General features: G+C 40.5%; 1 protein-coding gene across 9 annotated transcripts; it reads left to right on the top strand.

Moving 5' to 3' along the window:
• Positions 1-99,488: 99,488 nt before the first annotated feature.
• Positions 99,489-247,964, top strand: LOC134474916 (zinc finger protein 20-like). 9 transcript variants are annotated; one of them, XM_063244002.1, is made up of 10 exons: positions 99,489-99,627; positions 117,471-117,570; positions 192,194-192,452; positions 200,215-200,341; positions 200,540-200,600; positions 202,145-202,221; positions 218,414-218,516; positions 219,634-219,684; positions 240,088-240,182; positions 241,066-247,964. In XM_063244002.1, the coding sequence occupies exons 3-9, from the start codon at positions 192,369-192,371 to the stop codon at positions 240,170-240,172; spliced, it is 588 nt and encodes a 195-aa protein (XP_063100072.1). In that variant the 5' UTR covers positions 99,489-99,627; positions 117,471-117,570; positions 192,194-192,368; the 3' UTR covers positions 240,173-240,182; positions 241,066-247,964. The 9 variants fall into 9 exon arrangements, with proteins under 9 accessions (XP_063100072.1, XP_063100067.1, XP_063100069.1 ...); XM_063243997.1 differs by lacking the exons at positions 218,414-218,516; positions 219,634-219,684; positions 240,088-240,182; positions 241,066-247,964 and adding exons at positions 122,204-122,536; positions 123,177-123,266 and having other exon boundaries at positions 192,194-192,294; positions 202,145-206,064; XM_063243999.1 differs by lacking the exons at positions 218,414-218,516; positions 219,634-219,684; positions 240,088-240,182; positions 241,066-247,964 and adding an exon at positions 195,472-195,530 and having other exon boundaries at positions 192,194-192,294; positions 202,145-206,065.
• Positions 247,965-280,358: the final 32,394 nt, after the last annotated feature.

Here is a 280,358-nt window from a genome sequence, read left to right as displayed (position 1 = left end):
GATTCCATTCTTTTATTTCTTTGCTCATTTTCTGTCTGGTTGATCTGTCCATTGGTGTCAGTGGTGTGTTAAGATCTGTTAGAATTGTGTTACTGCTAATTTGATCTTTCATTTTTGTTAGTACTTGTTTTATATAATTAGGTGCTCTGGAGTTTGGTGCATATAAGTTTAAGATAGTTTTCTCTTCCTCTTAGAGTTTTCCCCTAACCAGGATTTAGTGACCTTCTTTATCCCTTCTGATCATTATTGGCTTGAAGTTCACATAGTCTGCAAACAGAATAGCTACCTCCGTTTTTTTTTTGTTTGTTTGTTTGTTTGTTTGTTTGGTTTTTTTTTTTTTTTTTTTTTTTTTTGGTTCCTGTTGCATTAACTATTGCTTTCCATCCTTTGACTTTCAGTCTGCGAGTATCCTTTTGGGTTTAGATGGGTTTCTTGTAGACAGCATATGGTTGGATTTTGTTTCTTTATCCATTCTGCCAGTTGGTTTCTTTTATTGGTCCATTGAGACCATTTACATTAATGGTTAGAACTGTTACATATTGGTTTATTGTTGACATGTTATCTTTCTGCTGTTGCATCTTTATCTTTCTGCTGTTTTTAACTGTCTGTTTTGTTTATTTTTATTTATTTATTTATTTATTATTATTTTTTTTTTGGTCTTTTTTGTTTTTATCGGTACCAGGGATTGAATTCATGACTGCCTGCTTGCAAGGCAGGCACTTATGCCGCTGAGCTAAATCCCCAGGACCCTATCTGTTTTGTTTAGAGGTTTTTTCCTAAATGTATCTAGGCTGTCTTTCAGTATTCTTTGCAGGGTTGGCTTGGTGATCATGAAGTTTTTCAGATTTTCTTTGTCATAGAAGTATCTTATTTCTCCATTGATTTTGAAGTACAGTTTTGCAGGGTACATCAGTCTAGGATGGAAATCATTTTCCTTTAGGATCTGAAATACTTAACTGCCTGCTCTTCTTGACTTTATTGTTTGTGCTGAGAAGTCTGCTGTGATTCTGATATGTTTTCCTTTATAGGTGATCTGTCTCTTCTCTCTGACAGCTTTTAATATTCTATTCTTTTGCTCAATTTCTGGGATGGTCATTATTATATGTCTGGGTGTAGATTTATTTTGGTTATGGCTATTTGGATTTCTATATGCTTCATTGATCTTGATATCAGTTTCCAATCTTGTGTTCAGGAAATTTTCAGCTATTAATTCTCTAAATATCCTCTTGATATCCTTTATAATATCCCCTTCTTTTTCATTTATCCCTATCAACCTTATATTGTTCTGCTTTGCGTCATCTTGCAGGTGTTGAATAGTTATTTCCTGATTTCTTGTTATTTTTAAAAGATCTTTCCTTTCCTGTTCACTGGCTGCAATCTTGTCTTCAAGGTCTGAGATTCTATCTTCACATTCATTAAGGCAGTTTTTACAATTTTCAATGGAGTTTTTGATTTCCTGGATATCACTTTGCATCTGCTTTATGTATTCTGTTTGTTTCTTATAAAGTTCATCCAGGGATTCTATCTTTTTGTTTAGTTCCTCCAATTTTTTAACTGTGTCTTCTTTAGATATGTTCAGAATCTCCTTCATTTCTTTTAACATTCTTTTTTTTATCTATGAAATTATTTATAATTTGAATTTCTTTAATGCTTCCCAAAGTTGCTTCTTTATTTCAGTTACTATTATTTCAGGGATTTCAGTGGAATGTGTTTTCTTCTATGCACATGGCTCCTAGGCTTCTTGGGGATGAGATGAATGTTTGAGATTGCATTTTGGTCTTTCATTTTGTCATTTTGCTGTATTTTCAATCTTCAAGTGTTGTTCCAAGTGAGGGAGTAAGTTCACTAGATTGGGACAGGATTCCATGCCTCGGCCGAACTTGGTGGCAATGTAGGGAGTTCCCCCAGACTGGAATTGGAATCTGTTCCTCAGCTCCACTCGCTGGTCCCAGCAGGAATCCGTGGGCTGGTCCCCAGATGAGGGAGAGAGTTACCCCAAACTGGGAAAGGATTCTGTGCCTTGGCCCGAATCCATGGTTCTGAATCGCTGGTCCCAAATCACTGGTCCTGTGGGCAACCACGGGCTGGTCCCCAGTTGAGGAAGGGAGTTCCTCCAGACTGGGATGATATTCCATGCCTTGGCCTGACTTGCTGGTCCTGGCAGGAAACCATGGGTTCTACATCAGGTTTGATTATTAACTGCTTTCGTATCCTACAAGGTGTTCAAAGTTGTGTTTTTATAAAAATAGCTATATAATGTTATGCTTAATTGTATAGTCCCTGATGAAGTGGACAATTCTATTGAAAATAACAAGAGAAAGCATTGTAAGTACTGTATATCAAGTAATATTGTGATCTTATATGTCTCTTTCATATCATGATTTTCTAGGAATTTGTTTTGTTGTCTTATTTTGATCTGTTTTCCCCCATAACACAGAAACAATAGATATACACATATAGATTCACACATAGGATGAATTTCTAACCTATTTTTTGAACAAATAATATAATCCATAATGTAATGAACAAATACTCTGAAGAAGTGACACTAAGAAACCCAGTGCTAATTCTGTAGCATTATGATATGAAATTTAGCAATACTATTATTCACTGTTCAGAGTGATATTAGTCTAGTCTCTTAGTTTTTTGGGAATTGTAATTTTAATATGGCATTGTTTTAATCTTTTTATGCACATGCTTCATTTTCTCTTTCATAAATGATGTTTCTGAAATTGAGGCAATATTTGGCATTAAGATATACATTTGTAGAGGCTTGGAGTATGTGTTTTTGACAAAGTTGTGTTCTTTTCACATAACTTGTACATTAATGAATGTTATATTTTCCATGTTGTGACAAGACATCTGCTGATTTCCTAACATCACTGGATATCATACCATCTAAATTATGTTGCCTGATTTTGTTTCTCAGTGGAGCCAATATTTGTCATTTAAGTAAACCTTTGTTTTTCTAACCATCAGAATTTTACTTGTTATGTTTATATTACATCTTTATTTGCTAGTAAGGTTTCCCCACATGTACCAAATGTAAACCATACTACTGTGAATTTCTGATTGTGCCATACTGACAGAATCATAACTTGTCTCCAATAGCACATCACAATATATATATATCAATATCTCCAGAAATTATAAAATTTGGCATGATTTATGAGGAACCATACTTTGAAATCAATTTTGCTTAAATGTGGAGTTGTTTTGGGGGAAAATGTTGTTATTGGATGTATCATGCAAATGCCTTTATTTTAGTCCTTGATGCTGTGAATGCATTATATATTTTGTAACTATTACTGTTTTTTCCTAAAATACTGAAGTAATGGCATGAAGGGAAACCTAAATTTTGAGCAGTCAATACAGTAAAAAGTAAATTTGCTAAATTAAGATTCAGATTGTGTTCTGTTTTACTGAATTGTGAATTTATACAATGGCATATCACTTTATTTATAAGGACCAGTGCATGATGTTTGTGGTGTGTACTGATTATCTTTAAACACATACACTGGGCCATGAGTCCCAGCTGGTTTCCTGTGGCCTATGGTTTTCACACTCATTTTAACATTCATGTAATTTGCAATGTGTTTAATGCCGTGTTGTTGAATACAAAATCTGCTTAGGAATTATGTTGTTAAAAACTGTGGTGTTATGAAAACACAAGTGAACATTGCATTAAATACCCCTAATCCAATGAAGATTGCTTGGCCAAGTCTCGATTATGCTTGAGAAAATAAATTACTCACTCACCTCTTATGTAATCACCACTAAAACTATATTTATTTTGTACCTGAAGAACCTGATATACTTCACAAAGTAAAAGACACTATGAAGTACATTGTCAGCCTCTATGCACTACAGCATGTGGCCAGATCTCCTGCACCATATTTCTGCTTACCATCAATGGGAATATTTGGAGATTGTATTACAGCTAATAATAGAATACTGAATCTATAAGACATATATCCTGAGTACATGCACTTTCTCATTTTACCATGAAAGTAAATCTTGCTGGTCCTGTTGATGCATGCTTTAATTCTAGCACCTCAGTGGGCTTAAATTAGTAGAAGAGGAAGTTGAGTCTAACCTACAAAATTAGAGTGACCTTGTCTCAAAATATATCTTCAAGTTCTGCAGATGTTGCTTAATGCTTTAGATCTCCGCCCTTTCTTCCCAAGCATCAACATTTTTTTTTGGTCTTTTTCATTTTTATCAGTACCAGGGATTGAACTCACAAATGCCTGCTTGAAAGGCAGGCGCTTATGCCGCTGAGTTAAAACCCCAGCCCCACATCAACATTTTTTAATACTCACAATTGCACATCAGTAGTTGTCCTTTTATCAGTTTGCCAACTAGCAGTTATCCCAGAGAATCACTTGGGAAACACATTTGTTTATGCAGTGACCATCCTGAGCATCATTTTGGCAGCTGTCAATTTAACCCATTCATTCTTGTATTGAATACAGTAGAACTGTCACTTTTATATTCCTTGTTATTTAAAAAAACTAACAAAAAGTATGCAATTTTTGATAATTTTGTATTTAAATAATTGCATTGGTAAGGAGTTACCTATAAAGGTTAGACTAAAGATGATTTATTTAGTTCAATCATCAAGAGAGAATGAGATGGGATGATAATGACTTTGCAGCTGACTTTGGGAGGCAATTGCTAGATGGTTTGGCAGAGTGTGAAACAGTTGTTTTTATGCCTGCATTTGAAGTTTAAGGAAATAAGTACGTTGAGGTCAAGAATATAAATGTACAATAGGATAAAAGAATCACTACTGCAAATTGTGATTTTTCTTTACTCAGGAAGTGTACTTTTTTTGGTAATTTGTGCACTTTTTTTGGTAATTTGTGCAGCAGTGTCATATATGCCTCTATTGGAATAAAACATAGTGAAACACGAAAGAGCCAGACATTCCATGTTCTGAATGTAGAGGTATTAAAAAACATTTTTTTAATACTATTGCTGCTGTTTTGTGTAGAAAATAAGATAGGGTGACAAAACAAGCAAAAAGGACTTTGTAAGGTTTTAATCCTCCTGCATAAACAAAGAAGCCACAAAAAAGTCAAACCAAAAGGATGAAGAAATAAACTACAGAAGGAGAGAAATTTTGCCTATTACTCCCTGACAGCTAACATGTAAAACCAATAGGAACATGAAAGGAATGCACATTTTTCAGAATATGTACAAATTGCCAAGAAATACTTGAAGAACTATTGAGCATTTTTGCACAATAGAGAAATGCAAATAGGGACATCATCTCATTGCAGAGAAAACAAATCACCATAAGATGTAAATAAAGAACTTTCAGGAGACTACAGGAAAAAAGGAACTATTTAATCTTGTTGGTGGAAATGTAGGTAAGTAGCTCAACTACTACTGAAGTCAGTTTTTAAAGTATTCAAAAGACTAAAATCAGTAATTCTCTTTAGTTCAGTGCTTCCTTTAGTAGGTCTCTTCCCCAAAGAGTTAAGGACATATTGCAGTGATGCATGCGGATTCGTGGTACTGCAGCAATAGTCATTTTTCTGTGGAGAGCAGCAGCAAGCACTGCTCCATCCCCACCAAATACCAATGACGGAACAACAAATACTCACTAGTGTACTCCATTTGATAAATGATGTTGTATTTTATTGTGAAGTCAGCTGTGACTTAGGGTTTCCAGTAGACTACAGGTCAGTGTAAATATGATAGTGATGCTAATATCACAAGGCCATCACTAGTACACTATTATGTTCATTAGATTTGATGTACTTATCTTTTTGAGGAAGCATGTTGCTATGAAGTTCAGACTGGTTTTGAGGTCACATTATAACCCAGAGTGGTATCAAATAATTCTCCTTCCCTTAGTGTCTCAAGTACTGGGCTCCACACAAGAGCCACCAGGCCTAGTTTATATTTGGTATATTAAGTGCAAATTCAGGATATTTTATTTCAACTGTTTTTGTTGTTAAATTATTTCCATATTTTACATCCAACATTTATAGAAACTTTGGCCTTATTGAGGTGGTGACACGACATTGTCTGCTGGGTTCAGAGCTGTCAGTGTACTGCAGTGAAACATAGCTGTACATAACTGTTTCTACTTTCCTTCGAACAGATTTTTAAAATTTCCATGGATAATGAGAGGGTCAGTAACCCTGGCTAGAGTTTCATGCAAATGCTGACAGTTAAGTACAGTGTAGCACTGACCTCAAGATACTCTCTGTCATCTGAGAGTCTCTACAGTTCTTTCTGTACACACACTTTGTGCCTGAGCCAGCACCTCTAGTGGGTCCCAGAGTCCGCTGCAAGGCCATGGAACACATAGATTTGTGATCGCCTCTAGACCGGTGTCCTATATGCCACTCTGTTGAGGCGGAGCACAGCTTCTGGCAGGAAGCCAGAGGCTCTGAGGCTCTGAGACAACACAGGTTTCACTTTGTGAACACAGATAATCTTATATTTCTGTAAGACAGACAGCTCTGTCCCATATTTCTACTCAGGAAGACAGAAGATGAATCTGGAGACTGTGGATTAAACAGGGGTGCTGCCTTTCTGGTTCTGCCAGCCCGGTCTTGGGTGGGAACCTGACAGTGGCCCAGGCTTGCATCCTCCCAGCTCCTGCACCTGCCCATGAGGATCTGCCTTCAGGGCATGTCAGACCCACCCACACTTGACTTAGGGCAGGAATTGTGTAGGGGGATTCACAGTGATGGTCAGGACTTAATGTTACTCTGCTGGACTCAGTGAGTTTGAGTGGCTTGTGGCTGAGTCTAGTAACACCTGTCCTGGTCTCTCTCCTGCCTCTGGGTGCCAGAAGGCTGGGGACAGTGAGCCCTGTCCTTTAATGCCCTTATCATTTGGCATTTGCCCACAATCGTCCTGAAGGCTCTGGGATGAGGGAACTATTTTTTCAGCCATTCCCATGTGGTCTACCTAGGCGGGATCCTGAGGCTGGTGTCTCATATCCTGGGAAAGCAGAATAACCTGCTCCCTGCTCACTGTCTTGAGCCAACTGTCTGTAAAGAACAACTGTCACCAGACCAAGGTGCCTGGTGACCTGAGCCTTCAGAGTTCTGTTTGGACCTATCGCCAAGGAAGTGAGGTCATGCACTGGGGTCCACAGTTTGGCCTTCCTCTGGGATATCACCTTTCTTTTTGTTGGGGAACAAATCTATGTCCTCCTTAGAAACAACAAGTTAAATTGCTAGAAAACTGAGTATACTTTTAAACTTTGTTGCACTTTGAAGATTTTAATGCAGCAAACATGTAAATGCTTCAGATGTGTCAGGCTGGGTGCCAAACACCAATGTCCATCCAAAGGGTCCATTGTCTCGGAGGATGAAAGACACATTGTCTTCTGTTAAAGATTTGTCAAATATTAGGATGACTTCCTTTCTTGGGCTTATCTTATTTTCATTTCAGTTCCATTAGGAAGCAGAATACTCATAATAATTTTACCAAACAATGTGAAGGTCTCATGTTATAAACCCCATATATCCAGGTGAGGAGGATTCATAGCCAGTTTTACTCTCACGTGCTTAGGAATGATTATTTATTTATCCTTAGATGTTCAACTCAGTTATACACTGTAGTGCTCCAAACTCTGACCTCCAGGGAGGGGGGACAGCAGGTAGTAAGTACAAAGGGAGGTTACATCACCCATACTGATGAAGGACACATGTGCATCACTCCTGGGGAACTTGTCTCATCTGCTATATCAATTCCTTTCCTCCCATCCTAATCAGACCATGGGCTTTGTGTCCCTGATGGGTAGTTTGGCTTTCCTAGAGGTGATGGCACTGAGCCTTTTCAGTTGTAATACTCTTTGATTGGTCTACTTGAAGCAGTGTTTCCATGCTGGGCTCTCCCTGTGCTGCCAGCACCCACTATTATGGGGCTGAACCAAGCAAATGTGACTTTTCATGCACCTGTCACCCATCTTATGATGGCCATTTGTTATGTTTCCAGATTGGACCTCGAAAGCAAGCTGACACACCCATTCATGCACAAGCATTTGAGTGGATACTGACATTTATTTCAAAGAAAATGCATCATATTGCTGGTATATGGATAACTTAGAAATTCTTACCATATCTTTGGAAGCATATGTTTAAAGCCGAGTTATGTGGTTCCTTTTTTATTTTGTTTTGTGTTATTATGCTATACTATGCTATGCTCTGTTATGTTATATTATGCTATATGTTGGTGAGGATTTGAAAGTCCTTCAGGGTGTTTTCAGTACTTTCTGATTTGATTTGGTATAAACAACCTGATGAACTTTGAGAATATCACATAACTCTGAGAAGGTTTGTTTTGGAGAAAATTTAAAAAATGAAAACACAATCAGGGATGTTGGTGCACACCTGTCATTCCAGGACTCCGAAGGCTGAGGCAGGACGATTGCGGTGAATTTGAGGTCATCCTGGGGTACAAGGGAAGATCAAATCCAGACTGAACTGCATAGAAAAACCCTGTCTGAAGAAAAAAGGAAAGAAGAAAGAGCAAAAATTATGGTACAAATGAAAAGTCAAAAATCGACTTTCTAGTGAGAAATCAAATCTCTGTGAGGTTCTGTTGCATGTGTACTTTAGTCAGCACACCTAGCATAAGGTTTACCATCATGGAGACATTGATGTGCTTCCTGGTATTTGTACTCTTTCAATTTTTAAATGCTTTTTTACTTAGATGACTGCAGATATGCTGCTGAATATATCCTCTTAGGATTGGGTAGTTCAGTATGAAGAGATTTTGATCATTCTGTTTTGTTTTTCTGTCCTAAATTTATATTTAGAACCAGAATTTGAGCAAGGGATTACTATTTTTATTTTGAAATAATAATAAGAATCATATAAAGATACACTTTTACGTCTCTAAAATGATAAAATAAGTATAAATTAATACTGGTTAATGTTCCTCACTCAGTGACTTCTGAGATTTCTTAATGATCAACATTTTCATACATTTGTAAATGCTTTGGTGTTGTACAGATTTTAAGACATGATCTCACTAATTTTCTAAGTGTCCCAGGATAGGCTGAAATGTGCCCTCATCCTTCCTTACCCTCCCAGAGTGCAGGTGTATATTATCCTGAGTTGGCAATTGGTAGCAATGTTGTGTATTCATGGAATAAAATGTTCGGCTTTGGTCTTCAGACACTTTGTAGAAAGAGTCACTATAGTTAAGCTGTCAGCTATCTTCCTAGCCTGCAGCTTCTTTCACAGTGAATAGGACTGAAAATCCTATTAGCACTGTTAGTAGATTCTCTGCTTTTCTAACCGTGGTCAGCATGTGCTCCACAAGATCACTCCAAATGTCTTGTGCACTGGGACTGAGGCTTGGTGTATTTGAAGCACATTCCCTTTTTCTTTGATCCCTCATGGAATTTGATGATTGTTTGAAGTCCAATCGCAAGAAAGATGGGAAGGTTAAAGTTACTTGGGGCATGCTCCCCTCCAGAAGGCTAGGCCAGTGTAAAAAATTATTTACCCTCCTGGTGTCAGTTGCAAGGTTTTTTTTGTTTGTTTGTTTGTTTGTTTGGTTGGTTGGTTTTTTTGTTCAATTTCTAGGATTTGAATATAGAGTGTTGCATTGGCTTTTTTGTCTTTACCTTTTAACACTTTTCTTGTTTTGAGGCAGGTCCTTAAAAATGGCTAAATTGCTGAGACTCACCTTGAATTTGTGATGCTCCTGACTCAGCCTTCCAGACTGCTAGGATTAAAAGCCACACCACCAGACCCGGTCTCATCATAGTGTTGTTAAAAACTTATTGTCTGAGCAAGGAATGGTGAAAATGCCTGCAATGCCTGCACCCAAGCAGCTGAGGCAGCAGGGTTCCTGGAGTTCCAGACAAGCCTGCAACACACTCTGAGTTCAGCTCAGGCTACAATGACATAGTGAGACCCTGAACAGAAAAAGAAAGAGAAAAGAATATGGAAGAAAAGGAAAGGAAAGGAAAGGAAAGGAAAGGAAAGGAAAGGAAAGGAAAGGAAAGGAAAGGAAAGGAAAGGAAAAAAGAGAGGAAAGCAAAGGAAAGAAATGGAAAGAAAAGGAAAAGAAATTAAAGAAGAAATAAAATAAAATTCCCAGTGATTATGTGCCTTGGTTTGCATCTGGGCTAGCTGTTTTAGTCTGTGGTCCTTTTTTTCCAGTGTAAAATCCTTTTGACTGCTGTTACTTTTTAATACCTAGAAACTAGTATTTTGATCCCTCTACTTTCAATGTTCTTTCTATGGCTATAGGAAGACTTGAGAATTTTCATATTTTTTTTATGTTTCTAGGAAAATGGCACTGATACTTTGACAGGAATGGCACTGAAACACCTGGTTGTTCTGGGTAGCATGTACATTATTTTTTTTTATTTAAGGAGAAAAGAAAAAAAAGTGAAAGGGTACAAGTTATACAGATTTACAGAAGAAAAAAATGAACAGTAGGAAATCACTAGTTAATGGATTTCATATTGCCATCTTAAAAATAATTGTTCAAGTCACAAAATTAAAGCTTGTAGAGTGGACATTCCAACAATGATACTGCAAAGAGTTCTGTTCAATGATCCAATAAAACTCTGTGATATCATTTTCTATCTTATACACTTAAATGTACATGCAGTTATATAGTTTAGAGCACTTTCTTTTCCTCTCTTTTGTACAATGACTATTATACATTTTGGGTTTCATTGCTCCCACAGTTCTTATTGCTTTTTTGGAAGAGAGTAAAACCAAATGAGACATAACAGGACACAATCGGTCAAGTCAAAAGGGTAGACATAATAGATAATATAAAAACATAATACAAGGTGATCATCAATGGTTACCATAATGCCTCCCGCTATCTCTAATAGAATTGCCTATATCATTACTTATAATACAATTGAACAAAATAGTAAAGAACAAAACCGACAGAACCAAAACATTGGAGACATTGTAGGTCTTCAAAAGTAGATAAAAGTCAACGAGAATGGGCGTTATAATGAATCTCATTATCTTCTCAGCTGATGCCTAAACTTTCGAACCTGATACTATCCATCAAAACAGAATAGGGGAACATCAGTCAAAACCAAGATGGTGCGAGTAATACAGGGCTTCAAATCGAGATAATAGAAAGTCAAAGTGGGTTACTATATTATATCCTGCTATTTTTCCCTTTAATTAAATGGATAAAAATAAAAAAGTAAATAATGGAGTGGAGATTGAGAAAAAAGAGGGCATAACAGTGAGACAGCGCAGATCAAAACATAACCATTTAAGCAGAATAGTGTTTCACCACCAGATAATTCCAACCCAAAAGCAGTTACCATATTGACTCTTTCCTTGAAGTCCTTGAGTACAACTTCATATACTGTAGCATTAAGTATATCAAAACAATGTAAAACCATTTAAGAGAATGACAGCATTACAGAGTATTTAGAATCGACTAACAGAAAATGAACAATGGTTTCTGTATAATCTCCTTGTCTTTAAAAGGTTTTTGCTTATACTATCGTACATAATAAAATCCAATAAGATATAACCTGTTTAGACCAATGGAGAAAGAACAACAAAAGCTAGATGAGACTTCAAAACAAGATGATAATAAATCAGTATTACCTATTAAGATGTCATTTTCTCCAAAATAGCTGTTCCCATCATCCAATCTTCTCTGTCTCATTTCTGTTGAGCTCTTTTTCTGTCAGTAGCTGTCAGTTTGTCTTCTTCATTTTGTTCTCTGCTCCATTCATTGTGGCCTCCCCACCACCATTTCTGGGTTCTTTGTATTTTTCTTTTTTTAGAATATCCTGCAATACTTTCTGTAGGGTTGAATTGGTGGTTGCAAATTCCCCCAGTTCCTCTTTATCCTGAAAGCACCTTATTTTTCCATCAATTTCCAGGGACAGTTGTGCAGGATATCTCAATCTTGGCTGGAGATTATTATCTTTCAAAGCTTGAATTATTTCCCCCCCATGCTCTTCATGATTTGATGGTTTGTGCAGAGAAATCTGCTGTAATTCTGATGGGTGTTCCCTTGTAAGTGGTCTGTTTCTTGTCTCTTACAGCTTTTAATATTCTGTTCTTGTATTGAATTTCTGGAATTTTTATTATTATATGCCTGGGTGTTTCTCTGTTAGGGTTGTAGGTAGCTGCCTCGTACATCTGAGTATCTTTACCTTTTGCTAAATTAGGAAAATTCTCCTGGATTATTTCTGTGAGTAGCTTTTGTAGTTCACTTGTTTGTGTCCCTACTTCTTCTTTTATGTTCTTAATCCATAAGTTATGGCTCCTCTTATCATCTTCTTGTCTTTGTATTATTGCTGTTTGTTTCTTTGTTATTTTTAATAAGCTTTTCATTTCATTCTCCCATATTACAAGTCTGTCCTCCAGCTCAGATAGTCTGTCCTTAGTTTCTTTCAAGCTGTTATGCCAGTCTTGGATAGACTTCTTAATTTCTTGATAGTCCCTTTGAACCTGCTTCACATACTCTATGCTTTCTCTGTTTTCTCCATCAAACAATTCTCCCCTCTTTTTCTGTTCTTCCATTCCACCATCTGTTTTTTCCTGGGTGGTGCTTAGCATTTCTCTAACTATTCTGCATACTTCTAGCTTCAAGTCATTAATAACTTCATTCCTGAATTGGTCTATGAGGCTCTCTATATGGCACTTAATGTCTATTGGTGCGGTGTCTGCTATTGCCTGTTTCTCAGAATTGGGGGCCGAGGAGCCTTTCTTGTTGCTTCCCTTCCCCATTTTCTCCGTTCCTTATAAAATGCAAGCTTACATAGGAGGCCCAGCTTCCCTGCCTGTCAGCCACAGCCTGATCAAATTGCGCTGGCTAGGTGTTCCCGCCCACCGCTGTGCACCAGGGAGTTACTGACTAGGCAGCCTACGCAGGAGTCACCCCTCTGGGCCACCGTCAGGCTCTGGGATCTGGGTTAGGCCAGCCTACCAAGTCTGCCCACAGTGTCACGCAGGCCAGGCACTTTTCACCAATCCCGTCCAAGAGGGGAATGTGTGGCTGGAGTCGCCACCGCACCCTGCTCTTACAGGACTGCCCGAGCCCAGAAAGTCCTCCGCTGGAGTCAAACTGTGGTCGAGTGTCAGTTTCTCTCACTCACCTCGCAACCAGTCAGTGTACGCCTCCTTGTCCATCCTGTTTTCGACTCTGTTTGCAGACTCCCGTTCCCAGAGCTTCTGCATGTCTCTCCTTGCCAAGCCACTGTGGAGGCAGTCAGCCACCAAGCAGCAGGAAATCCAAACCGCGGTTTCCAATGGCGCGGAGTCCAGCCTCCACATGAGACTTTTCTGTTCCTATTTTAGCCCCAGGACTGCATTCCAAGTTGGTTTCTCTCAGCCCAGTTCGTTCCTGAGTCAGCAGAGCATATCTCTACCGGCTCATGTCTCCTTAGTCCGCATCATTCTTGATTTCTGAGCCAAGCCTTTCAGAGAGCCTCTGGTAGTTGCTGTTAACTATCCGCCATGTTCTCCCGGAAGTCCAGCATGTACATTATAACATGAATTCTTCCCATCCCTCATCACAGTATGGCTTTTCTTCTGTTAGTGCTCTTCTACTTATTGCATTCCAAGAAGATGTGAGTTTGCTTCAATTTCCCTAATCATTAGTGATTTTTGATGATTTGTGAAATGAATTGTGTTCATTTGTGAAATGAATTTGTGAAATGAATGTACTACATTTGTTTGTAGTACATAGTAATGAATTGATTAGGGCATGTTGCTCAGATGTCCTGAAATTTAAGTGCTTTGTGAATTTGTTCTATAAGGTTGTCAATGGAGTTTAAATTTCTTACATACCATGCTGCACCCTCAGGAAAACTTAATTCTTCCTTTCTGATTTGGAAAGCTTTGCTTTCTTATTCTTGATTAAATTCTATGGCCAGGACTTCAAGTACTGTATGCTGAAAGAGTTGCAAGCCTTGTCTCCTTCCTGATCCTGTTGCCCATTTCTCTTTGCCTCTGTAGAACTCCTCCTGCATGGTCTGTACCCACATCTAGAGAGGGCTCTGCACCCAGAAAAACTGCCTTGAGGTGAACAATGTCTGTTCTGCTGCCAATGCTGATTTTGTGGCCTCCAAAGTACATCAAAACTCAAAAGGGCAGTGGCTGCACCTGTTCTGCTTACAGGACCATGGACAATACCTGGAAAAGTGTCTTCACACAGGGTGTCTTCATCTGTATTTGTGACTTGATGACACCTACCCACTTTCCAATGATACCTGTGGGCCATGAACACTTTTCCATCCCCAAGAATTCCTGTCCTGAGCACACCCCAAACCCCCTAGAGTGACTCTCCAATCTCCTTTCCAATGAACAGAACAGCTTTCCCCAAGTGTGGATCAGTGAGGGGTGTGGATGGTCATCCCTGAGAATCAGTATAGCCTCTGCAGTGGGGCTAAGGCCACAGCTATCCACTTGTCATGGAGCCCCCATTTCCTCCTCAGTGATCCTGCACTCTGGATCCACTCAGCACCCCACCATTCAGTGTTGTAAACCGAGGCTGATTTGTTTGCACAAGGCCACAACTTGAATGCACAAGTGGCCAAGTTCCACAGGGCTGCTCAGGTAAGAACTTACCTTCCCCATATCTGAACTTGTCCTGGATTCAGTGACTCTGAGTGGCTGGTGGTTGAGCCTAGGGATACCTGTCCTGGGCTCCCTCTTGTCTCTGGGAGCCTCTGGCCAGGGGCTGGTGAGTCCTGGCCTGAGCTGCCCATGATGGGTGGGTGTTTCCAGGTGAGCTTCCTGAGATATCTGGGGAAAATGAACCATCCTTTCATACTTTCCCACGTGGTTCAATGACATGGGGTCCTGATGCTAGGGCTGCGAGGCCTGGGAAAGCAGCACAGCATGTTCCCCATTCCCTCTCTCAAGCCTACGGTATGTGAAGGCGAACTGTCACCAGATTAAGGTACCTGGAGACCAGAACCTTCAGACTTCTGTTTTGACTTGTTGCCAAGGAAATGAGGTCATGTGCTGCAGTACACAGTTGATATTCCCTGTCTGATGCCTCCTTTGTTTTTATTGTGAGCTCATCTTTGTCCTCCTTGGAATGTGCAAGTTAAAAAACTAGAAAAATATGTGTGTTTTTAGATTTTTCTGCACTTTGAAGATTTTAATGCAACAAACATGTAGATACTTCAAAAGTGGCATGCAGGGTGCCAAACAGACTTTTCCGCCAAAAAGATCCTTTCCCTTGAAGATGAGGTGCACAGTGTCATCACTGAGAGATTTCACCAATTTTATTTTGATTGTCTTTTCTGGGCTTATGTTAGTTTCATTTCAATTTCATTAAGGAGCATGGAGATGTTCCCAGAATGCCTGTTATAATTTTCCTTGAAGGATATGAATTGTTTCATGGTATAGCACTCATGTGTCCAGGGGAGGAGGTTTCATAGCAAGTTTTACTCTCACATGCCTATGAATGATCACTTATTATTTATCCTTAGATGTTTACCTCAGCCACACACTACAATGCTCTGTATTCTGAAATTGTGTGAGGTAGGACAGCAGGTGGTGAGAGCAAGGGGAGCCTTTGCCAGGCTGTGGACATCATTACCCTTGCTGATGAAGGATGCATGGGCATCACCACTGGGGAACTCATCTCCTAGCCACTGCTTTCACTTCCTGTCCTCCCATCCCAAACAGACCATGGGCTTTGTGTCCCTGCTGGGTAGTTTGCCTTTCCTAGAGGTGAAGGCTCTGAGCCTGTTTAGTTTAGATGCTCTTGGTTGGTCTCCTTCAAGCAGCATCTCTGTGCTGGGCTTCCCCTGTGCTGCTCCTTATTGGTGTTGGTGCCACCACACACTCTCATGTGGCTGAACCACACAGTGTTACTTGTTCATGCATCTTTCACCCATCTGCTGATCCCATTTGTTCTGTTTCCAGGTTGACCCTTGAATGACAGCTGCCACAGCTATTCTTATACATAGTCTTGAGTGGACTTTTATTTCAAAGAAAAATACTGAGATGTGAAATTGCCAGATTATTTGGCTTGTGTATGGTTAACTTACAAACTGTTAAGGTACCCGTGGAAGCATTTTTAATAATCAGAGTTAGGTGGTTGTTTGCTTTTTTGTATTGGAGATTGAACTTATGACCTCATGTTTGCCGAGTGTGAACTTATACTGCAAAATTAAACCTCCATCCCTGTTTCCTTATTTTGTTTTGCTTTGTTTTGTTGTGTTTTTTATACTATATTATATTATATTATGTTATGTTATGTATATTATGTTTTATGTTCATGAGGACTTTGACTGTCCTTCAGTGTATTTTAATTTCATTTTTTGTAACTCACATGATAAACTATGAGAATATCACATAATCCTGGGTAATTGTATTTTGGAGAAAAATTTAAAAGGAAACAAGAGCCAGGTTTGGTAGTAAAAGTCTGTAATGCCAGAAGTTAAAAGTCTGAGGCAGCAAGATTGCTGTGAGTTGAGGTCAGCCTGGGCTACAACGTGAGTTCAAGGCAGTTTGTACTTCATAGCAAAACACTGTCTCAAAAATAAATAAATTAATCAAAATAAAAATACATTTAAAAGGGTTTAAAAAGAGACAAAAATAATCCACAAATCAACAAATCTAACCTTTGTGAATTTTTCTTACATATGTACTTTAGTCAGCACACCGAGTATTTGGTTTACCATCAATAGACATTGATCTACTGCCAAGAAGTTGAACTGTTTCAATTTTTTGACATTTTATATGAGATGAATATAGATATGCTACTGAGTATACCTTCTCAGGATTTGGAGGGCTTAGTATGAAGAGAATTTGATGGTTCTTTTTATTTTTGTACTAAATTTATATATGGAAGTAAGATTTGAGAAAAGGGTTACATTTCTGTTTTTTAAAGACTTTCTTGTCTTGTTTTAATGTAACTCAAGTACATATTACTAAGGATGACATTAAACATGCTATTTTTAAGTCTATAATAGGATAAAAAATTATACAGAATAAGAACAAAAGAATAATATTAGCTAATGTAATGTTGACAATGATTTCTTGGATTTCTTAATGATCAATATTTTCATAAATTAGTAACATTTGTTAATCTTTTTACAAATTTAAAGCATGATCTCACTAAGATCATGAGTTTCCCAGGTCAAGCTTAACACTTTTCTTATTCAATATCCCTGCCCCTCCCAGAGTGCTAGGATTGCAAATGTTCATTATCTTCAATTGGTAATCATCAGTAATTTTGTGCATTCATAGAATAAAATAATTGGCATTGATCTTTAGACACTTTGCAGAAATGGTGGATCTAGTTAAGCTATCTACTGCCTTCCTCACTGGCAGTGTCTTTCACAGTGGGTAGGACTGATAATCCCATTAACACTTTTGGTAGATTCTCTGCTTTGTAACTGTAGTCATCATGCACTTCAGAATATCACTGGAAATGCCTTCTGCACTGGGACTGAGGCTTGGTGTCCTTGAATCACATTGAGCAACTATTTCTAAGATGATAATATGTAATCTATTAACTGGACATTCTGGGTTTTTTTAATCCCTCATGGATTTTGATGGTTGGTTCAAGTCAAAACCCAAGCAAGGTGTGAAAGCTACAGCTACGTGGGGCACACTGGCCTCCAGAAGGCCAGGACAGAGTAAAATATTATTTTCTCTACCATCAGACTTCCTAAGTTTTTTGTTTTACATTCAGTTTCTCTGGATTGAATACTGAGGTCTGCACTTAGCTCCATGACTTTCCACATTTAAAATTCTTTTTATTTTCTTCCAGGTTCTTGATAAGTGTTTGCATTGCTGAGGCTGTCCTTAAATTTGTGATGTTGCTGCCTCAGCCTTCCAGACCACTGGCATTACAAGCCACACCACTAGACCTGGTTTCATCATAGTGTTGTTAAAAACTCATTGGCTGAGCATGGAATGTTGAAAATGCCTCCAATGCCTGCACTCATGAGGCTGAGGCAGCACGATTCCTGGGAGTTCCAGACAAGCCTGCAACACACTCTGGGTTCAGCTTAGGCCAGAGCTACACAGGAAGACCTTGACCAGAGATGAAAAAGAAAAAGAAAAAACTAAGCAAAAGGGAAGTGATGTAAAGCAGAGGGAAGGGAGGAAAGGAAGGGAGAAGAAGAAAGGAGAGGAGAGGGGAGGAGAGGACCCAAGAAGCAAAGCTTACAGCTTGTCAGCCTCTGAGCAGGATGTCAGGGATGGGCTTGTCATTTATGTTCTTTGCTGTGCTGAGATTCATTCCTCCTACACATGGTGTGGGAATGGTTCCTATCATGAAAGGATGGTGAGCTTTTAAATTTCTCAAAATGATTTTTCCAAATCTCTTGAGGGGTCAGCTGTGCCTCATGCTGTGAATATGGCAAGTGACATTGAATGATTTGTGCAAGTGGAACCATTCTAGCACCACTGAGAGTGAACCCAGTGTTTATTGTGGGGTTTAATGTTTGCATGTGCTGGTTAATTTAGCTGATGAGCATTTACTTGAATATTTTTGTTTATGTTCATTAAGAATATTGGCCATTAGAGTATTACCATTTTTTAATGCATTATGGTCGAGATTTGTTATCAGGGTGAACTTCATCATCTAAAAGGAGTTGAGGGTGGTTCCCTTCCCTTGAAAGATGTAAAAGATGATTAGTATTTATTCTTTGTAAGAATTTTATTTTGAAGGTAGTAAAATACAACAGAGCAAGACAGAACAAAGCAAATCAAGGCAATGCAGTGAAATTGGTACAGAACTTCAAAGCAGGGTACCATGATAACAAGTAAGATGTACCACACTATATCTCATTATCTTCACAAAAATTTTCCATTCAATAAATTATAGCATAGTCAAACCAAAAAAAGAACACTTTAAAACCAGTCAAAAGAGAATATTGAATAGAGCAAAACTATTAATCATAACAAAGCAGAAGCTTAAAGATAACATTTGTTTTCAAATAGAAGATACAAGGGAATCCCCCAAATTTTCTATACTGCACACAGTCATATTCCCAAGAGATGCTCAGAACTCTGCCTCCTGTTGCTCACCAGGGGGTGAGCAAGTGGGATGTATGGTTCTCAGTCCATGCACCAGTAGGCTCACTGGAGATGGTGTCTGGTTCTCCTCCTGGATCCCTCCAGGGGTGCTTGCCAGGAAGGCCTGAGAATTGTTTTCTTGTTCTGCTGCCTAAGTCCCAACATGGCCAGATCCAGTATTTATTCTTTATTATACACTCCATACAACTCAGCAGGGCATTTCTTGTATTCTGGCATTTGTTGTTGTTATTAAGCAATTATTATTGATCCACTGCCTGTGTTTGTTATTGTTCTGTCAAATGGTGTGTTTTCTCCTGAGGGTGTGGGTGCAGAAGACCAAAGGAGATCATGTAACCATTAAGGGTCATGTCTCATTTTACTTAGGGACATAGCCATTTACTTTTGTATCTTCAAATTTGCCCTACAGTATATATTTTTGTGAGTAATCTGTTAAGTTATTTAGTCTTTTAATGCACATTGTTGCAAGGTGCAATTACTCCTTGAGGACACTGGGGCAGGCTAGGACCAGGTCTCTTATTTGAGGCTTTTTACCCTTACCTGCCTCAGGAGTGTCCCCACCTCATCACTTGCTCTGTGTAAACACCTGTCCTGCTCCACAGCTGTTGTGACGCCACATGCGGCAGTTGAGATCTCACCTGGGTGGAAGACATTCAGTCAATGTGGGCTCTGTAAGAGGCCGACCTTCTCATACAGAGCTCTCCTGAGAGGGAGGAGCTCTGGCAGCAGGGACATTGCAGCCCTTTCTTATCTTGTGTGTAGTGTGTGCTGCTTTGCTGAGAAGCTGACTGATGGATCAGGAGGCCTGGACCTGGGCCTTTCTTGCCCATGATTCCCTACTAGATATCCTGGTGTCCTGCAACTCTGCCTCATCCATCATCCCCAAACTTCAGATCTCCACAAAGACCTGAGCATCCTCGTGCTTCCCTTTCCAGGCTCCAAATCTGTGCTTAGTTCTAGTGTGAATTATAAAACTAGGAAATTCTATTTATATACATTTAACCTAGAAATTCCACTTTTAATGCCTCATTAAAATAAAATGAGATCGACAGACACCTGTAATCTCTTCTTCCTCAGTTGAGTGTGGAATGTTAGAAACCATGAATGTGTCACCACAGAGCTGTTGAGTCAATTACAAAATTACAGTCACAGAAAATGCTGAAAGATAGCCTTGTCCTAGACCACTGAAAATGTGGAAAGAATTGGCCATGTCCCGAGATGGTAGAAGAGCTCATGTTCTGGCCTCTCTCCACCCAGCAGTGAAGAGACAGAGACCCAAATCACAGGCAAGGACAGGAGAGAGAACCTCCTGCAGGGCAGCCCTCTGATCCTGGGAAGGATGCCTTTGTGGCGTTTTTTCAGTTTTCCATTCTATTGCATTATTTATAGTGTTCTATTCAATATTCCTTTTATTCAATTCAGTTAATATTTAATAGTGGCTAATGTTTTGAATAAGTATATGAAGATGGATGATTTAATTTCATTATATATAATGAAAATTATGCACAATACAGACACTTAGAATACAACTGTATATACAAAATAAGGAGGCTTGATATTCAGCAAGCCAACACATTGTTCATGACTAACTTTTAAAAACTCCAACACATAAAACCATGAGGAACCCACAGTGGTGTGTGTTGCTGCCCTCCCTACCTTAGAAGCTATTATACGCACCTGTGCCTGCTAATGCCAGAGGACAGCAAGAATTTTTCTTCAGAGACTATTTTTCCAGAAAGAAGTCCTAAACCTTCCTGCTATCACACAGAGCAGGGAGGTTGCAGCATGCAGAGGAGCCCAGCACCGCCTGCCTTGTACCCCTTTCCCCCTCTGTATCCATGCTGCAGCTTTGCAGGCATGGGAATGCAGAGCAGCCAGGATGCAGCAAAGACTCTGCCACCTCAGGCCCAGGGGCATCAGTTATGGGGTGCTGGTCTCAGCCTCCACCAGGATTCAGGTGCTGCCCTGTATTCATCTGGCTCAGTGGGCTGGGCATACCCTTTAGCCCTTTGGGGAGGAAGACCACTGATACAGTGGCCCTTCCAGTCTGCAAATTTTGCTTCTCTCTTTTCTGACTGAGACTGTGGCACTGAAAAAAAACACAGCATTTTCATTACATTTCTTTTTCTTCTCAATTTTTGTAGTTTCTGTTTATTTAAGCATATATTTAGAATTGCATTTTGCAAAAAAAAATTCCTTGTCTTTTCACCCCTCAGTTGACAGAAGTTTTTACAGATTTCTACTGTAGTTCAAACCCTATGTGCTTAAATACTGAGAATGCACTCTCAGCTTGATAGAATGAGGGAAGCAAAGCAGAAACTGAACTTGGGGACATTTCTGTGCCTTTCAGCATTTTGTACAGCAAAATGCCTGTTAACCCACAAAATATGGGCTTGACTACCAACTGAATCTGCCACTGACAAATGAGTTTTGTGCATTTACTTCAAACAATCTCATTTCCACCAGCTGGCTAAGCGCATGTGTAAGCTTTATTATGCGTAAACTTGAAACATAGTTTCCAGTAAACCAAAGGCGGCCACCCATCCTGAAGTCATGATGGGATTTTATGTAAACATAGTCTGATTCACATCCTGGCAACCATGAGCTGAGAGAGGTGGAGATGGCTTATGCAGAATACAAACACCTCAAAATTGTCAACCAGCAGCAGCTTCAAGGACTGAGTAGAGCTGCTGAGCCTTCACAGTTGCCTGATAGAATCATCTGGTGGGTTTTGCCCTGGGTTTACTGAGGTGCCTCAGAAAATCTAGATTGCTGCTGGGATTTTCCTTCCTGTATTGCAGTGCCAAAGGGAAGTCATGTACACGTAGTATTCATTTGGAGTTTTTCTTTTGCAGTTGTGAAACCTGCATGCATGTGATTTCATACCTCTGCCATAGCAGACCCCCCCATTGGCATTATTTCTATGACTTGTAAAGGGTCAGTTAATTTACACAACATGCAGAATGCTGTTCTCAGACTTGTTTTTCTCAGACTTGTGCATTTTCAGTCATGTCTTCAAAGGAAGCTAAATGTTCTAGTCTGAGCAAACCTTAATTGTGTTGCTGTGCTTCTGTGTGAAGTCCTTGCTGACAGACCTGAAGCAGGTAATGAGGTGGACCTGCTGGAGGTTCAGCTCCAGAGTGATACTCTTTGCTCAGCTGTGTCAGGCAGGGCTGCCCCGCACCTGACTGGCCACTCTGGCATCCAAATGCCCTTGCGCAGTGCTGGCCCTGGTTTTGGCAAGCACTGGTTTGCAGTGTACACTCCCAGGGCATGGGCTGACACTTGGAAAACCTTGCCGTGCCATGAGTTTTCACACCTAGACCTGCACCTCTACCACCCAGGGCAGAGTTCTCTCCAACAACCATAGGCAGCATCCTCCAAACAGCTCTCCTGTACATGCTCTACGTGGAGGCTAGGGAGGGTCCCAGCTCCTTCCTGCTTCAAAGAGTACTGTCAATAAAACTCTTGAAAATATTTGCAGCATTCTGTGTTGGAGAAATCTCTCTTCTTAGTCCTATGAGGTCTAGGGATGGCTCTAAGTATAGCTGTAATGGGAGCTGTGGGACAGGACTCTGCTGTGCCTCCCATGTTCTCTTCAGTGCTGTTTAGCTCCTGTCTTAAAATGTGCCTTTGAATGGGCACACAGCACATCTCAGTGATTTGTGCCTGTGTGAATCAACTTTGGGAGGCTGAGTGTTTTCTGCACCTATGGCGACAGGTGGTGATTTCCTTTCAAATTACAAGACTTTTTCACTTCTCTCACAAAATGGACTCATGAGACCTCTTTTACTCCGGTAATTCAAACCCTGGGAAGGTGAAGTAGTTTCTTCACTAATCACAGCACTAAACAATGAACCAGTCACTGATGCTGGGTTTAGCTGCCTCTGTGACTTCTTGAGGCTTTTGGGGGGACAGCCAGATGCAAACCATACCACCTTCTACAGTAAATCCTCTGAAGATGCCCATGCTCTGGACTAGAACATAATAACTTGCCTTAGTCCAGGTTTTTATCTGATTTATTTTATTTTATTAATTTATTATTTGAGACTCTCATCATGTAGTTCAGACTGGCCTTCAATTCACTTTGTAAACTAGGTTGGCCTAGAACTTGCAACAGTCCTCCTGTCTCCTCCTAGGTACTGGGATTACAGTCATGTACCATCACATCCAGCTATTGTTTGTTAAGTTGTATTTATTGATTTACTTGAGACTACTCAATTTAGTTATCTTTGTTATATGTCAGTATACAAAAATGCTAATAAATGTGATGAAATTCAAGACCAACCTAAACAACTTAGCAACTTAGCAAGACCCTGTCTGGAAATAAATTATGATAAAAGGACCGAGGCACTAGATTCAATCCCCAGCACTGCCAAAAATAAAAAAACCTATAAATAAACAAAACTTCTTATGAATAAATCTATAAATAAACAAAACTGCTTAGAAACAATTTATTAATAAACAAAATTGCTTGTAAGTAAAGCTATCAATAAACAAAATCTATGGTGGGTAGCTCAGATGAGAAGTGTTTTAAAAGCAATTTTAATTCATTATAATTGCATACAATGAACTTTCAGGTTTAAAGTATAAAATTCGGTGAATCTTAACATGGGCCAGGGATATAGCTCAGCTACAAAGTGCTCTCTTGCAAGCACAGGTTCCTGAATTTGGTTCCTAAATACCCAAAACAAAACAAAAATAAAACTGATAAATAAAAAAAAACATGCCCTAGGAATCTTGACATACATGAGCACCTTGAAAACCATCACCCAATGGTGACATGTACGTCATGTTCAAATTTTCCTTATGGAAAGGAAAGATCTTTTGAAAATGACAAGGAATCAGGAAACAACAATTCAACAACTGCAAGACGATGCAAAGAAGAATAACATAAGAATGATAGGGATTAATGAAAGAGAGGTAGACAACATGAAGGATGTCAGGAGGATATTTAGAGAAGTAATAGCTGAAAATTTCCCAATCATGAGATCAGAAACTGACATCAGGATCAGTGAAGCATATAGAACTCCAAACAGTCATAACCAAAATAAATTTACACCCAGACATATAACAATGACCATCACAGAAATTGAACAAAAGAATAGAATATTAAAACCTGTCAGAGAGAAGAGACATATCAGCTACAATGGAAAAACCATCAGAATCACAGTAGACTTCTCAGCACAAATGATAAAGTCAAGAAGAGCATGGAGTGAAATATTCCAGATCCTAAAGCAAAATGATTTCCAACCTAGACTGATATATCCTGCAAAACTATCATTCAAAATAGATGGTGCAATACGATACTTCCATGACAAAGAACAGCTGAAGAACTTCATGGACACCAAACCAACCCTGCAAAACATATTGAAAGACAGTTTAGATACACAAAGGAAAAAACCACTAAGCAAAGCAAATAATTAAACAGAACAGAAAGACAAAGATGCAACAGCAGAGAGATAACATTCCTATAATTAACCAGCATTTAACAGTAATAACCATTAATGTAAATGGTCTCAATGCACCAATCAAAAGAAACAGACTAGCAGAATGGATCAAGAAACAAAATCCAACCATATGCTGTTTACAGGAAACCCATCTAACCCAGAAGGATACTCACAGACTTAAAGTCAAAGGATGGAAAACAATTCTTCATGCAGCAGGAATCCAAAAAAAGGCAGGAGTAGCCATTCTGTTTGCAGACAACGTGAACTTTAAACCAACAATGACCATAAAGGACAAAGAAGGTCACTACATACTCATAAGGGGAAAACTCCAAGAGGAAGAGATAACTATCTTAAATATATATGCACCAAACTCCAGAGCACCCAGTTATATAAAACAATTATTAACAGAAATGAAAACTCAAATTACCAGTAACACAATTGTAACAGGAGACCTTAATACACCACTGACACCAAGGGACAGATCAACCAGACAGAAAATGAGCAAAGAAATAACAGAACTGAATCACACCTGTGAACAAATGGGTTTGATAGACATATACAGAATGTTCCACCCAACAACATCAGAATACACATTCTTCTCAGCAGTACATGGATCATTTTCTAAAATAGACCATATATTAGCTCACAGAACATATTTAAGCAAATGCAAAAGAGTTGAAATCATCCCTTGCATATTATCGGATCATAGCACTCTGAAATTAGAAATTAATGACAAAAGATACTGCAAAAATTCCGCAAACACATGGAAACTAAATAACACACTCTTGAATAATCAGTGGGTCACAGAAGAAATTAAAGAAGAAATTAAACAATACCTAAAAGAAAATGAAAATTCAGATACAACTTACCGGAATCTGTGGGATGCAATGAAAGCTGTTCTGAGAGGAAAATTTATTGCACTGAGTTCCCACATCAGGAAAACAGAACGAATACAAATAAATAACTTGATGCTACACCTCAAACAGCTAGAAAAAGAAAAGCAAGTCAAGCCCAAAGCCAAAAGAAGAGAGGAAATTATAAAAATCAGAGCAGAAATCAATGCAATAGAGACTAAGAAAACAATCCAAAGAATTAACAAATCAAAGAGTTGGTTCTTTGAAAGAATAAATAAAATCAATAAGCCCCTAGCCAACCTTATTTAAAAAAGGGAAGAAAAAGCTCAAATTCATGCAATAAGAAATGAAAAAGGAGAAATCACTACAGACCCAAGAGAAATACAGAGTATCAACAACACCTATTTCGAAAACCTCTACTCTCAAAAGTTTGATAACACAGAAGAAATAGACAGATTCTTGGAAGCATATGAAGTACCAAAGCTAGATCAAGAGGATATAAAACTGTTGAATAACCCAATCTCTGCTAATGAAATTGAAAATGTAATTAAGTCCTTACCCACCAAGACGAGCCCAGGCCCAGATGGATTCACTGCGTAATTCTACAAGAAATATAAAGAAGACCTAATGCCGACACTCCTCAAACTATTCAATGAAATTGAAAGGGAAGCAATCCTTCCTAAGTCATTCCTGGAAGCAAATATTACTCTAGTACCAAAACCTGAGAAAGACCCAACTATAAAAGAGAACTGTAGACCGATCTCCCTAATGAACACAGATGCAAAAATCCTCAATAAAATATTGGCAAATAGGATCCATCAAATCATCAAGAAGATTATACACCATGACCAAGTGGGATTCATCCCAGGAATGCAAGGATGGTTCAACATACGCAAATCAATAAATGTAATCCACCATATCAATAAAGCCAAAAATAAGAATCACATGATCATTTCTATAGATGCAGAAAAAGCCTTCGATAAGGTCCAACACTTATTCATGATAAGAACTTTACAGAAAATTGGAATAAATGGTCTTTACCTCAATATAATAAAGGCCATTTATGACAAACCAACAGCCAGCATCATACTAAATGGCCAAAAATTGAAAGCCTTTACTTTAAAATTGGGCACAAGACAAGGATTTCCTTTATCACCACTCCTATTTAATATAGTATTGGAAGTACTAGCCAGAGCAATTAGGCAAGAAAGAGAAATAAAAGGGATAAAGATAGGAAAAGAAGAAGTTAAATTATCATTGTTTTCAGATGACATGATACTCTACATAGAAGACCCCCTAAACTCCATTGAAATACTCTTAGATACAATAAATAAATTCAGTAATGTGGCTGGATACAAAATCAATACTCAGAAATCAGTAGCATTCCTATACACGAACAACAAAATTACAGAGAGGGAAATAAGAGAAACTGGACTATTCACATTAGCAAGCAAAAAATGAAATATTTAGGAATTACTCTTACGAAAGAAGTGAAAGACTTATACAGTGAAAATTATAATACACTGAAAAAGGAAATTGAAGATGATCTCAGAAAATGGAAAGACATCCCTTGCTCATGGATAGGAAGAACAAACATTGTGAAAATGGCCATTCTCCCAAAACTCTTATACAGATTCAATGCAATCCCAATAGAAATACCATCAACATACCTTATAGATCTAGAGAAATCACTCCTAAATTTCATCTGGAACCAGAAGAGACCTAGAATCCCAAAGGCAATTCTAAGCAGCAAAGACAAAGCAGGAGGCATCACAATCCCTGACTTGAAGTTATACTACAAAGCAACAGTAGTAAAATCAACATGGTATTGGAATCAAATCAGAGCCGAAGATCAGTGGAATAGATAAGAAGATACAACCACAACTACGAACACACTCAACCACCTTATCTTTGATAAAGGAGCCAAGCAGGTTCACTGGAAGAAAGACAGTCTCTTTAATAAATGGTGCTGGAAAAACTGGCTCTCCATTTGCCGAAAACTAAAGCTAGACCCATGTCTATCACCATGTACTAAATTAAAATCTAAATGGGTCAAAGATCTGAATATTAAAACAGAAACACTAAATCTATTGGAAGACAAATTGGGTAGAAACCTTGGAGACATAGGAGTAGGTAGAGAATTCATGAACAGGACTCAAACCGCACGGGAAATACTTGCCAGAATCAATAACTGGGACCACTTCTTATTAAAAAGTTTCTGCATGTCAAAAGAAATCTCCAGCATAGTGAAAAGAAAACCCACAAACTGGGAAAAGATTTTAGTGAACTCTCTCTCAGACAAGGGACTCTTGTCTAAAACATATAAAGAATTAAAGAAACTCAGACCTCCAAAATTCAAAGATCCAATCCAAAAATGGGCATCTGAGATGAATACGCAATTCTCAGATGAAGAAATGCAAATGGCAAATAAATACATGAAAAAATGCTCATCATCATTGGTCATTAGAGAAATGCAAATTAAAACCACACTGAGATACCATCTCACTCCTGAAAGAATGGCCAGGATCAAGTAAACCGACAACAAATGCTGGAGAGGCTGTGGGAAAAAAGGAACTCTCCTGCACTGCTGGTGGGAGTGTAGACTGGTACAGCCTTTGTGGAGATCTGTCTGGAGATTTCTCAAAAAGTTGGGACTGGAAATCCCATCTATTCCAGCTATTCCACTTCTAAGCATATTCCCAGAAGAACTGAAAGCATCATACCACAGTGATATATGTGCACCTATGTTTATAGCAGCACAATTTGTAATCGCCGGATCTTGGAAACAACCCAAGTGTCCATCAACTGAGGAATGGATAAAAAAGTTGTGGTATTTCTATACAATGGAGTATTATTCAGCTATAAAGAAGGATCACATTGAGATATTTATCAATAAATGGGCGCAGGTTGAGACCATACTCATAAGTGAAATAAATCAATCTCGCATGTGTGAATACCGAATAGTTTCCCTAATGTAAGTAATGATTCAAATATATAAAAATATGTGGTAATCATGATTCCCCATTAGGTGGCCTTGAAGCCTTATAAAGTTTTCACTCATTAATTAGAAAGGCTTTATTCTGGGCTTCTTGATATGAAAATATTTGAAACTAGAGTATATGAAGTTTTATCCAAATATTTCAAGGAAAAAGACACTATGGTAACTACTATTAAGTCGGGTTATATGGTGGTGAAGTACTAGGTTGTGGAAACAGTCATGCTGTGACCTCCATTGTTATATTGTTATGTCCTGTTTTATCTCAATCTCCCCCTTATTGTTTTAAAAAAATTATTTAGTCATTTCTTATGTTTGTCTTAATTAGAGAAAAAATTCAAAAAATTAGGATATATAAATAGTAACTCTTTTTGATTTCCTATTAACTTGTTTTGAAGTCCTGTAGTACTCCCACGATCTTGTTTTGACTGATTAGACTCTGTTCCATTCTATATGATAGTATCAAGTTTGAAGACATAGGCAACTACTTTGAAGACAATAAGATTCACTAAGATACCCATTCTGGTTTGACTATTGTCTTCTTTGGAAGTCCTGTAATGTTTACAATGCCTAAGTTATATTGGTCTTGTTCTCTACTGTTTTGTCCAACTTTATAATATCTAATGAGATAGACAATTCTTTTTAAGGAAACAAGGGACAACGTTGATAACCATTGTTGATAAACTTGTACTCTGTTCTACACCATGTGCTATGTCTATCCTTGGTATTGACTGACAGCTTTGTTTTGCCATATTTGACTGTATTCTTCCCCCCCAAAAAACGTAATAAGCACTAAGGAGTAATAAAATCCAAAATGTGTAAATTTTGTTGTAAAAAAGAGAGGGGAAAAAAAAGACAAAGAGCTCTAACGGATATAACAGCAAGTGTGTTTAGGGGTGTTAAATAGCTGACTATATCAATGTTTTTGGATCATTGAACATAGCTGTTTGCAGTCTCCCTGTTTGAATGTCCACCTTGTATTCTTTGATACTGTGATTTGAGGAACTATTTTCAAGATGATAATATGTAATCTACTAACAGGTTATTTCTTACTGTTATGTTTTTTTGTTTGTTTGTTTGTTTTGTAGTTCTGTATTACTTGTACCCTTACACTGCTTTGGTTTGTTTTGTGTTTTTCTCTTTTTCCTCTTAAAAAAAAACAGAAAAAAAAAACCAAATTTTCCTTATGGACCCTTACATTTGCTTCCCTCTATCCTAAGCAATGATTCTGCTTTTTGTCTCTGGGAATCACTTTGTATTTTCTAGAGGTGACAGGTCTGTAACCACCCAGTATACACAGTGCTTTTGTATATGTTTTAGGGGGGAGCTGGTAGAGTTTTTTCAATCCTCATAACCATGTTAGGTTTCCCGTGTGCTGCTCCTGGTCAGTGGCTGAGCCATCACATCACACAGTGTGGATGAAACACAGATACTTATGTGTCCATCAGCTGAGGCCTTGTGTATTGTTTCCAGTTTTTACTTTAAAAATAAGTTTGCTGCAGTCATTCTTGTGTTTGTCTAGCTGTAGCACTCATTTTGCCAGGGAAGGTACATAATGTCAAGTTGAATATTTCGTGCCTTGAATGTTTGTCTTTCAGAGTAGTTGTTCAAAGCAGAACTAAGATTTATGGCTGTTCCTATGAGTGTTTTTAAAACCTGTTCCTAAGTTTTTCAGTCCTTTTGAGGTGTTTTATAAAATTTACCTAAGGAAAGGTTATTTCTATTTCATAAAATTCAACATTTTTGGACTTTGGATAGAATTTTAAAGGTGTAAAAAAAAGCCCAAAATACTGTATATATGCACATGTGTAAATCGCCCATAATTTTAACATCACAAAACTTCTGCTATTTGATGATTAATCTTCATTGTCAACATGATGGGCTTGAGAACTGTCCAGGGATTAGTAAAGTGTACTTCTAGGCTCATCTGTGCGGTCATGGAGGAGTGACCCTAGGTACTCCATCTGGTCTCTGGCCCCTTCCTCCCTGTCACTGTCCCTCCTCTCTGCTTCCTGGCCACCATGGACTGAGCAGCTTTGCTCCATCACCCTCCTGCTGTGGTTTCCCTGCCTTGGAACCAGGCAGGAATGAATCCCCAGAAACCGTAAGCCAGATTAAACTTTTCCTTTTCCCAGGTGTGCGTCGTGGATTCTGTGTCCTATTAATGGGTATCCTTGACCAAGACAATGGTTTTTATGTTTACACATGTGCCTCAACCTACACAGCTTTTATTGAGTTTACCATAATTTCACCATTACTTTCAGGTCAGTTATGGAAATAGTTTTCAATTTTTTTACCCATGTAAATGAGCTGTGTACAAACATACTGTTAAATGTCTTTTTCATGATTTAGAAATTTTGTGATTAATAAAATTAAGTTATTGTCAAAAGTAAATATTTACTTATTTTTATGCTTCCATTTGTATAAATATCCAGAAAAGGCAAATCCTAGAAAGCACAATAGTGTTTCAGGGCTGAGCATGGGGAATGGAGAATGACAGTTTAATGAACCTAGGTTATCACTGGAGATGGTGAAGGTGTTCTTTACCAGTCATGGTGAGGGTCTCACAACCCTGAGTGCATGAAATGCCACTGAGCTGTGTGCTCCAGGACAGATGCTGAATTTTAGATTGAATTTTGCCTTAATAAAGAAAAAAGCAGATGAGGAGTCTCCCTACCCCCACTACAGACCTGTAGAGTGGCAGCCTCCTGAGGACATCACTGGTCATGGACACCTTTCCCAAATGCTTCTTCTCCTCCCCCTGCTTAGAATGAAGCCATCAGAGACATGTTACTGAGTGTAGGTAAAGAACCAGATGTGCACGGTCAAGAGATAGAAGTTTTAACTCTAAGATATGTCCTTTGAGTGATATATGGGATGTGTGTTATGATCAGGACCCAGGAAAGTATTGCTCCTCAAAAAGTGAACAGGGTGTCACAAAATTGTCCCTGAATCCACTCATCTCTTCTGTCTAGTTTATCACCTCCTATCTTCTATCTAAAATTTTATAATTTGGACAACTTTTGAAAGATGACAATATGTAACCTATTAACTAGTGATATCTTACTGTATTTCCCTTGAAATTCTGTATTATGTGTACCCTTTTACTGCTTTTTTAAAATTTTATTTCCTTACTTTTTTCTCTTTAAATAAAAAAATGTTAAAGTATGCACAACACAAAATCCACTAATTTTGTCAGTGAGTAAAGAACATTTACCTTGTGCAATAATCAGCACCATCCTGCTCGAAATCTCTATTTCCAAACTGAAACTGTGAACCCTCCCAACAGTAGCATCATTTCCCTTCCTTCAACTCCTGGAAACACCATTCTACTGTGTGTCTCCATGAATTGGACTCTTCTGGGCCATCACATATTTGGAATCATTAACACTTTCATTTTCTCTCTGTTTTATTTCACTTAACATAATATTGCAGGATATATAAGTACCACCTTTTGTTCATTCATCCTTGGGGGTTGTTTCCATGTTTTGGCTCTTAGGAATAATCCTATTGTGAAGATGAGAATGCAAACATCACAAATATCTTGAGCTCCTGTTTTCTGTTAGGCTGTATAAGCATATTTAGAATTGTGGATTCGATGGATAATTCTCCACCAACAGGACATGAGGTTTGGGTTTCTCACTGAGATCCTCTGGACCAAGGAGCAGTCACAGAATCTAATCAAGCTGCTGGCACTGATCCTTGTTCTGGGGGAGCCTCAGACTACATGGCACCTGATGGATTTGTGTGGCACGTGGGGCAGTAGGAAAAAAAGAGGGACTGGGCCCAAGCCACATACCAGTCAGGGTCAGTTCTGCAGTGAAGTGAACTCTTTGGGGACTGTCTCCTTCTACACCATGGAAACCAGTAGCCTGGTGACCCACACCTTGCAGCTCCCCACTCCCCAGTGAAGCCTAGATGCCCCACAAAGCTGGCCTTTGGAGGGTGAGTGTGTGAATGCTTCACTTTCTATGATTAATGGGAAAGAGCTAGATATATCAGCTGTTGTCACTACAAGGTCAGAAGAGCTCTGATTGGCTGTGTCCCAAACTTAGTTGCTGACTCTCACAGTTCCCAGGGAACTGATGTTTAGGCTGGGGTCTGCCTTGTATGCGCTGGAGGAATCAGACCATGTTTGAATGCCCTGTCCATGCCTGGGACCCCAGTGAGTGCCAGAGACCAGACAGGAGAGCTGGGGATGGAATCCTCACCCCTCAGGGCTCCTGGATCAGTTATGAGAAACCTTTTAGAGACCAAGGGCTCAATCTGCAACCCAAAACCCACGTATTTACTACACTGCCAACACTGCAACTAGATCTGAATACTGAACTGAAGTTTTAGTTTAGAAAAAACTACTCATCCATTGACATATTTAGTCTTGAGATAAAAACACAACCACAAAGCTTTCAAGGAAACAACCTGGTATTGAAAAGTGAAGGTTTGCCTTTGGTATGCTTTCACACAATTAATGTTATCTTTGCTGTTGCATGTACGCTTATATTTGTCAAAGGTTGGCTCATAATGCATTCGTTTCAGAGCAACACATGCAATATTCAAATCATCTGTTTGTCTGTTTCATGTATCAGATTTAATATAATTCAAAGTTGAAAACAGTGACCCACAAGCATGAGATGATCAAGAGTAACAAAAGCAATCCCGAGTGCTTTCACTGATTTAATCGTTTTTTGTCTTTTTGAGACAGAGTCTCACTATAAAGTTCACGATGTCAGTCAACCTGTGAGTAGAAAAGACCAGCAAGGAGAAGGAACAAATGAAGGTGAGAAACACAGAGCCATGAGAAGAAAGACATCTACAACTACACGAAGCAGGTCATAATGTAATGGCTTTGTGAATGAGTCAATGTGTAAAACTCGCAAACAAAAAGATAAATGAAAAAGTCAGACCCTCAAAAAACACAAACTGTAAGAGTACATATATGGATATAAATGAGCATGCATATGTATAACTGATAAAAACAGGACAAACTAATCACTGGATAGGGTTTATCTTGGGGGAGGAAAGGAGAAGCAGCCAGAAAAGAGCATTAAAGGTGAATGTTCATTTCATTTATGAAATTTCATTGAATTCAATTTTCCTTTATTATTCCTTGTTACCAAAGCTGCACTTTCCTTGCTGCCTTCCTACAAAACTTGTCAAAGTTGACTCGCTGCTCCGCCGCCACCTCCTGGCCATTCTGTGAACTACAATGCTGGACTAGAAAGGGCTCCTGGTGCAGTTGGGCTGAGTGAGAGGGATGCTGGTTAATACTTTTGGCAAAAGACAAAGCCAGCCAACCAACCAAGGCCTGTCACTGGGCAAACACCACTTTAGGGACCTTCTGCACACAGCATCTCTCAGAATCAAAGCCACAAATGTGCACACAAATGGAGTGGGACAAAGTCATCAACCTAGTCAATGCCCTCTGGTCGCCATCTTTCCTATGTACCCCAGATCTCACCTACAACTGTTGTTTAGGGCCATCAATTTGATAAGATGTCTTTCTCACATCCTATGCCTTATAAAACCCTACACCCTTGGGAAAAATGTATTTATTTATTTTTAAATTTTTAAATATTTAATTTTATTTAAAAGGAAAAAAAGAAAAAACAAAACAGTGTAGGTTTACAAGTAATGCGAAACTACAAATAAAAAGAGTAAGAAATCACCAGTTAATAGATTACACATTGTCACTTTAGAAATAGTTGCTCAAGTCACAGGATCAAAGCATACAAAGTGGACATTCAAACAGTGAGACTGCAAACAGTTGTGTTCAATGATACAACAAAAATTTAGTAATGTGGTCATCTATCCTAACACACCTAATTACTCTTGCAGTTGTATCCATTAGAGCATTTTTCCCTCTCTTTATTAAAACAAAATTTACACATTTTGGGTTTTATTACTCCCATAGTCCTTATTACATTTTTTGGAAGATAATAAAACCAAATATGACAAAACAAAGCTGTCAGTCAAAGCCAAGGATAGACATAGCACATGATGTAAAAACAGAGTACAAGGTTATCAACAATGGTTATCATAACGTCTCTTTCTTCCTTAAAAAGAATTGACTATATCATTATGTATAATAAAGTTAAACAAAACAGTACAGAACAAGACCAATAAAACCTAAACATTGTTAAGATTACAAGACTTCAAAAGAAGATAATAGTCAAACGAGAATTGGCATCATAGTGAATCGTATTGCCTTCAAAGTAGTTGCCTCAAAATTGATACTATCCAACAGAATGGAACAGAGTCTAATCAGACAAAACAAGATAGTGGGAGTAATACAGAACTTCAAATCAAGTTAATAGGAAATCAAAAAATTTACTGTAATATATCCTGCTAATTTTTTTGTTTTTCCCCTTAATTAAAAAATTAAAAAAAATTTTTTTTAATGAATAAGGGGGAGATTAAGATAAAAGAGGACATAATAACGTAACAATCCAGGTCAAAGCACGATAATTTCAGCAACCTAGTGCTTCACCACCAAATAACTCAAATTAATAGTTACCATAGTGTCTTTTTCCTTGAAATATTTGAATGTAACTTCGTGTACTATGGCATCAAACATAAGACAGTGTGAAACAATTCAAGTGGATGAAAGTATTACAGGGTATTTAGAACCAGCTAACAGAAAACAAACAATGGTTTCTATATTGCCTCTTTGCCTATAAAAATTTTTGTTTATACTATCACATATAATAAAATCTAGTAAGATACAACAATGATAAAACCAATGGAGACAGAAGAGCAATAGTTTGGTGGGGCTTCAAAACAAGATGATATTAAATCACCACTAGCTATTATGAAGTCTTTTCTTCAAAATAGCTTTTCACAGGCAATAATATCAAGCAGCCCAGAATTAAGCCATTCCAATTAATGAGTGAAAACTTTATACAGCTTCAAGACCACATAGTGAGGAACCATGTTTACCACATATCTTTATATATTTGAATCATTTCTTAAACTAGGGAAACTATTCAGTATTCACACATGTGAGTTTGATATATTTCACTTATGAGTATGGTCTCAAGCTGCATCCACTTATTTATAAATATCTCAATGTGATCATTCTTTATAGCTGAGTAGTATTCCATTGTATAAAAATACAACTTTTTATCTATTCCTCAGTTGATGGACACTTGGGTTGTTTCCAAGATCTGGTTATTACAAATTGTGCTGCTATAAACATAGGTGCACATACATCACTGTGGTATAATGCTTTCAGTTCTTCTGGGAGTATGCCTAGAAATGGAATAGCTGGACAAATGGGACCTCCAATCCAAGATTTTGAGAAATCTCCAGACTGACCTCCCCAAAGGTTGTACCAGTCTACAAGCCCACCAACAGGGCAGGAGAGTTCCTTTTACCCAACAGCCTCTCCAGCACTTGTTGTTGTTGGTTTTCTTGCTCCTGGCCATTCTTTCAGGAGTGAGATGGAACCTCCGTGTGGTTTGAATTTGCATTTTGCTAATGACTAATGATGATGAACATTTTTTCATATATTTATTTGCCATTTGTATTTCTTCAACTGAGAAGTGTGTGTATTCATCTCAGATGCCCATTTTTGGATTGGATCTTTGAATTTTGGGAGTCTGCATTTTTTAAATTCTTATATGTTTTAGACAAAAGTTCCTTGTCTGAGGGGGAGTCCACTAAGATCTTTTCCCAGTTTGCGGGTTTTCTTTTCATTATGCTGGAGATTTTTTTTTTGATATGCCGAAACTTTTTAATAAGAGATGGTCCCAGTTATTGATTTCCTGTGCAGTTTGAGTCCTGCTCATGAATTTTCTACCTACCCCTGTGTCTTCAAGGCTTCTCCCCAATTTGTCTTTCAATACATTTGGTGTTTCTGTTTTAATATTCAGATCTTTTATCCATTTAGATTTTATGTTAGTACATGGTGATAGGCATGGGTCTAGATTTTGTTTTTGGCAAATGGAGAGTCAGTTTTTCCAACACCATTTATTAAAGAGACTGTCATTCTTCCAGTGAACCTGCTTGGTCCTTTATCAAAGATAAAGTGGTTGAGTGTGTTTGTAGTTGTGGTTGTATCTTGTTATCTATTCCATTGATCTTTGGCTCTGTTTTGATTCCAGTACCATGTTGATTTTACTATGGTTGCTTTGTAGTATAACTTCAAGTCAGGGATTGTGATGACTTCTGCCTTGCCTTAGTTGCTTAGAACTGCTTTTGCTATTCTAGGTCTCTTCTCAATTCAGATGAATTTTAGGAGTGATTTCTCTAGATCTATGAGGTATGTTTTTTTGGAAATGCATTGAATCTGTATAAGAGTTTTGGGAGAGTGGCCATTTTCACAATGTTTATTCTTCCTATCCATGAGCAAGGGATGTCTTTCCACTTTCTGAGATCATCTTCAATTTGTTTTTTCAGTGTATTATAATTTTTCCTGTATAGGTTTTCACTCCTTTCATAAAAGTAATTCCTAAATGTTTCATTTTTTGGTTGCTAGTGTGAAGAATGTGGGTTCTCTTATTTCTCTCTCTGTGAATTTGTTGCTAGTGAATTGGAATGCTATTGATTTCTCAATATTTATTTTGCATCCAGCTACAATTACTGAGTTTATTTATTATATCTAAAGATCTTTCAATGGAGCTTAGGGAGTCTTCTATGTAGAGTATCATATCATCTGCAAACAATGATAGCTTAACTTCTTCTTTTCCTATCATTACCAGTTTTATTTCTCTCTTCTGTCTAATAGCTCTGCCTAGTATTTCCAGTACTATATTAAATAGGAGTGGAGATAAAGGATATCCTTGTGCTGTGCCTGGTTTTAAAGTAAAGGCCTTAAATTTTTGGCCAGTTAGTATGATACTGGCTGTTGGTTTGTCATAGATGGCCTTTATTATATTGAGGTAGAGACCATCTATTCCAATTTTATGTAAACTTCTTATAATGAATTAATGTTGGACCTTATCAAAAGCTTTTTCTGCATCTGTAGAAATGATCATGTGATTCTTACTTTTGGCTTTAATGATACGGTGGATTATATTTATTGATTTACTTATGTGGAACCATCCCTGCTTGCCTGGGATGAATTCCACTTGGTCATGGTTTATAATCTTATTGATTATTTGCTGCATCCTATTTGATAATATTTTATTGAGGATTTTTGCATTATGTTCATTAGGGAGATTGGTAAATAGTTCTCTTTTTTAGTTGGGTCTCTCTCAAGTTTTAATACTAGAGTAATATTTGCTTTCAGGAATCACTTAGGAAGGATTGCTTCCTTTTCAATTTCATTGAAAAGTTTGAGGAGTGTCAGCATTGGGTCTTTTTTTAATTTCTTGTAGAATTCTGCAATGAATCCGTTTGGGCCTGGGCTTTTCTTTGTAGGTAAGGACTTAAACATTTTCAATTTCATTAATAGAGATTGGGTTATACATCAGTTTTACATCCTCTTGATCTAGCTTTTGTACTTTATATGTTTCTAGTAATCTGTCTATTTCTTCTGTGTTATCAAACCTTTGAGAGTAGAGGTTTTCGAAATAGGTGTTGATGATCTTCTGTATTTCTATAGAGTCTGCAGTGATTTCACCTTTTTCATTTCTAATTGCAAGAATTTGAGCTTTTTCTTCCCTTTTTTATTAAGGTTGGCTAGGGCCTTATCAATTTTATTTATTCTTTCAAAGAACCAACTCTTTGATTCATTGATTCTTTGGATTGTTTTCTTAGTCTCTATTACATTGATTTCTGCTCTGATATTTATAATTTTCTCTCCTCTTTTGGCTTTGGGCTTGATTTGCTCTTCTTTTTCTAGTTTCTTAAGGTGTAGCATTAAGTTATTTATTTGTATTCGTTCTGTTTTCCTGGTTGGGAACTCAGTGTAATAAATTTTCCTCTGAAGACTTCTTTCATTGGATCCCACAGATTCTGGTAAGTTGTATCTGTATTTTCATTTTCTTGTAGGTATTGTTTAATTTCTTCTTTAATTTCCTCTATGACCCACTGATTACCCAAGAGTATGTTATTCGGTTTCAATATGTTTGTGGGATTTTTGCAGTGTCTTTTATCATTAATTTCTAATTTCAAAGTGCCATGATCCGATAACATGTGTGGGATGATTTCAACTCTTTTGCAATTATTTAAATATGTTCTGTGATCGAATATATGGTCTATTTTAGAGAATGACCCATGTGTTGCTGAGAAGAATGTGTATTCTGATGTTGTTGGGTGGAACGTTCTGTATATGTCTATCAAGTCCATTTGTTCCCAGGTGTGATTCAGTTCTGTTATTTCTTTGCTGATTTTCTGTTTGGTTCATCTGTCCCTTGGTGTCAATGGTGTGTTAAGGTCTCCTGTTACAATTGTGTTACTGATAATTTGATTTTTCATTTCTGTTAATAGTTGTTTTATATAACTGGTTGCTCTGTGTCGGTGTCACTCCCGGCCGGCAGGAAGGACACACAACAAAGTCTGGCAGTGGACAACATTTTCTTTTATGTTCCTTCTCCGTACAGCCTGCCCCGGGAATCCTCCCGACCGAAGCCTCTGTTGGTCCGCTCCCCGCGGCTCCTTGCGTGCTTCTCCCTACAGTCTGTCCCGAAGCCTCTACCAGTCCGCTCTCCGCGGCTCCTTGCGTGCTTCTCCCTACAGTCTGTCCCGAAGCCTCTACCGGTCCGCTCTCCGTGGCTCCTTGCGTGCTTCTTCTGCTTCTTCTGCTTCTTCTTTCGTGGCGGGAGAGGCACTCACTTTTATAGGGTTACAGTGGCCAATCAGTTCAAAGCGCGCGATGCGGGCTGATTGGCTAACATCAGTTGTTGCTAGGCAGACTATCTTACAGGGCGGGTTGTGAAGCAGGAGATCTTACAGGGCGGGTTGTTTACCAAGCAGGAAGCAGGAGATCTTACAGGGCGGGTTGTTTACCAAGCAGGAAGCAGGAGATAAGCGCCATCTTAGCACACTCAATGGGAGGGGTAATCTAGCTCAGGCTTTGCTCTTTCCTACAGGCCTCACGTCTGCCAAGTAAGGCGACCGGGCTCGGCCGCGGCTCCCAACAGCTCTGGAATTTGGCGCATATATATTTAAGATAGTTATTTCTTCCTCTTGGAGTTTTCCCTAATCAGTATGTAATGACCTTCTTTGAATTTTCTGATCATTGTGGGTTTAAAGTTCACATTGTCTGCAAACAGAATGGATACTACTATTTTTTTTTATTCCTGTTGTGTGAAGTATTGTTTTCCGTCCTTTGACTTTCAGTCTGTGAGTATCCTTCTGGGTGAGTGGGTTTCCTGTAAACAGCATATGGTTGGATTTTGTTTCTTGATCCATTCTGTCAGTCTGTTTCTTTTAATTGGTGCATTAACACCATTTACATTAATGGTTATAGCTGTTATATGTTGGTTTACTGTTGGCATATTATCTTTCTGCTGTTGCATTTTTATCTTTTTGTTCTACTTCATTGTCTGCTTTGCTTAGTGTTTTTTTCCTTTGTGTATCTAAACTGTCTTTCAATATTTTTTGAAGGGTTGGCTTGGTGTTCATGAAGTTCTTCAGCTGTTCTTTGTCATGAAAGTATTTTATTTCACCATCAATTTTGAATGATGGTTTTGCAGGGTACATCAATCTAGGTTGGAAATCAGTTTCCTTTAGGATCTGCAATACTTCACTCCTTGCTCTTCTTGACTTTATTGTTTGTGCTGAGAAGTCTGCTTTGATTCTGATAGATTTTCCTTTATAAGCGATCAGTCTTTTTTCTCTGACCGCTTTTTTTTACTAAAGAGAAAGAAACAAAACATACATGGAGATAAAAAGGGGTAGAAATAATACAGAATTACAGAAAAATAAATGGTAAGAAATCACCAATTGATAAGTTACATATTGTCATCTTAGAAATAGCTCTTCAGGTTACAAAATTAAAGTATGTAAAATGACATTCAAATAGTGACATTGCCAACAGTTCTGCTCAATGATCTAACAAAAACTTAGTAATATGGTTACCAGTCCTATACACTTGTTTTATGTCTTAAAGAAGGTAAGATTAAACATATCAAAACAGAATAAAACAGTTAAAAAAAGCAATTTAAAGAAGAACAGATTTCAAAGCAAGTCCACTTGAGATTTTCACTGTCTATGTAATTGTCTCTAGTTTCCTCCAAATAGTTGTCCCCATCTTCACACACATTAAATACATACTGCATATTATAGAACTAATCAAATCATTACAGGATGATGAAGGCTTTTTAGGTCTTCAAGGTCTGACATTGGGGAAGACAATAATAACTACCATCGCATTTCTCATTCTCTTCATAGTAGCTATCCTTATCTTTACATATGCTGATATTGAACTTAAGAGACTAGACTAATATCACTATGACCAGTGAATAATAGTATTGCTAGATTTCATATCATAATGCTACAAAATTAGCATTGGGCTTCTTAGTGTCTCTTCTTCAGAGTATCTGTTCATTACATATTTCATTATATAATCTGTTCCTGTAAATAGTTTTTATAAAAATCTTCTCATGTGTGAATTTCTACATGTATATCTATCCTCTCTGTATTATAGGGGAAAACAAATCATAACAAGACAGCAAAACAAATTCCCAGAAAAACATGCAGTGAAAAAGACACATAAGACCACAGTATTAGGTGATCTACCATAGTTACTATGCTTTCTCTTGTTATTTTCCATAGTCTTGTCGACATCATCTAGCTTAATATAGTTGAACATAGTATTACCTAGCTATTTTTATAATAACACAACTTTGAAAACATTGTAGGACTTGAGAGCTGTTAATAATTAATACTGGTATGGATATCTTTCACATCATGCCATCTTCAGAGTAGTTGCCTCTACTTTTAGGGTTGATACTGTCAAGCATATCAAATTCAAATAAAATCAGCCAAGGCAAAACCACAGTCTTATGAATCAGATTCAAATAAGATCAGCCATAGTAAGACAATATAAGTAGTACAAGATCAGCCATAGTAAGACAATATAAGTAGTACAGGATTTCAGCTCAAGTTAATAGGAAATTAAGGATAGTTACCATGGTATAACCTGCTATCTTTGCGTCAGATGTCTGTGACATCAAATCCAAGATGAGCGGATAGACGAGAACAAATTAAATTAAAACTAAAGTAGGCAATAAGACTACTGTGATTTTAAATCCTGATACACTATTAACAATGACCTCTGCCTTTTTTGTAGTGTATCAAAGCTATCTATACTAAAGTTTATAGCTTACCACTCTGCCTCATGTCTGCTACTCCACTTTACTGCTATAATTTGTCCACTTACTCCCTCTTTCCACTGTCTGCCCCATTCACTGAGGCCTCTGTGCCACTGTTGCTGGAATGCTGGTACCCCATCTTCTCTTTCTCTGGAATGTCCCTCAGCACTGACTGTAGGTTTGAGTTGGTGGCCACGAACTCCCACAGTTCCTCCTTGTCTTGGAAGCATCTTATTTCTCCATTAATTTTGAGAAAGAGTTTTGATGGGTATATGAGTCTTGTTTGCGTATTATTTTCTTTCAGGACTTAAAATATTTTCCCCATTCCCTTCTTGATTTATGAGTTTGTGTTGATAAGTCTGTTGTTATTTTGATAATTTTCCCATTGTAGGTAATCTGCTTTTTTTTCTCTGGCTGATTTTAATATTCTGTTCTTTTGGTGGATTTCTGGAATCTTGATTATTATATGTCTGGGTGTAGATTTGTTTTGGTTGTAGGTAGCTTGTGTTCTGTATGCCTCTTTTATCTGGATATCATTTCTTTTTGCTATATATGGGGAATTTTGCTTTAATATATCTGTGAATATTCTTTGTATTTCATTTTTGGTTGCTCCTTCTTCCTCACTCACATTCTTTATTCTTAAGTTATGTATCTTTTTGTCATCTTCTAGTCTTTGAATTGTTTCTTTCTGGTTCCTTGTTATTTTTAAGAGGTCTTTTCTTTCATGATCATGTATGTTAAATCTCTCTTCAAGTTTCAAAAGGCTGACTTTAGTTTCTGTCAAGGCATTTTGCCAGTGTTCATTGGAGTTTTTAGTTTCCTGATAACCTCTTTGGATCTGTTTCATGTATTCTAAGTTATGTTTAAACTCTTCTTCAGAAGTATCTCTTTCTTTTCTGATTTCCTCAGTTCTTCCATCTGTGTTCTCTTGGGTGGTGCTTGTCATTTCTTTAATTAATATCTTTATATCTTGCCTCACTTCTATCAGGAGTACCACTTTAAGTTTATCTATGAGGTCATGGAGGTATTTATTTTTTTATTTCTGCTGATGCTGTGTCCAGTTTTGTATGGTAACTGTGCTTGTTCTCTTCAGTGTTTACTTCTCCTGGACTTATTTTCTCATGTTGGGCAGCTGGAGATTCTTTTTTATTTCTATCTCTTGTCATATTTCTGATTTCTTTCAGACTGTAGTGTTCTTGGGCCCTCTCCTATTGCTTAGAGCATTTTAGAAGTGTGTTGACTTGAGTTTTTGCTGTCTTCCCCAATTTGCTGTTATCTGGGGTAGGCAGGGATGCAGGGACAGTGCAGGCTAGCCTCCAGCCTCTGTGCCAGTCAATCTGCAGATTAGGCTGTACTTGGTGGGTGTCACAGAATCGTGACTATTTTGTATTTGTTTATTGGGTCCCAACCAGAGGCTTGGTTCATCCCCAGCAGGTTCTGACAGTTCTCTCTGAGCCAGAAGCAGCTGGCTAATGTCACCATGGCACAGGGCTCTGCCCAAATCCCAGCTGTCCTCTTCCAGACCTCTCTATGCCAGGAGTGACTATGTAATGTCACCGCAGCTGCGGGTCTGCCCAATTTCATGATGTCCTCCACTGGTTCTCTCTATGTCACTGACACCAATACAATGCCAGGCTCTGCCCATTTTCAAGATGTCCCCCACTACACCTCTCTACACCAGGGGTGACTGTCTGATGTCACTGATTTGTGCGCTCTGCCCAACATCAAGATGTCTTCCACCAGACTCTCCATTTTATTGATGTCACTGTGGTGGCAGGCTCTGCCCAATTTCAAGATGTCTTCCAGCCAACCACAGCAGCCACAGCAGTCCCCAGTACTCACCAGGACTCAGTGAAAGTCTTCCTCTTGAGTCTACTGCACACTATGCTGCTTGCCTTCTCTGCATTCCTGACACAGCACAGAATGGTCAGAAAACTGCATGGTGCCCAGCTTCGGAACTCTGGAGCTTCTCACAATCTCCTGCGGTGCAGCCGGGCAGCCCTGGCTGCTTCACGGGGTTCCAGGTCTCAATTTCCAGCAGTCACCAAAAGCCAACACACCTTTTCCTCTTGGGTCCACTGGTTAGTTTGCCACATTAAAGGCACAGGATTTGCACACTCCTGTTATCAGCCATCACAGTCTCAGCATGACCTTAAATCCTCCAGACGTGCTGTCTTTGTTTAAAAAAATCATTATCCATTCATCTGGCCCTCTCCATTTTGTCATATTCTAGCATCTAATATGATTTCTCCAGAAAGACTCTCCGCCCAATCCCCTAGCAAGCCGCCATTTTTGAAAAACTTCCACTGACAGCTTTTAATAATCTATTCTTGTGTTGGATTTCTAGGATGGTGATTATTATATGTTTGGGTGTAGTTTTATTTTGGTTATGACTATTTGGAGTTCTATATGCTTCCCTGAACCTGATGTCAGTTTCTGATCTTATGCTTGGGAAATTTTCGGCTATTACTTCTCTGAATATCCTCTTGGCATCCTTTATGTGGTCCCCTTATTTTTCATTAATCCCTATCAATCTTATGTTGTTTTTCTTTGCATCATCTTGCAGTTGTTGAATTGTTATTTCCTGATCCTTTGTTATTTTTAAAAGATCCTTCCTTTCCTGTTCACTAGCTGCAATCCTGTCTTCAAAGTCTGAAATTCTATCTTCACTTTCATTGAGGCAGTTTTTACAGCTTTCAGTGGAATTTTTGAATACCTGTATATCACTGTGCATCTGCTTTATGTATTCTGTTTGTTTCTTATATTGCCCTTCAAGGGATTCTATCTTTTTGTTTAGATCCTCCAATTTTTTAACTGTGTTTTCTTTAGATATTTTCAGCATCTCTTTCATTTCTTTTATCATTTCTTCTTTTACCTGAGAGATTATTTCAAGTTTGAATTCCTTTAAAGCTTCCTGGAGTTGCTTGTTTAGTTCAGTAGCTATTATGTGCAACATTTGAGACATATGGCATACATATATTCTCTTCTATATATATTGCTCCTAGGATTTCTAGAGAGTGCTGGAGGTTTGAGGTTGTCATTTGGTCTTTCATTTTGTTATTTTCCTATATTATTGTGCTTCAATTGTTATTCAAAAACTTCCTTAGGTTCTGTTGGAAATCCACTTCTGTGTTTGCAGCTCCTGGGACTCTGGCACCCAGTTAACCCAGGCTGTTGTGCCTCTGGAAACTGTGGTGCTCGCCTCCTTGCTTAGAACTCTGCTGTCCCAAACAAGCTGGGCTCTGGGGACAGTGGACACCCACCTGCTTGCTTGGAACTCCAAGGTTTTCTGAGCACAGCTGGTATGGGGAGGTGGATGTAGGTGCCTCTGACCTGCCTAGTTGTTTCACTGCACCCAGAAGGCTCAAGAGTCCCAAACAAGCTGGGTGGGGGAGAGTGCACGAGGCACTTATCCCAGGATGCAGGGCCTCTGGAACTGGTGATGCTCTCCAGCTTGGTTAGAAATCCTCAGTCCTCCGGACACATGGGGACGTGGATGCAGGTGCCCTAGAACCACCCAGCCATTCCACTGCACCGAGACAGTGCGAGGTTCTGGGGACAGTGTATGCCTGCCTGCTTGCTTGGAACTCCATCAAGAAATGTATTTAATATATCGTGAGGTTAGCAATAATTAATTTCAATGCCATATAAAAACTTTGCATACATTTACTTAGATTTGACACTCAAAGCAAAATTTAGATTTTTTAACACACATCTCTAGAAATCTAATAAATTTAGGATACAGTGTTAATGACTATATATATATATATAGTTATTAACCAATACAATTGTATCTTATTTATTCAGTAACAAAATGCTTAATAAATTCCAGTAGATGTAGATCAAGCTTTAAGTACCATGACCAACTTTAAAGAGATGTCAAAATATTTTACCGCTTTGTTTAACGTTTAGTTGTACACTGTATGATAGAATGCACCTGTTATTTTTATATGATCTAAACATATGCAGTCTTAATTCTGTACCTGAGAGTCTCCTGATCTCAATAAAAATTGTCCTGGGGTGGAGACAGAACAACCAACCACCAAAGCAGTAGGCATCTGCACCCAGGGCTTTTCTTGACTTAGTTCATTCAGGAAGTTGCCACAGTCTTCTGTGCCACCATTTTGGGCCTTGTTTTTGTTGTCAAGAAGTTTCTCACAAAATGGGGACCATCCTGAGAGAGGCAGGTGCCACTGTGAGGGGTTCAGCAGTGGAGGACAGAGAACTGCACATGCAGCTAGTAAAATTAGGGATGCACAGCTGCAGGCCAGAGTCAGGTCAAGGGAGCTGACAACACTAAGAGTGAGCAGCAGATGGAAGGGAGCTGTTTCCTGACAGCCTAATGGAATGCTTGCAGAGGGCAAGCCAGGCTGGACAGGCGTGAGCTGCGTGATGGTGGAGAATGAGGGGTCAATCGAATGTTAAGGGTGCTCAGACATCAGGGATGGATTCTTGTGGCCAACTTCCTTAGCAAGACACTTGATAAAATTGGACAATGCAGATATGAACTCAGAGTGAGGAAGATGAAATAAATATAAGTGAAAAATTAAAACAACACTGAGATTCCACCTCACCCTTAAAAAAATGTCCATGTCAAGAATTCAACCAATAAGAAATGCTAGAAGGGATGTGGGGAAAAAGGAACCTTTTCCACTGCTGGTAGGAGGGTAGATTGGTGCATCCACCATGTAAATCAGTGTGGAGATTCCTCAAAACTAGGATTGCTGGTCCCATTTGACCCAGAAGTGGATAACAGATTAACTTAAACTAGATTAACTTCTGGTCACCCCAGGACTTTGTGCTATACTAGGTCATATGAATGTTTGTTCTAGAGGAAGTCTTACAAATGCATTGTGTTTAAGGTAATGAATGCAGAACGTGGATTCTCAGAGGAATTTTGCTGGCACAGCACCCCTGCTTTGCTAAGATATGTTCAAAGGACTTGTAAATATGAAGGCCAGGTATAGCCAAAAATGGTCCCTGGGAAATCCCAGTTTCAGGATACAAATGTATCCATATTTACAATGTCTTTTTTTCCCTTCCCAGAAACGCACTAAAAAACAAATCCAGTATCTTAAAGGTAAAATAAGGCCTTAAACTGGGCCTTCTTTTGCCTTATACTTAGAAAATGGGCCATTGCCTGTCACCTCTAATTTGAGCCCCTGCTTTCTATAGACTCACAAATTCCACAGATTTCCATCCCCTAGAACACAGAAGCCCCCAGCCCTGCACCATAATGTACCTCATTCTCTGAGCACCTGCACTGTCTTCTGACTATTTGCCTCTTTGAGCCTGCTTACTAAATTTCCCTGAGCCTCTCACAGGGATACGTAGCAATTTTCCTCAATGAGAAGACAGGAACCTCTATACCAGACCCGGGATGAGTGGAGGTCCCCATCTCCTCTTTGTGGAAACTCCTGAGTCCCTGTCAGGGGCCTAAAGGATCCTGACTAGGATTTGGGCAAGGAGAGAATAGTTGTCAGGCAGAAATGCAAATGACACATGTCACTACCCACTAAAGGCCTTAAGAGTCACTGCTGTGAAAGAAAATAAGATGAAATCAGGAAAGCTAAGACGTTCTGAAGTATGTCAGGAAATGCCTGCAGGAGAGTACGCTAACCTGCTTAAGGTGAAACTGCAGAATGTTCCCTAGACTTAGAGAACAACTGAAGATTTCACATCCTCCTCCAACACTTCTCACCCAGGAAGATCCTGGATAACTAACTGTCAGATGCATGTGTGACTCAGGGAACAACAGACTTCACTGCAGCTGCCTTATGGGGCTGCCTTGAGGGGGTGCACCTGAATTGCAACACTGTTTCCCATGTACTATTCCTTTTGACTTCTGTTTTTTTTTATAGTTAGCACTGAATAATTAGTACATTTCTATTTCCTCTGCTGTAAGAAAGGCAGTGTCCCGATGAGGGGAAGAAAGTGCAGGCGATGTGAGTCAGACACAACTGTTGGCACTTGAGGGATGCATGTATGAGAAATGCTTTTGGTTTGTGTGTGTGATGGTTTGGATTGTAATTGTCCCAAATAGATCCTTGTGGTAGAGGCATGGTCATCAGACTGTGGCACCACTGGGAAGCGAGCATGCAAGAATGTAAACATAACAACATATACAGTGGCTGGATGATAAAGACACAATTGTTGTCTCTGCTTGCTGCTTGCTGCTGCTGTACTGATGTCTGCCTCCCTGATGTCTCTGGGGACCTAACAAGCTATTTACCCTTTAACCTCCTCCACCCTAATAGATATAAAGACAAGGGAGTAAAGTTCCTACCAGCAAGGAGGGGGTTCTGAGTAGGATACCCATGAGGGAGTCTTTGTCTAGAAGTTTTAATGGGAGTAGAAAAGAGTTGCCCAGTGGAAGACCAACTACTTTTCACTGTTCAGTCTATGCATGTTGTGGGGAAGCATTCTAACTACTTGACATTTCAGGGACATCTAAAGACAACTGAGGACATGACCATGCTTGTCTGCACAGGCACACAGTGGGGTACAGTTATGTAACCATGACTTAGCACAGGTGAACTCCCATGGGCTGCTTACAGCACTACACAAGAATGTAAATATGAGATAACAAACTGTTTAAGAATTATACAACATAAACAGGGGTACTCTGCTCTGCTCCATACTGCCTACCACTGTTGCTGATGTCTTGAACACGTACATTCTCTAACCTTGGGAACTCACCCAAGAAAATCTCCTTGAGTCCCCAAAACATGACAAAAAGTACCCACACAGTGCCCATGCACAGCCCATGTACCCTTCAGCCAATGGCCTGCCTGGTCATGTTCTGGAAAGTTCCTGAACAGCTGAATCACAGTCATTAGATGTTTTTGTAAGATCCCTCAAGTGTCATAATTCAGCAGGGTCTATTTTGGACATGCTGACTCCATTTTGGTGCTGCTGTTCTTAATGCCCAGTAGAATCCTAATTCCTATTTCACTGGTTCCTGTTAAAATGCTGTATGCCTAAATTAATCACCCTGGAACCATGTCTATAATAAATAGTTAACAGGAAAAGGGAGGCTAAAAATGTACCAATGATAGTTACTTCTCTATGTACAAAAAGAGCAAATGTTTCTAATTTTTCCTCCTTGTTTGTTGGACCTTTTGAAATGTGTAAATATTATCATAATTACCAAAACAATGATTGAGAGGCAAAAAGAAAAATAAAAATTAGAGGATGGGGAAAGGATTCAATGATTAAACATTCAAAGCCCCCCTTGCAAGGTGAGCTGTTTTGGGCCTCTGCTGCCTCCCACTGCAGGACAAGCCATTGTTTTCCTGTTATCCTTAGGAAAATGCAAGAACCTTGTTCTTTTTCCTAGATGGCCAGAGATGCAAGGCTGAAGAACAGCTGCAAAACAGTTTCCTCTGGCCACTTCCAACTCATGAACACCATGGAAATGCTATTTCTCATCTCCAGTCTCTACACAGCTGCTAAAATTAATGATCACTATTAAGTGAGAAAACTAAGTATGGAAAAGTGACAGAATCTGTTCAAGGTCATTTTTGCAATAGTAGAGTCAGCATGCAGACCCTGTTCCTGGTGTCTGACAGCCACCTCCCTGGCATCTGAAGTCAGGGAATGCCTCTGGTACAATACATTGCTTGGGGGGAAAAACCTTTTGTCAAAGATAGCAAGATACTTACCCTTGGGCCAGCCTCCTGATTCATGTTCCACATGCAAGAGTCTGAACCTAAAATATGGACAGTGATGTTTTCCCAGCAATCTAGGCTCTCCTATATTGTGCAAACCCCCAAAGGGGCAAGGGATTACTAAGCAAAGTCTGCATTAGCATGTAACTGCCCACATACTTTAAAATTTGTTCCATCTCCTTTCAATTTTAAAAAATTTAATTACTGACAAATACTAGTTTTACAGAGTAAGGAGATTAACTATGATATTTTCATTTATGCACATACAGTGCATTGATCAAGTTCATCAACCCCTCTCCTACCATCTAGCTAACTCCTAACTGTTCTCCCAGGCCTGTGTAGCCCATCTACTATTCTTTTTTTCCACATATGAGAGAAAACATGCAATATTGGTCTGTGTCTGAATTATTTTGTTTATCATGATATCTTCCACTTCCCTGAATTTTATGCATATGACCAGATTTCATTCTACTTTATGGTTGAACAGGATGTGTGTGTGTGTGTGCATGTGGGCAAAAATGCACGCCATGTTTGCTTTGCCCATTCTCCTGCAGACAGATACCTAGACTGATTGCTTGCCTTGGTATTTTGAATAGTGCCTCTCTTGCTCCTTTCTTGCTCATCAGCCATTGTTTTATAACAAAGCATTCCGAAACTCAGTGCCTTATTGCAAAATTTTATAATTATTACTCAATTTTTTGGTTTGACTATGCTCAGTTGAGTAGTTCTTGATTACAGTAGACTGTCATGAAACTTCAGTCAGCTTAAAGCTAAAACTGCAGTTCCCTGGTGAATCATTTGGGCTGGACATCCACCACAGTACATTCCTATGGCCTAAACTCCAGGAATCAAAAAGGGAGGGCTGGAATGTATCTTGAGGTAGAGGACTTGCCTAGCATGAAAGAGGTTCTGAGTTACATGTGCAGCATGAGATGGTATAACAGCTTAAAATTGATTTCTAAGACCATAGGGTAAATGAAAACTGCTTTAATAAAGCAAAAGAAATGAAAAGATTAGTGCCTACAGAGAGGAAAGCTGATGAGACCTCATTTCACTGCAGAGCCTTGGAAGTAGTGAAATTCTGTGTGATGCAAATCTATAATTGTGTGCTATTGCTTATTTTCTTTCTGTCAACAAGAGCACACCATTCTTGTGTCAGGCACTGAGTTGGGTACTGAGAAACACTGATTAGCAGTTGTCTTAGTTACCTTTCACTGGTTGTTCAGACAAAATACCTGACACCCAACATGAAAGAAGGAAAGGTTTACTTCTTACAGGTTGGAGGTTTCAGTCCATACTCAGCTGGCTCTAATGTAAAATGACATGGCTAAGGAGCAGCAGTTTATGCTGGCTGCAAACATCAAGCATGAAGAGCAAAAGTGAAAGACACACCTTTTTCCCTCAGGTATACTGTATGCTGGCTCCATCCCTGGGCAGGTATAGCAGACATACCACCAATCTGAGCGCTAGACAATGAAGCAATCAGAAATACTGGATTTGGCCACATCTATGATTGCATGAGGCTTGGGAGGGGCACTGAGATAAACCATGACACCAGTAGAGGCAAAAAGCCTGCTCTCATACACTCACCATGAAACTTATGGCCTACTGAGGTAGAGGGGATATTTATCAAATCACTTTGCAAATATAGGCTGAGCATTTCTAATCTGAGATCTGAAGTCTGAAATGCTTCAATGTCCAAGCCCTTTTTTTTCTTTTTTATTGGTACTGGGGATCGAACTCATGACTGCCTGCTTGCAAGGCAGGTGCTTATGCCACTGAGCCAAATCCCTAGCCCAATGTCCAAGCCTTTTGAGTACTGCTGTAGTGCCAAAAGTGGGAAATGCCTCAACAAGAAATTTTTATCAAATGAAAATATTTTTAATTAAGATTATTGGCACATTTTAGGTGTAAATAATGATCATGTTAATCATGGGAAATTTGTACCATACATGATATGAATCTTTTTTCTCCATTCACTTAACTTTCCTTCAAGTCCTTTCTTCTCCTTATTTTTGAAAGCTTTAATTCCTTCTTTTCTCATTATTTTTTCTTGTCTCTTTTTTCCTTTCTCCCTCTCCCATCCCTAATTCCCCATCTCATTAGATAATGTTTACAATATCTATTATATTTTGGTCCTTATCTACTTTTTCAAAGTCTCACACCAGAGACACAACACACCACATGTGTCAAACACAAAATTATTAAAAATATTGTATAAAATTATCTTCAGGCTATGAGTATGAACTATAAATTAATTTCATGTTTAGACTTGGGTCCCATCCTCAAGACAGCTTATGATATCTATGCAATTACTCCAATAAAGAAATCAGAAATTCCAAACACATCTGGTCCCAATCATTTTGTATAAGGGATAGTGTATATGCAGATGTTTAATTAACAACCTCAAGTAAGAAGCACAAGGACTGATCAAAATATACTGCTAATGTGTAAACTTGTTAAAGTTACTAAAATTAAAGGTATGTACCCATTAATTTTTCTTAAAAACTCCTCCTTAAAAGTACATTACATGAAATGCACCTCCTTGCTTCAAACACACTTCTCCATTTGTTCTTGCAGTTTTGAAAGCAGTTTTGGAATTCCTCTTGTGAGTGTCTTTACAAATTGAGATAAAAGATAGTGAGTGCTGCTGCTGACTGCCATCCAATGGAAAGGAAGGCTCATAAATACATTATGGTGTGTAGTAGTCACGGGTTTTACGTAGAGAACAACTAGTATTAGGGCATTGAATTTATAATATCTTTATAATGGTCACTGGAATTTAATGCAGGAAAATGCAGGAAATCTATCCACAACACCAAAGACATAGATTATTTAGTCAAGAGCCTAAACCCCACAGCACATATACCACAGGAGTCCAGATAAAAACCCAGAGCTCAGGACAATGCCTCCCATGAGTCCAACTGGAGGCCCAGAGCCCACAAGAAGGATTCACACAAGTCTTTTTTATGGATCTGTGCTGAGAAGACCCAAGGGTCACCAGTGGAAGCCAGAAAGTCTATGCCAGCAGGATGAAAGAGCTATGCTAGTGGGATGAGTATTCTACGCTGGAGCCAAGAAGTCACACTCACAACAAAGACCAGGTCTATCCTGAAAAACACAACAGCTTTCCTCAGTGACACAGAGGCCCTGAGCTCCTCCAATGACAAGCACTGTTGGGTATGTGCCAGGAAGCAGTGTGAGGAGCTCATCCTGGAGACCAAGCAATACATGTCTTCCCCAGGAGCCAGGAAGCAATGCTCGATGGGAGGACTAGAGCCTCTCCAGGAGAACCAACAGCTCAGACAGCAACTCCTAGGAGAACCCACAATGGCTCCTTAATGCCTCAACCCTCAACATCTCCCTTCTTCTCCTCCTGGCAACTTTATCCTCAGGTTGAGCATCTTCACTCAATGCCATGCTGATATAATCCAGCTTGTATTAAGTTGACCACCAGTTCTTAATCCATAACATGTTGTGTCCTCATCTACCTGTTTCACCAGATCTGGACTCTTGTGACTTCTGATTCTTCCCCAAAATTAAAATGACCATGAAAGGTAAATAGTTTGAACTGATTAAAGACAGTGAGGCAGCCACAACAGCAAAACTAAAGAACCTTATAAGTGGATTTGCAGAATTGATTCAGAAGAAAATGGTAAGAATGATTTAATCAGTGTATTCAAAGGAAGAAGGAACTGGGTGTGGTGGTGCATACCTGTAAACTCAGCACTTGGGAGCCTGAGGCAAGAAAACCTGAGTTTGAGACTAGCTTGGGCAACACAGTGAGATCAAGGCCAGCCTGAACTCCATAGCAAAACCTTGTCTCAAAAAACCAAAAACCAACAATCAAAGAACACCTATCTGAATGGTTCAGCCCAGTTTTTGAATTTGTGTGTAGATTACTGACTCACTGAAAGATGGAAGACCTTCTCTGTGTGTGGTGGGGAACCAATAGGCCTGCATCCTGGATGCAGTAAAAAGGGAAAGGAGAAAGTCTGGCTTCTGCCTTTTCAGAGGAGTTCGAGTCCTTGCCATCACCTGAGGTGTCATTTCCAGGCTCCTAGCACAGATTCTTCTGCTTCCTGCCAGAGACTCTCTCAGGGCTCTGCAGTGAGCTCCAGGCCTCAGACTTGTGAGTGGATCTTTTGCATCTCCAATGAGCACCTGGCCCTTTTTATTCTCCACCTGACTCTGCAGATGGCCATCTTAAGCCTCCTTTGTAAAACCTTTATGTACCCTTTATGTACGCAAGTTACACAAGTATCTTTATGTACACAAATTATGTACACAACTCCTTATGTACACAAATTAAATCAATTCTCTAGTGAACACTGACACAAAATGCCTCTAGCTACCTGTGCAATCTCCCACGAACAATTTCATGCCTCACCCATGTGAAAAATTTAAAGCAGAACTGCAGCAGTGCTGTACTAAATATGGGTTAGTTAATGGAGGTGTTGGTGCCAGGCCCACTGGCTTAAAAATTCTGTACACTGCTTTGTCATTAGAAAATGTATTAAATGTTGGTGTCTAAGCTCACACAGCTATGAAAAGGAAGATAATTCCTAACTCACACTCTTGTAAGAATGAACATATGTGAAGCACCTCAGAGAGGCCCTGGACTAACTCAAGTGCTACGTATGCTTGTTAGTATGTTATATTGACATGTAAACATACTTTTAAGATGTAAAGAAATCAGAGAGCTTTACCGAAAGCCCTCATTTCTCTGTAATAAAAGAAGGGTAACAAGGCAATTAACAATGGTAAAAGAGCACTTGGTATACTCCAGGGAACATGGGGAGAGTTCTGAAGGTTTTCATTGCATCTTCACAGCAGTGCCAAGAGAGTATTGCCATTCACCACGGTTTATTTTTTAATGGAAAAAACCCCACAATATTTCAAAGCAAAATAAGAGTAGAATAATAATAGTGGAAATTGAGGCTCCCATAAGGGGAAGCAGTGTGCTAAGGTGTCAGCCCCAGGAAGATTCGAGTCCAGACATCTACAAATTCCAAGCCTCAGACTCAGTCCACTCCTCTGCTTCCTCTCAGAGTGGGCCTAGGGCTCAGAGTCTCCCAGAAGCCTCATCAGAGACCTCCACCTGCAGCCACACCCTGCATCAGGGGAACTTTAAAACCCCACTGCCACGCCCACTGCCTCATTCTTGCCTCACAGGAGGACTGTGCACCTGCTGGGTCCCAGCTTCTGGCCCCACCCCCTGACCTTAAAGGAAGATTACACTCCACCTGGACCAACCTGCCCCCGCCCCCTGACAGTCCTGAGCCACAAGCCTCCACATCCCAGCTCAGTCCTGCCCTGCATCTACCTCGCTTCTCAGTGGATTCCAGTCTTGTGCATGGAGTCGCTATTTTAGCGCTAGCCATGCTATCTGGAGACCTGAGCGCTCTTCTTTAGGTTGCCTATGCTGCAGGGCCAGGGCTGGGGTCTGGGCCAGGTAGGCGGGCGAGAGCCAGTGGCAAGTGGCGGCGCGGCCCGGTGCCCCAAATGTTACCGGGGAAATACCCCTTGCAGGGTGTCCAGGCAAGGTGCGCAGGGTTGGGGGCCCTGGGAGGCAGCAGGCATGGCGCTGGGGCTACCTGGCCTTGGGTCCTCAGGGCCACTCTCCCTTCCTCCCTCCTCTCTGTCGGGGGTCTGCATGGCAAGATCCGGGTCCTGGCCTTGGATCCCTGGCCCCCACCAGGCTCTGCTGGGAGCCCAGCTCTGTTGTGGGACCTAGGTGGGTTGGCTCTGGGTCTCACCTGGCCTCTGCTGTCAGTGAGGGGGGCCATGCTGAGCCATGGACATTTACCTCCAAAACGATGATTTCATTCCACTCGGAGCTCCTCCCTGAGAGACTGAGAGAGGACCCAGATGTTACAGTAAGATAGCAGTTATTATTCTACCTGCACATGCTTTGGCTCAAGTCCATTCCATTGATAAGGGGTTTCTGCTTCTTTTAATATTGGTGCCACTTGGGTGTTTAGGTTTTGGGAGAAGACTGAATGAAGCATGGTGCTTTGACAAGGCAAAATGTGATCATAGTGTTTAAAAAATTTAAATCCAGAAATAAAAATAATTCACCCACATTGTTGAACCCTGCTGCAAAATACCCATCTTGTCCATATTCGGCTGTGTCTAACCATTACTACCCTGTTCTGCTTATATCATTTATATATTTGCATAGTGTTGAACATTTATATTATACGCATAGGTAGACTTGTACTTAGTTATCCTGTTACTGACCATATGCACAAATCTAGTTCCTCTTAGAAAAACTGCATTGTACATATATCTTTTTTTCTTGGGATAAATTCCAGAAATTGGAAATACTAAATCAAAATTTTGTGTTCTTTCCCTGGTACTTGATATGAATTGGCTCTTAAACAAGTCATGTTTACTGTAGACATCTTTCAAAATATAGGTATTTGCCCAATTATCTGGACAAATTTGGAGTTCAGCAAGGTGTTGAGTCATTTTCTGTGCAGACTGAGAGACAGGCCACATATCCTACTGTTAGATTTTGTTTGTAAGTCATGTACCATGTTCATCCTTTTGTTTTGACTCTATTTTGATTATTCCATTTCATTTTATCCTCTTTACAATAAAACATTTTTTTAAAAACCACTTTCTTGCAAGGTATGGTAGTGCATGCCTGTAATCCCAGCTCTTGGGAGGGTTAGACAGGAAGATAACAGAGAGTTAGAGGCTAGCCTGAAATGCATTTTGAGTTCAAGGTCAGCCTGCATTACATAGCAAGACCTTGTCTCAGAACAAAACAAGCAACCCCTTTTTCCTCTTTTCTTATTTTAATGTAGCACAAGTAGATATTAATAAAGAAAATTTGAAAATATATAAATAGATTAAAGTTTCATACTATGCAGTTTATATACTATGAAAGTATAGTATACTTTATATACTATAGTATACTTTATATAACTTTATATACTATGAAACTGCATCGTATATATCTGCATGAGCTATATAGCCATACACTTTTAAAATTTGTTTTTCTTTTTGTTTTAAATTTGTTTTTTTCAATTTTTGGGACATGGTCTAAATAATTTACTCAATTCCCCAGGTTGGGATTAAACTTGTGATCCTCCTTCGTTAGCCTCCCAGAGTGCTGAGAGTACAGGTACAGGCTATCTTTACTTAGAAATTCACAATAGTTATGTTTGTTTATGTGATAAAATGTACTTTTGATCTATGGCTCCTTTGTAGAAAGACGCAATCTAATATATCTACCACCTTCCTAATCTACAAATTCTACCACAGTGACTGGGAGTACAAATCCCATTGTTTAGCAGTTTTGAAAGCTATCCTTCTTATTAAATATAATCATCATACAGTTTAGTAGAGAATTGAAAATTTCAACCTCTCCATGACTGAGATTTTCTATTCTTGGGTGAACATCCTTCTTTCCCCATTCCTCATGGGACTGATCATTTTTAAAGTCAAAGTGCCCAAGAAAGGTGTGAAGGTTTAAGCTACTTGGGGCACACAGCTCTTCAGAAAGACCAGGCAATGGTATTCTGCAGCCCCTCACATTGCTCCCAGGTTTTTTGTTTTTTATTTGTTTGTTTGTTTTTCCTTAACAGAATTCTGGGAATTGAATGCAGGGCTGTCTTAGCTACTTTTTACTGTTTGCTGAGAAAACATACCTGATGCCAAAAGTTGGGAAAGGAATTGTTTATTTCTTATGATTTTTGGAGGTTTCAGTCCATACTCCATTGGCTCCAAGGCAGGCTGTAATGGTGGGGCCGCAGTTCATGGTGGCTGCAAACATCAAGGAGGAAACAGACAAATGGGCAAGACAGGCCTTCTTCCTGCCATTACATCATATCCTGGCTCCAACACTAGACCAGTGTAGCACTTACACCCCTAACTCAGGTGCTAAACAATGAACCAATCACAAATGCATAATATAAATGCATGAGGCCTGGGTGCCACAGACATAAACCGTGACATTCCACCCCTGGACCCCAGGACTCATCTACATCCTTTATACAAAAAACATTTAGTCCATCTCCAAAACTTGGCAAAGTCCTAACAATTTCAGCATTGCTGAAAAGTCCAGGTCCCGATTCTCCTCCAAGATCTATGGCAAACTCTTAACTGTAGCCTCCTGTACAAATGAAACAAGGTTAAACATTTCTGAAATACAAAGGCACAACAGAAACATTACCATTCCAAAAGTTACAAGCAGGGCAATATAAAGCATTGGAAACAAAGCAGGTCCAACATCCAGCAGGGCAAACATTAAGTCCTAGAGTGTCATGCTCAGAATTTGAAGCAATCTGACTTCAAGCTCCAAAAGGTTTGGATGATTTCACCCCCATGGCACTTCCCGGGATATCAGCTCCTGAAGCTTCTCTCTTATACCCTCTCTGCTCAGTTCTTGCAGCTTTCCTTGGATGATCCACTTTCCTGGATTTTCCAAACTTTTAGGCTCTCCACTGTACATTTGGCTTCACCATTACATCTTTATGAACTGCCCTCGCAGGGACACAGGTCTTGGCCTCCCAGGCCCTTTGCAATGGAGGTGGAAGCCATTTTACCTTCAGAATTTGGTGCATTTTCCTTGCACATAAAATCATCACTAGGTGGATGCTGCTGCCACAGTTTGCTGCCAGCTGGCGCAGTAGTCAGGCTTTTCTCTCTCTTGGCTGTAAGGGTTGATTGCTTGGATCATTGAGCTCTGTGAATCTGATTTTGAAGAAAAGCTTCTCTATGTTGCCACCATTCTGGAACCTTATATGGCCTCTGTTGCCCTTTTGGAGCATGGTGCTCTTCAGCTTTCTCCTCTAAGCAAATTCAGTTTTTCAGTTTTGAAGCTACAAAGGCTGTGGGCCTTATGCTTCCAATGGCCATCTTTCTTATCTCTCTGTTTCTCCTCAGCAATCAAAGTCTCAAACCTGTCTTTACAATCCATAGCTTTCCTAGAATTTTCCTCCTGATCAAATTCACAGAATTGTGAATTATTCTGCTCAGCTATTTGCTCTTGATTTGCAGCATAAATCTGCCTAAAAGCCCCCAACAGTAGCCATGCCACAGCCTCAAAATTCCATTTGACTGCTTTGAAATTTCCTTTTCCAGATTAATCAGTTCATTGCCCTTTCTCAGGCAAAGTCACTGCACATGAGCAAAATGCAGACAAACTTTGTGCTAAGCCAGAACATTCACTGTGTGGAGTCCAAGAACCAATGTAGTCTTTCTCAGAGGAAACTTCTCAAGCTTGGTCTTTAGCATCAGGCTTTCTATAGGCCTTCTGGTCTCCTGACCTCTGACCAGAATCTTGTCTACAGAACAGCCTAAGCTGCTCCAGCTTTATGAATCCAGGTGACATGTCCCACCCTTTCCAAACTCTACCCATGAGCCATTTCCAAAGCCTTGCAAAAACATGGTCAGGTATAGTCACAGCAAATGTCCCCACTCCTAGGTAGCTATATCTGTGTTAGTTAAGGTTTTGCTAGAGAAAACCAGTATAACACAAGATATACAGATGTAAAAGAAGTAACAAGATTGGCTTAAGATGGTCAGCCACAGTCAGATGAGGAAGCTTGCAGAGGTGTCTACACCCTGGAGGCTGAAGGATTCAATCCAAAGTCTAGAGTTCACCCCAGTGTCACATGCAAGTCCACAACTGTAGGGTGATGGGTCTTTGACAGAAGGCCAAAGGCTCTAAGATGAAAGGCTGAAGAGTCTATGCTGGAAAGCTGAAGAGTCTGTACTGGAAGCCAGGAGACAACCTCCAATCCAAAGGTGAAGAATGGAGCTTCTCCCAAGAATGGAATGCATTTGTCTTTCCTCCTTCCTTTTTATGCCTCCAGGTGATGAGCCACCCTAGGGTGGGTCTTCTTCATCCTTGGGTGTAGAGCTGTTAAACCCATTTATTTAAGCTTGTAAATGTCTCAGGTTGACACAGTCATTCAACCACTATATTCTTTAAAAGAAATCTTGAAAAGCTATGTAGCTCTTTGTGTGGGACAAACCTCTGGTCTTAGCTCTGCCAGGTCCAGGGATCCCTGTGTATTGTTCTGATGGGAACTGAGGGACAGCACTCTGTTCTGCCTCTTTGATCTCTGAAATGTTGTTTAGCACCTGCCTTAAAACCTGTCATGGGATAGACACACAGAATACCCATGGAATGTATGCTTGCATAAATCAGCATTAGGAGGCTGGGTGTTTTCTGAATTTGTGGATCATGTGTGGTGATTCTCTCTTGAATTACATGAATTTGTCGTATGTGTCACAAAATAGACACATGAGACCTCTTTTATACCTGTAATACAAACCATATATCTGCATACTACTTGTAAGGAAAGATTTTCTATTGTGGTTTCTACATTAATTTTGTTTCAGTTTTTAAAACAGAATCAGCCCTGCCTATTTCCCTTCTATCACTGAAATCAGGGAAAATCTTTTCCGACATAGAAAGATGAATAGATCCACAATGCTATCTACATTTTCCCTGTAGACTTTGTCTATCTGGGGTTTTTTCTTCTAACAAGGGGCAATAGCAGCCAGTTTCATCCAGTAATATTTGGCCAAACAGAATCTGATGCAGTTACATGAAAGACCCAGAGTAGCATATCACAGTGAGAGAAAGGTCAGAGGTGGGTGGGGACTAGCAGAACAGGAGTATGGATGGGTTCAACACTGAGCAGAAAGCTGGAACTTGACAAATGTGAAGATTCTACAAATTGATGATGTGCTTAGGTGCTACTGAACTGAACGTGTTGAATCTAGGGAAATCATATGTTTTGATTAATATTATCTTAGAATTTGGAGTTGGAGCTCAGAATATCTACTGTGAAGCCAGCAGCAGCCGCAGCTCTAGAATTCATGATGACAGGGTACCTAGCTATAGTTTTCACGTTGATCCTAGAGCAGATGAGGTCACTGGAGGTGGAGCTGGCACAAGACCTGCAAGGAGAACATGAGCTCAGTCAGGTACCAGCCCTGCATCAGCAAAAAGAGAAAAGATCACCAACTATCCTTGTTCCTTGCAGGCCCAAGAAGGTTCCAGGCCCTGTCCGAGACAACTGTGTGCAAAAATCCACCCCAGCAAAGCTTCCCATTCTGCCTCAACCCCACTCACTTCTGCATGCTTCAGAGTTGCCAGAGGCCCCAAGTCTGGGGGTCTTTCTCTGTGTAAAGTGCCCTGTGCCCTCCGCAGAGACCCACAGACTCAGGGCACTGTCGTTCTCAGCTTCAGTGAGCTCAGATTGGTCTGACACAGCCAGGATAGTTTGAGCAGGGTGTCGCATGCCTCTCAGCAACACCTTCTAGGAGCCAAAAAGGAAGGGTCTGTTCCATGGAGGACAGGAGTAAGCAGCAGTGCAGGTCTGGCCTCCCTCCCAACTGCCCACCTGGACATCCTGTGGAGCTGGACACCAGACTCCTGTTCCAACTGCAGAGAGCCCAGCCCCAGCATTTTCTTTGTCTTCTTTAAGACTGGTCCAGGCAGCCCTCACCTGCTTACAGAAGTATCTGGATAGTGCTGTGACCTCCTGCCCTCCACTATTCAGGGAAGCCTGAAACACATCTCCCTTTTGAGCCCTCATTGCATGTTGTCTCTGTGAGAAAGAGACTGGAGTCTGCAGTGTTACTCTACTCATGGATGCTCTACAGAGTGCTGCTCTATAACTGAGAAGTGAGTGGACAGAGGGAGTGCATCCTGCCTAGCTTTCCTCCATCTTCAATTCATATACTGATGCATCATCCCATTCTGTGTACCTTCCAGGGAATCCCTTTACCCTATTGTATGTTCACATGCACAGAGGCCACAAACTTAGGCACATTAACCGTAATGAGGATAGTACATGGTCTTCTCTCCAGGGTGATTGTGTGGCCTGAATAACATGAAATCACAAGAGAGCAGTGGTTGTTTCTGCACTGGTCATTGCATCATGGTCAGTGCCTGCAAAATTGATGATTAAAGGCAACAATCATCTCCCTTTATGATTTCTGTGTGGAGCTAGGTCCTCTGATTTCCCCAAGAGATTCCTGCTCATGGTACCATGGAAGCCCATGCAATGGGCTTCACAATAAACAGCACAGCTTCATCCAAGTTACTGGCCTTTGGCAGGAGGCAAAACTTGCCCATGAGTAAGGAAAAACAACAGTAGATCCAGGGTCCCAGCTCTGTGGAGAAAGACCTGGCTTTAGACCTCACTTTTCACTTGGATTTATTCTATAAGTCTAGACAAAATACCATTCTTCTCAGGACCTTCCGAGGATGTACCTGGCACTACAGAGGTCATTCTGGCATCTGCTAGCTAAGGACTTCATCAGTGGTGTTAGATGACGTTTGTAAAACCTGGGGGCTGGTGTCACGTGCACAACCTGTACAGAGTTAGAGGTGAAATCCAGAAAGGGCTGTTATGGAGGTGAATACAGGGCACACAGGCCTGGCTCCTGCTGTGTGGTGGTGGAAATGACACTCACCTCCTGGACCTGTTTTCCTGGAGGTATCATGAAGGGGTGGAAGTTCATCAGTTCAGCCTTCCTTATGTTCCCTAAGCATCGCAATTTCTTTTATGCATTGTTGCTGTGGCCTTGAGTCAGGACCTCACACAGGCTAAGCAAGCACTGTGGATGGAGATGCACCCCCAAATCTACTGGCATTGTTTCTAGATTCACAGCTGTGTGAGTCACCACAGCCATGACCTGGGCTCCTGCTCAATAGCTGAGAGCTCACCTTCTGATGGCCACATTCAAAGTAAAACGTGCCTTGTTCCTTTAAGTATGGATCTCAGTTATTATTATTATTATTATTATTATTATTGTTATTATTATTACCATTATTATTAATTAGCATTAGCAGTGCTGAAAGTGAGCCCAGGGCCCCAAGCATGTTAAGCAAGTGCTCTACCCAGAACTCTCTCCCCAACCTCTCAGGCTTCACCAACTGAATATTTATATGTCAGACGGCATGTGATGTGACCTCTAAGGTCCACATATAAATAACTGTCACTAACGTCCTGCTGGTTCCGTCTTGTGTTCTTTCCTGCATTCTGGATTTTTGTTTTTCATTTTGTTTGTTTGTTTATTTTTTATCACTCTCTGGATCTCTGGCTCTGGGATGTCACTGCTATCTCTGCAGCTTCCCTGATGAGAGTCTGAGGATCCTTGAGTGACAAAAAGGAAAACAGGCAGAGGAGACACCAGGCATTTGTCCTGAGTCTTGCTTGTAAGCAAGGGACAGAGCCTGAGAGCAGATTCTGCTACAGTGATGTCTCCACTGAGTGTATAGCTCAGTTCAGTAAGCTGTTATGGTAGCAGCCTCAGCAAAGTCTCCTGGATTCCTGATGCACAGCACCTTTGTAGTTTATTTTTTCTTTCAGCTGATATTTGATATTTAAATTTCAGTTTTCAGTTATTGGGATCAAAGTTGATGTGACAGTCTTGTAAAATTCTGGAGGTTTAGATCAGTGGAATAAACACGCCTTTGAAGCCGACAGTCATTAATTCGATCCCTGGTACCTATAAAAAGGAAAAAGACAAAAAAAAAAGTACAGAGGATAGGATGCACAGAATAGTAAGCTAGACAAATGTGTTACTCATAAATTAACTGATAAAATGATGTCTGAAATGAATGTACCACTAGCAAGGCAGAAGGAGTCTCCTTCCTGCACTTCCTCACCAACACCAGTGTGTTTTGACCTAAAACATAAAGTCAGCTATTCAGTGCTCTTCCAAGATAATCTGGTATCTCCTTATTCACTCACCTGGTAACTGAGAATGATAGGAAACATGTCTGAGTTTATTTTCAGTCTAGTTGTGTTCCTGGGTGAAATATTTTCTCCAATTCTCTTGCCTGTTTTTTCCATATTTTGAAATTGACTGCTGTTGTGTTTTCTATTCCTTTTATGGCATATAAAGAAGTGTTTCTCGGATACGTCATCCAAATATTTTATGTCAATCTATCAATTGGCCTTTTATTTTATTTTAGTTTAGTTTAGTTTAGTTTAGTTTAGTTTTGTATCCGGAATCAATCTCCGGACCTCGCACTTGTCAGGCAGGTGCTTGTGCCACTAAGCTATATCTCTAGCTGTCCTTTTAGTCTTGTAACAAGTCTTTTATGGAGCATTTCATAATTTCAATGAAACCTAATTTATCATTTTTTCATTCTGTTATGGATCATGTTTACAGTGTTGCTCATTGGAATTTTCTACCTATCCCTGGAGAAACCCAATTTTGTCCCATAGCAATGTGTATTTGTTATTTACACATTCTGGGGATATGATACCCAATTCCACATCTAAAAGTCAGAAAGTTTGTACGGGCTGTCAGTGGTGTTAGTCCAGGTTTGACTCCAGGGCAGACACTACCTAGTAGAAGTGGTAGAGATGGAAAGCTGTTGACCTAATGGCACAGAAACAAGGTAGGAAGTGAGGCACCAGGAGGGAGGGTGATACTCATTTTCTCTCCTCAACCCCAACCCACCTCCCAAAAGAGCCACATTAACAACTCCATCCTGGGAACTCATCAGTGGATAAACCCATGGAGAAACATAGAATCCCTATGATAAATTCACCCTCTACACACAAAAGCCTTTGAGATAAAATTTACATCTAAACCATAAGCATTACTGTGGACTTATGTTTTGGTTCTGTTCCTTGATCCTTTCTCATTTTTCAGTTAATCCTGATATGGTAAGAGATAAGGGTTAAGAACCTCCTTTGTATGTGGCTCTCTGTGGACCATACACACATCTGACACATGTACAGATACACTTATCATGGAAGTTGCTCTTCTTCCACTGAAATGCTGTGGAATTTTCTGGAAAGTCAATTTCCACATATGTGTAGTAGCATGTCTTGTCCTTTCACCTACCATAACTGTTTCTTTTTAAAAATATTTAGATTTTATTTTGAAGAGAATAAAACCAAGCAAGATAAAGCAGAATAAAGGCAATGAGAACAAACTAGTGTGACACAAGACTTCAAAACAATAGGAAATCAATAGTTGCCTTAATGCCTCTTATCTTCCAAATAGCTGCAGATACCTTCAGACATGGTAAAAATCAAACAGAGAAGAATAGAACCAATAAAAACAAAACAGAGTGCAATAAAGGACTTCAAAACAAGAAAAGAGTAAATCTAAAAAGGCTACCATAATGTATCTTGTTATTTTTGAAATAGCTTCCCATGCCTTCGAATGTAAGAAAATCCAACAAAATGAAATAAAATAAAACCCAACCCAACAAAATAATAGAAATCATACAGGGCTTCAATACATGAGAATATGGAATTTCACTATGGTATCACTTTCACAAGGAGAGGCCCCATAGATGCCACACTGAGTATCCTTATCCTCTGAGTAGCTAATCAGACCACTGGCCCTACACCTGCAAAGTCAGTGAAACACCAAACACTACAGGGATCCAAATGCATTTCACCTCATTAGATCTCATCACAGTCTGTGTTTCTCCAGATTGGCCAGTCCCTTACTGGTGGTGGTGGTGGTGGAGTGGCTAGCTTTCTTGTTTCTCATCACACATGCCACAAGGGACTGGGCTTTGATGTTGCTCATGGATAAATTTCTGAAATGCTAAACCACATGACCCTAGCTTTGCTAACCTCAGCTTTGCAGCTGAAGGAGGTACTTGGGCCCTCTTGCATGTAGAATGTGAAATGGGTATCCCTGATCACCAGGGGCAGGAGCAAGAAGCCTTGCAAGAAATGGGTGTGGAGTTCTCTGCCCAGGGGAACAGTAGGACCTACTCATCAAGTACTAGGAATCCTTGGGATCCACCTGGCTCTGGATGGCCATAAGCTGCACTGTGGTTGCATTAGTAGTATTAAGCAGTTACCTTTATTGCTACCGTGTTCTTTGTGTGCATGAGTCCACCCGATGTGTCACTTACAATAAGCACAATTTCCAAACCTTTGAGGGTGTGGGATGTGGGAAACATTCACATTGCTTCAAACTCAGAGGGTTGGAGGACCTGTAAGGATATGTCCCCAACATTTAGCATTAGCACACCATTGTCACAGTTATATAAGCAGTAGTTAGCATAGACAACCATGCATGTGATCAGGCTTGTGACAGTACACAAGAATGTAATGCCTGACAATGGCTGATATATATGGGTTGGATAATAAAGATGCTTGTTTACTGATGCTGCTAATGATGGTTGCATGTTGTTTCTTCTCCATGGCGATCTCACCTGCCAAAATACCACTTTACCTCCCCAACTCTGAGAAAATCTCATGCCCCAGACACAACGAACTTCAATAACCAACCAACACACAGGCCCTGTTCCCTGTCCCCAGGCACTTATCACATCCTAAAGTCCAAATTCTTGGTGGGCACACCTATAGAGAAGAGACTGAGTTTCACTCTTTTTCCCTGGTGTCATTTCCTAAGCCCTGCAATGTACATTTGCATCAATTCCATCCCAGCCCTGTGCCCTGCAGGTCACTGAGTGTCTCAGGTGTTCTGACCTGGACTGGAATATGGTTCTCTAAGCAGCAGATGTGCGGTTCCCCAGCTTGCTACTCTGATCATAGTCTGAGAGGAGTCATTCCCGGGCTAAAGACCCAGGGCAATAGCATCTCTTGGCCCCACTTTGACACATGGCAGCCAAGTAACAGGAATGTTGTCTCCCTTACTTTCTGAGCCTGACGAGAATCACTTGAACTGGTACAGTGCCACATGGCAAGCTGAAGCACAGGATCAGTGCTGGCTAACATGGAAAAATTCAAGTCCCCGTGTGTGGTTCCATGTGGGAGCTGAGAACCGTGAGTGGCAATTTGAGACCTCTGACTATGGAGCACCCCAGAGGTTATGTAAGATGTGAGTCCCCGTGTGATGCATGAGTGACCTGGATACATAAGGGAAACAAATGCAGTTGCTGCTGTCTGGTTGAATCTAAGTAGACACAGTACCTTTGAAATGACTCAGGGTGTGGGCAGAATGGAATCAGGCCAAGGACAAAGGCTGAGTGAACCAGATCATGAAGCAGGGCCTTCAGATCTGGACCACACATTGAAAAGCAGTTAAGTAAGGGAGCCCCAGCCCAACTGTATCTGAGGACAAATTCCTACACACTGGGGCCATGCATCTCTGTCCTGTCCCAAGACCAGCTGACTGTGTTATAAGGCCTGGCAGTATAGTCAGCATGTTAGTGGCGTGTCTCTGGGATGTATAGCACCTGGACAGGTGATGGGCTCAAGGTCTGCCTGTGTAAAATGCACACATGGAATTTGCCTCTGTCCCACTGGCTCTCCCTCAGGTGCGCTGGTCTAGAACAATGGAATGAGTTCTTTTTGTCTGGCCAGCTAGTTGGCAGACTGCCGCTGTGTTCTCACCTTTCTGCTCTCTGGCTACACAGTCACAGCACCTAGGACCTGGGTCCAGGTGTTCAGTGAGGCTTTAGATGAGTGTGGTGGGTAAGGCAAGTATCTGTGCAACCAACAATGGGCTGGCTGAGTTTGAGTGGCTGCAGAGTGGGGAGAGAACCCCGTGTATTTCATTCACCACCACATTGATTCTGGGGTTATAAAGTAGAGAGCAGGGATCCTTCCTGTCAGCTGTCACTTTTTACCTCTTCTTTCCTTCCCATGAGCATTTACTGGGAGGCTGTGTAGATGTGACAGTGCTGGATAAATGTATATTGAAGGCCTTGTTAAGCATCTCCACCCAGACTGCCTGGCAGTAGCTCAGACATGGAACCTCAATGGGAGAGAACTAGAGAGAGAAGTGGAGAAGGACCAAGGGCTTTCTCCTGGAGACAGCAGTTACAGAGAGGCAGGGGGCTCATTTGACTGTCTCGGTCAGAGCCACATTTGAGGCTGTATCCTGAGGCCAGAGAGGAGACAGCAGCTTTGATCACTTTGCTAGAAATCAGGGGTCTGGCAAAGCTAGCAAGGCAGGGCTTGGGGGCCAGACTGAAGGCTCCTCCAGAAGATATACCTGTTTGTTTTTCAGTTTCTGTTCCATGACTTAATCATCAACAGCTATTGGCAGTGTGGGATCACTTGTCTCCCCAAGAGTGAGCTGCTTCTGGGGATCTTGGGCAGCCAGGACAAAGTGAGATCTCTATGTGTCTCTGTTAGGTTATGGAGAGAGAAAAGTATAAAAGTGCATGTTCCTGTGACAGGAAGATTGGCCCCTCAAATTCCGTTAGTGAGGTCTTAGTTTGAGGACAGCTGGTTCTTTGTTCTGGAGCTTGCTTCTGCCTGAAGGACTCCTTGCCAGTCAGGTAGAGCGTCTGTTTCCTGTGAAATTAATTTTTCATTAGTTGCTCTTTTTTTTTCATATGTCAGAAGTGGGTCTCTTTTCTCTGCATTTTGTATATAATTTATAATATATTCTTATTATTGCCTATTTACAGTACATACTGATTACATTGATGATGGACACATGGTCCATTTAATGTGCCAAGTGCAACCTAGGCCCTGCCTTGTACATTATGGTGCAATACATCAACCAGTGACTGTTACCATATTTGCTTGCAATGAGCACCCAGTTTCAGCCCCCAGCCATTGCCAGCATAAAGCTCTGCTCAACCTGTATTATCCTTTTTTATAGTGACACAAATTTGGGAGCTTGCAGGATTTGGCAAATGGAGAGTGTTTGTGTGCTGTGTGGAGGGAGCCCAGGTTGAGCTCATGAACTCAGGCTGTGCGAGGACATTGATGAGATGGTTCCTACAATGTTGGTGGGCACAGACTCAGACAGGGAGCAGTCTGAAGCCCCTACCCCTTGTGCATACTATTTGGGAATGGAGGGGGGGCAGGGTTCACTGTGAGAGGTTTATTGTGTATCACCTTCCCAACTCACCTTGGTGAACGGTGGCAAATCATGTGGGGTGTCTGACTCTAAGAGTCCAGTGTGGTAGGGAGCTCAGTGCAGAGCCTGTGTCAGACACAAAGGATGGGTGGCCCTGAAAGAAAAGTCACTCAGTTGACACAAGTACAGAAAGTTATTAACATCTCATAGAATGATCCCTGGGTACAGGTTAGAGAGAGAGAGATGAATCAACCATGTTCTGGTGGTTACAGACCATAGCAGTAGATTTAGTGTTTTTTTTTTAATGCCTAGTGAACCTGGTTGAGGTGTGGAGTCTCTGTAATTCCTATACTCTACCAGACTAGGGCAAGAGGGTCACACACTGGAGCTAGAAGTCAGCAATTTAGGTGGACAGTGAGACCAAGTGTCAAATTTAAGAATCAAAAAATAAAAAGGGATGGAATGTAGCTCTGTGACAAGGCCCTCAGTGCACCCTCCTGTAAAAATAGGAAATTTATACACCTGTAAAGAAACTGATTCAAAACAATGCTACAACTTCGATGAGGGAATATTGAACCAAACTTCCCCCAGTGTTCAGAATGTTCTGAGATTTTGTATTAGTAACAGAAATGCTATCAAAATGTAGAGAATGTTCATCCATCTGTAAGAAGCAGAGACAGAGTGGTGCCATGCTCTTCAGTTGTCTGCTGAGATGTCACGGGGATGCACTGTCTTCATGGAAATACAGGAGCTGGTAGAGCTGCACTTGTCAGAGGACACCATGGAGCTCTGTGCCCAGACACTACATATCTTCAGATCCCATGGACAGGAACAGGACCTAACCCAGCTCCTATAACTGAGACCTAGAAACATCACTGCTAGGACATCAACTTAAACAATGACATTTGCAAAATTGACAGTTTCTTATGGGATAGAAGATGACAGTACTGTGTATCCAGCTCCTATGTGTAATCCCTGAGGAGCTGTTCCATACATACACTCCCCACCTAATGACTGAAACACCTGGCCTGACCCTAAAATGAGACAAGAGGAAGAGCACCTGGGAGAGAGGCCTCTGTTCCTGAATGGAACAACAGTCATTATGTTGTTTCTTTTATTATTCACTCACATTTTGTTGTATATTTAACTGTAATTCTGGTCCAAGAAAATATTGGTTAATTAATTGAATATGTGAAAGACTAATCAAGGACATTTATCTAACATTATGATTTCTAACAAAAAACAATATTAAACAGTCACATCCAGCATCCTCTGGTTGAAGAGAAACTTGAATACATTGATGTGAAAAATGTAGCAGAGGTAAATTCTGAGGACATAAGATGAATAGTGGCTGGGATACAGCAGGAGGGGAAAGAAAACAAAACTGCTATGTTTACAATATTGACAAAAATGTGGTAGAAATGGATAGTGGTGAAATTTGCACAACAGTGAGCATGCACAGAATGAACAAAGGTGATCATTTTAAATAACACTGAAATCTCAAACTTTATATTGGTTGTATCACTGGTGTTTCTCTGGGAAATAAGGGTAGCAGTGAACACAATAATAGGTAAATCTGGAAGAGAGGGGAATGGCAGGTTGGGTCAAGAGCTGCCTGCAGGTAGAGCTGAAGAGATGACTCCTGCTGGGCAGCCACCAGGAGGTCCTGCTCTGCAGCTGGTGGACAAGGGAATCCTGGTGCCTGCTCTTGCTGTGGGGTCAGAGCAGGTGAGGGAGCTGCATGTGGAGCTGGCACGAGCTCTGAAGGTTCATCTTCTGCATGGGCTGAGACTGCCCCTGTTAGTTTCAGGAGGAGAAAAGATCACCAACTGTCCATGAAATTCTCGGGGCAAAACTGTGCCACTGCTTGGCAGAGGCAGCCATGTGTACCAACACAACCCCAGTAAAGCCTCCCAGACTGCATCCCCACACTGACTGCTGAGTGTCTCATGCTCCTGGGTCACCCAGCATCTGTGTGGCTTGCTGAGTTCCAAGACCCATCTCCTCTCCAGAAGCCCACCGCCACTCCACTGGGCTCCTTACATTTGGACTCAGGCTTGGTGGCCGCAGGAAGCTCCAACTCATTCCAGAGAAGCCCAGGACAGCTGTTCCAGAGAAGCTCACCCTGGTGATCCCCATGAGTGCAGAGTTGCAGTGCAGAGTCAAGCACAGAAGATGTGGACCTGGGGCTGAGAGGATAAGAGTGAGAGGCCTGGCCTTTCCTCTCACACTTCACGTACAGCTCACCCATAGTAAAGGGTGCACAGGCCTTGTGCCCAGTCTGTACAGTATCCAACTACTTCCTCTTCCACCCAAAGTTGGGGCAGTGTTGGCCCAAGGAGCCATGAGACGCTGAATGGGAAGGAGACCTTGGTTAATTGCATCACACATCTGCCTTACTCAGGGAAGCCTGACACAGCCTCTCCCTGCCCCTCCCCAGTGCAGCTCACCTTGGTGAAGGCAGAGACTGATATCTGAAGTGTCTTTTTACTCAAGGGCTCAAGAATCCTGTTCCATGACCATCTGAGAACTGAGGGGTCACTCCATATCTGTCCTTCCACTCTGCAGTCTCTAGCTCAGGCAGTGATGTATTGCCCAGTTCTCTTTGCCTCTGTAGAGCTCCTCGTCCATTGTCTGTACCCAAATCTAGGAAAGCTGGGACACAAAACAGTTTCCTTGATGTGAGACAAACCTGTTCTGCTGCCAAGGTTGACTTTGTGGCCTCCAAAGAACATTGAAGCTCAACAGGGAAGTGGTTGCACCTGCTCTGATTACTGGATCATGATCAATATTCAGAAAAGTATCTGCAGAGTGTGTCTTCATGTACCTTTGTGGGTTGATGAACCTACCTGCCCTTCCATGACATCTGACAGCCATGGATGCTTTGCCATACCCAAGATTTCTTATTCTTGAACCCCGTAGAGTGACTCTCCAATCTCTTTTCCAATGAACAGAGCAGCTTCCCCCAAGTAGGGGTCAATGAGAGGTTGGAAAGTCATCCTTGGGAATCAGCACTGCCTCTGAAGCAGTCAGTCTTCATGGGGCCAAGGACATAGCTAACCACTTGCTGTGGAGCCCCCATTTCACCTTCACTGACTCTGCAGTCTCGATCCATTCATCACCCCAGAGTTCAGCACTGAAAACTGAAGCTGAGAAAGACTGTGCACATGGCCAGGACCTGAATCTGCAGGTGACCACGTCCCATAAGACTACTAAGGTAAGAACTAACCTTCCCAGCATCGGGGCATGTGGGGTGGAGATTTTGGCCCTAGAGGAGTCCAGGGAGGATAGTCCAGTCCTGGAACAGCTGTTCAGGAAACCCAGCTCCAGAGGCTCCATCAGGCTGTGACTCCCATCTGCCTGTACCGTGCTTGCTGTACAGACCTCTGCCAGGTTTTCTGCAGGCTGACTTCCAATCTGTGATGAGATATTGGGGAAACATGGAATTGGTGTCCTGCTCATGACTTCTCAGCAGGGTTTGGGGTTGAAGCATAACCCACACTGCAAATAGTCCACAGAGGCTTGTGGTACAGTGGTTACAGGGGGCCCAGCAGAAAAGGGATCTCATATTAACAGTTACATTTCACAAGGGACACTAAGGAATTTTGGTATGCTCAGATCACCTTGATAAAAGAGAGGCTGAATAGAACTCTATGCAGGAACAAAACCTATGAGTCCTAAGATAGCCTCCCATTTTAGAGGTGAGAAAAGGAGGCTCATTCTGGATATCCATGTCCATTAATGAGGCCCCACAGAATGTTCCCCAGGTTCCTGATGAAAAGTCCCCAGGAAGGAATTAAGTTCCTCTTCCATAGCCATGGAAGGTGAGTAGCTGTGTTCACTTCCCTCTTTTGGAATTCATTTAACCCAGAAGCTCCTGCAATAGGAACTGAGGTGCATGGAAAAATTCTGCAAGACAAGTGCCAGAGAATGAATAGAATAGCATGGACCTGACATTTGAGGTGAGCACATCTCTGGTGAGGTCACATTGTGTAAGAGTAGAAAGACGCCAGCTAATGGGCCATGGACTGAGCCCCAGAACTGACAATGAAGTACAGTGGCAGAATTAATCATGAAAGAAATGGAGTCACTTTGTGCCTATGTCCCCATTCTCCTGCTCCCACCGATTTGTGAACAAGGTAGTTTGCCTGTGATAAGGTAGAGGCTGAGTAGAGAGGATATGGCAGTTGAGGACCTGCAGTCCAGACTCCTTGGAAGCAGGGCCAGGGGTCTAGTGTTTGCTGTGCCTTGGAAGACAGTGCTGAAAGGGTAATCTGACCCCAAGATCCTCTCTGTCATTTGTGGGTCCCTACAGTCCTTTCTGCCCACACACCTTGCACCAGAGCCAGCACCTGTTGTGCGTCCTAGAGTCTGGGGCAGGGCCGTGGCACCCAGAGCCCAGCAAGCAGCTCCAGATGAATTTTATTGTCCTCTAAGACAGACAGCTGTGTCCCATATTTCTACCCAAGTGGACAGGAGATGACTGCAGACTGTGGATAAATGTGGGCACTGCCCTTTTCCTCCTGCCAGCCCTGTCCTGGATGGGAATGTGACAGTGGCCCTGGCTCACAGCTTCCCAGCCCCTGATCCTGCCTAGAAGTATCTGCCCTTAGTGCCTGTCCTCAGAACCCCGCACACTGATGCCCTAGGGCAGGTGTTATGTAGGGGGACTCACAGTGCTGGCCAGGCCTGAATGTACCTGTGCTGGTCTCAGTGTCTCTGAGTGGATGGTGACTGAGCCTAGCAACAGCTGTCCTGGACTCTCTCTTGTCTCTGGGAGCCTGAGGGATGGGGACAATGAGCCAAGTCCTTTGCTGCCCTTATCACTTAGACATTTTCCAGCAATCATCCTGAAGCCTCTGGGATGACTGAACCATTTTTTCAGTCTTTCCCACATGGTCCCCTGATGCAGGGGACCTCAAGTCCTGTGAAAACAGCACAACATGTTCCCTGTTCACTCTCTACAGCCAACTGTCTGTGAAGGTCTGTCTCCACCAGACCAAGGTGTCTGGTGACCTGAGCCTTCAGCGTTCTGTTTGGACCTGTCACTAAGGAAGTGAGGTCATGCACTGAGGTCCACAGTTGGGCCTCCCTCTCTGATGCCCCCTTTCTTTTTATTATGGAACAAATCTGTGTCCTCCTTAGAAACAGCAAGTTAAAGAACTAGAACACTGTGTGTGGTTTTAACTTTGCTGTACTTTGAAGATTTTAAAGCAACAATCCTGTATGTACTTCAGATGTGGCAGGCTGGGTGCCAAGCACACATTTCCATCCAAAGTGTGCATTGTCTCTGAAGATGAGGGACTCAGTGTCTTCACTTACAGATCTGTCACATGGTGACTTTGTTTCTGGGGATTATGCTAGTTTCATTTCAATTCCAAAAGTGAGCATGGAGATGTTCCCAGAATATCCATAATAATGTTCCTTGAATGTTTTATGTTATAGCCCCTGTAGGTCTAGAGGAGCAGGATTCATAGCAAGTTTTACTCTCATGTGCCCATGAATGATTTCTTATTAATCCTTAGATGTTTAACTCAGCCACATACTGGAGTGCTCCATAATTGACATCCTGTGAGGGGAGAGCAGGTGGTGAGTGCAAGGGGAGGCTTTGCAGGGCCGTGGACATCATCGCCCCATGCTGATGAAGGACACATGCCCATCACTACTGAGGAACTTGTTTCTTAGCCACTGCTGTCACTTCCTGTCCTCCCATCCCAAACCAACCATGGGCTTTGTGTTCCTGCTGCATAGTTTGCCTTTCCTAGAGGTGATGGCGCTGAGCCTGTTCAGTTGCAATGCTATTTGGTTGGTCTCCTTCAAGCGGTGTATCCTTGCTGGGCTCCCCCTTTGCTGCCACCACATGCTATTATGGGGCTGAACCAACCAAGGGTGGATTGTTCATGCAGCAGTCACTCATCTGCTGATGGCCATTTGTTCTGTTCTGGGTCAACCCTTGAAAGCAGTCTGCCACAGCCATTCTTATACATGAGCTTAAGTGTATACAGATGTTTATTTTAAGGAAAAAGTTCTTAGATGTGAAATTACTGGATCATATTGCTGGCTTATGGCTAACAGAAATTCTTAAAGTATCTTTGGAAGCAGTTGTTTAGAGCAGAGTTAGGTGGTTGCTTTTTCTTTTGTTTTGTTTTATTATATTACACTATGCTATGCTCTGTTATGTTGCATTATGTTATGTGTTAGTGAGGATTTTGATACTCCTTCAGTGTGTTTTCAGTGTTGTTTGATTTGATTTTGTGAAACCAACCTGAGAAAATAAAAGATTATTTACATAACTCTTAATAATTTTGTTCTGGGGAAATTTAAAAAGGAAAACACATTTAGGGATATTGGTGCACACATGTAATTCCAATATTCAGAAGGCTGAGGCAGTAGGATTGTTGTGAGTTTGAGATCATCCTGGCTACAACGTAAGGTCAAGGCCAGCCTGAATTGCATAGCAGCACCCTGTCTAGAGAAAAAAAAAAAAAAGAAAGGAAGGAATGAAGAAAGACAGAAAGAGAAAATAAATAAGTTAAAAATGAAAAGTCAAAAATCTCCTGTCAATTGAGAAATCAAATATTTGTGAGGTTTTCTTGCACATGTACTTTAGTCAACAGAACTAGCATAAAGTTTACCATCATGTAGACAGTGATGTGCTGCCAGGTTTGCATTGTTTAAAGTTTTTGAATGTTTTACTGAGATGACTCCAGATATGCTGCTGAATACACCCTCTTAGGATTTGGGTAGCTCATTAGGAAGAGAATTTTACCACTTTTTTGTGCTAAATTTATATTTAGAACAAGAATTTGTTCAAGGGGTTACTATTTTTTGAAATAATAGTAAAAACCATATAAAGATTTTCTTTTTGACTGTATGAAAAAGTAAAAATAATTATAGATTAATAGTTGTTAATGTACCTTGCACCATGATTTCTGAGTGATCGATATTTTCACATATTTATAAAATCTTGTTTTTTTTACAAATTTATTCAAATGGTCTCACTAATTTTCTAAGTTTCCCAGGCTAGGCTTAAAACTTTCCTCATCCTTTCTCACCCTCTCAGAGTGCCAGGATTATAGGTATACATTATCCTGAGATGGCAATTGTTTGCAGTTTTGTGTGTTCACTGACTAAAATTTTTGGCTTTGCTTCTCGTACACTTTGGAGAATGAGTTGATCTAGTTAAGCAATCTACCACCTTCGTAGCCTGCAGTTTCTTTCACAATGAGTAGGACTGAAATTCCCATTAACACTGTTGGTAGATTCTCTGCTTTTCGAACTGTGGTCACCATGTGCTTCAGAAGATCACTCCAAATGCCTTCTGCACTGGGACTGAGGCTTGGTGTCTTTGAAGCACATTCTCTTTCTCTCTGACACCTCATGGAATTTGATAATTGTTTGAAGTCAAATCCCAAGAAAGGTGTGAAGGTTAAAGCTACTTGGGACACACAGCCCTCCAGAAGGCCAGGCCAGTGTAAAACATTATATTCTCTCCCACCCTACTTTCCAAGTTTTATTTATTATTTATTTTTTTTTTTTGCATTCAGTTTCTAGGGATTGAATACAGAGCTTTGCACTTAGCTCCATTGCTTTCTACTTTTAAAACTCTTCTTATTTTGAGACAGATTCTAACAAAGTAATTAAATTACTGAGGGTACCTTTGAATTTGTGATATTCCTTCCTCAGCCTCCCAGACTGCTGGCATTACAAGCCACAGCACCAGACCTGGTCTCATGATACTGTTGTTAAAAATTCATTGGCTGAGCAAGGAATGGTGAAAATACCTGCAATGCCTGCACTCAGGAGGCTGAGGCAGCAGGACTCCTGGGAGTTCCAGACAAGCCTGCAACACACTCTGAGTTCAGCTCAGGGCAGAGGTACACAGATAGACCCTGACCAGAAAATAAAGAGAGAAAGCAAAAGGAAAAGAAAAATGAAAGGAAGAAAAAAGAAAAGGAAAGGAGAAACAAAACAAAATTCCTGGTGACTGTATGAGTTGGTTGTATCTGAGCTGGCCGTCTTAATCTGCAGCCCTGTGCTTAGAGTATAAGACCTTTTTGACTGCCATCACTTTATAACATACCTCGAAACCAGGTATTTTGATGCCCCTAGCTTTAATATTCTTCCCATGGCTACAGGATGGCTTTTTGTACTTCCCTGTGAATTTTCATGTTGTTTTTTCCATTTCTAGGAAAATAGCATTAGTATTTTGACAGCAATGGCATTGAAACACCTGGTTGCTCTAGGTAGCACGTACATTATAACAACATTAATCCTTCCCATCCCTCATCACAGTCTGTCTTTTCTTCTCTTACTGCAGCTTCACTTATTTCATCAATTTCTACAATTTTCAAATAACATGTGAGTGATTTTGAGCTGGGGTTTCTCTTGAATTTTGTGGCCATCAGCACAAGGAAGCAATGTTTTACTGACCATCATCTTTTGGTCTACTCTGAAAAATGCATCAAAGTGCATTTTCTACCTTGTAGAACTTCTGCTAATATCACATCCAGGTCAAGCATGCATATATATATATATATATATATATATATATATATATATATATATTCTTGACTTTCTTTTCCTAAACTCTTCACAAACAACTATATATGACGCTGATTTAAATATGCCAGGGGGCCGGCATAACATTAAAGTTGTTTCAGTCTCTTAATTAGAACATCTCTTTGCTAAATCTTAGATGTTAAGTTCTAATTTTTCATAAAAAGACTCAAAGTTAAAACCTTTTATTTGTAAAAACAGTGAGAGTGAGTAAAACTCCTCCTCAGTATGAGCAGAGTCACAGGCCAACAAGGGTAAAGTCTCTGTGACAACAGGCAGAGAAAGAAGTGGAGCAGGTACAAGTCAAGAGGTACAGAGGAGACCAGCAGTCACAGGAAGAGCTGAAGAATGGGTCTCCCTTTGTGAGCTGAAAGGGAGGATGACCATGCTAACACCTTGATTTCTGATTTTGAGTTCCCAGCCCTTTAAACAACACATTTCTGCTGTTTTAAACCATTTGGTTTTGTTACTTTAAGCTATCCCTGGGAAGCTAATATAACAATTCACTGTGTGTTAGGTACTGTACTGAGTACTGCAGGTGATAGTAGAAAGTAGCAAAGACCCTTCAGTGGTAGAGACCGACCTGTCCCCCTCTGTCCTTCTAACCCTCGAAGGCTCCTTTTCCCAGGCAGTGCATGGTCAGGCATCGTAGCTCAGCCCCCCACTCATCTCCCTGTCAGCTTTTGCACTTTGACTTCCCTCCACCACATTTGCATTTAAAGATCTGGAAAACCTGAAGACTTTGGGGTCACCACACAGGCCATGGTGCTCAGTGCCTGTGCTGAATCACAGTTACATTGGTCAGGTACACACCTGCACACCTATCTTCCCTCTATGTTGTGAGGACCAGATGTCATGGCTTACTAAGCTGAGGTCCCTGCACATGCTATGCAAGAGCTCTGTCACTGAGCGATGTGCCCATCACTATCAGGGACTTTTAACATCACTTGTATTACTTAGCAAGGTGCCTGACACAAGTGCCTAAAGAATACTGAAGAAAGAGGTTAAAGACAAATCTAACGTGGCATGCTACTACATGCCTGGTGACCCAGCTGCTCAGAAAGCTGAGGCAGGAATATCATTCCAGCTTATGAGTTTAAGGCTTGCCTTTAAAAAAACAACAAATCTCAAATAAGCACAAGAGATGGCTCTGAGATCTTGAATATATTCCATGGCATGGGCAATACATTGACAATATCAGGTAATAAGGCAGAAATATGTAAAACCTCAATTCCACTAAGGTATATAGCCCCAGTCACAGAACTCATAATTGCTCCAAAAGATCAATTATCTAAAATTGATCAACCTATGAGTAGAAAAGACCAGACAGGAGAGGGAAAAATCAATGTGAGAAACACAGAGAGCAAATCCATCTACAACTACATGAAACAGGACATAGATGCAATGGTTTGTGGATGGATCAGTGTGTAAAACTCACAAACATAAAGATAAGTGAAAAAGTCAGACCCTCAAAAAGCACAAATTGTAAGAGCACATATGTGGATATAAAGGCATATACATATGTTAACTAATAAAAACAGGGCAAATTAATCTCTGGATGGGATTTATCTTGGGGGAGGAGAGGAGAAGCAGCATAAAAGAGCACAAGAGGTAGATGTTCATTTCATTTATGAAAATTCATTGAATTCAACATTTTTCTTTATTATTCCTTGTTACCAAGGCTGCACTTTCCTTGTTGCCCTTTCTACAAAACTTCTCAATATTGACTCCGTTCTCCCTCTCCACCTCCTGGCTATTCTGTGAACTACAACGCTCTGCTAGAGACAGCTTCTGATGCAACTGGGCTGAGTGAGAGGGATGCTGGTTAACTTCATGCAGAAGACAAAGCCAACCAACCAGCCAAGCCCTTTCAGTGTGCAAACGTCTCTGTAAGGTCCTTCTGCACACAGCATCTCTCAGACTCTAAACCCGCATGTGCACTCAAATGGAGTGGGATAAAGTCATCAACCTAGTAACCTCCCTATGGTCGCCATCTCTCCTAGGCACCCAAAATCTCACCTATAAGTGTAGCTCAAAGTCATTAAATGATAAGATGTCTTTCTCACATCCTACATCTTTAAAAAACCTATACTGTTGGGAAAACAAATGTATTTAATATCCCATGAGGTTAGCAATCTCTAATTTCAATGCTATATACAAACCTATTTTTAAGGCAAAATTTAAATTTTAACAGATGTATACAGAATTCTTGTCAACTCTATATTAACAAGAATTAAAGAATATCTCAAGAAATTTAATAAATTTAGGAAACAGTGTTAATGACTATATATAAAGACATTATCCAATGCAATTGCATCTCATTTACATAGTAACAAAACACACTTATTTAATAAATTGTAGTTAATGTGGATCAAGTTTTAATTTCAGGGCCAACTTTAAGAGATGTTGAAATATTTCATGGCTTTGTTTCACATTTAGATATACATTGTGTGGCAAAGAGCACCTGTTATTTTTGTATGCACTAAATGTATGCAGCTTTAACTCCGTACCTGAGATTCTCCTTGCCATGGTTTATGTCTGTGTCCCCCAGCCCTCATGATTTTGAATTGTACATTTGTTATTCGTTCATTGTCTAGTGCTTGGGTTGATTGTGTCAGTGCTCCACCCACATAGGGGTGGAGCCAGGATCTGATGTAATGGCAGGAAGAAGGTGTGTCTTTCTCTTTGCGGGTTTGAGCTTGCTGTCAGCAGTTGCCATGAACTGCAGTCCAGCCATGCCCACCTGCCTTGGAGCTAACTGATGTGGACTGATACCTCCAAAAACTATAAGAAATAAACCTTTCCTTTCCCAACTTTGGGCTTCAGGTATTTTGTCTCAGTGATGAGTAAAAATTAACTAGGACAGAAATTTGGTACTGGTTCTTTTGCTGTGAGTATACCTGGCCATGTTTTTCAAGAGGCTTTGGAAATGGCTTGTGGGAGGAGTCTGGAAAGGTTTGGACATGCCGCCTGGATGCATAGAGCTGGAACAGCTTAGGCTGTTCTGTAGAAGAGATTCTGGTCAGATCTCAGGAGACCAGAAGGCTGATGATAGAAAGCTTCATGGTAAAGACCAGGCTTGGGAGGTTTCTTCTGGGAAGGACTGCATTGGTTGTTGGACTCCACATGATGTGTGTTATGGCTTGGCAGAAATTTTGTCTGCATTTTGCTCCTGCCCAGAGACTTTGCCTGAGACTGAGACAAAGGGAAATGGACTGATTAATTTTGAAAAAGAAATTAAAAAGCAATCGAACATTGAGGCTGTGGCATGGCTATTGTTGGGGGTCTTCCAGCTTTATGTCTCAAATCAGGAGCAAAGATCCCAGCAGGATAATGTACAGTGATGTGAGTTTGGCCAGAAGGAAGATTCCAGGAAGGGTGTGGATTGTAAAGACAGAGTTGAGATTTTGATTCCTGAGGAGAAACAGAGAGATAAGAAAGATGGCCCCAGGGCATCCCAGGAAGCAGGTCCCCACCCTGTGCAGCCTCAGAGCAAAGATGAAAAATTTTGCTCCGAGGAAAAAGCTACAGAGTGCCAACCTTCAGAATGGTGACAGAAGCCAAGTGAGGTTCCAGAATGGTGACAGAGGCCAGGAGAGGTCCCAGAATGGCAACAGAGGCCACATGAGGTTCCAGAATGGTGGCAACACAGAGAATCTTTTCATCACAATCAGGTAACAGAGCCCTGTGATCCAGGCACTGACCCCTACAGCCAAGAGAGAGAAAAGCCTGGCCACTGCTTCAGCTAGCAGCAAACCTTGGCGGCATCCACAAGGTGCTGATTTTAGGTGCAAGGAAAATGCACAAATTCTGAGGGTAAGATGGCTTCCACCTCGATTGCAAAGGGCCTGGCTGGCCAAGCGGTGTGCCCCTGAGAGGGCAGTTTGTGAAGATATGAGTGTGAAGCCAAAGGTGCAGTGGAGACCCCAGAAGTTTGAAAAGCCAGGAATGTGGAGGATCCAAGGGAAGCTCCAAAAAGTGAGCAGAGAAGATTTTTTTTTTTTTGGTCTTTTTCCTTTTTATCGGTACCAGGGATCGAACTCAGGACTGCCTGCTTGCAAGGCAGGTGCTTATGCCACTGAGCTAAATCCCCAGCCCTGCAGAGAAGATTTAAGAGAAAAGCTTTGGGAGTTGAAATCACCAGAGGTGGCCTGAGGGTAGAATCATCCAAGCTTTTTGGAGCTTGCAACGAGATTGTTTTAGATGCTGAGTGTGGAACTCTAGGACTTAATGTCTGCCCTGCTGGATCTTGGACTTGCTTTGTTTCCAATACTTTATATTCCCCTATTTGCAACTTTTGGAATGGTGATGATTATTTTGTGTCTTTGCATTTCAGAAATGTTTAACCTTGTTTCATGTGTACAGGGGTTACAGTTAAGAGTTTGCCATAGATCTTGGAGGAGACTTTGGATTTGGACTCTTCAGCAATGCTGAAGCTGTTAGGACTTTGGCAACTCTTGGAGGTGGACTAAATGTCTGGATGTACATGAGTCCTGGGGACCAGGGGTAGAATGTCATGGTTTATGTCTGTGTCCCCCAGCCCTCATGAGTTTGAATTGTGCATTTGTTATTCGTTCATTGTCTAGTGCTTGGGTTGATTGTGTCAGTGCTCCATCCACATAGGGGTGGAGCCAGGATGTGATGTAATGGCAGGAAGAAGGTGTGTCTTTCTCTTTGCTGGTTTGAGCTTGCTGTCAGCAGTTGCCATGAACTGTGGTCCAGCCATGCCCGCCTGCCCTGGAGCCAACTGAGTGTGGACTGAAACCTCCAAAAACTATAAGAAATAAACCTTTCCTTTCCCAACTTTGGGCTTCAGGTATTTTGTCTCAGTGATGAGTAAAAAGTAACTAAGACACTCATTATCTCAACCAAAATTGTCCTGGGATGGGGACAGAACAACCAACCACCAAAGCAGTAAGCAGCTGCTCCCATGATGTTTCTTGCCTTGGTTCATTCATTAAGTTGCCACAGTCCTCTGTGCCCCCCCTTTGGGCCCTGTTTGTGTTGTCAAGAATTTCTCACAATTATGGGAACTATCCTGAGAGAGGCAGGTGCCACTGTGAGGGGTTTAACTGTGGAGGAATGAGAATTCACACACACCTGGAAAAATTACGGATGCACAGCTGCAGAGCAGAGTCAGGTCAGGGAGCTGACAACAGTAAGAGTAAGCAGCAGATGGATGGCAGCTGCTTCCTCACCCAGCCTAATGGGATGCTTGCAGAGGACAGGCCAGGCTGGAAAGGCATGAGCTGAGGGATGGTGGAGGATGAGGAGCCAATCGGATATGAAGGGTGAGCAGATATCAGGAATGGAGGCTTCAGCCAAGTAACTTAGCAGGACACTTGCTAAATTTGGACAATGCAGATATGAAAACAGAAGCCAAAAATGAACTCAGAGTGAGGAAAATGAAATAAATATAGGTGGAAAATTAAAACAACATTGAGATTCCACCTCACCCTGAAAAGAATGTCTATGTCAAGAAATCAACAAATAAGGAATCCTAGAGGGGCTGTGGGGAAAAAGCAACCTTCTCCACTGATGGTGGGAGCATAGACTGGTGCATCCACTGTGGAAATCACTGTGGTGATTCCTCAAAAAACTAAGATTGCTAGTACCATTTGAACCAGATGTGGGTAATAGATTAACTTAAACTAGATTAACTTCTGGTCAGCCCAGGGACTTTGTCTCTACTAGGCCATATGACTGTTTGTTCTGGAGGAAGTCTTACAGATGCATTGTGTTTACGGTAATGAATGCAGAACCTGGAGTCTCAGTGGAATGCTGCTAGCAAAGCATGACCTGCTTTGATAAGATGTGTGCCAAGGCCACATAGAGCAAGAGATCATCCCTGGGAATGTTAAACAATTAGTTACCCCTTATCTGACCTTAATTACTGTTCTGACATCCACTTCTGTTCTTCTTAAAGAAAAGACTTTAATAAAAAGCCAGAAAGAACTGTACTTGGGGCTCAGTCCTAGAGGCTGCTGCCCCTCCCTCATGCCATAACTTGGCCTCTTGTTTTCTTTTCATCGCCACACCTTGTTTTTGGGAACTGTCTCCTCATAGAAACCAACAATAGCTATTCCTCTTCTGTATTCCCAGAAGAATTAAAAATATCACACTACAGCACTATATGTGAGCCCATGTTCATAGTACACAATTTATAATAGTCAGACCTTGGAAACAACATGAATGCCCATTGACTGAAGAATAAACAAAAACATGTGGTATTTTTATATAATAGAGTAGTACTCAGCCATAAAAAGGATTAACTTGAGAATTGTATAAGTAAATGAATGCAACTAGAGACCATACTGATAAAGGAAATAAATCAGACTTACATACATATATATATATATATATATATATATGATAGCTAATAAACATACTACTGATATTTTATAGTTCACTGAAGAGAAAGATTTGTGCTAATATTGTTCAGACAACTAAATGCAGACATCTTGAATTCTGAGTCACTAATTTAAAGATGACAATATGTAATGTATTAACCATTGTTACATCTATCATGGTACAATCTATCATGTTTTGAAATTTTGTTTTATTTTTTCTTCTTTAAAATTACAAAAGAAAAGTATAGGTTGAAAGGAGACCCCTCCAAAAATCATAATTTTAAAATTGCCTGTATAGAAAACAACTTTATCGGGCTGGGGATATACCTCAGTGGCATAAACACCTGCCTTGCGAGTGCACAATTAAGAGTTTGATCCAAGGTACCAAAAAAAAAAAAAAAAGGAAAGAAAAGAAAAAGAAACCAACTACAGCTTCAGGATACAAATGTATCCAAAGTTACAGTGTCTTTTTTCCCTTCCAAGAAATTTACTCCAAAAAAAAAATCCACTGTCTTAAAGATAAAACAAGGCCTAAAACGGGGCCTTCTCTTGCCTTTTACCTAGAAAATGGGCCATCACCTGTCACCTGTAAGTTGAGCCCCTGCTTTCTATAGATTCACAAATCCACAGATTTCCATCCCTCAGAACCTAGACCATAATGGAAGCCCCCAGCCCTAGACCATAATGTGCCTCATTCTCTGAGCACCTGCACTGTGTTCTGACTGCAAGTATCTTTGATTCTTCCTACTAAGTTTACCTGTGCCTCTCACAGGGATACACAGCAATTCTCCTCCATGACAAGACAAGGAAACTGTGCGCCGGGCCTAGGATGGTTGGAGGTCCCCATCTCCTCTTTGTGGAGACTCCTCAGACCCTGTCAGGGGACCAAAGGATCCTGACTAGGATTTGGACAAGGAGGGAATAGTTGTCAGACACATTGCAAATGACACATGTCACTACCCCCTAGAAGCCTTAAGAGTTAGGGCTGTGAAAGAAAATAAAATGAAATCAGGAAAGCTAAGACTTTCTGAGGTAAGTCAGGAAATGGCTCCAGGAGACTACACAAACCCACTGCAGGTTAAACTTCAGAATGTTCCCTCGACTAAGAGGACACCTGAAGCTTTTCATCTCTTCCTCCAATACCTCTCATCCAGGAAGATCCTTATTAACTAACAGTCAGATGCATGTGTGAATCAGGTGTCTGCCTAGTCAGGGAATTGTCTCTGAAGATAACTCTGTGGGAATCCCCTACAACAAACCTCACAGCATCTGCCTTATGGGGCTGCTTTGAGGGGGTGCACCTGAATTGCAACAGGGTTTCCCATGTACTATTTATTTTGACTTCTGTTTTTTGTAGTTACCACTGATTAATTAGTAAAAATTCTTTTTGCTCTGCAGTAAGAAGAGCAGTGTCCCACTGAGGGGAAGGAAGTGCAGGCGATGTGAGTTAGACACCACTCTTTGCCCATGAAGGACACACACATGAGAAATCCTTTTTGTTTGTATGTGTGATGGTTTAACACAACCTTGTTGTTAAAGCCTTGGTCATCAGCCTGTGGCACCACTGGGAGGGGTGGACCTTTAGGAAATGGAGTCTAGTGAGAGGAAGTTAGGCCATTAGGGGTGTTCTCTGGAAGGCAATGAGGGACTATCAGGACCCCAGACATCCCCACCCAGGTTTCTCTAATTCCTAGCCACTATACCTTGAGCAATTTTGCTCTGCCATGATAGTCAGCCTTGCCCCAGGTCCAAAGTAAAAAGGCCAAGTGACCATGAACTGAAACCCTGATGCCACAGGCCACAATAAGCCTGCATTACTTGAAGTTGCTTATCTCAGGTATCTCAACATAGGAGTGGAGAGCTAAGACAGTGAGTGCTAAGATTTGCCCAACAGAGAAAACTTGATTGCTCTTCACAGTGCTGGCTCCCTAAATGAGTCAGCCCTTGTGCATCAGCTCTGCCAGGTTCCTGAGATCAAGAAGAGGCATGTTTCTCTCAGCCTCTGTTTTCCCTGGCTGTCTGCTGGTATTGAATAGGACCCAGCTGTTGCTTCCATGAACTGACCTTGCTAGGGTTTGTGGGCAGAGGGACTCCTTGAGGGCTTTCACCACTGGCCTCCAGGGAGAGTCCACTTCATCTGGTGAAATTTTTACAGAAGATCCTGGCTTATGATTGTTTCAAAGGACTTAATTCATTTTTGATATTTTTGCAGTGCTGAAGCTGAAACTCAGGGTCTTGCCCATGCTAGTCCAATGTTCCTAACCTCCAAGCTACAGCCCCAGACCCTAAAGATCTTGGTTTTTATTTCAGACCTAAAAATTGTTATTACACCCAAAACTTTTGAAAGCCCTGAAAAATAAAAAAAAAATATGTATTTATTTAAATGCCCACAAAATGTAACCCTTTACTCAATGTCTTTATGGTTAGACTTCGTGTTCATAAAATTTTTAAGACAACAAAAAACATGTAGCTTAGATTTTTTTTTCATTTTGCAAGAAGTCCATAAAAGCAACATACAAGGTAATTGTGTAGAAACAACAGTGGCTCTTAAATTGAATGAATCACTTGTAACCAAGTGATTTAGGAATTGATATAATAAATGCAGCAAAGAGCTATATTTTCTGCACTGGGGTGTATGTTTAATACATTTAATAAAGGATGTGAAGTACAGTGTCTAAAGGCTATGTGAGAAGCAAGGTCTTCACACTGTGGGCCTTTGTGAGACACGGGTTGGTGACTTTCCTGTCTCTAACGGAATTGCCATGTAGCCCCCAGTGTCTGTGTCCTCTTTCTCTTTAGAAACAGAGCTCTGAGATGATGACTCTTGAAGTGCGATACCAGACTATAGCATAGCACCAACTTGGGTCTTGTTTTAGAAACATCATTGCTCATGTTTCACTCCAACCATATTGAAACAGGAATCTGACAATGGGCCCAGCACTGCATTTTAACAATTTTTAAAAACATAAACACAGTGCTTCTGATTCATACAACACTTCCTCCAGTTGTTCCCCCACTGCTGATCTTCTCATGGGGCAACAATGAGCACAGGAAAAGACTTCATTTCCCAGCATCTTTTGCTGCAAAGTCTGGTCATGGAAGTGAATTTTGACAAAGGAGCGAAAGTGGAAGTTCCAGGAAACCCCCTGGAAAGGAAGAGATGCCTCTTTAGACTTCATCTCAGGATGCTGGGCTGGAATGGTCACTCACCATATGTCCTCACGAGAGCTGAACAGATGCCAACCCTATACCCTGAACCTCTAGCATTCTGAACTGAATAAACTCTGTTTCCTCTGAAGTATTCAGATCCAGATATTTCATTATAGTAATGCAACATAGACTAATACACAAGGAGTGAGGCGGGACAGGTGAGGTGACAACTAGCAGGTCCACAGGGTCCAGTATGCAGGGCAGATGGTGTGTTTTCAGACAAGGCAAGTTCTTAAAATAAGATTTATAGAGTGATGATTTATATGTTATAAATTGTGATCCCTCTACACGGGCTATCCTGCTATTTGAGACTAAAGAACTTTAAATCACTGTGAAATTTTCCCTGATTGTTTGCAGGTAGAGGCAACTCTACTTTCTGCCTGCATAGATTAAATTTACATTTTCTATAATCTCATATAAAGGGGTTGCAGAATGTTTATACAGTGATTTCTGTCATTCACACAGTGGTTTTTAGAAGAATCTATGAGTCAAATTTTATTTTATTAATATATTACACTTCGTTCATCCATTTCCTAGGGCATAGTACAAGGACATTTGGACTATGTCTGATTTTTGGTGACAATATTTAAAACTGCTATGAATGTTGATATATAAAGTTTGTTGATAGTGAATGTTTTCATTTCTTTAGGGTAAGTGTCTAGGAGAGGTTTGCTGGATTGTACTGTAGGTTTGATTTGATAGGAAATCACAGAATTGCTTTCCAAAGTTTACTCTTTCAAATTCCCAATGACCATCTATGTGAATTCCCATCCCTTCAATTCTTTACCAACAGTATTGTTGCTTGTTAGATGTCTATTATTGTGACAAAATACCTGGGACATTCAATTTAAAAAGCAGGTGATTTGGGCTCATGGTTTTACTCTATGGTCACTTGACTCTTGCTTTGGGCCTGTGGTAGCACAGCACATCATGGTAGGAATACAGTGGAAAAAAACCTGTTCATGTCATGGCCACTGGGAAGCAAAGGGAGAAAGAAAAAGAGGAAATGACAGGGTCCTATTTTCCTTCAAGGGCACGTCTCAGTGATCTAACTTGCTCCTATTTTGCTTGACCTCCTACAGGTTCCACCAACTTCTAGTAGTAGCATGGGCTGCAGATCACAGTTCTAACACAGAGGGAATACAGTTCATGAACCATAGTACCACTGTACATGCTCAGTAATAAATCACTGAGCTTTAATTTACATTTTGCTGAAGACTAGTAATAGTAAGCAGCTTTCACTGGCTGGGAATTGTTGGTTCTTCACGTCCATAATTGGAAAGTGAAATCACCAGGAAGCAAGGCCCAGGGCCCTTGTCTTCAGTCTTCGCTAGCAGAGGTTTTCAGTGCGTGAAAAAGAAATACCCTGTAAGTTTATAGCCAGGAACTCTGCTTCTCAGATGGTTGTAGGGCAGGTAGAGGAGGATATTGGTGGGCTCCATAGACTCCAGCTCAGGAAGAGGTATTTAGAGGCTCAAGCAAGAGGAACATGATTTGGGGTTGTTGGTGATGATTCCAGCTTAGGGTCTGGGAGATGATGGTCTCTGGAAGGGAAGGAGACCCAGCAGCCTTGTGCTGGGAGCAGTGCTGCCTTGATTGCACTTTCCAATTATGGATCTAAAGAACCAACAATTCCTGAAATGTGGGTTGCTGCTGTGACTCAACAGTACCCAGAATAGCTGCAAGGAAGATCAATCATTGTGTGTGGCTTATCTCAACCTCACTGTGGCTTTGGTTCATTGCCAGGTGCCATAAATTTATGGTTCAAGGCTGGTTCCCAACATTCTTCCACTAGGTGCATGGCACTAACTTACTCATAGATGAGGAAACTGAGGGTCAGGGAAGATCACCAACTTCTGAAGTATTATAGCCAAAGACGCTGACACAATTATCATCATTATAATGAATGTCATTTGGAGAAACTACTTTAAAACAGAGAAAATTTTAAAAATTATATTTCTAATACTAAGCATATTTCTAAGGCTGTTCAAAGATGAGACCAGGAGACACAGCCCATTCACATCGTTAGAAAGCTACAGACTTAACAAGCCTTGATACTCTGGGTGCCAATTACAAGATAGGAGTAACTCAGCCAGGAAGAAATGTTTCTCTTAGTTCCAAGCCCCCGAGAGTAATCACTTCAAGGACACCTCTGCCCGATCTCAACCAATGATGCATTTTTCCTCTGTGTTGCACAATAGTAACCTCATTTAGTTGCTGTTTCTGAAAGAGTAAATTATGCCTACAACTTAGTGACAAAAAAATGTGTAACCAACATAGGTATTATGCCATCTCCCTTTTGTCTTTCCTTTTGCAAACACAGATAAGTTATTGGAAAATTCCAGTCAGTGCTGATGATTTGGAACTGAGATTCCCGTCAGTCCACTAGTGTAATAAAGCTGTCTTCTAAAGTCTCTGGGGTATCGTGTCTCCATTTGGTCTGGTGCTGAATTCCATATCAATATAAAATAATCATATTATTGATAAGCTGAGAAAATAAATGTTATACAACTGCTTGTAAGTACTGGTCATGTGTAGTACAGTTTACAAGATAATAAATCAGCATTTTGTTAACTGTTTGATTTGCAGTGGCTGGCCCACTGGGTTGTCTTAGGAAGTGAGAGCTTTCTGGTTCCTGCTGCAATCCCAGCTCTAAGCCCTGCCATATATGAAGTACTCAATATCTGATGGGTGGGGGAGAAAAGATGATATTCATCTGGCAGTTTGGCCAGCATAAGAAGGGACAGCTTGATTTGGACATTAATTTTAAAAAACTGAGAAACATTGACCATCAACTCAGGTAACATAAAAACTTAGTGTTTCCAAGGTTGATGAGAAAATAGGGATATTCTGGTGAGAATATAAAATAATTCAAAATGCCTAGGTAACCAGATTGGAAAGGGTCACACCCTCTTGGCCCAACAAACTTATTTCTACAAATTTATGATGAGGAAATAATTGGTTAATTATACCAAACATGTTGTACAAAGTACCTAGAATTAGGGATTAGTTTTAAAAAATCATGACCCCTCCAGAACACAGTAGTCCTAAATGTGGCTAACAGAAAATAGTTTGTCAACTGTGCATAAGGTAAAACTCACTTGGCTGTCATGACAGCCCCATGAAGTAACTGCTTCATGAAGTAATGATTGTTCCCATTTCCTCAATGAGAAAACAGGTCCAGAAGACTTAAGGAACTCGTTCTGGTCACATAGCTGAAGAGAAGCAGAGAAATGAAGTGGGCCCAGCCACTGTTTCCTAAATTTGTGCTCTCTGTCCACTGTTTAAATAATGATGTTTACACCAGAATGTCAAGGTTGTGTCCCACAGAAATGAGAAATGAAACCACAGATGGAAGAAGTAGGATGCAAGCAAATTTGCTGAAAAGATACATTATCTAGCAAGTAAAGAATATTGGGAGGAACCACAGCAGATAACAGCAAACCCCAGGGAGTCTGGTGACACTGAGAAAGTGAACCTGCTGTCTAGCACAGGTGCAATGCAGGATACACTTAGGTAACAATGACTTAGCATGAGATGGCCACACATGTGCGGGTGAGGCCAGCATGCAAGAATATAAACATAACAACATATACAGAGGCTGGACAATAAAGATACAACTCTCCCTGCCTGCTGCCTGCTGCTGTTGATGTGCTGAGGTCTGCCTCCATGCTGTCTTTGGGGACCTCACAAGCAATTTACCCCTTAGCCTCCTACACACTGAAAGACATAAAGGCAAGAAAGATAAGTGCCAACCAGTAAGGAAGTGGTTCTGAGTAGGGGAACCATGAGGGAGTCTTTGTCTAGAAGTTGTTAATGGGTTTCTAAAAGAGGTACCCTATGGAAGACTCCCTACTTTTCAGAGTCCAATCTATGCAGTGTTGTGGGGAATCACTCAGACTGCTTCACAGTTCAGGGATGTCTAAAGACAACTGAGGACATGACTCTACTTGTCTGCACAGGTTACAGTTATGTAACCATGACTTAGCACAGGTGAACTCCCATGCACTGGTTAGAGCACTACAGAAGAATGTAAATATGAGATAACAACCTGTGTAAGAATTATGCAACATAAACAGTGATTCTTTGCTCTGTGCTGCCTACACTGTTACTGATGTCTTGAACATGTACATTTTCTAACCTTGGGACTTCACCCATGAAAATCTTCCTTGGGTCCTCAAAGCAGGCCAACAAATTTTCACACAGTGCCCATGCAAGTCCCATGTAGTCTTGAGCCAATGGCCTGCCTGATCATTCTCTGGAAAGGTCCCAAAGAGCTGAAGGACAGACAGGAGATGTTTTTGTAAGGTCCCGGGATGGTCACAACTCAACAGGCTCCATTTTGGACTTGCTAACTCCATTTTAGGCTGCTGTCCTTAATGCCTGGTAGAACCCAAACTTCTATTTCACTGATTCCTGTTACAATGAGGGAAACTTAAAATCAGTTACCCTGGAACCATGTCTACAATAAATTGTTAACAGGAAAGGAGAGGCTAAAAATGTATGAACAATATTTACCTCTCTACATAGAAAATTGGCAAATATTTCTACATTTTTCCTTGCTTGTTTGATTTTCTGAAATGTGTAAATATTATCATAATTAGCAAAAGATTAATTTAGGTAGAAAAAGAGAAACAAAAACTAGAGGATGGGGAAAGTATTCAATGATGAAACTTTCAAAACGCCCATGTGAGGTGACCTGATTTAGGCCTCTGCTGCTTCCCACTGCAGGACAAGCTATTGTCCTCTTCTTTTCCTTAGGGAAACATGACAGCCTTGTTCTTCATCCTTGATGGCCACAGATGTAAGGGCGAAGAAGCACTTACAAAAGACTTTTCTCTGGCCAGCTCTGACTCATGAACCAAATCAAAATGCTATTTCTCACCTCCAGTTTCTTTTTTTTTTTTTTTTTTTAATTTTTTATTTAAAGAAAAGGAAACAAAAGAATACATGGAGATTTTAAAAAAGGGTAGAAATGATACAAACTTACAGAAAAACAAATGGTAAGAAATTGCTGGTTGATAAGTTACACATTGTCATCTTAGAAGTAGCTGTTCATGTTATGGAATTAAAGCATTTAGAATGACATTCATAAAGTGACACTACAAACCCTTCTGCTCTATGATCGAACAAGAGCTCAGTAACATGGTTATCAGTCCTACACATTTGTTTTACTTCTCAAAGAGGGTAAGATTAAACATATCAAAACAGAACATGGCAGTTAAAAAAACAATTTAAAGAAATACAGATTTTATAGGAAGCCCACTGGAGATCTTGATTGTCTATCTAACTGTCTCTAGTTTTTTACAAATAGTTGTCCCCTTCTTCATCCACCTTATATACTTAGTGTATATTATAGAACTAATCAAATCATTGAAGACTTTTTAGGTCCTCAAGTACCAAATTAGGGAAGACAATAGTAACTACCAACTCATCTCTCCTTCTCTTTGTGATAGCTGTCCCCATCTCTACATATGCTGAAATTGAACTCAAGAAACCAGTCCAATGTCATTCTAATCAGCAAACATTAGTATTGCTAGAATTTCTATCATAATGCTACTAAATTAGCCTCGAGTTTCCTAGTGTCTCTTCCTCAGAGTATCTGTTCATTACATCTTACATTATATAATCTGTTCCCATAAATAATTAAAAAGAAAAAAAGAACCCATGTGTGAATTTCTACATATATATCTATCTTCTCTGTGTTATAGGGAATACCAAGTCATAGCAAGCCAGCAAAACAATTTCCTAGAAAAACATGCAATGGATAAAACATTTAAGACCACAATATAGATGATCTTCCACAGTTACTATGTTTCCTCTTGTTATTTTCAATAGATTTGATCACCACACTGGCTTATTATAGTTAAATATAGTATCACCTATTTTTATAAAAACTTAACTTTGGCAGCATTGTAGGGTTTGGAAGCTGTTACTAATTAATACCAGTATGTATATCCTTTACATCTTGTCATCCTCAGAGTAGTTGCCTCTACTTTTAGGGTTGATACTGACAAGCATACCAATTTCAAATAAACTCAGCCGTGGCCAACCCATAGTCTTACGATTCAGATTCAATTAAGATCAGTCATAGTAAGACAATGTAAGTATTATAGGATTTCAGTTTAAGTTAATAGGAAAGTAAGGATAGTTACCATGGTATAGCCTGCTATTTTTGGGTCAAGATGTCTGTGTCCTCAAATCTGACATGAGCGGACAGACCAGAACAAATTAAATTCAATCTAAATATGGCACTAGGGCTACTGTGTCTTTTAAATCATTATACACCATTAGCAATGACCTCTGCTTTTTTTTTAAAATATAGTTTCAGAGCTGTCTATACTAAAGACTAGCTTACCGTCTCTGCCTCATGTCTGCTACTCCACTTTTCTGCTATAATTTGTCCACCTTATTCCCTCATTCCATTGTCTGCCCCATTCACTGAGGCCTCTCTGCCACTGTTGCTGGAATCCTGGTATCTCTTCCTCTCTTTCTCTGTAATGTCCTTCAGCACTCTCTGTAGGGTTGGATTGGTGGCCACGAACTCCCACAGTTCCTCCTTGTCTTGAAAGTATCTTATTTCTTCATTAATTTTTAGAGAGAGTTTTGATGGATATATGAACTTTGGTTGCATATTTTTTTCTTTCAGGACTTGGAATATTTCTCCCCACTCCCTTCTTGACTTAAGAGTTTGTGTTGATAAGTCTGCTGTTATTTTGATAGATTTCCCGTTATAGGTAACCTGCATCTTTTCTCTGGCTGCTTTTAATTTTGGTGGATTTCTGGGATCTCGATTATTATATGTCTAGGTGTAGATCTGTTTTGGTTGTAGGTAGCTGGTGTTCTGTATGCTTCTTTTATCTGGATATCATTTCTTTTTGCTATACATGGGAAATTTTGCTTTAATATCTCTGTGAATATTTTTTGTATTTCATTTTTGGATGTTCCTGCTTCCTCACTCACATTCTTTATTCTTAGGTTATGTATCTTTTTGTCATCTTCCAGTTTTAGAATTGCTTCTTTCTGGTTCCTTGTTATTTTTAAGAGGCTTTTTCTTTCACGTTCATATGTCCTAAATCTCTCTTCAAGTTTCAGAAGGCTATCTTTAGTTTCTGTCAAGGCATTTTGCCAATGTTCAATGGAGTTTTTAGTTTCCTGATATTCTCTTTGGATCTGTTTCATGTATTCTAGGTTATGCTTAAATTCTTCTTCAGATGCTTCTCTTTCTTTTCTGATTTCCTCAGTTCTTCCATCTGTGTTCTCTTGGGCAGGGCTTGTCATTTCTTTAATTAATCTCTTTATATCTTGCCTCACTTGGATCAGGAGTACAGCTTTAAATTCCTCTATGAGATCATGTAGGTACTTTTTAATTTCAGCTGATGCTGTGTCGAGTAGTGGATGGTTACTGTGCTTGTTCTCTTCGGTGTTTACTTCTCCTGGGCTTATTTTCTCCTGTTGGGCAGCTGGAGATTTTTTTTTTATTTTTATCTCTTGTCATGTTTCTGGTTTCTTTTAGACTGTCCTGGAGTTCTCTGGCCCTCTCCGAATTGCTTAGGCCCTTTCAGAAGTGTGCTGGTTTGAGTTTTTGCTGTCCTCCCCAATTTACTGTTATCTGGGGTAGACTGGGCTGCAGGGGCAGTACAGGCTAGTCTCTAGCCTCTGTGCCAGTTAGTTCCTAAATTAGGCTGTACTTTCTGGTTGTCACTGAGTTGTGACTATTTTGTATCCGCTCATTGGGCCCCAAGCAGAGGCTTGGGTTAGCCCCAGTAGCTCCTGCCAGTTCTCTTTGTACCAGAAGCAGCTGACTAATGTCACTATGGCACAGGGTCCTGCCCAAATCTCAGCTGTTCTCTTCCAGACCTCTCTGTGTCAGGAGCACCAGCACAGCAGAACTGCCCAAACTCTGTATGAGGCTGAAGCCAACACGTACTCAGGCTCTGCCCAATTCCAAGATGCCTTCCACTAGCCCTCCCTACAGGGGGCTCAGTGACGCCACTGAGCTGTAGGTTCTGCCCAACTGTAAAATGGCTGCCACCAGACTCTGTGTTATTGATGTCCCCGTGGTGGTGGGCACTGTCCCGTTCCAAGATGTTCTCTGGCCAACCCCGGCAGTCGCAGGGTCTCTATTACTCACCAGGGTCCACGCCGCCCACCTTTCCCACTTTCCCAGCACAGCACTGATCGGTCAGAGATCCGCGCAGCGTGCACTCCCGGTACAGGGTGGAATGGTCAGGAATCCGCGCTGCGTGCAGCCCCGGCTCAGTGCGGAACCGTCGGAAACCCGCGCGGCGTGCACTCGCGGCCCGGCGCGGAGCAGTCAGAAATCCGCGCTGCGTGCACTCCCGGTACGGTGTGGAAGGGTCAGAAACCCACGCGGCGTGCCCTCCCAGCACAGTGCGGAGCAGCTTTTGGCTTTGGAGCTCGAGAGTCTTTCACAATCTCCTCTGGTGTAGCTGGGCAGTCAAAAGCCAACACAGCTTTTCCTGTTGCGTCCATGGGTTAAACTGTTGATTTAAAGGCGCAGGATTTGCATCTTCCCGTTTTCAGCCTTCACAGTCTCAGCACGACTTTAAAGCCTCCAGCTGCACTGTCTTGGTTAATAAGAATCGTTATCCATTTGTCTGGCCCTCTCCATGTTGTGATATTCTAGCTTTTAATATGATTATCCGGAGAGACTCTCCGCCCGATCCTCTAGTTAGCCGCCATTTTCTTCTCACCTCCAGTTTCTACAGGTGCTAACTTAAGTGATCATTTTTCAGGGAGAAAACTAACTGTGGAAAAGCAACAGGATCTGTTCAAGGTCATTTCTGCAGTAGGCGAGTCAGCATGCAGTCCCTGTTCCTGGTGTCTGATAGCCACCTCCTTGCCATCTGAAGGCAGGGAATCATTCTGCTATAGTACATTGCTTGGAAAAATAAAAACTTCTATCAAATGATAGCAAGATTCTTAGCCTTGGGCCTCTTGATTCATGTTCCACATGCAAGAGTGTGAGCCTTGAATATGGCCAGTGATGTTTTCCCAGCAATCTAGGCACTCCTCTAACATGAAAACTACCAAAGAGACAAGGGATTAGCAAGCGATTCAGCAATGTCTGTGTTAGCATGTAACTGCCCACATGCTTTAAATTTTATTCCACCTCCTTTCTGTTTTAAAAACTATAATTTTTGACACATACTAGTTGTACAGAGTAAGGAGATTCATTGTATTTTCATATGCATTTTCATATCCACCCCTCTCCTACCTTCTCCCTCTCCCCTAACTCTCCTCCCAGGTTGTGTAGTCCCTCTTCTACTTTTTTTAAGTTTCCACATATGAGAGAAAACATGCAATATTTTTCTGTATGTGAATTATTTTGTTTAACATATATTCTCCATTTCCATGCATTTTCTGCATATAACCAGATTTTATTCTTCTTTATGGTTGAGTAGGATGTGTTTGTGCATGTGTGCACATGTGCATGCCATGTTTGCTTTGCCCATTGACCAGATGACAGATATGTAGACTGATTGCTTGCCTTGGTTATTGTGAATAGTGCCTCTCTTGCTCCTTTCTTGCTCATTAGCCATTGTTTTATAACAAAGCATTCCGAAACTCAGTGCCTTATTGCAAAATTTTATAATTATTACTCAATTTTTTGGTTGTCTATGCTCAGTTGGGTAGTTCTTGATTAGAGTAGACTGTCATGAAACTTCAGTCAGCTTGCAGCTAAAACTGCAGTTCCCTGGTGAGTCATTTGGGCTGGACTTCCACCACAGTACATTCCCATGGCCTAAACTCCAGGAATAAAAAAAGGGAGGGCTGGAATGTATCTTGAGGTAGAGGACTTGCCTTAGCAGGAAGGAGGTCCTGAGTTACATGCCCAGCATAAGATTGTATAACGGCTTACAATTGATTTCTAAGACCATAGGGTAAATGAAAACTGGATAAAGGAGCATTATTTGCTATAATAAAGCAAAAGAAATGACAAGCTTAGTGCCAGCAGAAAGGAAAACTGATGAGACCTCATTTCCCTGCAGAACCTTGGAAGTAGTGAAATTCTGTGTGATACAAATCTAAAATTGTGAGCTATTCCTTACTTTCTTTCTGTCAACAAAACCACACTATTATTGTGTCAGGCATTGAGTTGGGTACTGAGAAACAGTAATTACAAGTTGTCTTAGTTACTTTTCACAGGCTGTTGAGACAAAATATACTGATTCCCAACATGAAAGAAGGAAAGGTTTATTTCTTACTTGTTGGAGGCTTCAGTCCATACTCAGTTGGCTCCAAGGTTAAATGACATGGCTGAGGGGCAGTAGTTTGTGGTGGCTACAAACATCAGGCATGAACAGCAAAAGAGAAACACAAGCCTTCTTTCCTCAGGTACACTGTATGCTGGCTCCACCCTTGGCAGATGTAGTACTCATACCATCAATCTGAGTGCTAGAAAACAACCAATAAGTAAACATAGATATGGTCACATCCATGATGGCATGAGGCTTGAGGGGTACTGAGGTTAACCATGACAAAGATCTTGCTGTCATACTCTCATCATGAAGCCTACAGTCTATTGAGGTGGAGGGATATTTATCCAATCACTACCCAAATGTCGGCTGAGCATTCCTAATCTGAATCTTGAAGTCTGAAATTCTTCAAAGTATAGAACTTTTGAGTACTGATACAGTGCCAAAAGTGAAAAATTCCAGAACAAGAAATTTTGTTTCAAACACAAAATATTTTTTCACTAAGATTATTGGTATATTCTAGGTGTAAATAATGATCATGTAAGCCATGGGAAATTTGTACCATACATTAAAATCTTGAATGTTTTATTCTCCATTCCTCCAACTTTGCTTCAACACCCTTCCCTTCCTTGTTTATGAAAGCTCTGTTTGCTTCTTTTCTCATAATTTGTTTCTTTTCTCTTCCTTCTTTTCTCCCTCCTACATCCCTAATTCCTCATTTCATTAGAAAATGTTCACAATATCTATATTATTTTAGTGCTTATCTACATTTTCACTTTCCCACACCAGAGAAACAACACAATACACATGTCAAGCACAAAATTATTAAAAATGTTGTATAAAATGATCTTCAGGTTATGAGTATGAAGTGTATGTGAACCATAAATAAATTTCATATTTAAACTTGTGTGCCATCCTCAGTATAACTTATTATATATATGCAGATTTTCCAACAAATAAAAAAATAGAAATTCCAAACACTTCTGGTCACAGTCATGTTGTATAAGGGACACTGAATTTGTAGATGTTTAATTAAATCCTCAAGGAAAAAGTACAAGAGGTGATCAAAATGTACAGCTAATACTTAAATTTTTTAGATGTACTACAATAGTGATATGTGGCAATTAATCCTTCTTAAAAAGCACCTATTTAGACAAATAAATTAAATAAAATACACATCCTCACTTCAAAAACACTTCTCCATTTGTTCTTGTAAATAAAATACACATCCTCACTTCAAAAACACTTCTCCATTTGTTCTTGCAATTTCTGAAGCAGTTTGGAAGTCCTCTTATGTGAGTGTCTTTAGATATTGGAATAAACATTATAGTTAGTGCTGCTGTCGAGTGCCATCCAATGGAAAGGAAGGCTCATAAATACATTATTGTGTGTCCTCATCCACCTGATTCACCAGATCTGGACCCGTGTGACTCTTCTGAAAATCAAAATGACCATGAAAGATGAATATTTTGAATTGATTCAATACATTGAGGCAGCCACAACAGCACAACTAAAGATACTCATAAGAGGACTTCCAGAACTGTTTCAAAGAAAATGGCAAAATGATGGAATAAATGCATTCAAATGAAGGAGAAACTTGGTGTAGGGGTGCATACCTGTAACCTCAGCACTTGGGAGGCTGAAGCAATAAAATCTTTGAGTTTGAGACTAGCTTGGGCAACACAGTGAGTTCAAGGACAGCATGAACTCCATAGCAAAAGCCTGTCTCACAAAACCAAAAACCAACAAAGAACACCTAGCTGATCATTTCAGCACAATTTTGTGTTTGTGTGTAGATTACTGACTCACTGAAGATGGAAGACCTTCCCCGTGTGTGGTGGGCAACCAATAGGCCTGCATCCTGGATGCAGTAAAAAGGGAAAGGAGAAAGTCTGGCTTCTGCCCCTTCAGAAGAGTTCGAATCCTTGCCATTAACTTAGGCGTCCATTTCCAGGCACCTAGCACAGATTCTTGGCTCCCTGCCAGAGACTCTCCAGGGACTTTGCAGTGAGCTCCAGGCCTCAGACTTGTGATTGGAGTTTTTGCATCTCCAAGGAACACCTGACCCTTTTGCGCTGTTCTCCACCTGACTCTGCAGATGGCCATCCTAAGCCTAATTTGCAAATCCTTTCTATCACACACACACACACACACACACACACACACACACACACACAGACACACACACACACACACACAGAAATTGAATCTGATCCTATAGTGAACCCTGACAAACACTGCCTCTACCTAGCTGTGCAACCTCCCATGAACAGTTTATGTCCCACTCATGTGAAAAATCCAAAGCAGAACTGCAGTGGTGCTGTGTTAACAGAGATGTTGGTGTAAGGCCCGCTGGGTTAAAACTCTGTCTACTGCTTTGTCATTGGAAAAGGTATTTATTTTTGGTGTCTAAGCTCACACAGCAGTGAAAATGAAGATAATTCCTATCTCACACTCTTGTAAGAATTAACATATGTAAAGCGTCTCAAAGAGGCCCTGGCCTGACACCGATAAGTGTGAACGAAGCTTGTTAGTACGTTTTATTAACATGTAAACATACTTGTAAGATATGAAAACATCAGACAATGGATTCCAGAAGGACTCATTTTTCTGTAATAAAAGAAGGGCAACAACGCAAATAACAATGGCATCTGAGCTCTTGCTATATGCTAGGAGCCATGGGAAGAGCTCTGCAGGGTTTTCATTGGATCTTCACAGCAGTGCCAAGAGAGGATTATTGCCATTCATCATGTTTTTTTTTTTTGAATGGAAAAAAATCCACAATATTTCAAAACAAAGTAATAGGAGAATGACAGTAGTGGAAATTGAGGCTCCAAGAAGAGAAGCAGTGGGCTCAAGGTTTCAGAGCTACAAGATTTGAGTCCAGACACCAATAAATTCCATGTCTGGGACAGTCCATTCCTCTGCTTCCTGTCATAGTGGGTCTGGGGCTCGAGTCTCCCAGAAGCCTCATCAGAGACCTTCACCGGCAGCCACACTCTGCTTCAGCGGGACCCTAACCCCAATTGCCACACCCACTGCCTCATTCTTTCCCCACTGGCAACCTTGGCGCCTGCTTTGTCCCAACTTCTAGCCCTGCCCCTTACCCTTCCCTCACCCCCTTCGCCCCACCCCCTTCCAGGACCAAAGGTTCTGCTGCCCCGCCCCACACCCGGCGGGCCACGCCCACGGACAGCCTGAGCCATGAGGCTCCACATCGCAGCTCAGACCTGCCCACGCCCCGCCTCGCCCTCGCAGTGCATGCCGGTCTTCTGCTTGGAGTCGCCATTTTGCCGCTAGAGATGCTGTCTGAAGACCAGTGCTCTCTTCCTTCAGTGGCCTAGGCTGCATCGGGGTCTGAGCTGGGGTCTGGGCCAGGTAGGCTGGAGGGAGCCGGCAGCGAGTGGCGGCGCGGCCTGGCGGCCCCCACGTTAGTGGGCGCAGGTGCCCGGGCAGGGAGTCCTTATGGCGGGGTCACGGGCCAGGGCGGTGGCGGGCACGGCGCTGGGGGCGACCCGGCCTCCGCCCGCAGGGTCCCTCTCTCCCTTCCTCCCTGCTCTCCCTCGGGGTCAGCACAGCCAGGCTACTGGCAGCCCAGCCCTGGTGTGGGACCTGCAGGAGGTGGCTTGGGGGTCTCACATGGCCTCTGCTGTCAGTGAGCCTGGCCATGCTGAGCCGCGGATATTTACCCCCAAAATGATGATTTCATTCCACTAGGAGCTCCTCCCTGCAGAAACCAAGAGAGGACTGAGATGTTTAGTAAGATAGCAGTTATTATTCTACCAGTACGTGCTGTGGCTCCAGTCTGTTTCATTGATAAGGGGCTTTCTGCTTCTTTTAATATTGGCGCTACTTGGGTGTTTAGGTTTTGTGAGGGATGTTTAGGTTTTGTCAGGAGTCTGAATGCGGCATGGGGCTTTGAGGCATGAGGAAGTGTGATTCCACAATTTAAGTCCACAAAAAAATGCACCCACATTTTTGAACCCTGCTGCAGAATATTCTTCTTGTTCCTATTCTGCTGTCTCTGACCATTACTCCCCAGTTTTGGTCACATCATTTATATATTTGCATAGTGTTGAATATTTATATTATATGCTTAGGTAGAGTTGTACTTAGTTATCCTGTTACTGACCATGTACACAAGTCTAATTCCTCTTAGAAAACTTTAATTGAACATATATCGTTTTTCCTTGGGATAAATTCCAGAATTTGGAAATACTAAGTCAAAGTTCTCTGCTCTTTCCCTGCCACTTGATATGAATTGGTGCCTAAACAAGACACGTTTACATCTTTTAAAATCTAGGTATTTGCCCAAATTTCTTGGCAAATTTGGTGTTCAGCAAGAGGTTGAGTCATTTTCTGTACAGGCTGAGAGACAGGCCACACAACCTACTGTTGGACTTTCTTTTTAAGTCATGTACCATGCTCATCTTTTTGTTTTGATTGACTCTATTCTGTTTTGTTTTGTTTCATTTCGTTTTATTCGCTTTAAAATAAAAAATGAAATAAAAAATATTTTCTTGCTGGCATGGTGGTGCATGCCTGTAATACCAGCACTTTGGAGGGTTAGAAAGGAGAATCACAGTGAATGCCAGGCTAGCATGAAATACTTGCTGAGTTCAAGATCAGGCTGCAGTACGTAGCGGGACCTTGTCTCAGAATGAAATAAACAACCCCTTTTTCCTCTTTTCTTATTTTAATGTACCATAAGTAGATACTAATAAAGAAAATATGAAAACACTTTTATAAATAAAGTTTTCATACTATGCAGTTTGTACACTATGAAACTATATAGTATGCTTTATACACTATAGCATACTTTATATAAATTTATATACTGTAAAACTGCATGGTATGAAACTATGAAGTTTTTGAGCCGAGCGTGGTGGCTCACACCTGTAATCCCAACACTCAGGTGGGTGAGGTGGGAGAATCCTTGCAAGTTTGAAACCAGCCTGGGCTAAAAAGTGAGCTCAAGTCCAGCCTAAACTGCATAGCAAGACCACGTCTCAAAAAGACCAAAAAAAAAAAAAAAAAAGGAAACTATGCAGTTTCATACTATGCAGACACCATTCTTACACACAGATTCTTACAGGTCTATGTGTAGATGCACATTGATGTCAGAGACATTTCCCCTTCAAAACTGAGATACTTGTTCTCACATCCATGTATTATTTCATGATCAGATTCCTTGGCTTCTTTCCCTGTGGATACAGGGAGACCAATCTCAGCATCCCTGCAGCTTTCCCTGCTTCCTATGACCCACACTGGTACCACACACCCTTTATGTGGAAGAGAGGGATGGTCCCAATTCCTTCCTGCTTCAAATAGCTGTGAATCAAACTCTTTCAAGGAAATCTTGCAAAGTTGTGCAGCTCTCTGTAAGGAATAAATGTCTGTTGTTAACCCTTCCAGGTCCAGTGACAAATGTGTGTAGTGCTCTGATGTGAGCTGCCAGACAGGTCTCTGCTCTGCCCCCATAATCTCCCCAGTGCTATTCAGCACCTGCCTTAAAACCTGCCATCAGATAGAGACTCAACACATCTCAGGGATGTGTGCCTGCATGAATCAGTTTTGGAGGCTCAGTGTTTTCTGCATTTGTTGGCCAAGTGTGATGAATTCTGGGTTTTTTATTAAAAGACAAAAACAATACAAAACGAAAAAATAAGAGGGTACAAGTAATACAGAATTTCAAGAAAAAAATACAGTAAGAAATCACTAATTTATTGCCATCTCAACAGTTGTCCAGATTACAAAATTAAAGCATACAAAGTGGACAGTGAAGTTGTAGACAGTTCTGTTCAATGATCCAACAAAAACTCAATAATATGGTTTTCTATTCTATACACTTAAATATACATACAGTTATATCCTTTAGATCACTTTCTTTTCTTTTCCTTTCTTTTTTATAATAACAATTACACATTGGAGTTTTATTATTCCCACAGTTCTTATAACTTTTTCTTTGAAGAGGAAAAAAAAATAAATAAAAACATAACAAATGAAACAAAGCAAAAGAACAAAAACAAAAACAAAAAAACCCCAACATGACAAAGCAAAACAGAGTCAGTTAGAACAGGAGGATGGACATAATACATAATGCAAAAAGAGAACAGCAGGTGATCAACAATGGTTACCATTATGCCTCTTGCTATCTTAAAAAGAGTTTCCTTTATCATCTGGTATAATAGATTTGAACAAAACAGTACAGAACAGGGCGAATAAAACCCACATTGGAGACCTTACGGGACTTCCAAAGAAGATAATAGTCAAACCATAATGAGCATCATAGAATATCTTTTTGCCTTCAAAGTGGTTGCCTATACCCTCAAACTTGATGCTATTAAACAAAACAGAATGTAGTAAAATCAGTCAGGACAAGATGTGGAGAACCATACGGGGGTTCAAAACAGCTAATAAGAAGACAAAAAAGTTACTATAATGTATCGTGCTATTTTAAATTTAGTTTTCCCTTAAAAATAATAAGAAATTAATTTTTTAAAAAAGAAAAAAAGGGCAATTGAGATAAAAGAGGACATATCAATAGAACAACACAGGTCAGAAATGAACAATTTAAGCATTATTTTGTTTCACGACCAGATAGCCTGACATAATAGCTGTTAACATAGTTTCTCTTTCCTTGAAATATTTGAGTTTAACTTTGTATACTATAGCATCAAACTTATCCAGACAGTGTGAAATCATTCAAGAGAATGGAAGTATTGCAGGATATTTAGAACCAGCTAATAGAAACCGAACAATGGTTTCTATACTATCTCTTTGCCTATAAAAAATTTGTTTATACTATCACACATATTAAAATATAATATGATACAACATGTTAAAACCAATTGAAACAGATGAACAACAACTTGATAGGACTTCAAAACAGGATGATATTAAATAAGCACTAGCTATTATGCTGCCTAATTTTCTTCAAAATAGCTATTCATACTATCACAGACAATAAAATCGAACAACCCAGATTAAAACCATTCCAATTAATGAATGAAAACATTATATTGCTTCAAACCAATATGATGGGAATCATGATTACCATGTACTTTTATGTATTCTTATCATTTCTTACACTAGGGAAACTATTTGGTATTTATACACGTGAGTTTGATTTATTTCACTTATGAGTATGTTCTGAAGCTGCATCCATTTATTTATATCTCATGGTGATCATCCTTTATAGCTGAGTAGTACTTCATTGTATAAAAATACCACAACTTTTTTATCCATTCCTCAGTTGATGGACACTTAGGTAGTTTCCAAGATCTGGCTATTACAAATTGTGCTGCTATAAACATGGGTGCAAATATGTCACTGTGGTATCATGCTTTCAGTTCTTCTGAGAATATGCCTAGAAGTGGTATATCTGGGTCAAATGGGGCTTTCAAACCCAGCTTTCTGAGAAATATCCACACTGACCTCCACAATGTTTGTACCAGTCTACACTCCCACCAACAGTACAGGAGAGTTCCTTTTTCCCCACAGCCTCTCCAACATTTGTTGTTGGTGGTTTTCTTGATCTTGACGATTCTTTCAGGAGTGAGATGAAATCTCAGTGTGGTTTTAATTTGCATTACTCTAATGACCTATGATGGTGAAGATTTTTTTCATGTATTTATTTGTTGTTTGTATTTGTTCATCTGAGAATTGTGTATTCATTTCAGATGCCCATTTTTGGATTGGGGCTTTGAATATTGGGGGTCAGATTTTTTTTAATTCTTTATATGTTTTAGAAAGAAGTCCTTTGTCTGAGGGACAGTTCACTCAGATTTTTTCCCAGTTCGTAGGTTTTCTTTTCCCTATGTTAGAGATTTTTTTTTGATGTGCAGAAACCTTTTAATAAGTGCTAATCCCACTCATTGACTCTGGGAAGTATTTCCCATGTAGTTTGAGTCTTGTTCATGAATTCTCTATCTACCCCTATGTCTTCAAGGTTTTTACCCAGTTTGTCTTCCAATAGATTTAGTGTTTCTGTTTTAATATTTACATCTTTGATCCATTCAGATTTTATTTTAGTATATGGTGATAGGCATGGGTCTAGTTTTAGTTTTTGGCATGTGGAGAACCAGTTTTTCACCACCATTTATTAAAGAGACTGTCATACCTCCAGTGAACATGTTTGGCCCCTTTATCAAAGATGAGGTGGTTGAGTGTGTTTGTAGTTGTGTTTGTATCTTGTCATCTATTCCACTGATCTTTAGCTCTGTTCCGATTCCAGTAGCATTTTACTACAGTTGCTTTGGCAATTTTACTACAGTTAATTTTACTACAGTTGCTTTGTAGTTTAACTTCAAGTCAGGGATTGTGATGCCCCCTGCCTTGCCTTTGCTGCTTAGAACTTGCTATTCTAGGTCTCTTCTTGCTCCAGATGCATTTTAGGAGGGATTTCTTGAGATCTATGAGGTGTGTTGATGGTATATTTATTGGGCTTGCATTGAATCTATATAACAGTTTTGAGAGAATGGCCATTTTCACAATATTTATTTTTCCTATCCATGAGCAAGGGATGTCCTTCCATTTTCTGAAATCATCTTCAATTTCATTTTTCAGTGTATAGGTCTTTCACTGTTTTTGTGAGAGTAATTCCTTAAATATTTCATTTTTTTGATTGCTAGTGTGAAGGGTGTGGCTTCTCTTAGTTTTTTTCTCCGTGACTTTGTTGTTAGTGTATAGGAATGCTATTGATTTTTGAGCATTGATTTTGTCTCCAGCTACATTGCTGAATTTATTTATTATATCTAGGAGTCTTTCAATGGAGTTTTGGGGGTCTTCTATGTAGAGTATCAAATCATCTGCAAATAATGATAACTTAAATTCTTCTTTTCCAATCTTTACACCTTTTATTTCTCTCTCTTGTCTAATTGCTCTGGCGAGTATTTCCAGTACTATATTAAATAGGAGCGGTGAAAAGGGACATCCTTGTTTTGTGCCTGATTTTAAAGTAAAGGCTTTCAACTTTTGGCCATTTTGTATGATGCTGGCTGTTGGTTTGTCATAAATGGCCTTTATTATGTTGCAGTAAAGATGATCTATTCCAATGTTCTGCAAGGTTCTTATCATAAATGAATGTTGGACTTTATCAAATGCTTTTTCTGCATATATAGAAATGATGATGTGATTCTTACTTTTGACTCTATTGATATGGTGGATTACCTTTATTGATTTATGTATATTGAACCATCCCTGCATGCCTGAGATGAATCCCACTTGGTCATGGTGTATGATCTTCTTGATGATTTGCTGCACCCTATTTGCCAAAATTTTATTGAGGATTTTTGCATCTGTGTTCATTAGGGAGATTGGCCTGTAGTTCTATTTTTCAGTTGGGTATTTCTAAGTTTTGGTACAAGAGTAATATTTGCTTCCAGGAATGACTTAGGAAGGATTGCTTCCATTTCAATTTCATTAAAGATTTTGAGGAGTGTCGGCCTTAGGTCTTATTTGTATTTCTTGTAAAATTCTGCAGTGAATCCATCTGGGCCTGGGCTCTTCTTTGTAGGTAAGGATTAATTATGTTTTCAATTTCATTAAAAGAATTTGGGTTATTCAGCAGTTTTACATCTTCTTGACCTAGTTTTGGTGCTTCATATGCTTCTGTGAATCTGTCTATTTCTTCTGTTTTATCAAACCTTTGAGAGTAGAGGTTTTCCAAAACAGGTGATGATCTTCTGTATTTCTATTGGGTCTGTAGTGATTTTGCCTTTTTCATTCCTTATTGCATGAATTTGAGCTTTTTCTTCCCTTTTTAAAATAAAGTTGGCTAGGGGCTTATCGATTTTATTTATTCTTTCAAAGAACTAACTCTTTGATTCATTGATTTTTTTGGATTATTTTCTTCATCTCTATTGCATTGATTTCTGCTCTAAATTACAAGAATTTTTCATCTCTCACAGAAGGAACTCATTCTCTATCTGGGGTTTTCTCTTCTATCAAAGAGCAATAGCAGCCACTGTCATCCAGTAAAATTTGAACAGAATCTGATAAAAGGTTATTAAAGACCCAGAGTACTAAATCACAGTGAGAAAAAGGTCAGAGTTGGGTGGGTTATAGCAGGAGACTATATGGGTTTGGGTGGCTCCAAAACTGAGCAGAAAGCTGGAACTCAACAAATGTGGAAATTGTACAAATTGATGATGTGCTCATATGTTACTGAATTTAACATTATGAAACTAATGTTATCTTAATTTTTAATTTAAATTGTACTAGAATTTAATGTTTAGAATAATTACAGACTTAGGAGTAGAAATATAAACTGAAAATAATACAAGGGTTACAAAAGGAGGGAAAGGAAAGGCAGGTGCTTTGCAGGATTGGCCCTGAATGGAGCTTAGGATGCTTGCTGTGGAGCCAGTAAAAGACTCAGCTCTAGAATTCCTCAAGACAGGGTGCGTGGCCTTAGTTTTCACTTTGCTACCAAAGCTGAAGAGGTCACTGGAGATGGATCTAGCATAAATTCTGCATGTGGGACGTGGGCTCAGTTAGGTACTACCCTGTGTTAGCAGGAGAAAAATCACCGACTTTCCTTGTTCCTTGCAGGCTCTAGAACCTGCCAGTGCCTGTCACAGACAGTTCTGTGCACAAATCTACCCCAGGAAAGCTTCCCATTCTTTGACCCACTCACTGCTGCTTGCCTCAGTGTTGCTGTAGGTCACAAGTCTTGGAGTCTTTGTCTATGTAAAATGTCCCATGGACTTCCCAGAGGTGCACAGACCCAGGCCAAATCTCCTGACTGCAGGTCTCATTTTCAGTGAGCTTAGATTTGTTGAACTCAAATGGGCATCTTGTAGAGTTGGACATCAAACTCCTGTGCCTGTTGCAGAGATCCCAGCCCCAGCCTTTTCATTGCCTAGAATGTGGCAGTGCTGGTCCAGGTTGTCCTCATGTGATGACAGAAATCCCTAATAGTGCTATGACCACCTTTCCTCCATTCTTCAGTGAAGCCTGACATACACCTAACTTTACCACCCTTGTGGCCTGATGTATCTGCAATGTTACTCTACTCATAGTCACTCTATAGGGGTGCTGTAGTATAAATACCTTCAAAGTGTTTGGACAGAGAGCAGGGGTCCTGCCTGCCTTTCCTCAATCTTCAGTATATATAATGATGCATCACTCCATTCTATGTGCCTTAGTGGGACTCTCCTTACCCTATTAGGTGTTCACATGTACAGAGGCCCAGAAGTTAGGTGCATTCACAATAATGTGGGTAGTACCTCATCTGCTCTGCAGGGTGACTGTGTGGCCTGCACAACATTGAAGCACAAGACAACAGTGTTTATGTTGAATCTGGTCATTACATCTATCAGAGCCTAGTAAATTGATGATTAAACATACCCACCCGCTCCCTCCATGATTTCTGTGTGGACCTGGTTCCATGATATCTCGCAGAGATTCCTGGTCAGGATAACATGGAAGCCTACAGAATGAATCTCCATTGTCCTTCACAATAAACAACAACTTCTTCACCCAAGTGATGAATCCTTGGCAGGATGCTATGCTTTTCCAAGGCTAAGGAAATACAGAAGTGCAGGCAGGGTCTCAGCTCTGAGGCAAAAGTCAGGGGTTTGGATTGAACTTGTCCTCCTGACATTCTATATAAACCTAGACATGATACCATGCCTCTCAGGACCTTCCCAATGTGTTCCTATGCTCTGTGGAGGTCATCCTGGCATCTACTACCTGGGAACATCATCAGTGGTGTGAGATAACATTTATAAAATCTGTGGGCTAGTATCACAGATACATAGAGCACAGAACTAGAAGTAAAATCCAGGGAGGATTAGAATGGAGGTGGAATACAGTGCACACAATGCTAGATCCTGCTGTATGACAGTAGAAATGAGACTTAACTCCTGGACATGTTTCCCTGGTGGCTTCATGAGAGGGTGGAAGTGCATCGATTCAGCCATCCTTATTTTTCCTAAGCATCTCAATTTCTTCTATGTATTGGTGCTGTGGCCTCAAATCAGGACCTCATACAGACTAAGCAAGCATTATGGATGGAGCTACATCCCCATATCTATGTCCATAGCTCTTGTATTCACACCTGTGTGTGTCACCAGGCCTATTGCCTGTTCTCCTGCTCAGTCACAGAAACCTCATCTTGTGATGGCCATATCCTGAGTAGCTGTTCCCTATATTATGGGCCTAGCTTTGTGACTTGTTATTATTATTAGTGTTATTATATTTCATTAGCAGTGCTGAAATTGAGCCCAGGGCCTCATGCATGGTAAGCACGTGTTGTATCCTGAGCTCTTTCCCCAGTTCCTGACTCAGTCTTAAATAACTGGATATGGCAGAGGTTGTGTGTTGGTACTATTAAGGTTCACACAAAATAACTGTGACCAACCTCCTCATCTTTTCATTTGTTCTCCCCAATATTGTTGGTTATTTTTTGGGGGGAGAATCTCTGGCTCCAAATAAGTCACTCTTATCTCTGCAGCTTCTTTGAGGACAAGCTGATGAATGTTGAGTGAGAAAAGAGAAAACAGAAAGAGGAGACATCAGGCTATTTTCCTGAGTCCTGCCTGTATACAATGGACAGAGCCCGAGAGCAAATTCTCCCCTATTGGCAAGTTCACTGAGTATGTAGCTCTGTGCACTGAGCTACTATGGTAGCAGCCCCAGCAAAGTCTCCTGGATCCATACACAGCAACTCATGATACAACAGCATATTTTCTCTTGTATCAGATAGGCACAGACTGACCCGCCTTCTATCACACATGTGTCTTGTCATATTTTGCAAATGTATGTAATGAATAGACAAAATTTGACCTCTCTACCTTTTTTCACCAATTAGTCATTCTGAGGTTATTGCTATGTTTTTAGCAGACTTTCAATACATGGTTTGCTGTGGTTTGTTTATTCATTCAGGTTTTACTGGATATTCACATTGTAGTTTTCAGTTTAAGGAAAACAATGTTGATGTGATTATCTTGTAAAATTCTCTTTATGACATAGAGAATTGGATGCACAGAATGTTAAGGTAGTCAGATGTATTACTCTTAGTTTAACTACCAAAATGATTTCTGAAGTGAATGTACCATTAGCAAGGCAGAAGGAGTCTCATTCCTACACTTCCTCACCAATATCTGTACTTTGATGTAAAAGACAAAGTCTGCTCTTTACTGCTCTTCAAAACATGAGCAGGGTTTCTCCTTGTGTGATGAGTATTCACTTACCTGATTACTGATAATAATAAGAGACATGTACATACTGGGAATAGTCCATCTGACTCCCAAGGGAATGTTGAAAGCCTTCAGAAGTGGTAGACACTTGGACCCCACAGAGGCCTTGGAATCACTGCTGGCTCCTGCATAAATCACACTGCATGACCCAGAGAACACTGCCTCCTTCTGAGGGTAAGGCCCAATGACCAGGATAGTCCCTATGAGAGTTCTCTAGTATTTCATGATAGGCCTGCTCCTTGACAGAAGGTGGAGGTGGAAGAGCCCTTAGCCTAAGGAGGGAGACTTGTGGGAATGCTTCTCTCTACCCATAATGCCCTGGAATATGAGACTTGGTGAAACAGTTGAAGCAAAATGTGAGTGAAATTGTCCCAACATGGGTTTTATAGCTATGGGAAAATGGTGTTGATAACATAAAGTTGTGCCCACAGAATGTGTCCCAAATTTACTCCAGCCAGCACTCCATATATGTGACAAGTTCTACAGAATGTGCAAATGACACCCTGTCAGCAGATAAGCACACTCTCATAACCTTGTTGATAATATCAGCCTGGGATCAGAGATGCCAGGCAAGCAAGGTGCTGATTTGTAGAACATGACTACACGACAGGGACTGGGGCCTGTTATGTACAATGTCTGGGGTTGGGTAACAGGGAACTAAGGAGCATGGATGCAGCCCCACATTTTATGCAACAGGTAAATTCAGCATTGGGGCACCCCATTGTGCAGTGGATACGACTTGACCTGTGTAACTGTGTATCACTGAAAAATGATACAAACATTTGGGGTGGCAACAAGCTCATCAGGGTGGTGCCCACTGATTGGCTTACTGTGGAAGCCTCTTAGGTCTGTGTGAGCTAGGGATGATCATAACTATCGCAACAATGACCACCTGAGTTTTCCCATATATCCAGGGCACCATCAAACACATTATATTGGACACTCTGCAATATTGTGAAACAGTTCTATAAGTGCCACAATACTCAACAGGTGCCACCATATTGTAAAGGTGGCCTGGGGGATTTATCTGGTAGCAGTGTTGCTACCAAGGGCAGGAATCATGGACCTCACCATCCAGATTGAAACCTTTGTCAATGCAGGGCCCAATCCATGAACTCACTTGCTAGGCTTGGTGTTGCTCATGGATGAAACATCTCAAATGTGAAAGTTGGTTTTGCAAAACCACATGAGCCTTGATTTGTGAACCACAGCACAAGAAGGTACTTCTGCCATCTTGCATGTAGAATCTGGCATTTATATCACTGACAAACAGAGATAGGAACAAGAAGCCTTGCAAGAAATGGATGTACACCTGAGATGCCTGGACTGCCACCATGGGCCACTGCTCTGACCGACAACCGAAGACCCCCTGGACAACCACTCAGGCCCACCCCATGGAGGAACTCCCCCACCTGCTGGACCTAGTATTGCCATTGATCGTTGACTCTAACCCTTTCTCCCAAAACCTTGGAATATAATGGATTACCATGCTGGCTCGATGAGAGACTCAGGAGCCCCTCATGCAAACAGAAGCCATCATCAGGCTCTAGTCAATGTATTGAGTTTTCCCCTAAAACAGAGGTCTTCAGTGGGTTAACAGGAGCAGAAATGATGCTCTTTCCAAATATAAGCCCTTGTCAAACCTGACAGGAGGGTCAAGAATCAACTTCTCCACACAGAGAACATTGGACAGGTTGAGGAGTGCCCCAATAATGTCTCCTCCAAATGGAGCAAATTAAAAGAGCTTATAAGAAACCCAGTGACACAGTAGGGCCTAGGCTGACATGAACATTATAGACAGGGAGATCTGGTGACCTGCAACAACCTGAAGACATAGCAATAGCAGGAAGTAAGAGTTGACCTACATCAATACTTCTAGGCTAGTTAGCCTGGGAAGAATATAGGACTCACAAAATAGGCTCTGCAGGAGGAATTCAGAGTGACTCTTCTTTTCATTTTGTTACCCAGCAATTGCACAAACATCCACCACACAGTAGGACCCTAAAGGCCAAACTATGTTGGGATTTAAAGACCAACTATGTACCCCAATTTTGAAAATGACAAGCAAATTGGCAAAGTGCAACCTCAAACATTAGTCAATCAGGAGCAATAACAGGCAACACTGAAACAGGGGATCTTAAAAGTCATACACCAGAAATCTCTCAAAAGAGAGCAACTGAAGTAAAGAAACCAGTCCATGAGGCTATAGCAGAAATCAAATTAAAAAGACTGTCTCATGTAGAGACAGAAATACCAATCTTGTTAAACTAGTTGCTCAACATAGCTAGAGAAGAAATAAACTAAAAAACAACAACAACAAAAAAAAACAACACAGGAACATGGGAAATTGAAACTTTGCATGAATAACATAAAAAACAAGCAGAATCCATGAAACAAATGCAAAGAAATATCCAAGACAAAAAACTACTGAAAGCTGGCAAAAACATTTGAATGAAGCTGAGGATACGTTGAGGACAGAGTTGCACATAGTGATCATGATAGGGTTGAACTTTTAAAAACAAAAACGCAACATGAAGTGAAAATTCAGTAGCTCCAAGACAATGACAAGAGAAACATTGTAAGAGTAACTGGCATCAGTGAAGACACAGGAGTTGATACTAATGACATAACTAAATTATTTACAGAAAGTAATAGCAGAAAATTTCCCAAAGGTAAGAAAAGTCTGATATACAAATAAGTGAGGCATGGAGAATGTCAAACAGTCACAACCAACATAAATCTACACCCAGATATATAATAATTAAGATCCCAGACATACAGCATAAAAACAGAATACTGAAAGCTGTTAGAGAAAAGACACAACTCACGTATCAAGGAAAGCCTATTAGAATCACAGCAGAATTTTCAGCACATAACTTCACATTAAGAAGAGCTTGGAGTGAAACATTTTAAGCCTTTTAAGAAAACAATTTTCAGTACAGACTAACGTATCCAGCAAAAATTTCATTCAGATTTAATGGAGAAACAAGATACTTCCATGACAAAGTACAACTGAATCAATTCATGTCCATGAAACCAACCCTAGAAAGAATACTGAAAGATATGCAAGATAGCAGTAAACATGACCACAATCTCCAGAACAACAGAAAGAAACCACCAGGCTGGACAAAATACTAAATAATGGAGAAAAGCAGGAAACCAACAACAGGAACACAATATGGCAAAGTCAAAGCAGTATATATTAGTGATATCCATAAATGTAAATGGACTCAACTCACCTATCAAAAGAAACAGGTTGACAGAATGCATCAACAAATAGGATCACGGAGTATGTTTTATACAAGAAACACATCTGACTCAAAAAGAAACTCAGATTAAAAGTCACAGCATGGAAATGAGTTTCCATTAACCAGGAACCCAGGAAAGAGCAGGGGTAGCTATTCAGTTTGCAGACAATGTGAAGTTCAAACATAAAATGATTAAAAGAGATACGAAGGCCACTACAAACTTTTACATGTATAACTACAAGAGGAAGAACTAACAATTATAAATATATATGCACCAAATACAGGAGGACCCAACTATGTTAGACAAATTCTAATGGGCATGAAAAGCTAAACACACAAGAACACAATTGTAATAGGAGACCTTAACAACCCACTGTCACAAAGAGATAGATCAACTTAGACAAAAAGTCAGCAAAGAAATGACCTAACTAAATGATACCTGTGCATGGATTGACTTAGTGGATGTTTACATAGTATTCCACCCAACCATATCAGAACATACATTCTTCTCAGCTGCACATGGGATATTCTACAAAATAGACCATATATTATCCCATAAAACATTTTTAAGTAAATGTAAATGGAACGAAATTTTCTCATGCGTATTACGGGACCATATTGCACTAAAATTGGAGATCAATGGCAAAAATCCCGGAAAAACCTGCATAAATACATGGAAATTAAATAACAATCCTGAACAACCAGTGGATTACAGATGAAATTAAAGAAGAAATAAAACAATGTCTATAATACAATGAAAATGCATAAACAACATACCACAACCTATGGGACACAATGAAAGCAGTCCTAAGTGGGAAATATACAGTAATAAGTAGTCACATCAAGAAAATGGAATGAACACAAATAAAAAACCTAATGCTATATCTCAAGCTTCTAGAAAAGGAAGAGCAAGTCAAACCCAAAGTTCATAGAAGAGTGGAAATTATAAAGATTAGAGCAGAACTTAATGAAATTGAAACCAAAATATTTACAAAGAATTAATGAATCAAAGAGCTGTTTTTTTGAGAAAATAAAATTGATAAACCTCAAGCCAAGCTTATCAAGAAAAAAAAATCCACAGAATATGGACTGAAAAGAGAAAAATTACTGTAGATCCCATGGAAATTCAAAACATCATGAACATCTACCTTGAAAATCTCTACTCACATCCGGTGCAAAACAGAGGAAATAGATTTGTAGAAATATGAACTACCAATGCTCAATCAAAATATATAACAATTTTGAGTAACCAAATATCGGCTACATTAATCAAAAATGTGATTAAAAACTTACCAACAATAAAAGCCCAGATCCTGCTGGATTCAGGGATGAATTCCATAAGAATTTCAGAGATCTGACTGCAACACTCCTTAAATTCTTCAATGAAATTAAAAGAGAATTAGTTCTCCCTAACTCATTCTTAGAACCAAGTGTCATTCTGATTACAAAACCAGAGAGAGATCAAACTAAATAGCAGAACTATAGACTAATTTTACTAATGAACAATGATGCAAAGATTCTCGATACAATATAGGCAAATAGAATGCAGCAAATCATCAAGAAGATAATACAACATAACCAAGTAGCATTTATTCCAGGAATGCAGGAATGGTTTAATATGCACAAATCAATGAATGTGATACACCACATCAACAGAGCCAAAAATAAAAAATCGCCTAAGCATTGCAATGCATGCAGAAAAAGCTATTGATAACATACAACACCTGTTCATGATAAAAACCCTACAGTAACTCAGAATAGACGCTATGTACCTCAAAGTCTAAAGACCATTTATTACAAACATACAACCAATGTTATACTAAATAGACAAAAACTGAAAGCCTTCACACTAAAAACAGGAACAAGACAATGATGTCCACTACCACTCCGAGTCAATAGAGTTCTGGAAATATTAGCAAGAGCAATCAGACAAGAGGGAGAAATAAAAGGAATAAAAATAGGGAAAGAAGTTAAATTATCATTATTTGCCGACAACATGATACTCTACATAGAAGACCCCAAAATCTCAATTGAAAGACTACTAGAGGCAAAAAACAAATTCAGCAGCATAGCTGGATAGAAAGTCAACACTCACAAATCAATAACATCCCTGTACACAAACAAAACACTCCATGAGAGAAAAATTATGAAATATCAGCTTTCACAATAGCATCTAAAAAAATGAAATACTTAGGAATCAACCTAACTAAAATTGTAAAACACCTATATGCTGAAAATTATACAACTCTGAAAATGGCGATTCAAGAGGAAATTGGAAAATGGAAGGATATTTCTTCCTCTTGGTTAGGAAGAGCCAATATTGTGAAAATGGCCATACTTACAAAACTGTTATACATTTCAATGCAATCCCAATCAAAATATCATTAACATACTTCATATCTAGAGAAAATAATTCTGAAATTCATCTGTTAACAGAAGAAATCTAGAATAACAAAAGCATTTCTGGGCAACAACAGAAAGACAAGACTCATCTCAATTCCTGACTTGAAACTATACTACAAAGCCACAATAATAAAATCAGCATGGTACTGGCAAAGAAATAGACCTGAGGATCAATAGAACTGATTAGAAGATGAAAACACTACTACAAAGATACAGAGCCACCTTAAATTTGTCAAAGGGGCTAAAAATATTCACTGGAAAAGGATAGCCTCTTTTAAAAATGGTGTTAGAAAAATTGACATTACATGCTAAAGACTGAAACTAGACCCATACCTATCACCATACACTAAACTAAAGTCAAAGTGGTTCAAGTATCTGAATATTGAAAAAGAAACAAAAATCTACTGGAAGACATGGTAGATAGAAATTTTGGAGACATAGGAATAGGCAGAGAATTCATTAATAAAACACAACTACATGGAAAATACTTCAAAGAATCAACAACTTTGATCTCATATTACTAAAAAGTTTTTGTACGTAAACAGAAATCAAATAAAGTCAAAAAACCCCCACAGAGTCAAAAAGAATCTGGATAGATGACAAAGGACTTGTATGCAGAACATATAAAAAATTGAAAAATGTCAAGCCCTCAAATTCAAAGATCATTTCCAAAAATGGGCATCAGAGGTAAGTACACAGTTCTCAGATGAAGATATACAAATGGCAAATAAATGCATAAAGAAATGTTCACCATCATTGGTGATTTAATAAATGCAAATTAAGACAGCACTAAGATTTCATCTTACTCTGGAAAGAATGACATCAAGAAATCAACTGAAACAAATTTTGGCAGCATGAAAGGAAAAAGGAACACTTGTCCACTGTTGGTGGGAATGCAGACTGATAAAAGCACTGTGCAAATTAGTGTGGAAATTCCTCAAAAAACTAAGATTGGATGTTCCATTCAATCCAGCTATTCCCCTTATGGGTATTTTCCCAGAAATTTGAAAAAAAATATTTCACAGTGATATATGTGCAATGATATGTGCAACCCAGTTGTGATAGCTAAATCTTGGAAACAACAAAATGCTGTCAACCACAAGTGGATGAAAAAATTGTATTTTTTCACAATCGAATACTACTCAGCTATAGAAAAGGATGATTTGAGGCCTTTATAAGTAAATGAAAGTCACTTAAGAATATCCTCTCTCATTGTGTCTCTAGTGTAAAAAATAATAAAAAACTGACAAAGAATTGGGATCCAAAAAATTATAGTATATATTGTAAGCAAGTATATACAAGTAAAGCAAAAGCAAAGAAACGGGCTCTAAATGATATAATGATATGTATAGTATGAAAGATAGATGACCATATTACTAAATTTCTGTTAGATCACTGAAAGGAAGTGTTTGCCCATCAATGTTTCAGTATTTAGTGACTTTTTATGCTTTGTTTTTGTAACTTTAACAACTGTTTTTAAGATGAGAATATGTAATGTATCAACTAGTAATTTTAGGAGTTAATTTTTTTGAATTCTATACTCTACACTTCTTTGCTTTTTTGTATTTTGTTTCTTTTAATTTTATTTTCTATCTTTAAATTGAAAAAAATTTAAAAGAAATGGACATGGAGTTTTGTGTCCTTGATGCCTTGCAACAGGACCTGCTCGTGCAGTGGTGGGAGTCCTTGGGATCCACCTGGCTCTGGGTGGCCATAAGCTGAACTGTGGCATGATTAGTGGTATTATTCTTTACATTTATTGTTGTCATGCTCTTTGTGTGCATGAGACCACCCTATAGGTCACTTACAATAAACACATTTTCCCTGATCTTTGAGGTGGTGGAATATGAGAAACCACTGCACACTGCTTCAACACCAAAAGGTATGAGGACCTATGGGATCTGACCCAACCAATTAGCATGTGCACACCATGGACATAGTTATATAAGCATGAGTTAACATAGACAGCCATGGATGTGCTCAGGCTTGTGACACTATGCAAGAATGTAATGCTTGATGATGGCTGATATATACAGGCTGGATAATATAGATGCTTGCTTACTGCTGTTGCTAATGTTGGCTCCATGTGGTTTCTTCTCTCTGGGGATCTTACCCACTAAAATACCAATTCACCTCCCTAACTCTGAGAAAATTTCATGCTGCAGACACAGGGCACTTTAATGCCCCACAAAACTAAAGTCTCTGTGCCTTGTTCCAAGCCATGCATCATATCCTAAAGCCAAAATCTCTGTTGGGGTACAGCTTTAGAAAGGACAACAAGTTATATACCTGTGCCATGGTGATCACTTCCTAATCCCTGTGATGGACATTTTCCCCACTTCCATTCCTCTTCTGTACCCCACAGGGCATGAAAGTTCTCAAATGTTCTGACGTGGACCTGGAACGCAGCTCCCCAAGCAGCAGACATGTAGTTCTTGAACAGACTGCCTGGACCATGGTCTGAGGTGAGTCAGTCCCAGGCTGGAGGCTGAGGACAATAGTTTCTGTTGGCCCCACTCTCACAGAGTGGAGCTACTTAGCAGCATATCTTAGCCTCCCTTGATCCCTGAACCCATGGGGACTCACTTTTCCTATGTGTCATGATGTGTTAAAACCAAGCACAGCACTAATGCTGGCAGGGAGATCCCTTCCCCAGCACAAACCCTGCTGAACATGACTCCCTCCAAGTATTCTTCAAGTCATGTTCTTAACATGTGGCATCATGTTGTAGTTGAATGCCATGAGGGAGAGCACAAATCAAGGGCAGGAGCAGGTGCTATGGTGCCCATAGATTTGGGCAGCCCTTCTCTGATGTGTGTGGACCCCAGTGTCTTTCAAGATATTGGGATGGCACTCTTGAATGAGCTATGGAGATCCATGCCTGAGGGTGTTGGGTCAGGGAGGCATTTGGACCCTGGCTGTGTCAAGTAGCCACGTTGAGCAACACAGAGTGTGTACCACTACCACATGCCCAGGACATCCTCTCACACTGTCTTTGTCATTCTGCTACAAACCTTTGTCTACACAAGGCCCCCACTGCCCACTCCAATCTTCCCTGGACCTTTGAATGGAATCATAGGAGGAGGCAGTGTATGTGTAGCTGCCCAAAGTCAAGTGTCACTGTTGTCTGCTGGTGGGTGAAGGTATGGTGGGTGGAGGCTGGGGATTTAGCTCAGCGGCATAAGCGCCTGCCTTGCAAGTGTGTGGTCCTGAGTTCGATACCTTGTACCGATAAACAAATGAAAAAAAAAAGGTATGGTAGGTAACAAAATCAGGTGTCCCTCAATGAGTAACTCAGGGCCTTTTTCTACTGTTATTCCATCTTCCATTCCCTCATTCCTCAGGCACCCCTCCTTCCTCCTGCTATATTCCATTCTCCTCCTAAAAGTACAAAGCTGGCTGGCCTAGGGGCTGTTTTGTGCCCCTCCCATCCCATTCTGTCTGAGAGAGAATCCTGTTCCCACAAGTATGGCTGATTGGTTATCACATAGGACAAACGGTCCAGCCTGTGTTGCACTTGGTCCAGGGCTTATGACTGAAGAGCCCCTAATTTTAGCTCCCAGCTCTAGAAGTTCTGCTCAGAACATGGTGCTCAGAATTGAGGTCTCAAGGTCAGTCTGGAAATCCCTATCTGTGGAGCATCTAAGGAGCTGACTTAATCTGTGGTTTACCATGTGATGCATGAATATCTGGATATGTGGGGAGACAAATGCAGATGCTTCTGTCTGGCACAATCCAAGTAGAAACAGTAACTTTGAAATGGCTCCTGTGGGATGGGCAGAATTGGATCTGGCTAGGGAACAAAGGCTATGTGCACCACACATAGAAGCAGGGCCCTGAGATCTGGACCACACATTGGAAGGAAGGGAAATAAGGGTGTCCCAGCGCAACAGTGTCTGGGGATAAATTCTTCCCAACTGATAGCATCCATCTCTGTTCTGTCCCAAACCAAATGACTGTGTTATAAAGGCATGACAGTGTCATCACCCTGCTATTTGTATGTCTCTGGGTCCTTCAAGAGTGGAGAGTACCTGGAAAGGAGTTGGCCCAAGCCTCACCTGTGCATAATATGCCTCTGTATCAGTGACTGACCCTCAGGTAAGATGGTCATGGCCACTGTCATCTCTTTTTTCTGTCTGGCCATCTAGTTGCCAGGCACCACTGTGTTCCCATTTTCCTGCCTATTGGCTCCAGAAGCAAACACCTCGTTTTCTGGTCTTGGTGTCGGTGAGGATTTAGCCTAGTGTGGTGTGTTGGGGCAGGAATCAGTGTGATCAGCAATGGGGCAGCTGAGTTTTGAGAGGCCACAGAGTGGGGCAAGAACCTAATATATTTCCTCTCCCTCCACAGTGATATGAGGCCTTTGTGTATAAAGCATGGTTCATTCCAGTTAGCTGTCACTTTTTACTATATCTTTCTATCTCAAGACCATTTACTGGAAAGCTGTGTGTATGTGACACAGTATGTCACATATAAAACTATGCTGATAAAACTATGTTGAAGGCCCTGCTGAGCATCTCCACCCAGACTGCCGGGCAGCAGCTCAGCCTTCAAAATGTAGTGAGAGAGGCAAGGGAGGAAAGTGGAGGAAGACAAGAGTCTTTCTCCAAGACAGCTGTACAGAGGGGCCAGGGCACCTCCAGCTGTCACTGTTAGACCCACTTCTGAGCCTGCATCCTGAGTCCAGAGAGGAGACAGCAGTTTTGATCATTTTGATAGAAATTAGGGGTCTAAGCAGAGTTACAAATACAGGACTTGTGAGCCAGACTGAGTGTTCCTGCAGAAGATTTGCCTGTGTTTGGTTTTCACCTTCTTTCCGTGACTTTGTCATCACCAGCTATTGGCAGTGTGAGTTTCATTGTCTCCCCAAGTGTGATCTGCATCTGGAGAGCTCTGGTACCCAGCACACAGTGAGTCCTCTATGTGTCTCTATTAGGTTTTGCATAGAGAAAAGTATAAAAGTGCATGTTCCTATGATAGGAGGATTAGCCACAAAAATTCCATTAGCAAGGATGCAGACTGAGGACAGATGATGCTTTGTTCTACAGATTTGCATTTGCGCAAAGGAAACATTGCTGGCCAAGGAGAGCGTGTATTTCCTGTGTGAGATTTTTCATTAGTAGCTCTTTTTTTCCCCCACATGTCAGAAGTGGATTTTCTTGCTTTGTGTTTTGTTTACAGATAACTGTATATTTTTTCTTACTACATATTTACAGTGTATACTGATTATGTTGGTGTTAGGACCAGGGCACATGTGGTACACAGAGTGCATATTGGGCCCTATATTTTGCACAGTGGTACAATCCAACCACCAGTGACTGCTCTCAAAGTTTTGTGCATTCAGCACACAGCTCAGGGCCAAGATATTGCCAGCATAAGGCACTGCTTTGTCTCCATTGTCCTTTCTTTATGACAAATACAGTGGATAATGATGCAATAATTGGGAGCTTAGTCCAACCCTAACCCTAAGTCTAACCTACCTCTAAACCTAACTCTAACCCAAGATAGTCACTACCAACATTCCTGGCCAAAGAAAACTTTATGGCATTGATGTGGGAAATGCAATATAGGTTAAGAATGAGGACATACAATCACTGGTGGCTGGGATGGGGCAAGAGGGGAAAGAAAAGAAAACACCATTGTGTAAATATTTGAAGAATATATTCTGGAAGTGGACTTGGGGAAATTTGCTCAACATTGAGAGTGCAATGAATGTCAGCAAGCTGATTATTTTAAACAACCCTAAAATCTTAAATTTTACCTATATTTGTTCTATCACTAATGTATCTCTGGTAAATATGTGTAGCTGTGAAAACAATAGTAAGTAAATCCGGAAGAGAGGGGAATGGCAGGTGTGGGTCAAGAGCTGCCTGCAGTTAGAGCTTGACAGATGACTCCTGAGTGCAGCCATCAGGAGGCTCAGAACTTCAGCTGCTGGACAAAGGAGTCCAGGTACTGGCTCTTGCTCTGGGATCACAGCTGATTAGAGAGCTGCAGGTAGAGCTGGCACAAGGTCTGCAGGTGCAACTTCTGCATGGCATGAGCCTGGCCCTGTAGTTGCAGGAAATGAAAAATTGCCAACTTTCCATGGACTTCCTGGGCAAAACCTTCCCACTGCCTGTCAGAGGCAGCCTTGTGCACCAACACAGTCCAAGGAAAGCCTCCTGACTGCATCCCCACACCGACTGCTGAGTGTGTCATACTCCTGGGTCACCCAGCAGGGTACTTTGCTGAGTTCCAAGGCCATCACCTCCCCACAACCCTATATCCTACACTCCAGGGATAGTTACCCTGTGGCTCAGTCTCTGGGGCTCCAGCTAGTCCAGGAGAAGCTCAGTCTGGGGATCCAGATGGGCATATACTTCCAATGTGGCCTCAAGCACAGAAAAGAACTGGGGCAGACAGGGAACCAGCAGAGTGAGAGACCTGGGCTTTCCTCCCACAATGCCTGTACATCTCACTTGTAGAGAGGGGTCATGGACCTCCTGCCCATTTGATACAATGTCCAGCCCCATCCTCACCCACCCACAATTGGATAGTGAGGGCCCAAGGGGCCCTTAATGGCTGAAAGAAGTCTCATTGGGAGAGAGACCTTGCTTAGTTTTATCATATATCTACATTCTTCAGGGAATCCTGCCACAGTATCTCCCTGCCCCTCCCCAGTGAAAGTCAGCTTGGAGAAAGTAGAGACTGCAATCTGCCCTGTCTTTGCACTCAAAGGCTCAGGGCTGCCACTCCATAAATATCTGAGAAGTGAGGGATCAATCAGTGTCTGTCCTGCATCTCTGCAGTCTCTAGCTCAGGCAGTGATGCATTGCCCAGTTCTCTTTGCCCCTGTATAACTCCTTGTGCATGGTTTGTACACACAACTAGGGAGGCCTGGAGACTGGAACAATGGCTTTGAGGTGAGCAATGTCTGTTCTGCTGCCAAGGGTTACTCTGTGGCCTCCCACAAACATTGAAACTCAAAAGGGCAGTGGTTCCACTGACTGCTTACAGAATCTTGGTTAATATCCAGAAACGTGCTTGCACACAGTGTGTCTTCATATACAATTGTGGGATGGTAACACCTATCTGCTCTTCCTATCTGTCTGACAGCCATGGACAATTTGCCATTCTCAAGATTTCCTGTCACGGAGTGACTCTCCAATCTCCTTTCTGATGAACAGAACTGCATCCACCAAGTGTTGATCACTGGGTGGGATGGAAGATCATCCATCAGAATTATCACAGCCTCTACAGCAGGTCTTCATGGGGCCAAGGCCACAGCTAACTGCTTGGCATGGAGCCCCCATTTCATCCTCAGTGACCCTAAGCTCTCAATCCACTCATTCCCGACCTGTTTGGCACTGTAAACTAGGGTTGAGTGAGGCCCTTGCATAGGGCCAGGACCTGAATCCACAGGTGACCAATTCCCACTGGGCTGCTTAGGTAAGAACTTACCTGCTCAGCTTTGGTGCCTATAGGGTAGAGAGCTTAGCCCTGGAGAAGTCCAAGGAGGAGAGGCTGTGCCTGGGGTATCTATCCAGAAGGCCGGCTCCTTAGGCTTCTTCAGGCTGTGAGGCCCATCAGCCTGCACTGTGCTTCCTGTACAGACCTCTCCCAGTCTCTCTGCTGCTTGACTTCTGAGACTGTGGGTAGACATGGAATTGGTGTCCTGCATGTGGCTTCTCAGGAGGTTTTGGGGCTGAAGCAAAGCCCACACTCCAATTAGTCCGCAGAGGCTAGTGGTAATGGGCTCACAGGAGGTCCCCTGCAGAAAAGGGATTCTCTTATTAAAACTTACATTTCACAAGGGAAATTTAGAAATACTAGCATGCTCAGATCACCTCAATAGAGAGGTTGAATGGAAGTCTATGTATGAACAAAACCTATGAGTCCTAAGGTGCCCCCCCCCCATTTTAGAGATGAGAAAAGGAGGCTCATTCTGGATGTCCTGGTCCATTAATGAGGCACCGCAGAATTTCCCAAGATTCTGATGAAAAGTCCCCAGGAAGGAATTAAGTTCCTCTTCTATAGCCATGGAAGGCTGAGCCACTGTGCTCACTTCTCTCTTCTTGTGCTCATTTAGCCCAGAGGCTCCTGCAAAAGGACCTGCAGTGCAGGAAAAATCCCATGAGACAAGTGCCAGAGAATTGGACAGAGTGGACTGACATTTGAGGTGAGCACACATCTGGAGAGGTGGTGCTGTGTAAGAGCTGGGGACAGTGGAGGAAGACACCTTGCTAATGGTCCTTGGACACCAGGCCCAGTAGAGAAAATGAGGTATAATGGCAGAATTCATTCATGACAAGAAATGAAACGATTTTGTGTTTGTTCCCTTTCTCCTCTTCCATCAATATGCATTCAGTGACCTTGCCTGTGACAAGGTAGAGGCTTAGTAGAGAGGATATGGTAGTTGAGCACTTGCAGTCCAGATTCCTTTGGAGCAAGACCATGGGCCCAGTGTTTGACAAGCCCTGGATAGAAGTGTTGGAAGGGTTAATCAGACCCAAAGTTCCTCTTAGTCGTGAGTGGGCCTCCATAAATTCCCTTGTGCTCACATACTCTGCACTGGAGCCAATACCTCCTGTTATTGTGGGTCCCATCTCTGGAGCAGGGATGTGGCACACAGGGCCCAGGGTCCACCTCCATGCCATTGTCCTGTGTGCAGCATGGTTGGGGCAGTGCCCAGGAGCCAACAGGAAGCCTGAGACTCTGAGACACCACAGGTTTCACTTTGTGAACCCAGATAACTTTATGTTCTGCAAAGACTAACAGCTCTATCCCAGACTTCTACCCAGGAGGACAGGAGATGACTCTGGAGGCTCTGAATAAGCATCAGTGCTGCCCTTCTCCTCCTGCCAGCCCTGTCCTGGGTAGGAACATGACAGGAGCTCAGGCTCACACTTCTCAACACCTGCCCCTGCCCCAGAGCATCTTCCCTCACTGCCTGTCCTCAGAGCACTTACACTGATGATTTAGGATGGGAATTGTTTAGAATTCACAGTGGTGGCCATGCCTTAATGTGCTGTCCTCTAGTTGGTGTCTCTGAGTGGCTGGTGGCTGAGCCTAGGGACACATGTCCTGGGCTCCCTCTTGTTTCTGGTGTCTTGGGAGTTGGGGCTCTTGGGTCCTGCCCTGTGCTGCCCTTGATTTTAGGCAGTTCCTGGTGAGCTTCCTGAAATTTCTTGGCCCAGTGAACCATCCTTTCACTCATTTGCATGTGGTTTTCCCATGCAGGGTCAAGAGGCTTGGGCTTCAGAGCCTCAGAAAGCAGCACAGCATATTCACTGGTTACTCTCATGAGCCAAGTGCTGGTGAAGGTCAACTGCCACCAGACAAAGTTGCCTGGTGACCAGAATCTTCAAAGTTCTGTTTAGACCTGTTGCCAAGGTAGTTGTGTCATGTGCTGGGGTCCATAGCTGGGCTGCCCCCTCTGATGCCTCCTTTCTTTTTATTGTGGAACAAATTTGTGTTCCTTAGAAATGGCAAGTGAAAAACTAGAAAACAGAATGTGGTTTTATACTTTTGTACACTTTGAAATATTTCATGCAACAAACATGTAGATGCTTCAGAAGTGGCAGGCTGGGAACCAAGTACACGTTTCCATCCAAAAAGTTTTTTTTTTTCATTGAGAATTAGGCTTCACTTAGAGATCTGTCAAATTTTAGGATGAATTTCTTTCCTTGGCTTATGTTAGTTTTATTTCAAATCCATTAGGGAGTATGGAGATGTTCCCAGAATAACCATAATAATTTTCTTTGAAGTATGTGAATGTTTCATGTTATAACCTCCTCCTGTCCAGGGGATGAGGATTCCTAAGAAGTTTTACTCTCATGGGCCTATGAGTGATTAATTATTCATCCTTAGATATTTAACTCAGCCACACACTGTAGTTCCATACTCTGACATCCTGTGGAGGGGAGAGCAGGTGGTGATTGCAAGGGGAGGCTTTCCAAGGCCATGGACATCATCACCCCCTGCTGAGGAAGGACACATGCACATCACTCCTGGGGAACTTGCCTCATAGCCACTGATATCACTTCCACTCCTCCATTCCCAAACAGACCATGGGCTTTGTGTCCCTCCTGGGTAGTTTGCCTTTCCTAGAGGTGATGGCCCTGAGGCTGATCAGGCAAAATACTCTCTGGTTGGTCTCCTTCAAGTAGTGTCTCCATCCTGGGCCCCCAGTGTGCTGCCACCACATGCCATTGCGGGGATGAACAAAACCAGCTTTCACTTGTTCATGCACCCCTCACTCATCTGCCGATGTCCATTTCTTCTGTTTCTGTCTCAACCCTTGAAAGCAAGCTGCCACAGCCAATCTTATACATGTGCTTGAGTGGATGCAGTCTTTCATTTTAAAGAAAAACAACTTAAATGTGAAATTAATGGATTATATTACTAGGTTTATGGCTAACTAGAAATTCTTAAAGTATCTTTGGAAGCAGTTGTTTAAAGCAGAGTTAGGTGGTTGCTTTTCATTTTGTTTTATTATGGTATACTGTGCTATGCTATATTATGTTACATTATGTTATATGTTGCTGAGGATTTTGAAACTGTATTTTCTGTGGTTTCTGATTTGATTTTGTATATTTAATCTGAGAAAATATAAGAATATCACATAACTCTGAGTAAGTTTTTTTGGAGAAAAATTTTAAAAGGAGAACACAGTCTGCGATGTTGGTACACACCTGTCATTTCAGTTCTCAGAGGTTGAGGCAGGGGGATTGTTGTAATTTTGAGGTCATCTGGGGCTAAAATGGAAGATCAAGGCCAGCTTCAACTGTATAGCAGAACCCAATCTCAAAAAAAGAATGAAAGAGTAAAAGAAAGAAAGAAATAAAAGAAGAGAAAAATTAAAAGGTTTAAAAATACAAAGTCAAATATAACCTGTGAATTCAGAATAAAAACATATGTGAGTTTTTCTTGCAAATGTACTTTAGTCAGCACACTTGGCATAAGGTTTACCATCATGTAAACATTGATGTGCTGCCAGGTTTGTATTGTTTCAATTTTTTGAATATTTTACAGAGATGACTGCAGATACGCTATTGAATATACTTTCTTAGGATTTGTGTAGCTCAGTGTGAAGATAATGTGATCATTGCTTTTTTTCCTCTCCTAAATTTATATTTAGAATCAGAAGTTGATCAAGGGATTGCTATTTTTTTTGAAATAATAATAAGGACCATATAAAAGATACTCTTTTAAGTATATGGAAAATAAAAATAATTGTAGAATAAGAGTGGTTAATGTACCTTGGACAGTGACTTCTAGGATTACTTAATGATCAATAATTTCATACATTTGTAAAATTTTACTTTTAAACATTTTAAGACATAGTCTCAACAGTTTTCTGAGTTTCCCATGCTAGGTTTAAACCCTTCATCATCCTTCTTCACGCTGTCAGAGGGCTGGGATTACAGGTGTACATTATTCTGAGTCGGCAATTGGCAAACAATTTTGCATACTCATGGAATAAAATATTTGACTTTGATCTTTAGACTTTGTAGAAAGAATCCATCTAGTTAAGCTATCTACCACCTTCCTAATCTGCTGTTTCTTTCACAATGAGTATGACTCAAAATCCAATTAACAATATTGGTAGTCACTGCTTTTTAACTTTAACTGTGGTCAGCATGCACTTCAGAAGATTATTCCAAATGCCTTCTGCTGGGGGACTTAGGCTTCATATCCCCAAAGCACTTTCTCTTTTTCTCTGATCACTCATGGAAATTGATGATTGGGGTCAAATCCCAAGCAAGATGTGAAGGATAAAGCTTCTTGGGGCACACTGCCCTCCAGAAGGCCAGGCCAGGATAAAACATTGTTGCCTTCCCTTCTACTTTCCAAGGTTTTGTTTTGGTTATGGTTTAGGGTTTCCATTCAGTTTCTGGAGATTGAATAAAGAGCTTTTGCATTTAGCTCCATTACATTCCACTTTTAAAAGTCTTCCTTTTGGTCTTTTTTTTTGTTTTTATCGGTACCAGGGATTGAACTCATGACTGCCTGCTTGCAAGGCAAGCGCTTATGCTGTTGAGCTAAATCCCAGCCCCAAAAGTCTTCCTTTTTTGAGGAGTTCCTCAATAAGTTCCTAAGTTGGTGAGTCTATCCTTGAATTTATGATGTTCCTGCCTCAGCCTTCCAGAGTGATAGCATTGCAAGACACACCACCAGACGTGGTTTCATCCTGGTGTTAATAAAACCTCACTGGCTGAGCAAGGAATGGTGAAAATACCTGCAATGTCAGGCCGCTGAGGCAGCAGGAATACTGGGAGTTCCAGACAAGCCTGCAACACACTCTGATTTCAGCTCAGGGCAGATCGACAGAGGGATAACCTGAAAAGAAAAAGAAAAGGAAAATACAGGAAAGGACAGGAATGGAATGAAGAAACAAATCCAAATTCCTGCTGACTCTATGAGTTGGTTTGTCTCTGGGCTAGTCATTTTCATCTGTGATCCTATTCTTTCAGTATAAGATGCTTTTGACTGCTGACACTTTATAATATCATTTGGAAACCAGGTATTTTGTGGTTCTATGTTTCATGTTCTTTACATGGCTGGAGGATGACACTTTGTACTTCCTTGTGAATTTTCATATTGCTTTTTTGACTTCTAGGAAAATATCAGTGGTATTTTCACAGGAATGCTTTGAAAGGGCTGGTTGATCTGGGTAGCATGTACATTATAACAACATGAATTCTTCCCATCCGCCATCACGATATGTGTTTTCTTCTGTTAGTGCTATTGTACTGCTTGCATCAATTTCTACAAATTTTAAAGAACATGTGAGTTTGGTTAAATTTTTCTTAAGCGTTCTTTTTGATGAATTATTAAATGAATTGTATTCTTTGTATTTGAGGATGCAGTTTGTTTGAAGCACATAGATATGAATTGTTTAGGACATGTGGATCTTGTACCCTGCACCTTATGTGATTTTTGAATTTGTTCTAAAAGGTTTTCAGTGGAGATATAAAATGAAAGGATAATATGAAAGGTTGTGTCCTCAGGAAACAGAAACAGTGCTTAATTCTTTCTTTCTGATTTGGAAGCCTTCATTTCTTATTATTGAGTAAATTCTAGGGCTAGATCTTGGAGTACTGTGTTGAAAGTTGCTGCAAGCCTTGTCTGGTTCCTGATCTGAGATGAAAATCTTACAGTTTGTCAGCCTCTGAGCACGATGTCAGGGATGGGCGTCTCATGTATCATCTTTGCTGTGTTGATGTCCATTCTTCATATACATAGTGTGTGAGTAGTTCTTACCATGACAAAATGTTGAACTTCAGAATTTCTCAAAGCTATTTTTCCAAATCTATTGAAGGATTAGATCTGTCTCATTCTGTGAAAGTGGCAAGTGATGCTCAATGGTTTTTATAGTTGGATGGTAGTTGCATCACTGAGATGGAACCGAGTGTTGATCATGGTGCTTAAATTTTGCATGTGCTTGCAAATTTATCTGACAAGCATTTAGCTGAATAATCTTGCTTATGTTCATTAGGAATATTGGTCAGTAGGGTGTTTTAAATTGTTTTTATTTTATTTTTCAATACATTATTGTCTGGCTTCACTCTCAGCATGACTTTGTCATCTAAAATAAGTTGGTGTTTTTTCTTTCCCTTCAATTTCTAGGAAGAATCCAAAAGTGATTGCTATTTATTCTTTATTATACACTTGAAAAAATTCACTGAGTCATTTATCTTATCATGGGTTTGTGGTTGTTATTAATGAGTTTTGATTGTTGACACATTGCCTATATTCATTTGTGCCCTATTCATCACTGTGTTTGTTCCTGATGGATGTGGGTCAGTGACACCAAAGGAGACCACATTCCCATTAAGGGTCACGTCTCATTTTACTTAGGGATGCAGCCATTTACTTTTGTATCTTCCAACTAACCCTACAGCATATGTTTTTGGCAGTAACTCCCTTCAGTTACTTAGACTTTTAATGCAAAATATTCTTGTTGGGTGTTTACCGCTGAAGGAAACAGGAGCTGATCAGGTGCCTGTCTCTTATTTCAGGCTTCACAAAATGACCTGCCTGCAGTGTCCCCACCTCCTAACCTGCCCCGTGTAAACACCTGTCCTGCTCCACAGCTGTGGTGCATCCACATGTGGAAGTTGAGATCTGCACCTCGATGGAAGACATTCAGTCAGTATTGGCTGTGTATCATACTGACCTTTTCAAATAGTGCTTCCCTGATTGAGTCAGGGGGCCTCAGGCCTACAGGGAGGAGTTCTGGTAGCAGGGTCATTCCAGCCATCTTCTGTCCAGTGTGCAGTGTATGCTGCTTTGCTGAGAAGCTGACTTGTGGATCAGGAGGCCTGGACCTCAGGATTTCTTGCCCCTGGTGCCAAGGTGTCCTCTACCACTGCCTGGCCCATTTTCCCCTGACATAAGATCTCCACAAAGATCTGAGCTCCCCCGGACTTCCTCTTCCAGGTTCCAACTCAATGTGGAGACTTCAGGTTTGAAATCTGTGACTATGACAGTCAACATCTATGCATTTAACCTGGAAAATGTACTGCTAATTCTTCATTATAAAAAATGAGACTGAAAGACACCCGTATTCTTTTTTACTCAGTTAAGGTGTGAAAAATTAGAAACCATGAACGTAGCACACAGCAAAACTGCTGAGTAAATTATAAATTTACAGGCACAGAAAATGCTGAAAGAAGGACATGTTCTAGGCCATGTGCCCAGTCTTACTTGAGAAGACAGAAAGTTTATGGCTTGGCCCTCTTTCCATCCAGCAGTGAAGAGACACAGGCCCTCACAGCAGGCAATGACAGGAGAGAGGAGCTGGTGGATGACAGACCACTCATCCTAATGGCCCTGATAGGTACATTGTGATCCCCTCTCACACAGCTGAGCCCTGGCTCTCTTCCTACCCAGCCTTGTACTCTGTGCTGCCCCCCCCCCACCTTGGGAAGAGGTAGCATCTCTCTTTGGTTTAAGTAAGTAGTTTTTTCAAGTAAGGGAAAAATGCCATTTCCACCTTTATATGGACCTTGCTCTGCTTCTCCCACCCTACTTTTGTCTTCTGAGCCTGCGAATGACAAGCCCATGGAGGACTCTGCTACTGGAGAACTATTTGTATGCCATTAATATATGCTCTCTTATTACAAATGAAAAACAAAATCTTGGTATATTTATGTGTATGTCACCAGGTTTGTGTTAGTTCCCTGTGCCACTTCCCCACCCAACAATGACATTGTATGATAAAGGAATCTGAGAGTAAAACCAAGAAGAGCATTTACATTTCCAGTCCTTTGCAGCTCCATTCATTAAGTGATGGGCAAGTCTCCCAGGCTCTGCCTCACTCTGCCTCTGTCCCTCTGGTTGTCTCACGCACATCTCTGTGTGTATGCACATTGATGGCAGAGATATTTCATTGTAAAAACTGAGATATTCCACACACAAATCCATCTTGCATCAATGGTAATTTCATGATCAGATTCCTTGGCCTCTTCCTCTGTGGGCCCAGAGATACTGAGCTCAGCTTCCCTGAAGCTTCCCCTGCTTTCTGTGGCCTACACTGGTGCCCTGCACACTCTACCTGCAGGGTAGGGAGGGTCCTTGTTCCTTCCTATTCTAAAAGTGCTGTGAACAACTTGAAAAGAAAGTTAAAATGTTATGCAGATTTTTCTTTTTTTTTTGTGTGTGTGTGTTGTTGTGCAGCTCTCTGTGTGGGAGATACCTCTATGATTAGCTCAGAGAGGTCCAGGGACCCTGTGTAGAGCTCTGATGGGAGCTGAGGGAAGTGGTTCTGCTTCCCCCACCCCATTTTCTCCCCACTGCTGTTCCCCACTTACCTTAAAACCTGAAGTCAAATGGGGACACAGCATCACTCAGTGACATGGCCCTGAATGTATCTTCAGTGGGATACTGCTCATTTTGTACATTTGTTGGCCATATGAGGAGATTCCCTTTTGCATTGCAAGTGTTTTTCTCTTACCTCACAAAACAAATGGAAAAGCAATTCTAACCTCAAAGATGAATGTATTTAAGTTTTATTTATAAACTGGGATCTATTTGGGACTGTCCCCTTTATCAAAGAAAAATATCAGTTAGTGTCTTCCATTAATGCTTGGCCAAGCAGAGCTGTGATGCACTGATGTGAAAACCTAGAGTACTAAATCACAGAGGCAGAAAGATCAGTGGTGGCTGGGGCTGGCAGGGAAGAGAGGGAAATGTGTCCAAATGGGAATGAAGTTGTGGGAAATGTTCTGGAATTGGGCAAAACTGAAAATTGTTCATATTGAGAATGTGTCCATGCCACTGCACTGATTATGCTAATTAAAGTGAATGACACCCTATCATTTGTTTAAAATTAATTTATGCCATAATATTTAAGAGGAGTATAGAGGTAAGGGCAAGAAAATGGAAAAAATAGTGGAGGAGATGGGAAACTCAAGTTTTCAGCAGGAGCTGGCCTCAAGGGAGTTGAGGACCTGCCACCTGCTATGGAGACCCTGTTAGTCATACCTCTGAGCTGACAGATAGGCTTCCTGGTGCTGGCTCTTCCCATGGACCCAGAGCTGGTGAAGGCACTGGAGATGAACCATGTGCAGACTCTGCAGCTGGTCCATGAGCTTGGTGTGCAGCTGACCCTTCAACAGCAAAAGGGAAAAAGATCATCAATTTCCCATGTTCCTTGCAGTGTAAACAAATTTCCCAGTGCGTGTCAGAGACAGCTCTGTGCACAAATCCACTATCAGGAAGTTTCCCACACTGCATCCACCCACTGATTCCTGTGTGTCTCAGAGCTACAGGGTGGTCCCTTAGCCTTGTCCTCCTCACATACCCACAGACCTTACCAGTCCTCCTCACCCTTGTTTCTGCCTCAGTTTTTTCACAATGCTTAAGCTCAGCAAGGTGAAGCGGCATTGGAGGGTTCATGTGAGTTTGCAGCTGCTGCTTAGAGCTAAGAAGCAAGGCTGTGGTTTTGGAAAAGACAGGCTTGAGGAGCTGAGTTTGAGGTCTGGTCCTCAATCCCAAACTGCTTGCCCAAGGTGACATGCTGAGTTAGACATCTGCCTGCTGCTCCAGCTGTGGAGAGCCTAGTTCCACTCTATCTCCACCACCAGTGAATCAGTCTTGGTCCAGACAGCCCTGGGAGACTGATAGATGACTCCATGGGAGAGTCTGTGTACACTGGTGTGACCATCTCTCCCTTCTTCAGGGAAGCTGTACACACATCTGTGTAGTGCTCTCCAGTGGCATGTTGCCTTCATGGGGGATGTAAAACTGTCTGCTACGGTATAGGGGTTGTCTTCCATAAGTATGTTAGAAGTGAGAGGACAGAGGGATGTGTCCTCTTCCACCTCTCCTCAGTCATTAGATTGCTCAGTGACTTGCCACCCTGTACTCTGTGCTTCCTCTGGACTCCTCTTTCACTGTTGTGCATCCATGTCTAGGGAATCCAAGAGGGGGTCTCACGTACTATAATGTCAGTGAAACATGATCTGCCATCGAGGATAGCCCCCACTAATGTGGAAAGTCAAGAGGGGAGTACATATATCTTTCCTGGTCATTGGATCGTGGTCAGTGCCAGGAAAGTGTCTGTGCATGGTGTGGCTCTATGTATATTCATGTACACATGGTACCCACTGGTTCCTGCTCTGATGTCTGAATGGGCCTGATGCCTCTGCCAGTCCCCAGAGAATATGGCTCTGAATAATACATCTGAAAGCCCATAGAGAAACTCTCCAATCTCCTCTATAATGAAGAGAGAATATTTACTCAGGGTAGGGATTAGTGACGGAGAAACAAACCTTTCCCATGGAGAGGGCAGCTCAATGGAGAATAAACACAGCTACTCCAGCAGGCCTTCCATAGAGCCTTGGTTGGTGTCAGCAATTGCCTGGAAACCCCATTTTGTACCATAGGGACCCTATAAGCTTGTCTATAGGTACAATTCGCTGTTCTGAGAATTGCCCTATTACTGGGTATAATTCTCAGTTCTCAGTGAAGTGAGGCTGAGAGATGTAAGCACATTTCAAAGACTCAGCTTTAGGTGGCCGAGTCACACTGTGCAGCTGAGAGCAAACTCAGTATCCCAGCATCGGGGCCTGTGGGGTGGAAATGTTGGCCCTTGAGGGACCTGAAAAGGAAGAGCTGTGGATAGGGGCAGCTGTGCAGAAAGTCCTGTTCCAGGGGCTCCATCAGGCTGTGCAGTCCTTCTGCCTGTGCCACCCTCACTGTGCAGACCACCTCCAAGTTCTACACTGAGTGATTTGCAGTCTGTGATGAGACAGTAGGAAGCCTAGAGTTAGTGGCCCAGCCATGCCCCACCATGAGTGCTGGAAGCTGCAGTGATACTCAAAGGTTAAATTTCATAAGGAGCATTTAGAAATGATAGCACTTTCAGATCAGTTTGTTAGCAAATAAGTCATAAAGTCCCTACATGAAGAGTATCATCCCATGTGTCCTGTGACAACAACACATTCTAGATATGAGAAAACAGGATTGTCCTGAGTGTGGGAATCGGGACCTGTATGTGATGACTCACAGGGTACTTCCCTGTGGTGCTGCTGAAAAAATTTGGTCCAGTTTTCTTAGCCATGAAAGGCTGAGTGGCTGTATTCACTGTTTCCTGGTACAATGTCATTTAGCCTAGTGGCCCCTAACCTCTAACCTGAGGGGCTGGATATTTACCCTGAGACATGGACAAAGTAGGAAGGGCCTAGGTTTTGATGAGTGCACCTCTTCTGATGTGATGATATGTCACAGCGGGGGATATGGTAGAAACACAGTCATGCCACTGCCAAAGGGATAGCTGGGCCCAGGAGTTACAGTGAACTAAAACAGCAGAAGTAAATCATGATAGGAAGTGAAGTGACTTAGTGTCCATGGCTCTATTTTGATGCTCCCACTAATGTGTGGAGAGTGACCTCTCACTTGGCCGAATTAGTGGCTGAGCAGAGAGGATGTTATAGTTGAAGACATAGACCCTAGTTTCCTTTGGAGGCAGTACCACTGGCCTGGTATTTACTATACACTGGAGGGAGGTTCTGAAGGTGTAATCTGATCCTGAAGATCCCCTGTCCTCCTGTGGCTTCATTACAGAGTCCCCTGAGCTCACACTCTCTCCCTGCTGGCATCTGTTGTTATTGGGAGGCCCCACAGTGGTACATCTATGTGTATTGCAGCCCTGCAGGGACCTGCTCCAGGCTGATGTTTGGGGCAGCACAGTTGGTGCAGTGCCTAGTACTAGGCAGTAGGCAAAAAGCTTCTGAGATCTTAGACCAGCAGAGAAGGGGGCCATCAGGACTCCCAGAAAGCCTCCCAGAGATGTGAAAACAGCACAGAGACCTGGCAGCTTCCGGAAGCACAGGCTGCACATAGAGCTGCAGCGTCAGCCCTGCACAGTGAGCTTGGAGGGGCCACACCCTGTCTCATAACCCTGCTCCCCCATGGTACAGATGGTAGGGACACCCAGACCCACTGAGCAGGTAGTCACTAAGAGGTGTTCGCTGGCATTTATGATCCAGGAACCCCTCAAAGCCATGAGCCAGCCAGGCAGCAAACCAGGAGGTCTCACTTTGTCTCCTTTGGGATTGCCTAAGTGGGAAAGGATTCACTTTTCTAGTGACAGCACAGAAGCCACCAGGCATATGATGAACCAGGTCCTTTATTGCAGTTCCCCATGGCAGCCTTTCAGATAGCACCTGGGGCTTGCTGGCCTGGTGGGAAAGCCAGGCTGGGTCCTTCTGGAAGCGGATCTCCTTCACCTTCCCCTCCTCATCTAGAATTTATTCTTACATTGTGGTTCCCAAAACCCTGGGCCAGCTCAGGCTCACTTATCAGCACCCATGTGGCCTTCCTCAGAGCTCTAGTGAGATTCCCTCTACCTGGAATGCCTCGCCTCTGCTCTGCATCTAAAGCCTGAAACACCACCATCTCTATTCCTGTTTCTTGCTGGTGACTCATGGCCACCTGAGTGGGCTCTTGGGCAGCAGACCTTCTTATGTACACAGGATGGTTCTTGAGATATTAATCAGTGAGTACCAAGATTCTGGATTGATGTCCGTGCTTTAGAGCCAGGTCAAAAGCTATACCATCTCTCACTGGCAGTATATATATATATATATATATATATATATATATATATATATTGCACATGTTACATTTTGTGTCTGGATGTACCCCTAAAGCCTCATGTAGTCACAGGAGCATGGTTTTTCCAGAAGATGCTGAAACTAAGTTTGTGATGGATTCATGGTCTAATGCTGAGATTAAGGGTATTTGTGAAACATCTGCCCTAGGTTTGGTACCTGCTTACATTGTAAGGGATGAAAGGAGACTTCCTCTCCCCTCCTCACCTGTTGTTTTTACCATTTTCCACTACCATGGTCTGTTGACCTCTGCCATGTCCCACCCTGCCTTGAAGCCAGCAGGTAATGGACTGAAACCTCTCCAAACTGTGAGCTAAATAAACCCTCCCCTTTTAAAATCTGGGTGTCTGTTATTTTGTCTCACCAGCAAGAGAAAAGTAACTAAGACAGCACACAAGAGACCCAAACTGCTATATGGTCCTAGTGCTCTCAGTCTCAGAAATGCTTGCTCACATTGCTGAATTAAGCTGAGTGTAACCGATTTCCCATGTAGACCATGCATCTGATTCCCAAAGGAGCAGTGCTGGCCCTGTGTAAATAGAGACCTGCAATAGACCTTGTGTCTCACAGGCCACCTTTCAAGCCTTGTACTGTCTGATACCAGGCCTTTGACTTGTGAGATCATGGGGAACCTTGACTGACCAAACACCACAGTGAAAAGATCCAGGCTCAGGGATGCTCAGCTCCAAAGAGTAAGCTTCTGTCAATGTCAGACTCCTGATGTGCTTGGAGGTTATTATTAGTAGGAAAAGTCCATTCAGAGAGTGGACTTCATGCTCCATGGGAGCTATGCAGAGCAAAAAAGAACACCATGATGGCAGTCTGCAGCCAGGAGCTGGGCAGTGGCTTCTTTCCCACAAGGCTCTCTCTACACAGGAAGGAAGCCCCCCTCATCCTGAGTGCACAGAATAGAGTGTTGGGGTCAGTGACCCAGACACTGTGTGTGGTCCTCTCAACCCATGCTCTCTATGACTGCTCAAACCTGTGACCTAGCACTTGGTCATGGCCAAGGCCATGACTGTCTGTGTTGAAGCTGCCTCACAGTCTCAGAATAACAGAGCAGTAGGTAATAAAAGTTCCAACAGGGGAGGGGTGGACCTAGGCCCCAAAAGGCAGAGGCATCTATGGAAGTTGGGCTCATTGGGAATCATTCCCTAGGGTAACATATTCTGTCACCTGTAGCATGAACCCCATGTCAGGCAGGTTATGGTGGGTCCCAGGCACAAGATACTATGGATTTCAGTATGTGGTCAAGGTTTTGGTAGAAGGTAGAGTGTCTTCACAGGGAGGTTACTCTGCACCCTTTCACTTCCTGCCAGGCTCCCATGGACAGGCAGAGAGACCTGGCAGATGTCAGGAACCTCCCTTTCTGTTCTGTGAGCCTCAGGCCACAGACAAGGGAGGCAGCTGCAGCCCACCCCATGCTCTTCCAGAGGGCACTAATTTCATGGACTAGTGGCTAAATGACCTCCTGACTGGTAAGTATTTGACTGAGAGCAGAATCATCATTGGTTGGCATCTGCCTGCATCTTCAAAAATTCAGGCAGCCAGTTGCCATCCTTGCACCCAGCCATCAACCTGGTTGGTTGATTGTTCCCAGCCCAAGAGGCAGGATTATGGGAGGCTCATGTCTCAAAAGAGTCTTGACAATTGCTATAAATGTTCAGTAATCCATATCTCTGGCCCCTTTGTTTTGCTGACACTGTTTCTTACTTACTAAAGGAACAGCATTGGGGGTTCACCCTGCAGAGTTCAATGCCAAAAGTATACACTGCCAGAGAATAGCAGAGTGAAGACAGATTCGTGACTATTGGCAATTGAAGAGAGCTCCTGGGGTAACTGTCAAAACTGCCTCCCCAACACAAGGGCAGCTGGATTGTACTGGAGAGACCTATCACACCCATACGGGGAGAACTGTTCCTCACCTCTAGAGAGAGATACTTTCTGGTTCTCCTGGAATCACATTATAGATCATGCTGCATTGTGCACTGTGCATCAAAACTGGTGGATTAGGTGGCTCATCTCTTTGAGCACCCACACTCCATGCTTGATGCATTTTGTGTTTCCCTCCAGCAAACCTTTCTGAAGCCTGTGCTTTAAAAAAATAGTGGAAGCTGGACATGGTGGTGCACACCTGTAATCCCAGCACTCAAGAGGCTGAGTCAGGATTCTTGAAAGTTAGAGACCAACTTAGGCTGCACAGTGAGCTCAAGTCTAGTCTGAACTGCAAAGTGAAACCTTGTTTCAAAAAGACAAACCTAAACTAAACAAATGGTGGATTAGAACACTTCTGAGTGGAGAACTAGATATTATAATGTGTGCATAGCTTTTTTCTGTTTAACATCTCTCTCTCTCTCTCTGTCTCTCTCTTACTAGGGATTGAACTCATGGCCTTATATGTCTTGCTTCCTTCCTTGCTCTTTCTATCGCTCTCTATCTCTGTCTCTGTCACTCTCTCTCTCGAGTCTCCATATTCTTCAGCCTAGGTTTGAACTTCTGATGTTCCTGTCTCAGATTCCTATAGTATGGGAATTGCAGTTGTTCATAACTATGCCAGTTTCAAAGGGTGATTTTAACAAGCACTGTTTACTCTAAATGACTTACAAGTGTGTGTGTGTGTGTGTGTGTGTGTGTGTGTGTGTGTGTGTGTGCTGTTTTGTTTGGTTTAATGTACTTTCTCATTTTTTGTTTTTGTTTTTTTGGTAGCATGGATCAAACTAGCAACCTTGCATTTTCTAGGCAGGTGCTGAAGCTGCTGAGTGAAGTCCTCCGCCTAAAGCAGTGACTTCTGTGGTTCTCATTACCTTGAGGATGTCATCTGAAATAAGTAAACAATTTAAAGGGGTGTTTGCAATTAGTAGTAGCATTTTCCTTAATCCTCACCTTCCCAAACAATGAATGCTTAAACCTATCTCCTAACTGCTTTGTGAATGTTTCCTCCTGGGCCGTCAGTAAACTGGGAGGGTTGGAGGTTGTTGTGGACTGAATTGTCCATTGTGGCAACTTCATTCTTTTTGGTCATTGTTACCAAGTGCATGCAAGGACTGTCATACCTCAGACACAGTGAACAAACCCAAATGCCCTGTGCCCTGATCCATGGCATTGATCACTAACTAAAGCCCAAATCCCTGGTGATTACACCTTTTGAGAGGAGACTGAGTTTCATTCTTCTTCCCTGGCATCATTTCATAAGCCCTGTGATGGACATTTGCTTCACTTCCATCCTGCCCCTGTGCTGCACAGATTACTGAGGGTCTCTGCTGTCCTGAATTGGACTGGAACATGGTTCTCCAAGCAGCAGATGTACCGTTCCCCTGCTTGCTGCTCTGACCACCTTCTGATGGGCATCATTCCCGGGCTGAAAGTCCAGGTCAATAGCATCTCTTGGCCCCACTTTAACACATGGCAGCAATATAACTGGGAGTGTGGCCTCCCTTACTCCCAGAGCCTGAGGGGAGTCACTTGAACTGGTACTGTGGCACAGCAAGCTGAAGCACAGGATCAGTGCCAGGTAGAATGGAAAAATCCAGGCCCTTCTGTGTGGCACCATGTGGGAGCTGAGCACCATGAGGGAGGGCACAAAACAAGGGCAGGTGCACGGGCTGTGGAAACCACAGAGGTGGGCAGCCCTTCTCTGATGTGTGTACCCCAGTGCCTGTGAGGGCATCAGGATAGACCTTTGCATTGAACAAGGGAGTTCCTGGCCTGCTGTTGCTGGGTCAGGGTGGCAGTGGACACTGGCTCTGTCTGGCAGTGAATTTGCACAACATAGATTGTGTGACTGCCTGACTTTGTCTACCCAGGTCCTTCATAGTCCACCACAGTCTTCTCTGAAACTTTTGGTGGAGCCACAAGAGGAGACACTGCATGTGTAGCTGCCCAAAATATAGGTGGTGCAGTTTGATGCTATCAGCCAAAAGGTATGGTGGGTGACAAAATGAAGTGCCAACCATTGTGTAGCACAGGGACTTTTCTTAGCCTTCTTCTTCCAGCTTCCATTCTCTCTTTCCCCAGGCATCCCTCCATCCTTCACTTATACTCCCTTCTCCTTTCAAGAGTACACATCTGGGCTTGTGCTAGTTCTGGCTGGCCTGGGAGCTGCTCTGCACTCCCCCAGACATTTTGACAAAGAGAGAATCCAGTACCCACAGGTATGGATGATTTGTTGTCACCCACAAAAGAACTAGAACCAAAATGTGTTGTCCTTGATCCACAATGTGGGACTGAGGCTACTAGGAATTCTATTCTTGGCTCTAAGTTCTAGAGTTCTCCTCAGGACATGGTGGTCAGAACTGGGGGATCAAGATCCATCTGATTGTAGAGCAACCCAGGACCTGACCTAAGCTTTGGGTCCCTGTATGATGCACATGTTCTTGGTTATGTCAGGAGACAAATGCAGATGCTCCTCTCTGGCAGAATCCAGGTAGACACAGTAACTTTGAAATGGCTCATGTGATATGGGCAGAATTGTATCTGCTCAGGGAACAAAAGCTGGGTGCACCAGACCTTGAAGCAGGACCCTCAGATCTGTACTACACTTTGCAATAAAGACAAATAAGTGTACCCCAGCCCAAATGTGTCTGCATTCAAATTCCTGCCGCCTGCATTCATGCATTTTGGTCCTGTCCTAAGAGCAATGGATGGTATTATAAGGTGTGGCAGTGTGGTCAGCCTTCTAAAGGCATGGCTCTGGATCCTTCAGGACCTGTACAGCACCTGAACAGGAGACAGGCCAAAGGCTCACTTGTGTACAACGTGATGCTGTCCCAGTGACCAGCCTCAGGTTATGGCCACCATCAGCTCTTCTTTTGTTTGGCCACCTAGTTGCAGGGCTTCCATTGTGTTCTCTCTGTTCTTGCTCACTGTCTCCTGAATCACAGCAGAATTGACTGTCCAAGTCCAGTTGCACAGTGAGGTTGTAGGCCAGTGTGATGGTGTGAGGCAAGCACCTGTGCCATCAGCAATAGGGCTGCTGTGTTGTGAAAAGCTGTGGAGTGTGGAGAGAACCCTCTGTGTTTTGATTCCCACCACATGGATGCTGGTGTCATGATGTACAGAGCAAGATTCCTGCCACTGAGATGTCAGTTTTTACTATAACTTTCCTTCCCATGATCAGTTATTCAGAAGCTGTATGCCAGATAAATATATGTTGAAGGCCCTGCTAAGCATCTCCACCCAGATTGCCTGGCAGCAGCTCAGCCTTCAAAGCTAGGTGGGAGAGGCAGGGAGGGGACGGAGGAGGACAAGGGGCTTTGTCCTCCTAGACAGCAGTTACAGAGGAGCAGGGGAAGCCTTCAGCTCTCACTGTTACACCCACTTCTGAGCCTGTATCCTGTGGTCAGAGAGGAGACAGCAGTTTTGATAACTTTTCTAGAAATCAGGAATCTGAACAGAGCTACAAGGCAGGACATTGGAGCCAGACTGAGGGCTCCTCCAGCAGATTTGCCTGCCTTTCATTTTTGCTTTCTGTTCCATGACTCAGTCATCACCAGCTATTAGCAATGTGGATTCACTTGTCTCCCCAAGAGTGAGCTGCTTCTGGGGATCTGCGGCAGTCAGCACACTGTGAGATCTCCATGTGTCTCTGTTAGGTTGTGCATAGAACAAAGTATAAAAGTGCATGTTCCTATGATGGGAATATTGGTCCCAGAACCTCCATTAGTAAGGTCTTAACTTGAGGACAGTTGATGCTTTGTCCTTGAGCCTGCATCTGTCTGAAGGACCCCTTGCTTGATGCCTGGAGGGTGTCCTTCCTGTGTGAGATTTATCATTAGTTGCTCTTTTTTTTCACCACAAGTAAGAAGTGGATATTTTTCTGTTTATTTTGTTGGTTATTTGTGATATATATTTTTCTAGAACTTCTTTGCAGTGTATATTGATTACACTGATGATAGACACATGGTTTATTTATTATGCAGAATGCATATTAGATCCTATGTGATGCATGATAGTGAAACCTATCAACTAGAGACTTTTCACTAAATTTTTACATTGATCACCCAGAATTGAAAAAAAGTGGAAACGTTTACAGAGAAAATCTTTCAGATACAAAAACGTACTTTAAGTCAAATATATTAGAGAACACACAAATAAAAGAATAGATGAACATAGGAAAACAATGAAGAACAAAGGTTTACCAACATAGCAAAGAAATGGAATACGTGAAAGAGATCCAAATAAGAGTTCAACAAGTTCAATGCTATATAAGAGATATATAAAACCTATAAGAGATTAAAATTATATGCACAGACTGAAAAAAAGAGAGGTTTGGAATTTCAGATCTTGAAGACAAAATTGTAGCTAGTTGTCATGAAAACAGTGCTATCTTAAAAGTAGCAAGTGACTATGAGAAATCAATCCAGCAGGTATAAAATGCATCAAAGAAGAATTGCATGACATTGATTGTGGTCAATGAGAAATCCAGAGACAGCACAAATACCATGAAAAAACTTCACAAAATAATGGAATAAAACTTCCCAAGCATGAATAAGAATTTTCCATACAAATAAGTGAAGTATATTACTCCAAACAGACATAACCAAAATAAAACTACACCAAGATATATAATATCCAAGATTCCAGAAATACAGCACAAGGACACATTATAAAATGTGGTTAGGGAGAAGTCACAGATCACTTATAATTGAAAGCACATCAAATTCTTAGCACTCTTTGTTGTAGCTTGACATAACTGGCATCGTCTTGACCCTGCTTTTAACTGATGCCCTATATTTAAACCAAGAGAATGGAAAATTACTCAGAGTACAAGTCCTGTGAGAAAAGCAGAGTGAGCTTCATCACCTGGAGAAAAATTACCCTGCTCAATGAAAGAAACATGATATAGGTGTCAACTAAAAATTAATGTAAGATTCTAGCTCGATTGTTTCCAATAGGATGTCACTTTGTGGTTCTCTGTTTAAAAGCTTTGTAAGTTGCCAGTTCAGCCACGCATTTGGACTCTGAAATTGGCAGGGAATTTATATGAGTGGTCCTGGGTTCTATTAATCAAATTCCAAATTTATCAATTTGTATGCTTTGATTCCTTTATTTTTGTTCGTGAAACCACCTCAATATTCTCAACACAAATATCCAAATAAAGAAAAAAGCTGTAGATGAAACAGAAGAAGTCCTGAAAGTTGGACGGAAGTACATGTCCTGAAAGGAAAGAACATCCAATCCAAATTGATGTATCCAGAAAACTTTCAAAATTATTGGAAACATAAGATATTTCCATGACAAAGAACAACTGAAGAAATGTATGACTGCAAAACTGACCCTAGAAAAAGTAATGAAAGTTATAATAGAGAGAGGTAAAAATGGCCACAACTCCAAGAAAAACACAGAAACAACCAGGCAGGACAAGTAATTAAACAGAGGAGAAAAGCAGAGAATCAACAGTAGAGCAATATTACTACAAAGACAAACTAATACATATCATTGTTAATGGTCACATCAACTAAAAGAAATAGATGAGTGAAATGGATCCAGAAAAAATATACAAAAATATGCTGTATACATAAAACATGTTTAATTCAAAAAGAAATTCAGAGACTGAAAGCCAAAGGACAGAAAACAATCTTCCATGCAACAGAGGCCCAGAAAAAAACATGAGTAGCTGTTCTCTTTGCATACAATATGAACTTCAAACCAAGAAGGACCAAAAAGATAGAGCCTCACTACATACATGTTATTGGAAAGTTTTTAAAAGGATAAGATAAGAATCATAAATATGTGTGCATCTAATACATGAGCACCTAACATTATAAGGCAGTTTTTAAAAGACATGAAAATAATGCAACAAAGAATAACACAATTGACCCAAGAGACTTCAATATCCCACTATCACAAATAGATGAGCTAGACTAATAACCAGCAAAGAAATATGAAAGTAGAACTGAATCTATGAACAAATGGACTGAATCTATGTTTACCAAGTATGTGTCCCATTCTTTACCAAGAATATTTATTCAGAATAAACATTCTTCTCACCTCTGCATGGGAGGTACTCTAAAACTGGCTACATAAACTAGTCCACAGATATGCTGAAGTAAATTCCAAGAAACTCAAGTTACTCCATACATTTTACCTGACCATAGTACAATACAATTGGGAAATAATTGTAAAAGAAGTTGCAAAAACTTCATAAATATATGGAAATTAAATAACACTCTTCCAAACAATCAGTGGGTCACAGATGAAATAAAGGAAGAAACTTGAAAATATCTACAACATACACATGCAAATCTTGGTTCTCATGGGATTCTAATGAAAGTAGTTCAAATAGGGAAATTTATGGTACTCAAATCTCACATCAGGCAATAGAAAGAACATAAATAAAGATCTACTGTGTACGTCATACTTCCAGAAAAAAATGGCATGACAAACCCACAGCCAATAAAAGGGAGGAAATTATAATGATCAGAGAAGAAATTAATGCAGTGCAGAACATAAAACAACAAAAGATTTAATGAATCAAAGAGTTGGTTCATTGAAAGAATAAACACAATTGATAAGCACTTAGCCAACCATATCTAAAGAAGAAAAGAACCACTCAAAACCATTCATTGAGGATTGTAAACAGTAAGATACCTACAGATTGTGTGAAAATTAAGAAAAACATCAGTATCTATTTCAAAAACTTATGCTTCCCTAGGTTGGATAATATAGCAGTGAATTTAATCCTAGATACATATGAATTGCCAAAACTGACTCAAGAAGTTATAAAAATTCTACATTATGGAGTATCTGTTAATGAGACTGAAGATCTAATTAAATTTTATCGGGTACTGGCTGGGTGGTGCATGCCTTTAACCCCAGAACTTGGGAGGCTGAGGTAGAAGCATTTTTGTGAGTTTGAAACTAACCAGAGCTACAATGTGAGCTCAAGGCCACTCCAGTGCATAATAAGACCCTCTGAAAAACACATTAAAAATGAAGCAAAACAATGACAACAAAAAGGCAATTGACCAACATATAGAAGTCTAGGTCTTCATGGATTTACTGCTGAATTTTACAAGAAATGTATAGAAAATTGAAGGCCCCTACTCTTATTTTTTAAATTTTATTTAAAAGGAAAAAGAGAAAAAAACAAAACAAAACAAAGCGGTGTAAGGGTACAAATAATATAGAACTACCAAAAAAATAACTAAGAAATCACCAGTTAATAGATTACATATTATCATCTTAGAGAGAGTTACTCAAGTCATAGTGTTGAGACTGCAAACAGTTGTGTTCAATGATCCAACCAAAAACAATAATATGGTCAGCTATTTAACACACCAAAACACATTTGCTGTTGTATCTTTTAGAGCACTTTTTTGCTTCTCTTTTTTATAACAAAATTTACACATTTTGGGTTTTATTACTCCTTAGTTCTTATTATTTTTTGGGGGGAGAGAATAAAGTCAAATATGGCAAAACAAAGCTGTCAGTCAAAACCAAGGATAGACATAGCACATGATATGCAAACAGAGTACAAGGTTATCAACAATGGTTACCATAATGTCTCTTGTTTCCTTAAAAAGAATTGTATATCTCATTAGGTATTATAATGTTGAACAAAACAGTAGAGAACAAGACCAATAAAACTTAAGCATTGTAAACATTACAGGACTTCCAAAGGAGACAATAGTCTAACCAGAATGTGCATCTTAGTTAAACTTATTGCCTTCAAAGTAGTTGCCTATACCTTCAAACTTGATACTATCATACAGAATGGAACAGAGTCTAATAGTCAAAACAAGATAGTGGGAGTATTACAGGACTTCAAAACAAGTTAATAGGAAATCAAAAAAGTTTCTATTATATATCCTGCTAATTTTTAAATTTTTCCCCTTAATTAAAAAAACCATTAAAATAACTAAATATTTTTTTAATGAATAAGGGAGAGATTGAGATAAAAGAGGACATAACAATATAACAATACAGGTCAAACCATGACTGTTTCAGCAACCTAGTGCTTCACCACCAAATAACCTGACTTAATAGTAGTCAACATAGTGTCTGTCTTTTTCCTTGAAATACTTGAATAAAGCTTCATATACTATAGCTTCAAATATTTCCATTTCAAGAAGCCCAGAATAAAGCCTTTCCAATTAATAAGTGAAAACTTTATAAGGCTTCAAGGCCACATAATGTGGAATCATGATTACCCCATATTTTTATATATTTGAATCATTATTTACATTAGGGAAACTATTTGATATTCACACATGTGAGATTGATTTATTTCACTTATGAATATGGTCTCAAGCTGCGCCCATTTATTGATAAATATCTCAATGTGATCCTTCTTTATAACTGAGTAATACTCCATTGTATAGAAATACCACAACTTTTTTATCCATTCCTCAGTTGATGGACACTTGGGTTGTTTCCAAGATCTGGAAATTACAAATTATGCTGCTATAAAAATAGGTGCACATATATCACTGTGGTATGATGCTTTCAGTTCTTCTGGGAATATGCCTAGAAGTGGAATAGCTGGAATAAATGAGACTTCCAATCCCAGCTTTTTGAGAAATCTCCAGCCTGACCTCCACAAAGGTTGTACCAGTCTGCAGTCCCACCAACGGTATAGGAGAATTGAAGGTCCCTACGCTTTAATGAAATTGAAAGAGAAGCAGTTCTCCATATCTCTTTCCTGGAGGCCAGCATTACACTGATACTAATAACAGAGAAAGACACAACCAGAAAAAGAAAACTATAGGCAAGTTTTCCTAATGAACATAGATACAAAAATATTTAATAAGATACTAGCAAAGTGAATGTAGCAAATCATCAAGAAGATTTTAAAACCTGACCAACTTGGATTCATCCCAGGAAGGCAGGGATGTTTCAGTACATGCAAATCAATAAATTTAAATGTCCTATCAGCATAGGCAAAAACAAAAGTCACGTGATGATCATCTCAAGAAATTCACAATGATCTTTTGATAAAATTGAGCACTGATTTGTAATAAAATCCTGGAGTATGTAACAACAGAGAGCCTTTACCTCAATCTGATAAAACAAGCAAAGGCAAAAATATATCCAGCATCACACTAAATAGTGAAAAACTAAAAACTTTCACACTACAATTAAGAACCACAAAAGCATGGTTACTATCACCATTCCTATTCAATACAATCTGGAAGCAGGCAGATCAGTAAGACATGAGACAAATAAGAATAATCACATAACAGAAAGCAGGTAAACTATCATTATTCACAGATCACCTGATATTCTATATAGAAGATGTCAATTACTCCACCAAAAGACTTCTAGACTTAAGCAAATTTGATAATGTAGCTGAAGACAAAGTTGACAATCAAAAATCAAGAGCATTCCTGTACACAATCAACTCACTAATAGAGAAGTTACAGAAACCACACCCTTTACAATAGCCTCCAAGAAAATGAAATACTTGTAATGAACCTAACAAAGAATGTCAAGGACTTACATATTGAAAATTCAGTACTTAGTAAAAGGATACTGAAGAGATTATCAGAAAATGGAAAGATATCCCTTGCCCAAATTGTGCGTTGTTTTTTCACTGTTTATAATTTATTTTGATGTACAAATATTTAATAAGATGGGTTCCCCATGGTTGATTATTTGAAGTTGATTCTTCAAAATTTGTGTTTTGTTCATGAAGCCTCATTAGTGTTTCTGTTGTAATATTTATATTTCCAAGCTAGTTTGACTTTTGTCTGTTTCATGACAGGCATGGACCCAGTTTAAGTCTTCAGTATGGGGAAAGTCATTTTCTTCAGCATTATTGAAGAGGCTATCTCTTTTCCAGTGAGCATATTTGCCTCCTTTATCAAAGACAAGGTAGCAGAGTGTGTGTGTAGTTGTGTCTATATCTTCTAGTCTCTTTGCTAGATTATCAGGTCTGTTTTTCTGCCAGTACTCTGGTGATTTTGTGACAATAGCTTTCCAGTATTATAGCAAGTGAAGAATTGTGATGCCTCCTGACTTGCATTTGTTGCCCAGAAATGTCTTTAGTATTCTAGATCTTCTCTATTGCCAAAAGAATTTTTCAAAATTTTTCTCTATATTTGTGAGCTAAACTAATAGTATTTTAATGGGCTTTGCATTAAATCTGTATAAAAGTTTGCAATATGTTTTTTTTTTAGTTTTCCATATCCTTAAAGGTAGTCTTACTTGTTTTTATACTCATCTGATGTATCCTAAAGGTATGATCCTAAGAGTTTCAAACTATGGAGTTCTTCTTCTCAAGGATATCAACAATAATAGATATTTTTTTTCCCTATTTGTTTGAGACAGGGTTTCTCTATGCAGTTCAGGCTGACTGTGGACTCGCACCTTAGTCCAGTAAATTCACAGTGATTATCAGCATTCCAAGTCCTGGGATTACAGGTGGGCACCTAACACCTTAAAGAATTCCTGGTGTTATCTGAAAGATGAGGAAACAGTCATGAGATACACATATACGCATTAACTGTCATTTCCTTAAAGAGAAAATGTCCAAATTAACACATAATACCACTGGAGAGTAGGGAATTAGAAGATGTGTTTCTATCTTTTATGGATTGGGGATAACAGACTACACTACTGCAAAAAGGGGTGACATCAGAGCTAGTAATATGTGTCAAATTTGAGAACCAATATTATGAACTCAGAGAGAACTTATGGAAGATGAGGAAAAAGACCAGTGGAAAATAATGAGAGACCTGGTGAGGTTAGACTTTCATGACTCTAGATCAGGCTTTATTATAATGTTGAGCCTCACAAATATTGGAATAGTCAAATATTATGTGTGTTTTTACCTAGAAAATATTAAGGCTTGGCACTGTATCCTAGCTAAGTTATAGCTCATGCTATCTTGAGCCCTACATTTAACTAGTGCCTTGTATTTCACCCAGGAAAATGGAAAATCACTCAGTGTATAAGTCCAATGAGAAAAGCAAAATGAGCTATAGCCAAAGAAAAATATTTAACCTGCTCAAACAAACAAACAAACAAACAGGATACAGGCGTCAGCCAAAATTTAACATGAGATTTTAGCTACATTGTTTCCAATATAATGTTCTTTGTGATTCCCTCTTTTCAAAACTCTTAACTTTCCAGTCCAAGACCATTTGTTTAGATTTTGAAATGGGGAAAGTGAGTCTGTATAGAAGTGGTTCTGAATGTAGCTACTTAAATTCCAAATTTATTCTTTGGCTGCTTGGATTCCTATGTTGTTGTTTGCAAATAGGATATCAAGCTCCAGAAAGATTTACTGACACAAAGAAGCACCCGGATTAAATACATTGTCACCTTAAGGAAAGAATAATAGTGAAAAGGAGGGAAGAAAAATGACAAACACCAAGTGTTATGATACCCACCTCTTTACCCAGCATTTAATAGGCTGAAACAGGAGAAAGGCCATGTATTCAAGGACAGACTACCTTACACAGTGAGTACAATGTCAGTCAGAACTAAAAGTGGAAATATGTGTTTAAAAACAAAAAACAAAATGAAAAATATAAAAAATGGAGGAACAGAGAATGACTATTAAAAGAAAACAAACACAGTAGAGCTGAATGAAAGTTGACTTAACTAAAATGGGAATTATGGAATGATGTTGCAGAGGAAAGCTGGTCAGGAAGTGGCACCCAGGAAGCAGTGAAAAATACAGTTATGAATGGGACCTTTTGTGATACATCACAATGGTGACCTCCTTCCTCCAATACATCTGCAATTTACTAGACAGGAGGTCCAAAAGCTCATGGAAATGTCAAACTCAGAGCAAACAAGCAGCTTGAAATCAAGGCTTTGGATCATGGCCTTTAGCAGATGTTTCATATTCAAATTAAAATAGGAGAAATATAATCCTACCGTGTTTGATGGCAAATGCAGCAATTTGGTTGGCTCACAACATTGAAGAATGAAATCACAAATCAAAAGAAGTTCAAAAAGTTTTCTTAGAAAAAAAGACAGAATAGCCCTCCCTTTGCAGGAGTGGTCTTCAGTGCTTAGGCCACAGATCTATTGTCAGGGGTCATCTATAGAGCAAAGTCAGAATGTGAGTACAGTGTCGGTCTCAAACTACAATCAACCTATAAGCTTATAGGTGCTTAACTAATATAATTCAGAAGGGTAGCAAGGCACCCAGAAAATGTATGCAGTAAGAGCCAAGGCATTTTGTGGGAATAAAAGCCCAGTTGTTCTGGTCATTGAGTATGGTAATAGATGCCCATCTGGACTTCCTGGGGAAGGTGGTGCTAACTGGAGTACATTTCAAGCTATTGTTTGTTATAGCATACCTCTAACCATTGCACCTTATTTCTGTTCTGTTTGCACCGCACTGCCTCTCATTTCCTCTTTCCCTCTTCCCCCTTCCTATGTATCTAGGTTAAGTTTCAATTTCCTGAAAGGCCGTAAAAGCCTTAGGTTTCAGTTTCTTGTAAACCCCTTCCCTTCCCGTGGTCTATAATAAAATGTGTTGTTCTTTAGACAATGCTTAACTTCAAGGAAATTTCAGGAAGTTCTGTAAAGCCCAGATGCTATCTGTGTTAGCGATTACAACATTCCTGCAGTTTTCAGCTTTAAAAGCCTCTTCTCCCAATTGTGAGGAGCACAGTCTTTGGGTCGATCCTAAGGAGACTGTGCCCCCAGGCCTGGAAATAAAGCCTTTGCTCCCCATATTTTAATTCTTTGCTTCATTGGATTTTATTCTGGGGTCTGAGCTATCACATTTGGGGTCTTGTCTGGGAGGGGAGCAAGACCCCAGACTCAATTCTGAACATTTGAAAATAAGTACTCTGGAGGGTTTGTTTGGGCCATAGTCACTTTGTATTTTTGTACTTTTGGAGGGGATCCCTCAATTTGGGGTGCGGGGATCTCCTGATTCCGGAGTCAGTTGGCTTTTGCGATGCACTCTGTCCACTGTGACTCTGCCTTAGGTAGCGAACTGCACCATTGGCTAGTTTGGTAAATTCCTACAGAAATCCAGAATTGATTGACTTTTTGAGCAAAGGCCATTTTTTGCTGCAGCGTGTCATGTCTTTTATGTTTGGTTTTGTGTCTATGTGGTCTAATTGTCCTTTTGGTCACCTGACTCTGACAGAATATTTTCTCCTAGGAACCACTTCTGCAAGCCCAAAGCCAGCCAGAGCAATTTTAACCATTCTCTTCATCTCATTAATAATTGTTCTTTTCCTTCTGACCCTGTCTTTGTCTCTTAAATTTCCTGACAGGAAAAGTAAACCAGTGGCATTGCCAGCCATGGGACAGACCAAGTCTTTTTCCAGTGCTCCCCTTGGCCTTGTGCTTGATCACTTCAAATAATTTAAGTGATGAGCTGAGGGATATGGGGAAAAGGTTCATAAGCCCAGATTAACAACTTTTGTCACACAGGAGTGGCCGCTGGTGACCCAAGGGGTCTGGCCCCCTTCTGGATCTTTTGACCTGGGAACTGCGCAGGCTGTTTGCCAGTATGTGTTTGGGGCCCCTGCTCATCCTGACCAAATTGTCTGTATTCAGATTTGGATAGATATAATCTATGATGCCCCCTCATGGATTAATCCCTCTCAGGATGGAGTTCTAGCAGCCCTCAAACTGAAAACAAAGGCTGAAGAGGCGGCACCTGGACCCAATGCACCTCCAGTCTTGCCTCCAAGTGAAGACTATTCTGACCCACTAGACATTCTTCCCTTGCCCCCTCCCCCATACCCTGCCCATAGTCCCAACCCTGACTCACCACTCCTCCCTGCATCATCTTATCCAAACCCACCACCACCCACGGCTGGAGGGACCTCCAGAACAACGTCCCAAAGCAGCACCGCTGTACCCTTTGCAGGAAGTCCCCACCCCCAAGAGGGTGCTCCATGTTTGTGTACACTCCCTTCTCTTTCTTTGATCTCTAACTGGAAAGCTCAAAACCCCCCTTTCTCAAAGGACCCAGAAACTCTGATTAACCTTATAGAATCTGTTTTCTCTACCCATCGCCCCACTTGGGACAACTGTTAGCAGATCCTGCGCATTCCTTTTATGGCCAAGGAAAGAATGCGTATCTACACTCTAGGACAAAAGGGAGTTTGGGATCTGGGTGGATCTCTATCTGCTCATCAGCAGAGAGGTGAACATCTGTTCCCTTCCTCTCCACCTGAATAGGACCCCAACATGATGGAGGTAAGAAGGCTCTTAATGATTATTGCCTGAGGCTCCTAGATGCACGTCGTGCCAATGCTAACAAGTCTACCAATCTGTCTCGAGTGAGTGAGGTAAGACAGTTAGCTGATGAGTCTGCTGCTATGTTCTTGGAGCACCTCCTAGAGGCCTACAGATTACATGCTCCAATTTATCCGATGGCATCTGAAAACACTCAAGTGATTAACATTGCTTTCATGTCTCAGTCGCCCCCCCCCATGTTAGGAAAAAGGTACAGAAACTTGAGGGATTTGAAGGGATGTCCCTCAGCCAGCTGATAGAGATAGCACAGAGAGACCCTACCAGAAGCCACAAATAAAAAGATGACTAAAGTTTTGGAATTTCTTGGTGAGAAAGAAGCTAAAAGATTGACTAGCATTGGGAAAAAGGAGGTTAAAGGCCAGTGGCCTCCTTTAGATAAAGAACAATATGCATATTGCAAAGAGATGGGACATTGGCATAAAGATGGCCCAAAGTTAAAGGTCAAGCTATAAAAAGAGACAAAGGCCCTGTTGTCTCAACAATGAGGAGGTCAGGAATTGACACCACCCCCCGAGCCCTGGATAACACTTCAAGTGGGAAAGCAACTGGTGGACTTCCTGGTCAATACAGGAGTCACCTATTCTGTGCTGACCCAACCTTTAGGAAAGCTAACCAAGAGTTCATTCAATGTAATCAGAGGCACAGGGAGGTGAAAATTGCACCCAAAAGTGACAGCTTGTTTTGCCTGACCTGGATGTAAACTGGTCCAAGATGATTTTTTATGGGTTCCTGAAGGTCCAGACCCTCTCTTGGGATGAGACCTCCTCCATATATTGCAAGTGCATATTGACTTCTTTACACATGAGCCAAGACTAAAATTGGGGGTAGATACAACTCTGGACTCAGAAGGTATCAGAGTGCTAGCTCTTGTCCCAGTAGGAGAAACCGCCCACTGGGAAATTTGTTGAGTGTACCTGAGCCATTATAAACTGACCTAGAATTAAAATTGTTAAGCAAAAGGAAGCAGGAAATCGCAGAAGTTTGGGTAGAAACCACCCCCCCCAGGCTAGCAATTAACAAGCTGCCCCTTGTGGTGGAGCTCCTACCCTAGGGACACCCTATTTGCAATACCCATTAAGCCTACAAAGGGATCAAAGCCTGAAAAGAGATCAAAGTCCACATTCAGATATTAAGAGACAACGGTATCTTAATTCCTTGTGTCTCTCCAAGGAATACACCTCTACTTCCAGTCCAGAAGCCAGGACAAATGACTATTGTCTTGTACAGGATTTCTGAGAGGTTAATATATGAGTACTGACTCTACAACCAATGGTGCCTAACCCTTATACTCTTCTTAGCCTCCTCAATCCGGAGAACAACTGGTACTCTGTTTTGGACCTCAAGGGTGTGTTCTTCACTCTGCCCCTCACATGGGTGAGTCAACTCCTTTTTGCCTTTGAGTGGACTGACCCGGATTCAGAAGTGAAGGAACAGCTGACCTGGACTCACCCTCCTCAGGGCTTTAAGAACTCGCCCACCCTTATCAATGAGGCACTAGCCAGAGATCTTTTGAGATTTAGGGAAGAACACCCCAAGATAGTGCTCTGTATGTGGATGAGTTGTTGGTAGCCTCCTTTTCATTAGAGACTTGTCGAGAGGCAAGCGAGGAACTGTTAAAGACTTTGGGGCAATTAGGCTATAAAGTCTCAGCTAAGAAGGCCCAGTTGTGCCACCAGTCTGCGACTTACCTGGGCCACAAGTTACAAGAAGGCAAAAGAACTTTGTCTAGAGAGAATCCAAGCCATATTACAGATACCAACCCCAGAAACTATGAAACAAGTACGCAAGTTTCCGGGAGCTGTCAGGTTCTGTAGGCTGTGGATTCTAAATTTCATGGAAATGGCTCACCTGATGTATGACTCTCTTAAGGGAGAGACCCAAAAGCCATTAGACTGGACCAATGACTGTGAGCAGGACTTCTAATAGCTCAAACAGGCCCTGACTGAGGCTCCAGCCCTGGGACTCCCTAATGTTACCAAGCCATTTACCTTGTTCATAGATGAGCTCATAGGCATTGTAAAAAGAGTCTTGACTCAAGACATTGGCCCTTGGAAGAGGCTTATAGCCTACCTGTCTAAGAGACTCAATTCAGTAGCAGGAGGGTGGGCCCCAAGCCTAAGAATCCTAGCCACTGTGGTGAAGTTACTCAAGGAGGCTAAAAAACTCACTCTTATACAAAAGATTTCTGTGGTGACCTCCCACAGTTTAGAGACTCTTGTCAAAACCCCTCCTTAAAAATGGCTCTCGAATGCTAGAATTTTACACTATCAGGCTCTTCTGCTAGACCAAGAGTCAGTAGATTTCAAGGCTTCTTCAGCTTTAAACCCAGCCACCCTTATGCGCGATGATGACCCAGAGAGTCAACATACACCTCTCCATGAGTGTGCTGACATCCTCAATCTACAACAGAACCCAAGGGCTGATCTCACCAATCATCGTTTGGGAGATGCCAACAAGTATTTCATCAATGGAAGCAGCTTCATCCAGAATGGCAAATGAGTGGCCAGGGCAGCAGTAACCACCAAAAAGGAGGTACTCTGTGTTAAGATCTATTGCACTGGGCATGAACCTGTAGTTAATATTAACATTCTATATAAACCACCTAGAAAGGCTTCTTTAGTTCAATACAAAAGGGAATGCTGCCCAGTGGTGCTCCCTACTCAATAAAGGTGCCACTGTCCATTCCAAGCTGATTCTGGAGGTGCACTCCAATGCTTCCAGTGGCTGAAGCCCTTTGTAATGGAACTCTATATCATACAAACCAACCCCAAGTAAAAATGTGCATGTGGAAAAAGAATGAGGACCTCAGATATTGGATCAAATTTGAGGTGCCTGGTCCAGATCAAACCCCATTCCAACTTGCAACCACAAAGAGCCCACAAGAAACTGGCCCAGTGAAGTCTAGACAGGAACTTACACCCTCGTTAGTAACTGGTGCTGAGCCTGAGAACCCCATGCCACCCTCAATGATGGAGATATTCCAAACCCTTAGAAATAGTAGCTGAGCTAATTAATGGCTCCATTGACAGTGGTCTGACAGTCCCGTGTTGTCTATATCTGTCCTCTGAGCCTCCCTTCTACAAGGGTTACATCACAGTCACCAATAAACTAGCCTCCAGTGCCACCAGAAGTGATATATTTCTCCCTCAATCTCTGTGGAAAAGTACCAGTCTAGAGGGTTTAAATGGGTCCTATACATATCACTGCAGCCACACGGCTCCTGAATATTGTGATCTCTCCCATTCCTATTGCATTACAGGGTCTGGTAATAATACTCCCATAGTAGCCCCAGCCAGCCATTAGTGGGCTTATACTTTGGGATGGTACCCCTGTATTGCTTCAAGAAAGTTTGTTATTGACCAGAATGAAGTTTCTGTGCTGACCTAGATCCTGCCTATAATTCACTGGCATTCTGAAGAAGAAGAAAATAGGGCCCTCATCTCTACAAGCCACCAAATAGATAAGAGAAGTCCAGTTCTTCCTATTATGGCTGGAATCAGTATATTCTCAGCCCTCGGGCTGGGGGCTGCCTCCCTGGGAGTTAGTACACACCATTACCACATTTTATCCAAACGGGTAGATGAAGGAATGAAACAAATTCACAAAACCATTGAGGCCTTAGAAAGCTCAATTGGTGCATTAACTGAAGTAGCTCTCCAAAATCATAGAAGGCTAGACCTCCTGTTAGCTGAAAAAGGAGGATTGTGTTTGGCATAAGGGGAAAAATGTTGCCTGTATGCTAATAAGTCTGGGATAGTAAAACAAAATTTGGCCGAACTCCAGAAATGTCTACAGGAAAGAGAAAAACTAAGACAAGGAACTCCGTAGTGGATGGAACAAATTTTCTCCCTCCCACCATGGATTGACTAGTATAATAGCGATATTAGCTGGTCTCTTGTTATGATTCTAGTATTAGTTACTCTAGGCCCCTGCATAATCAATAAGCAGACTATGTATATCAGATATCAGATACAAAACATAAAATTAATGATGGTTAGACTACAAACATATGGGCGTGTTCCCAGAAGCACTTAAATAATAATAAAATAATAAGGCCAAGGATCTGGCCTATGTTGCAACATCAGAGGGGAATGTTATAGCCTAGCTCTAACCATTGTGCCTTATTTCTGTTCTGTATGTGCTACACTGCCTTCCCCTTCCCCCTCCCACCTTCCCCCTTCCTATCTATCTAGGTTAAGTTTCAATTTCCTGAAAGTCCATAAAAGCCTTAGGTTTCAGTTTCTTATAACCCCCTCCCCTACCCGGTGGTCTATAATAAAATGTGTTGTACTTTAGAAAATGCTTAACTTCAAGGAAATTTCAGGAAGTTTTGTAAAGCCCAGATGCTATCTAACTGTGTCAGTGATTACAACATTTCTGTGATTATCAGCTTTAAAAGCCTCTTCCCCCAACAGTGAGGTGTGCGGTCTTTGGGTTGATCCTAAGGAGACTGTGCTACCAGGCATGGAAATAAAGCCTTTGCTCCCCAAATTTTAATTTCTTGCTTCCTTGGATTTTATACTGTTTTCCAAGCTATCACATTGTTTTTCTCTTTAAGAGGCATGTAGACATGGTTACTACATCTTCACATTCAGGTCTGGCTTGCTTCAGCTGTGTCTCTAGCAGTGATTGTTGTATTTAGTTTTCTTTTTTTTTTTTTTTTGTCTTTTTCATTTTTATCGGTACTGGGGATCGAACTCACGACTGCCTGCTTGCAAAGCAGGTGCTTATGCCTCTGAGCTAAATCTCTAGCCCCCGTATTTAGTTTTTTTACATTGATTCCTTTGAGGGTCCAGTTCCTCTCTGACTGTTTATCAATTTCTGTGTACCTTGGACTCCTGTTGAAAAATCACAATACTATTTGAATGGATAAAGTGATATTTATATATTTAATAAAATATCATTTAATAGGGGCCTGGGTTTTAGCTCAGCAGGCAGAAGTACCTGTCTGGCCAGGGCCAGGTTGTTAGTTTGATCCCCAGTACCTTAAAAAAGTGATTTAAACTGCAAGGAAAGAAAATAATTTCATCTGTGAAGATGTAGATGAACAAAATTTTCAATTAAATCTGTCAATGGCAAATTAAACAGTAGTAATAGTCATATTTAGAATCTAAGGCTGTTCAGGCTGGGCATTGAACTCAGTGATACAAGCACCAGCCAGGCAATCACAAGCTCATTGTGATAACTCGGACCCCAGAATAATATTTAAGGAAGCAAGATATTAAAATTTAGGGAGCAAAGGCTTTATTTTAGGCCAGGCCTGGTGACACAGTCTCCAGGAGCCAATTTGCAGACTGCGCACCTCCCAGCTAAAAGGCAGGCTTTTATCTTGTAAAACTGCAAACAGCTGCCGGTCTCACAATGTAAGGAGGGGGTTTGGGGTGCACTAAAGAACAAGATCACAGCGATTACATTGGGAAGAGCAAAGTTCAGGTAACAAGAAGATTTTCCTGCAAACAAGCAAGATTTCCAGTAAACAGGAATCAATTCTGTTTCCTTCAGCAGAGAATAGAGAAGTCTAGCAGCAATTAACAACCTTTGTTAGCTTATTTTAGCACTACATCTGTTATTTGTAGAGGGCAGCAATGGTTAACATATCAATTAGGTCACCCAGATGTAGAAGGAAAACATATATGATATGGACATGTTACAGGTAATTTGCTATAATTCAAATATAATGAAGCTATTTTTTTCTAGAGTATAACAGTCATGAGTTCAATCCCTGGTACCAAAAAATTTTTTCTACAATTCTCAACCATGTAGTTCTATAAGCACAATTATTGAAATTGATAGTTGTTCATTCAACAGCTCAATTTTTCTTTTTCGGTCTACAAAATATCCACAGATAACATGGTAAATATGGTGAATGATATACTGTCTTTTATACTATGAGTATTTGCTGAGAGTTGTTTTTATTTTTTATTTTGCCACATACTTGAAAGCTGAAAATGTTTGTTGATGCTAGGTAGAGAAACTTTGATAATTATTTTTTCATTTTAAACATATATTTCACTATATCCATTAAGTACATTTTATTTGCTACAATTATGCTAAGTGAAGTTGACAAATGATTCTTAATTTTATGGGCAGCTGAGTTAGTTAGAAATATAAGCAATCAGACAGTGATATAGGGGAATGAAACCTCTGACCTACTTATGTTGGGTATGAGTTTAGGTTCTCTAAAATTGAAGAATGAATAACTAATAACAATGGAAGTAAGAGCAGAATATATTTTTGTGAGAAAGAAATTAAGAGGATTTTCCTCTAGATGGGATATTTCATCACTGGGAGGTGGGACAAGGGGTCTCTTTCCCCTCTCCTATGCAACTTACCTGTGGCATGAAAAGAGTCCCAATCAGCTACTTGCACATCAGCAATGCCGTCTATAAGTACCACCCCAATGGAAAACTATATGTATGCCCACACATGACATTTTTATTTTGTATTCTCTCTTTTAGCACGCCAAAAATCCTATCCTTTGGTTCCCTGACCACTAAGGCAGAATGAGTGTCTCCTGGGAATCCCTTCCATTTTGAGTCCCACTCCCTTAAAACCACCTCTTTCTTCCTCCGGGACAGTTTACTTGCCACTGCTAATATGCATACAACAGTAACCTTACTCACTGAACATGGGTGAGATACCGTCTAGGGATTTTTTTGTTTGTTTGTTTCTGTTCCTTAGCAAGCTTGTGACAGAGAACCCATCCTGCCATCCCCAAACAGGGATACTACTTTCCACACTCCATAGGCCACATGGCTGGAGGTAACACTGAGATTTTTGTGTGCTGAGATCCTGCCCTGCTCTCATGGTCACCTGCCAAGAAGAATGGGTGTTGGAATTTTGCCTGTCACACTTTCAAAATAGATTATGATCTCTTATGTTGTGTGTGACCAAGCACAGCTTCCACGTACCTTGGGGGAACTATGGCTCTTAGTTCCTGAGGTGAAATTGTTCTCTTAGCTCCCTTATAATTCAATCATGGGGACCACTTCCTGTCCTCCAGAAAACACCCCTCTGTGGTGCCTGGTTCGTAACCTTGGTGCTTTTGGCCTCTAAAAGGCTACAACAACCAAAAAGCTAGTCTTTTATTTATGCTTTTGTCAAAATGGTCAAAAGATGGCAAAAACCCTTCATTTTTAGGCCTTCTTCACTTTAAGGACATGGTTTTCTCTCACTCTGTCTTCTGTGATGGCCCAAGTACTCCTGGCTCACTCTGCTCCACCAGGATCTCTCCCTTCCCCTAACTTATGATGCGGCTTCTGTCTTTACAGCTTCTCCCCATATCTCTCATACCAAATCTCACAGCGTTCTCAGCCAAAGGTTTCTATGCCCCCTGTGTCATCCTCTCTTCCTCCTTCACACCCCACGGTCTCCAATCCTCCTTCTAGGGTCTCCAATCTTCCCCCTAGTGTCTCCAATCTTTCCCCTACAGTCTCTAATCCTTCCCCTAGCATTTCTCACAAGGCTCTGACTTCTCAATCCCCCTGCCTTAGCCATCTGTCCCATCTGAGCGTTCCTTTTCTCCTTTCCCTGCATCGCCATTTTCTCTGCCTGCCCACCATACTCAGTCTCTGGTATTGCAGACTTCTGGCAGGCCAAATGCTTACCACCAGCCATGTTGATTACACACATGAACCTGCTGGGCTCATATCTACTGCTGTTTTGGGAACAGGGTGGACCTAAAGGATTAAGTAATATTTGTGTTCCTTCTTTTCAATTTTCTGAGCTACCTCAGGTTAACTATCAGTTAGGTTCCTTTTCTGGTATTCTTATTTGAAGAGATATCTATTAATTGATCTATAAGAAGGTTCACTCTCCTCTATTTATGATAGTTCAAGTTGGCCAAATATATTTGAGTTCATTCTAATTTTATAAGATGATTATCAGTTTATATATCTGTTGTCCATTTGTCCAGTTTTCTGCTCTGTTAGCAGCTTTTTCTTTTTATTTATTTGAGCTCAACAACATTTTCCTCAACATTTATATTTTCAAATCATGTAATAAAGGTTTATTTGGGTAACAGATTTAAAAGACGTGCTTTCACCTAGGTTATCAGTTGGTCAAAATGATGCTAAAATTGGTTTAAAAAATCCCTTGGGTTGAGGCAACATTAAACAGCCCTCCAATTGATAAACAAGAAAATGGCCACCTGGGAACTCTTTTTAAAATTTATTTTAATTTCAAAGAGATTAAAATAAAAGAGGACTTAACAAATGAGATAGGAGCACAACAATTGAAACAACACAGTATTTCAACAAAAAACAACCTGACATCAGTAACTACTATAATGTCTCTTTCATTGAAGGAGTTGAGTATATTTTCATACACAATAGTATCAAACATAACAAAATATTATAAAACCATCAAAGAGCATGAAAGTATTACAGGTTATTCAGAACCAAATAACACAAAATGAACAATGGTTACTGTATCATCTCATTGTCCATAAAATATGTGTTTATATTATCACAAATAATACAATCCAATAAGATACAATAAGATAGAACCAATGGGAACAGAAGACTTAAACCATGTTAGCACTTCAAAACAAGATGATATTAAATCAGCACTAGCAATTATAATGTCTTGTTTTCTTAAAAAAAAGCTGTTCAAATAATCATAGATAATACAGTAACCATTATTCATTGTGTGTTATTTGGTTCTGAATAAAATCAAACAACCCAGGATAAAACCATTCTGAGTAACAAATGCAAATATTATAAGGCTCCAAAGCAATGCAATGGGGAAGCAGAATTACTACAAACTCCTATGTACTCTAACCATTTCTCACACTAGGGAGACTATATGGTATTTACACACGGACAACCAGGTAACTAACCAGATCAGGTTCACTGATTGTAGGTCCAAATAAACTCTATAGCCTCATGGGAGAAAGCTCAAGTAAAGTTCACATTACAAAGACAATACATTGTTGCTGATCTGATGTTATATTCATGCCTTCAAATATATTTTGTTTCATATCTAGATGTCTTATGACTTTTTCTTGTGTTTCAGCCTGGTGATTTAGATCAGGCCAATACAAGATCACCAGTCAAATAAAAATTTTTAGCAGAAATTTATGTAATGTAATAGTGAGCAATCCAAAATATGTCACAAATTTCTGCAGTGCTCAAATGTTAAAACACCCATGGTTAATAGAAAATAACAGTTCCATTTAATGTTCTATATTAAGTTTACTGCTTGTCCTGCACTGTATAGTATTAATTTTCTGGGTGTTTAACAGCTACAGTTAAGAGATAATTATAAATTCCCTTTTGATTCCTTGTGCTAGGATCCACCAGATATTTTCTAGAAAAAAAAAAGGTTCTATGATGCAGGGGGCAACAGAACAATGAGACCAGGAGTGGGGCTGAGACTGGGGAAGCAGCCAGGTCAGAGCCAGTCCATGCCTGTCTGTCAGCACTGGCTCAGCCTTTAGGAAAGGGATGCATTTGCTTGGTGTTTTGTCTTGAGGCCTGACCCAAAACAGGAGGTACCCATCTCCCCCATGGTTGCAAGGTATCTGGGCTTTTGCATTGGCCATTTCTAGGACCTAGTCCTGTCTCACTGCCTATATATTTCTAACTAACTCAGCTGCCTGTAACTACAGGGCTGGGGCTCAAAGGAGCAAGGGATAAATGCAGATTGCTTATAGGCTTGGAAGAGACAATCACCTCCTGCTCTGACAAAATCTCAAGACAAAAGCCAACAGAAATACACCAAGTGCTAAGGACCAATAGTCCCAATAGTTCTCTATCACAGTGAAGAAGTCAAGACTCACCATCCCAACCCCCTACAGGAAGAGTCCCTGCTGTTAAGCAAGCCCACTTATTATGGGACTTGCTCCCCCATTTGTTCCTAATTGAATTAACTTTACCTGAGCAGTTGACCCTATTGGTTGAACACAGCTCTATCCCACCTTACACTCACCTTGCAAATTCCCATTCTTCCCCTCTTTTGACCCATCTAATCTCCTGTTTTTATTCTCTAAATGCAGAATCTTTGGCAATCCACTCAGGACCCCTTCTGTCTCCTAGACAGAAGCTTTCTTCCTCTCAGTAAATATATTCCATTCTTAAACTGCATCATTCTAAACATTATTCTTCTATTTTAGAGAACACAAACTCATACCAGACATATAGTAGGTCAGGAGTTACATTCCCCTCTATCATTAACATGAGCAAAATTAACATAAATATCTTTATTATTTGTCTGAATGCTTTTCCCTTTTCCTGCAGTTTTAAGTGATCAATACAACTCACAGTGGTTGTATTCCTGGCAATGTATAAAGCTGTATACGTCAGTCATTATAAATGTAAAATAATTGGTTTGAGTGTATAATTTAGCAAGAACTAGATATTGCCATGGCAGTAGGTTATCTCTTATAAAAGTGAAGGTTCACCTAAAATTGTTCAGAACAATTTCTACATTATTAGCTGCTTCAACAATTTTAAGATACATAAACTGTATTTTTGCCTTTTTCTAGAAAGCTTCACTTACGTTATTGAAAGAAGTCTGTGTGCCTGTAGGACCTTGTTTATATTTTGATGCTTTTTCTGCATTGAAGTTTGTATGAAGATTTATTTTTATCTTAGGATGAAACTCACTGCATTGACACTGATGGAGTGAAGCAACAGTCTACTACATTAATTTCAATTAGATATTCATGGTATTGATCATATGAATTACTGAGGAGGTAAATAGACAAGAATCAGTACTGTTAGCATTTTCTGGTGCAATAGAGAAGCAGAATACAAGAAAAAGTAAAAGTGGCCTTTCTATTCAAGGAATGTGAGGAGGAGCCCTAAGAAAACAAGGATTTTTTTTTTTTTTTTTTTTACTGACTATGAGGTTAGGGGTATGTGTGACATTGCCTGGATGTGGAGATTGAAGCAGACATTTCTGTTATGTGTGGAGCTCATTGGAATTTTCTTCAGGCCCCTGGGAAAGGAATAAGGAAGTTGTAATCAGGGAAACAGTGGAAGTGGCCATATGGTTAGCATCCCTGATTGGGCCTTCCACCCGGTTCAACTACAACCAGGAGGTCCTGTAACTCATTCTAGGGCAAAACTCTTTCAAGTACATCCCTCAGTTTGAATGATGAAATAAAAATAAAGAATTTTTGCTATGTGTCTTCCTCCAAGGCTGGAGGTAAACCATTCAAAAGAAATATGTTGAGTCATATCCTTAATAAATTGTAGATACCATAACCACAATTACAGATCAGTTCACCTTCAAAAAAACAGAAGCAGCACTTAAATACAGGCATAAAGGCCTTCAGTGAGAGTATCCCTAAAGAGGTGAGATCAACATTACAGAACACAAACTACTACTCATTTATCTGAGTTCACTCAAGAGAAAAATTTATAATGGTGTTGCTACAAGGGAAGGAAACTCCTGATCTACTATGTCCAGTATGAATTTGTGTTCTCTAAAATTAAAGAATAAATTTTAGGAACAACAGAATTTAAGAGTAGAGTATATTTATTGGGAGAAAGAAAGCTGTCTGAGAGAGAGAAGGGGTCCTGAGTGGGTTGCCAAAGATACTTTTCTAGGGACATTTATAGAGTAAAATAATTTGGTGAGATGGGTTTAAGGTGGGAATACTGGGAACTACAAGGAAGATGGGCATAAGATGGGACAGAAATATAGAAGCCAATAAGATTAATAGTTCAGGTAAAGTTGATTAAATTGGGAACAAATGGGGAAGCCTGTCACACAGAAAGCAGGCATTCTTATGTAGTAGTGACTCTTTAATTAGGGGGTTCACAGGTGACTCAGGACTTCACTGGAATGATAGGAATTATTTAAAGTATCAGGCTTTAAGATAGGGATACATTTATTTGAATGGTGACTGCTGATTTCCTCAGAGTGCTAGGGAAGTATTTCAAATGAATCCTTAAAATACCAATGCATTTGCTTAATGTTTTGTCCTGAAGTTTGACTCTTACCAGGAAGTATCTGGCTTCCCCAGAGTTGAAAGGTATCTGGGCTTCTGCATGGGCTCCTTGTAGGACCTAGCCATGTCTCAATGCCAACATTATTTGACTAACTCAGCTCAGTATTGTTTGGAAAATTGAATACAAACCTCTTGTGCTCTGGGTGAATGTACTGGGGATGACAGTGTGCAATGTATTTACCATTGATGTCCCTGATTGACATCTTTTGAAATTTAGTTTTACTTTTTCTTTTTATCCTTGACATCAAATGGATCTGGAAATAAAAATCCTGAGGTAAATCTCTGGTACAAGCACTCCTCTGTGGATATCAGCACTGAAGAAGACAGCCAGCTCCAGTCTATCATTTGGGATCCTCTCTTGCAAGGAGGGGTTCCTTTCCCTGTTTATTCTTGACTCAGAAGGAGGGCAGTAGAGAAAGACTCAATCAGTGAAGAAGAGGTGGGCTATATGAACTGTCCAACCAGGTGGTCCATGAGAGGTGGTCTCTTAGGTCTTTCCTGTATCAGGGCATTATTGACCCATTGTGAGCACAATACTGGAGCAGAATGTTTGCTGGATCTCATTTAGTAGTTTTAATGTCATGTGGCCTGATTAGGAAGGAACCTGGGAGATCTTTGAGCTGCAGAATGCTGAGATTGTGGATGGGAGCCCACAAATAGGGTGCAAAAGGCCTAAACCAGTTACAAGTGATTAGAAGCAGTTTCAGTGTCTCGATCCTCAGGTATTTAGTCAGCTTCAGCTCCTGAGGTCCTCCAGCATTGGCTTTGGGTCATCAGTTGTGCATTTTGCCTCTTTCTGGTGGCAAGAGTGACTCTATCTTCTCTTTGACAGCAGCAGATTCCAGTATCATCTTTGGAATTCTCTACTGCCTTGGCACCTCCACAAGCTCAGTGAGGGAAGGAACTTGGGGACACCCTGACTCTGATGCATTTTGAAGATGCTACAAAAGTACTGAGGAAGGTCTCTGCCCTCATTGCTGTGAGAAGCAGACCTGGAGGGTCTGATGTTTATAAATGTCTGTGATACAGGGTCTCATAGCCACAACTGCTCTCCTTAAACTTGTGCTTTGTTGTATTTAGAGTGATCTCCTAAATTTATAGTATATTCTTGTGTTTCCATCCTCATCACAGGTGTTGGCAAAGGTACTGAGTATTCAAAGATGTGTAGTGATGTGCCTCAGTGGAGGAAGGCTTCCGAAACACCTGGTGAACTCCTGTGTATCATATAGAATAATGCAAAGAATTTTGAACATAATTATTTTAGGTGACACCTCTGCTCACGGACTGTTTGTGAGAACAGCCATGGATTTTTGAATTCTGAGAAAAATGAAGCAGATATGAAAGTGTTATGCAGGGCAGGGTAAAGTGTGCTTGCTAAGGACAAATTCCAGAATCACCTGCCTATTAAACCCTCATTGAAAAATGCCAAAATTTATGCATTTGCATGGATACATGCACATGATATCCTTCTGAATGGAAAGCAATAGGGGTGTCATCTCTGAATTAACAGCTGACTTAACAGCTTGGCTGATAATACACATTGTTTATATATAGAAATTGTCTGCAATGGACTTTACTAAGTGGTGTAAAATAGAAGCCCTAAATAGAAGTTGTGCTGCAGGGATATCCATTGTTAGGCATGAAGGTTTTTCTGTGTAGTGTGGATCAGAACAGCATGGAAAGGATGTGCAAGTGATTGGCATGATACAGGGTGTCAATAGCAGGATTTACAACTGAGAGGATCTTTACTGAAAGTCAAGTAGTTCTTAGGGTAAGCATCAAGTTAAAGTTGGCTTCTGATTTCTTACTTGAGATGAATAACACCAGCTTTGTCAATTATCAGTATTCCCCATACCTGTTAACCCATGAATTCTGTGTTCCATAATTGAGATCTAATTTTGATTTTCTCTAATTATATGCCAGTGTCATGAAGTAGGAATTTGAATCTTTTTTTTTTTTTTTTTGTACCAGGGATCGAACTGATTAGCTCATGCTTGCCAGGCAGGTGTTTATGCCACTGAGATAAATATCCAAACATGAATGTGTTTTCTGTATATTATGGAAAATATCAACATTGTTCCTAGAGCATGTTGAAAGTTCTTGGAATGTCACTATATTGTATGGATATAATTTTTAAAACAAACCAACGATGTTTTATGCATTCAACTTTCAAGTTTCATTTTTTGTGGGGTTTTTCAGTCAGGGTCTTTCTCTCTATTTCATACAGCTCTGTGACTGAGGCTGGCCTCCAACTCAAGGCAGTTTTCTTGCATCAGCCTCCCAAGATATATTTCTTATTTCTGAGTGAAAGGTGATCACTTGGTGACACTGAGCTATAGTTTGCAATGTGTGCCTTGTTTCAATGTTTATACATTGTTTACATACACAGTTTTCCATTATGTTATTTGAGTTATTATTTATGTACCATATTTGATGTTATTTATGTTTTGTTGTATGAAGCTAAATTCAAATTTCAAAATGCTGCTTAAGTATATTAAGAACAAAGGACTCAGTGGCCTAAATGAGATTTGAAGTGATATCATCTGTAGTTTATCAAAGTGATTCATGAGATATTTGTCTACCTCTTTGCTTTGTGAATGCTCCCCCTGTGAGCTCTGCTTTAGAGACAGTGCACAGGGACTCTTGCAGTGACTCAGCACAAAAATCAGTCCTCCCTTTTGGCTGTGAGTTGCAATCTAGCATCCAAATTGCTTTTTCAAAAAATGTGTCTATACATAAAATTAGTCACCAAGACATGGAATTAAGCTTTGAAGAATTCAGTCTCCATTCAACTGTGATGTTTGGTTTTTATTTTTTTAGTTTTGTTTTGTTTTATTGAGACAGGCTTTCACTATGTACATCAGCTGGATTTGAAACCCACATGGTGCCTACAAATTCTTGGACTTCACAACACCCCTTCTCTCTCAGCCTCTTGAGTGCTGGGATAATAGATATGCACCAACTCTGCTTTGGATTCAGATTTTGTGAGCAAATTTAAGATATCCCAGGCATTGAGTCTCAAACTTCCTTTGAGAAATATATGTATGAATCTTTCAGATCATACTTTTATCACTTGGCCACTCAGCAGTTATACCCTAACATTATTTGGGAAGCACATTTGTTTATGCACTGACTCTGCTGAGCGTCATTGGGGCAGTTGGCATTTTAGCCAGTTAATTTTTGTATTGCACACATTACAATAGTCACTTTTATATTTCTAGTTATTTGATAAAAACTAATAAAAAGTATGCAATTATTGATTATCTTTTATTTAAATAATTGCACTGGTAAGAACTTACTAAGTGTGAGTCCTTTAGTCCCAGCATCAGTAGAGGATGAGATCAGATGATCATGGCATTGAAGTGGACTTTGGGAGGCAATTTTGCTAGATGATCTAGCAGAATATGTAGCAGTTGTTTTTATACCTGCATTTGAAGTTTAAGGAAACAGGTACGTTTAGGTCAAGAATATAAATGTAGGATGGAATAACTGAATCAATCTGCAAATCATGGTTTTTTTGGCTCAGGAAATGTGCTTTTCATGGTAATTTGTGTGGCAGTTTTAAAGATACCTGTATAGAGTAAAACATAGTGAAACATGAATGAGCCAGGCATTCTATGTTCTGAATGTAGAGGCATTAACAAAACTTTTTTACTCAATTCTATTGCTGGTGGTTTTTATAGAAAATAAGATAGGGCAACAAAACAAGCAAAGAGGATTATATAAACTTTTAATACTCATGCACAAATGAAGAAGCCAAAAAAAAGACAACAAATCAAATTAAAAAAGGATGAAGAAACAATCTACAGGATAGGAGAAGACTGCATGTTACCCCCTGACATCTGACATGTAAATCCCATAGAAACATGAAATGAATATACACTTTTCAGAACACATACAAATTGTCAAGAAATACCTGAAGAACTATTGAGCATTTATGCACAATAGAGAAATGCAAATCAGTACACTATCTCATTGCACAGACAAATCACCACAAGATCAAAAGAACACTCATGAGACAGCAGGAGAAAAAAAACTACATAATTTGGTTGGTGGAAATGTTAGCAAGTACTTCAACCACTACTGAAGTCAGTGTTCAAAGTATTCAAATGATTAAATATAGTAAGTCCACTAAGTACAGTGCTTCCTTTAGTGGGTCTCTTACTCAAAGATCTAAGGACCCACTGCATTGATTCATTCATATTCCTGTTTACTGCAGCAATAGTCACTTTTCTGTGGAGAGCAGCAGCAAGCACTGCTCCATCACCACCAACTGCCAATGATGAACAACAAATATTCATCAGTGTACTCTGCTTAGTAAATTATATGATATTTTATTATGAAATGTGCTATAAGTTACATTTTTGTAGTGTGATAAGCATGATATAGACATGAGAGTCATGCTAATGTAACAAGGCCATCACTATTACACTATGCTTACTAGATTTGAACTGTTTATCTTTTGGAGGCAACATCTTGCTATGAAGTTCAGGTTGGGTATGAGATCACTTTATTACCCAGAACGTTCGCAAACAATTCTCCTGCCTCAACCTCTCAAGTACGTGGCTTACATACACGTGCCATCAGGCCCACTTTAGATTTGGTATGTTAAGTGCATATTCAGTAATTTTTTATTTCAACTATTTTGGTCATTAAGTTATTTGCACTTTTTACCTCCAGCATCTATAACCACTGTGACCTTATTGAGGTAGTGATGTGCATACCACCAGCCTCTTGATATTCTCTCCTGTGTTCAGTGCTGTCAGTGTAATACAGTGAGACTTATGTGTACAAATGTATATAACTGTTTGTTTTTCTACTTTCCTTCAAAAAGATTTTAAAATTGCCATATACAACCAATAACCTTGTCTACAGTTTGATGCAAATGCCCACAGTTAAGCAGTGTGTAGCACACACACATGGGAAAAAGACCACATAGTTCCCATGAGAGGTTTGTCAAGGAACATGAGAAGAAAACTCTCTGGAGGTATGTATTCCTGATTATTACATTTGAGTGATCCTCAGGTTTTCTCACCGTTGTTTAAGTGAGGTAGACCAGATGACTACTTTAAGTCATGGAGTTATATAATGCCCCCCCCCTTTTTTTTGTACAGAGGATCAAACTCATGACCTTAAGCTTGCTAAGCAGATGCTTATGCAACTGAGATCAATCCTCAGCACCCTATAAAGTCTGTTTTGGAATTTAAGTATCTAAAGAAGTGCTTTGGTGGTGTGGCTCACTTAGTAATGTCAACTTGGATCAACCAGTGAACTGAGGCACCATCATTTTGGGCACAGAGCATCCATTGAAGGGTTGTTGCAAACACCGTCAAAGGCTAAATGGAGGGGAATGTGCTGGGCTTTTAATTCTCATGGAGAAGCTGGTATCACAGTTTTCCAGATATGAACACAGACATCATCATCATCAGAGGAGGAGGAGGAGGAGGAGGAGGAGATCAGCACATCATTAGTACTGTGCATGGCTACTGTTTTCTTTTGCAGATCTCTGGCCCTCAACTTGAGCTTTTTGTCTTGGCTCCAGTACTGATCACTCAGCTTGATGGCAAACATGCTGTGCCCAAATGCACAGACTTTTTAGCTTCCAACACTGAACTTTGACTCTTCCTAGAACACAGCCTTGATAGAGACTTGCATGAGATACTGAAAGTGCCTCTAGGTCTCTAGGTAAACTTGTGGTGGTCCTTGCCATCGGCTCTAGATGTTCAGCAGAACTTAAGAAGTATATTGTCATAGGATTCAGATTGTCAGCTGGATTCTTTAGGTAACTAGTATGTGGACAAATATACACCTCTCTAAATCTGACTTTTTGGGAGAGAATATTTTAATGTAATCTTATCAATTATAAGTTGCATATTAAATCTCTTTCCTTGCAAACCCTGACTACAAGAGATGGGAAAGGGTAAGAAGTGACAATTTTCAGACATTACAAAGTTTTTTAATAAGCTAATGTCCCATGCCACTTTTCTCATGTGGAGAAGCCCAGCTATATCAATAGCTTGGTTTTGAAGACTGTTGTAGAATCTCTATGGATATTAAGCCATTACCTTCTTTGTTGAATGATCAAGAAGCACATGGTTAGGAACACACATGGTGCTTCCTGTCATCTGAACCTACCTTTGTAGCCTATGCTGTCTGGCCTCTGTGTACCTGAATTGCCAATAAAGGATGCACTCACAGGTGCAGTCATTTTATATTGACAATTAATTTGCAAGTCTATTGACATGTTATATCCTGCTGTTGCATCTTTAACTTTCATGACAAAGAACATCTAAAGAAATTTATGACCACCAAGCCCACCCTGCAAAGAATACTGAAAGACAGTTCTGATACTCATAGAATAAAATCACTAAGCAAGCCAGACAATTAACCAGTATGGAAAGATAACATGTCAACAATAAACCAATATATAACAGTTGTAAACATTAATGTGAGTGGGCTAAATTCACCAATTAAAAGAAACAGACTGGTAGAATGGATCAAGAAACAATGGCCAATCACATGCTGTCTACAAGAAACCCATCTAACCAAAAATGAAACTCACGGACACAAAGTCAAAGGATGGAAAACAATGCATCATGCAACAGGAAGTGAAAAAAAAAACAAGGGTAGCTACTTTGTTGGCAGACAATGTGAACTTCAAACCAGGAATGATTCTAAGACATAAAGAAGGTCACTACATACTGGTTAGGGGAAAAATTCAAGAGGAAGAGATAACTATCTTAAATATATATGCACCAAATTCCAGAACACAAATTTATCCATAGCAAGTATATATAGAAATGAAAAATCAAATAAGCAATAACACTATTCTAACAGGAGAACTTAACACACCATGGACACCAAGACACAGATCAACCAGACATAAGTCAGCAAAGAAGTAACAAAACTGAATCATACCTGTAAACTAATGAACCTGATGGATATATACAGAGTGTTCCACATGACAAAATCAGAATATATATTCTTATCAGCATTACATGGGATATTCTCTAAAATAGACCATATACTAGCCCACAGGAAATATTTAAATAAATGAAAAAGAGTTGAAATTATCTCATGCATGTTATAAGATCATAGTGCCATAAATCTAGTAACTAATGAGAAAAGAAACTACAAAAATCACACAAACTCATGGAAGTTGAATAACACACTCTTGAGCAATCCATGCATCACAGGGGAAATTAAAGAACAAATTAAACAATACCTAAAAGCAAACAAAAATACAGATACAACGTACTGGAATGTGTGGGATTCAATAAAGCAGTCCTCAGCGGAAAATTTATTGCACTGACTTCCCACAACATAATGAATACAAATAAACAACCTGATGGTACACCTCAATATCTAGAAAGACATGAGCAAGTGAAGCCCTAAGTCAAAAGAAGGGAAGAAATTATAAAAATCAGACCAGAAATTAATGCTATAGAGACTAAGACCACAATCCAAATAATCAATGAGTTAATCAGTTGGTTCTGTGAAAGAATAAACAAAATTGATAAGCACCTAACCTACCCTATTTTAAAAAGGGAAGAAAAAGCTCAAATTCATGAAATAAGGAATGCAAATGACAAAATCAAACCAGACTCTTGGGCAATACAGAAGATCATCAACATCTATTTTAAAATTGGCTACTTTCATTGGTTTAATAACACAGAAGAAATGGACAGATTCCTAGAAACATATGAAGTATCAAAGCTTGATCAAGAAGATGTAAAACTACTGAATAACTCAATCTTTATTAATGAAATTGAAAATATAATAACTCTCCATACATACAAAGAAGAGCCCAGGTCCAGATGGATTCACTGTGGAATTCTATAAGAAATAAAAAGAAATTCAAAGCCAGCACTCCTGAAAAACTTCAATGAAATCAAAAGGAAAGCAATTCTTCCTTAGTCATTCCTGGAAGCAAATATTATTCTAGTTGCAAAACCTGAGAAAGACCCAACTAAAAAAGAGAACTACAGGCCAATCTCCCTAACGAACACAGATGCAAAAATCCTAAATAAAATATTGGCAAACAGGATGCAGCAAATCATCAAGATGATACACCACAACCAAATGCGATTCATCCCAGGCATGCAGGAATGTTTCACCATATGTAAATCAATCAATGTAATGCACCATATCAATAAAACCAAAGGTAAGAATCACATGAGCACTTCTATAGATGCAGAAGAAGCTTTTCATAAGGTGCAACTTCCATTCGTGAAAAGAACTTTACAGAAAATTGGAATAGATGATCTTTACCTCAATATGATAAAGGTCATCTATGACAAACCAACAGCCAGCATCATATTAAATGGTCAAAAGCTGAAGGCCTTTACCTTAAAATAAGGCACAAGACAAGGATGCCCCTCATTACTGATCTTATTCAAAAATAGTAATGGAAATACTAGCCAGAGCAGTGAGATAATAGGCAGAAATTAAAGGGGTAAAGACAGGAAAAATAGTAAGTTAAATTATTATTATTTGCAGATGACATGATACTCTACATAGAAGACCCTCAAAATTCCATTAAATGTCTCCTAGATACAATAAATTCAGCAAAGTAGCTGGATACAATGTCCATACTCACAAATCAATAGCATTCCAATATACTAACAACAAAATTATTGAGAAACAGAGAAGCCACACCCTTCACACTACCACCACAAAAAAATGAAATATTTTGAAATTAATCTCATAAAAGAAGTAAAAAAACTATATAAGGAAAATTAATATGCTGAAAAATACATCGAAGAGAATCTCAGAAAATGGAAAGACATTGCTTGTTCATGCATATTAAGACTATATATTATGAAAATGGACTTTCTCTCAAAACTGTTATACAGATTCACTCCATTCCCAATGAACATAGCATCAACATACCTCATAGATCTAGAGAAATCACTCATAAAATTATTCTGGAACCAGAAGAGACCTAGAATAGCAAAGACAATTCTAAACAGCAAAGGAAAGTCAGGAGGCCTCACAATCCCTGAGTCGAACTTATACTGCTAAGCAATTATAATAAAATCATCATGGTGTTGGAATAAAAACAGATCTGAAGATCATTGGAATAGTGTTTCACCACAAGATAATTCTGACATAAAAGTAGTTACCATATTGTCTCTTTCCTTAAAATCTTTGAGTATAACTTCGTATATTGTAGCATCAAGTATATCAAAACAATTTAAGACCATTTAAGAGAATGACAGCACTACAGTGTATTTAGAATCAACTAACAGAAAATGAACAATGGTTTCTGTATAATCTCCTTTTCTTTAAAAGTTTTTGCTTATACTATCGTACATAATAAAATCCAATAAGATACAACCTGTTTAGACCAATGGAGACAGAAGAACAAAAGCTTGATGAGACTTCAAAACAAGATGATACTAAATCGGTATTACCTATTAAGATGTCATTTTCTCCAAAATAGCTGTTCCTATCATCCAATCTTCTCTGCCTCATTTCTGTTGAGCTCTTTTTCTGTCATTAGTTGTCAGTTTGTCTTCTTCATTTTGTTTTCTGCTCCATTCATTTTGGCCTCTCTGCCACTATTTCTGGATTCTTCATATTTTTCTTTTTTAGAATATCCTGCAGTATTCTCTGTAGAGTTGAATTGGTGGTTGCAAATTCCCCTAGTTTCTCTTTATCCTGGAAGCACTTTGTTTTTCCATCAATTTCCAGGGATAGTTGTGCAGGATATATCAATGTTGGCTGGAGATTATTATCTTTCATAGCTTGAATTATTTCCCCCCGTGCTCTTCGTGATTTGATGGTTTATGCAGAGAAATCTGCTGTAATTCTGATGGGTGTTCCCTTGTAAGTGGTCTGTTTCTTGTCTCTGACAGATTTTAATATTCTGTTCTTGTATTGAATTTCTGGAATTTTTATTATTATATGCCTGGGTGTTGCTCTGTTTGAGTTGTAGGTGGCTGGAGTCCTGTATGCCTCATACGTCTGAGTATCTTTACCTTTTGCTAAATTAGGAAAATTCTCCTGGATTATTTCTGTGAGTAGCTTTTGTAGCTCATTTGTTTGTGTCCCTACTTCTTCTTTTATGTTCTTAATTCTTAAGTTATGGATCCTCTTATCATCTTCTAGTCTTTGTATTATTGTTGTTTGTTTCTTTGTTACTTTTAAGAAGATTTTCATTTCATTCTCCCATATTACAAATCTGCCCTCCAATTCAGATAGTCTGTCTTTAGTTTCTTTCAAGCTGTTATGCCAGTTTTCAATATAGTTTTTAGTTTCCTGGTAGTCCCTTTGAACCTGCTTCACGTATTCTATGCTTTCTCTATTTTCTCCATCAAACAATTCTCCCCTTTTTTTGTTTTCCATTCCACCACCTGTTTTTTCTTGGGTGGTGCTCAGCATTTCTCTAACTATTCTGCCTATTTCTAGCTTCAGGTCATTAATAACTTCATTCCTGTACTGATCTATGAGGCTCTCTAGATGGCGCTTTAAAATGTCTATTGGTGTGGTGTCTGCTATTGCCTGTTTCTCAGGATTGGGGGCCGAGGAGCCTTTCTTGTTGCTGCCTCTTCCCATATTCTTTGTTACTTATATTGGCAAGCTTATGTAGGAGGCCCAGCTTCCCTTCCTGTCATCCACAGCCTGATCCAATTGCTCAGGCTAGGTGTTCCTGCCCACTGCAGCACACCAGGAAATTGTAGACCAGGCAGCCTACGCAGAGCCCACTGCTCAGGCTCTGGGATCTGGGTTGTGCTAGCCTATTGGGTCTCTGCCAGCAGCATCACATAGGCTAGGCACTTCTCACCAATCCCGCTTGAGAGGGGGATACGAAGCTGAAGTCACTGCAGTGCCCTGCTCCCGCAAGTCTGCCCAGTCCCAGAATGTCTTCTGCTGGAGTCTCATTAAACTGTAGGAGAGTGTCAGTTTCTCTCACTCACCTCACCGCAAGTCAATGCACAACTCGCTGCCCATCCTGTTTCCGACTCTGTTCGCCGATTCCCGTTCTCAGGTCTCTCTCCCTGCTGAGCTGATGTAGATGCAGCCCCCGCGCGGTGGGAAACCCAAATCACGGCTTCCAATGGCATGGGCTCCAGCTTCCACACTGAGGCCCCTCTGTTCCTGTTCTAGCACCAGGACTGCATTCTAATTTGGTTTCTCTGAGCCTAGTTCATTCCGGGTCAGCAGAGCATATCTCCACCTGCTTATGACTCCTTAGTCTGCACCATTCCTGAATTCTAAGCCGAGTCTTTCAGAGAGCCTCTGTAGCTGCTGCTATCTGTCCACCATGTTCTCCCAGAAGCCCAATAGGGTACAATTCTTGAAGACACAGGAATAGGTAGAGAATTCATCAACAGGAATCAAACCACATGGGAAATATTTCCCAGAATCAACAACGGGGATCACATCTTATTAAAAAGTTTGGGCATGTCAAGAGAAATCTGCAGCACAGAAAAAAAAAAAAAACCACAAACTGGAAAAAAATCTTAGTGAACCATCGCTCAGACAAAGGATTTCTGTCTAAAACATATAAAGAATTAAAAAAAATCAGACTCCCAAAATTCAAAGCTCTAATCCAAAAATAGCATTTGAGATGAAAACAAAATTCTCAGATGAAGAAATACAAATGGCAAATAAATACATGAAAAAATGTTCATCATCATTACTCATTAGAGAAATGCAAATTAAAACCACACTGAGATTCCATCTCACTTCTGAAAGAATGGCCAGGATCAAGAAAACTACCAACAACAAATGCTGGAGAGGCTGTGGGGAAATGGAACTCTCCTGCACCATTTGTGGGAGTTTAGACTGGTGAAACCTTTATGGGGTCAGTATGGAGATTTCTCAAAAAACTGGGATAAGAAGTCCCACTTAACCCAGCAATTCCACTTCTAGGCATATTCTCAGAAGAACTGAAATCATCATACCTCAGTGATATATGTACACCCATTTTTATAGCAGCACAAATTTTAAAGCAGCCAGATCTTGGAAACAGCCTAAGTGTCTGTAAACTGAGGAATGGATAAAAATCTGTGGTATTTTAATTCAATGGAGTACCACTCAGTTATAAAGAATGATCGCATTGAGATATTTATAAATAAATGGATGCAACTTGAGACCTTACTCATACATGAAAGAAACCAAACTCACATGTATAAATACTGTATACTCTCCCTAGTGTAAGAACCGGTAAGAGTACATAAGAGTTTATGGTAATCATGATTCCCCATTACATTACTTTGGAGACTTATAATGTTCCCATTCATTAGTTGAAATGGTTTTATCCTTGGTTGTTTGATTTTATTATTTGTGATGGTATGAACAGCTATATTTAAGAAAACAAGACAATATAATAGCCACGGCTAATTTAATATCATCTTGCTTTGAAGAGCAATCATGCGTTTGTTCTTCTGTTTCCATTGGTTACATCATGTTTTATCTTATTGGATTTTATTATGTGTGATAGTAAAAACAAATCTTTTATAAATAATGAGATAATATGGTAACAATTTTCCATTTTCTGTTATTTGGTTTTGAATGCCCTGTAATAATTTCATTCTCTTTAATGGTTTTATACTATTTTGTTATGTTTGATGCTATTGTATATGAAGGTATACTCAACTATTTCAAGGAAAGAGAAATTATGGTAGCTACTGATATATGGGGTTGCCTTGTGGTGAAATACTGTGTTGTTTAAATTGTTCTGTTCTGAAAAAATATAATTTGCAAGTCTCCCATATCTTTAACTGATTTTGCTGATGTGAAAAAAATGTAGGATGCACAATCTGAGTTCCCAATAATCAATTATTATAACTCTATAGACCTATCTGAACACATGGAAATTCACTGTAGTCTCCGCTTATTCCGTCTAGAATCAACCTTGAATCTAAGTGGTTCTGCAACATGTTACTAGACTTTTACAAGCATAAGAGGGATAAGCATCTCAGAGCCTCTCTTCTCCTTTTTAGTTTACATTTATACAGTGTGTAACAATGCCATGTCTCTATGGTCAGGAGAACCTCATGTCTTTGCTTCAAACTTCTGTTTCTGCCATCAATGCTGCTTTTACATTGTCTGGGTAACCTATTTGTGTTATTCAAGCAACTCTAGGTAAAATGCAATTTTACTCTTCATTTGCGCTAGTGAGTTTCACACTGCTTTTTCTCATTTTCTTACAGTGCCTTGCACTTTTAAATTTTCCTTATTATCACCACTGTGAGTTTCATATTCACTTGGTCTAAAAATATTACGCACGCTGAGAAATAGTATTCATAAAAAAAGTGTTACTCTGTCCTCATCATCTCATGGCTCAGACTGACAAATTCTCTTCTGTTGAGCATAGTCCCTAAGCATAAATGTGATGAGAGAGGGCAGTTCTATCAGTATTCAGTAAAACTGAAAGGCCACATCTGTGAGTGAGAGAAAGTGGCAGTGTGAATGAGACCTCAGTGATGTGCACTTGTGATTGATGTAATTATATGGACAAATGTTGGAGCCAATGAAGCTGAATACACTTGCAAGCCTGTGGCATGGCCTGGGCATGACTGAACTGGGAATGAGGAGACATTACAGGGGGACAGATAGTGCAAGATAGTTTTCCTAAATTAGCATTATTTGTTGCTCTGAGGGATCCTTGAACCCCTCCCAAGATCCTGCTCAGGTTTCCTCCATTGTCCACTAAACTCATTTCTGGTTCTGATTAAATACTTGCCACCTAGCATCATTCAGCCAGGTAGCTAGCAGACTTATGAGCTCTGCCAAGAATTTTACTTCTCCTGCAGTACTAAAGATTGTGTCACTTGTTTCATTGTTTTGGCCCTTTGCCAAGAACCTGTTTGAGGGGCTGTGGATCCAGGAATGGAACCCAAAATCTTGTTGCCTGAACAGTGACTCTACAGTGGAGATGTCTGATGTAGAGTGTAACTTACTTTTGCCGAGTTCCTAGGGTGGAATACAACAGCCAAAGCATTCTATTCCACTTTCTTTGGAAAATCCTTTCATTTGCTTTGAAAAAACTCCCTTCACCCCTCAAATCATGGAGAATTCTGTGTCTGAAGTGCAACAGAAACATAATGCAGAACTGCATTTCCTTAGGAAGTGGAGCCATTGTTACTTCCGAGGATAGTTTGGTGCACATCTTGTGGGAAATTCATGATCATTCTCCTTGTTATTTGGAGGTTGGTGTGGTCACTGTGGCAGATTGGGAGAAACATACATAAACTGCTGCATTGAGGAACCTTGAGCTCTGTTCTCTGTCTTGCACACTTGGTATCTTTGCTGGGATGTGGTGACATTTGACAGGCAGGCACATGGAACAACACACAGTTGGCTTCCCTGTTTTCCTGGATGCCTCACTTGTGCTGCTTTTCCACCTCCTCTTGCTGCTGCTTCCAAAATATGCAAACCCTGTAAAACATCTGTGCAACTCTTCACCTCTTGGACCTCCCAGGCAAAAGATGGCCCAAGAAGGGAAATAACATGGAGAATTAATTGATGACCTGTTTTGTATCAATAGGAAAAGAGCCCCACTTTGAAAGTTTTCCGTACTCTATTTAAAGAGTTAAAAGGAGCAGGTGGTAATCTCAGTGGCCTAAGTGGCTGCCTGACACACTCAAGTTTGTGAGTTCAATCCCATGTTCCAAAAAACAAAAACAAGAAAGATAAAGAGTTTAAAATGACTGTCCAGGAGTATGGATTTAAAAGTACTTTGGTAATTGACATAATTGAGGGCATCATTCATGGTTGTGAAATGACACGTTTGGACTGGAAAGTCTTAGTGTGTGCTATTATCACTCCAGCCCAACATCAGGTGTGGCTTAAGAACATACTGGTGCTGAGGACATGCAAGCTATAAATAATTTTGATTGCTACATTCCTATAGGAGCTGCTGAATTATGAGGGTAGAGAGATGTTTCAGACATTTGCCAACAAGTTCATTGCCACCTTCAGGCTATTATCCTCAAATTGCTTTTAAAGCTTGAAAAAGAATTCTGAAGCAGTGGACACACAAGGTTTTTAGTACTATCAAACAGGAGGACACTGAACTTTGCCTTGCCTTCATAGAAGATTAAATAAAGCTATTGAATGCCAGGTGAACAACAAGGCAGTAGCCTCTGTCTTTTTTTTTTTTTGTCTGTTTCCTTTTTATTAGTACCAGGGATCAAATTCATGACTTCCTGCTTGCAAGGCAGGCACTTATGCTGATGAGCTAAATCCACAGCCCCAGTAGCCTATATCTTGTTAAAGCAATTAACATACAAAAATGCAAACCAAAGGTGCACAAATGCTTTAAAAGATGTTTCTATGATACCTGACACTAGCTTGGAGTTCCCTGGTATGCTTTAGAAGGTTCCTACTACTTTTCATGATCCTTTACCTCCTGGGAAACTTGGCCAATTCTTTCCTGTTCACCTGCATCAAAAAAGAGACACTTTTGTTGTCCTTGGCCTCATTGATGCTGGTTGTAAGGGCATATTTTTGCATCAGTTGTAAACTCTTTTACCCATTCAACTAATTTTTTTGAGTCTGTAGCCCAGCTAATTGTCTTGCCTTGTCTCCTCTAAAACTTGTGATGTTACTCATGGAAATCAAGCATTTGGCTCCACTGTGGTGGCTACTGCTATTTCCCTGGGAGATGAATGCTGAAGCCTCTCTGTAACTATTGACAACCTTTCCTTTTCAAGTTTGCTACACACTGGAGATGATGGTTTTGTTTTACTCCACTCACCTAGCAATACTTTATTTCCCATTGCCAATGCTATTCCCTCACATCTCTTGAGGATGTACTGGAACACCTATAGTCCTTGGAATTGATTTAATCAATACTGTCTTACCACTTACCAAGGCTGAATTTTCCTTTTTGTTATCTGCTGTTTACTCAGCAATATGCAGGCCTGGGAATTTAGTTCAGTGGCATGAGCGCCTGCCTTACAAGTACACAGTCATGAGTTTGATCCCTGGGACCAAAAAAAAAAAAAAAAATCCTCTGCAAGTGACTTTGGCTGTCTATGTTGGTTCCATTTTTATTGATATGCCCCATGATAACATTTTGTCTCTATTTACCTTACTTCCCTTTTCTCTTCAAACTTTTTTGGTTAGCACCACTTTAAATAGTGCCATCACTGTCTTCACTGATGGGACCCTCCATCATGAAGCTGTAACATATGTTTTTATAATACTTGGAAACACCTGTGTTCACTACCACAAACCTCTTGTCAATGCAGTGAGCTCTCTGTGTTATCCTTGCTTTGCAAATTTTTTTTCATACCAAGTCCTTAACTTAGTTACTGCCTCTTTTTGTGTACATAATGCTATCCCACACTGATCTTCTCTTGTTATCTCTCCTGTAGCAATAGACTCACACTTAATGTCTCATTTTTGCACCTACAGGCTCCCCTTTGCCTTCCACATGCCCCTCTTTTTCTTTGACATATAGGTAGTCATTAAGCCTTACCTGTTGTTTGATATGATAATGCTATTACTTATAATCAAGCACTGAATATTGTGTTACCTCTTTTTTTGGGCAGGGTCTTTTTGACACAGTGTCTCTATATGCAGCTCAGGCTGCTCTTGAGATTAATTTGTAGTCTACCCTCATTTGATAACACTAAAGACAGCCTTGCCTTTTTTCACCAATCAGCATGTTCCTTGCACAAATTGTTTCACATTCCACCTTTTGCAACTAGAGCTTTTATTTCCACTGGTTTCCATTGTGCTCCCATGGCTCCCCCTTTTGCCTGTGATGCTGTCAACTCTCGTGGCCTCTGCTCTAATGCCACTCATGGTAACATGCTACACACAGTGTTCCTCCTTAAAACTTTTTCATTTCTTCAAATTTTTGTTGATACATTTTCTGTTTTTATTTGTGCTTCAGCACTGCATGGTTAATCTGCCCGGCATGTAATTCAACATCTCCTGGCTGCATTAGCTGTCAAGGGCATATCTTCCTTTTTTAAACTGACAATGGTCCAGCCTACACCTCACAGCCTTTTGCTTCCTGTTGTCCCACATAGCAAATTTGTTATGTAACTTGTATCCCCTCTAATCCCAGTGGCCACACTATCATTGAAGAAGATCATTATTCCCTCAAATCTCCTCTCTTGAAACAATTAAAGGAGAAAAATGCTCTTCCTGCACAAGTTTTACTATTCTGTCCATGGTGCTATTTACTGTCAGTTACTTGTCTTTCCCTACAAGGCTTTCTTCTTCTCTGATTCAAATACATTTTCACGAGGGTATACCTCTAACAAAGCATTTTACATTATATAAAACATCCCAAGAGCCATGTAGGCAGCGTCAGGAGCCCCTACTGAACTGGGTAAGATGGGATGCTTCTATGTTATTGCCAAGGCCTTGTGTGGATTTCTGCTTCTTGTGTTTTCCCTGCATGGAATGAGTTGGTATGGCAGGCTACTCAACATAATTCTACCATCTCACCTCTCCCTGAATCAAGCCTTGTATCCTTTTATACCAGATCTTTGCTAGTTGGTGTATAACAAATCAAACTGGTTTATTTGTAGTTTTAAATTCTAAATTTGTAAGAAAGTATTATAATTCGGCTTGATTAATGATATGCTCAAGTTTACTCTGATTTTATATTTGTCAGTCTGTCCACATATCAGTTGCCTGTTTGTCCAGTTGGCTTGTAAGAAGGTGCTGAAAGTTGCTGAGCTTGTGATTGTTCATACCTGTAAAGCAGAAAGCAAAACTGCCCATACAGGAGTGCTCTAGGTGCACAGAACATCAGGGAAATGTCCTGAGGGCATGGAGTGCTGGAGGTGAACAGGTGTTCCAGCACTGGGAGCATGGATTTTAAGAAGTGAGCTAGTTTTCTTCTGTTTTATTTCTTCTGTTTTCATCTAAGTTATCTTCTGTTTGTATCTCTCCTGTGGCAATGGACTCACACTTAGTGTCTTTTTTTACATCTACAGATTCTTCTTTGCCCTCACAATGCTGCTTTTTTTCCTTTACATATATGTAGTCATTTACACCTACCTGGCTTTTTACAAGATAATGTTATTTCTGATCAAGGATTGCATATACTCTATGGCCTCCACACTTTTTTTTTGGCCTTTTGAGGCAGGTTCTCCCTATGCAGTTCAGTCTGGCCTTGGGCTTACTCTGTAATGTAACCTCTTTTTGATAACACTAAGCAAAGCCATGCCTTTTTTCAACAATAAGCTTATTCCTTGCATAAATTGTTTCACATTCCAACTTCTGAAGCTAAAGCTTTTATTTCCACTGGTTTCCATTTTGCTGCCATGCTTCACACTTTTCCCTGTGATGCTGTCAACTCTCATGGCCTCTGTTCCAATGACCCTTGGTAAGCATGTCACACACTGTTCCTTGATTTCTTTTTCATTTCTTCATGTTTCTGTTGATACAATTTCTGGTCTTATTTGGGCTTCACCACTGCATGGTGAATATGCCCGACATGTAGTTCAACATCTACTGACTACATTTGCAGTGATGGGGGTATCTTTCTTCCTTAAAACTCACAATAGTCCAGCATATACCTCACAGGCTTTGGCTTCCTTATGTTCCACATGGAACGTTTCTCATGTAACTTGTATCCCCTATAATGCCACTGGACAAGCAATCATTGAATAAGCTCACTATACTCTCAAATAAGCTTGCTGCCTCTAATATACCATGTTGTTATCAATCTTTTCTTCTGGATGTCCAACGGCTAAGGTTTAGAGATCAAAAATGAGAGACACAGATGGGCTAAATGGATAGCCAATATTTTGGCCCCAGCGCTTAAAGCTTGCAGGAGACCCTAGATGTAAAAGAAATTCTGCTTGCCCTGCTTGCCCTGCTTGCCCTGCTTGCCCTATCAAAAGATACTCAGTGAGTACCTAGTATTCTGATCAGGAAGATGATGAGACCACAGAGGAAAGTGAACTTTGATGCAAGGTGTGCCTAAGGAGAGTCGTGAGTCACCAGAAAAATCTGCTAAGCTTTCCCAGAAATCAACGTGGTTAAGCAGTGGCCCTAACTCTTCCAGGTGGCTGACACTGACAGAAGAGATATGAGGAGCTATGCATGGTTATAAGATTGTTCTTGAGTAGACCTAACTGGCCTTGACAGGAAGTAATGAACCAATTGTCCTTAGTGCAGTCCTTATGTTACCTTGTTCTTGAACCTTCTGCAGAAAAGTCTGGCCTCTGGAGGTACAGTGCAATGTAAAACATTGTCTTTGGGTGAATCTCAGATCACCCACATCCTCTGACAATTGCTGGCTATGCTGGTAACTGACTACCATTATGAACCTATGGACTGTGCAGTGGTGGGAGCTCTAACACAGCCTCTCCATCTTCTGCAGGTCACCCATCTGTGTATCAACCCAACAAAAAGGAGGGGTATGTTGGAGCCATTGAAGCTGAATACTCATGCAGGGCTGTGATGTGGCACACGCATGATTGAACTGAGAATGAAGAGATGCCTCAGGGGGCAAGATAGGCCACAGCTGAGGCCAGCTAGATACTTTCTGTGGGATAGTTCTCTGCAGTTGGGATCATCTGTTGCTCTGAGAGGGTCTTGAACCCCTCCCAAGACCCTGATGAGGTTTCCTCCACTGTCCACTCAACTTCTGCCAGCATGAGTTGGCCAGCTGGCTAGCAGAGTGATGAGCTCTGCCAAGGATCTCTCTCCACCTGTAACCATGAAGACAATGCTGTTTTTCTCATTTCTTAGAGCCTTTTTGGTACACCATTTTGGTGTCTTGGTTTCTAGGAAAAGACCCCAACATGAAACATAAAATGTATCTGTTTTAAAGACTCAGCACTGGAATGTGGTATGGTTGGATGATGACAGGACCAAGTATCAAACCTGTTTAAGACAATTTAAGTATACAGATGCTGTTCTATTCCATGGTATTTTTTTGTTCACCAATGCCAAATCCTCTTATATGACACCACTTTCCTCAAGACATTTCCACTCCAATCAATGACCTACATATGAATTATTTCCTGTAGGACACACACATAAATATGCAGGTTTTATGATATGCCTCCACTAAGTCATGCTGATGACAAAATTAACAATTCTGAGCCATTCCAGGCCTGAGAGGAGAAATAGAAAGCTAATCTGCCCTTCCTGTGAGCTGGTGGAAGTCAGGTGGGGAATAGTAGGGGAAACTAGCCAATGTGTTCATGTTGTGATTCTGTGGAAGCTATTCTGGTTCTCAGAAGAAAAGCAAGAAAATAACTTACACTTCCTGTGACCTAACCACTGCATTGGCTGGGAGAGGAGCACCACAATCACCTCATCCCACCACCAACCGTATGACCGGTTTAGAGGACATGCTGAGTTGATAGCAATGGAGGTATAAAAACAACTTAATCCTTGTATTACTTGCTTGATTTTGCAGCCTAAGGCTAGTATTCTTAAGCATGTATTTAAATTGGGAAATAATGGTAAAAGAAGTTGCAAAAACTTCGTAAGTATATGGAAATTAAATAAAACTCTCCGAAACAACCAATGGGTGACAGGTGAAATAAAGGAAGAAACTTAAAAATACCTACAACCTAACAAGAAAATAGCTGCAAAATCCTGTACCTTATGGGATTCAATGGAAGCAGTCCGAATAGGGAAATTTATAGTAGTCAAATCTCACATCAGGAAATAGAAAGAACACAAACAAATAATGAAATGTTGCATCTCAATCTTCCAGAAGAGGAATGGCAAGACAAACACAAATCCCATACAAAGGAGGAAATTATAAGACCAGGCAAGAAATTCATGCAAAGAAAACACTTCAAAGAATTAATCAATCAAAGAGGTGGTTCACTGAAAGAATAAACAAAATTGATAAACCTTTGGACAACAATATCATAAAAGAAAAAAAATAAAGACTGAAAACCATGCATTGATGATTCAGAAGAATAAAATAACTATAGATCCTGTGAAAATTCAGAAGAGCATCAATATCTACTTGAAAAGCTTATGCTTTCATAGGTTAGAAAATATAGAAATGCACTGATTCCTAGATACATATGAAATGCCAAATCTGATTCAAGAATTATAAAAATTCTAGAAAACACAGTATCAGTTAATGAGAATGAAGATCTCATTAAAAATGCATCAGCTGCTGGGCATGGTGGTGCATTGCTTTAATCCCAGAACTTGGGAGGTTGAGGTACAAGGACTGTTGTGAGTTTGACACTAAACAAGGCTACAAAGTGAGCTCAAGGCCAGCCTGACTTGAATAATGAGAGCCTGTCTCATGAGCACATTAAAATAAAAAGAAAAACAATGACAACAGAAAAGCAAATGACCAACATAAAAAAGTCTAGTTCCTGATGAATTTACTGATGTATTCTGCAATAAATGTAGAAAAAAATTTAAGACCACTGCTGTTTAATGATTTTGCAAGAGAAGCTATTCTCCTTAACACATTCCTGGAGGCAAGTATTACCCTGATACTAAAACCAGAGAAAGACCCAACCAGAAAAAGAAAACTATAAGACAGTTTTCCTAATGAACATAGATGCAAAAATCCTTAACAAGATACTAGCAAAGTGAATGTCACAAATCATCAACAAGATTTTAAAACCTGAACAACTTGGATTCATCCCAGGAAGGCAGGGATGTTTCAGTACATGCAAATCAACAAATTTAAATGTCATACCAACACAGGCAAAAACAAAAGTCACATGGTGATCATCTCAATAAATGCACAATAAGCTTTTGATAAAGTCAAGCACTGATTCATGATAAAAACCCTATACTAAATAACAACAGATGACCTTTATCTCAAGCTGATAAAATCAAAAAATGACGGGGTTGGCTATTTAGCTCAGTGGAATAAGCACCTGCCTTGCAATTGTGTGGTCATGATTAGGATCACCAGTACCGACAAAAAAGAAAAAAACAACAACAAAAAAAAAAATCAGACAGTGACAATGAAAATCCAGCATCATACTAAATGGAGAATAACTGAAAACTTTCATTCCACAGTTATGAAAAGGACATGGATGACTACTATGACCACTCCTATTTAATATAGCTCTGGAAACATTAGGCAGAACAATTAGACAAAAGAGAGAAATAAGAATAAGTATACAATAGAAATTAGTTAAATTATCATTATTTACAGATGATATGATATTCTAAATAGAAGATGCCAAAAACTCTACCAAAGCAGTCCTAGAATTAATAACCAAATTCAATAATGTAGCTTCAGACAAAGTTGACAATCAAAAATCAATAACATTTCTGTATACAATCAACAAACTCACCAAGAGAGAAGTTTCACAAACCGGACCCTTTGCAATAGCCTCCAAGAAAATAAATACTTGGAAAGAACCTAACAAAGAAAGTAAAGGACTTACATATGGAAATTTATAGTGCATTGGAAAAGGATATTGAAGAGATTATCAGAAAATAGAAAAATATCCCTTTCCCATTCTGTGCATTGTGTTTTCACTCTGTTAGTGATTTCTTTTGATGTGCAAATATTTTTAATAAGATGGGGTCCTGGTGGTTGATTCTTTAAAATGTATTTTGGTCATGAAGTCTTGTTAGTGTTTCTGTTTTAATATTTAGATCTTTCATCTACTTTGACTTATATTTGTTTCATTGTGATAGATGTGTCCAGTTTAAGTCTTTGGTATGAGGAATGTCATTTTCTTCAGCACAGTTTATTGAAAAGGCTATCTCTCTTCCACTGAACCTATTTCAAAGGCAAGTAGCAGAATGTGTTTGTAGTTCTATTTGCATTTTCTAGTCTTTTTGGATGATTCTCAGGTCTGTTTCTCTGCCAGAACTATGCTGATTTTCTGACAGTAGCTTTCTAGTATTATAGCAAGTCAGGAATTGTGATGCTTCCAGACTTGCCTTTGTTGCCCAGCAATTATTTTGGCAATCTAGACCATTTCTGTTTCCAAATGAATTTTAGAAATGTTTTCTCTACATTTGTGAGCTATCTTAATGTCATTTTGTTGGGCAATGCATTACATCTATATGACAATTTGCAATAAGATTTTTTGAGTTTTCTCCATATCCTTGAAAGTAGTTTTACTGGTCTCTTATATTCACCAGATGAAACCTAATATGTATGATCCTAAGAGTTTCAAACTGTTGAGTTCTTCTTCTCAAGGATATCTACAATAATATGATATTTTTTTCTGTTTGTTTGAGGCAGGATTTCCCTATGCAATTCAGGCTGACTATGGACTCACCTCTTAGTCCAGTAAATTCAAACTGATTTTCCTACTTCAGCCTCTTAAGTCCTGGGATTACAGGTGTGCACCTAACACTTGAAAGAATTACTGGTGTTATTTGAAACCTGAAGAAACAGTCATGAGATACACATGTATTCATTAACTGCTATTCCCTTTAAGGAAAAGTGTTTAATTTAACACATAACATCATTGGAGTGTAGGGAATCACGACATTTGTTTCTATCTCTTATGGGCCGGGGATGCCAGACTAGACTACCAGGAGAAACAGGAGATATCACAGGTAGGAATATGAATCAAATGTGAGCATTAGCATTAAGAACTCAGAATGTCTTGTATTTAAGGATGATGAGGAAAAGACCAGTGGAAAGCAATGAAGGACCTGGTGGGTTTAGCTTGTCCTGACTATAGATCATTCTTTATTATAAGAATGAATATCACAAATTTTGAAGTATTAAAACATTATGTGCTCTTTACCCTTGAAAATATTCAGGCTTGGCACTGTAGCTCAGCTGTTTTGTAGCTTGGCACAAAAGATGCCATCTCATGCCCTGCATCTATCTCGTGCTCTGTATTTGACCCAGGAAAATTAAAAATCACTCATGATTTAAGTTCCATGAGAAAAGTAAAAGGAGCTGTACCCAAAGAAAAAAAGTAACCTGCTAAAAAAAGAAGCAGGATACAGGTGTCATATAAAAATTCATTTAAGATTTGAGCTAAATTGTTTCCAAACAGGATGTCTCTTGTGACTCTCTCTTTTAAAAATGCTTAACTTTCCAGTTCAGGGCCACTTGTTTTGATTCTGAAATGGGGAAGGGTCTGTATACAAGTGGTTCAGCTATTTAAATTCCAAATTTATACTTTGGATGCTTGAATTCCTATACTGTTGTTCACAAACTCACCTCAAGATGCAGAAAGATTTACTGACACAAGCAAACATCAGGATTAAATGTCAGTGCCCCTGAAATGAAAGAATAATAGTGAAAAGGAGGGAAAAATCACAAACACCATGTGTTATGATGCCCACCTCTTTTCCACAGCATTAAAGAGGCAGAAACAGGAGAATGGTCATGTATGCAAGACAGTCTAACCTACATGGTGAATGAAAGGCCAGCCAGAACTACAAGGTGAGACTATGTCTTTAAAAACAAAAATAAAAATGAAAAATGTAAAAACCCAAAGGATAGAGAAAGAGTATTAAAGGAAAACAAAAACAATAGAGCTGAATGAAAGCTGACCTAAATTGGCAATTATGGAATGGTGTTGCAGAGGAAAGCTGGCAATGTAGTAGCATCTGGGCAGCAGTGACAAATACAGAGTTAGAAATGGTGTCTATGGTGCTACAGCACAACAGTGACCTCCTTCCACCAATAAATCTGCAATTTGCTAGAATGAAGAGGTCCAAAACTCATGGAAATCTTAAACTCAGAGCAAGCAAGTAACTTCACACAAAGGCTTTGGAACATGGCCTTTAGCAGATATTTCATATTCAAATTGAAATAGGACAAATATAATCCTGCCTTGTTTGATGTCAAATGCAACATGTTGGTTGACTCACAACATTGAGGAATGAAGTCACAAAACCAAAGAAGTTCAGAAAGTTTTCTGGGAAAAAAGAGAGAAGAATAGCCCTGGATTTTCAGGAATGTTCTTCAGTGTTTAAGGCACAGACCTATTGTCAGGGGTCATTTTTACAGGAAATTCACAATGCAGGTACAGTGTGGGTCTCAAACTACAATCAACCTATAAACTTGTAGTGGCTTAAAAATACTCAACCCTTGGAAGAAGTCACACAGAAGGACTATGTTCAAAGAGCCAAGGCATTTTGTGGGAACAATAGTCCAGTTGTTCTGGTCATTGCGTATGGTAATTGATGCCTATCTGGACCTCCTGGAGGAGGTGGTGGTAACTTTAGTACATTTCAAGCTGTTGTTTTTCTCTCCAGGAGGCATGTAGACATGGTCACTGCATCTTCACCTTCTGGCTTTCTTCAGTTGTGTCTCTAGCAGGGATTGTTGTGTTTAGGTTTTTACATTGACTCCTTTGAGTTTCCATTTCCTCTCTGACTGTACATCAATTCCTCTCTATTTTGACCTCCTCTAGTAAAATAACAATACTACTTGAATGGATAAAGTAATGTTTATACATTTAATAAAATATTAATTAGTGGGGGCATGGGATTTAGCTCAGCAGGCAGAAGCACTTCCCGGAGAAGTGCTAGGTTGTGAGTTTGATCCCTGGTACCTAAAAAAAAAAAAAAAAAAAAAGAGTTTTAAACTGCAATGAAAGAAAATAATTTCATTGAAGATGTAGATTAACAAGATTTTTAATTAAATATGTCAATGGCAATTTGCTTCACTCTATCAGTGTCAATGCAGTGAATTTAATCCTAAAATAATAATAAATCTTCATACAAGTTTCAAAACAGAATTATGCATCAAAATATATATAACCAAGGTCTTAGAGGCCTACAGACAGCTTTCCATAATATAATAGAAGCCTTCTAGAAACTGAAAAAAAACACAGTTTATCTAATTAAAAATTGTTTAAGCAGCCAATAATGTAGAAATTTTTTCTGAACAATTATAGGTGAACCTTCTCTTTTGTAAGATATAACCTAGTGCCATGGCAAAGTGTATGTCTTGCTAAATAATACAATCAAAGCAATTATTTTACACTTACAATGACTGTTGTATACAATTTTAGATTGCCAGGACTATAATCACTGCGAGTTGTATTAATCACTTGAAACTGCAGGAAAAGGAAAATTTTCAGACATTATAAAAGTATAGTCATGTTAATTTGGCTCATGTTAATGGTATAGGGGAATGAAACTCCTTACCTACTATATATCCGGTATGAGTTTTTGTTCTCTAAAATTGAAGAATGAATTTTAGGAATGATGGAGTTTAAGAGTGGAATATATTTATTCAGAGAAGGAAAGCTTTTGTCTGAGAGACAGGAAAGGTCTGAGTGGGTTGCTAAATAGTCTGTCTTTTTGAGAAACTTGTATAGAGTTAAATCATGGGGTTAGATGGGTCCAGGGGAGGGGAAAAATGGGAATCTGAAAGTTAAGCATAAGGCGGGATAGAAATCTGGTCAACCAATAAGGTTAATTGCTCGGGTAAAATTGATTAAATTGGGAGCAAATGGGAGAGCAAGTCATAGTAAGTGGGCAGGTTTAAGAGCAGAGACTCTTCTTTTAGAGTGTTGGGATGGGGGCTCTTGATTTCCTCAGGGTGATCAGAGAACTATTTGGACTGTTGGTCCTTAGCACTTGGTTGTATTTAATTTACCTTTTGTTTTGAGATTTGGCCCACAGCAGGAGGTGATTGTCTCTTCCAATCAGGCAAGCAATCTGAACTTATTTTCTGGCTCCTTTGAGGGGCAAGCCTTGTTACAGGCAGCTGAGTTAGTTAGAAATATATAGCCAGGGAGACAGTCTCAGGTCCTAGAAGGCCAGCTAAGAAGTCCAGATACCTTGCAGCTATGGGGAGACAGATACCCCCTGTTATGGGACAGGCCCCAAGAGAAAATACCAGGCAAATTCATCCATATCCATATTGTAGCAAATAAAATGTACTTAATGGATGTAGTGAAATATCCAATAAAATTGAAAAAAATATTATCACAGTTTCTCTGTCATCACCAGTCATTTTCATCTTTCAACTATGTGGGGAAAAATAAGAGTAGCTCTTAGCAAATAGCAATGGTACAGTGCACAGTGTATTATTACACAGTGTATCCTGGATTAATTAATGCCCACTGCATTAATTTCCATTGGATACTCATGGCATTGAGCATGTGAATTATTGAGGAAGTAGATTAGCTTCATACATAGACAAGAATCAGTACTGCTAGGATTTTGTGGCCCAATAGAGAAGCCCAATGATAGGATTATTTCCAAAAGATGAAAAATATTTCCAAAAGATGAGAAGTATAAAACAAAAACAGGCCTTTATTCTGAGAACATGGAGAGAGATGACTGGCAACCCCCACTGCTGGAGTCCAGTGATCTCTCTGGCAGATACGTGGGATGAGGGTGTGTAAGTAGCCTTGGTTTGGGATGGAACCTAAAGAGGGAATTAGGGATGCACAGGTAGACCACTGGTCTTAGGTTTGGTGCCATAGGTAAATTCCCAGGGGTGGGAAGATGATGTCACAGGTAAATTCCTAGGAGTGGGGGAGATAGGGTCTTCCTGCTTCTGGTTGAGGCTTTCCTGGCTACAGAGTCCTGTCTGGGCCAAAACCCTTTCACAGAATATAAGAAAAAGTAGCAGTGTCCTTTCTATTTAAAGAATGTGGAGAGGAGCCTAAAGCCACCAAGTGTTTGCCTTTTTTCCTGAGGGATCATGTGATTATAGTGTATATAAGAAATTTGGTGGTGCTGGCACTGACATTGATATCATGAAAGGAGCCGATTGGAATTTTTTTTGGCCCCTGGGAAAGGAATGAGGAAGTTGTATTCAGGGAAAAAAGAGGAAGTAGCCATATGGGTAAGCATCCCTGATTTGACCTTTCACCCTGATGAACTACCACCATGATGTCTTGTAATTTATTCTAGGGCAAAACTCTTTAAAGTACATCCTTAAGTTTAAATTAAGAAATGAAAATAAAGAATTTTTGCTATTTATCTTCTCACATTGTTAGTGGTAAACAATTCATAAGGAAAATTTCCAGTCATTTCCTTAATGTACTGTAGATAGCATAAACAAAACTACAGATCCTTTCACTTTCAGAAAACAGAAGCAGCACTAAAAGGCAGGGATAAAGCCCTTCAATGCAAATGTCCCTTAAGAGGTGAGATCAACATTTAATAATACAATCATCTAATGATTTCTCTGACTTCAAAAAGAGAAAAATTTACACTGTTTTTATAGAGTATAATCATGTGGTTAGATGGTTTGAAGGGTGGGAAAACTGGGAAATCACAATGCAGATGGGCATAAGATGGGACAGAGCTATGGTAGCCAATAAGATTAATAGTGCAGGTAAAGTTGATTAAATTGAGAACAAAAGGGGGAAGGGAGTCACATAGAAAGCAGGCATTGTTAGGCAGCAGTGAATCTTGCCTTAGAGCTTTGGGAGGGTGACTACTGAGGTCATCAGGATGATAGGAACTATTTAGAATGTCAGTCTTTATAAAGATACATTTCTTTGAATGGTGACTCCTGACTTCCTCAGACTGCTAGGAAACTATTTAGAATATCAGGCTGTAGGATATGGATGAATTTGTTGATCTTCTGTCTTGAGGCTTAGCCCATAGCAGGAGTTTACCATCTTCTCCATAGTTGCAAGGTATCTGGGTTTCTGGATGGGCTCCTCAGAGGACCCAGCCCTGTCTCATTGCTAATCATAATTAACTAACTCAGCTGCACATAACAGTACTTTTAGGAAAATTGAATACAGATGTCTTGTGCTCTGGGTGAATGATCCGGGATGACAGTGTGCAACATATATACCAGTGTTGCCCCCTGATTCACTTGTTTTGAAATTTAGTTTTAGTTAATTTTTTCTTTTTATCTTTGAAATGAAATGGATTTGGAAATGAAAAGCCTGAGGTAAGGCACTTTTGTATACATATTCCTCTGTGTAGCTGAGATCAACACTGTTGAAGTCAACCAGCTTCAGAAGTCTCTGACTACTGTCTATCATTTGGGATCCTCTCTTGCAGGAAGGAGTTCCTTTCCCTGTTTATTTTTGACTCAGAAAGAATACAGTACAGCAGCAGTCAATCAGTGATGAAGAGGCGGGCTATATGAAATGTCCAATCAGGTGAGCCGTTGAAGGAAGTCTCTTCCTGCGTGTAGACATTGTTTACCTGTTTGGAACACAAAACTTGGAGCAGAATGCTTGCTGGATCTCATTTACTGGTTTCGAAGTCCTGTGGCCTGATTAGCAAAGCATCTGGGAGACCCTCTAGCCACGGAATGGTGAGGCTTTGATGGGAGCCCAGAAATAGGGTGGAATTGGGAGAAACCAGTTATAAGTGATTAGAAGCAGTTCTGGTGTCTATCGACACAGGTATTTAGTTAGCTTCAGCTCCTGAGGTCTTCTAGCATTGGCCTTGGGTCGTCCACTTTCCCTTTTTCCTCCTGGTGGGAACAAGGATGATTCTGTGTCCCCAGAACCCTGAATTAACTATGATAGCACCAGACTGGATCATCATCTTTGAAAATCTCTACTGCCCTGGCACCTCCACCATAGGGAGTAGAGGAAGGAGCTTGGGAAGCCCCTGACTCTGATGCATTTTGTAGCTGGAGCAGCAGTACTGAGCTTGGTCTCTGCTCTCATTCCAGGAATCAGCAATCTTGATGTTCTAAAGTTTATAAATGTATGTAATGTAATGCGGGGCCTCATATCCACAACGGATCTCCTAAACCTGTACATTTTTGTATTTATAGGGATTGCCTAAATTTATGGTATGTTCTCACATTTCCAACCTCATGAGAGGTGTTGGCAAAATCATGAGAATTCAGAGATGTGTAGTGATGTGCCTCAGTGGAGGAAGGCTTTCCAAATACCTGGTGAACTCCTGTGTATTATAAATAACAGTGCAAAGAATTTCTGAATGTACTTCATGTGACACATGTGTTCATAGACTATGTTTGTGAGAACAGACATAGAGGTCTGAATTTTGAGAAAAAAAAGCAGATATAAAAGTGTCATCAAGAGCAGGGTAAAGTGTGCTTGCTAAGGACAAATTTCAGAAAGGGGTGCCTGTTAAATTCTCACTGAAAAATGCCTAAATATATTCATTTGCATGAACATATAAATATGTGATATAATTCTGAATGGAAAAGAATATGGGTGTTATCTCTTAATTAAGAGCTAATTTAATAGCTTGGTTGATCATATACATTGTTTAAATATGAAAATGCTCTGCAATGGACTTTACTAATTTGTGTAAAGGAGATGCCCTAAATTGAAATTGTGCAGGGATATCAATAGTTTAGGCATGAAGGGTTTTCTGCTTAGGGTGGATCAGACGAGCATGGAAAGGGTGTGGAAGTGACCAGCAGGACACAGTGTGCAAATAGCAGGACATACAACAGAGAGGTCTTCACTGAACGTCAGGTAGTTCTTAGGGTAAGCATGCAGTTAAAGTTGAATTATGATATCTTCCTTGAGGTGAATAACACCAGGTCTGCTAACAATCAGTATTCCACAATCCTGTCAACCCACGAATGCTCTGTTCTTCACTTGAGATCTAGTTTTGATTATCTCAAATTATGACCCAGAATCATGAAGGTGAAATTTGAATTTTTTTTTGTACCAAGGATCGAACTCATGACCTCAAGCTTGCAAGATATGTTTTCATGCTGCTAGCTAAATACCCAGCTCTGAAAGTGTTTTCTGTATATTATGGATGATATCAACCTTGTTCCTCAGAAAATGTTGAATATTGTGGAATTTTTCTATATTGTATGGCTATAATTTTTAAAGCAAACCAAAGCTGTCTTATGCAGTCACTTTTCAAGTTTCACATTGTCTGTGGCATGTCCTAGTCAGGGTTTCTCTATTTCAGACAACTCTGTAACTTAGGTTATCCCCACACTCAAGGAAGTTCTCCTGCATCAGCCTCGCAAGATATATTTCTTATATCTGAATGGAAAGTGATCACTTGGTGACACTGAGCTATAATTTGAAGCTTGCACCTGGTTTCATTGTTTATAAGTTTTTTGTATACAGAAGTTTTTGATGAACATTTGAGTTATTATTTTTGTACCATATTTGATGTTATTTATGTTTTGTTCTGTGAAACCAAATTCAAATATCAAAATGCTGCTTAAGTGTATTAAGAACAAAGGACTCACTGGCCTAATTGAAATTTGAAGAGATATCATTTGTGGTACATCAAAGTGATTGGTGAGATATTTGTCTGCCTCTGTGCTTTATGGATGCTGGTCTTGCAGACTCTCACTATGAGCTCTGTATTAGAGACAGTGCACAGCGACTCTTGCAGTGACTCAGCATAATTATCAGTGCTTCTATTTGGCTGTTACATTAGCTGTGAGTTGCAATATAGCATCAAATTTGCTGTCTCAAAAAATTTGTGTATATACAAGAAATTAATCCCCAATATATGGAATTAAGTTTTGAAGAAATCAGTCTCCATTCAGCTGTTTTGTTTGGTTTTATTTGTTTACTTTAGTTTTGTTTGTTGAGACAGGTTTTCCCTATGTATATCAGCTAGATTTGAACCACTTTTGCAGTGCAGAATAGCCCTAACCTCAAAGCATCACTCCTCTCTCAGCCTCTTGAGTGCTAGGATTTTAGATATGTGTGTTTTTACCCTAGAAAATATTAAGGCTTGTAACTTAGCTGTGTTGTAGCTTGGCATAATGGATGCCATCTGGAGCTTTGCATTTAACTAGTGCCCTGTATTTCACCCAGAAAAATGGAAAGTCACTCAGGGTAGAAGTCCCAGGAGAAAAGCAAAATGATCTGTACACAAAGAAAAAAATTAACCTGCTCAACAAAAGAAGCAGAATACATTTGTCATCCAAAAATTTTTATAAGATTCTAGCTAAATGATTTCCAACAGGATCTTTTTGTGATTCTATCTTTTAAAACATCTCTAACTTTCCAGTTCAAAGCCTCTTGTTTAGATCTTGAAATGCGGGTGGGAGTTCTGTATACAAGTGGTCCTTAGATCAGCTTATGAAATTCCACATTTCTCAATTGGGTTCAAAATCATGTGGTGAGATAGTTTTAAAGTGGGTTAGATTACTGAGATTACTAAGGAGATAAATTAGCACAGTAGAGAAACAGAATATTAGAAATGTAAAACTGGCCTTTTATTTAAAGAATGTGGAGAGGAGCCCACAACCACAAAGGGTTTGGCTTTGTTTTTTCTGACTATAGGGTTATGGGGTATATGTGACTTTTGACTGTATGCTTGGAGGGGACATTGATGTCATGCCAGGAGCTGATGGGAATTTTATTTAGGCCCCTGGGAAAGAAAGAGGAAGTTGTAATCAAGGAAAAACCAGGACATGGCCATAATGGTAAGCATCCCTGATTTCACCTTCTTCCACCTTGAACTACCACCATGAGGTTCTGTAATTGTTTCCAGGGCAAAACTCTTTCAAATACATCCTTAGGTTTGAAGGAAGAAATCAAAACAAATAATTTTTGCTATATGTCTTCCTCCATGGCTGGTGCCAACCCATTCATAAGAAATATTTTGAGTCAATTCCTTAATGCATTGTCAATACCATAACCAAAATTACAGATCAGTTCATTTTCAGAAAAAGAAGTAGCCTTAAAGGCAGGGATAAAGGCCTTCAATGCTAGTATCCCTGGCAAGGTGAGATCAACATTGTGTGATACAAACTACTACTGATTTTTCTGACTTCAAGAAAGAGAAAAGTTTATACTGATATTGCTATAATGGAATGAATGTCCCGGTATACTATGTCTGATATGAGGTTTCTGTCATGTAAAGTCAAAGAATGAACTTTAGGAACAACAGAGATTAAGAGAAGAATAAACTTATTGAGAGAAAAAAAGCTGCCTGAGAGAGAGAAGGGGTCCTGAGCAGGTTGTCAAACACTGTCCTTTCTAGGGACCTTTATAGAGTAAAATCATGGGATGAAATGAGTTTAAGGTGGAGAAACCTAGGAACTCACAATGCAGATGGGCATAAATGAGACAGAGCTATGGTAGCCAATAAGATTATAAGTTCAGGTAAAGTTGATTAAATTGGAAACAAAGAGAGAAGGGAGTCACATAGAAAGCAGGCATTCTTAGGGGAAAGTGAATCTTCCCTTAGGGGTTTGGGAAGGTGACTACTGAAGTCATCAGGATGACAGGAACTATTTAGAATGTCAGTCCTTAGGATAAGGATACATTTCTTTGAATGGTGACTTCTGACTTCCTCAGAGTGCTAGGGAACTGTTTAGATTATCAATCCTTAGGATATGGATGAATTTGCTTATCATTTGTCTTCAGACTTGGCCCATAGCATGAGGTGTCAGTCTTCCCCATAGTGGCAAGGTATCTGGACTCCTGCATGGGCTCCTTGGAGGACCTAGCCATGTCTCATGCCAATATTATTTAAATAACTCAGGTCCCTATAACAGTACTGTTTGGAAATTGATTACAGCTGTCTTGGGCTCTGGGTGAATGATCTGGGGATGTCAATGTGCAATGTATATACCAGTGTTGCCTCCTGATTGACATGTTTTGAAATTTAATTTTAGTTGATGTATTCTATTTTCACTGAAATAAAATGGATTTGAAAATTAAAAGCCTGAGGTAAAGCTCTTCAGTACAAACACTCCTCTGTCAAGCTGAGTTCACCACTGTAGAAGAATGGCAGCTCCAGAAGTCTCTGCACTACAGTCTATCATTTTGGATCCTCTCTTGCTGGGAGGGGTTCCTTTCCCTGTTTATTCTTGTCTCAGAAGGAGGGCAGTACAGCAGGAGTCAATCAGTGATGAAGGTGCAGGCTATATGAACTGTCCAATCAGGTGGGCCATTGCTGGCTGTGACTTCTGTCTCTTTGGATGTCTCATCATGATTTACCTGTTCTGAGTACAATACTGGTAGCAAAACGCTTGCTGGATCTCATTTAGTACATTCAATGTCCTGTGGCCTGATTAGCAAAGAACCCAGGAGAGATCCTGGAGCCATGGAATGGTGAAGCTGTGGATGGGAACCCAGAAATAAGGTGGACTAGGTGAAACCAGTTACAAGTGTTTAGGAGTAGTTCTGGTGTCTGGAGCCTCAGGTATTTAGTTAGCTTTAGCTCCTGAGGTTCTCCAGCCTTGGCCATGGGTCATTCACTGTCCCTTTTGCCTCTTGCTGTTGGCAAGGGTGATTGGGGGTCCCAAGAACCGTGGCTCCACTATGACAGCAGCAGACTGAAGTATCATCTTTGAAATTCACTGCTGGCCTGGTAACTCCACAATCTTAGGCATTGAAATGACCTTGGGAAGACCCTAACTATGATGCTTTCTGTAGCTTGTAGAGCAGTAATGAGCTAGGTCTCTGCTCTCTTTCCTCAGAGTAGCAGATCTGGAATGTCCAAAGTTCATTAATGCCTATAATGCAGGGCCTCATAGTCACAATGGCTCAACTTAAACTTTCGCTTTTTTGTATTTATAGTGATCTGCTAAATTTATACTATGTTCTCATATTTCCATCCTCAGGACAGGTGGTGGCAAATGTCCTGAGAATTCAGAGATGTGTAGTAATGTGCCTCAGTAGAGGAAGGCTTCCCAAACAGCTGGTGAACTTCTGTGTATTATACAGAACAGTGCAAAATAATTTCTGAACATACTTAATTATTTATGTGGCACCCTTGCTCACAGACTAGGTTTGTGAGAACAGCCATAGAGTTTTGAAGTCTGAGAAAAATGAAGCAAATATGAAAGTGCTATCAAGGCCAGGGTAAAAATTTGTATAGGACAAATTCCAGAAAGGCCTACCTGTTAAATTTTCATTGAAAATGCTGAAATTTAGGCATTTGCATGGACATTTATACATGATATCCTACTAATGGAAAGGAATAGGGGTGTCATCTCTGAATTAAGAGCTGATTTAGTAGCTTGGTTGTTCATACACAGTTTAAATATGGAAATTCTCTTCAATGGATTTTATTAAGTGGTGTAAAGGGGAAGTTTTAAATAGAAATTTTGCAGTGATATCAATAGTTAGGCATAAAGAGTTTTCTGCTGAGAATGGATCAGAAGAGTGTGGAAAGAATGTGGAAGTGATTGACAGGATGCAGGAAGCCAATAGCAGGACATACAACAGAGAGGGTCTTCACTGAAAGTCCGGTAGTTCTTAGAGTAAGTATGAAGTAAAGTTGGGTTCTGATTGCTTACTTGAGGTGACCCACACCAGCTTTGGCAACAATCAGCATTTCACATCCCTGTCAACCAATGAATTTTGTGTTCCATGCTTGAGATCTAATTTGCATTATCATAATTATGCCCCAGTGTCATGAAGGTAAAATTTGTGGTTTTTTTTTGTTCCAAGGATTGAACTCATGACCTATGCTTTCCAGGCGGGCGGTGATGCCACTGAACTAAATACCCAACTATGAAAGTATTTTCTTTGTAGTACGGAAGACAACCACATTGTTTCTCAGAAAGTGTTGAATATTGTTGGAATTTTTCTGTATTATATGGCTATAGTTTTTAAAAACAAACCAAAGCTGTCTTATGCAGTCTCTTTTCAAGTTTCACTTTGTCTGTGGGATGTCTCAGTCAGGGTTTCTCTATTTTAGACAGCTCTGAAACTTAGGATAGCCCCAAATTCAAGGAAGAACTCCTTCACCCGCCTCCCAAGATATACTTCTTATATCTCAATGGACAGTGATCACTGGGTGACAGTGAGCTATAATTTACAGCTTGGGCCTGGTTTCATTGTTTATACATATTTTTAAAATATAGCTGTTTTCCACTAACATTTGTGTTATTAGTTATGTACCATATTGGATGTTATTTATGTTTTGTTCTATGAAACCAAATTCATGTTTCAAAATGCTGCTGAAGTATATTAAGAACAAAGTATTCACTGGCCTAAATGAGATTTGAGGGGACATCATCTATAGTCTATCAAAGTGATTGATGAGATGTTTTTTTCTTTTTTTTTAAATTTTGAAACTGGTAAAATAAAACAGAACAAGGCACAATAAGGCAAACTCAGATCATACTGTGAAATTGGTACACAACTTCACAACAGGTTACTGGGATAACAGTAATAGGTATCACAGTATATTTCATTATCTTTATAATAATTGTTCTTCAATCACATATATCAAAATGAGATGATATACAGAACATTATAGAACTTATCAAAACACAACATTGAATAGAGCAATACCATGATTCAGAATAGAGCAAAACAGTATTAAAAATATTTGCCTTCAAAGAGATAGTAGAAGGAAGTCCCCCTTATTTGTTATTTTCAACTTCCCAGAAGACACTCAGATTTGTGATTGCCATTTGCTAACGGGGGTGGGGGTGACAGGAGAAGAGGGGTAGGGGAAGTGGGATGTTTGATTCTAGGCCATGCATCAGTAGGTTCACTATTGCTTAGTAGGGAGACTGGCTGGTTGTTTGGTTTCACAGCGTCCGAAGTTCCAACATGGCACGGATCTCAGGAGCTGTTGCTGGTTCACGCCCTGGATGGGCTGCAGTCTGCCACACTGCCACCACTTACCAGGGAAGGCAGGTGCTTGCTTGGCTTCCCAGTTGATTGATGGGATATTTATCTGCCTCTGTGCTTTGTGGACGCTGGTCCTGCAGGCTTCTCACTGTGAGCTCTGCTTTAGAGACAGTACACAGAGAATATTGGAGTGACTCAGCACAAGAATCAGTGCTCCTATTTCACTGTTACATTAGCAGTGAGTTGCAATCTAGCATCAAATTTGCTGTATTCAAAAATGTGTATATACACAAAATTAATGACCAAGACATGGATTTAAATTTGAAGAAATCAGTCTTCATTCAGCCTTTTTGTTTGGTTTTATGTAAGTTTAGTTTTGTTTTATTGAGACAAGCTTTCTGTATGTATATCAGCTGTACTTGAACACCCTGTGGAGCCTAGAATTGCCCTGAACTCACCAAAGCCATCCTGTCTTAGCCTTTTGAGATTCAGATTTGTAGGGAAGAATTTAAGATATCTCAAACCTGGAATCTCAACCTTCCTTTGAGAAATACATGTATGATCCTTTAGGAGCCAGTGACCTTTGAGGATGTGGTCATGAACTTCAGCAATGAGGAGTGGGCTTTGCTGAGTCCATCCCAAAAGAACCTCTACAGAGATGTGGTGGGTGAAACCTTTAGGAACTTGACTGCAATAGGTAAGGATGAAATACTTTTGTCACTCATGCTGTCAGAATATTGTTTATTGCTCATTATTGCTGTTTCATTAAAAGAATGTGAAAATATTTTTAAAAATAGCTCAGATCTGGACCCATTATATCATAAATCTAAACAAAATCTATTAATTTGTATGTATTATACTAATGAGCACTGGTATTTCTATGTCTACAATTCAGGAAGACTTGGGGATATCCAGGAAGCTAAAAAAGAATGCAAGATTTACTGGAGATACTTAAGGTAATTCACACTCACAAGGAGAAGGAATGTTCCTGAGTAATTAGTAAGCAGAAGAATGGCAGCCAAAGAAATGAGGCACCATTCAATTTAATGTCAGCAATATTCTCTGAAGATGTATAAGCTAGGGTATGTGTAACGAGGGAATTAAATCATGAAAACATATGACATTGCATATAGACATGTATGAAAGGCATACACTTTGAGTTATGATATTCTGCCTTCAGTTTTTCTACCCATGTATACATGTGAGTACAACACATTCATTATCTAAAAATTACTAAGATTGCAATAGAATTTGAAATAAAATGGAGTGCTCATGTTTCCAAGCCATGCCCTAGAGAATCAGCCATTCTAATTAAAATTCTGAGTAATCTGTTGGAATGTTAGTGCACTCATTCAGAATATCAGTATGCAATTTTCTCTAGAAATTGATCCCCTCATACTTGTCCTGGATATATTTTTAAAAACTCAAAATCTGCATAAAATTTAGATACATGCTTACTCATATACAATGCAAATCAAGTTATAACAGATCAGGGCTTGAAGAAGCTTAGCTATCTATCACTGGACTTGTGGAGAAGGAAAATATTAATAGACTCTGTGATTGTGCATTCTTGTAAACCCAGCAAACTAGGAATCAGATTTTGCAGAATGGCAAATTCAAGTTCAAACTTCACAGCTTAATGATCAGTGAAAATCTCTAAAAACAGATTTAAAAAAAAGCTATAGATGTTATGCTAATATGTGTTGCTCATTCCCAGCATGGAAAAGAAAAAAAGTGTGTTATATAATCTCAAAAAATAAACAGTATAATGTCATTTGCCATAAGAAATAGATGGGTCTTTCTCCTAGCAATTCAGTGAAATAGCTGAGCTATAAAACCTAAAAGGTCACAGCGTTTCTTTTAGATGAGAAAGCAAAGTATAAATTGTGGAATGAAATGAAAGAGAGTCGATAGAGAAAAGTAAGACTGACCATATGGAAAAGGGAACTACAGGTTAAGGACAGAAGCGAGATTGTGATGGGGAAACATATCAGAATGATCTGTATGTGATACACATATGTACCCATGCCCAAAGTGAAGCTAAAGATTCTACATTTCAAAAGGTACCAAATTTTAAGATTTCTAAATGTGTACCAGTATTTTGGGAATGGTTGTTTTCAACATATCTTACAAGGCCATTCTGTTGCTTCATGGTCAGAATTTCTTAGCAGCCATTAAAAACAGAACTTGACATTAATGCAGTCATTAAACTGAGACCCATTTCACTGTCAATTTTTCTTTTTTTTTTTTAATTTAATGTAAGGAAAGACTAAACAAAATACAATAAGTAGAAATAATACTACTTTTAAAGTGAAAATAAACAGTAAGAAATCGCAAGACGATGATTACATATGGTGTTCATAAAAATAGTTAATCAAATACAAAAGTGAAACATGAAGTGGGGATTCAAACAGCAAGACTGCAAACAGTTTTGTTCAACTCTCCAAAAAAAGCTTAGTAATATCGTTATCAATCCTATATGTGATGTTTTTCTTTACAGAAATGACAAGCTAGGAAAGTCCTATGGACATACATCTTGGAATCAGTGTAAAGAAGTATTCCTTTGTACTGCAGAAGGTAATGTGAATGTGAAAGAAACAGAAGCACACCACAATGTTAAGATCCACAAAAAATATTGCAGTGGAGGGAAACCCTATGTATGTCAGCAATGTGGAAAAGGTTTCATCAAATATGGATATTATAAGCAACATGAAAGAATTCACACTGGAGAGAAACCATATGTATGTAAGCAATGTGGCCAAGCTTTTAACAGAAGTGCATATTGTAAGGTTCATGAAAGAATTCATACCATAGAGAAACACTATGTATGTAAGCAGTGTGGGAAAGCTTTTAACACACGGGCAGATTGTAAGAAACATGAAAGGGTTCACACTGGAGAGAAACCCTATGTATGTAAGCAATGTGGGAAAGCTTTTAACACACAGGGATATTGTAAGAAACATGAAAGAATTCACACTGGAGAGAAACCCTATATATGTAAGCAATGTGGAAAAGGTTTCTTCATCTCTGGTCATTGTAAGCAACATGAAAGAATTCACATTGGAGAGAAACCCTATATATGTAAGCAATGTGGGAAAGCTTTTACCACACATGGACAGTGTAAGGCACATGAAAGAATTCACACTGGAGTGAAACCATATGTATGTAACCAATGTGGGAAAGCTTTTAACACACGGGCAGACTGTAAGAAACATGAAAGGATTCACACTGGAGAGAAACCCTATGTATGTAAGCAATGTGGGAAAGCTTTTAACACACGGGGATATTGTAAGAAACATGAAAGAATTCACACTGGAGAGAAACCTTATGTATGTAAGCAATGTGGAAAAGGTTTTACCATCTCTGGACATTATAAGCAACATGAAAGAATTCACACTGGAGAGAAACCCTATGTATGTAAGCAGTGTGGGAAAGCTTTTACCCAACTTGGACATTGTAAGCAACATGAAAGAATTCACACTGGAGAGAAACCCTATGTATGTAAGCAATGTGGGAAAGCTTTTACCCAACATGGACATTGTAAGCAACATGAAAGTTCACACTCAAGATAAAACCAGTGTATATAAGTATCATGAGAATTTTTGAGCACACGTACATATTGCATGATGCATGAAATCTTCACACTGGGCAGAAAACTTATATATGTAAGGAATGTGGGAAAGGTTTCAGCAGAAATGCTCATTGTCCAATACATGAAAAAAATCACACTGTTGAGGAACCCTGTGTATGTGAAGAATGTGGGAAAGCTTTCACCACATATGGATATTGTAAAATACATCAATGACTTTATACTGATAAGAAACCCTATGTATAGAACAATGTGGCAAAGCTTTTACTGCATAGCGTCATTGCAAAACACATGAAAGAATTCACACTGGGAAGAACCACTGGCTATGTAAGCAAGTGGAGACACTTTCAGCAGCCATATTGTAAGTGAAATATGTGAAAAAACTCACACAAGCGATAAATTCTATGTGTTATGGGAACCCTCAGCACACATGATCATTGTTACATATCTGAAAGAGCTCACTTTATTCTATGTGGATTAACAATGTGAGAAATATGGCAATTCATGTTTGTTGTTAAATACATAGAAAAAACATCACTCTTCAGACAGTGTAGATCTAAGTTTACTTTAAAAATCCCTAGGAGAGCTGAAGAAATAATCAATACAGAATTTTGATGTCAATATTTCTTCACAAATTTTACAGAAATGACAAATCTGAGGAGAATCTCTACTCAAGTGCACATGTTGTATGGTTTTCAGTTAATGACTTGTACCTCTTTAGATTTTTTAAAGTGTCTTTGTGCTTCAACACGGCATCTTGTAATTAAACATGGTAAACTGAAATGGGATTTTCAATTTCAAGTATGGATAGTGTCTATGTCCTTAATATTTTGTCTTTAAATATTTTATATTTTTGTGAATTTTAATGTTGTTTATTTAAAGAGAAAAAAACAGAAAAAAGTGTAGAAATAATACAGAATTTCAGAAAAATAATAAGATATCACTAGTTGATTTGTTACATATTGTCATCTTAGAAGTAGTTGTTCAAGATATAAAATTAAAGCACACAAAGTGATATTCCAATAATGACACTGCGAACAGTTAACTTCTATGATCCAACAAAAACTTATTAATATGCTTATCTGTCCACACTTGTATTTTTCTTAAAGAGTGTAAGATTAAACATGACAAAACAGAAGATAACAGTTCATAAGAAAATAGTTTTTCCCATCTTCACATGCATTAAATATATACTGAACACTATAGATCTAAGCAAATAATTACAGAATGATGCAGGCTTTTTTGGTCTTCAAGACTTATTTTGAGGAAGTCGAAGATGACTACGATAATGTCTCTCATTCTCTTCGTAATAGCTGTCTTTATCTTTATGTATGCTCAAATTGATCATAAGAAACTAGACTAATATCACTCTGAACAGTGAATAATAGCATTCTGAGAAGGAGAAAGTTGAGGAATTGCCTAATAAAAGAAGGCAGAGGACATTGTTAAAAGTGATTAGACTCTGTTCCATTCTATATGATAGTATCAAGTTTGAAGACATAGGCAACTACTTTGAAGACAATAAGATTCACTAAGATACCCATTCTTGTTTGACTATTGTCTTCTTTGGAAGTCCTGTAATGTTTACAATGCCTAAGTTTTATTGGTCTTGTTCTCTACTGTTTTGTCCAACTTTATAATATCTAATGAGATAGACAATTCTTTTTAAGGAAACAAGGGACAACGTTGATAACCATTGTTGATAAACTTGTACTCTGTTCTACACCATGTGCTATGTCTATCCTTGGTATTGACTGACAGCTTTGTTTTGCAATATTTGACTTCTTCCCCCCCCAAAAAAAAGTAATAAGCACTAAGGAGTAATAAAATCCAAAATGTGTAAATTTTGTTGTAAAAAAGAGAGGGGAAAAAAAAGAAGAAAAAGAGCTCTAACGGATGTAACAGCAAGTGTGTTTAGGGGTGTTAAATAGGTGACTTTTTCAATGTTTTTGGATCATTGAACACAGCTGTTTGCAGTCTCCCTGTTTGAATGTCCACCTTGTATTCTTTGATACTGTGATTTGAGGAACTATTTTCAAGATGATAATATGTAATCTACTAACAGGTGATTTCTTACTGTTATGGTTTTTTTTGTTTTTTTGTTTGTTTGTTTGTTTTTTTGTAGTTCTGTATTACGTGTACCCTTACACCACCTTGGTTTGTTTTGTGTTTTTCTCTTTTTCCTCTTAAATAAAAAAAAAGATTTAAAAAAAAGTGTATCGGGATTTAAAAGCTACGGTAGTCTTATTGCTCTGCTTAGTTTGATTACATTTTGTTCTGGTCTGTCTATTTATATTAGACTTGAGCACACAGAGAGATAACCCCAAAACAGCAGGTTATACCATGGTAACTATCCTTAATTTCCTATTAACTTAAACTGAAACCTGGTATTACTTACATTGTCCTCTATGACTGATCTTCTTTGAAGCTGTTTTGTTTGAATGATATTTGGCCTTCACTGAATTTATTCACATTTGCTTTGCTTACTGGTATCAAGTCCAAGAGTAGAGGCAACTACTCTGAAGATGACAATATGTAAAAGATATTCCTTGGGGGGCTGTGGATTTAGCTCAGTGGCTTAAGCAACTGTCTGGCAAGTGTGAGGTCATGAGTTTGATCTCCAGTACCAAATAAATAAATAAATAAAAGATATGCATTCCAGTTTTGATTATTTTTTATTTAAAGAGAAAAAAGAAAGGAAATAAAAAAACGAAGCAGTAAAAATGTACACATACTACATAATTTCAAGAAAAAAATACAGTAAGAAATCACTAGTTAATAGGTTACTTATATATCAGCTGAGCGGAGGCCAGCCCTGCTGCTGCCTTTCCCACCCGGGGCCCATACTATGACCCCTGTGGACTGGAAGGTGTGCATTCAGCTGAGCGGAGGCCAGTCCTGCTGCCACCTCTCCCTCCCAGGGCCCAACTACCACCTCTGGGGACCGGAAGGTGTGCATCCAGCTGAGCAGAGGTGACTCTGGTCCGGCCCTGATACTGCAAATTGAGGAAGCTTTAGGTCTACCTGAGAGGAGCCTGGAAAGCCTCTTTTAATCCAGGGGCTCTGCTGCCCAAGGAGGGAGCTACTACAAAAGGAGTCCCAAGAGCCCAGGACATAAGAGTCAATTTACAACACAACCAGGGGAAACTCTGAAACAACACTTGAAACACAGTAATATAGGGAAATGACAAAATGAAAGACCAAAATGCAATCTCAAACACAAACCCATCCCCCCAAGAAAGCCTAGGAGCCATGTACATAGAAGAAAATACATGCCATATACCTGAAATACCTGAAACAATAGTAACAGAAATAAAGAAGCAGCTCTGGGAAGCTTTGAAGGAATTCAAACTAGAAATAATATATCAGGTAAAAAAAGAAATAATAAAAGAAATGAAGGAGATGCTGAACATATCTAAACAAGACACAGCTAAACAATTGGAGGAACTAAACAAAAGATTAGAATCTCTGGATGAACAATATAAGAAACAAACAGAATATATAAAACAGATGCAAAGAGATATACAGGAAATCAACATTGAAAGTTGTAAAAACCACCTGAATGAATGCGAAGATAGAATTTCGGACCTCGAAGACAAGACTGCAGCCAGAGAACAGGAAAGGAAAGATCTTTTAAAAATAACAAGAATCAAGAAATAACAATACAACACCTGCAAGATGATGCAAAGAAAAACAACATCAGGTTGATAAGGATAAATGAAAAAGAAGGAGACAATACAAAGGATGTCAAGAGGATATTTAGAGAAGTAATTGTTGAAAACTTCCCAAACATGAAATTGGAAACTTATATCAGGATCAATGAAGCATGTAGAACTCCAAATAGCCATAACCAAAATAAAACTACACCCAGATATATAATAATCACCATTCCAGAAATTGAACAAAAGTATAGAATATTAAAAGCTGTCGGAGATAAAAGACAGATCACCCATAAAGGAAAACCTATAGAATCACAGCAGAGTTCTCAACACAAACAATAAAGGCAAGAAGAGCATGGAGTGAAATATTTCAGACCCTAAAGGAAAATGATTTCTAACCTAGACTAATGTACCCTGCAAAACGGTCCTTCAAAATTGATGGAGAAATAAGATACTTCCATGACAAAGAACAGCTAAAGAAATTCATGATCACCAAGCCAACCCTGCAAAGAATACTGAAAGACAGTTTAGATACACATAAGAAAAAACCATTTAACAAAGCAGACAATCAAATAGAACAAAAAGATAAAGATGCAACAGCAGAAAGATAACATCTCACTAATAAACCAATATATAACACTTATAACCATTAATGTAAATGGTCTCAGCACACTAATTAAAAGAAATAGACTGGCAGAATGGATCAAGAAACAAAATCCAACCATATGCTGTATACAAGAAACACATCTAACCCAAAAGGATACTGACAGACTGAAAGTCAAAGGATGGGAAACAATACTTAATTCAATAGGAACTCAAAAAAAATGGGGGTGGTAGCTATTCTGTTTGCAGACAATGTGAACTTCAAACCAATAATGATCAGAAGAGACAAAGCAGGTCACTGCATATTGGTTACGAGAAAACTTCAAGAGGAAGAGATAGCTATCTTAAATATATATGCACCAAATTCCAAAGCACCAAGTTATGTAAAACACGTAACATCAGAAATGAAAAACCAAATTAGCAGTAATACAATTATAACAGGAGATTTTAACACACCATTGACAACAATGGACAGATCAACAGGACAGAAAATCAGCAAAGAGATAAAAGAACTGAATCACACCTGTAAACAAATGGAATTGATAGACATATACAGAGTATTCCGCCAAACAACAACAGAATACACATTTTTCTCAGCAGTACATGAGTCATTCTCTAAAATAGACCATATATTAACTCATAGAACATATTTAAAGAAATGCAAAAGAGTTGAAATCATCCCCTGCATGTTATCAGATCATAGCACTATGAAATTAGTAATTAATGATAAAAGATACTGCAAAAATCCCATAAACACATGGAAAATGAATTAACACACTCTTGAGTAATCAGTGGGTCACAGAGGAAATTAAACAATACCTACAAACAAATGAAAACACAAATATAACTTGCCAGAATCCGTGGGATGCAATGAAAGCTGTCTTCAGAGGGAAATTTATTGCACTGAGTTCCCACATCAGGAAAACCAAACAAATACAAATAAATAACTTGATGCTACACCTCAAACAGCTAGAAAAAGAAGAGCAAGTCAAGCCCAAAGCCGAAAGAAGAGAGGACATTATAAAAATCAGAGCAGAAATTAATGCAATAGAGACTAAGAAAACAATACAAAGAATCAATGAGTCAAAGAGTTGGTTCTTTGAAAGAATAAATAAAATTGATAAGCCCCTAGCCAACCTTATTAAAAAAAGGAAAGAAAAAGCTCAAAGTCATGCAATAAGGAATGAAAAAGGTGACATCACTACAGACCCAACAGAAATACAGAAGATCATCAACACCTATATCAAAAACCTCTACTCTCAAAGGTTAGATAACACAGAAGAATTAGACAGATTTCCAGAAGAATATGAAGTACAAAAGCTAGGTCAAGAAGAAGTAAAACTGCTGAATAACCCAATTTCTATTCATGAAATCGAAAATGTAATTAAGTCATTACCTACAAAGTAGAGCCCAGGCCCAGATGGATTCACTGTAGAATTCTACAAGAAACACAAAGAGGACCTAATGCTGACACTCCTCAAACTCTTCAATGAAATTTAAAGGAAAGCAATCCTTCCTAAGTCATTCCTGGAAGCAAATATTACTCTAGTACCAAAACCTGAGAAAGACCCAACTGAAAAAGAGAACTAAAGACCAATCCCCCTAATGAACACAGATGCAAAGATCCTCAATAAAATATTGGCAAACAGGATGCAGCAAGTCATCAAGAAGATTATACACCATGACCAAGTGGGATTCATTCCAGGTATGCAGGGATGGTTCAATATATGTAAATCAATAAATATAATCCACCATATCAATAGAGTCAAAAGTAAGAATCATGTGATCATTTCTATAGATGCAGAAAAAGCTTTTGATAAGGTACAACATTCATTTATGATAAGAACTTACAGAAAATTGGAATAGATGGTCTTTACCTCAACATACTAAAGGCCATCTATGACAAACTAACAGCCAGTATCATACTAAATGGCCAAAAATTGAAGGCCTTTACTTTAAAATCAGGCACAAGACAAGGCTATCCCCTGTCACCACTCCTATTTAATATAGTGCTGGAAATACTAGCCAGAGCAATTAGACATGAAAAAAAAAAATAAAAGGCGTAAAGATAGGAAAAGAAGAAGTTAAACTATCACTATTTGCAGATGATATGATACTCTACATAGAAGACCCCCAAAACTCCATTGAAAGACTCCTAGATATAATAAATAAATTCAGCAATATGGCTGTATACAAAATCAATACTCAAAAATCAATAGCGTTCTTATATACTAACAACAAAATCACAGAGAGATAAATAAGAGAAGCCACACCCTTCACACTAGCAACCAAGAAAATGAAATATTTAGGAATTACTCTCATGAAAGAAGTGAAAGACCTATACAGGGAAAATTATAATACATTGAAAAATGAAATTGAAGATGATCTCAGGAAATGGAAAGACATCCCTTGCTCATGGATAGGAAGAATAAATATTGTGAAAACGGCCATTCTCCCAAAACTGTTATACAGATTCAATGCAATCCTGATAAAAATACCATCAACATACCTCATACATCTCGAGAAATCAATCCTAAAATTCATCTGGAACCAGAAAAGACCTAGAATAGCAATGACAGTTCTAAGCAGCAAAGGCAAGGCAGGAGGCATCACAATCCCTGATTGAAGTTATACTACAAAGCAACTGTAGTAAAATCAACATGGTACTCGAATCAAAACAGAGCTAAAGACCAATGGAATATATTAGAAGATACAAACACAACTACAAACACACTCAACCACCTCATCTTTGATAAAGGGTCCAAACAGGTTCACTGGAAGAATGACAGTCTCTTTAATAAATGGTGTTGCAAAAACTGGCTCTCCATATTCTGAAAACTAAAACTAGACCCATGCCTGTCACCATATACTAAAATAAAATCTAAATGGATCAAAGATCTAAATATTAAAACAGAAACACTAAATCTATTGGAAGACAAATTGGGTAAAAACCTTGAAGACATAGGGGTAGGTAGAGAATTCATGAACAAGACTCAAACCACACAGGAAATATTTCTCAGAGTCAATAACTGGGATCACATCTTATTAAAAAGTTTCTGCACATCGAAAGAAATCTGTAACATAGTAAAAGAAAACCCACAAACTGGGAAAAAAATCCTAGTGAACTGTCCCTCAGACAAAGGACTTCTGTCTAAAACATACAAAGAATTAATAAAAATCAGACCTCCAAAATTCAAAGACCCCATCCAAAAATGGTCATCGGAGATGAATAACCAATTTTCAGAAGAAGAAATACAAACGGCAAATAAATATATGAAAAAATGTTCAGCATCACTAGTCATTAGAAAAATGCAAATTAAAACCACACTGAGATTTCATCTCACTCCTGAAAGAATAGCCACGATCAAGAAAACCACCTATAACAAATGCTGGAGAGGCTGTGGGGAAAAAGAAACTCTCCTGCTCTGTTGGTGGGAGTGTAGACTGGTGCAACCATTGTGGAGGTCAGTCTGGAGATTTCTCAGAAAGCTGGGACTGGAAGCACCATTTGACCCAGGTATTCCACTCCAGGCATGTTCCCAGAAGAACTGAAAGCATCATACCACAGTGATATATGTGCACCCATGTTTATAGCAGCACAATTTGTAATATCCAGATCTTGGAAACAACGTAAGTGTCCATCAACTGAGGAATGGATAAAAAAGTTGTGGTATTTTTATACAATGAAGTACTACTGAGCTATAAAGAATGATCACATTGAGACATTTATAAGTAAATGGAAGCATTTCGAGACCATACTTATAAGTGAAATACATAAAACTCACCTGTATAAATACCGAATAGTTTCCCTAGTGTAAGAAACGATAAGAATACATGAAAGTACATGATAATCATGATTCCCAGTCACACTGGTTTGAAGTCATATAATGTTTTCACTCATTACTTGGAATGCTTTTAATTTGGGTGTTTTTATTTTATTGTCTGTGATACTACAAATGACTATTTTGAAGAGAATAAGAGAGTAATAGCTAGTGCTGATTTAATATCATCCTGTTTTGAAGCCCCGTCAAGTTTTTGTTCATTTGTTTCCATTGGTTCTAGCATGTGGTACCTTATTATATCTTAATGTAGGTGATAGTATAAGCAAGTTTTTTATAGACAAAGAGATAATATAGAAATTGATGTTTGGTTTCTGCTAGCTGGTTCTAAATTCCCTGCAACAATTTCATTCTCTTGAACGGTCTCACAGTGTCTTGATAAATTTGATGCTATAGTATACAAAGTTAGACTCAAATATTTCAAGGAAAGAGTCACTATGGTAACTACTATTAATGTCAAGCTATCTGGGGGTGAAACACAATGATGGTTAAATTTTTTGATTCTAACCGGTTTGTTATATTGATACATTATCTTTTTTATCTCAGTCTCCCCCCTTTTTCTTTCCTTTTTTTTAAAATTAATTTATTTCTTAGTATCTTTAACTAAGGGAAAATTAAATTTAAATTGTGCGATAAATTATAGTAATTTATTTTTTGTTTCCCTATTAACCTGATTTGATCCCCTGTAGTGTTCTCCATATCTAGTTCTGACTGATTTTATTATATTCTATTTTGCTTAATAGTAACAAGTTTGAGGGTATAGGCAACCATTTGGAAGGCAACCAGATATTCTATGACGCCCATTTTTATTTGACTATTATCTTCTTTGGAATCCTGTAAGCTCTCCAATGTGATTTTATTGCTCTTATGTACAGTTTTGTTCCGTTCTTTTATACTAGCTGATATAGGCTACTCTTTTTAGGATAACAAGAAGCATAATGGTAACCACTGTTGATCACCTAGTAATCCCCCCCTTTTTTTTTCATTTTATGCTATGTCCATCCTCCTAATCTAAATGGCTCTGTTTTGCTTTGTCACATTGGGTTTTTCTTTGGTCCATCTTGCTTTTTTTTTTTTTTTTTTTTTCATTTTTTGGCCTTATTTTTTCAAACTTTTTTCTTTTCCTCTTCAAAGAAAAAGTTAAAAAAACTGTGGAAGTAATGGAAACTAAAATGCGTGATTGTTAGTGTAAAAAAGAGAGGAAGGAAAGTGATCTCAAGGATATAACTGCAAATTTATTTAAATGTGTAGGAAAGAGAACCATATTGCTGAGTTTTTCTTCGATCATTGAGCAGAACTTACTGCAATCTCACTGTATTAATCTCCACTTTGTATGCTTTAATTTTGTAATCTGGACAGCAGTTTGTAAGTTGACAATGTGTGATCTATTAACTGGTGAACTCTTACTGTATGTTTTTTCTCTTGAAATTCTGTGTTACTTCTAGCCTTTTATTGTCTTGCTTCGTTTAGTTTTGTTTTTCTCTTTAAATAAAAAAAAACCTATTGGCTGAGCAAGGAATGGTGAAAATGCCTGTAATGCCTGTACTCAAGAGGCTGAGGCAGCAGGGTTCCTGGCAGTTCCAGACAAGCCTGCAACATATTCTGAGTTCAGCTCAGGCTACCATGACACAGGGAGACCCTGACTATAAAAGAAAATGAAAAAAATAGGAAAGGAAAGAAGAAATAAAATAAAATTCCTAGTGATTTTGTCCCTTGGTGTGCATCTGGGCAAGTTGTTTTAGTCTGTGGTCCTTTTCTTCCAGTGTAAAACCCTTTTGACTACTGTTACTTTATAGTACCTGGAAACTAGTATTTTGATGTCTCTACTTTTAATGTTCTTTCTATGGCTATAGGAAGACTCTTTGTACTTCCTTGTGAATTTTCATATTTTTTTTATGTTTCTAGGAAAATGGCACTGATACTTTGACAGGAATGGCACTGAAACATCTGGTTGCTCTGGGTAGCATGTACATTATAACATGAATTCTTCACGTCCCTCATCACAGTATGGCTTTTCTTCTATTAGTGCTCTTCTACTTATTGCATTCCAAGAAGATGTGAGTTTGCTTCAATTTCCCTAATCATTAGTTATTTTTGATTATTTGTGAAATGAATTGTGTTCTTTGTATTTGAGGCTACAATTTGTTTGTAGTATGTAGTAATGAATTGATTAGGCCATGTTGCTCAAGTATCCTGCAATTTAAGTGATTTGTGAATTTGTTCCATAAGGTTGTCAATGGAGTTTAAATTTCTTATATACAATGCTGCAACCTCAGGAGAGCTGCAACAACAATTAATTCTTCCTTGCTGATTTGGAAGGCTTTGCTTTCTCTTTCTGGATTAAATTCTATGGCCAGGACTTTGAGTAGTGTATGTTGAAAAGAGTTGCAAGCCTTGTCTCCTTCCTGACCCTAGAAGCTAAGCTTTCAGCTTGTCAGCCCCTGAGCACCATGACAAGCGTTGAGCTTGTCATGCTGTGCTGAGGTCCATTCCTCCTACTTATAGTCTATGAATGATTTTTATCATGAAAAAATGGTGAACTTTTGAGCTTCTCAAAGCTGTTTTTCCAAATCTCTTCAGGGGTTAGCTGTGCCTTATGCTGTGAATGTGGTAAGTGACACTTAATAGTTTGTGCGAGAGGGAACATTCTTGCACCACTAAGATTGAGCCCAGTGTTGATCATGTTGGTTAATTTTGAACATGCTGGTGAGTTAATGTGGCAAACATTTAGCTGAATACTTTTGTGTGTGTTCCTTAGGAATATTAGCCAACAGAGTGTTTTCATTTATTTTATTTTTAACACATTATTGTCTGGTTTCATTCTCAGGATGATTTGTCACTTAAAAGAAGTTGGTGGTGGTTTTTTCTTCAACTTGATTGAAGAATTGAAAAACAATCAGTATTTATTATTTATTATATACTGGATAAAATTCACCAGTGCACTTATTGTATCCTAGCTTTGTTGTTGTTATTAAGCAGCTGTGATGTTTACACATTGCCTGTGCTCCTTATTGCTCTGTTCATCAGACTGTTTCCTTCTGATGCATGTAGTTTGGGGACATCAATGGACACCACATATCCTTTAAGGGTCACGTTTCATTTTATTTACGGATGCTACCATTTACTTTTATATCTTCAAACTATCTCCATAATATATAATTTTGTGAGTAACTCCTTTCAGTTATGCAGTTTTTAATGCACACTCTTGCAGGGTTTGGTTACTGCTGGAGGAAACTGGGGCTGGTGAGGGCCTGGTCTCTTATTTAAGGCTTTGTATCCTGACCTGCCTGCAGTGACTCCATCTCGTGACCTTACACCCTGTAAACACCTGTCCTGCTCCATAGCTACGGTGAGTCCACATGTGGCAGTTCAGATTTTCACCTGGGTGGAAAACATTCAGTCAATTTGAGCTCTGTAACAGACTGACCTTCTCATACAGAGCTCCCCTGAGTGAGACAGGGGGCCTCAGACATGTAGGGAGGAGCTGAGGAACCATTCCAGCTCTCTCCTGTCCAGTGTGGAGTGTGTGACACTTTCGTTAGAACTCACTGATGGATGAGGCAGCCTGGACTGGGCCTGTTTTAGCCATGGTTCCTGCTAGGTGCCATGGTGTCCTGCACCTCTGCCTGGACCATCTCTCTGACTTCAGATCTCCACAGAGATCTGAGCAGACTCAGTCTTCCTCTACCAGGCTCTAACTCTATGCTGAGGATTCAGGTGAAATATCTGCAACCCTCAAATTCATCTTATATACATTTAACCTAGAAATTCCAATTCTAAGTGTCATTATAAAAAATGAGATTGATAGCCACCATATTCTCTTCTTAATCAGTTAAGGTGTGGACAGTTAGAAACCATGAATGTTCCACAGCACAGCTGCTGAGTTAATTATAAATGACAGCCACTGAAAATGCTGAAAGAAGGCCATGTCCTAGGCCATGTCCCTGATCTTTCCTGGAATTGAAGAAAGCTTGTGTCCTGGCTATTTCTCCACCCAGTAGTGAAGAGATGCAGGCCTTCACAGCAGGTGAGGACAGGAGAGAGGAGCTGGTCAGTGGCAGACCTCTCTTCCTGGGAGGGATGTCTTTGTGGTTTTTCCATGTTATGTTCCACTGCATTATTTATCATGCTCCACTCAATATTACTTCTCTCCTGTTTAATTCACTTAAGAATAAATAGTTGTTGTTTTCTTGAATACGTGAGTGGAAATGGATGACTTAATTTTCTTTATCTGTAATGTAGGATAAGCACATAGAAGAACATTCAAGCATCACTTTATAGATATATAAAATAAGGAGTCTTTTTATTCAGAAAGGCAATGCATCATTCACGACTAACTTTTAAACCCCCAACACATGAAGCCATGTGGATTCCGCTGTGGTGGCTGTCCTTCCCTTCCTACCTGAGAAGTCACTGTGCTCATCTGTGTCTGGTAGAGGACACCCAGAATCTTCTTCAGAGTCTCTTTTTCCAACGAGAAAGACTTGAATCTTCCTGTGCTCAGGCCACGCAGGGAGTGTGCAGCATGCAGAGGAGCCAGCACCTCCTGCCTTACACCGTTTTCTACCACCGCATCCATGCTGTAGCCCAGCACGCCCAATAAGGCAGAGCTACCAGGGTGCAGCAAAGACTCTGCCACCTCAGCCCCAGGGGCCTCAACTCCTGGGTCCTGGCCTCAGCCTCCACCAGGCTCCAGGCTCTGCCCTGGGTTGGACTTACATAGTGGGCCAGACACACCATCAGTGTCTTAGGGCTAAGTCCATTTTCCACAGTGACCCTTCCATCCTGCAAATTTTGATCCTTTCCTTTCTAAGTGAGGCTGAGGCACTGGAGACAAAACCCCACACATTGGCATTACTTTCTGTTTTTCTTTCTTTCCCCTTATTTTCTTCTTGCCTTTCTTTTTCTTCTTCTTCTTCTTCTTCTTCTTCTTCTTCTTCTTCTTCTTCTTCTTCTTCTTCTCCTTCTCCTTCTCCTTCTCCTTCTCCTTCTCCTCCTTCTCCTCCTTCTCCTCCTTCTCCTTCTCCTTCTCCTTCTCCTTCTCCTTCTCCTTCTCCTTCTCCTTCTCCTTCTTCTTCTTCTTCTTCTTCTTCTTCTTCTTCTTCTTCTTCTTCTTCTTCTTCATCTCTTCATCTTTGTCTTTATCCTTCTCTTGGACTTCTTTGTCTTTGACTTCTTTGTCTTCTTCTTGGTTTCTTTGTTGCTTTAAGCCTATATTTAGAGGTGCATTTTGACAAAAACCTTTCTTTGTCTTTTCACTTTCCAGTTAACTGAAGTTTTTACAGATCTCTACTGCAATTCTAACCCTGTGTTTGAATGCTCAGAATCCATTCTGTGGCTTGGTAGAATGAGGGAAGTAAAGCAGAAACTGAACTTGGGGAAGATTTTGTGCATTTTAGCATATTGTACAACAACACCTGACTCATGGCTTTTTACCTCGAAAATACGGATTTCAGCAGCAAGTGGGTCTGCCACAGACAAAATGAGTTTCTTGTAGGTGTTTCAAACAATCTCATTTCCCCTCAACTTGTGAAGCACATGGTATAGGTTTCTTATTGCCAAACTTTAAAATTTATTTCCAGTACATGAAAGGCTGGCACTGGTCCTGAAATCATGATGGAACTTTCTTGTAAACATATGGTCTGATCCACACCCTTCCCGACAGAAGCTAAGAGAGTCAGAGATGGCTGGCACAGATAGAAACACCTCAAGATTGTCAACTACCAGCCACAACAAGCAGGAACCACGTTGCCGAACTTTCATTGTTGGGTGATTGAATTGTGTGGTGGGTTTTGAACTAGGTTTTCGGAGGCAGCTCAGTAAATCTAGGATGCTGCCTGGATCCCCCTTCCTGCACTGCAATACAAACAGAAAGTCATGAATATGCATCATTTATTTGAAAATTTCTATTGCAGTTATGAAACCTGTATGCATGAGAGTCCACATCTCTGCCATAGCAGACCCACACACGTGTATTACCACCATATCTTGTAAAGGGTCAGTTTATTTATACAAAATGCAGAGTAATGTTCTCAGCCTTGATTTTCCAGACTGGTGCATTTCTTGAAGGGAAGTCATTTCTTGAAGGGAAGTCATCAGTCATTCTTGAAGGGAAGCTAAATGATTTAGTTTGAGTAAACTTCAAGTATATTGCTAATGCTTCTGTGTGATGTCCTCACTGCCAGACATGAGGAAGGCAATGAGTGGGATCTGCTGGAGGTTTAGCTCCAGAGGGACACACTTTGCACAGCTGTGTCAGGCAGGTCTCTCCATCATCTAACTGGCCACCCTGGTTTTGCCCAGTGCTGTCTCTGGCTTTGTGAGGTGCTGGATTGCAGTGGAGATGCCCAGTGTACTGGCTGGCCCTGGGGAAACCTTGTCATGCCATGAGTTTGTCATCCTTAGCCCTGCACCACTGTGGCCCTGGGGCCAGGGCAAGGTTCCCCCCAGCTGCAGTGAACATCATCGTCCAGACAGCTCTCCTTGTGCGTACTCTATGTGGAGCCTAGCAAGGGTCCCAGCTCATTCCTGCTTCAAAGAGTACTGTGAATCAAACTCTTGAAAATTTGGGCAGCATTCGGTGTGGAAGAAAACTCTATTCTTAGTCCTAGGAGTTCTGGGGAAGGCTGTTTAGAGCTCTGATGGGAGCTGTGAGATATGGCTGTGCTCTGCCCTTCCCATTGTTGTTCAGCACCTGCCTTAAAATGTGTCAGTGGATGGGGGAACAGCACATTTCAGGGATGTATGCCTGCATGAAACCAGTTTAGGAGGCTCAGTGTTTTGTGTGCTTGTTGGCCATGTCTGGTGATTCCCTTTGAGTTAGAAGAATTTGCCATTTCCTTCACAAAATGGACCCATTACTCACACTTGTAATAAAAACCATCTATCTGATTATTGGTTGTAAAGAAAGGTTTCCTGTTTTGGTTTTGGCATTATTGTTGTTTTTCAAATGCAATGAATCAGCCCTTTGTAGCTCCCTTTGTATCACTGAAATCATGGAAAACATTTTCAAAAATTAAAAGATTAGTACATGCACAATGGTCTCTACATTTTCCCTGTAGACTTTTTTTTCTCTTTAGGATTTTCTGTTCTTTCAAAGAGCAGTAGCAGCCAGTCTCCTCCAGAAATGTTTGGCCAAGCAGAATCTGATGCACTGATCGGAAAGACCCAGAGTACTCACTGGTAAGTGGTGGTAGTGTGGGCCACTGCAGCCCTTCCAGGGGGGAGAACTAACATTGTCTCCTGAGATCCACGCCATGTTGGAACATAGGACTCTGGGAAGCCAAGCCAGCACCTCCCCTCCCTGGTAAGCGGAGGCAGTGTGGCAGACTGCAGCCCTTCCAGGGTGTGAACTAGCAGTGTCTCCTGAAATCCAAGCTATGTTGGAACTGAGGACGATGTGAAAACAAATGATCATTCTGCCTCCTTGCTTAGCAATAGTGAACCTACTGCTACATGGCCAAGAGTCAAATACCCCCCTTCCCCTATCCTCCTTCCCCTCCTCCTCCCCGCCCATTAGCAAGTGGGAACCAGAAATCTGAGCATCTCCTGGGAGGTTGACCATAGCAAATAAGGGGGACTTCCTTCTACCATTTCTTTGAAGGCAAATATTTTTATTACTGTTTTGATCTTTTCTGATTAATGGTACTGCTCTATTCAATATTCTGTTTTGATAAGTTCTATAGTGTTCTATATTTCATCTCATTTTGACATACGGGATTGAAAGAACAACTATTATAAAGATGAGAAAATATACTGTGATACTATTACTATTGTTCCGGTAACCTGCTGTGAAGTTCTGTATCAATTTCACTGTACAATCTTAGTTGGCTTTATTCTGACTTGTTCTGTTGTATACTTTCAAAATAAAAAAAATTAAAAAAATAAAAAGAAAGACCCAGGGTAGTAAATCACAGTGAGAGAAAGGTCAGCACTGGGTGGGGACTAGCAGGAGAGAACAGGGGTATGGATGGGTCCAACACTGAGCAGAAATCTGGCACTCGACAGATTTGAAGATTGTACCAACTGACGATGTGCTTATGTGTGACTCAAATGAACATGTGGAAACTAATGAAATCTTAACTTAAAATTATCTTAGAATTTAATGTTTCAAAGAACTGTAGACTTAAGAGTAGAAAGGAAAACTGAGAGAAATAGAAGAGGTAAAGGGAAGGGGAAGCGAAGGGCAGGTGCTTTGCAGGACTTGAGCCCTGAGTGGAGCTCAGGACACCTGCCATGGAGCCAGTGACAGACCTGCCTTGGAATTCCACCAGACCAGTTATCTGCCCTTTATTTTCAGGTTGATCCCAGAGCTGTTGAGGTCATTGGATGTGGAGCTGGCACAAGATCTGTAAGTAGACCTTGAGCTCAGTCTGGTACCAGCCCTGCTTTAGAAAAATCCCCAACTGTCTTGCTCCTTGCAGGCCCTAAACCTCCCAGGGCCTCTCAGGGACAGCTCTGTGCACAAATGCACCCCAGGAAAACTTCCCATTCTCCCTCACCCCTCTCACTTCTGCATGCCTCTGTGTTGCAGGGGGCCCCAAGTCTGAGAGTCTTTCTCCCTCTAAAGTGCCCCGTGTCCTCCTCAGAAACCAACAGACGCAGGCCAATTCCTTCTCACTGCAGTTCTCATTTTCAGTGAGCTAGGCTTGGCCCAACTCAATCAGATTTGGTTGGGCTGGTTGTCGCATCTTCCTCAGCAGCACCTGCCAGGAGCCAAGAAGGGAAACTCTGATCCTGAGGAGGACAGGTGTAAGCAGCACTCCAGGTCTGGCCTCCCTCCCAAACTGCCCTCCCAGGTTATCCTGTGTGCTAACCATAATCAGCCCTCACTTGCTGTCAGAGGTCCCTGGACAGTGCTGTTACCACATGTCCTCCACTCTGTAGGAAGCCTGAAATGCAACTCCCTTTTCCACCCTTGTGGCCCATTGCCTCTGTGAGAAAGCAAGTGGAGTCTGCCGTGTAACTCTAATCATGGGTGCTCCACAGGGTGCTGCTCTATAACTATCTGAGAAGTGAGTGGACAGTGGGAGTGCATCCTGCCTGCCTTTCCTCCACCTTCAGTTCATATGCATCACCCCATTGTGTGTGCCTTTGTGAGTCTTGCTTTCCCCTATTTTATGTCCATATGTACAGAGGCCAAGAAGTTAGGCACATTCACCATAATGTGGGTGGTACATGGTCTGCTCTCCATGGTGCCTGTGTGGCCTTCATAACACAAGAGACCAGTGTTTGTATCTGCTCTGGTCATTGCAACATGATCAATACCTGGTACACTGATGATTTAAGGCACCCACCAGCTCCCTCCATGATGTCTGCGTGGAACTGGGTCAACTGGAATCCCCCAGAGATTCTTGCTCTGGATACCATGGAAGCACATGGAATGACTGCCCAGTGTCCTTCAGATTGTAGACAGCAACTCCACCCAAGTGATAGATCCTTGGCAGGAGGCAAAGCTTTCCCATGGGAAAGGAAAAACTTCAATGAAGCCAGAATCCCCAGTCTGAGAAGACCTAGTTTTAGACCCAACTTCTCCTTCCTACTTCCCTTGTCAACTTACAAAAGACACCATGCCTCTCAGGCCCTTTCCAGTGTGTCCCCCTGAGCTATGGAGGTCATATTGGCATCTGCTTCCTAGGGACATCATAAGAGGTGAGAGATGTCACTTGTAAATTTGTGGGCTGATGTCATGTGTACGCAGTGTACAGAATTAGAGGTGAAATCAATGAAAAGTTGGTAGGGAGGTGAATACATTGCACACAGCCCTAGATCCTTCTGTATGGTGGTGTGAATGACATTCACCTCCTGGACATGTTTGCCTGGTGTCATCATGAGGGGGCAGAAGTTCATCAGATCAGCCATCATTTTGTTCCCTAAGCATCTCAATTTCTTCTATGTATTGGTTCTGTGGCCTCAAGTCAGGACCTCGCACAGGCTAGGCAAGCAGTATGGATGCAGATGCACCCCCAAAACTACCAGCACTGTGCCGCATTCACACCTGTGTGAGTCACTACACCCATGGCCAGCGTGCTCAACTGCTGACAGCTCACCTTTTGATGGCCACCTCCTGAGTAGCCCATTCCTTGACCATGGGTCACAGGTAGTGAATTTTGTTCAACTTTGTATTAGCCAGTCTGAAATTTACCCCAGGTCCTCACACATGGTTGGCAAGTACTCTATCCTGAGCTCTCTCCCCAATTCCTTACTTGTTCTTAACAGAAAATGGCAGACGTGATGGGATGTTACTATCAAGGTTCACACATAAAATGCCTGTGACCAACCTCCTGATCTCTCGCTCCTCTGTTCTTCCTTCCTTTCTCTCTCTTTTGTTTTTTCTTCCTCTCTGTATCTCTATCTCTGCATATTCCCTGAGGAGAGGCTGACTCTTTGCAGAGAAAAAGGGTAAGAGACGGAGCAGACATCAGACCTCCATCTTAAACTTGTTCCTGACTATTAGCAAGAGAGAGAGCCTGAGAACAGATTCTGCCACAGATGTGCTTCCACTGATCCTGCAGCCTGATCAGGATAAACTATGGTGGATCCCCCAGCAGCACCTCCTGAATTCCTAACCCACAGAACCTGAGAGAATTGAAGTTTACCTGTTGTACCTAAGTTTACAGCCACACATTCATCAGTGGTCACTGATGTGCTATATCAGTTGTGAGGTTCTGCCCCCACACCTGTCCCTTGCCCACTCCTCCCTTCCCTTATTCTCACCAGGCCCGCTGTTCTCTCTTTTCATCCCTTTCTTGACTAAAAAAAATTTGAATTTGCATCTCTAAATTGTTGGTTCTCTGTCTTCTGTCACACAGACTCTGCTCTGTACAGCATTAGGGCCTGCATGTCTCAGGTTCAGGCATCAGTTCCATCTCAGTGAGGCTGCTCAGATCCCCCCATGTAGTGACCTTGGCCTCTGTGTGCCCTTGCTTTTTTGGGATTTAGCACTGGGTCTTTTCTTCCACTACATTCTGCTGTGGATTGTCCCTCTCCTCCAGCCTTCCAGCTTCTGGGTGGCCACTGACATATTGTACTTTTCTGTGTTGGTGCCAGCCTGTTTCAGCCCAGGAATAAGGTGAGAATTTGAGGCACAGAGATTGAATAGATCAGATCAATGTTCCTTTGAGCAACCCAGTGTGTGACCATGGCATCACTGTGTGTTCGTGTGTGTGTGTGTGTGTGTGTGTGTGTGTGCACACAATGTGTGTGTATCCCTTGGGATGCTGCTTGAAATCAGTCCCACATGTTTAGGCTCAGGTCCCAGGAGCTTGAGGGCTGTTTTTCTAATGCCTTTGGGAGTTGGCTGGGTCCTGTGCTAGAAGGCCTTTCTCCTTTGGACTTCTCCCCTATCCTCTTCACTCTGCTCATGTCCTGTGCCTAGGACCTGGCATTGTCCCTCTCTCGGCACTGGTTCTCAAATTTCCATTGGGAGTGGAATAACACACATAGTCCTTTACTGTGGAGATTCTAGCATGCTCAGGTGTGAGGCACTAGAGGGTCACATGGGGTTCTCTTCACCTGAGCACTGTCCCCATCCACACCTGCCTGTAATTTGATACCATCCCTACTAAGGTCCTCATCTTCAGGTTACCTTACATTGCCATTATCACATGCAGTCCATTGGGCAGGGCAAGTCCTGGACTTAGAACTCACCACTCGCTGTCACTGATGCCTTGCCCCAAGCCTGTGACACTTTATAGGCCCACTTGGTTCAAAGACCATGGGAAAACTTTCTATCATCCATCGAATTCAGGAGCTACACCTTAGCTCACACTGGGGCACCCACATGCTCAGCTATTTCTTTGTGGGAAACCCAGTGGCTGCTGAATCAGTGACCTAACCTCTTCTGCTGCCCAGGCCCCAGTGACATCAAGGTGTAGCCAAGACTTGGGGGAGTAACTTCATCCTGGAGCATGTATAGTGTGGAGCAACCAATCAGCTGGCCTCTGTGACGGCTGCAGGGGTTTACACCATGACACAGCAGATCTATGATTGAAGACCTCCGCCCCAGCCCCTGAGGAGTCATGGAGAGCTCTTAGATGCCCTCGATATTCGTGGTCTGGGCACAAGCCTAGTAGATTCTAGTTCTGGGCTGGTTTTTACTACCTGGAACCAGATGCCACTGCTGTTTCCCAGTGCTCATTTCTCCCATTTGTTTGCCTCCATGGCCATTATGTTTCTTTAATCATGTACACAAGGCCTCATTATTCTTAATCAGCCTGTGTTCAGGTGTCTCATTCTTTAACTGAATTACTGGGGAAAAATGTCATTTATAGGTGGTGGCATGCTGAGCCAGACTTTGTGCAAATTTACTCTGTCCAGAGCAGAGGACATAGGCAGCCATATTCATGACATTGTATGGAAAATAAAACACAGGGGAATTCAATGGACACCCTGCCTGCAACACTGTACTTTCTATTCTAGGCCGTAGACTTTACTTGGAGCACATAGTGCCTCACATTTTAATGGTTGTATTACAACTATAATACTTTTCTGAATTTTTCCTGTTAAGCACTCATAATTAAAATTAATAATTTATCATTGGAAATATCTAAAGAATAAACATGGGTGTGACACTCCCATGGTGCGGCTCTGTAACAAAAGAAAGTGTGTTAGTCTCGTTCATATGAAATAGATATGAAATGACCTACATGTAATTAAACGTGGAACAGTTTTGACGTGTATATGTCTATAAAGCCAGGAACATAATTAAGAAAACAAAGAATCCTAAGAATTACAAAAAATTCCTGAATTCTTTTTCTATGCCCTGCCAATAGTCCATGAATATGTGAATGAGAAATTGATGCAGTCTGTCTGGATTTTCCCTTCTCAGACAAGGTGAGATTAAATAGTTACAGCAGGGTAAGTCAGAGGAGAAACACAACTGCAGTGATGTGGAAAAGGTAGGACAGGTAAATTACAAGGACATAGGATGAGTGGTGGCCAGGATCTTGTAGGAAGGAAAAGAAAAGAAAATATATTTGTGTAGCAAGTTGATTGAAATGTTCTTGAAGAGGTGAAGGTTTCACAATATGGAGAATGCACCAAATGGTACCAAACTTGTCAATTGAAACAAGAATAAACCCTTAAATTTCATTTACAATGATTCTATCACTGTCAGCCCAGAACAGAATAATAATAAATAGAATAATAAGTAAATCTGGAAGAGAGGGGAATGGTAGGAGTGGGTCAAGAGCTGCCTGCAGGTAGAGGTCAAGAGATGACTTCTTCTGGGGAGTCACCAGGAGATCCAGCTCTGCAGCTGGTGGAGAAAGGAAAACATGTGCCTGCTCTTGCTGTGGGGACAGAGCTGGCGAGGGAGCTGCAGGTGGAGCTGGCAGGAGCTCTGCAGGTGCAAATTCAGCATACACTGGAATTGCCCTTGCTGTTGCAGGAGAAGAAAACATCACTGACTTTCCAGGGACTTCTCAGGGCCAAGGCTTCCCATTGCCTGTCAGAGGCAGCTGTGTGCATGAACACAGCTCCCAGACTGCATCCCCACACTGTCTGCTGAGGGGATCATGTTCCTGTGTCTCCTATCATCTGGGCACATTGCTGAGTTCAATAGCACATTCCACCCTTTCAAGGCCACAACCCACATCCAGGGCTCCTTACCCTATGACTTAGGCACCAGGGACTTAGGAGGCTCCAGATTGTCCATGAGAAGCTTGGCCTGGGAAGCCACCTTGGAGTTCAGCTCCAGTGAGGAGTCAAGGACAGGAGATGCAGACCTGAAGCAAACAGGGAGGTAGCAAAGCAAGAGGTCTGGCCTCTCTTCTAACACTACCTACACAGGTTACCTTAGGGAGGGGCACATGGGTCTCTAGCCTAGCAAGTTCAGTATCCACTCTCACCCTCTCCCAACTACAGTGTGGCAGTGTGGGCCTTGGGATCCCTGAGAGGCTGACAGAATGCTCCGTGGGAGGCAGTCCTTGCTTAGTGGTATGACACCACTCCCTTCTTTAGGGAAGTGTGACACAGTTTCTCCTTACTCTTCCCCACTGCAGGTCAGCTCAACAAAGGCAAAGGCTGATACCTGCCATGTCTTTGCACTCAAGGGCTCAGGGCTGGTGTTCCATGAATATCTGAGAATTGAGGAGTCATCGATGTCTATCCTGCCTTTCTGCAGTGTCTAGGTCAGGCAAAGATCTGCTGCTCAGTTCTCTTGGTCTCTGTGGAAGGCCTCCTACATGGTCTGTAACCTCTTCCAAAGGAGGCCTTGGACACAGAAAGACTTCCTTGAGGTGAACAATATCTTTTCTGCTGCCAATTCTGACTCTGTGGCCTTCAAAGAACATCAAAACTCAAAAGGGCAGTGGTTGCACCTGTTCTGTTTACAAGATCATGGACAGTACTCAGAAAAGTGTCTTCACACAGTGTGTCTTCATGTGTATTTTGGCTTGATGACACCCACCCACTTTCCTGTGATACCTGTGGGCCATGGACACTTTGCCATCCCTAAGAATTCCTGCCCTGAGCATACCTTGAAATCCCTAGAGTGACTCTCCTATCTCCTTTCCAAAGAACAGAACAGTTTTCCCCATGTGTGTGTGTCACTGAGGTGGGTGGAAGGTCATCCCTGGGAATCAGCACAGCCTCCTTAGCAGGTCTTCATGGGGCCAAGGCCACAGCTAATCCCTTGCCATGGAGTACCCATTTCATCTTAGTGACATTGCACTCTGGATCCACTCAGCACCCCACAGTTCAGGGTTGTAAACCAAGACTGAGGTGCTTGCACATGGCCAGGACTTCAATACACAGGTGGTCAAATCCCACAGGGCTGCTCAGGTGAGAACTTAACTTCCCTGTATCTGAACTAGTCCTGGACTCAGTGTCTCTAAGTGGCTCATGGTTGAGCCTAGGAATATGTGTTCTGGGCTTCCTCTTGTCTCTGTGCACCTCTGGCCACCTCTGTGTGCCAATGAGTCCTGACCTGGGTTGCTGACAGCTGGGTGTTTCCAGTTGAGCTTCCTGAAGCATCTGGACCAAGTGAACCATCTTCTCCATATGTTCCCACGTGGTTCCCTGACATGGGGTCCTGATGCTGGGGCCACTAGCCCTGGGAAAGCAGCGTAACATGTTCCTTGTTCACTCTCTTGAGCCAGTCATCTATGAAGGCCAACTATCACCAGATCACAGTGGCTGGTGACCAGAGCCTTCAGAGTTCTGTTTGGACTTGTCACCAAGGAAGTAAGGTCATGTCCTGCGGTCCACAGTTGAGGCTCCCCCTCTGATGCGTCCTTTATTTTTATTGTGAGCTAATCTGTGTCCTCAGAAATAGCAAGTTAAAAAACTAGCAAAATATGTGTGTTTTTAGACTTTTCCATCCAAATGATCCTTTCCCTTGAGGATGAGGTGCACAATTTCTACATTAAGAGATTCCTCAAATTTTATTTTGACTGTCTTTTCTGGACTTATGTTAGTTTCATTTCATTATCACTAAGGAGCATGGAGCTGTTCCCAGAATGCCCATAATAATTTTCCTTGAAGGATATGAAATGTTTCATGTTATAACACTCATGTGTACAGGAAAGAAGGATTCATAGCAAGTTTTACTCTCACATGCCTATGAATGATCATTTCATTCTTAGATGTTTTCATCAGCCACACACTGTAGTGCTCCGTACTCTGACTTCCATTGAGGAGGGACAACAGGTGGTGAGGGCAAGGGTAGGCTTTGCAAGGCCATAGACATCACCACCCAGTGCTGATGAAGGACACGGGGCATCCCTCCTGGGTAATTTGTCTCCTAGTCACTGTTTTCATTTCCTGTTCTCCCATCCCAAGTGGACCATGGGCTTTGTGTCCCTGCTGGGTAGTTTGCCTTTCCTAGAGGTGATGGCACTGAGCCTGTTCTCGATTCTCTTGGTTGGTCTCCTTCAAGCAGCGTCTCTGTGCTGGGCTCTCCACATACTGTTGTTTAGTAGTGGTGGAGCCACCACACACTCTCATGGGGCGGAACTTGCGAACTGCAACTTGTTCATGCATCTGTCACCCTTCTACTGATCCCATTTGTGCTGTTTCCGGGTTGGCCCTGGAAAGCCAGCTGCCACAGCCATTCGTATACACAGTATTGATTGGACATAGGCTTTTATTTCAAAGAATAAGTACTTAGATGTGAAATTACCAGATTATATGTCTTGTGTATGATTAGCTAATAAACTGTTAAGGTACACTTGCAATCATTTTTAAAAATCAGAGTTAGGTTACTGAGGATTGAACTTATGCTCAGGTTTGCCAGTTGCGCACTTATACCGCTGAACTAAACCTTCAACCCTGTTTTCTTATTTTGTTTTGCTTTGTTTTGTTGTGATTTTTATGCTATAATATGTTATATTATGTTATGTTATGTTATGTTATGTTATGTTATGTTATGTTATGTTACAGTATGTTTAGTGTTGGTGAGGATTTGAGTCTCCTTCAGTGAATTTTCAGTGCTTTCTGATTTCATTTTGTATAACTCACTTGATAAACTATGACATATCACATAATCCTGGGTAATTTAATTTTGGAAAAAATTTAAAAAGTAAACGAGAGCCAGGTTTGGTGGTAAACATCTGTAACGTCAGAAGTTACAAGGCTGAGGCAGCAAGATTGCTGTGATTTGAGGTCAGCCCGGGCGACAATGTGAGTTCAATGAAAGCCTAAACTTCATAGCAAAATCCTGTCTCAAAAATAAATAAACAAATCAAAATAAAAGACACATTTAAAAGGTTTAAAAAGACGCAAAAGTCAACTATATTTCAACAAATCAAATCTTGGTGAATTTTTCTTACATATGTACTTTAGTCAGCACACTGAGCATTAAGTTTACCATGAGGTAGACATTGATCTCCTGCCAATACATTGAACTGTTTTTGACCTTTTAACTGGGATGAATGTAGATATGCTACTGAATACACACTCTTAGGATTTGGAGAGTGTAGTATAAAGAGAATTTGATGGTACTATTTATTTTTGTACTAACTTTATATATGGAAGTAGGGTTTGAACAAAGGATTACTGTTTTTTGGAAAGACTTTAATCTTTTTAAGGAAACAAGAGACAACGTTGATAACCATTGTCAATAACCTTGTACTCTGTTCTACATCATGTGCTATGTCTATCCTTGGTTTTGACTGACAGCTTTGTTTTGCCATACTTGACTTTATTCTCTACCCCCCCAAAAAAAGTAATAAGAACTAAGGAGTAATAAAATCCAAAATGTGTAAATTTTGTTGTAAAAAAGAGAGGGAGGAAAAAAAAAGAGCTCTAACGGATATAACAGCAAGTGTGTTTAGGGGTGTTAAACAGCTGACTATATTAATGTTTTTGGATCATTGAACACAGCTGTTTGCAGTCTCTCTGTTTGAAAGTCTACTTTATATTCTTTGATACTGTGATTTGAGCAACTATCTCCAAGATGATATTATGTAATCTATTAACAGGTGATTTCTTACTGTTATGTTTTTTTTTGTAGTTCTGTATTATGTGTAACCTTACACTGCTTTGTTTTGTTTTGTGTTTTTCTCTTTTTCCTCTTAAATAAAAAAAAGACTTTTTTTCTTATTTTAATGTAACTCAAGTACATATTAATAAGGACCACATAAAAGATGCTTTTGTTAAGTCTATAAAAGGATAGAATACAGAAGAATAATGAGAGAATAACATTGAGTACTGTATTGTGCACAATGATTTCTTAATGACCTATATTTTCATACATTTGTAAAATTTGTTAATCTTTTTACAAATTTTAAAGCATGATCTCACTAAGATTGTGAGTTTCCCAGGCCAGGCCTACACCTTTCCTTATTGAATCTCCCTCCCTCTCCCAGAGTGCTAGGATTACAGGTATTATCTTGAGTTGGTAGTCAGCAGTAATTTTGTGCATTCATAGAATGAAATATTTGGCTTTGATCTTTAGACACTTTGCAGAGAGAGTGGATCTAGTTAAGCCATCTACCAACTTCCTAACTGGCAGTTTTTTCAAAGTAAGTAGGATTGAAAATCGCATTAACACTGTTTGTAGATTCTCTGTTTTGTAACTGTGGTCATCATGCGCTTCAGAATATCACTGCAAATGCCTTCTGCACTGGGACTGAGGGTTGGTGTCCTTGAAGCACATTCTTTTTTTTTTTTAATCCCTCATGGATTTTGATGATTTTTTGAAGTCAATCCACAAGAAAAGTGTGAAAGCTAATGCCACTTGGGGACACTGCCCTCCAGAAGGCCAGGACAGTGTAAAATATTATTTTTTCCAACGTTGGACTTTCCAAGTTGTTTTGTTTTGCATTCAGTCTCTATGGATTGAATACTGAGGTTGGCACTTACCTCCACAGCCTTCCTCATTTACAATTATTTTTATTTTCATCCAGGTTCTGGATAAGTGGCTGCATTGCTGAGCCTGTCCTTAAATTTGTGATGTTGCTGCCTCAGCCTTCCAGACTGCTGGCATTACAAGCCACATCTCCAGACCTGGTTTCATCATAGTGTTGTTAAAAACTCATTGGCTGACCATGGAATGTTGAAAATGCCTGCAATGCCTGCACTCAGGAGGCTGAGGCAGCAGGATTCCTGGGAGGTCCAGACAAGCCTGCAACACACTCTGAGTTCAGCTTAGGCCAGAGCTACACAGGAAGAACTTGACCAAAAACTGAAAAAGAAAAAGAAAGATAACTAAAGAAATGTAAAATGAAGGAAAGTGGAGGGAAAAGGGGAGGGGAGGGAAGGTAAGGAAAAAAGAGAAACAAAACAAAATTCCTGGTGACTGTATGAGTTTATCTCTACTGTGCTGGCCTTTTTAATCTGTGGTCCAGTTCTTGCAGTATAGGACCCTTTTGACTGCTGTCACTTTATTATATACCAGAAAACTATGTTTGTTGTTGCCTCTAACTTTAATATTTTTTCCATGGCTATAGGATGTTTCTCTGTGCATTTTCATTTTGTTTTTTTCTATTTCTAGGAAAATGGCACTGATATTTTGACAGGAATGGCATTTAAACCCCTGGTTGCTCTGGGTAGCAGGTACATTATAGCAACATGAATTCTTCCCATCCACCATCACAGTCTGTCTTTTCTTCTCTTAGGGCCACTTCACTCATTGCTTCAATTTCTACAATTTTCCAAGAACATGTGAGTTTGGTTTAAATTTTACGTAACTATTCATTCTTTTGGATGAATTATGAAATGAATTGTTTTCCTTGTATTTGGGGCTGCAGTTTGTTTGAAGCACATAGATATGAATTGATTATGACATGTGGATTTTGTACCTTGAAACTGAAGTTATTTGTCAATTTGTTCTAAAAGTTTTTCAGTGGAAATTTAAGTTTCTTATATGCAACATTGTGTCCTCAGGAAACAGAGATACCTCTTAAGTCTTCCTTTCTGATTTGGTAAACATTTGGGTTCTTATTGTTGACTAAATAATAGCACTAGGACTTCAAGTAGTGTGTTGAAAGAGTCCAAAGCCTGGTCTTGTTCCTGACCTGAGAAGCCAATCTTGCAGCTTGTCAGCCTCTGTGCATGATGTCAGTGATGGGCTTGTCATGTCTGTTCTTTGCTGTGCTGAGATTCATTCCTCCTACACATGGTGTGTGAATGGTTCTTATTATGAAAGGATGGTGAACTTTTGAATTTCTCAAAGTGATTTTTCCAAATCTCTTGAGGGGTTAGCTGTGCCTCATGCTATGAATGTGGCAAGTGACTCTGAATGATTTGTGCAAGTGGAACCATTCTAGCACCACCGAGGGTGAACCCAGTGTTTATTGTGGTGGCTTGTGCAGATAGAAACACCTTGAAATTGTCACCCAGTAGCAGCATCAAGCAGGGAACAGAGCTGCTGAACCTCCACATTTTGGGGATGGAATCATCTGTTGGGTTTTGCCTTGGGATTACTGAGGTGGCTCAGTAAATCTAGGTTGCTGTAGTGCAGTGCCAAAGGGAAGTCATGTCCATGTGTCATTTATTTGGAGTTATTCTTTTGCAATTGTGAAATCTGCATGCATGAGGTTTCACACCTCTGCCATTGCAGACTCACCCACAGGCATTATTTCCATGACTTGTAAAGGGTCAGTTTATTTACACAATATGCAGAATGGTGTTCTCATCCTTGTTTTTCTCAGACTTGTACATTTTCCATCATTTCTTCAAAGGAAGCTAAATGATTTAATTAGAGAAAACTTCAAGTGTGTTGCCATGCTTCTGTGTGATGTCCTTGCTGACAAACCTGAAAAGGAAGTGAGGTGGACCAGCTGGGGGTTCAGCTCCAGATGGATACTCTACTCAGCTGTGTCAGTCATGGCTGCCTCTCACCTGATTGGCCACTCTATCATCCAAATGCCCTTGCTTGGTGTTGTCCCTGGTCTTGGGAAGAATTGGTTTGCAGTGTAGACTCCCAGCGTACTGGTTAGCACATGAAAAACCTTGCTGTGCTATGAGTTTTTCACCCCTAGACCTGCAGCTCTATGGCCCTGGCCAGAGTTCCCTCCAACAATCATGCACGGCATTCTCCAAACAGCTCTCCTGTGCATGCTCTACGTGAAGGCTAGGGAGCGTCCCAGTTCCTTCCTGCTTCAAACAGTACTGTGAATCAATCCCTTGAAAATAAATCTTGAAAATTTGTGTAGCATTCCTTGTTGGAGAAACCTCTTTTCTTAGTCCTGTGAGGTCTAAGGATGGCTCCATACATAGCTGTGATGGGAGCTGTGGGACAGCACTCTTCTCTGCCCCCAATGTTCTCTCCAGTGCTGTTCAGATCCTGCCTTAAAATGTGCCATTGGATGGGGACACAGAACATCTCAGTGATTTGTGCCTGCGTGAATCAACTTTGGGAGGCTGAATGTTTTCTGCACCTGTTGGCCACAGGTGGTGATTTCCTTTTGAATTACAAGACTTTCTCACTTCTCTCACAAAATGGACTGGTGAGACCTCTTTTACTAGGGTAATTGAAACCCCAGGAAGATGAAGCACTTTCATCACCAATCACAGCACTAAACAATGAACCAACCACAGATGCTAGGTTTAGCTGCCTCTGTGACTTCATGAGACTTTGATGGGAATACCCAGATACAAACCATATCACCTTCTAAAATTCTCTGAAGGTACCCATGCTCTGGACTAGAAGATAATTCCTTGACTTAGTCCAGGGTTTATCTTATTTTATTTTATTAATTTATTTTTTAAGGCTCTCACTATGTAGTTCAGGCTGGCCTTCAATTCACTATGTAAATTAGGCTGACCTAGAACTTGCAACAATCCTCCTGCCTCAGCTTCCTAAGTGCCAGGATTACATGCATGTACCATCACACCCAGCTATTGCTTGTTAAGCTGTATTTATTGATTTACTTGAGACTACTCAATTTAGTTATCTCTGTTATACTTCAGTATACAAAAATGCTAATAAATGTAATGAAATTCAAGCCCAATGTAAACAACTTAGCAACTTAGCAAGGCCCTCTCTGGGAATAAATTATGATAAAAGGACCAAGGCACTGGATTCAATCTTCAGCACTGCAAAAATTAAATCTATAAATAAACAAAATTGCTTGTTAGTATATCTATAAATAAATAAAGCTTCTGTGGGTAGTCAGATGAGAAGTGTTTTAAAAGCAATTTTATTTCATTATAATTGACATACAATGAACTTACAGGTTTAAACTACAAAATTGGATGAATCTTGACATGGGCCAGGGATATAGCTCAGTGGCAAAGTACTCCCTGACAAACACAGGGTCCTGAATTTGGTTCCTGGTACCAAAAGTAAACAGAACTAAAACTAAAAACAAAAATCCTCTAGGAATCTGGTCATACATGAGCCCCTTGAAAATTGTCACCAAAGTGGTGATGTATATGTCACCTTCACATTTTCATTTTGGTACTTTATAATTGCTTCCTTCCTGCATAAGCAATGTGTCTGCTTTTTGTCTCTGGGAGACACTTTGTATTTTCTAGAGGTGACAGGTCTGTAACCACACAGGATGCAGGATGTTTTTTTGTTTGTTTGTTTGTTTCTTTGTTTTGGGAGGAGCTGGTAGGGTTTATTCAATCCTCATAACCATGTTAGGTTTCCCAAGTGCTGCTCCTTGTCAGTGGCTGACCCATCACATCCCACTGTGTGGATGAACCACAGATCCTCATGTGTCCATCAGCTGAGGCCCCTGTGTGGTGTTTCTAATTTTGATCTCAAAATAAAGTTGCTGTAGTCCTTCTTGTGTTTGTATAACTGTAGCACTGATTTCCAAGGGGAAGATACTTAGTGTAAAGTTGAATATTTCAGGTCTTGCATGTTTAAGTGAGAAATTGCTTAACTGTCTTTCAAGTAGTTGTTCAAAGCAGAGTAAAGATTTCTGTCTCTTCCCGTGAGTATTTTTAAACCCTGTTCTTTTTTTAACTCTTGTTCATTTATTTTTCAGTCATTTTCAGTTCATTTTATAAAATTTACCTAAGGTAAGTTTATTTCTATAACATAAAATTCAGCATTTTTGACTTTGTATAGAATTTTAAAGTTGGAAAAAGCCCCAAATACTGTATATATGCACATATGTAAATCACCTATAATTTTAACATCACAAAACTTCTGCTGTGTGATGTTTAACTTCATTGTCAACTTGATGGGCTTGAGAGCTGTCCAACTGATTAGTAAAGTGCACTTCTGGGCTCATCTGTATGGGTCATGGAGGAATGACGCTAGCTAATCCATCTGGTCTCTGGCTCCTTCCTCCCTGGCACTGTCCCTCTACTCTGCTTCCTAGCCACCATGGATTGCTTAGAGCACTATACAAGAATGTAAATATGAGATAACAAACTGTAAGAATTATACAACAAAAACAGTGGTTCTCTGCTCTGCTCCACACTGACTACCACTCTTGCTGATGTCTTGAACATGTACATTCTCTGATGTTGGGACCTCATCCAAAAAATCTTCCTTGAGTTCCCAAAGCAAGCCAACAAGTGCTCCCACAGTGCCCATGAACAGCCCATGTAACCTTCAGCCAATTCTTCTGCATTTCCAAGGAGAACATGGCCCTTTTGTGTTCTCCCCATGACTCTGCAGATGGCCATTCTAATCCTACTTCATAAATCCATTATGTGTCTCACACACAGACACACACACACACACACACACACACACACACACACATTAAATCTGATCCTCTAGTGAACCCCGACACAAACTGCCTCTAGCTATCTGTGCAACCTCCCATGCACAATTTCATGCCTCACTCATGTGAAAAATCCAAAACAGAACTGTAACAGTGCTGTGCCAAGTATAGGTTAGTTAACAGAGGTGTTGGTATGAGGCCTACTGGGTTAAAATTCTGTCCACTCGTTTGTCATTGGAAAGGGTATTAAATATTGGTGTCTCGGCTCACACAGCTATGAAAATGAAGATAATTCCTAACTCCTACTCTTGGAAGAATTAACATATGTAAAGCACCTCAGAGAGGCCCTAGCCTTACATCTGTATGTGTTACATATGCTTGTTAGTATATTAACATGTAAACATATTTTTAAGTTATGAAGACATCAGACGATGGTTACCAAAAGCACTCATTTCTCTGTAATAAAAGAAGGGCAACAGCGCAAATAACAATTGCATCTGAGCACTTGCTGTATGTTAGGAACCATGGGAAGACTCTGCAAGGTTTTCATTGGATCTTCACAACAGTGCCAAGAGAGGAGTATTGCCATTCATCACAGTTTGTTTTTTTAATGGAAATAAACACACAATATTTCAAAGCAAAATAATAGGGGAATAACAATAGTGGAAATTGAGGCTCCCAGAAGAGAAGCAGTTTACTTAAGGTGTCAGGCCCGGAAAGATTTGAATCCAGACATCTATAAATTACAAGCCTCAGACTCAGTCCACTCCTCTGCTTCCTCTCACAGTAGGCCTGGGGCTGAGTCTCCCAGAAGCTCAACCTGCAGCCACACCCAGCGTCAGAGAAACCCTAACCCCCACTGCCACGCCCACTGCCTCATTCTTACTTCCTGCAGGGCTCTGCACCTCCTGGGTCCCAGCTTCTGGCCCGCCACTCACTTCGCTTGGCCCCACCCCCTGGCCGCCAGCGAAGATTACACTCCACCCGGCCCAACCTGGGCGGCCAGCGCGCAGGGATGTTCCCTAGCCACTGGCCTCCACATCCCACTCAGTCCCGCCCTGCCCCGGCCTCACTTCACAGTGGATGCACGGAGTGGCCGTTTTGCTGCTAGCGACCCCTTCTGGAGACCTGAGCACTCTTCCTTCCTTTATTGGCCTAGGCTGTGGCTGGGCTGGGACTGGGGTCTGGGCCAGGTAGGCGGGCGGCAGCCGGTGTTGAATGGTGGCGCTGCCCGGTGGCCCCAACTTTAGCGGCACAGTTTCCCTTGGTCGGGGTTTCGGGGAGGCGGTGGGCACGGCACTGGGGCGACCTAGCCTCAGGTCTTCAGGGCCCTCTCTTCTTTCCTCCCTCCTCTCTGTCGGGGTCCACATGGCCAGGCCTGGCACATGGCCCGGGATCCTTGGCCCCCCCAGGTGCTGTTGGGAGCCCAGCCCTGGTGTGGGACCTGTGGCAGGGCGGCTCAGGGTCTCACATGGCCTGTGCTGTCACTGAGCCTGGCTATGCTGAGCCGCGGACATTTACCCCTTTCAAAAGGTGAATTTCATTCCATTCAAAGCTCCTGCAGAGACAGAGGACTGAGAAGTTACAGTAAGAAAGCAGTTATTATTCTACCTGCACATACTTTGTCTCCAGTCCATTCCACTGATAAGGGCTTTCTGCTTGTTTTAATATTGGCTCCTCTTGGGTGTTTAAGCTTTGTGAGGAGTCTGGATGTGGCATGGGGCTTTGAGGAATGAGGAAGTGTGATCAACAATTTAAAAATTTAAATCCACAAATAAAAATAATTCACCCACATTGTTGAACCTGCTGCAGAATACCCATCTTGCCCGTAATCAGCTGTCTCTAACCATACTACTCATTTCTGCTCACATCATTTATGTATTTGCGTAGAGTTGAATATTTATATTATATGCATAGGTAGAGTTTTACTTAGTTATCCTGTTACTGACCATGTACACAAGTCTAGTTCCTCTTAGAAAAACTGCGTTGAGCATATATCTTTTTTTCTTGGGTAAATTCCAGACATTGGAAATAGTAAATCAAAGTTCTGTGTTCTTTCCCTGGCACTTGATATGAATTGCTTCGTAGACAAGACATGTTAACAGTAGATACCTTGCAAAATTTAGGTATTTGCCCAATTATCTGGAGAAATTTGGAGTTCAGCAAGGTGTGGAGCCATTTTCTGTACCAGCTGAGAGGCCACATAACTTACTGTTGGATTTTATTTTTAACTGATGTACCATGTTCATCCTTTTGTTTTTATTGACTCAATTCTGTTTTATTTCATTTGGTTTTATCCTCTTTACAATAAAAAAAAACACTTTCTTGCAAGGCATGGTGGTGCATGGCTGTAATCTCAGCACACGAGAGGGTTAGACATGAGGATCACAGGGAGTTCAAGGCTAGCCTGAAATACTTGTTGAGTCAAGGTCAGCCTGCAGTACATACCAATACCTTCTCTCAAAGGAAAATAAAAGAAACAAAAAAACACTTTTTTTCCTCTTTTTTATTTTAATGTAGCACAGGTAAATATTAATAAAGTATGAAAACACTTTTATAAATAGATTAAATTTTTTCATAACAGAATAGTGGTTAATGCACTGTGTTCAGTGATCACAGCAATTTCTGTATGAGCTATATGCCCATGCACTTTAAAAATGTGTTGTTGCTTTTTTTTTAAGTTTTGAGACAGTCTCTAAATAATTTACTGACCTTTCCAAGTTGGGTTTAAACTTGTGGTCCTCCTTCCTCACCCTCTCAGAGTGCTGGGAGTACAGGTATAGGATATCCTCCTTTGGTAATTCACAATAATTATGAATGTTTGTGGGGTAACATATCCTCTTGATCTATGGCTCCTTTGTAGAAAGAATCAATCTAGTTAATGTGCCTACCACCTTACTAACCTACAAATACTTTCACAGTGACTATAACTGCAAATCCCATTTTTTAGCAGTTTTGAAAGCTAGCCTTCTTATTTACTGTGGTCACCATGCAGTTTAATAATCATTGAAAATTTCTTCCCCATTGTTAATGAGACTTTGTATTCTTGGATGAAAATCCTCCTTTCCCCATCCCTCATTGAACTGATCATTCTTTAAAATCAAAGTGCCCAAGAAAGATGTGGAGGCTCAAGCTGCTTGGGGCACGCTGCTCTCCAGAAAGATCAGGTGATGGTGTTCAGCAGCGCTTCAGCTGGCTTCCATTTTTTTTTCCTTAACTCAATTCTGGGAATTGAATGCAGGCCCTTGCACTGAGCTACAGTAAATTCTGTTTTTAAATTTATTTTTTATTTTGAGTCAGGGTTTGCATAAGTAAGTACACTGATGAGATAACATTCTTGGGCATAGATTCTTACATGTCTGTGTGTGGACACACACTGATGTCAGAGACATTTCATTTTCAAAACCAAGATCCTCCATGCACACATTCTTCTCTCATCCTTGTATTATTTCATGATCAGTTTCCTTATCCTCTTTCCCTGTGGGCACAGAGAGACTGAGCTCAGCATCCCAGCAACTTTCCCTGGTTCTCGTGACCCACTCTGATGCCTTGAACTCACTATGGGAGTGTAGCAAGCCTCCCAGTTTCCTCCTGCTTTAAACAGTGCTGTGAACCACAGTCTTGAACAGAAAGCTTGAAAAGTTATGCGGATCTCTGTGTGGGTTAAATCTCTATTCTGAGCACTGCAAGGTCCGGGGACACCTGTGTAGAGCTGTGATGGGAGCTACTGGAAAGGGCTCTTCTCTGAACACCATGTTCTCCCCAGTGATGTTCAGCACTTGCCTTAAAACCTGCCATCAGATGGGGACACAGCACATGTCAGGGGTGTGTGCCTGCATGAATCAGCTTTGGGAAGCTCAGCGTTTTCTACATTTGTTTACATGTGGTGATTCTCTTTTGAATTACAAGAATTTTTCATCTCTCACAGAATGGACTCATGACACCACTTTGTCACTTCTAATAGAAAATATTTATCTGCCTGCTGCTTGCAAGCAAAGATTTCTTATTGTGGATTCTACATTATTCTTGTTTCTGTTTTTTTCAAATGTAAAGAATTAGATCTTTCTCTCTTCCTTGTACCACTGAAATCATGGGAAAGCTTTTCCAATATGAAAAGATGAGTAGATAAATAATAGTCTTCACATTTTACCTATACATTTTGGTCTACCTGGGATTTTCTCTTCTCTCGAAGAGCAATAGCAGCCAGTCTCCTCTAGGAATATTTGGCCAAACATAATCTGATGCATGAACATTAAAGACCCAGAGTATTAAATCACAGGGTGAAAAAGTCAGAGTGGGTGGGGAGTAGCAAGAGAGTACAAGGATATGGAAGGGTCCAAAACTGAGCAGAGTGCTGGAACTCAATGGATGTGTAAGGTGTACAAATTGGTGATGTGATGATGTGCTACTGAATTAAATATATTGAGATGCATGATATCTTAACTTTTAATTAAAATTACCTTAGAATTTGATGTTGAGAATATAGACATAGAAGTAAAAATCAAAACTGAAAGAAATACAGGGGAGAGGTTACAAGGGGATGGGAAGGTAAAAGCAGGTGTTTTGCAGGACTTGGCCCTAAGTGGAGTTCAAGACATCTATCATGGAATGAGTAAAAGTGCCAGTTAGGGAATTCCTTAAGACAGGGTGTCTGACCTTAGTTTTCACTTTGATCCCAGAGCTGGTGAGGTCATTGGAGGTGCAGATGTCCAAAGCTCTGCAGTTGGGACTTGAGGTTAGTCAGGTACCAGCCCTACATCAGCAGAAGTAGAACAATCACCAACTATTCTTGCTCCTTGCAGGCCCTAGAACCTCCAAGTGCCTGTCACAGACAACTCTGTGCACAAATCCACCCCAGCACATTTCCCATTCAGCTTTGACCAACTCATTTCTGCATGCCTCAGGTTTGCAGGAGGTCCCAAGACTGGCAGTCTTTCTCCTTGTCAAGTGTCTCATGCACTCCTCAGAGGTCCACAGGCCAAAGCCAAAATCTTCTGAAGGCAGTGCTCAGGTTCAGTGAGCTCAGGCTTGTCCAATTCCGCTGGGACATCTTGTAGAATTGGACACCAGCCTCCTGCTCCAATTGCAGAGAGTCCAGCCCAGCCTTCTCTCTGCCTTGAATGGTACAGTGCTGTCCCAGGAAGCCTTCCCCTGCTGATAGCAGTCCCTAAAAGTGCTGTGACCACCTGTACTCCATTCTTTACGAAAGCATGAAATCCATCTTCCTTTCCCACCCTCGTGGTTGTGTCTCTGTGAGAAAGAGAATGGTGTCTACAGTGTTACTCTACTTGAGCTTACTCTACAGGTTTGCTGCAATGTAAATATCTGTGAAGTGAGTAGTCAGAGGGAGTGTGTTCTGCCTGCCATCCCTTCCTCTTCAGTTCATATAGTGATGCATCATTCCATTATGTGTGCCTTCTGGGGACACCTCTTCCCCTATTATGTGTTCACATATACAGAGTCCAGGAAGTTAGGAACATTCACAGTAATGTGGATAGTACCTGATCTGTTCTTTAGAGGGAGTTGTGTCCTGGATAACATGGAATCACAAGAGAACAGTGGCTACATTTGCTCTGGTCATTGCATCAGGGTCACAGCCTACTAAATTGGTGGTTAAAGGCACTCACCAGCTCCTTTTATGATGTCTGTGTGAACCTGTGTCCTATGTTATCCCCCAGAGATTCCTGCTGTGGATACCTTGGAAGCCTGTGGAATGACTCTCCGGTGTCCTTCACAATGAAGAGAACAGCTTCACCCAAGTGACAGATCCATGGTAGGAGGCAAGGCTTCCCCAAGGCTAAGAAAAACCAGCAGTGCTGACAGGGTCACAGTTCTGAGGAGAAAGATCTGGGTTTAGACCCAAATCCTCCTCCTGATTTCCTACATAAACCTAGACAAGACACCATGCCTCAGGTCTTTCACAGAGTGTCCTCATGCACTATAAAGGTCATCCTGGCATCTACTTCCTAGGGACATTATCACCAGTCTGAGATGACAGTTTGGCTGGTGGCTGGTGTCTTGTGTACATAGTGTACAGAATTAGACGTTAAATCCAGTAACGGGTGCAATGAATGTGGAACACAGTGCTGCCTGGTGGTAGAAATGACACTGACTTCCTGGATATATTCCTGGTGGCATTGTGAGGGGGCAGAAGTTCTTCAATTCAATCATCTTTATGTTCCCTAAGCATCACAATCTCTGCTATGTACTGGTGTTATGGCCTTGAGTCAGGACCTCACACAGGCTATGCAAGCACTATGGATGGATTTGCACCCCCAAATCTTCTGGCATTGCTTCTACATTCACAACTGTTTGAATTAGCACTCCCATGACCTGACTCCTACTCAATAGCTGAATGCTGACCTTCTCATGCCAAAAGCTGAGTAGCCCATTCCCTACATTATGGGCCTCACGTAGTGAATTATTATTATTATTATTAGAGTTGTTATTTTGCATTAGCAGTGCTGAAATTAAGCCCAGGGCCTCATGTATGGTAAGCAAGTACTCTACGCTGAGCTCTCTCACCAGCTTCTGACTTACTCTTAACTAACTGAATATGGCAGATATCATGTGATGTGAATACTAAGGTTCACGCATTAAAATAACTGTTATGCATCTTCTGTTCTTTCCCTCTTGTGTTCTCTCTTGTATTTCAGTACTCATTTTTCTCCATCTCTGGATCTCTGGCTGTGGGGAAGCTACCGCTGTCTCTGAAGATTGCAAGAGGAGAGGCTGATGAGCTTTGAGTGAGAAAAGGGGAAACACTCCAAAAGGAATCAGGCTTTTGCCTTGGATCCTGCCTGTAAGCAAGAGGCAGAGCCTGAGAGAAAATTTTGCCCTAGTGCCATCTCCCCTTAGTCTGTCTTCACAGAGATATGATGGTAGCAGACCCAGCAAAGCCTCCTGGATTCCTGATACACAGCAACTCTGAGAGAACAGAGTTTATCTCTTATATGAACTGACCTGTCTTCTATCACACGTGTCTTGTCATATTTTGAAAATGTATGTAATGACTGGACAGAATTTAACCTCTCTGCCTTCTTTCACCAATCATAGTCATTAAAGATTATGTACAGTGAGATTTCTGTACAGTATTTTCTTATGGATTTTCTTTAGTAGGTTCTCACTTCATGGTTTGCTGTGATTTGTTTATTCATTCAAATGTTATTGGATATTCACATTGCAGTTTTCAGTTGTTGGAAACAAAGTTGAAGTGAATATCTTATAAAATTCTCTTCATGACGTAGAGGATTGTACGCACAGAATCCTAAGATAGTCAGATGAGTTAATCTGAAATAAATGCCAAATGGTATCTGAAGTGAATGTACCCCAAGCAAGACAGAAGAAATTTCCTTCGTGCACTTCCTCACCATTACCAGTGTGTTTTGATCAAAAATGAAAGTCTCCCTTGTGCTCTTCAAAAAATAAACAGGGTTTCTCTTGTGGGATGAATATTCACTTACCTGGTAATTGACAATGATAGGAGGCATGTAGAAACTGGAAAGGGTTCATGTGACTGCCTAGTGCATGTTGAAGGCCTTAGAAGTGATAGACTTGTGAGTCCACTCGAGGACTTGGAATCACAGCTGGCTCCTGTGATTCACACTGCAGGACCCAGGGAGTACAGGCTTCTCCTGAAGTTAAGGCCCCATGACTAGGACAGTTCTTGTGAGAGTTACTTTGTATTGCATGACAGGCCTATGACTTGACAGAAGATGGAGGTAGAGGAGCCCCTAGCCCAAGCAGGGGGACTGTTCCTCTCTGCCCATAATACATGTGTACAATCTAGACAGCTTTGGAAAATGGGAGTGGCCGAAAGAGTTAAAGCAAAACGTGAGTGAAACAGTCACACCATGGGTGTTATACCTATGGGAAAATGACAAAAAGAAAAGGCAAAATGCAATCTCAAACATCTCGTCCATCAGGAGCAAGAACAACCGACATTGAAATAGAGGACTTTAAAAGTCATGAATCAGAAACTTCAAAGATAGCAAATGAAGTAAAGAAACAAATCCATGAAGCTATAGAGGAAATCAAATTAGAAATAATGTCTCATGTAAAGAAATAACAGAAGTAACTACTGTAGTAAACAAGTTACTTAACATAGCAAGAGAAGAAATTGATAAAAACAAAAAATACAGGAGCATGGTAAATTGAAACTATGAATGAACAATGTAGAAAACAAGCAGAATCTACAAAACATATGCAAAGAGATATCCAAGCAACAAAAAAATATATTGAAAGCTGGCAATACCATTTAAATGAAGCTCAGGATAGAATTTCATAATTTGAAGACAGTATTGCAGGGAGTGATCATGAAAGTGTAGAACATATAAAAATAGCAAAGCATCATGAAATGACAATCCAGCAGCTTCAACATGATGCCAAGAGAAGCAATGTAAGACTAATAGACATCAGTGAAGATGCAGGAGTCAATGCAAATGACATAACTAAGCTGTTCACATAAATAACAACAGAAAAATTTCCAAACATGAGGAAAATTCTGATATACAAAAAAGTGAGACACACAAAGTCCAAAACAGTCACAACAAACATAGGTCTATGGTCAAACATATAATAATTAAGATCCCAGACATACAGCTTAAAAACAGAATACTAAAACTGTTAAAGACAAGACACAACCCACCTGTCCAGGAAAGACTATGATTACCATTAAGGCAAACTTTTCAGCACAAACCTTCAGGTTAAGATGAGCTTGGAGTGAACAATTTCAAGCCCTAACAGAAAACAACTTTCAACCTAGACTGATGTACCCAGAAAAAGTGTCTTTCAAATTTAATGGAGAAACAGGGTACTTCAATGACAAAGAACAAGTGAAGAAATTCATGCCCACCAAACCAACCCCAGAAGGATTACTGAAAGACATGCTAGATAGAAAGAAAAATGACCACAATCTCCAGAACAACAGAAAGAAATGACCAGGCTGGGCAAGAAATTGAATAAGGGAGAAAAGCAGGAAATCAACAACAAGAATACAACATGGCAAATCAAGTCAGTACATATCAGTGATATCCATAAAGGTAAATGGGCATAACTCACCTATAAAAAGAAATAGGTTGACAGAATGGATCAAGAAACAGGACCCCACAGTGTACTGTACAAACACATCTTACTCAAAATTCATAGATTAAAAGAGAAAGGATGGAAAACAGTTTTACATGAAACAGGAACCAAAAAAAAAAAAGCGGGGTAGCTATTCTGTTTGTAGAAAATGTGAACTTTAAACCTAAAATATTTAAAGGAGATAAAGAAGGCCACTAGATACATGTAAGTGAGAAAATGCAAGAGGAAGAATTACAAATATATATGCACCAAATACAGGAGCACCCAACTATACACACAAATACTAATGGATATGAAAAACCAAGTACAAATATATAATTTGCAGTAGGAGACTTTAACACACCACTGTTAGAGATAGATCAATGAGACAAAAAGTCAACAAAGAAATAACAGCACTGAATAATACCTGTGAGCAAATGGACTTGATGGATGTTTACAGAGTGTTCCACCCAACCACATCATAATTTATATTAGAATACATATTCTTCTTAGCTGTACATGGGACCTTCTCCAAAATAGATCATATATTAACCCACACAATGTGCTTAACTAAGTGCAAAAGGAACTAAATTATCCCATGCATAATATCAGAACATATCTCAGTAAAATTGGAAATCAATGGCAAAAAAGTGCAAAGCATTCATATACATGGAAATTAAATAACAACTTTCTGAATAACCAGTGTGTTACAGATGAAATTAAAGGGCAAACAATACAATACTTACAATACAGTGAAAACGCAGATACAACATAGTGTAACCTATGGAGCGTAATAAAGCAGTCCTCAGAGGGAAATATATAACAATAAATAGTCACATGAAGAAAATGGAATGAACACAAATAAATAACCTAATGCTACATGTCAAGTTTCTCGAAAAAGAGCAAGTCAAACCCAACACTGATAGAAGAGAGGAAATTTTAAAGATTAGAGCAGAAATTAATGCAATTGAAACTGAAAAAAAATGTTACAAAGAATTAAGGAATCAGTTGGGGTGTATTTGAGAGAATAAACATAATTGACAATCCCCTGGCCAGCCTTATCAAGAAAAAGAAAGAAAACTAAAATCCACCCAATAATGACTGAAAAGAGGGAAATTACTACAGATTCCATGGAAATTCAAAATTTCATGAATACCTACTCTGAAAATCTCTATTCACAGAGAGTTGAAAGCTCAGAGGAAATGGACAGATTTCTAACCTCATGAACTATCAAAGCTCAATAAAGAAGATAAAATAATTTTGAATAACCCAGCATCAGCTACTGAAATTAAAAACAATTCAAAAACTTACCAAAAGCCCAGGTTCTGATGAATTCATGGCTGAATTCCATACAAACTTTAGAGATCAAACTTCAATACTCCTTAAACTCTTCAATGAAATTGAAAGACAATCAGTCCTGCCTAACTTCATTCTTAGAAGCAAGTATCACTCTGATACCAAAATCAGAAAAAGACCCAACCAATAAGGAGAACTAAATGCCAGTCTCACTCATGAACATTCATGCAGAGATTCTCAATAATATATTAGTAAATAGAATGCAGCAAATCAGCAAGAAGATTATACATTATGACCAAGTGTGAATACGTCAATAAATGAAATACTCCACATTAACAGAGCCAAAACTAAAAATCACATGATCATCTCAAAAGAGGCAGAAAAAGCTGTTTATAGAGTCCAAAACCTGTGCATGATGAAAAGCCTACAGAAACTTGGAATAGATGGTATCTACCTCAATCTCATAAAGACCATTGATGGCAAACCTACGGCCAACGTTATACTAAATGGACAAAAATTGAAAGCCTTCACACTAAAATCAGGAAGAAGACACAGATGTCCACTATCACAACTCCTCTTCAATATAGTTCTGCAAGTATTATTCAGAGCAATGAGACAAAAGGGTGAAGTAAGAAGAATAAAAATAAGTTAAATTATCATTACTTGCAGATGACATGATATTTCACATAGAAGACCCCAAAAACTCCATTAGAAAACCACTAAAGGTAATAAACAAATTCAGCAGCCTAGCTGGATACAAAATGAATGCTCAAAAAAATCAATAGCATTCCTGTACCCAAACACCATGAGAGAGAAATTATGGAAATATCACCTTTCATAATAGCACCTAAAGTAATGAAATACTTAGTTATCAACCTAGCCAAGAATATAAAAGGGTTATGTGCTGAAAATTATACTACTCTAAAAAAAGAGATTGAGGAGGATATTAGAAAATTGAGGGATATTCCTTGATTGTGGTTAGGAACAACCAACACTGTGAAAATGGCGATACTCCCAAGACTGTTACACAGATTCAATTCAGTCCCAATCAAAATACCATTAACATACCTTGCAGATCAAAAGAAAATATTCCTACAATTCACCTGGAAACAGAAGAAACATTGAATAGCAAAGGCGTTTTTGAGTAACAAAGGCAAGACAGGAGGGGTCTCAACTCCTAACTTAAAACTATACTACAGAGTCACAGTAATAAAAATCAGCATAGTGCTGGCAGAGACCTGAGGATCAATGGAATAAATTAGAAGATGCAAACACTACCAGCAACTTTATATTTGACAAATGGGGTAAATATGTTCCCTAGAAGAAAGATAGCCTCCATAATAAATGGTATTGGAAAAATTGGCTTTCCATATTCTGAACACTGAAACTACATGCATGTTTATCACCATACACTAAACTAAAGTGTAAGTAGATCAAGGATCTAAATACTAAAAAAGAAACACTAAATCAACTAGAGAACAAGGTAGGTAGAAAACTTGGGGACATTGGGGTTGGCAGAGAATTTGTGAATAAAATGCAAACCACATAGGAAATACTTCAAAGAACCAACAACTGGGATCTCATATTATTAAAACATTTTTGCACTTCAAAAAAAATCAACAACTAAGTGAAAAGTAAACTCGCAAAATGGGAAAGAATTTTAGCAAACAGCCACTCAGACAAAGTACTTATATCCAGAACATATAAAGAACTGAAAAACACCAAGCCCCACAGATTCGAAGACCATCTCCACAAATGGGCATCAAATATAAACACACAGTTCTCAGACAAAGATATACAAATGGCAAATAAATATATGAAAAAATGTTCAACATTAATGATCATTTGAGAAATGCACATTAAGACAGCATTGAAATTTCCTCTCACTCCAGAAAGAATGGCTGCCATCAAGAAATCAACTGATAACAACTGTCGGTGAGACTGTGGGGAAAAGGAACATCAAGAATTACCCCTGTGTTCCTGGGGTAAATCCCACTTGGTCATGGTGTAAAATCTTGATGATTTGGTGGGAGTGTAGACTGGTGCAACCACTGTGGAAATCAGTATTGAGATTCCTTAAAAAACTAGGATTGAATGTTCCATTCAATCCAGTTATTCCTTTCCTGAGTGGTTTCACAGAAAAACTAATAATGTCATGTCACAGTCATATATGTGCACCCATGTTCATAGGAGCACAATATGTGATAGCTAAGACTTGAAAACAACCAAAATGGTCCTCAGCTGCAGAGTGGATGAAAAATGTATTTATATACATTTTTACTACACTTTGATATAGAAAAGGATGGTCTTGAGTTCTTTACAGGTAAATGGAGGCAACTTGAGAATATACTCATAAGTGAAATAAACAACATTCACAATAATAAACATCACATTTTGCATATGGTGTAAAACATATTAAAAAATGACAAAGTAATATGATCCAAAAAGTATAATAGATATTGTAAAGGAGAAAGGAAACTGCTCTTAAGGATATAATGATATGTATAGTGTGTAAGATAGATGTCCATATTACTAAATTTCTGTTAATCATTTATAAGAAAGGTTTTCACTGTAAATGTTTGAGTGTTTAGCCACTTTTTATGCTTTTTTGTCACTTTAACAATTATTTTTAAGATGACCATATGTAATGTATCAACTAGTGATTTTATGATGTTAATTTTTTTGAGATCTGTATGCTACCTTTTTTATTGTTTCCTTTAATAAAAACATTTTTAAAAGAAATGGATGTGGAGTTCTCTGCCCTCCAGGCCTTGCAACAATACCTGCACATGCAGTGGAGAGAATCCTTGGGATCCACTTCACTCTGGGTGGCCACAAGCTGGACTGCAGTGGGATTAGTGGTATTATGCTTTACCTTTATTGTGGTTGTGGTCTTTGTGTGCATGAGTCCACCCTATGGGTCACTTACAATAAGCATATTTTCCCTGATCTTTGAGGTGGTGGAATGTGGAAAACCACTTCCCATTGTTTCAACCCCAAAGGCTTTGAGGACCTGTATGGAACTGACCCAACTGAATAGCATATGCACAGCATGGACACAAGTCTATAAGCAGAACTTAGCATAGACTGCGATGGATGCGCTAAGGTTTGTGACAGTATGCAAGAATGTAATGCCTAATGATGAGTGATATTTCCAGCCTTGATAATAAAGATGCTTGTTTATTGTTGTTGCTAATGTTGGCTCTGTGTGGTTTCTTCTTCTTTTACCCACTAAAATATCCATTCTCCACCGTACCTCTGAGAAAATCTCATACCACAGACACAGGGAACTTTAATATCCCACAAAACTAAAGCCTCTGTCCCCTGTTCCAAGGCACACATAACATCCTAAAGCCCAAATGTCTTTTGGGGTACAGATTTAGAAAAGAGACCAAGTTTCATGCCTGCACCTTGAAGATCACTTCCTAAGCCCTGTGAAAAATATCTGCCTCAATTCCCTCCCTCCTCTGTATGCACAGAGCATTAAAGTTCTAAAATTTTCTTACCTTGACCTGGAATGCAGCTACCCAAGCAACAGATGTGCAGCCTTCAAGCAGACTGGTCATACAATGGGCTCAAATGAGTCAATCCACAGGCTGAAGGTCAAGGACAGTGTTATCTGTTGACCCCACTGTACACAGTGGAGTTACTTACCAGAATATCTTAGCCTCCCTTGATTCCTGAAGTCATGGGGACTCACTTTTCCTGTGGCTCATAGTGTGTTAAAACCAGGCACTGCATTAATGTGTGTTAGGGAGAACCCATGCCCATCACAACCCCTACTGAAATCAGCTCCTTAAGTACTCTGCAAGGCACCTATTCTTATCATGTCACATATAAAAATATGTTGATAAAATGTATGTTGAATGCCTTGCTAGCCATCTCCACCTAGCCCACTTGGCAGCAGCTCAGCCTTTGAACCTCCATTGGGCAGGCAGGGGAGGAATGTAGAGGAACACAAGAGGCTTTCTCTGCCAAGACAGAAAATAGAGAAGGACAAGGGGCACCTCCAGCTGAAAGTGTTACACCTACTTCTGAGCCTGTATCCTGAGGCTAGAGAGGAGACAGCTATTTTGATCACTTTGCTAGAAATCAGGAGTCTGAGCAGAGCTACAAAGGCTGGACTTGGGAGCCCAACTGAGGGCTCCTCCAGAAGATTTGCCTGCATTTTGTTTTCACTTTCTGTTCCATGACTTACTCATCACCAGCTGTTGGCAGTGTGGGTTCACATGTCTTCCTAAGTGAGCTGCTTCTGGGGATCTTGGGTAGTCAGCACACAGTGAGATCTCTATGTTTCTCTGTTAGGTTTTGCATAGAGTGAAGTATAAAAGTGCAGTTCCCATGACAGTAAGGTTGGCCCCAAAATTCCATTATTGAGGTCTTTGTTTGAGGACAGCTGATGCTTTGATCTTCATGTTTGCATGTGCATTAAGGACTCAATGCTGGCCAGGTAGAGTGTGTCCTTCCTGCATGAGGTTTTTCATCAGTTGTGCTTTTATTCCCACATATCAGAAGTGGATTTTCTTGCTGTGTGTTTTGCTTATAAATTATCATACTTTTTATTAGTACCTATTTACAGTGTGTACTGATTATGTTTTTGATAGGCCCATGGCACATGTGATGCATAGAATGGAATTTAGGACCTACCTTGTGCCCAGTGGTGCAGTCCACCAACTCGTGACTGTTCTCAATGTTGCAGACATTGAGAACCAAGCTCAGGACCAAGACATTGCCAGCACAAACACTGTTTGTCTGGATTGTTCTTTCTTTATGATCATTACAGTGGGTATGTTGCAATATTTAGAAGCTTAGTCCAGCCCTAACCCTAACTCTAACCAGAAACCTAAATCTAACTAACCCTTAAAAGTCACTACCAGCATTTTCTGGACAAAGAAAACTTGATGGCATTGATGTGGGAAATGTAACATAAGTTAATTATGAGGACGTAAGACCACTGGTGGCTGGGGTGGAGCAGCAGGGCAAAGTGAAAAAAAAAGCATTGTGTAAAAATCTGAAGAACATTCTGGAATTGGACAGTGGGGAAATCCGCACAACATTGAGAATACACTAAATGCCAGCAAGCTGATTACTTTAAACTTCATTAAAATATTAAATTTTATTTATTTTGTTCTGTCACTAAAAAAATCTCTGAGAAATAAGAGTAGTCATGAATATAATGATAAATAAAACTGGAAGAAAGTGGAATGGCAGGTGTGGGTAAAGAGTTGCCCCTAGGTAGAACTCAAGAGATGACTCCTGCTGTGGAGCACCCAGGAGGTCCAGCTCTGCAGCTGATTTACAAGGGAATCCAGGTGCTGGCTCTTGCTATGGGGCCAGAGCTGGTGAGGGAGCTGGAGGTGGAGCTGGCACAAGGTCAGGAGGTGCAACTTATGCATGGACTGAAACTGGCCCTGTAATTTCAGGAAGAGAAAATATCACCAACTGTCCATGGATTTCTTGGGCCAAAACCTTCCCACTGCCTGTCAGAGGCAGCTGTGTGCACCAGCACAGCCCCAGCAAAGTCCCCCAGACTACATCCCCACACTGACTGCTGAGGATCTCATGCTCCTGGGTCACACAGCATCTGGGCACTTCGATTAGTTCCAAGGCATATCCCCTCCCCACAAGCCCACAAACTCTGGAGCTCAGGCCTGTGAGGTTCAGGATGCTCTAGCTGTTCCTGAAGAAGCTTAGCCTGGAGATCTACATGGAAGTACAGTTCCAATGAAAACTCAAGCACAGAAGATATGGACCTGGGGCAGAAGGGAGCCAGCTGAGTGAGAGGCCTGATATACCTGGGCAACTCATCTGGGGGGGGGTTAGGCCTTCTGCCCAGTCTTTACAGCATCCAGCCACAGCCTCTCCCACTCACAGTGGGGCACTTTGGGCCCAAGAAGCCCTTAGTGGCTGAAAGAAGTCTCTGTGAGAGGGAGACCTTTCATAGTTGTATCACACTTGTACTTTCTGACACATTGTCTCCCTGCCCCTCTCCAGTGCAGTCAGCTTGGTGAAGGCAGTGACTGGTATATGCCATGTCATTGCACTCAATGGATCAGGGCTGCTGCTCCATGAATATCTGAGAAGGGAACTGTCAGTCGGTATTTGTCTTGCCTCTCTGCAGTCTCTAGCTTAGGCAGTGATCCATTACTGTACCCACTTATGCATGGTCTGTACCCATGTTGAGCGAGGCCTGGGGTCCAGAAAAATGGCTTTTAGGTGAGCAATATCTGTTCTGCTGCAAATGGTGACTCTGTGGCCTCCAAAGAACATTGTAACTCAAAAGGGCAGGAGTTGCATCTGCCCTGCTTACAAGGTCATGGCCAATACCCTGAAATGTGTCTGCACACAGTGTGTCTTCGTGTGTATTTGTAGCATGATTACACCTATTTGCTCTTCCATGATATGTGACAGTCATGGATTCTTTGCTGTCCTCAGGGTTTCCTGCATTGAACAAACCCTGAGGCCAATATACTGACTCTACAATCTCCTTTCCCAAGAATAGAACAGCTTCCCTCAAGTGTTGGTCAGTAAAGAGGACGGAAGATCATTCATGGGAATCAGCACAGCCTCTACTGTACGTCTTCATGGGGCCAAGGCCACAGCTAACCACTTTGCATGGAGCCCCCATTTCATCCCCAGTGACCCTGAGTTCTCAATGCACTCAGCACCTCATCATTCAGCATTCTAAAGTTGAGTTGAGTGATCAACTTGCACATGGACAGGACCTGAATCTGCAGGTGGCCAAGTCTTACTGGGCTGCTAAGGTAAGAATTCACCTTCTCAGTTTTGGTGCCTGCAGGGTTGAGATGTCAGTCATGGCGGAAGCCAGAGAGGAATGGCTGGAGCTGGGCAGCTGTCCAGGAAGGCTAAGTCCAGAGTCTCCTTTAGGCTGTGAGGTCCATCTGCCTCCACCTGGCTTGCTGTACAGACCTCTGCCAGGCTATCTGCTGGGTGACTTCCTATCTGTGATGAGACAGTGGAGAGACATGGAATTGGTGTCATGCACATGACCTCTCAGATGGGTTGGAGCTGAAGCAAAGCCCACATGCCAAATGGCCCACAGAGGCTTGTGATACAGGGCTCACTAAGGAATACTACCATGCTCATATCACTTCGATAGAGGAGAGGCAGAATAGAAGTCTATGCATTAACAAAACCTATGAGTCTTAAGAAGGCCTCCAATTTTAGAGAGAAGAAAATGGAGGATCATTCTGGATTTCCAGATCCATTAATAAGGCCCCACAGAATGTTTCCCAGTTTCCCGATAGAATGTCCACAGAAGGAATTAAGTTACCCTTCCATAGCCATGGAAGGTGAGCAGCTCTGTTCACTGCTCTTTTCTTGTGCTCATTTAGCCCTGAGGCTCCTATGATAGGAAGTGCAGTGCCTGAAATATTCCTGTAAGTCAAGTGCCAGAGAAATGGACAGAGTGGACTGATATTTGAGGTGAGCACATCTATGGTGAGTTGATGATGTGTAATAGCTGGAGATAGGATGGAGAGACAGCCAGCTAATGGTGCATGGACACCAGGCCTAGGGATGAATATGAGATACAATGACAGAATTCAATCATGCCAAGAAATGAAGTGACTTTGTGTTTGTGTCCCATTTCCCCTTCTCTCACCAATGTGTGTACAATGACCTTGCCTGTGACAAGGTAGAAGCTGAGTACAAAGCATATGGTATTTGAGCACTTGGAGTCTAGATTCCTTGAGAGAAGGAGCACAGTTGCAGTGTTTGACAAGTCCTGGATGGATGTGCTTAAATGGTTAATCTGACCCTAAATAACCCTCAGTACTCTATGGGCCTCTATACAGTCCCTTCTGCTGACACACCCTGCACCAGAGCAGATACCTATTGTTATTGTGGGTACCATGTCTGGAGCAGGGACATGACAAACAGGGCCCAGGGGCCAGCTCCAAGCCAATGTCATGTGTACAGCTCTGTTGGGGCAGAGCCCAGAAGCCTGGAGAAAGTCTGAGGCTCTGAGAAACCACAGGATTCACTTTGTTAAACAACATAATCTTATGTTCCTCAAAGACAAAACGTATTGTCCCAGACTTCCACCCAGGAGGACAGGAGATGATCCTGGAGGCTGTGGATAAACATGGCCACTGGCCTTCTCCTCCTGACAGCCCTGTCCTAGATGGGAATGGGAACGTGACAATGACCCAGGCTCAGTTTCCCTGTACCTGCCCAGAGGCATCTGCCCTCAGTGCCTGTACTTAGACCCCTTCACACTGATGACCTAGGGAGGGAATTGTTTATGCAGACTTACAGTCTTGGCCAGGCCTTGTCCTGGAGTCTGTGTCTCTGAGTGGCTGGTGGCAGAGCCTAGGGACATCTGGCCTAGGCTCCCTCTTCTATCTGGGTGCCTGGGGACTGGGCCTGGTGAATCCTGTCTTGTGCTGCCTTTGATGGTTGGGCAGTTCGTGGTGAGCATCCTGAAGTATCTTGGCTGAATGAAACATCCTCTCACTTGTTCCCAGGTAGTTTTCCCATGGCAGGTCCTGAGGCTGGGATTTTGAGGCCTGGGAAAGTAGCAAAACATATTGACTGATCACTCTCTCTAGCCAAGTGCCTGTGAAAGGCCAACTGTCACTAGATCAAGGTGCTTGGTGACCAGAGCCTTCAGAGTTCTGTTTAGATCTGTTGCAAAGCAAATGAGGTAACATGTTAGGGTCCATAGCTGGACTGCCCCCTCTAATGCCCAATTTATTTTTATTGTTGAATAAATCTGTTCTTTTTAGAAACAGCAGGTGAAAAACTGGAAAACTGAGTGTGGTTTTACACTTTGCTACACTTTGAAAATTTAAATGCAGCAAACATATAGATGCTTCAGATGTGGCAGGCACGGGGCCAAGCACACAATTCCAGCAAAAGTGTCCATTGTCTCGGATGATGAGGTGTTAGCAGTGTCTTCACTTCGAGATCTGTCACATTTTCAAGTGACTTGCTTTCCTGGGCATATGTTAGTTTCATTTCAGTTCCATTAGGGAGCATGGAGATGTTCCCAGAATGCCCATAATATTTTTCATTGACGGATGTGAATGTTTCATGTTAAAACCCCCACACATCCAGGGGAGGAGGATTCCTAGCAATTCTTCCTCTCACATGCCTATGAATGATTACTTATGAATCCTTGGATGTTTACCTCAGCCACACACTGTAGTGCTCAGTACTCTGACAGCCTGGGGGGGGGGCAGTAGGTGGTGAGAGAAAGGGAAGTCTTTGCAAGGCAATGAACAACATTTTCCCATGTGGATGAAAGACACATGCACGTCACTCCTGGGGAACTTGTCTCCTAGCCAGTGCTATCACTTCATGTCCTCCCATCCCAAGCAGACCATGAGCTTTGTGTCCCTGCTGGGTAGTTTGCCTTTACTAGAGGTGATGTTGCTGAGCCTGTTCAGTGGTTGGTCTCCTTCAAGCAGTTTCTCGTGCTGGGCTCTCTTTGTGCTGTCACCACCTGCTATTAAGGGGTTGAACCAACCAACTGTGACTTGTTCATGCATGTGTCACCTATGTGCTGATGGTGGTTATTCTGTTTATGGCTTGGTTATTGAAAGCAGGGTGCCACAGACATTTTTATACATGTTCTTGTGTGTATAGAGAGTTTTATTTCAAAGAAATGTGCTTGAATGTGAAATTACTGGATCATATTACTGTTGTATGGCTAACTTAGAAATTCTTAAAGTATCTTTGGAAGCAGTTGACTAAAGCAGAGTTAGTTGGCTTTTATTTTGTTTTGTTTTATTAGGCTATACTATGACATGTTATGTTATGTTCCACTATGTTATGTGTTGGTTAGGATTTTGAAACTCCTTCAGCATATTTTCAGTGCTTTCTGATTTGATTTTGAATAATCAACCTGAGAAAATATTAGAATATAACTTAATTTTGTTTTGGAGAAAATTTCAAAAGGAAAACCCAGTCAGGGATGTTGGTGCACACCTATAATTCCAGTACTCAGAAGGTTGAGGCAGGGGGATTGTAGTGAGTTTGAGGTCATCCTGGGCTACAAGGTAAGATGAAGACTATCCTGAACTACATAGCAAAACCCTTTCTAAAAACAGAATAAAGAAATAAAGAATGAATGAAAGAAAGAAAAAAGAAATAATATAAAAATGAACAGTCAAGTCAACTGTCAATTGAGAAATCACATTTTGTGAGGTTTTCTTAAATATGTACTTTAGTCAATGCAACTAGCATAAGATTTAGCATCACGTAGGCATTGATGCTCTGCCTGGTGTTTGCATTGTTTTAATATTTTAAAGTTTTCACTGAAATGACTGCAGATATGCTACTGAATGTGCCCTCTTAGTATATGAGTAGCTCAGTATGAAGAGAATTTGATCATTCCTACTTTCTCTGTCCTAAATTTATGTTTCAAACCAGAATTTGATCAAGGGTTTACTATCTTTTTTGAAATAGTAATAAGAATCATAAAAGATACTCTTTTTGAGTGTATAAAACTGTAAAATTAATTACAGATTAAGAGTGGTTAATGTACCTTGCACTGGGATTTCTGGGATTTCTGAAAGATTGATATTTTCATACATTTGTAAAATTATTTACAAATTTTAACACATGGTCTCACTAATTTTCTAAGTTTCCCAGGCTAGGCTTAAAACATTCCTCATCCTTCCTCACACTCCCAGAGTGCTGGGATTACAGGTGTACATTATCCTGCATTGGCAATTGGTTGCAATGTTGTATATTCATGGACTAAACTGTTCAGCTTTGGTCTTTAGACACTTTGCAGAAAGAGTCCATCAGGGTAAACTATCTGCTCCCTTCCTAGCCTGCAGTTTCTTTCACAGAGAGTAAGACTGAAAATCCCATTAACACTGTTGTAGATTCTGTGCTTTTTAACTGTGGTCAGCACATGCTTCAGAACGTGATTCCAAATGCCTTCTGCACTGGGAATGAGGCTTGGCGTCCTTGAAGCACATTTTCTTTTTCTTTGATCACTCTTGGAATTTGATGATTATTTGAATTCAGACCCCAGAAAAGTGTGAAAGTTAAAGCTACTTGGGGCATACTGCCCTCCCGCAGGCCAGGCCAGTGTAAAACATTATTTTTCCTTTAGTCCTACTTTCCAAGGGTTTGTTTTGGTTTTTTGGTTTTTGGATATTGATTTTTATTTCTATTTTTTGTTCAGTTTCTAGGGATTTGAATACAGAGGTTTGCACTTGGTTCCTTTGCCTTCTCCCTTTAAAATTCTTCTTACTTTAAGCCAGGTTCTAAGTAAGTGGCTAAATAGCTGAGGCTCTCCTTAAATTTGTGATGTTTCCAGGTCAGCATTTCAGACTGCTAGACTGATGACTCCAGCAGACCTGCTTTCATCATAGCGATGTAAAAAAACTCATTGGCTGAGCAAGGAATCGTGAAAATGCCTGCAATGCATGCACTCAGCCTGCTGAGGCAGCAGGATTCCTGGGAGTTCCAGACACGCCTGCAAAACAATCTGAATTCAGCTCAGGCCTTAACCGCACAGGGAGATCCTGACCAGAAAAAGAAATGAAAAAATATAGGAAGGGAAAGAAGAAACAAACAAAACTCCTGGTGACTGAGTGACTTGGTTTGTCTCTGGGCCAGATGTTATATTCTGCAGCCCTGTTCTTGCATTATAAGACCCTTTTGAGTGTTGTCACTTTATAATAGACCCGAAAACCATGTACCTTGGTACCTCTACCTATAATGTTCTTTACATGGCTGTAGGAAGACTCCTTGTACTTCCTTGTGAATTTTCATATTGTTTTTCCATTTCTAGGAAAATAGCATTGATATTTTGACAGCAATGGCATTGAAACACCTGGTTGCTCTGGGTAGCACGTACATTATAACAACATTAATCCTTCCCTCCCTCATCACTGTCTGTCATTTCTCCTGTTAGTGCTGCTTCACTCATTTTATCAATTTCTACAATTTTCAAAGAGTTTGATCAAATTTTATCTAAGCATTACCCATTTTTGATGAATCATGAAATCAAATATATTCCTTGTAATTGGGACTGCCGTTTGTTTGAAGTGCTTAGAAATGAATTGATTAGGACATGTGGATCTTGAACCCTGAAACTTAAGAAATTTGTGAGTTTGTTCTAAAAGGTTTTCACTGGAGTTTTAAGTTTCTTATATGAAAAGATGCAGCCTCAGAAATCAGAGACAAACCTCAACACTTCCTTTCTGTTTTGTAAGTATTTGATTTCTTATTCTTGTCTGAATTCTATGTCTAGGACTTTGAGTACTGTGTTGAAAAGAGTTGCAAGCTTTCTCTCCTTCCTGACCTGAGAAGAAAAGCTTGCAGCTTGTCAGCCTCTGAGCACCACGTCAGGGATGGGCTCAGCATTTTCTGTACTTGTTGCCATCTGTGGTGATTGCCTCTGAGTTACAAGATTTTGTCACTTCTCTCACAAAATGTACTCTTGAGACATCTTTCACACCTGTAATAACAATCATCTATCTGAATATTGGTTGTATGGAAAGGTTTCCTGCTGTGGTCTGTACATTCGTCTTGTTTCTGTTTTTCAAATTCAATGCATCAGAACTTTCAACTTACTTCTGTCACTGAAATCACTGGAAAGCTTTTCCAACATGAAAAGATAAGTATATACCAAATGGTCTCCACATTTTCCCTGTAGACTTTGTCTATCTGGTATTTTCTATTCTATCAAAGAGCAATAACAGCCAGTCTCTTCCAGTAATGTTTGAACAGAAACTGATGCACTGATATGAAAGATTCAGAATAGCAAATAACATCAAGCGAAATGTTAGAAGCACATGGGGACTAGCAGGAGAGTACAGGGCTATGGATGGGTCCAAAACTGAGCAGAAAGCTGAAACTCAACAGATTTGAAGATTGTACAAATTGGTGATGTGCTTATGGGCTACTGAGTTGAACATGTTGAAACTAATGAAATCTTAACTGTTAATTTAAATTAACTTAGAATGTAATGTTGAGAAGAATTACAGACATAAGAGTAGAAATGAAATCTGAAAGAAGTACAAGGGGTACAAGGGGAGGGAAGGGAAAGGCAAGTACTTTGCAGGACTTGGCCCCATGCAGAGCTAGGGACATCTACCGTGGAGCCAGGAAAAGCCCCAGCTCTAAATTAAACTGGGCATAGCTTTCACATTGATCCCAGAGCTGGTGAGGTCACTGGAGGTGGAGCTGGCACAAGCTCAGCAAATAGAACTTGAACTCAGTCAGGTACTAGCCCTGCCTCAGAGGAGGGAGAAAAATCACCAAATGTCCTTTATCCTTGCAAGTGCCAAAGCCTCCCAGGGCCTCTCAGAGACAACTCTGTGCAAAAATCCACCCCAGGAAAGCTTCCTGTTCTGCCTCACCCCACTCACTTGTGCATGCCTTGGTTGCAGAAGAACTCAAGTTTGAGAGTCTTTCTCCACGTAAAGTTACACATGCCCTCCCCAGAGAATGATAGGATGAGGCCAAACCTTGCTCACTATAGTTCTCAGCTTCAGTGAGCTCAGGTTGTTCCAAAAGACCCAGGTTAGTTTGGACTGGGTGTCCCAACTTGGTAAGTAGCACCTGTCAGGAGTCACTGGTCCTAGGTAAGACAGTTGTAAGCAGCAGTACAGGTCTGGCCTCCCTCCCAAACTGCCCTCCCAAGGCATCCTGTGGAGTTTGACACCAGCCTCTTGCTCCAGCTACAGAGAGCCCAGTCCCAGCAAGCACTGTGCCCTGAATGGGGCAGTGCTGACCCAGGCAGCCCTCACATGCTAATGGAAATCCCTGGACAGTGCTGTGACCACCTGTCCTCCATTCTTTAGGGACCCTGAAATGCATCTCCCTTTCCCAACCTCATGGCATGTTGCCTCTGTGAGAAAGAGAGTGGTGTCTTCTGTGTTACCCTACTCATGGATACTCTACAGGGTGCGGCTCTCTAAATATCTGAGAAGTGATCAGACGGAGTGTGTCCTGCCTGCCTTTCATTCATCTTCAGTTCATATAGTGATGCATCACCCCATTCTGTGTGCCTTCCCATGACATCCCTCCTCTATTTTGTGTCCCTATGTACAGAGGCCAGGATGGTAGTCTATACTATTGGTAGCATTTGGAACAAGTTGATTGTGTGCCTGAACAAAATGGAAGCACAGGAGAGCAGTAGCTGCATCTGCTCTTGGCATTACATCATGGTCAGTGCCTGGTACACTCATGATTTAAGGCACCCTCCAGCTCCTTCGATGATGTCTGTGTGGACCTGAGTCCTCTGATATCCCCCAGAGATTACTGCTCTGCATACCACAGAAACCCATGAAATGACCCTCTGGTGTCCTTCACAGTGAAGAGAACAGCTTCACCAAGGCAAGGGCTGCTTGGTAGGAGGCAAAGCTTCTGCATAGGAAAGAAAAAACAGCAGTGTAGACAGGTTGCCACTTCTTAGGAGAAAGACCTGTGTTTAGACCTAACTCTTCCTTCTGACTTCCTGTGTAAACCTAGGTAAGACATCATGCACTCTGGAGGTCATACTGTCATCTGCTTCCTAGGGGCATCATCAGAGGTGTGAGATGACATTGGTGAAAATTGGCAGCTGGTATCCCAGGTATGTAGTGTATAGAAACAGAGGAGAAATCTGGGAAGGGTTGGGATGGAGGTGAATACAGTGCACTGCAGGTTGGTTCCTTCTTCCTGGTGGTGGAAATGACACTCACCTCTGGACATGTTTCCCTGGTGGCATCATGAGGAGACAGAAGTTCATCAGTTTAGCCATCCTTATGTTCCCTAAGCAGTGCAATTGTTTCTATGTATTGGTATTGTAGCCTCAAGTGCAGAAAGTTATTGACATCTCATAGAATGACTCCTGGGTACAGCCTGGAGAGAGATAGCAATCAACCATGTTCTGAAGGTGGTCGGCCAGACTATAGCAGTAGATTTGGAGTTGGTTTTTAAAAAACTCCTAGAGAAACCAGTTGAGGTTTGAGTCTCTGTCATCCTCATGCTCTACCAGACTAGGGCAAAAGGGTCACATATTTGAGCCCAGACGGAACAACTTAGCTGCACAGTGAGACTCAGTGTCAAATTTAAATATCAAAAACTAAAAGGGGCTGGGGATGTCTCTCTCTGTGTAGGCCCTCAGTTCAACCCTCCTATATAAATACAAAACTTATTACCTTGTGAAGAAGCTGAATCAAGAGGATTCTACAACTTCCTTGGGGCAATATGAAAGGAAATTCCCCTAGGAACCTTAAGCCCCGATTGTCCACAATGGTCTGAGATTCAGTAATTTGTAAGGGAATTTGAATCAAGTTGTAGGCAATGTTCATCAATCTTCAAGAAGCAGAGGTGAGGCCATGTCATGCTGTTGTGCTGTCTGCTGAGATGTCATGGGGATGCAGTGTCCCCATGGGAACACCACAGCTTGTAGAGCTGCATTTGCCAGAGGTCACCATGAAGCTCTGTGCCTGGATACTGTATAGACAGACCCATGGACAGTAACTGGTCCTACCCAAGGTTCTATGACCATGACTGAAAAATTCCACTGCTAAGAATCTAACACACAAAATGAGATTTACAAAGGTGGTTGCTTCCTATGGGACAGCCTGACAAGACTGTGTCTCCACATCCTAGATGCAATCCGTGAGGAGCTGTTCCCTGAGACACACACCCAACCCAACAGTTAAAACACTCAGGCTGACCCTAAAATGAGACTGAAAGAGTAGCACCTAGGAGGGAGGCCACTGTTCCTGGATGGAACAACAGCCACTATGTCCTATATTATTCACTCACATTGCATTGTGTATTTAACCATAATATGTATTTGTTGCCCCAGAAAAGAATACTGGATAATTTACTGAATCTGTGATTGACTTACCAAGGACATTAGCTTAAGATTCTGCCTTCTCACAAAAAAAGCAACATTAAAATGTCAAATCTAGCATCTTCTGGCTGAAGAGAAACTTGATGGCTTTGATGTGGAAAGTGTAGCAGAGGTAAATTATGAGGACATAAGATGAGTGGTGGCTGGGATGGAGCAGGATGGTGAAAAAAAGAAAACACATTTCTGTACAAAATTGAGGAGGAAAATGTTCTGGAAGTGGACATTGGTGAAATTTGCAAACCTTTGAGAATACACAGAAAGCTACCAGGCTGATTATTTTAAACAAGGCTGAAATATTAAACTTTATTTTTTTAGTTCCATCACTGCCATACCTCTGGGAAATAAGGGTAGCAATGAATACACTGATAAGTAAATCTGTAAGAGAGGGGAATGGCAGGTGTGGGTCAAGGGTTCCCTGCAGGTAGAACTCAAGAGATGACTCCTGCTGGGGAACCACCAGGAGGTCCAGCTCTGCAGCTGGTGGAAAACTGAATCCAGGTGCCAGCTCTTGCTCTGGGGCCAGATCTGGTGAGGGAGCTGCAGGTGGAGCTGGCACGAGTTCTGCGGGTGCAACTTCAGCATGCACTGGAATTGCCTCTTCAGTTGCAGGATGAGAAAACACCAGTGACATTCCAGGGACCTCTCAGGACAGAACCTTCCCACTGCCTCTCATGCTGTGTGCATGAATACAGCTCCAATAAAGCCTCCCAGACTGCATCCCCAAAATGACTGCTGAGGGGCTCATGTTCCTGGGTCTCCCATCATCTGGAAACATTGCTGAGTTCCCTAGCACATTCCGTGCCCACAGGGCCACAGTCCACATCCCAGGCCTCCTTACCCTGTGACTTAGGCTCCAGGGCTTTAGGAAGCTCCAGATTGTCCATGAGAAGCTTGCCTTGGGGATCCACCTTGGAGTTCATCTCCAGCTAGGAGTCAAGGACAGGAGATGTGGACCTGGGGCAGACAGGGAGGCAGCAGAGTGAGAGGTCTGGCCTCTCTTCTCACACTACCTATAAAGGTAGTGTGAGACCTCTAGCCATGGACCTCTAGCCATGGACCTCTAGCCCAGTAAGGGCAGGATCCACTCCCACTATCTCCCAACTACAGTGTGGCACTGTGGACCTTGGGAGCCCTGACAGGCTGACAGAATGCTGCATAGGAGGCAGTCCTTGCTTAGTGGCATGACACCACTCCCTTCTTCAGAGAAGCCTGACACAGTGTCTCCCTGTCCTTCCCCACTGCAGGTCAGCTCAACAAAGGCAAAAACTGATATCTGCCATGTTTTTGCACTCAAGGGCTCAGGGCTGGTGCTCCATGAATATCTGAGAAGTGAGGGTTCATCAGTGTCTGTCGTGCTTTTCTGCAGTGTCTAGGTCAGGCAAAGATCTCTTGTCTAGTTCTCTTTGCCTCTTTACAACTCCTCCTGCATGGTCTGTACCCACATCTAGTGAGGCCTGGGACCCAGAAAAACTGATTTGAGGTGGACAATGTCTGGTCTACTGTCAATGCTGACTTTGTGACCTCCAAAGAACATCAAAACTCAAAAGGGCATTGTTTGCACCTGTTCTCCTTACAGGACCATGGACAATACCTGGAAAAATGTCTTCACACAGGGTTTATTCATGTGTATTTGTGGCTTGGTGACATCCATCCACTTTCCAATGATACCTGTGGGCTGTGGACACTTTGCCATCCCCAAGAATTCCTGTTCTAAGCACACCCTGAACTCACTAGAGTGACTCTCCAATCTCCTTTCCAATGAACAGAACAGCTTCCTGCAAGTGTGGGTCAGTGAGGGGGGTGAAGGTCATCCCTGGGAATCAGCATAGCCTCTGCAGTGGGGCTAAGGCCACAGCTATCCCATTGCCATGGAGCCCCCATTTCCTCCTCAGTTACCCTGCACTCTGCATCCACTCAGCACCCCATTGTTCAGTGTTGTAAACTGAGACTGAGGTGTTGCTCATGGCCACCACTTGAATGCACAGGTAGCCAAGTTCCACAGGGCTTCTCAGGTAAGAACTTACCTTCCCAGTATCTGAACTTGTCCTGGGCACAGTGTCTCTGAGTGGCTGGTGAGTGAGCCTAGGGATAACTGTCCTCAGCTCCCTCTTGTCCCTGGGAGCCTCTGGCCTGGGGCTGATGAGTTCTGGCCTCAGCTGCCCATAATGGTTGGGTGTATTTATGAGAGCCTCCTGAAGCATCTGGGCCAAGTGAACCATTCTGTCCTATGTTCCCACGTGGTTCAGTGACACAGGGTCCTGATACTGGAGCTGTGAGGCCTGGGAAAACAGCACAGCATGTTCCCTATTCACTCTCTCAAACCAATGGTCTGTGATGGCCAACTGTCACCAGAATAAGGTGCCTGGTGACCAGATCCTTCAAAGTTCTGTTTGGATCTGTCATGTGCTGGGGAAGTGAGGAAGTGAGGTCATGTGCTGGGGTCCACAGTTGATCCTCTCTCTCTGATGCCTCCTTTGTTTTTATTGTGAGCTCATCTTTGTCCTCCTTAGAAACAGCAAGTGAAAAGACTAGAAAATATGTGTGTTTTTAGACTTTTCTGCACTTTGAAGATTTTAATGCAACGAACATGTAGATGTTTCAGATGTGGCAGACAGGGTGCTAAACACACTTTTCCATCCAAAAGATCCTTTCCCTTGAGGATGAGGTGCACAGTGTCTTCACTTAGAGATTTCAGCAATTTTGTTTTGACTGTGTTTTCTGGGCTTATCTTATTTTTATGTCAATTTCATTAAGGAGCATGGAGATGTTTCCCAGAATGCCCACTATAATTTTCCTTGAAGGATATGAAATGTTTCATGTTATAACACCCATGTGTCCAGGGGAGGAGGATTCATAGCAAGTTTTATTCTCACATGCCTATGAATGATCACTTATTCATCCTTAGATGTTTCCCTCAGCCACACACTATAGTGCTCTGTACTCTGACATTGTGTGAGGAGGGACAGCAGGTGGTTGAGTGCAAGGGGAGGCTTTGCAAGGTTGTGGACATCATCACCCCGTGCTGATGAAGGACACATGAGCATCACTACTGGGAAACTTGTCTCCTAGCCACTGCTTTAACTTCCTGTCCTCCCATCCCAAACATACCATGGGCTTTGTGTCCCTGCTGGGTAGTTTGTCTTTACAGTGGTGATGGTGCTGTGCCTGTTCAGTGTCGATCCTCTTGGTTGGTCTCCTTCAAGCAGTATCTCTGTACTGGGCTCCCTCTGTGCTGCTTCTTATTGGTGGTGAATCAACCACACACTCTCATGGGCCTAAACCAACCAAGTGTGGCTTTTTCATGCATCTGTCAGCCATCTGCTGATCCCATTTGTTTTGTTTCCGGGTTGGCCCTGGAAAGCCACCTGCCACAGCCTTCTTATGCACAGTCTTGAGTGGACACAGACTTTTATTTCAAAGAAAAATTCTTAGATGTGAAATTACCAGATTATATGTCTTGTGTATGGTTAACTTACAAAATATTATGATACCCTTGGGAGCATTTTTTAAAATCAGAGTTAGGTGGTTATTTTCAGTTTGGTAATGGGGATTGAATTTATGAACTCAGGTTTACTGAGTGGGCACTTACACTGCTGAATTAAAGCTCTACCCCTGTTTACTTATTTTGTTTTGCTTTGTTTTGTTGTGTTTTTTATGCTATATTGTGTTATGTTATGTTATGTTACACTGTGTTTTCTGTTGGTGAGGATTTTGAATTTCCTTCAGTGTATTTTCAGTGCTTTCTGATTTCATTTTGTATAACTCACCTGAAAAACTATGAGAATATCACATTATCCTGGGTAATTTTATTTTGGAGCTAAATTAAAAAGGAAACGAGAGCCAGGTTTGGTAGTAAACATCTGTAATGCCAGAAGTTACAAGGCTGAGGCAGCAAGATTGCTGTGACTTGAGGTCGGCTTGGGCAACAATGTGAGTTCAAGGCAGTCTGAACTTCATAGCAAAATGCTGTCACAAAAATAAAAAAAAATTAAAAATAAAAATACATTTAAAAAGGTTAAAAAAGAGACAAAAATCATCTATCAGTAGACAAATCAAATCTCTGTGGATTTTTCTTACATTTGTACTTTAGTCATCACACCAGGCATAAGGTTTACCATCTGGTAGACATTGATCAATTGTCAAGAAGTAAAATGGTTTCAATTTTTTTGACCTTTTAACTGAGATGAATGTAGATATGCTACTAAATATACCCTCTCCGGATTTAGAGAGCTTCATATGAAGAGAAATTGATGGTTCTTTTTATTTTTGAACTAAATTTTTATATGGAAGTAAGATTTGAGCAAAGGGTTACATTACTATTTTTTGAAAGACTTCCTTGTCTTATTTTAATGTAACTCATGTACATATTACGAAGGACCACATAAAAGATGCTATTTTTAAGTCTATAAAAGGATAAAAAATTATACAGAATAATAATGAGAGAATAACATTAGCTAATGTATTGTGTACAATGATTTCTTGGATTTCTTAATGATCTACTTTTTCATAGGTTTTTAAAATTGTTAATGTTTTACAAATTTTAAAGCATGATCTCACTAAGATTGTGAGTTTCCCAGGCCAGGTTTAAATCTTTCCTTATTCAATCTCCTTCCCCCTCCCAGAGTGCTAGGATTGCAGGTATACATTATCTTGAGTTGGCAATCAGCAATAATTTTGTGCATTCATAGAATGAAATAATTTGTTTGATCTTTAGACACTTTGCAAAAAGAGTGGATCTAGTTAAGCTCTCTACCACCTTCCTGACTGGCAGTTTCTCTTACAGTGGGTAGGACTGAAAATCCCATTAACACTGTTAGTAGATTCTCTGCTTTGTAACTGTGGTCAACATGCACTTCAGAATATCACTGCAAATGCCTTCTGCACTGGGACTGAGGCTTGGTGTCCTTGAAGCACGTTCAGTATTTTTTTTATCCTTCATTGATTTTGATGATTGTTTGAAATCAAACCCCAAGAAAGGTGTGAAAGTTAAAGCTACTTGGGAAACACTGCCCTCCAAAAGGCCAGGACAGTGTAAAATATTATTTTCTCTACCATCGGGCTTTCCAAGTTTTTTTTTTTTCTTTTGCATTCAATTTCTACAGATTGAATACTGAGGTTTGCACTTAGCTCCATGACCTTCCACATTTAAAATTCTTTTTATTTTCATCCAGGTTCTGGATAAGTGGCTACACTGCTGAGGCTGTGCTTAAATTTGTGATGTTGCTGCCTCAGCCTTCCAGACTGCTGGGATTACAAGCACACCACCAGACCTGGTTTTATCATAGTGTTGTTAAAAACTCATTGGCTGAGCAAGGAATGGTTAAAATGCCTGCAATGTCTGCAATCAGGAAGGCTGAGGCAGCAGGATTCCTGGGAGTTCCAGACAAGCCTGCAACACACTCTGAGTTCATCTCAGGCCAGAGTTACACAGTAAATCCTTGACCAAAAAAAAGAAAAAGAAAAAGAAAGAAAACAAAGGAAAATGGAATCAAACTAAAGTGGAAGGAAAGGAGGGAGGAAAGGATAGGATAGGAGAGAAGAGGAGAGGAGAGGAGAGGAGAGGAGAGGAGAGGAGAGGAGAGGAGAGGAGAGGAGAGGAGAGGAGAGGAGAGGAACCAAGAAGCAAAGCTTGCAGCTTGTCAGCCTCTGAGCAGGATGTCCATTATGGGCTTGTCATTTGTGTTCTTTACTGTGCTGAGATTCATTCCTCCTACACATGGTTTATGAATGGTTCCTATCATGAAAGGATGGTGAACTTTGGAATTTCTCAAAATGATTCTTCCAAATCTCTTGAGGTGTTCATTGTGCCTCATGGTGTGAATGTGGCAAGTGACACTGAATGATTTGTGCAAGTGGAACCATTCTAGCACCACTGAGGGTGAACCCAGTGTTTATTGTGGTGTTTGATTTTGCATGTGCTGGTGAATTTAGTTGATGAGCATTTAGTTGAATATTTTTGTGTATGTTAAGAATATGGGCCTTTACCATTTTTAATGCATTATGGTCTGGCTTTGTTATCAGGTGACTTCACCATCTACAAGGAGTTGGGGGTGGTTCCCTTTCCTTGAAAGACGTGAAAGTGATTAGTATTTATTCTTTTTCAAAATTTTATTTTGATGGTAGTAAAATACAGCAGAGCAAGAGAGAACAAAGTAGTGGAAAAAATGCAGTGAAATTGGTACAGAACTTCACAACAGGGTACCATAACAAGTAAGAAGTACCATAGTATATCTCGTTATCTTCACAATAATTTTCCAATCAATAAGTTATAGCATAATCAAACAAAAACATTTAAAAACCAGTCAAAAGAGAATATTGAACAGAGTAAAACAATCATAACAAAGCAAACGATTAAAGACAACATTTGTTTTCACACAGAAGATAGAAGGAAATCCCCCATATTTTCTATATTGAACACAGTCATATTTCCAAGAGATGCTCAGAACTCAGCCTCCTGTTGCTAAACAGGGGTGAGCAACAGGGATGTATGTTTCTCAGTCCATGCACCAGTAGGCTCACTGGAGATGGTGACTGGTTCTCCTCCTGGATCCCACCAGGGGTGCTTTCGAGGAAGGCCTGAGAATTTTTTTTCAGCTGCCTAAGTCCCAACATGGTTAGATCCATTATTTATTCTTTATTATACACTTGATAGAACCCAGCTGGGCTTTTATCGTATACTGGCATTTGTTGTTGTTATTAAGCAGTTATGATTGTTGACCCATTGCCTGTGTTTATTATAGCTCTGTGAAATGGTGTGTTTTCTCCTGAGGGTGTGGGTCAGGGACACCAAAGGAGATCATGTGCCCATTAAGGGTCATGTCTCATTTTACTTAAAGACATAACCATTTACTTTTGTATCTTCAAACTTCCCCTATTTGTGAGTAATCTGTTAAGTTATTTAGTCTTTTAATGCTCATTGTTGCAGGGTGCAGTTACTCCTGGAGGACACTAGGGCATGCTAGGGTCAGGTCTCTTATTTCAGGCTTTTTACCCTTAAGTGCCTGAGGAGTGTCCCCACCTCCTCACTTGCTCCCTGTAAACACCTGTCCTGCTCCACAGTTGTGGTGAGTCCACATGCAGCAGTTGAGATCTCAACTGGGTGGAAGGCATTCAGTCAAGGTGGGCTCTGTAACAGGCTGAACTCATACAGAGCTCCACTGAGTGAGACAGGGGGTCTCAGGCCAGCAGGGAGGAGCTCTGGCAGCAGGGCCATTCCCAGTCCTCTCTCATCCAGCAAGCAGTGTGTGCTGCTTTGCTGAGAAGCTGACTGATGGATCAGAAGGCCTGGACCTGGGCATTTCTTGCCCATGATTCTCTACTAGGTACCCTGGTGTCCTCCAACTCTGCCTGGTCCATCTTCCCCGGACATCAGATCTGCACAGAGACCTGAGCATCCCTGGGCTTCCCCTTCTAGACTCCAACTCTGTGCTTAGGTCTAGTGTGAATTCTAAGACCAGAAAATTCAATTTACATACGTTTAACCTGGAAATTCCACTTCTAATGCCTCATTATAATAAAATGAGATTGACAGACACCTGTAATCTCTTCTTCCTCAGTTAAGAGTGTGGATAATTAGAAGCCATGAATGTGTCAGAGCAGAGCTGCTGAATCAATTATAAAATTACAGTCACAGAAAATGCTGAAAGAAGGTCTTGTCCTAGGCCACTGAAAATGTGGAAAGAAAGCCTATTCCTGGGCCATGTCCCCATTCCTACCTGAGATGATAGAAGAGCTCATGGCCTGGCCTCTCTCCACCCAGCAGTGAAGACACAGAACCGAAATCACAGATGAGGACAAGAAAGAGGACCTCCTGGAGGGCAGCCCACTGATCCTGGGAAGGATGCCTTTGTGGAGTTTTTTCCATTTTCCATTCCATTGCATTATTTATAGTGTTCTATTCAATATTACTTTTATTCAATTCAGTTTGTATTTACTAGTGCCTAATTTCTTGAATAGGTTTGTGAAAATTGATGATTTAATTTTATTATATATAATGAAAGTTATGCACAATGCAGACACTTTGAATACAACTGTATATATAAAATAAGGAGGCTTGATATTCAGCAAGCCAACACATCTTTCATGACTAACTTTTAAAAACCCCAACACATAAATCCATGAGCATCCCTGGGCTTCCCCTTCTAGGCTCCAACTCTGTGCTTACATCTAGTGTGAATTCTAAGACCATAAAATTCAATTTACATACGTTTAACCTGGAAATTCCACTTCTAATGCTTCATTATAATAAAATGAGATTGACAGACACCTGTAATCTCTTCTTCTTCAGTTATGAGTGTGGATAGTTAGAAGCCATGAATGTGTCAGAGCAGAGCTGCTGAGTCAATTATAAAATTACAGTCACAGAAAATGCTGAAAGAAGGTTTTGTCCTAGGCCACTGAAAATGTTGAAAGAAGGCCAATTCCTGGGCCATGTCCCCAGTCCTACCTGAGATGATAGAAGAACTCATGGCCTGGCCTCTCTCCACCCAGCAGTGAAGAGACAGAAACCCAAATCACAGATGAGGACAAGAAAGAGGACCTCCTGGAGGGCAGCCCACTGATCCTGGGAGGGATGCCTTTGTGGAGTTTTTTCCATTTTCCATTCCATTGCATTATTTATAGTGTTCTATTCAATATTACTTTTATTCAATTCAGTTTGTATTTACTAGTGCCTAATTTCTTGAATAGGTTTGTGAAAATTGATGATTTAATTTTATTATATATAATGAAAGTTATGCACAATGCAGACACTTTGAATACAACTGTATATATAAAATAAGGAGGCTTGATATTCAGCAAGCCAACACACCTTTCATGACTAACTTTTAAAAACCCCAACACATAAATCCATGAGCATCCCTCTGTGGTCTGTGTTGCTGCCCTCCCTACATTAGAAGCCATCGTGCTCACCTGTGCTTGCTACTACAGAGGACAGAAAGAGTTTTGCTTCAGAGTGTATTTTTCCAGCAAGGAATTCCTGAACCTTCCTGCCTTCAGCCAGAGCAGGGAGTTTGCAGCATGCAAAGGAGCCCAGCACTACCTGCCTTACACCCCTTAACCCCACCACATCCATGCTGCATCCCTGCAGGCACGGGAAGGCAGAGCAGCCAGGATGCATCAAAGACTCTGCCACCTCAAGCCCAGGGGCTTCAGTTATGGGGTTCTGGTCTCAGTCTCCACCAGGATTCAGGTGCTACCCTGCATTCATCTGGCTTAGTGGGCTGGGCACACACTCTGCCCCTTAGGGGAGGAAGACCACTCACACAGTGACCCTTCCAGCCTGCAAATTTTGCTTCTCTCCTTTCTGACTGAGGCTGTGGCATTTTAACAAAACACAGCATTGTCATTACATTTATTTTTCTTCTCCTTTTTCCCAGTTTCTCTGTTTATTTAAGCATATATTTAGAACTGCATTTTGCCAAAAAAAAAAAAAACACATTTCCTTGTCATTTCACTCCTCACTTAACAGAAAATTTTACAGATTTCTACTGTTGTTCAAACTCTTGAATGCTGTGAATCCACTCTCCAGCTTGGTAGAATGAGGGAAGCAAAGCAGAAACTGAACTTGGGGACATTTCTGTGCCTTCCAGCATTTTGTACAGCAAACCGTGACTCATGCCTGTTTACCCACAAAATACAGGCTTCCATACTAACTGAATCTGTCAATGATAAATGAGTTTCTTGCATTTACTTCAAACAATCTCATTTGCCCTCAGCTGGCTAAGCACATTGTGTAAGGTTTATTATGCCTAAACTTGAAAAATAATTTCCAGTAAAAAAGAGGCTGCCACCCATCCTGAAATCATGATGGGATTTTATGTAAATACAGTCTGATCCACATCCTGGCAGCCATGAGCTGAGAGAGGTGGAGATGGCTTATGCAGATAGAAACACCTCAAAATTGTCAACCAGCAGCAGCATCAAGCAGGAGCAGAGCTGCTGAGCCTTCACATTTGCATGATGGAACCATCTGGTGGGTTATTGCCTGGGTTTACTGAGGTAGTAAATCTAGGCTGCTGCTGGGATTTTCCTTCCTGTAGTGCAGTGCCAAAGTGAAGTCATGTACATGTAGCATTTATTTGTAGTTTTTCTTTTGCAGTTATGAAACCTGCATGCATGTGATTTCACACCTCTGCCATAGCAGACCCACACATGGGCATGATTTTCATGACTTGTAAAGGGTCAGTTTATTTATACAACATGCAGAATTCTGTTCTCAGCCTTTTAGTTTTACTTAGACTTGTGCATTTTCAATCATTTCTTCAAAGGAAACTAAACAATTTAGTCTGAGCAAAGTTCAGTTGTGTTGCTTTGCTTCTGTGTGAAGTACTTGCTGACAGACCTGAAGCAGGAAGTGAGGTGGACCTGCTGGAGGTTCAGCTCCAGAGTGATACTCTTTGCTCAGCTGTGTCTGGCAGGGCTGACCCTCACCTGACTGGCCACTCTGGCATCCAAATGCCCTTGCGCAGTGCTGGCCCTGGTTTTAGGAAACACTCGTTTGCAGTATAGACTCACACTGGCTGAACCTTAGAAAACCTTGCTGTGCCATCAGCTTCTCACACCTAGACCTGCACCTCTATGACCTAGGGCCCAGCTCTCTCCAACAGCCATGCACAGCATCCTCCAAGTAGCTCTCCTATGCATGCTGTACGTGGAGGCTAGGGAGGGTCCCAGTTCCTTCCTGCTTCAAACAGTACTGTGAATCAAACTCTTGAAAAGAAATCTTGAAAATTTTTGCAGCATTCTGTTTGAGAAATCTCTCTTCTTAATGCTATGAGGTCTAGGAACAGCCCTATATAACTGTGATGGGAGATGCAGGACAGGACTCTGCTCTGTCCCCCATGTTCTCTCCAGTGCTGTTCAGCTCCTGCCTTAAAATGTGCCATTGGATGGGGACACAAGCACATCTCAGTGATTTGTGCCTGTGGGAATCAACTTTGGGAGGCTGAATGTTTTCTGCACCTGTTGGCCACTGGTGGTGATTTCCTTTCAAAATACAAGACTTTCTCACTTCACTCACAAAATGGACTGGTGAGACTCCAGTAATGCAAGCGCCGGAAAGGTGAAGCACTTTCATCACCAATCACAGTACTAAACAATGAACCAATCACAGATGCTAGGTTTAGCTGCCTCTGTGACTTCATGAGGCTATGGGTGGGACACCCAGATACAAACTACAACACCTTCTAAAGTAAATCCTCTGAAGATGCCAGTGCTCTGGAGCAGAAGATAATAACTTGCCTTAGTCCAGGTTTTTATCATATTTATTTTATTTTATTAATTTATTTTTTGAGACTCTCATTGTGTAGTTCAGACTGGCCTTCAATTCACTGTGTAAACTTGGTTGGCCTAGAACTTGCAATGATCCTCCTGTCTCCTCCTAAGTGCTGGGATTACAGGCATGTACCATCACATCCAGCTATTGTTTGTTAAGTTGTATTTATTAATTTACTTGAGACTACTCAATTTATTTATCCTTGTTATACTTCATTGTACAAAAATCCTAATAAATGCGATGAAATTCAAGAACAACCTAAACAACTTAGCAACTTAGCAAGGCTATGTCTGGAAACAAATTATGATAAAAGGACCAAGGCACTGGATTCAATCTCCAGCACTGGCAAAATAAATAAATCTATAAATAAAACTTCTTATAAATAAATCTATAGATAAACAAAACTGCTTAGAAATAAATTTATAAATAAATAAAATTGCTTGTAAGTAAATCTATCAGTAAACAAAATCTATGATGGGTAGCTCAGATAAGAAGTGTTTTAAAAGCAATTTTCTTTCATTATAGTTGACATACAATGAACTTTCAGGCTTAAAGTACAAAATTAGATGAATCTTGACATGGGCCAGGGATATAGCTCAGTGGCAAAGTACTCCCTTGCAAGCACAGGTTCTGGAATTTGATTCCTAAATACCAAAAACAAAACTAAACTAAAATTGAAAAACAAACAAAGATCCCATAGGAATCTTGACATATGTGAGCCCCTTGAAAACCATCATCCAATGGTGAGGCGTATGTAATGCTCAAAATTTTCTTATGTCTCTTTTCAAATGCTTCCTTCTATCCTAAGCAATGCATCTGCTTTTTATCTCTGGGAATCACTTTGTATTTTCTAGAGGTGACAGGTCTGTAACCACCCAGTATACAGAATGTTTTTGTGTTTGTTTCTGGAGAGCTGGTAGAATTTTTTCAACCCTTATAACTATGTAAGGTTTCCCATGTGCTGCTCCTTGTCAGTGGCTGAGCCATCACATCCCCCCGTGTGGATGAAACACTGATCCTCATTTGTCCATCAGCTGAGGCCTTGTGTATTGTTTCCAGTTTTGATCTTAAAAACAGTGTTGGTGCGGTCATTTTTGTGTTTGTATAGATAAACCATTCATTTCCCTGGAGAAGATACTTAGTTGTTCAAAGCAAAATTAAGACTCTGGGCTCTTCCTGTGAGTATTTTTAAACCCTGTTTTTATGTTTTTCAGTATTTTTGAGGTGATTTTATAAAATTTACCTAAGGAAAGGTTATTTATATTATATAAAATTCAGCATTTTTTGACTTTGGATAGAATTTTAAAGGTGCAATAAAACCCAAAATAATGAATATATGCTGATATGTAAATCACCTATAATTTCAACATCACAAAACTTCTGCTATGTGATGATTAACTTCATTGCCAACTTGATGGGTTTGAGAGCTCTCCAAGGGATTAGTAAAGTGTACTTCTAGGCTCATCTGTACATGTCATAGAGGAGTGACCATAGGTCCTCCATCTGGTATCTGGCCCCTTCCTCCCTGGCACTGTCCCTCCACTCTGCATACTGGCCACCATGGACTGAGCAGCTTTGCTCCATCACACCACCCTGCTGTGGTGTCCCTGCCTTGCAACCAAGTAGGACTGAGTCCCCTGAAAATATAAACCAGATTAAACATCTCCTCTTCCATGTGTGGCTCTTGGATTCTGTGTCTTACTAATGGGAAAGCTTGACCAAGACAATTGTTTTTATGTTTACATATGTGCTTCAACCTACACAACTTTTGTAGAATTTACCTTAATTTCACCCTTACTTTCAGGTCAGATGTGGGAATTGTTTTCATCTTTGTTTTACCCTTTTAAATGAGATGTGTACAAACATACTGTTAAGTGTATTCTTTCATGATTTAGAACTTTTGTGACTAATAATATGATATTATTCTAAACTGTAAATATGTACTTCTTTTTATGCTTCCATTTATATAAATATCCAGAAAAGGCAAATCCTTAGAAAGCACAATAGCAGTCCATGGCTGAGTGTGGGGAATGGAGAATGACAGTTTAATGAACCTGGGCTACCACTGGGGATGGTGAAGGTATTCTTTACCAGGCATGGTGAGGGTCTCACAGCCCTTAGTGCATGAAATGCCACTGGTCTGCTTGTTCCAGGATAGATGCTGAATTTTAGATTGAATTTTGCCTTAATAAAGAAAGAAGAGCAGATGAGGAGTGTCCCTACCCTCACCACAGACCTGTAGAATGGGAGCCCACTGAGGACAGGACTGGTCATGGAGACCTTTCCCAAATGTTTCTTCTCCTCCCTCTGCTTAGAATGAAGCAATCAGAGACATGTTACTGAGTGTAGGTGAAGAATCAGATGTGCATGATCAGGAGACAAGAAGTTTTAACTGTAGGTTCTGTCTTTTAAGTGATATATGGGATGTGTGTTGTGATCAGGACCCAGGAGAGTATTACTCCTCAAAAAGTGAACAGGGTGGGACAAAATTGTCCCTGAATCCACTCATCTCTTCTATCCAATTTATCATCTCCTATCTACTATCTAAAATATGTTAAAGTATGCACAACACAAAATCCACTAATTTTGTCAGTGACCAGTTCAGTGAGTTAAGAACATTTACCTTGTGCAGTTATAAGCACCATCCTGCTCCAAAACTCTACTTCCGAACTGAAACTGTGAGCCCTCCCAACAATAGCATTATTTCCCTTCCTTCAACTCCTGGAAACACCATTCTACTGTCTGTCTCCAAGAATTGGACTCTTCTGGGCCATCACGGATTTGGAATCATATAACATTTTCCTTTTCTCTCTGTTTTATTTCACTTAATATAGAATTGCAGGATACATACATACCACCTTTCGTTCATCCACCCTTTGGGAGTTGTTTCCATGTTTTGGCTCATAGGGATAGTGGGAATGCAAATATCTGCTTGAGCTCCTGATTTATGTTAAGCTGTATAAGCATATTTAGAATTGTTGAATCATAGGATAATTCTATAGAATTTAGAGAGGGTGGCTATGTTGTTCCCTATAGCAGCCAGTCCATTTTACAACCCCACCAACAGTACACGAGGTTTGGGTTTTTCACTGAGACCCTCTGGACCAGGGAGCGGTCATAGAATCAAACTGCGGACACTGATTCTTGGTCTGGGGAGCCTCAGACTACACTACACCTGATGGATTTGTGTGGCACATGGGGCAGTAGGAACAAAGAGGGACTGGACCCACACCCAAGTTAGGGTCAATTCTGCAGTGATGTGAACTCTTTAGGGGCTGTCCCTTTCTGCACCATGGAGACCAGTAGCCTGGTGACCCACACCTTGCAGCTCCCCACTCCCCAGTGAAGCCCAGATGCCCCACAATGCTGGCCTTTGCAGGGTGAATGTGTGCACACTCCACTTTCTGTATTTTACCAGAAAGAGCTAGATGAATCAGCTGTTGCCACTACAAGGACAGCGGAGCTCTGATTGGATTTTTCCCAAAATTAGTTGACTCTCACATTTCCCAGGAAACTGATGTTCAGGCTGGATTCTGCCTTGGGTGAGCTGGAGGAACCAAACCATGGTTGAATGCCCTGTCCGTGCGTGGGTCCCCAGTGAGTGCCAGAGGCCAGAGAGGAAAGCTGGAGATGGAATCCCCACCGCAAAGTCCTCCTGGATCAGTTATGGGAAAACTTTCAGATACCAAGGGCCCAAACTGCAACCCAAAACCCAATTATTTATTGCACTGCCAACACTGCAAATAGATCTGAATACTGAACTGAAGTTTTAGTTTAGAAAAAAACTACTCATCCATTGACATATTTTGTCTTGAGAGAAAAACACAATCACAAAGCTTTCAATGATACAACCTTTTATTGAAAAGTGAAGGTTAGCATTTGGTATGCTTTCATACAATTAATGTTATATTTGCTGTTGCATGTGCATGGATAATTTGTCGAAGGTTGATTCATACTGCATTTGTTTCAGAGCAACACATGCAATACTCAAGCCACCTGTTGATCTGTTTCATGTATCAGATTTAATAAAATTCAAAGCTGAATACAGCAGCCTACAAGCATAAGATGATCCACGGTAAAAAAAAAAAAGCAATCCCCAGTGCATTTATTGAGTTTTTGTCTTTTTGAGACAGATTCTCACTATACAGTTCAAGATGGCAACCAACCTGTGAGTAGAAGAGACCAGTCAGGAAAAGAAACCAATGAAGGTAATAAACACGAAGCTATGAGAAGAAATACACCTACAACTACATGAGACAGGTCATAAGTGCAATGGATTTTGAATGAATATGTAAAACTCGCAAGCATAAAACAAATGGAAAAGTCAGACCCTCAAAAAATACAAACTGTAAGAGAACATACTTGGATATAAATGCACATGCAGATGTATAACTGATAAAAGCAGGACAAATTAATCTCTGGATAGGATTTATCTTGGGGGAGGAGAGGAGAAGCAGTCAGAAAAGTGCATAAAAGGTGAATGTTCATTTTTATTTGTCTTTTTCCTTTTTATCGATACCGGGGATCGAACCCACGACTGCCTGCTTGCAACACAGGCGCTTATGCCACTGAGCTAAATCCCCAGCCCTGTGAATGTTCATTTGATTTATGAAAATTCATTGAGTTCAACATTTTCCTTTATTATTCCTTGTTACCAAAGCTTCACTTTCCTTGCTGCCCTCCTACAAAACATGTCAAAGTTGACTCGCTGCTCCTTCTCCATCTCCTGGCCATTTGTGTGAACTGCAATGCTGGACGAGAGAGCTCCTGATGCAGCTGGGCTGAGTGAGAGGGATGCTTGTTAATACACTGGACAGAAGACAAAGCCAGCCAACCAGCCAAGACCTTTCAGTGTGCAAACACCACTTTAAGAGCCTTCTGCACGCAGCATCTCTCAGACCCAAACCTGTATATGCACACAAATGTAGTGGGACAAAGTCATCCATCTAGTCACCTCCCTCTGGTCTCCATCTCTCCTAGACACCCCAGATCTCAACTAAGGCTGTAATTTAGAGTCATCAATATGATAAGGTGTCTTTTTCACATACTATGTCTCATAAAACCCTACACCCTTGTGAAAAGAAATGTATTTAATATACCAGGAGGTTAGCAATAATTAATTTCAATGCCATATAAAAACTTTGCATCCATTTACTTAGATTTGACACTTAAGGCAAAATTTAGATTTTTTTAACAGACACTTCTAGAATAAATTTAGGATACAGTGTTAATGACCATATACACAGTTATTAATCAATACAAGTTTATCTTATTTATACAATAAATAAATGCTTATTTAATTAATTCCAGCAGATGTAGACCAAGCTGTAAGTACCATGACCAACTGTAAAGAGATGTCAAAATATTTTACCGCTTGGTTTAACCTTTAGATGTACACTGTGTGACAGAGAGCACCTGTTATTTTTGTATGCTCTAAACATATGTAGTCTTAACTCTGTGCCTGAGATTCTCCTGAACTCAACAAAAATTGTCCTGCGACGGGGACAGAACAACCAACCACTGAAGCAGTAGGCAGCTGCACCCAGGGCTTCTCTTGACTGAGTTCATTCAGGAAGTTGCCACAGTCTTCTTTGCCACCACTTTGGGCCTTGTTTGTGTTGTCAAGAATTTTCTCACAATATGGGGACTATCCTGAAAGAGGTAGGTGCCACTGTGAGGGGTTCAACAGTGGAGGACAGAGAACTCCACATGCATGTACTAAAATTAGGAATGAAAACTGCAGGGCTGGGTCAAGTCAGGGATCTGACCACACTAAGAGTGAGCAGCAGATGGAAGGGAGCTGTTTCCTGACCCAGCCTAACAGGATGCTTGCAGAAGGCATGCCAGGCTGGACAGGCATGAGCTGCATGATGCTGGAGGATGAGGAGCCAATCAGATGTTAAGGGTGATCAGACATCAGGGATGGAGGCTTGTGACCAACTGCCTTAGCAGGACACTTCCTAAAATTGGACAATGCAGATATGAACACAGAACCCAAAAATGAACTCAGAGTGAGAAAGATGGAATAAATATAGGTGAAAAATTAAAACAACACTGAGATTCCACCTCACCATGAAAAGAATATCTGTATCAAGAAATAAACGATAAGTACTATAGGGCCTGTGGGGGAAAAGGAACCTTCTCCACTGCTGGTGGGAGCATAGACTGGTGCATCCCTGTGGAAATCAGTGTGGAGAGATTCCTCAAAAAACTAGGATTTCTGGTCCCATTTGACCCATAGGTGGATAACAGATTACCTTAAATTAGATTAACTTCTGGTCACCCCAGGGACTTTGTGTTACACTAGGCCATATGAGTGTTTGTTCTGGAGGAAGTCTTACAAAAGCATTGTGTTTAAGGTAATGAATGCAGAGCCTGGAGTCTCAGTGGAATGCTGCTGGCACAGCAGCCCATGCTTTGCTAAGATATGTGCAAACGACTGGTAAATGTGAAGGCCAGGTGGAGCCAGAAATGGTGCCTGAGAAATCCCAGCTTCAGGATACAAATGTATCCAAAGTTACAATGTTTTTTTTCCCTTCCCAGAAACTCACTGAAAAAAAATCCAGTATTTTAACGATAAAATAAGGCTTTAAACTGGGCCTTCTTTTGCCTTTTACCTAGAAAATGGGTCATTGCTTGTCACCTGTAACTTGAGCCCCTGCTTTCTATAGACTCACAAATTTCACAGATTTCCATCCTCTAGAACATAGAAGCTCCCAGCCCTGGACCATAATGTACCTCATTCTCTGGGCACCTGCACTCTCTTCTGATTATTTGCCTCTTCGAGTCTGCTTACTAAATTTACCTGAGCCTTTCACAGGGATACACAGCAACTCTCCTCCATGAGAAGACAGGAACCTCTGCACCAGGCCCAGGATGAGTGGAGGTCCCCATCTCCTCTTTGTGGAGACTCCACAGAGCCTATCAGGTGACCAGAGGATCCTGACTAGGGTTTGGGCAAAGAGAGATTAGTTGTCAGACACAAATGCAAGTGACACATGCCACTACCCACTAGAAGCCTTAAGAGTCAGTGCTGTGAAAGAAAATAAGATGCAATCACGAAAGCTAAGACTTTGTGAAGTAAGTCAGGAAATGCCTGTAGGAGAGTACGCTAACCTGCTGAAGGTTAAACTGCACAATGTTCCTAGACTTAGAGAACAACTGAAGATTTCACCTCCTCCTCCAACACCTCTCACCCAGGAAGATCCTTGTTAAGTAATAGTCAGATGCATGTGTGACTCAGGTGTCTGCCTGTCACGGAGCTGTCTCTGAAAATAACTGGGAATCCCCTACAAGCAACTTTACCACATCTGCCTTATGGGGCTGTCTTGAGGCAGTGCACCTGTATTGCAACACTGTTTCCCATGTACTGTTTCTTTTGACTTCTATTGTTTTGTAGTTAACACTGAATAATTAGTACATTTCTGTTTCCTCTGCTGTAAGAAGAGCAGTGTCCCACTGAGGGGAAGGAAGTGCAGGCGATATCAGTCAGACAACACTTTTGTCCCCTGAGGGAAGAACACATGAGAAATGCTTTTTGCTTGTATGTGTGATGGTTTGGATTGTAATTGTCCCCAAGAGATCCTTGTGGTAGAGGCATGGTCATCAGCCTTTGGCACCACTTGGAGGCCAGCATGCAAGAAACATAATAACATATACAGAGGCTGGACAATAAAGACACAATTGTTCTCTCTGCTTGCTGTCTGCTGCTGCTATTGTTTTCATGTCTGCCTCCCTGCTGTCTCTGGGGACATCACAAGCAATTTACCCCTTAGGCTCCTCCACTCTGATAGATATAAAGGACAAGGGAGTACAGGTCCCACCAGCAAGGAGGGGGTTCTGAATAGGATACACTTGAGGGAGTCTTTGTCTAGAAGTTTTAATGGGTTTAGAAAAGAGCTACCCTATGGAAGACTACCTACTTTTCAGGGTTCAATCTAGGAAGTGTTGTGTGGAACCACTCCGACTGCTTCACAGTTCGGGGACATCTAAAGACAACTGAGGACATGACCATGCTTGTCTACACAGGCACACAGTGGGGTATAGTTATGTAACCATGACTTAGCACAGGTGAACACCCATGGGATGGTTAGAGCACTACACAAGAATTTAAATATGAGATAACAACCTGTGTAAGAATTATATAACAAAAAAGTGGTCCTCTGCTCTGCTCCATACTGCCTACCACTGTTACTGATGTCTTGAACATGTACATTCTATAACCTTGGGGCCGCACCCAAGAAAATCTTCCTTGAGTCCCCAAAAAAGGCCAAAAAGTGCTCACACAGTGCCCATGCACAGCCCATGTACCCTTCAGGCAATGGACTGCCTGGTCATGTTCTGGAAAGTTTCTGAACAGCTGAAGCACATTCAGCAGATGTTTTTGTAAAGTCCCTGGAGGGGCACAACTCAGCAGGCTCCATTTTGGACATCCTGACTCCATTTGGCAGCTTCTGTCCTTAATGCCTGAAAGA

This window comes from Cavia porcellus, unplaced genomic scaffold (genome assembly GCF_034190915.1).
Source record: "Cavia porcellus strain 051 isolate PalLab524CR breed Dunkin Hartley unplaced genomic scaffold, mCavPor4.1 scaffold_43, whole genome shotgun sequence".
Classification (NCBI taxonomy): domain Eukaryota; kingdom Metazoa; phylum Chordata; class Mammalia; order Rodentia; family Caviidae; genus Cavia; species Cavia porcellus.
This window is presented reverse-complemented; position numbering and strand designations above follow the sequence as displayed.

Coding starts and splice junctions, on each gene's coding strand:
- LOC134474916 (XM_063243994.1), top strand. CDS start 192,369: ATGCTTGCTGGATCTCATTTACTGGTTTCGAAGTCCTGTGGCCTGATT. Junction 200,342..200,539: donor TAGGAACTTGACTGCAATAG/GTAAGGATGAAA, acceptor TCTACAATTCAG/GAAGACTTGGGGATATCCAG. Junction 200,601..202,144: donor ATTTACTGGAGATACTTAAG/GTAATTCACACT, acceptor TTTTCTTTACAG/AAATGACAAGCTAGGAAAGT.